Raw genomic sequence first — 233,297 nt, 5'->3', positions numbered from 1 at the left:
TTACAAGTGAGTGACTACAAGACTCTTGCATTTGTCATTGGTTGATTTACAAGTGAGAATCAAACCTAATAGGCAGGTTATAAACAATAATAAATATTATATCAAGATCATAGACTCACATTCAGAATAAGTCCTACATGATATATATTATTATACCTGATATCTTTTAGATTAAGAATAATCATAATAAATAATGACAATCTCTTGCCCATGTACTTTTTTTTAAAGGTCAGATACAATGAACTGCTTGTTTTACCAGAGCAAATGTTAATCGTGTCAACAAAACCTTTCCCAAAAAACATGTCAAAGTAGACAATGTTTGGTTTTCGTATGTTATAGTAGCACATGCACTGTTGTCTTTGCATGGTTTAATGATAACAGAAACTCTTGGTCTGACTCAAAGCAAATAGATCAGCTGGCTTTAACTCAGAAAATTTAGTCAAGCAGAAACGTCCACACGGAAGTGCCAGAAACGCAGATCCTGTAAAGGCTGTTTGACATTGACTCCAAAGTGGAGAAACGAAATCCCACAGACTCCTATGGTGAAATGCCCACATTAACAATTAAAATGCATGTCTACAGCTTTTGAACAGTAACAACTATACGATGGGTGAATTCATTGATTTGGAAACTGTTCAAGCTTAAAGTTAGAGGCAAGGCTGCTTTGATTGCCAGGTGTAGCTGTAGCCAGTCTTGTGCACCAGGCCCCATCTCTACTAATTTCTTTCACTGAACTGGACCAGAGATGCTACAATGTGAAGACGTGGTACTGTTAGAAATCTGGGTTTAAATACTTGGGAGATTTGTGTAACAGCAAAGATGGTGAAAGGCCGAATAAATTTTTAAAAAATAATAATAATTTAGTTTAGTTTCTTTTAGTGGTTTTCATTAGATTTGACCAGTGACTTAGTTTTTATGACCCAGTGACGTTTTAAATTAAAGCCAAATAACTTCCAAATAAGTAATAAATATATGTGCCTAAAATTATACAGTGATGAGAGACCAATAAAAAGAGAGGGTTACATTTTCACAAAATCATTTAAAACTTGCATTATGCATTTAGCAAGGCTGCCTTTTGCTTTAGAAGTTAGGTTTTCTTTAAAGTGCTGTAGTCAAAAACAGACGCAGTAAAACATTTAAGTGCTAACACATCCCAACAGATTATCTGTTATTGATTTATTATTATTTAACATCGAGTATGAAACTCTACTGGGAGAACATTTAGGCATACATTTTACAGTATCTCGCACAGAGTTTTATCACATTACTGCTAAGTCTCTAATTTTAAACTTGTGCTGCAATCTGACACACTACCGTCTTAGTGACAGTTGAAAGTGCCAGACAGGTTTTAGAGGATGATAAAAGGTGTTGGAACTTAAATAGTAATATATCTTTGTGGATTAAGTGTGCAGCTGTCCTAGTGACCAAAACTGCTTCAGTGTAATCATTTGTCCTCCCTGAATAAACGCAGTGTGTGCTGCTTCTGAGAACTTAATCTTCCGTCCTTGTTCTTACTGCCAGCTCATATTTGTCCTTGGAGGAGCTCTCACCTGAGTATTTGTTTGACAACATTCAAATTACCTTGGCATTTTCAGTTTGTACTCCAGAACCCCAGATGAAGTACTGAGTAAACAGACTTTAGCAAATACAATTCATGCTTAGTGTGGTTGGATGAGAAACAGGTTACATGACCATTCAAAGCAGCTAGAGCCTCCAAAAATCCCCAAAACATTTACTTAACTGAGTTCTCCATTTAAACACATTTTGTGTGTGTGTGTGTGTGTGTGCGTGTGCGTGCGTGTGTGTGTGTGTGTGTGTGTGTGAACTTAGTTGTGTGTTTATTTTAGCTTTTCATTTAGTTTCTTTAAAACTTATAAACTTATAAATTTATACTGCATTGTGTTTAGTAGCATACTGCATATACTGAGATTGAAACTAGTTATCATTACAAATAGCTGAATGACAATAAAGCTGAGTCTGAAAATTGGCTAACATCACTGTAGTTTCCACCCAGAGTACAAAGACATGTGATTGACTGGTGATGCTAAACTGACTGTAGTTGTGAGCGTGTGAGTGTGTAGTTGTCTATTTCTGTGTTTTAGACTGGTTATGGACTGGTGTACCCCTGGCTTTTACCCAGTTTTGGCTGGGAATGGTTTCCAGCCTGGTTGAACAAGCAGCAAAGAAAATGGACTGATGGAAGGAAAAAGAAATCTTATAGCATCTGACAGTTATTTGTGCCGTGTTCTTGTATACCCAGCAGAGGGTGTTCATTATGTACAAGTTGCTAAATGGACTGGCCTACTCTGCTGGCTCCTAATATATATGTGAAAAAAGAAAGCTGTAAAGTCTTTGCAATTGCTTCAGCTTATTCTAAAACCCCAAACAACCCTGAAGCTCCCAAACAGACACTAAACATAGGATGAACTATTCCGGACTTCAGTTTTTCTTAAGCATTCATCATTATTATTTACACAATTTGCTTATGGATTATTAAGGTATTCTGGTTGTTTTAGTAACCTATTCAAAAGTTATACTAATTTGCATTGCAGAGGTGTGTTGCTATATTTGATTGATTTACAAATAAAGTGCTTCTTCACTTATTTTTTATGTTTACTACCTATTAAATCATTGTAACTAGTCTACAGTTTATTCACTCATCTGCATGCAGTGAAGCCGTTAAATATAAGAAGCTGAAAATATTGTCTTTTTTCAGATGAAAAATTGTATATAAATCTAGAATACTTTCATAATAATAATTTCAAATTGATCTGATGTGATCAATAAAGGACTGAAGTGATAGAATGTTTGTATCCAAGATTTTTAAATACATTTAATTAAATTCTGAAAACAAAAAGCATTCGTGTTTCCAACTACATAAGTGGACTGGCTGTGGTAAAATAGCAAAGTTAGCCATGTCTTTGGTATGTTGTCAAAGCAGAATTCAAAGTAATAGAAACTCTGGCTCTCACATAATTCTAGCGTCTTTTTCATGCTGTATAATTGCTTTGAAATAAACACCAACTGTATCACTGAAGCTTAACAATCTGTAACTCAATCACATCTATGTGGCCAACAATTTTCACTCACATCCAAGTAGATGAACAACATTATTGTTGAATTCTTTTCTGTTTCATTCTTATACTTACTAATATTGTAACAGCTTGTTTCACCCCTACCACTTTTCAAATACGCGTTTAGTGATTTTGTATCTATATCTACAGTCCATAAGCACATCTCCACTCTTTCCTATTTTTACTTATTACTGCTTCACCAAGAACAGTCAAAATGCAGACTCTCCTGGTTTTTTTTATTTCAAAATTTCACCCTGCCAACTTTATTGTATATTTAAAAAAAAACAGCTGGCTAAACTTTAATGTTATTGTGGAGAATAAGACAGTACATTTAGGGTTTGTGTGATGTAAATGTAAACACAAAATAAATGTTTAGATTTTGTTTTACTAGAAAAAAAGAAGATGGAAGAGATGAGACATGAACTGAGTTGCAAGTTCTTTTTTATTTTGATCAGCAGATAAATACTCAAACTACAATAGCAATTACTTTGTAAGATATATAATGATTTTTAAGAAAATATGGGAAGAAACATTTAAATGTCACATCTGTGAAGAGACAGACTGTTTCATCACAGCAGTGTGAAGCTTCTCTTCCTGCGAACATGATGTCGAGCTGTGGTGCAGTCCGTCTTGGTACACCCACACTGTTCCACATACATGTATGTGTAGGGGACTGTGTCTCCATTCAGGCAGACCAGGTCAACAGTGCGATTGCTGAAGTTTATCTCCTTACAGCATGAGCAGGAATGCTCCATAGCTGCTGCTGCTTCAGAGTACCTAAAGATAGCAGGGGACAGGATTATTAATATAGTCAAAGTGTAAAATAACACTTTTTGTAACTTTCCAGGGAACCATATAACATTAAGGTTATCCTTACATGGTGTAAGTGTTGCAGGATCCTTCACAATATGGCATATCTACCTCCTGGGAGGACTGACAACCGTTGAATGTAATATGGGTTTTCATGGACATTAACTTGCATCCCTTCTCCTTCTCCACACCTTTTACAAAAAAAGATGTTGAGTTAGTTTCTTTTATTTCTATTTAATGTAAATCCATCCATCCATACTGTTCCGCTTATCCAGATGTCATAGGGTGAAAGGCAGGTACATCCTGGACAGGTCGACACTCTGTCGACTCCGTCATAGGGCTAACACAGCAATTAAAAACTAAAAACTAAATTCACACCTATGTGGAATTTAGAATCAACAGTTAACCTAACTCCACTAAGTGTATGTCTCTGGACTATTGGAGGAAGACACAGTACCCGGAGAGAACCCATGCAGACATTAGGGGAACATGCAAACTCCACACAGAAAGACCCTGGCTAGATGCTGGATTCAAAACAAGTCCCTTCCGGCTGTGAGGCAACAATGTTAACCACCACGCCACTGTGCTGCCTCTGATTAAAATATTATATATCGAAATGTTATACTCACAAATTTTGCAACAGCCGTTTGCTGCAGTTTGAATTGTTTCCTAACGAGGAAAATATACAACATTAACAAAATTTGTTTCATTTCATTTCAGACAGATGCAGTCAATCAATCAAGATTATTTTTTAAAAGCATACTTACAGGTTGGCAGTTGCTCTCTTGGAAGGGTGGACAGACAGTCTGTGAACGACTTGCTGTTAAAGTCTCACCATTCTTAACACAGGTGTAATGATCACACTTATTCTCCGATGGTGACCAGGTTTCTCCTTGCTAGAAAGCAGTGAGATACATGTATGCACAAATCCACACAAACTTAGTAGTATTTATTTAAACACACAAATAAGCACTTATTGGTGGTTGGCTTAGATGAATTAACACATGAAGTTACAACCAGCTTACAGTCAAAAGGTGTTTGGTTCCATTAATGTTGACAACACAGTGTGTCTGTACACACTTCCCGCAGCATTCATCTGAATCACTTTCCACATATCCATATCCCTGTGAGACACCGAGAGCGACGTTAGCTTCTGAAGCCCAATCTAGCAAGTGACACACTAAAGCCACCAAAGGAAAACAAACTGGGATGTATGGTGTAAGTGAAGATGACGGCTTTATTGTCTCTTACCAGTTCACAGTGTTCTTTGCATTGTTGAAACACACAAATTATTTTTAATAGACCAGATTTGGGGTCAATCTGATTGGCACAGGTACAATCCTGACATGCAATCACAGGAACTGAAGAACCAGGCTGACAAATAAAGAGAAAAGGTCATACATAATTATTCCATCATTAAAGGTAAAAAGGTGAGAAATGACAAGTCATCTGCTTCTTATTTACCTGATATTCAGTTTCTCTGTGTACACAAACTCTTTTAGGTTCTAGGAAAGAGTTGGACAAAGATGAGGTGAATTGCATGAAAGTACACACACACATACACACACACATATATATAGAGATAGATAGATAGATTCAAACTGTTTGAATGAGATTACCACATGTATGTTCTGCACAGCATTTTCCATCAGGGACACTGACAACTGGCTTATATCCAATTGGACAATTCATATTGGTGACTGGGCAGGTGTTAGGTTGACATTCTGCAGAGATGATGACACAGTGAGATACTACCAAAATCAAATAACATTCTGGAAAAATTTAAAGTGCTTTGATATTATATGTCTTACGGCAAACATAGGTAGAACAGCAGGGGTCTGATGGACTGGTCTGGTTGACAAGGACAAACCCAGGAGCAGAGCAGTCTGTCGGGGCTGACGGTGGAGGGCACACCTTAGGCTTGCAAGTCACAGTCTTCGTAGATTCTTCACAGATGCAGTCCTGGCATTTGTACTCAAATCTTTCATTGAACTGAAAGAATAAACCACAACTTATATTATTTTCTCCTGTAAGTAAACAATAAAGAATAGAATTTCTGGTAAAAAAAAAAAAAAAAAAAAAAAAAAAGAGGAAGAAGAAGATCACCTCACGAGGAATGCCCTCAGGATCAAGACATCCTGTTGGAAAATAAAAAAGTCACTAAAACTATATCATATACTTAGGTCAGTAGTAGTAAACTGAAAATATCACAAAAAGTAATTACCACATTTTTCAACACATATTCCAGACTCCTGGTTGAAGAGTTTCATTCCATCAGGACAAAAGCAGCCCTCAGTAGTGTAGTTCATAGTTGGTCCACTTGGACTGTAAAATAAGCTACGTTGGAACAGCAGTTAAATTCATTCAGTTAAGTTGATAGACAGTGTCACTTTTACTTATTGCCACTGTAAACATTTATATTTTGCCACATTTTGTTATTATCATAGTGCCTAGAAATGTTTTTGCATAGTTTTGCAGAAACTTACTCGTCTTGACAGGTTGGCTGTTCTGCAGGACCACAAGGCTTGTAAACTTTGCCTAATGGGCATTCACCAGCTGATGATGAAGAAAAGAACTTCATTGTTTTGTGCTTTGATTTTTATCTACATGCTGACAAAGTTTCACTTGTGATTCCATCCATTTCAAAACATTTACAAAATGATGAGGGATTGCTTACTGCACAGTGTGGTGTGGTTCCTCCAGTAAATGCAAACTCCAGCCTGAGCACAGGCTGCAGCATAAGTCTGTAAACTTGTGCACTCCACTGTTGGATTTGAAACGTGACAGCTATCAAAAACACAACCTCTGTAGAAATTTTCTGGGGAGACAAATGGATGGCACTCTGCAAAGAGACTGTTTTAACAAAAGACACAAAAATTTATGTATTTTGTTTTAAGTGCAAACTGTTAATAGTACAGGAATAAACTTTTGGGACAGATCAGATCATGCTTACCTAGTTTTAAGTAGGTCACACATGGAGTCTGGTTTGCATGGAGCTAAAGTAGGTGGTGGTTCAGGTGCACTGGTAGGTAGTGCGGGTGGTGTTGGGCAGTTGGGCTGGTAAAGGTCTTCAACAGGCCAATAGTCAGCCATCACTGCACAGCTTTCCACCAGCTTACCTCCAGGCAACATGCAGTCATCAGCCTGATTATTGTTGCACGTTCCTGACAATAGTAATTAAACAGTTAATATTGCAGTACAACCTCAAAGTAAGGGTTATGAAATATGACCATTTTAGTGAACATTCTCACCACAATGTCCCTGTGTGTTTTTGCCAAAGTACTGGAATGGAAGGGTTACACTGAAGCCAGTTATTCCAAATGTAACAACCACTTTTAGACGAGGAATCTCTAAAATCAGGTTAATGCCTGAATTCATGATCTTAACACCTTGTTGAGAATAAGGTAGGTTCAAACTTTCTCCATTTTTCAGTGCCTACAAAAGAATAATTGCACCATATGTAAAAATATACTATAAAATAATCTATCTTGGTTATTTTGCAGAAAAATACAATAAAATATTGGCAATCATATATGCATAAATTTACCTCCAACTGTGCAGCTCCAATAAGATTATGATTAATGAGTGTGATGACTTGTGATACATATGATACTGTTATCGATCGTGGACAAGAAACATCTTCAGTTGGATCACAAAAGACATTGTCAATATAAATCTCCAGGTTATGTATCGGTAAGATCTCTTTCATCAAAACATAAGTACAGTTTCCTTGATAACTGTAGTAAAGTCCATCAAATGTGATGTAATGTGGATCTCCCCACCCTTCACATACACCTGAAAAGAAAGAAAAATAAATTAATGGAGGGGAAAAAACATGAATGGAACAAATGTTTTTTACTCACAAAATATCTTACAGTCACAAGTGTAATATTGACAGCAGTAGTACTCGTCATATACCAGAACTGGTTTCTTTCCATTGGTGCAAGTTATGTTTTGAAGAGGTGGACATTCATATGGAATAATTTCTATTGTGTTGTTCTCTATGCATCTGGCCATGGTGCAGTTGCACAAATAGAAAGTCTCATTTTGCTTGAAGAAAATAGCACAAACAAAAATAGTAAAGGTATTTTAAGATGGGTTTTTTTGCCAAACACCTATGAGTTCATTAAGATATAACCTATAAGTTAATTACTGGAAAAGTGAAAACAGTCAAAATCTCATTAAATACAAAGTTCTTGAAATTTTTTTTATGTTTAATGGGTCTTACTGAGACACCCCAATCAGGGCAGTCTGGTGGAGGAGGAGATGTAGTTGTAGTAGGAGGTGTGGCTGTAGTTGTTGTAGTAGGAGGTGTAGTTGTGGTAGTTGGAGGCGTTGGTGTAGTTGTAGTAGGAGGAGTGGTTGTTGTTGTAGGAGGTGTAGTCGCAGTTGTTGTAGTAGGAGGTGTTGGTGTAGTTGTTGTAGGAGTGGTTGTTGTTGTAGGAGGTGTAGTCGTAGTTGTTGTAGGAGGAGTGGTTGTAGTTGTTGTAGTGGGAGGTGTAGTTGTGGTAGTCGGAGGTGTGGTTGTAGTTGTTGTAGGAGGAGTAGTTGTAGTTGTAGGAGGTGTAGTCGTAGTTGTTGTAGTAGGAGGAGTGGTTGTTGTTGTAGGAGGTGTAGTTGTAGTTGTTGTAGGAGGAGTGGTTGTAGTTGTTGTAGTAGGAGGTGTAGTTGTGGTAGTTGTAGGTGTTGGTGTAGTTGTAGTAGGAGAAGTAGTTGTAGTTGTAGGAGGTGTGGTTGTAGTTGTTGTAGTAGGAGGTGTAGTTGTGGTTGTTGTAGGAGGAGGTGTTGGTGTAGTTGTTGTAGGAGGAGTGGTAGTTGTTGTAGGAGGAGTGGTTGTTGTTGTAGGAGGAGGAGTTGTAGTTGTAGGAGGTGTAGTCGTAGTTGTTGTAGTAGGAGGAGTAGTTGTGGTTGTTGTAGGAGGAGGTGTTGGTGTAGTTGTTGTAGGAGGAGTGGTAGTTGTAGTAGGAGGTGTAGTCGTAGTTGTTGTAGTAGGAGTAGTTGTAGGAGGTGTAGTCGTAGTTGTTGTAGTAGGAGGTGTAGTTGTAGTTGTTGTAGTAGGAGGAGTAGTTGTTGTTGTAGGAGGTGTAGTCGTAGTTGTTGTAGTAGGAGTGGTTGTTGTTGTAGGAGGAGTGGTTGTTGTTGTAGGAGGTGTAGTCGTAGTTGTTGTAGTAGGAGTAGTTGTAGTTGTAGGAGGTGTAGTCGTAGTTGTTGTAGTAGGAGGTGTAGTTGTAGTTGTTGTAGTTGGAGGAGTGGTTGTTGTTGTAGGAGGTGTAGTCGTAGTTGTTGTAGTAGGAGTGGTTGTTGTTGTAGGAGGAGTGGTTGTTGTTGTAGGAGGTGTAGTCGTAGTTGTTGTAGTAGGAGTAGTTGTAGTTGTAGGAGGTGTAGTCGTAGTTGTTGTAGTAGGAGTAGTTGTAGGAGGTGTAGTCGTAGTTGTTGTAGTAGGAGGTGTAGTTGTAGTTGTTGTAGTAGGAGGAGTAGTTGTTGTTGTAGGAGGTGTAGTCGTAGTTGTTGTAGTAGGAGTGGTTGTTGTTGTAGGAGGAGTGGTTGATGTTGTAGGAGGTGTAGTCGTAGTTGTTGTAGTAGGAGTAGTTGTAGTTGTAGGAGGTGTAGTCGTAGTTGTTGTAGTAGGAGGTGTAGTCGTAGTTGTTGTAGGAGGAGTGGTTGTAGTTGTTGTAGTAGGAGGTGTAGTTGTGGTAGTTGGAGGTGTTGGTGTAGTTGTCGTAGGAGAAGTAGTTGTAGTAGTAGGAGGTGTGGTTGTAGTTGTTGTAGTAGGAGGTGTAGTCGTAGTTGTGGTAGGAGGTGTAGTTGTTGTAGTGGGAGGTGTAGTTGTGGTAGTCGGAGGTGTTGGTGTAGTTGTTGTAAGAGGAGTGGTTGTTGTTGTAGGAGCTGTTGGTGTAGTTGTTGTAGGAGGAGTGGTTGTTGTTGTAGGAGGTGTAGTTGTGGTAGTTGGAGGTGTGGTTGTAGTTGTTGTAGGAGGAGTGGTTGTAGTTGTGGTAGTCGGAGGTGTTGATGTAGTCGTGGTAGTAGGAGATGTGGTTGTTGAACATATCTTACAACAATATACCCTTATCTCATAGTCATAGCACTTTCTTGGAGGTCTGGTCTGATCCTCTGCTCTACATATTAAACCAGTTTCCTGATCACAACTAACAACTTGGCCAGTTTCAGTCACAAAGTCATCAAAGGTTTTGTCCGGGTATAGTACCGCTCTACACTCAATGTCTTGAATATCTTCACATATTTGAAGACCGCTATCTGTGATGTTTTTGTATGTTTCCCAATCACTTTTGTCCGTTGGATCATCCACATCATACCAGTCTGACCACGCACATGTGGTACTTGGAATGCAAGTAGTCGATGAGATTGTGGTTGTACTTGTGGTAGTCGGAGGTGTAGGTGTAGTTGTAGTAGGAGGAGGAGTTGTAGGTGTAGTCGTAGTTGTTGTAGTAGGAGGAGTAGTTGTAGTTGTAGGAGGTGTAGTCGTAGTTGTTGTAGTAGGAGGTGTTGGTGTAGTTGTTGTAGGAGGAGTGGTTGTTGTTGTAGGAGGAGTAGTTGTAGTTGTAGGAGGTGTAGTCGTAGTTGTTGTAGTAGGAGGTGTTGGTGTAGTTGTTGTAGGAGTGGTTGTTGTTGTAGGAGGTGTAGTCGTAGTTGTTGTAGTAGGAGGTGTTGGTGTAGTTGTTGTAGGAGGAGTGGTTGTTGTTGTAGGAGGAGTAGTTGTAGTTGTAGGAGGTGTAGTCGTAGTTGTTGTAGTAGGAGGTGTAGTCGTAGTTGTTGTAGGAGGAGTGGTTGTTGTTGTAGGAAGAGTAGTTGTAGTTGTAGGAGGTGTAGTCGTAGTTGTTGTAGTAGGAGGTGTTGGTGTAGTTGTTGTAGGAGGAGTGGTTGTTGTTGTAGGAGGAGTAGTTGTAGTTGTAGGAGGTGTAGTTGTAGTTGTTGTAGTAGGAGGTGTTGGTGTAGTTGTTGTAGGAGGAGTGGTTGTTGTTGTAGGAAGAGTAGTTGTAGTTGTAGGAGGTGTAGTCGTAGTTGTTGTAGTAGGAGGTGTTGGTGTAGTTGTTGTAGGAGGAGTGGTTGTTGTTGTAGGAGGAGTAGTTGTAGTTGTAGGAGGTGTAGTCGTAGTTGTTGTAGGAGGAGTGGTTGTTGTTGTAGGAGGAGTAGTTGTAGTTGTAGGAGGTGTAGTTGTAGTTGTTGTAGTAGGAGGTGTTGGTGTAGTTGTTGTAGGAGGAGTGGTTGTTGTTGTAGGAAGAGTAGTTGTAGTTGTAGGAGGTGTAGTCGTAGTTGTTGTAGTAGGAGGTGTTGGTGTAGTTGTTGTAGGAGGAGTGGTTGTTGTTGTAGGAGGAGTAGTTGTAGTTGTAGGAGGTGTAGTCATGGTTGTTGTAGTAGGAGGTGTAGTTGTGGTAGTTGGAGGTGTGGTTGTAGTTGTTGTAGGAGGAGTGGTTGTAGTTGTGGTAGTCGGAGGTGTTGATGTAGTCGTGGTAGTAGGAGATGTGGTTGTTGAACATATCTTACAACAATATACCCTTATCTCATAGTCATAGCACTTTCTTGGAGGTCTGGTCTGATCCTCTGCTCTACATATTAAACCAGTTTCCTGATCACAACTAACAACTTGGCCAGTTTCAGTCACAAAGTCATCAAAGGTTTTGTCCGGGTATAGTACCGCTCTACACTCAATGTCTTGAATATCTTCACATATTTGAAGACCGCTATCTGTGATGTTTTTGTATGTTTCCCAATCACTTTTGTCCGTTGGATCATCCACATCATACCAGTCTGACCACGCACATGTGGTACTTGGAATGCAAGTAGTCGATGAGATTGTGGTTGTACTTGTGGTTGTCGGAGGTGTAGGTGTAGTTGTAGTAGGAGGAGTAGTTGTAGTAGGTGTAGTCGTAGTTGTTGTAGTAGGAGGTGTGGCTGTAGTTGTACTTGTGGTTGTCGGAGGTGTAGGTGTAGTTGTAGTAGGAGGAGTAGTTGTAGTAGGTGTAGTTGTAGTTGTTGTAGTAGGAGGTGTGGCTGTAGTTGTACTTGTAGTTGTCGGAGGTGTAGGTGTAGTTGTAGTAGGAGGAGGAGTTGTAGTAGGTGTAGTCGTAGTTGTTGTAGGTGTAGTTGTGGTAATTGGAGGTATTGTCGTAGTTGGCTCACATACAGCCACACATGTATTGTTTTTCTCATCAAATATGGGCTTATCTTCTGGGCATACAGGGTAACAGCCTGTACAAAAGGATATCACATAATAATCTTAATTAATATTTCTGAATGGCACATTTATCTGATTCAAGGTAATACAAACTGACACGACTTAACCTCCTACCTTCCAGGGTGGGTATCGGATTCAAACATACACCTTCTGGATTCAAACAGGTCTTGTAGCACGGAGAGTGGCAAGGGTTATAGTGCCACGTGCATATAATTGGGTCGTTGTAGTAATCACAATAGACAGCTAGGAGAAAAAGATACAAATTATACCATTTACTTAGATCATTAAAATGTTGACTGAAATATATGAAATTTCAATTTATAATGTGAATGCAGTTCAAACTCCACTCTCACATTAAAATTTAATAAGGTTATTGAAAATATTTTGGAATTTCTGTCTGATTGCACTAAAATAAAAAGATTACAATGAGATTATTTATTTGATTTTGGAAATCAGTAACCCTGACTATAATATACACTGAGTTTAAATTGAAGTGAATATGTTACATATGCAAGTGTTATAAACTGATGCAAATATTGTCTGCAGTATATTTGATGTTAGATTACATAAGTAATGTCTTTAATTATTACAGATGCAAAATGTGTTTCCTTTCACTTTTCCACATATTATTTTTGTTGTGATTATCGTTAATCACATTTGACCTACACTCAGTATTTAGGAATGATCCCACTACAATTGCATATCCTTTTCAATAGAGCCCAACATGTTATATTACAGGATTTTTTTTAAGTTAACACAAACCAAACACCGACTCTGGAACAATCAGTTTGCCACATCCATTTTCTTTTGCATTTAACACTTAGAAATGTGTTGTCGGAGAGGGGGGCAGATTAATAATCTCAAAAACAACAAAATAATCTATTTATCAAATTTAATACATACATTTTATAAAGATACACACAGTTTACACTGTTTAATTAATGGTCTGACTTTGTTTGTAAAAATGAGAAAATTCAGTTTCAGATGCTTTATAAGCTTGCAAAAGCACGTGTCCACTTTGGTCCCTATTGGTTATTGAGTGTAGCTTGATACAGAAAAGATCAAGTTTATTAATTTATAATAACAAAGTAAAAAATACAAAAAATGATGGGGTATGTTTACTGAGCAGATTGATATATAGATCTCTGTAGTTGCAAACACCAGGCTCACAAGAATTTAAAGCCTCAAAGTCATGTGTCAGAAAAGGTGGGGGAAAAAAACAAACTGTTACTCACGACAGATCTCTGGAGTTCTCCATGCAATGCAAACATCATGCTCATTGCAAGCCTGAGCGTAAGCTGCAACTGCTGTGCAGAAACATTCACAGTCTCCTCCAGTGTCGCAGGCACATGAGTCTTTTATGCAGTTTTCATAAAATGGAAAAGGGCTAACCTGAACAGTGGTGCAAATTTGATGATGATTTTATTTTAGAGCATTGTTTTAGATTTGCGTGAATGTGAACAAGTTACAAATTCTCATTACCTTTTTGTGGCATTCTTTAAATGTTTTTCCAATTATGATGCTACACATCAATTTTGCCCACTGATGTCGACCGGGTGTTACTGCGCACGGATCAATGTTCACCTCAGCATCTGGACAAGAGCTAGACACTTTCCAGCTGTTTGCGAACTCAAGTGGATTGCTCACCACCAGCTGACCCTGAGTGGTGTAGTCATTCTGTCCATCACCATCGAAATTACCACACAGGCCACACACCTCTCCCTGTGCAATTAAACAAAAGAGTCAGTCGAGCAATGTGAGATCTTAATAAATATAATTTAGTGATTTACATTTATCATAATTTCATTAATATATTAGGCTCCTCTAGGAATTTTCTTTCTTTTGTAGAAATGATTCTGTTAATTTTTTCAATATGAGGTATTGAAAACCAGAAGTATGTGGTCAGACAAAAAGGGTACACTGCATTAAAATAGTAAAACTTTAATGCAAGAATTTAATGTAACAGTTACTGTGACTCACGCTGTGCGTTGGTTCAAGCAGGATCCGAACAGCTGTTTTGCGATCCCACATCACTGCCATTCCGATCTCAGATTCTACAACCACATACAAGCCAACGTTCCTTATCTTGTACACTATCTCAGGTCCATGTCCCAGATCATCCTCTTCAACTCTTCCCCTTGATAGTTTAATTTCATTTCTCTGTAATGAAGGAAAGGAAATTTCTGTTGGTTCAATTGCAATGCTGAAAATATATTTACTTAGATTTACTATAGTTTGCATAAGAAAGCTTTGCTATTGTTTGTAAGTGATCTTACCCCCAGTTGAATTCTGACTCTTTTAGAGCAGGTGGTGCCCGTAGAGCCACAAGGTACATTTTCAGTGATAACTCCAAAGCTGTTGTGCACCGTTTTATTGCCACAGTTGTTCTGTAAAAAAAGAAAAAAAAAAGGTTAAACTTTGTGTTTTTTGGGGGCTAAAGTAGAAGATAACAGGAACAAGATTATGCACTTACATGTTATATATTGACTAACTGCCTTTGAGTCTTTATGTAATGACTTTTGGAGACACAGTGTAGGTAATTCTTAACTGTGTCTCAAATCTTTGCACTTAGAAAAAAAGATTTTCCTTATCCCTGATCCAGATATTATTTACAATATAAGGCATTTGCTCCTTGCAATTTCACCTATGAGTTCTAAGTAAGTAATTGTATTTGGTAAACAAAATATACAGTGTGAATGGCATGTAACCTTTTTTTTTACAAAGGAAATTAGAGTTGCATAACTGACTTTACTCCTAATTGTTCAGAGTTTATTTTTATGAGAAACTTTGGATGAGGTGACAAGGTGACAAGGTCAATTTAGGTCAATTTAGGTGACAGTTGTGCTTTGGATGATTTTGGCACACATTATTTACCTTTACAGCAATATAGCCACACTGTCCTTGAAATGCATATGTTTTCTGATCAAATGTGGTGTAGTGACCACTTCCATAAATAATGCAAGTTCCTGGACATTTTTTCTCAGAGCATGTCCATTTTCCACTTTGGCAGGTACTAAATGTATCAAAAAAAGTACAATTTGAATACTGTGAGAAAAACGTGCCATATATATCACATACTGTTTATTACTCTACAAGTATTAATTAGAAAATAACTAAAAAATAAAATAAGATCCTACCAGGTGTTGCACTGATTAGGTATTTGTGTCCCGGAGACATAGAGATGGCCATCATGTTTGCATGGACAGTCACTTTCTTTCACACAGAAACCTTTACCATCATCAAGGAGGCCACTGGGACACCGACAACCAGATTCACACTCTGTGGCATCCTGGGAGGATAGAAAGACCACATTGATAAAAAATAAATAAATAAAAAATAATATTTATTAGATATTGTTTTTTCAGACTTGGAGGTGCATCAAAAACAACTCACACAATCATCATTGTCCAGATTTAAACAAGTTCGAGCACACTGCACTCCAACAACTCCTGCGCTTGCAGTGGAGCAGTTGAAGTATTCTTTTGGAGAAGGACAAGCTGTAGAAACTGTAGGAAAAAAAGTACAAATTCCTTTAATATACTGTATATTGTCTTAACAAAACTCTCTCATTGAAGAAGAAAAAAAACTGACCTGACATGCGGGTTCTCCCAGAATGGCAATGAAGAACTCCGTTGGTGCATATGCTAGAAAAAGTCACCAAAATTATAAAGATACAACACAAAAAGCCAAGTCTGTGTAAATCCATCATACTACATGTATTACGGTCCTGTTTAATCCTTAGTTTAGGATGTTTCATTTGAAATCCTGAAGTGACTCACCAGCGCTCGTTGTTGGTGCTGATGGACTTGCCTGACTTTACGTAGACTTCATTATGGTAACAGGGACACTTTGCCACTGGGACACAGATGCCGTTGTCATCTAGGTAGTGACCCTCAGCGCAGGAACAGCCATCCACAGGCAAGAAATCAGAGGTGCAGCTCTGCTGCTTTAAGCTCAATGATCTGCAAGTCAGCTGACATCTCTGATTTTTGTAAGAGAAGGTCTGAGATGCTGGGCAGTTCTTGGTGTATTTTTCTGTTTTACAGAAAATATGATAATGATTATCTCATAGTTCTGGACTAACTAATAAAAAAGAACACGCTCATCAAACTTCATTACTGAGCTGTTTCAGATACACTTACCGCACACATTCTCTCTCCAGTCTGTCAAGAACACTCCCTTTGATGCACAAGCTCTTGTGTAGGAGGAGAAAACAGCACACAGGCAGTCCTCGCTCTTCTCACAGTTACAGCTAGCATAAGTACATCGCTGTAGAAAACAGTGAACACATTTTTATTGTATTACAGTCCCACTGTATTTAGTTAAAGAAACACAGATAGATTGTGTTGTACCTTGTAGTAAATCTCAGGATCCACAACAGAATGACACTCTGCAAAGGTGCTATTTGGCTGTCGTAGCAAGGCGCACCAGTGATTGGCATACTTTTCTATAAGTAGATGAGTAAAAATGTCACTTCTTGCTTATATTTCTTGCTTGTTTATATATGCTGCAATTAGTGCATGGAAAATCAGTTTCAAGCAAATGATAGCAATTAAAGAAATAAACTTCCATCCGTCCATCCATCCATTCTCTTCCACTTATCCTTGTCAGGGTCGCGGGGTGGGTGGGAGGCAGGGTACACCCTGGACACACCGTGGACACATTGCCAGTGTGTCACAGGGCTAACACATAGAGGATAGACAACCATTCACACTCACATCCACACCTATGACCAATTTATAGTTACTAATTAATCCAAACCCACTAAATAAATAGGTGGAGTTCAGAAAAAACGTAAACGTGGACAATAAAATAAGGAATAAGAAATAAACTTGATAGACAAAAAAACTTTCCAGTTTACCATTTTCCACGCTGAAAGAACAAGGGTCATCGAGTCTGTCTTCTCTGTCTTGGCATGTATGGCTAGCCTTCCAGGAGTTACTAAAAGCTGCTGCACTTCCCTCCACAATTCCCTGACGAGTGTTCATGTCATCAGACAGGACCATGTTGTAGTTCCCACATAAACCTAAAAATTACAGATTCTTAATGAAGGAAATTATCATGAAATGCAAATAAGAATGCTAAAGAAAAAAGTATATGAAACCAAATTATTTTCAATGGCTTGCTAGTTGGGTGGTATTCAGAGTGGGACAATCCTGAGATCATCCCTGGTCACATAAAACACAATTTCTCTATTATGTTCTTTGGCTAACTCAGTGTCTACTTTTCACTGAAAATCTGAAAAAAAAAAAACTGATCTTCAAAATAGCCTTTTTATTTTGGCATACCAGTTAGCTGCCCACACCATCTTAGCTGGTTCCTTTTCATCTGAAGAAGCTAACACTCTATTACGAGCGCCCTCATTATTTTTTAAATTTCTCGCCGTAGCTCTAAGAGTGGGCGAGGCCATTTATTACAACCTTTTAGCCAAAAGGTTGTAATAAGGTTGTTGGCAGTGTTTAATAAAAACAAAACAAAACATATGAATCACTGAAGTCAACATAATCTGCTGGTGTTTCATTTGTTTAAGCTGCAAATGGCAAAGTTTGTTTCGAAATGCACAGATACATCAAAATCATGTAATCATCTTCAACAGACAGCATTCTTTAAGTCTTGCAATAAATAGTTACTTAATAAATGCATACCTTCCCTCGTGATATAATTCTTTAAGACTAATGTAAAATTTACCACGTGTCTTTTCTCTGTAGCTCTGCTCCAGGCTGACATAGACTTGCATGAGAGGCACATGTTGGATCTGAATTTGCAAACCAAAACTGGTCTGGAGCATGATGTGAAAGGACGAAGCGTGGAATATACTGATATCCCCTGTGAATGAAGAGATACACAAAAATCAGTTTGGCTAAGTTCTTACGTCTCAGCATAAATGAAAGTAACATCTTAAATCGAAAGTGCCTTATTTTCTGACCAACCTGAGAAGTACGGCAAACTGATACTCTGCATATTCTGCTTTACTGCGCCATCAGCAGTGAATGTTAACACCTGAATAAAAACAGAATTGATCATTAAAATGTTGCAGCTGTCAGTATCTATTTAAAGCACGAGCCCGGTATTAAACTCACATTGTGTCTGTCATTGTTCAGCAGGATTTTGATGGTCTTCAGACAGGTGTCATACTCTTGGTGTGCACATGGTACCAGTTTGACCAGAATGGTAAACTTAGGGCTTGCATCATCCTGAAATATGCATAATGTAAGCAAAAGAAAAAAATGTAGCCTAATCCAATATATTTTTACTTACATGTGCCCAACACAGTATTGTCTAAAATTTGACTGTACAAAGCTAAGGCTCATTTACCTTTCTTTCCACCTTGGCCAGGGTGTAGTAACAGTCTCCATGGAAGGTGAAGTCTTTCCCATCAAAGGTGGTTACATGTGAACCTTCTTCAACCGCACACGTAGAAGGTGTTGAAAGACTTTCACAAGCCCATCTACCTTCAAAACACGTGCTGAAAAACCCCCCAAATTCATTAAGATAACAAAATATGCAGACACGTTGTAAAAAAATGACATTCTGGTAGCATGATGAACATTACCATTCCTCTCGCTCCTGTCTGTAAACTTCGCCAGATTCATAGATTTTTCCATGCTTGCACTGGCATTCAGACTGAGCAATACACCCCCTCATGGAAATGTCATCGAACACGGTTCCTGAAATGGAAGGTTGGCATTTGAAGGTAACATCCCATGAAAAGAGAAGCTTTAACAGGTGTGTAGAAAGAAACTTATTTGACAAGCGAGCTAACCAGAAGGACAGAAGCAGCCGTCCATTTTGTGGTCCTCACAGAATGAGCTTGTGTCTTGATGTGTGCAGGTATCCACACAAGGGGATCCACTCTCTTCATAAACCATGTTGAATGGGCACTGTTTGGCTGTGAAGGAAGTGGGAATTTACGCAAAGTGTCTAAACATCAACTTGTTGAAGTTTTTCACTTGAGTGTAAAAACAGCAGATTTTTTTGTGCACTTATTTTACTTCTGACATTTGCCAAATTTCACCATATACTTGGCTCAGGTGATTTCAGTGTTTTGGTACTCTCTCTACCGCTTAATATATAAAATACAAAACTTTACCACAGAACTCAGAAGTCCTCCAATTGGGAGGCTCCCCTCCTGCATGGGAACACTGTCGAGAGAACTCAGAGAGTGTGCTGCAGACACAAAAGTCATCTGAATGGTTGGTACAGCCACACATGTCCTGCACACAGGCCTGAATGTAAGGCTCAGGGTCAATCAGTTTGGAACAGGAGCTCCAGGTTTCTGCATGCAGCATCTCTTCACAGGTGTTTTGCTAAACGACAATAAACACATGCACAATTATTTAATGCAAATAAAAAAACATCAGATCTCTTTCGTTAAACCTGACTAAAGTAGGTAACAAAACTCACAAACTCTTTGCATGACTCTGGCACATTCATAGCTTCCTGTGAAACATCTTCCTCTTCATATGGGTCCTCACAATCATCATTCGGACGATGGACTTTATGTATGTTGCCAAACTCAATGGGGCTGATTTTCCGACCTTTTGCATACAATTACATTAGTAGGGACACGCAATAGCCAGCATATTGAAGATTTTAATGAATGAAATGAATGAATAATGAACAGCTTTTACCATCAAGGAGGAACTCGTTGTAAACTGGAACACCGTTAAAATCTCCACAAAGTCCACAAGTGCGGTTAGTGTAATCATTATCAATTTCCACCTTAAATATGGAGTAAAGGGTTAGAAAAAGTTTTAGAAACCAGACATGACAGGTTTAAGATGTTAAAATATATGACATGACAAAATAAAATGAAACGAATGCATCAAAGTTGCCACATTTAAGCACTTTACATGTATGCAAGGACAATAGTAACCACTGTAACTATTGTTGTAGTGAACCAGGTAATCGGCAATTCAACTTGAGGACAATGTATTTATTTAAATGCCACACAGACCAAAATATAAAAGTATGGCTAAGTATTTCTGGAGGTTGGGCTGTTAGTCATTAATAAAAGCAATGTGTTTAAAATAATGTCGTATTGGATCTGTCTATTTTAAGGATTTACCATGACTGCATCATCAAGGTTCCACATGACAATGATGCCAACTTTGGACTGGAGCTTGATGTAGACTGCATTTCTTTCCACTTGTACTCCGGCCTCATAGTGTGGCAGTTTGACACTGAGAAGAAAGATAATATCTTTTTAACAATTATAATTCATTTATATCTATAATTAACATTATATAAGAAGCATCTCTGTACTGAATAAAGTCTTTTGCATTATAAATCACTCTGTGAACTTCAACTGTTCACTCATATTGCCATACTTAAGAGTACTGTCTGGAAGTCTGGGTTAATGTATAAAAAGCTTAAATTCAGTCATTATCTGAATGTCAGGAAAAGCAACTACAATAATTAAATGAACTTTGAATTAAATGATTCAGCAACCACACTAACATTTTATTTTTGGAGTCAACAAATCTTGAAATTCATGGAACTCATAAAATACAAATCTTTAACAACAGTTCAAACTTTTTGCATTTCCATTTGTCTACTAAAATTGTGGAACAGTTTTCCAGTGGACCTACAGCAATGTTCAAGCATTTTTCAGTTCAAATAAATTTTTCGAAACCTGCTTTTGAAGAATGTAAAATTAATGAAATTGATGACTGATAATAATAATAATGATAATAATTTATACGTTATTGATCCCCATGGGGAAATTCCTATCTGCATTTAACTATTTCACTCTAATTATATTAATTTATTGTGTTTTTTATGAGTGTATACAAGTGCTGAGGGGAAGTGTGGGTAATGATGAACATGGTCAATCAATCAATCAATCAATGAATCAGAGATTAATAAGCATGTGGATATTTCTTCCTACTCCATTTCAGACTTGATGATGATTTAGTGGTTCATGTCATTAGGAATGTGTGTATGTATTGGTTTTATATATCTGAGATAAAAGATTATCATTGTCATCATAATTCTATCAGAGTTGCTTTTTTTTTTTTTTTTAACTTACGGCAGGTCGTTTACAGTGACCACATCCTTGCTGAGGTGAAATGCAAAATCGGTAATGGTGACCACCACATAACTGACTGTCGGGTTTCCATCGTTTTCATTCCTCTTCATGTGCACAGAGAACTCTGGGAAGGTGTCATGGCAGTCGGAGACCAGGTTGTATTCACACATGCCAGGAAACTGGTACACATCACCATCGAACGTCTTGAAGTGCTCCCTGCCCCATGTGCTACAGATGCTGCTCACATGGTTGCGGACTGGAGAAACATTCACATAAATAAAAGATGAATATTGGTGGAAGTATTATAAATGTTGTGTTCGTATATGCATAAATGAAGAAGATAAATTTATTTAAATAATTGAGGTTTAAAAGCAGACCAAAATTATTTGAGTCTTACCCCATCTGGCTTGGATCTCAGTGACATGGGCTATAGTCAAAGCAAGGAAGCACAACCCCACCGAACTCCCCCTCATTGTTGCCACTGTGGACTTGATGTTCCCTGAGTGGGTAATGTAGAGAGTGGTTCTTGACTACCTTTTATATTGAGATCAGACTTTTTTTTTCTTACAGCTTCTTCCTGTGTAAGACGTGAAGATTTATTGCCAGTCGTGGCAAACATGTGCTGGATGGCTGTCCAACACCCTTCACAAATCCCATATAACTTATTATTACATCCTTCCTCTTGATTGAACAAGTATGTTTGCACTTGCATATATCTTCATTTCAAGACAACAGAGGCAGCAATAAAACAGTTTTATTGACAAAATGCTCCTCTGTTCTAAATCTATTGTTTCATAAGAATCCAATAATTATAATTTATTAAAAACAGAAATGAAAAGGGGAAAATGAGACACTGGATGTCAATTTTCTTACAAACCTGCCAAGGAAGTAAAGATCTCATGAGTGACTATGACCATGCAGGTATCACCTAACATAATATGAAATCTACGTGAGATGCTTTAAGCAAAGCTTATGCCAACTTGTCTACCATCTGCTTTACATTTGATAAGATCATTGACAAACATCCTGCAATACTCGGGAGCTTGCTCATATATTCTTGTTCTACTCAAAAGCCATTAAGCAGCAGGATTTGATTCCCTTATTTGCTTTAACATAGCAGCTCATTTTTGAGAATGCTGCAAATTCACAAGCACAAAGGAGCTTCAAACTGAGGAAAGAAAAGTCTCAATTTGATTGGGTGTGATTTAACTACCCTATTTTCACACTATAAGGTGCACTTAAAATGTTTTAATTTTCTGAAAAATTGACAGCGCCTTATAATCCGGTGCACCTTATGTATGAATCCTGGTTGTGCTCACTGACCTTGAACTGATTTTATGTGGTACACGGCACTCAAAAATCTGTCAAAAAATGTTTTAGTATGACTTTGGTAAGCTATGAAGCCACACCGCCTGATGGATTGCCGGAGCATTATTGCTGCCATAGTCAGGGGCCTTGCAGCATAATCTGGGTCCAAAACTCATGTCAAGGCTTTCATATTTTACTCAAAAGCCATTAAGCAGCAGGGTTTGATTCCTTCAGCTTTATCTCTAGCAGCTCATTCTTGGGAATGTTGCAAATTCACAAGCAGAAAGGAACTTTAAACCGAGGAAAGAAAAGTCTCAATTTGATCGGGGGTGTTTTACACATTACATACACAATTGACCAATGCATGTCTTTAACTAATTTTCATCAGTTTACTCATATATCCCTGTAGGGCTGCATTCTCAGCCTTCTACTGTATGCCCTATATATCTATGACTGAACACCAACCCAACCAATGTCATTGTTAAGTATACCAATGTCACCACCGCTATTGGGCTCATCTCTGATGAAGATGAGACAGCGTACAGGGCAGAGGTTGAGAATTGATAACCTGAAACTGAACCTCCCTCATACAAAAGAACTCAGATATTAGTACTTTAGGTTTGGGACCCATCAGAAGGCCCATCAGCGGCCACACTTCCTCTGCATCCAGAGGAAGAACAAACTCGACCTGAAGCTGCTGCTGGCCTACTACCGCTCCTCAGTGGAGAGCGGGTTCTCCTACCGCCTGGATGTTTTCTATTCAGGGACCACAAAAAATCCTTCACTGTACTTTTCCACCACTGAAGGGCATCGCCAGATCGTCCTGTCTCAGGAAAATCAGACCTATCACAGGTACCCCTTGCACCCCGCCTGCTTGACCCGCTGTCCTCTGGTCGGCGCCTCAGGTCAATCAGGTCCCACACCTCCAAACCCATAAACTTCTTCCCCTGAGCCAGTGTCATGGTCCTGGGTCGTGTGACCCAGTGCTTTGAGTTTCCTTGTATTTTGATATTGATTGTGTATGTTTAGCTCTTTGGTAGTAGCTTCCAGGTTACTTAGTTTACTTCTTTGTTTATTAGATCCCTTTATGTCATCACCCCTGTGTTAAGTATTCCCTGCTGGTTTGTGTCATGTCTATGTCTCTCCATATTTCCTGTTTTATGTTGAAATGTCTTGTGTTTCTTTGTACAATGTGTTTAGTTTTACTCTCCCATGTGATGTCATTATGTTTCTTTCTAGTCAGCTGTTTCCTCATGTGTCTCCACTTTCTCTGATCACCTCATGTGTGTAAGTCTTTGTGTTGTCAATCAATCTTTGTCAGGATGTCTATTTTCCTCCATGCTCGTCACAGCATTCATAGTGTCAGATATTTCATATTGTCTCATAGCTTCACAGTTCTTTCATAGTTATCTTGTTTTAGTTTTCCTAGTTTAGCTTACAAGGTTAGTTGTCATTCCTCTTTCACCCTTGCTTTTATTTTTTACCCCTGTCATCAGCCCTAATAAAGTCTCGCCTTTTGTTTGAATTCAAGTCCGTTCTCCTGTATCTGCATTTTGGGTCCATAAGATACCGGCTGCTGACTTTTGGACTGTCAACAAACACTATCCCCCCACACCCCATCCCTGTCCACCCACCCACCAATCTAAGCCATGATCTGAGGAACCCTTATCACTCAGGCCACTCACACATGGACTATACTCAAGTTCAATGCACTACTTTCAAGCACTTTGCAACCTATCCTCTATCATGTGTTTTCCTCTTATTTGTTTATAATCCTCTTGTTTTATTCCTGTTGCAATACTATTTATATCTTTAGTCAATGCACAGATGGTGTGGAACACCCACAATTTTATTGTGCATGTGCAATAACAATAAAAATCGATTTTATTTTATTTTGTTCTATATGTCTAAACATTACAATGTTTGAAATTCCCCTCCACGAATCGCTACCTTGTCATGGTGGAGGGGTTTGTGTGTCCCAGGGATCCCAGGGGCTATGTTGTCCGGGGGCTTTTGCCCCCTGTTAGGGTCCCTCCCTGGTTCTGGGTGAGGGAGCAGACAAAGGGCGATTCAGAAGACCCTTATGAGAATATCACAGAGGGAACAGATTTTTCGTTTTCACAATATTTGAAATATATAAATCCAACTAAAATCCTACAAAACAATAAATGCTACAATAAAATCAAGACATTCTCATTTGATAATAAAATATATTTTAAAACATATCATAAAATTATATTACTTATGCAAAGTTAATATTTGGTAGTGCAGTAAGAGTGCGTAAGGCGCTGTCTAAATTGCTACTGCACAGGATGTGCAAATAAACTCACATGTCTAGATCCTTGGTGACTATTATTGCCGACCTGCAGCGTCATGTTTACATGCACAAGGTCTGGTGGCATGTTAGGCTTCAAATTTTTCAACTCTCACACATAGTTTAGACAGTAGTTTTGATTTTTACTTTTAGAACATCTCGAGCTACTTTCATCACCTTCTACAAAATTCTACCAAACATCTGTATTTTGGTCACAGCTTACTAAATATTTGCATGGGATAAATCATCAACACCTTAGTGAGAGGAAAACTAAACATCAAATGCAGCTTTAAAGGTGCTTCTTCAAAACAGATTTTAAGAAATGTACATTTCAAACTGCTTTAAATGTACAAATATGGCTCCATGTTGAGTCAATGTGAAAGTCAGAGTTCAGATTTTTGCATTTTTGTGTCACAAGTACTCTATAAGATAGATAAGTTAAACCTTTATTAGTCCCACACATGAGACATTTTTTGGTTACGGCAGAAAGTGGACAGTACAAGTTAAGAGAATTAAAAGTTAATAGAATAGAGTAAGATAAAATAGAATAAGATCAAATTAAATAATATACTATACGAAAATAGAATAAAATACTTTGCTATATCAGGGAAATACCATCTATCTATCTATAGATACAGATACAGATATATTAATTAGTTTTTTTTGCTTTTTTTCCCTTTTTGCCTCTCCTTTCTGGTACAGTAGCAATCCCCCCTCCCTGGACCCAGCTTCCCTGCTGATGCCAGTGGGCACCCCTGTTTCCCATAATCAACCAAGAGCAGGGGCCCTAGGCCCATCCAGACTGGGTCCCGCAGCAGCAGCACTGCCAAGACCCACAGAGCACGGGGCAGCCCACCTGACCACACCACACCAGCAAAACTACACTCACCCCAACATGTGGTGGCTCAGGTGGTAGAGCAGCTCAGCTACTGATCGGAAGGTTGGTGGTTTGAACCTTGGTCCCAGTCTGCATGCCAAATATCCTTGGCAAGATACTAACCCTAAGTTGCCCTCCGATGCGTTCATCAGAGTGTGAATGTAGTTTAGTTTGCACTTGAGTTTAGAAGTGCTTGGAATGAATGGGTGAATGAGGCATGTTGTATAGAGCGCTTTGAGTACTCCGGGGGAGTAGAAAAGCGCTATAAGAATCAGTCCATTTACCAACATTCAGTCAACTCCTAGACTACTGAATGTTGTCTAGGAAATAGCAGCTGAATGTGGTTGGGTTTGTTCCATACAGTACATTCAACAGATGACAGGTATTAGAGAAAGCAAATCTGTCAGGGATAAACCAAGTTTGATCCTGTCAAATTAAAGTGCCCTCAAATTTATTAAGACGTGAAGACAAGACTTTTTAAATGATTTTTTAATTAATGGACTAATTGGTGGGGTCTCTGTCCTTCTTAGGAAGAAGACAAACATGGGCATCATACACACAATCAGAAAAAGAGTACCATGCAATGGAGCAGTTCACCATCCTGAGTAAAATTGGAGCAATTATATCAACATGGGCTTTACAAATGGCACAGTTCTGTGTCTGTGGGCTCCATGTTTTTCTGTTTGTATCAGTTATCTTTGATTTCATGATGCGTCTTTCCTAGTCTCTTGGTTTTTGATTTCTCTCTCTAGTATTCCCAGCTTAGCATTTCTTGTGTCCTAGTTCTGAGGTTGTGATTCTGTGCTCTTTCTATTTAGTTAACAGTCATCCCTACCGCTGTGTTCCCTTTGTTCTCTGTCAGCTGTATCCCTTAGTCAAGTCTGCGTCTGCTGACTGACAGATCCACTTACCATTTTGCAATCCAGTCTTTTAAGTCTAACGTCATGAGCTGTTTCCAGGTCCAAACTCCACTTCCGGTCACGAAGTCAAATGAACACTGCTACATTACTGAGAGTTACAAACTCTGTTTGAGAGAGCTGCAGATTATTTCAAGGTAAACATTAATAAGAGATATTGGACAATAGCTGGTGGGAAATACAGGGTCTTTGCCTGGTTTTAGCAGGAGACTAAAAATGTCACGCCAGGATGGCAGCCTCAGTACAGCGCTCTCTCGCAGTTTTCCCTGTTTTTGTTAATTTTCTGTGCGTTTGGTCACTCATACCAAATTTAGTTGGTGTGGTTGGTTCAGCAGTTGATCTCTGGAGAGATCTGCAGTCATCTCAAAATAGTTCTTATCCTTTTTTCATAAACTCTGAAAGTTTTTCTAACATTTTAGTCAGTTAGTCCACCACCCTTTGTTTAGCTCTCAGGGAAAACAAAGGGTGGTGGAGTCTGCTTCTACATTAATGAAGGTTGGTGTACTGATGTCACAGTGTTACAGAAATACTGCAGCCCAAACCTGGAAACTTTTTTCATCAACTGCAAACCGTTTTATTCACCACGGGAGTTTTCTTCCTTCATGCTGGTTGGAGTTTATATCCCTACTCAGGCCAATGCAAACAATGTGAGTTCCCCGATTCCTTTACAGTTGTCCTTGTGGGTTTTAATAGTGTAAATCTAAACCATGAACTTGATTAATATAGACAGCATATAGACTGCCCCACCAGGGACAACATCACACTGGACCACTGTTACGCCACTTTAAAAGATGTCTATCGCTCTGTTCCCGGGGCAGCTTTGGGACATTCTGATCACTTCCTGGTCGAGCTTATTCCAGGTAATAGGCAAAAACTCAAACGTGCAAAGCCTGTTGTCAAAACTGTGAAGTAGTGGACTAACGTAGCAAAGCAGGAACTGCAGGACTGTTTTGAATGTACTGATTGGACTGTTTTTGAAGCTACATCTGAGAATCTGGATGGACTCACGGAAACTGTGGCATCATATATTTTGTGAAGATGTGTGTGTGCCAAGCAAGACCTTTTGCACATACAACAACAATAAACCATGGTTCACTCCTAAACTCCAATATCTTCGTAAGGCCAAGGAGGACGCCTACAGAAGCAGTAACAGGTTTCACAGAAGCTGAAAGAATAGTTCTCAGCCAGCGACCGTGCGTCAGTGTGGAAGGCCCTGTAGGACATCACCAGCTACAGACGCCCCTCACCCTCTGTTGAAGCAAGCAAAGACCTGGCAGACAAGCTGAATACATTCTACTGCAGGTTTGAGACAGACAGACTCTCACCTCTCACTCACCCCTCCCAAGAGACATTGTTTCAGACATTGTGGTCATAAAATCCTTTGAGAGCCTGGTGTTAGCCCATCTGAAGGACATTACAGGCCACCAGTTGGACCCCCTGCAGTTTGCCTACTGGGCAAACAAGTTGGTGAATGATGCAGTGAACATAGGACTGCATTACATTCTACATCTCAACTGCCCAGGAACTTATGCCAGGGTTCTGTTTGTGTTTAGTTTAGCTTTTAATATGATTCTCCCTGGACTTCTCTCCTCCAAACTCTTCCAGCTAAGAGTGTCACCAGCTACCTGCAAACAGGAAACAGCAAGTGAGGCTGGGGGAGATCACCTCTGAAACTTGACACATTATCGAACATTACCTTGTGTGTCATGGATACTTTTGGCTCCAAATCTCCCGACCACTATGTCGATCTGAGAGAACAAGACTGAGACAGCGAGACCAAGACAAGACCGAGGGATCCGAGACCAAGACCAAGACTACGTAAAAGTGGTCTCGAGACCAAGACCGGTCTCAAGACATCCAACTCTAGCTTCTTCTAAGGATTTTATGTTTTTTTCTAATTCCTGCATCTTATCTTATATATTAAATATTTAGTTTTAAGTTCCAGGAGTGTCAGTGAACTTAAGTATGAAGGGAGTTTCTGCCTTTTAATGATATTCTGAGTGTTCTTTAGCACATAAAAACTGTGATGTTTTGTCTGTTATCAAGTTCTATGTTTATGTGTATTACTTCAAATTACTTTAACTTTCTCTTTGGCTTGATACACTCATCAAAACATAAGACGTAAGTTATGTTGAGTATTTTGTAATAATCAATATTTTTTAACTGAGTTGGCATTTATTGACACCAGTTGTATTTGTTAATGACTGCAATATTTAGTTATCAATGTTGGCTATAATATAGGTTAAAATTGAAGAGAAATTCTGTTCTGCTTTGTTTCTTTCTATATATTATAACGTGAACTGTCACACTGGCAGGCTACGCAAAATGGTACTAAGGGGCATAAGAAACTGAGGGGGGCCACTTTGGCATTTTTGTAAACTCAAGTTTCTCAGTCTAATAATATAATTATTTCATTTCATTTTTTAAAATGATGATTCCAGACTAGCTTTGGCTTTTTAATGTTGGTTAAACAAAACTGAAAAAAAAATAAAATAAAATAAATAGTGACTTTTTGAACTCTTGGAACTTCTGATAGACATAAACATTCTGTTTTGGTTACTGAATTTATCTGAAGCTGATTTTATCAGCTGGATATTAAATTCTCTGTACCAACCTGTCCCGTTGATGAAGAGCAAGTTCATTCAAATGCTGTTTTGGCAACACTCGCCACTTCTGTAAGGATGATATGCGTTTTTGAAGTACAAGACAAACTGTGAAGTGTAATCAATTCCTTTTTTTTTCTGACTATGTAGTACAGACAACAAAACTGCAAATGACAGAAAAGCATAGTGACGATATCTGTGTATGGACTGCCTGTGTTCCCAAGCACTCTGATTTCAGAGAAGGGTAGGGAGTAGAAATGCATAATCTGTAAAAAAAACCAAAACAAACAAATGTAGCAATGCTTTCTAATTAACTACATATGTTATTAAATCCAGTGTGAAATCCTGGGCTGCAATCTTGATTATTCAAGAAAATTTGAAATCTGATACCAAGTTTAAACAGATGTAGATCATCTGTATGTCACATTATGACAAGGTCCTTTGAAAAAAGCTAACTTGTGAAAAAAACAACTAGTAAACATTTTGGAAGCTAATCAAGCAGACTAGGACTTATTGTTACAAGATGATTTTTATAGGTCATGTTTCACACATCAGCTTATAGAATTAGTAAACAGGATCTTATCATTAACTTTCAATCATTGTTTTCTCAACCATACAAACATTAATGGACCTTTCACCCTAAAATCAAATTTACACATTTTTCTTCTCGCCAGGTGAACTATTCATTAATCCAGATTGTTTTAGTGTGAGTTGCCTAATTTTAGAGATATTGACCGTAGAAGCCTACCTTTCTGTTGATTCCAATGTGTCAATGGAAAATTGTACTTAGTAGTCAGTATAATCTTTTAATGATATAAGTTTGCATATGGTAGAATACTGCACGTAATCATTTGTGTTTAGAAGTATATAGTTGGTGGCATATTGAAAGAATGTCTCATCCTAAGAGGTCTGTAACATTCCAGGGTGTTCTGGCGTTCACCCCCACACCCTAGGAGTATGGGAAAGGTGGTACCTTGTCTTATTGTTTTACGGTAGGATTAACGTAGTTATATCTGTTTTAGGCTAAGTGCCTTTTGTTTAGATGAACTGCAGCAGGTTTAGGGAAGTCATTTATGGGGTCACTGTGACCCCCCCCCCCCCACACACACACACACACACACCTCCACATTTCAATGTATGGAACAAACGCTCACTGAAGTGTATAAATAAAAGACCAGGGCAGTCCTCAGTGCTTAGTCTCTGAGCCTCACTCTTGGAGTGTGAGTTCTGGAGGCTGCCCTTGCTAGCAAGAAAATCTGTGTGTTTCTCCTCTCTGATCCTCTGCTGAAGAAGTGTTTTAGATTATATCTCTTAACACAATGGAACTTAATACTTAGTAGCAATGTATTTATGTATTTTTGGACAGTGGAGAAGGAAATGTGATGTGAGGGCATGACAGTGTGACTGGATATAAAATTACTGGTGTCCCCATCAGCTGACCTGTTTTTTATGGGTTCCTTAGCTGTTATACCACAAGGCAAGCACCATCCAGTTTCATTATATTTATGAGAAGAAAGACATCTCTACAGCTAATATCTCCCCAAACTGGGCAACTCACACCAAAACAATCTTGATGGATAAACAGCAGGCCAAAGGAAAATGTGTGTCACGGCAGGGGAAGGCCGTTGTGTTGAGAGAACATACCCAAAAGCAGACAATGAGAGAGAGGACGCTGAACTTTAAACAAAAGCGAGCCTTTATTCGGGCTGATGGCAGGAGTAAAAGCATAAGCTAAGGCAAAAACAATGACAATGTGTACAGCTGATTTCGATGTGAGCTGTCCCTTTAACACTAATCTCAAACCTGGTTTCAACAGAAGTGAAACATGCAGTCATTTTCAAAGCATTTTAAACAATAAACATTCCTTTTGAAATCTGAGGTAACATACAACTAAGCCATCAGAAAATTTAATTGACGACTGCTCACTGCATGAATGCATCAAATGCTTCAGTGACAAATAAAAAAAAAAGCCAGAATTTATGAACGCAAGTATAATAATACATGTAACAATTTCAGCTGTAACAATTACTACACCCATCAAGTTCAAATGATGTCCATTTCAAAGTAATTGCTGGAAAGGACACTGTCGAACTCGGTGCAAAATTCAGGATAAGAACTGTAAGTGCATGATACTTCAAGGGTGGCTCCACAGGTATGAGTAACAGGCCTTCTGTTGAGCCCAGTTTCAGCATTAAAGCGAACCAAAATTTTGTCAACACAGATGACAAAAGATCCAGTGCAGAAGCACAGGATTTCTCCAGGGTTTTTTTTCATCATCGTTTTTTACATAGCGCTGAAGACTACTCTCAGGAACTTTACTGGTCAGATCAACTACTCTTTTGCCTGTGGCCTTCTTTGTCTCATACAGAAACAACACACTTTCCTTGTCTGACAGTTTCAGCTGCAGACATATGCCATGGGTGTGGAGAAGCAATCCATTATATACTTTGACTCTTGGAGAATGGCCTTATGAGCCATTGTTTCAATGGCAGGCTGCATGTTGTTCTTAGGTGGTAGGAAGTGAGAACCCATCCTTGTAAAAAGGTCAAGCAGGTCTTCTTCATCATTTTCATCCATTGTGCCCCAGAGAGCCTTCTCAACAGCCAATCTCTCAACAGGAGGGAGATAGTTGAGAAACGATGTAATCATGATGTCTACATCAACTGAGTCCATTCCATGGATGCAAGCTAAAATTAAAGCCTTTGGCAGCCTCACTGGAAAGACACCATGGTCTAGTAAGCCTTTCACCCATATCTGTCCAACTGCTCGCCATTCAGCATCACAAAAGGCTGGCCTCAGCCTTGGAACTCGTTCGGTTTCACCTTCACACTGTTCCAAAAATTGCTCCCAAAATGCAGTGTAAGCCTCCCTTGACACTCCAGCATCATCAACAGCATTTTCATTTACAAAGTTTATCTTTAAAGTCACATTCGTTATGCTACTGTCCATAAATACAGCCAAAAGATCATCAACAACCTTTGTCCTGTGAATTGACACATGGGGCTCTGTGGACTTCCTGAAGTCGATAATAATAATAATTTGATTTCAAGACTAAATTTCCTGTTTAATCTTATCTTAATTTTAAACACCAGAATTGTCTCTCAACTGAAAATATCCTTTTAATTCAAATGGACCCACAAACTGCCATATTCTCAGAAAATGGCCTGCAAATTTGGCATCTCTACAGTATGTAAAGATAGGTGTTCATGGTTGCCTGAATTGATCCATCTTACCTGTGCAATCTGGGGTGCTTCCTCGTGTATGGACTGCATATGTGGTGTGAGCAAGCCATTAGCTGAAAACAATGGGAGCAGGAAACCATCCATAGGTAATCCATTTAGGTCAGCATTCTGAAGGAGGAAGTACTGCATTAATTGACAGCAGACACCTTAAACCTTCAAGTTTATGAGACTCTTCTTCAATCTTCTACCTTAGCCTATTTAAAATCATGAATTTTCTTAAAAAGTCTGCAAAATATGTCAGTAGATTTTAAGAAATTATTTTGAGCCTACATGTCTCACTTATAAGTGTAAAAGGACGTATTACAGTGGAATTCCACAGGTTTTTATCAGATCTTGTTTTGCTTCTTACTACTTAAAATGTTTTATTATTGCTGCAACAAAATCAAGCTTAAAGAAAAACCCAAGAGATTAATTCTGATTAGCAAGTGTTTCACAGTACTGTAGGTTATTTCATTTGAGATTCCAAAGAGTAATAGTACAGAAAATATCAGACATGGTTAAATTTTGTCAAAGTAGGAATGCATGATCGACTTTTTTGAAATCAGAACTATGCAAGTTATTGAATTTGAGTATAAATACATTTCCATATTTTGTAACACTTACATAAGTATCTAAACCACCTCACCCACAACTGTCCATGGTCTTACCTGTGTGAGATCCTCACTGTTGACATAATTCAGGGTTATCACGACTGTGTCATCACCATCTGCTCTGACGAGGTCCTCTTCAGGATTCCATGTAACTGTATCATCTATGTCTGGAAGACAAACTTCTAAATCTTCTGGAAGTTTGTGCTGGGATTCTAGTTGGGAGGATTCGTTAGGAACTCTACTGGTCAGATCAATAATTTCAGAGCAGTGGTCAGGGAAATCATGATCACTTGAGTCAGTCTGCTGCCGCTCTCCCATGACAGTGTTTTTAATGTCTGTTGGGGTTGAATGCATTCTTGTTTTAGCAGCCAATCATTTACCACATGTTAATGAATACAAAGCTGTAAGTCTTTCACAGATGTATTAAACGTACCTTACCACACAAGTCAACAACAAATTCCTGGAATAATTTCATCCTACAGAAGTGCAAGTGATGTAGATGTAAATAAAGCACTTGGATAAGACAACTTTTTCTTGCCGTTGCACAGTCATACCTAGTACAATAGCACAACAAAATTAGAACATGTCCCACTTCACAAATGAAATTAGGATTCGGGGTTTGGAACCTTTTTTTTCAGTAGAGATGTGATTACTGCACCCCTGTGCATTTTCAGAGCAGTTATTCTAAATATTTGCAAGGCTGCCAAACACATTGCTTTATATAACTATTGATAGAAAATAGTTATAAAAATAATAATCTTCCAGGTGTGTCAGAGTAGTACGGAGCCCTGCAAGGGACATGGGAGAAGAAAAAAAAAGATGAACTTTTGCGAGATCTCTCAAAAGATCCCACTACTTTTTGAAAACTAGAAAGTTGATTTCATTAATAGCATCTTTGTGTTTTCTTGTTGTTTCTGTTCCATGAGTAGGTTTCCTCCCGGAGCTCCAAAAGCATGCATGGTAAATAAATGGTGATTGTAAATTGGCCTTGGAATCTTTCCAAATGTACACTGGGACAGAGTCCAGCCCTGCATAATGCTGAATTCAACACTTGCTGTCACGGCAGGGTGTGTTTTACTACAGGACCCAGAAGAGGTACTGCGGTTTTCTGAAAAAAAAAACAAAAAAAAAAAAAACGAGCCATTATTTGGACTGATGGCAGCAACAAACATGAAAACTATTTAAAAAAAAATGTGATAACTATAGTGAGCATGACAGATGACCTGACAATGAACAAGGAAGATAGAGGACTTAAATACACACACACAGGAGGTGACCAGGGGAAGTGGGAACGCATGGGGAAATAGCTGACTGAAATAAACATAATGACGCCACGGGGAAAGTGAGACTCAACACAATGACAAGAACACACCAGACTCTTTCAAAATAAACCGGAAATATGGAGACATAGACATGACAAAGCAAGCTTGACAGGCCTAAAACACATGACAGACCAGACAAGAAACAAAAACACAGAAACCAAGGAGACAGGTGAGAAATAATGAAAAACCTAAACTCAAATAAACCCTAAAACATGAACTTATAACCAAAAACCTAACATAAGAGACTCAAAAATACAAAATAAAACTCAAAACGCTGGTACAGAGACCCAGCCAGTGACACTTGGTTAAAAAATGGCTGGATGGACGCCCATTAGGCCTTCAAACACAATTCCCTCTCTGAGAGCTTAATCTTTAACTTTCCCTGTTTATAACATATTCATCTAATAATACGAATGCTAATAAAAAATGAACTTGAGATTAATTTAATAAATTATGCTGTAGTTCAGTGAAATGAGCTGTTAACAATGCAGTATAACATACAGGCTAGAGCTTACTTAGAACGAGCCCCAGACAGAGTTATTGCTTCCTTGGTCTTGCATGTTATATTTGAATTATCAAACTTTTAAATGTATTTCAAGTTTTCTGTTGTACTTTATTTCAATCCAACATGGAAAAGAAAAAAAATAAAGTGAATAAAACAAAAATAAAAAATCATCTCTGCAAAGCAAATTGTGGTACAGTGATCATATCTTGATATCCAGAATTGCGAATGAAATTATAATATGTTCAACCACACAGCTCCAGTGAAGATTTTTTGTTTTCACAATATTTAAAATATCTAAATCCAACTAAAATCCTACAAAGCAATAAATGCTACCATAAAATCAAGACATTCTCATTTGACAATAAAATATATTTTAAAACATATCATAAAATTATATTACTTACTTAAAGTTAATATTTGGTAGTGCAGTAAGAGTGTGTAAGGCACTATCTAAATTGCTTGTGGCTCATGAATTGCACAGGATGTGCAAATAAACTGACTGGTCTACATCCTTGGTGACCACCATTGCCGATGTGTTGTATCACGATAATGTATGACAGGGGTGTCAAACTCAAATACACAGTGGGCCAAAATTCAAAACTGGAACAAAGGCTAACGTTAATATTTATTGAAATATATTTATTCCTCCAGATATAAGAATGAATCTTTTCTTATGGACACGTTTTGCTGAAAAACTGAATATGGAACAAGCAATGCTTAATACTAAACAATATATATATTAGCTGTATAATACCAGCAGGCCAGCTCTAATAGTAATTTGGTATGGCTTCGCGGGCCAAATATAATTATATATTATATAAGGATTAATTAATTATAATTAATTAACTCTCACACACAGTCTGGACAGTAGGTTTGTGTTTGCTTTTAGAACACATTCGGCTACGTTTAACACCTTCTACCAAATTCTACCAAACATCTGGCTTTTGGGCCCAGCTTACCAAATAATTGTATGGGATAAAAGATCAGTAGCTTGGTGAGAGAAAAACTAAAGATGGGCAGCTTTAGAGATGCCCAAAGAATGATTATGATGATTTACATTCACTATTAAATTTCTACTGTCCAAAAATCACAGATGTCCTGTGATGTATTTTGTTTCTTCTTAACAACAAATTTCAAGAAATGTGCATTTTTACAAACTGCTTTAAATTTACAAATTTGCCTACATGCAAAAGTCAAAGAGTTTTTGAGCATTGTGCGTCACAAGTACAAGTATAAGCAGTTGTATAGTCATCAATTACTGAAGCTGGTGCAGTCATTCCTCTGGTGAGCAGGGATGTAACCAGGCTATCTGTGATTAGATGTATCTACAGATAAACATATGTTTAATCAAATGTTATTTTGCACGCAAAGCTCTTCTTAGTGCAAACAGGGCTTTGAACCACTCCCAAGTGAGGACAGCTGCATGATGAGAAGTCTTTTGCTATTCCTGTCTAAGAGTATACATGGTGTTGATTCAGGGAGGACAGTACACTCATCAAATTATTCCAAGACAATTTTGATTAGAGGTGGGTCCCTGTTGACATAATACTATTTAACATTAGATACTTGTTTCAACACTGCTTAAACCAATAAAATAAAGTCCTTAAGCAACTTAAGCACGCTCTTAAGATATGAGTCAAATTTCGTAATATATTTGAGATTATAAAGATAAATTTATAGATTAAAACATTTTTTAATCTATAAATTATACATTTGTATTGCTTATATAGTTTGGTGTACTATGGAAAAAAAAATATAGTATTAAAAACTTTTTTTAAAGTTTCCATTGTAATGCATGTGGAGCATCATGATATTCTGAACCTTTCTTTGAGGAAACTTTCTCTGACTGGACTTCAATTTTAATTGAATTTCCCCGGTTTAGCTTTTCTAATATTATTTGGAGATTTTACATCAAATCAGCATTAAATTAATAAGCAGCCTTGGTTAATACAACAGAAACTTGTTTTATGTTTTCAGCAAGTAAATTGATATTCCAATAACCTAGATACTACTGTGTACAGTGAGTTCAAGCCCTCATGTTTGCAGAAACATTCTGATAAATGAATTTTAATATTTCTGATTGTCTGGGTCAAAATTTAATCGAATTGATTATAGAAATCAGTGACGACACCCAGCCCTTTATGTAACCTCATGGACAGAGAAGCTGTTTAGCGGGAGGTGCCTTACAGAAGGAGAAAGAGACATGCTACAAGCCTCTCTGTGCGTTTTTTTGTTTGTTTGTTTGTTTGTTTTTTGCTGTAAGTGCAACAGTTTTCAGAATCAACTTAGAATTATTAAAATATGACACTATCTTGCAGATTCAATCCACTACCAGCTTCGCTTCTCTCACATGTGGACACGTAGTTCCGTCTGCGCACTGCAGATGGCGTTATTTATTTGCGGGTGGCAGGAAGCTTGGTCCTGGTTTCACGCATGCGCAGATACCCACTAGTACTAAATGGAGGCTGTTTGAAACAACCGAGCGGCTTGCTGTGGTGGAAAAGTTAAAAGCATCCGATGATATTGCCTTTAATTACCTGCTAATAACGGTAGTCAAGAGCGGTCAGTATGGGTGAGTTAAAAAGTGTGCGTCTGCCCGCAAAAGTTAGATAGAAATCCACCATTAATAACTAATTATAGCTGTTAGCTTAACCAGCAATGCTTAACCAATGAACGTGAAATGGACAACATTTAGTATTTATAAGCACCACCTTTGCCTTTTACTGGGTGTGCCTTTGTTGTTTCTTGATATTTAGCGTTTCAATATTTAGCATGACACTGAAATGATACAACGAGATTTACTGTAATCTGTTTAAGCTTTGTGTGGTGAACTATAAACTGTATTCAAACCCTGACACGGTACATTTAACGTTACGTAGTGCCCGGAGGGATGGCTGCCTTTTCCTTGTCCGGATAAATACCTGTAAAATTAAGGTATGCCGTCATTCTAATGCTCCGAGCATGTCAAGTGCAGTGGCTGTCGCGTATGAGGCACACTTTAAAACAACAACTCATAAAAACAAGTTCAAGTTAAAATGCGATTCATTGCAAACGTCTAATGTAAAAGATAAGGCAAACGTGAACAAAAGCACGATTATAACGAAAAGGAAATGTAAAGTAAACAAGTGGAATAAAAACCTAACAAACTTAAAGAGTAAATAAGAAAAACCTTGACTGTGGACTTGGGGGGGAAATCTATGAGGCTTGACTGTTCTAGAGTTTGCAGGCTATAACAGAGAAATCCCAGCCACTTTGGGTTTTTAGGTGTGGTTTGGGAGCTGAATATGAGGACATATATGAAGATAATCGATCTCTAATATATCACGCAGCTGATCCTTAAAGGGCTCTCAAAAATTATTAAAATGTATTGGTTACCAAATTCTTGAGCCATCCTGGCCATATTTTGCTTCCAAGGAGAAAGGGTTTAGTCCAGTCTTTGTACCTGGTTTGTTTGTTTGTTAAGCCACTTAACACTTGACCTATCAATCACCCAAACAACAACAACAAAAAAAGATAACTGACTCAAAATCCAGCAATGGCCTGAAACAGACCTGAGAGATGCGGCTATTACAACCTACATCTATAAATATATTGTTTCATGCATTGTTCAAAACACTAGACTTAAGGAGCACGACGCCCAGCCGAAAACACTTCAAACAAGTTGAGTTGTTGCGTTCACATTATGAGTGTTGGGCCGAAGTTTTGGAGGAAATCTGCAATGTAGCATGCTGCACTGCAACGACAAGCCGAACAACGCATCTCTGTATGAGCTTAATGGCACACTTGATCCGAGACTGGACACTCTGTAGTCAATATTTGCAGACAAACTAGTTTTCTAACAATCATACAGGAGCAGTAATGATAGCTGAGGAAGCTCTTGCGTGACTGGGGCCAGCTAATGTGTGTCACAACGGGATAATGCCATGTAAGGCCCATATTTAATTCATTTTTAATTATTTAATTTAAATGTAAAAATATAAATAGTAGTTTCGATGTGGTGATAATATAAACTATTCCCTCATTTTTACGGAAAATGCACTATATTGTTATATGCATTGCTATCGGGATAAGAAATGATTTGTATCAGGATTTTTAACATTTTGTTTGTGTCACACAGTCCTATTGACAATCAAGAATGACTGGAATTGGATTAACGTGTGTACAGGGAATTATAGTATTTTATATAAGAGGTAATACAAGCATGGATAATTTGTAAGTTTTTTGTAGTTGGTAAATGCAAGGAAGTAGCTATTAAAACACCAAGCTTTTTAACTACAGTTGTACATATGCAGATAGAGGATCAAGTGCTTTTGTTAGGGTATTAACAGAACTAAGGGGTAAAATGACTTAGATTTTGCTGCCATTTACTGATGTTAAATTTTTCAATCTGAAGAGATCTGAATAATCACTGACCCTTTACATCAAGTGCTACGGAGAAGTTTGTAGAACTCAGAAACACCAAAATATTGGCTGATAATCTCCTTCATCATTCCTGTAATGCGTTCCTTGGTTTATTTCCTCAGATGGTGGCGCTGACGGTGCTGGGCAAGTGGAGAAAGAGAGCTCATCCCCTCCAGCTGAAACGCAGTCTCCTATCATGGACCGTAACCCATCACCACCCCCAGACGCAGCAGATGGAGCGGAGGATGAAGATGTGGATGCCATTGGAGACACTGTTTACAGCAAGCACTGGCTTTTTAGCACCCTGACTCGTCTCATCCATGTAGGCAGGCTGCTGATGTAAACTGAAGTGATAAATATTGCACGTTTCATTCAGCACTTAAGTCAAGCATCGGTTTGTTGGTTTTGTAGGTGAAAGTGTGCAGTGTTACAGCAGCATTTGCTAATGCCTGTAAAATTGTCTTACAGATGGTCACAGAGCATTCAGAAGAGAGCTGTGAAGGTCCAATGCAGCTATCTGATGATGAGGAGGAAGACTTGTGCAGAGTGTGGGATATGGCAATGGATAAGGTAGAGTTTCTCATCTGTGTTCCAAAGACCACACGCTGTTTGTTTTCCTGGTTAAAGGAGAATAGTTTCATTTGAACAAGTGGCATCGAGGTAAATATACTGCCCAGTAGAACAGAAAAATCAATCACTCGTTAAAGAAAAATTGAAAAATAACAATAGAATTTGCATTTCTGCAGGTAAACTTTCCAAATACCAAATGATGTTAAAGCTTAAAATATTGCTCTGTCACACATGATGCATACAGCTAGTGTCCTGTTTAATGGCGATCGTGGCTCAAGAGTTGGCAGTTCGTCTTGTAATCGGAAGGTTGCCGGTTCAAGCCATGGCTCCGACAGTTTCGGTCGTTGTGTCCTTGGGCAAGACACTTCACCCGTTGCCTATTTTTTACTGCAAGTAGTTTTGTCAACAAACTCAAGTTGGTTTTTATCACACCTTGTTTTGGTATGAGTTATTACAACCAAGTTTATAATAGCTATCTTTTTTGCATTTAAATAATTTAATTACAAAGCAGTGCAAATAAAGCGGGTTTTTACCTGCCTGGCTTTCACGTGGTCTGCAGTTAAAAGTGATTAATTAAATGTTTATATATTTACTAACTGAATATTTATTTACCACCTGTTTGTAGGATGTGGCTGGTTTTCTGCAGGAATTTAAAGCTGCAGATATTCTTCTAGGAGTGATTGCCAAATCACGTTGTCCACGACTTACAGTGAGTGAAATCCTTTTTTTACGCATACTTTCTCTACCAGAATAAATCCAGAACAATTAATTTATTTTCTAATACATTTCTGATACAATGCTTTCTGTTTCTTCCTCTAGGAAATTAGTGTGGGAATCCTTGGGAACATTTCGTGTTTTCCTGAAACTTGTATGACTTTGAGCCAAAATGAGGACTTGGGGTGGGTAGAAAAAAAAAAAAAAGGTTCTTTGATAGATGTTGTGCATCAGGGGTGGGGAACTCCAGGCCTCAAGGGCCAGTGTCCTTCAAGTTTTAGGTGTGTCTTTTATCCAACACAGCGGATTCAAATGTTTAAATTATCTCCTCAACAAGTTCTCCAGATGTCTGGTAATGACCTAATCGTTTGATTCCGGTTTGTTGACCATGGATGATATCCAAAACCTGCAGGACACTGGCCCTTGAGGCCCAGAGCTCCCCACCCCTGTTGTACATAAATGGGTTTCAATCTACTCTTTGTGTCCACAGGTCTGTGCTGCTGCTGCTTCTGGGAGATACCGATCCTCCAACACTGCTGGAAACAAGCAGGTGAGATTTGCATTTTACGTAGATGTGTGAAATAGAGAAATGGAATGAGAGGCCTCTTCCGGGGCGCGGGGGGCCCTCGGGCCTCCGGCCTCTGTGCCTGCGGCTCGGTTCACTCTGGCACAGCTGGCACAGCTGGCTGCCGGCGGAGCCGGCGGGCACGCCGGTGCAGCCCCCTCTAGCTTCTGCCCGGTGGCTACTGGGTGACCCCTCATCTGGGGATCCTCAGCCCTTCCCATGAAGGTGGCACGGATGCCCCTCCGGTGGTCCTCCTTGGGCTCTTGCACTCTGGGGCCTCTGGATGTCTGGGGCCTGGATCTCCTCCATGCCTGCTTCATGCCCTGGGGGACGGGGCTATGGCTCTCTACATCCTCTAGCAGACCATTACATGGGGAAACCATTTGAATACAAGCGCGCCGATCCACACAGGTGTGCACATGGGTGTTCACTGTTCATAGACTTAAATCACACCTTTCTTGGCTGCTACTTCAAAGCACATTGTGCGCTGTCTGTGCTGCACAACAACATTCAATATTTAGTATTTACTGCTGTTTACACTTAGCTAGATTAATGCGATGGTGTTGTGTATAGTATGTTGCATTGTTTTGTTTTTTTTTGCTTGTTTTCTATTCTTTTTCTCTCAACAGGTGATCCCGGAGATATTTTTTTTCCCCCCTTTCTCACTGTCCCTCTCCCCTTCTGTTTTTCTTTTCCTTCCTCTTTCTTTCTCCCTTTCCTATCCCTCACTCATGTCTGTCCCGTCTGTAACAACTGAAAATAAAATAAATAATAAAAACAAAGGTCGATCAAATGGACCAATACGGCAATGCCATGATGATCCATTTGGCAAAATAAATCCATTGGGTATCCTTGTTGGTCTTCAGACAACAATTCTGACGGCTAAAGAACCAAATGGGACAGGCGGGAAAAAAAAAAAAAAAAAAAGAGAAATGGAATGAGAAATATTCATATTTCCTCATGATGTTTGCAGATTGCTGCTGACCTGTCTTTCTCAGAAAGATGTCTGTTCACTGTGGCTTCAGCGAATACGACAGCACATATCTGTGCGCTCCAATCTCTGTTTCATCATGTGCAGCTCCACCAATAGTATTTATTTTTATTCTGTTTAATTCCAGTTTTAGTCCATTTCATGAGTGTGTTGTAAACTTACCATTATAAGTATATACTGAATGTGTTTACAGCGGATCTGCTTGAGAAGGTGGGAGAACTAGTTGACAAATTGTTTGACCTTGATGAAGAGTTAATGAAGAGTTGGATCACAGCTCGGCCTGATGAGGAGCAGGGGGATGATGGTGAAAGCCATCTGGAGATGACCTCATGTCTTCTTGAGGCAGCCAAGCAGCTCAGGTGGGAATCTGAATCTGTTTTATGAAGTATTTGTATTACTGTTTTTGATTACATATATCATTTAACCAGGCTCTTACTGCAGAGTTAAACTAAATACAGTGTACCTGTGAAATTAAAGGTGAGGTTGATTGTCAAGAATCCACAGTATTAAATTGTTTTCACAGATCAGAGAGTCCGAAGGGCCTAGAGGTTTACCTTCATATCCTCCAGTTACTTACCACTATAGATGAGGGGATTCAGGTTTTTGGTGAGGCATTTCAGTACTGAAAGGTCTTTATTGAAATGTTGTACTTAAACCATTATCAGATAACAATAGAGAAGCGGTTGTCTTTTAAAATTAGACTTTGTGTATTTCTTTTAGCTGCTTCTGATGGACCGGGGAAATCTGTGTGGGAGTTTGTCTGTGACGTCGTGTGTGAGGACCTCTGCCAGCCAAATGATCTTCCAGTTGTACTGCATGAACAGAAAAGCATTCTGGTCCAAGCACTTGCTGTGCTGCAGGCTCTTTATAAATGTCACGATGAGTGGTGCAGCAAAAGTGACACAAGTAAGTTTTCATAAAGCTACACTGATGTTTAGCTGCACAGAGAATGTTGCAGATAATAATATGTCCTCTTGATAGCCATACAGGAAGTGAAGAAAGCAGATTTTGTGGTCACCCCATTGTTTGAATAATTAGTTTAAACTAATGTTGCTGTATATCACGGTATGATTTTTCAGTGCCATCCTAAAATTAGACTTGTCTGTCTGTTAAGCTGTTGTCATATTGAGGCTTAAAACACCACCAGAGGTCACCAGTGTTCACAAACATTCAGCTGAGCTCATTAAGCTGTGAACAGGACTGCAAACAGTAAACAAAGACTAAACTGTGAGGAAGTGTTTGGGCTTTAGTCTCTTTGAAAAGGATGACCCATCTATGCAGTTTCAGTTTTTTGGGTGATGAATGAATATAAACATTATTTTGTTTTTTTAATTTGCTGCGTTTTTGGTTGAATACCTCTAGGTTTGCCTCTCATTGGGAGCATCTTGCGGGTATGCCAGTACCAAAATGAGTGCAAAGACGGGAGTGCAACCAAAGAAGATGAAAAAGATGAGCACCTCGAGACCGTTGCAGAGATCACAGCAGAGTTTTTAGCTGACCTCTTCATTCACATTCAAAAGGTAATATTTAAGGAATTTATTTTGCTCACTTTTGTGGGCCAGATCCTTTTAATCAGCAGCCAGTAAAAACCAAGGTTTGGATATGGATTTTTTCCCCCCCATTTTAGGACACAGTTGCAGATTTGGTGAAGAAAGTTTACCTCACAGAGAAAACCTGCCTCGCAGCTGCTGCCACTTTACTTCCCAAGTTTAAGAATTCAGTGAGTGCTCCTTCTAAATGGTTCATTTACAATGAGACACGTACATGTGAACAGATACCGTTCAAAGGGGTTTTAAGTTAACTCAGGTTTCATTTGCACAAACACAACAAACTGTTTGTTGTTTTGTCAGAAATAACAGGACAATTTGTTAAATATTTTAACACAGACTTATTGCTTTTACTTGAGAAGGACAAACTCATGTTATAGAGTTACAGTCAGATTTTTAAGACCTGGAGTCCTTGTAGGTATGTTACAGTGAGTCACAGTTCATCATGAAATCCTAAAACCTTCCGATTAAAATTCAAATTTATATTATTTTGAAAAGATTTACTGAAAAAAAGATTTATTCATAGCAAAATGAACAATGACATTCTTCACTGGGTATAAAAAGCAAATGCTCAGAATTTCTAATACTTTAATACCTTTGGGGGGTTTTCAAGATAGAATACTACTATACTATTTAAAAAACATCACATAATACTTGTCCAGATGTTGTGATACATGTAAACTGTAGGCAGAAATTGTTGACCTGTAATGCTATTAATACAGCAAAAGACTTATTTTAGAGCTTGTGTCAGATCAGGATGTGTGATGGACTGCTGCCATACTCCCACAGCTCCTGTGGAAAATAAACATTATGTTTCCACCCTGCCCTTCCTCCTCTTGTGCAGTTTCAGCACCTGCAGACCGTGTTGTCAGAGGCTGATCCCCAGTTGGCAGATGTGATAAGGACACAGTGTCCCGTCTGAAGCACCCTGCAGATCAGTGTTCAGCACTCATTCAGACTCTCACCTCTGCTTTTTATAGCAGCCAGTATTTCCTCTCCAAAGATCCTGCTTCAAAACGAGCTATTTGCATTTCCACTGGAAGGACAACATCACGAATGGCAAACTGTCATGTATTTGAATATTGTAAGCTACTTTTAAGTTAAGTCTGGAAAATTAAAGGGTTTTTAAGCCTTTTTTTAGAATACTATTTTTGTATTTAATTACATACAGTGTTTAATTAAAAGTAATTTGTCTTTAAGCCTTTTTTTAGTTTTTTTTTTTCCATGTAGAAATTGCAAAAAGAAACAGCTGAATAATCTGCAAGGAGGGATTCAAGTCATTATTAATACTACGTTCTGATTCCAGATTCTTGAGGAATAAAGTATTTTTCTTAACATTCAACTTCAGTCAACACAGTTTAGAGCTTTTAAGACAGCCAACTGGCACTAAAATTTAATAATGTCAAACCACAATTTTAAGTGTTTTTTTTAATATAAGGTAGTAGTTATATATTTGGTTATAAGTAAATGAACTCACTTTGGTTATTTAAATGCTTCTGACTGTCTCTTTTTTCTTTCCTTGTGTCTGTCAGGCACACACACAGGAGAAAATATCTTCTCACAGGCTGAGACAAGAAATTTCTAACCAAACATTAACAAAGCTGTATGCTTACTTCTAAAATACTTCAAAATGCACTCTTAAATACTCTAAAAGTATGTATATTTGATTAATTCTAGATTTTTATCTAATTAAATAAATAAAATATAAATATTTATTTAAGATAAAACTGAGATAAGTATATGGGCTCACCTTTTTAAGCATATGAGTAATGATGCTAATGCTGATGACAACATCAAGTGTTTACCAGAGGGTGACAGTCACTCTTGTAAGGACAATAAAATTAGATGAAAGGCTTGAGCCTGGCAACAATGAACTCATTTGGTTTCCAAATACCCCATTTTGCCCACTCATTGAGAAGAGCAGGAGAACCTGCGCATTTCCAGCAAAGCTCAGGAAGGCTCTGTGAATATAGCAGCTTTTTAATTAAAGCTTGGATTGATGTGAACGCTCTTTCTAATGGAAATCCCGAGTGTACGTGAGACAGATCGCCCTGTGTGGGGGAGAAAAAACAGAACAAAACACGTGTTTGAGCGTCAGCTACACCCATGATCCACGTAGGTTGAGGTAACCAGTGTCTTGATCTAGACGTCATGACCTGTTTGTGCTGTAAATGGCTAGAGTGTAATCGCGCTTGGCCTGTCAAGCTTGCTAGTAGCCAGTGACTTGCACTGTGCTCGCTACTCTGTCTCGCAGCCTCGCTTCCAGGCGTGTCATGTCACTGAGATCAGGGTGAAGCCCAGATGTTTCCTGCTGCCCTGCCAAACCTTATTGTCAGTCTGCCATTCTTCATGTAGAGTTGATATGATCCGACTCCGTGAACACAACACAGCAGGCTGTTCGCTGCATGGATGGCCTATTATACACATCACTGGCACTGAGGCATGTCAGATCTGTCTGAGCCTGATGTTGGATGTCAGTGATTTCTTTGTTTTTTGCCCACAAATGTGTTGGTCTTTTAAATTACATAACATTTTCCCTCACACTGAATTTTGGATTAACCTTAAGGTCACATCCTGTGAAAGGGCTTTTATAAAACACTGACATGGAAATGTTCTCTTTGAGAGACTGAGGAGTTAATAAAAGTCTCTTCGACACCAAGAAACGGACATTAAACATTAAATTGAGGGACCGCATCAATGAAATTAGAAGACTATTTAAGATTAAAAGGAATTTGTCAAAATCAGCAGACGTTTAATTTTTATGATTTTGTGACTTGATCTTTCAATGTGCTTTAAGTGCATTTTCCAGGGTTATCATAATTGAGCTGTCACAAGTGTGCAGAATGGCCCCAACACTGTTCTAGCGGTTGTTGCTGGGGGAGGATGAGCGATAATGAAGGGATGAAGAATGCGTGTGCAGTGTCACGTCCCCATCCTTTGATTCCAAGGCCCATCCTATTCAGATCCGCCTGGTTAAGGCGTGTTAATAAAGACGCGTGATGCTAGTGGGTGCAATCAAAGCCCCCTTCAGTTCATTTCCTGAGTTCCCTGGCTTTCTATCTCTTGTCAACAGATTGACAATGAAAATGTTCCCCTCACGGTATCCCTGGATATCAAAGCCTCTGACCTTTCCTGCTTGCAAAAAAGTGATGTGGCTACGACGATATTTGCGTTGGCCTTAACTGCCTTTTGTACTTCTTTAATAAAATTATCAAGGAAGGATATTGTAATGGTAAAATACACAGCATGGGCGCTACTTAGCAGCTCAATCTCTTATAGAGACGTGGAAAGGTTTTGAATCACCAAATAAATCAATTATAATGATATAATAATTATAAATTAAGAATAATGAATTAATCTGTTTCATATTAGTTTGACATCAGCCTATGAGAGTTATATTTGTTTGCCTTGATCTGGACATCATCATTAGAGTGTAATCACACTCTGCTTATATGAAGGCAAATGATTTCATAAAATAAATTAGTGTCACATTAGTAAATGAATTAATATATTTTTGTTTTTTCAAGAAGTAAAAAAGAAGTGCTGTGTTTAAAAAAAAAAAAAAAAAAACTTTATATTTTTCCTTGAATTGTGTTTTAAGCTGCTTGTATTGGTGAATCTGTTACATTTAGGGATGCAATACTGCCATTGCCATCACTTTAACTAATTGTATTTTTTACATGATCTGATATGACACCAGAATAAACAGAACATGCGGAACATGTTCAGTGATGCTCTATCATTTTTTTGCATCACGTCCAACTCGTCTGTTTTGAATGCAGCAGGTGTTTATGGGCGCAGCTCTAGCCGGTTCTTGTGTACACTGACGCCTGTCACCAAGTGGCATATGTTGCTGTTTGTTCTGCATTGAAAGAAATGGAGCTAATTAAAGAGAAGCAGCCCTGTCACAGGAAGTGTACGCAAGCTGACCATTCACTGCTCTGATTAGTTAGTTGTTGAAACAGAGCTCAGGATTAGGTGAAAGACTGGAATTCTATTGATGAAGTGCTATTAGAAGACCTTGGATATTTGGAAATTCAAACACTGGTCTTATAATCAGCTGCTGGGAAGGGAGCACAGATATCCCATCACACTGGTAACGTTCATCTTCCTACAATATGAAAAGAAACATTCACTCAAATGATCTCATTTATACCCACTCGTGTATCTGAGCTTTCCTATGAAATGCAAGTCCTTACTATTGATATACCATTAAAAGAAATGTGGTGTGGCTGAGTTTGTTCAATAAAACACATTAAACAAATTCCAATAATGTCTTTATTAATAACTTTTATTATTTAGGAAGAATAATCAGTACTTTACTTGAACTGAAGCCTGTCAAATTACAAAATTGCTAAATAAATGAATAAATACATACATATAAATCACTCGATTCATTAATAAATAAAGTTACTATAAAATCACACAATTAACTAATCAAATTACTGTGATATTAAATAAAGCCTTAATTGTAAGGGTAAATTCCCCTTCTTTTTTTCTAACTCTACAAAATCTGTACGTGTCCAGTGTGAATGGTTACATATGTATTTATAATTACATCGTATATATCACAGCATAGCAGGCAGTTGTAGATAATCTTTATATCAGCATATAAATGCTAGCACATAATAGCACACCAAAATAGTTACATTCAGTCTGTATTTAAGCTCCTTATTAGATCTTGATTGATCTTTTATGATAAATAAGTGTTTCTTATCTCCAAAAGTTGATTCTGTTCATCTGGACGTAGCGTTATGAGTGACGAAACGTTTCTCTCACAAAACACTACGTCCAGATGAACAGAATCAACTTTTGGAGATTTACTTTCCTGGATGATTGAGAATGCATCAAGAAGTGTTTATTATCTTTCTTATTGCATCCCAAACAAACAGGCATGTTTGATCATGTTTTTTTCAGCCTTTACTTCTTTACTGTGTCGTTTTTGCTGTGCTGCGTATGTGTAGCTGTTGTTGGTGTATACTGATCATGTGAGTGCAAATGTAAACCTTGTATTTCTAAACTAGGGAAGGACTCAGTGCATCAAAAGGTGGCATCTGCCCTGCTGAAGTATCATTGAGCAAAACCTCCTGCACTGTGACCCCTGACCTCTCCTTGGAGAGTGCACCATGAATGCTCATTGTTATTGTAGTGAGTTAGTGTTGTTCTTTTTCCAAACACTCTGTGAGATATAGTAAGTTCTAATACACATAATGCGCGTGTTAGCCATAGCCATGGGTGAGATTAGCCAGAGAGATCTCTTGCAGCTTGATGCTCAGACACTGTGAATAAATCCCTCTGATTAAAGGGAACAGAACTGGGACAGACTGGCTACCATGCAGCTTTAACACGCTCAGTCACGTCTGTCACAAACCACAGGAATAAGAGTGTGTACAGTGACTTATGTGCTGCGTTTTCCTTTGAAACCTAAAAAACAACTGTTCTTGCCCGATGAGCCTAGCAGGCCTTTTAGAGAATCCCATGGCTGGTTTCTTCTAAAGTAGGTTATGTTTCTGTAATCGGATGTGTTAATGTGTTGAGTAGTCTCATTATCTTACTCTAGAAGAGCATGAAAAGCCTCATCAAAAGCTGGAAGAAATCTGTTTTGAGTCTAAGAGTATTTGAGTTCAAGAAAAAAAAGAGTATAAGTAGATGTATTTCTGTAACTATACCAAAAATTGCAAATTTAACTTGAAATTTTAGAAGGTTTGTGTGATGAGTGTGTTCACAAAAGAGGTTTTGCACAATTTTCATGATATAATTTCCAATAATATAACTATTATACTTCAGCTGGACAACAGGGTTTCAGATTGATGTTTATTATTAGCTATATTGTTGCACTGTAGCATTTCATCTTAATTATCAAGAGACTACTGTTCACATAAGAGAGGTGAGTCATTAGGAGAACGAACTAGAATGAGCCATCTTATTCATGCTGCACTCTCTGACCCTTGTTGGCTTAAAGCCATCTCAGTGCATCTTGAGTCAATTCCCCTCTGAGTGGTAAAGCAGAAACGGCACGAGCCACTTGTCATTGTTAATAAGAGTTTAGATTTTTGTTTAAACATGATTTAAAAGAAAATTATATTCCTAGCATAAGACAGGAGGGGACAGATAAACCGATGCTTTCTAAACTGGATCCAACATGAACTCTAATAGCTTCTAACACTCATTAAACAAAGGGGAGCTGGTCCTGGAGCTGTCAAGATGCAAGGACATCAAAGACATAGACAGGGCCTGTGCAGCATAAAAGTGAGATCTGTGGAAATTATATTATGAGGGAATTTGGATGTGCCCTGTGTGCAACACCGTCTTACTTGATTCTTGAAAGGTACCGTTCGTTAGAGAGCCCTGAACAATACTGACACACTGTTCATTAGGCTGCTTTCCTCTCCTCGTGCTCAAGAGGCAAGACACAATACTTTGCAGAGGAAAAAAATGTTCCATCTATTAACATTTCTCTAGTGGCCACAATACCTGCCAGAGCACTCTTTATTGCTTTACACAGCAGCAGTCTTCTTAATAACCTTCAGCATATTGTGGTGTAAATAAAGAGCCTCTGGATTACAAAGACTTTTATCAGAGGTCTAAACTCCATCATATGGAGACTGATATATTCTTAAAAAAATGATCTGCTCCGATTCCTTCATATTTTATGACATGTTGAATCAGTTTAGTTTTTTTTCTAGCAGTCCACCAAACTGACAAAATGTAAAAAAGAACAGACAAACACAGACATATACAAATATATATAGTGTATTTTTTTAGGTTTTGTTTTTTTCTTCCTATTGCTAATAAATACTATTATTATGTTCTTAAAATTAGGATTGAGGAAATTGGGAAATTTAACTTCTAGCTTATCACAAATCCTTAGGTTTAAAAAGCTGGGTATCTGGACTTAAACAGTTAACTGACATTTTTTATTTCATCTCCCTAAATAAACAACAGAGTTCCTGTTTTAGTGCTTCTTACCATTATGTAATTTAATAAAATTCTGATTTGTTTATGTTCAGCCTGTGTTTTGTTACCCAGGCTGTGCATATTGTGTTTGCACAGTGAAGCAGAAATGTTCACCTTCTACATGGAAGCAATAAGGAGCTTAAGCTAACAGTAAGGTAAACATGTTTACGCGTTCTTTGCTACAAACTTTATGGCCACATCACATCAGTGCGAGTCTTAAGAGGCTGTCAGGTGAACACTTCTAGCTCCAGCTCCATTTTACACAACATCTGAGGAGGAAGTTCCCTTCACTGCCCGCTTGGGTTGTGTAAAGCATCTGTCCGTGTCACGAGTGACACAGCCCAGGACCACCTGAGACAAACAGCATGTGCATTAGCCACATGTATCATCACATTAGATCAGCGAGCAGCTAAAAGAGCTTGCTAAGAGCCAGAGACATTTCACCCGTCCTATGTGTAAGGTGACTAAAGCTTAAGAGTAAACAGTGGTGTTATCTGTTTAAAGTAATGAGGTCTCTCGCATCCAGCGCCGCTTCACCTTGATTCTGTCTGTAGAGGCCTCTGAAGCTCTCTCTGCTTTGCTGTCTTGATCTCATTTAAAAAGGTGCATTGTGTTAAAGAATGGAAAACATGCAGATTATATCTGTTATGTGCAAGAACTTAGAGGAGCTTATGGTGCGGGATTTCGAAGGGTGGGGGGCATGTTTGGATCACTGGGAGGAAGGCTGGTGGGTTACTTAAATCTTAAACCTCAATCTTTTCTTTGTCTCAGGGTGTCAGCAAGCAATAAGAATGACCTCTGTGTACCAATCTAATATGAGTTCACATTTAACATATTTAGTAATAGCTAAATAATTCCAACATTTAAAAGAGAGAGAGAGAGCAAAGCTTAGGTGTGAAACGTGATTGGTATTCTCCTGGTAAAATCTGATTTCGTGACTGATCGGGCCTTTAGGTGAATTAAAAAGACACCCCTTTCCCCCTAATGGTGTGGGCGGTGCTGCTGCTCCTTTTCCATTTGCTGCTTTGGGTGAGCTTATTGCCCCCTCCCTATTTCTCAGTGCAGTTAAATAGCACGGAGCGCCACTCCACTGGGTAGTCACCCCACTTTGCAAAGAGGAAAGCCAACTAAATAAAAAAGGCCTGAAAGGAAAAAAAACAAAAAAACAAAAAAAAAACCAAGAACAGCAGCACTTTAACATGTACTCAAACAAAATCGAAGGACCACGTAGAGGAAGATCTTTTGACTCTATGAACCTCGGCTTCGAAGAAAAACTGCTGAACAATGAGGTAAGAACTTCCCAGAAAGAGAAGAAGAAGGAAGGTTTTATTATTCTATCTTAAAGAAACCCCTTTATCTTCGATCAAATCAATAGAAACAAACAAGATGAAGAACTTTGGCTTTGTTTTGTTTTTAAGTGACTTTTTTGGACAGTGGTGGGGAGATCGGTGCGGGTCATCTTATCGAATAAGCTTTCACTTTGTCGTCAGCGCAGATTAATTTAAGCCGTTTTGTTATACCGTAATTTACGTCAAAGAGTTAAGAGGGTTAAAGAAAGAGAGACATCTGAATTTGGTATGATAAAAGACACTTCAGTGCTCACGCTGTGCACCATTCGCCGACAGAGGAGATAAAAGATAAACCGATCAACCTGCAGTAGGTGATGTCTCCAAGCACATGCAAGGGGAAAATAGAAAACGCTGACAGGTACTCCAGGACAATATCGCAGCTGCTTTAGACATGGAGATAAAAAGAAAAACACACATGTTTAAACTGGAGTAAAAAAAATCAACGACGTTTAAGGCAGATTTTACAGCGGAACACGTTACTAAATCCTATTAAAGTAAAAGCTGGACAAATTATACCCCCGTGCAAGCACATGTGATCACACCTGTTTATGTTTCTCGTTTATACCCCTGGATAAAAAAAAATCGTATTTATTTCACAACTACAAAAAGTAAAGTATTTGATGAGAGGAAGCGATGTTCTCCCACTTAACGGCCTAAAAAACGTGCGCGCTGTAGTGATTAAGCGCTTCCCTAACGTGTGGCGAGATTTCAGAGTGGAGGGGAGCTAATAATAGGCTTCCCCGCTCTCCAAATGAGATTGCTGTAAGGCGATTCTTTGAGACAGAGACAAGTTCATCTTCGTTAAACCGAGACGCAAAACGTTGACCTCGGGCAGCGCCCTGATCCAGACTCCATGCACTAATGCTTTCAGGGATACTACCGGCAAGGGCTCACCGACAACTGGTTTGCCGCGCGGTCTACACCATGTACGAATGGCGAAATGTGGTAGGAAATAATTTAACTGAATTTAATTGTCTCACGCGAGGGGCGTGATCCTTTTAATCCAGTCTAAGCGTTGGACTTTCGCATTATGTGCCTATTGTTTGATGACAAATTCTAAAGTTTTTTTGGGGGGGAGCGGGGGTTATTTTTTTTAAAATACCCCAATAAGTAGTATACAGGTAGAGTAAAGGAGAAGACTTTGGAGTCAATCAAAACAGATTAGTTATTCTGTGCTGTTGGCATCTTAACAGCCTCGCTGCTAAAATCTGAGGCAGGATTAAAATAATTTTCCCCTGGCGTGTGCAGCGCGCGCAGGCACGCGTCAACGTGAGAGCGCTATCCGAGGTGCTGAACTGGACAAAGAAGTTGGTCAGCCTTAATCTGAGCCCTGCCTGTGCGCATGCACTGCACTTCCATTACTCATTTTTTACACCAGCGATGTCAAGAAAAAGCCAATGATTCCCTTTAGAGTAACAAATATACCTGCCAGTGTATGTTTTAAAGACTGACTGACTGTCTGCAACTCTTTATATTTATAGGATTATTATTGTTGTTATTTAGGATGGTTTTATAGTCTTAAGTAATTAGAAGCTCTGCATCAAGTCTGTGGATAAGTGCAATATGTAGACTTAATTATTATTTTAAAGCCAATTTAGATTGGCTAGCAAAAGTTCATTTGCTCCACTGTTTGTTCTCCCTATTATACACAACTGAATCTCTCTGTCTTTGTTCATCATTTTCAGATAAACAAGTCAACCTTCACCAAAATTGAAGAAAACAACGAAAAGAAGAATTCATCAGAGAAAGAGAGAGCGACAATCATCTTTTCCTTGAAGAATGAAGTTGGGGGGCTTGTAAAGGCACTCAAACTCTTCCAGGTACATCCCCCAAACCCTGCTCCTTTTTACAGAATGACTTGATTGCAACACATTTTTAGCTTTGAAATGAATAAAGAATTCGTTTGTTCTATTCTCGCAGGAAAACCACGTGAACCTTGTACACATTGAGTCCAGGAAATCCAAAAGACGCAACTCTGAGTTTGAAATTTTTGTGGACTGTGACAGCAACCACGAGCAACTGAATGAAATCATCCAGCTGCTGCGGAAGCATGTGAATGTGGTGGATATGGACCCTCCAGATAACTCCTGTCTACGCGAGGAAGGTGAGAAAGTAGTGAGTGAATACACTCCAGATGCTGAATTAAAGGTACAACATTAAATTTGAACACCTTTTTTCTTCTGTTCTCAGATATGTATGAAGTACCCTGGTTCCCAAAGAAGATTTCAGACTTGGATAAGTGTGCTAACCGAGTCCTGATGTATGGATCTGAACTGGATGCTGACCATCCGGTACATTATCAACCCGCTGCCTCACTTCAACAAACAAAACCAAACTCTCTTAAAATGAAGAATTTTTATATTTTTACGTTTCTCTTTATCAGGGTTTCAAGGACAATGTCTATCGGAAAAGGCGAAAGTATTTTGCAGATCTTGCCATGGCCTACAAACAGTAAGTTTTGATCTATTTAAATGTCTATTGTATTTTTAAAAAAATCATGATTCTTATGGAGTTTTTTCTGTCTTTTTCCAGTGGAGATCCCATTCCTCGTATTGAGTTCACACAGGAGGAAGTGAAGACTTGGGGTGTTGTGTACAGGGAGCTCAACAAGCTGTACCCCACCCACGCCTGCCGGGAATACTTGAAGAACTTGCCACTGCTGTCCAAATATTGTGAATGTCGGGAGGACAACATCCCTCAGCTGGAAGATGTGTCACGCTTCCTCAGAGGTAAATTATCAATTTTGATTAAAATATTCCTTTGATTTAAATCATTTTGTTCACTTTTAATGGTGCAATCACTCAATGCAATATATTTTCACTATCTTTCTAGAACGTACTGGATTTACCATCAGGCCTGTGGCAGGTTACCTGTCCCCCCGTGACTTTCTTGCTGGTTTGTCATTCCGCGTTTTCCACTGCACCCAGTATGTGCGGCACAGCTCCGACCCCTTGTACACCCCTGAACCGTGAGTACTAGCCAACACTATATCTAAATATGTAATCTAAATGTTAATTTTGGTTTTAATATTTGGTTTTATTTTATTATTAAGGGACACATGCCATGAGCTGCTGGGCCACGTCCCGCTGCTGGCAGAGCCCAGCTTTGCTCAGTTTTCTCAGGAGATTGGTCTCGCTTCACTTGGAGCCTCCGATGATTCAGTTCAAAAACTGGCCACTGTAAGAGTCACTGCAATAACAAACAATATCAAACAATATTTATGAAGATATTTCTTTTTCAAAATTCAACAAGGTTGTCCTAATTGCTTGTGTTCTTCTTTGCAGTGCTATTTCTTCACTGTGGAGTTTGGTCTATGCAAACAAGAGGGGCAGCTGCGAGCTTATGGAGCTGGACTTCTGTCATCTATCAGTGAGCTCAAGGTAAAGACATCCAAACAGGATGGTAGGATGGTACAGTGGGCACCTTTACCCAAAGAGCTTTAAAAACACAGACAGAATAGTCTTTTTACGTTACCAACTTGATTATATTCCACCTTAGGACACATAATAAATAATCTTTTTTTGTTGAGAAAATATAGATGCACATTTATTAAATGATCAAGTTGTGTTTTCAACATCTCCACTGTGTCTCTCTCTGACAGCATGCGCTCTCTGGTAATGCAAGGATAATGCCTTTCGACCCCAAAATTACATCCAAGCAGGAATGCATCATCACAACGTTTCAGGATGTCTACTTTGTGTCAGACAGCTTTGAGGAGGCCAAAGTCAAAATGAGGTGAGCTTAATTACTCAGTGTTGTAAAGACTACAACACTCAGCATTTAACTTATACATTATAATATATAGGTAGACCCAGCAAGAATAGCTGTAAGCTTTTTAAGCTAAACTGCTGATAGCATATTATTTAATATTGTGTTCATTTCAGGGAGTTTGCCAAGACCATCAAGCGTCCCTTCACGGTTCGATACAACCCCTACACCCAGAGTGTGGATGTGCTAAAAGACACTCCCAGCATCAACAGTGTGGTGGAGGAGCTGCGACACGAGCTTGACATCGTCGGTGACGCACTCAGCCGGCTGAACAAACACCTGGGTGTCTGACTGCGCACAGTTCACATGGAGTTACACTGACAGTCTGTCATCCCCAGCACTGCTGTAGAGACTTTGCTTGTGTGTTGTCCTTTGCCAGTAACATGAATGTGCATCGGTTTTTTGTAAAAATGTTCTGTCGTCTCCACTGCATGGCTTATATAGCGTACACAATTTACAGGTGCACTAGGTATGTTTAGACACTAACTTTAAGATATTCGACAAACCCAAAGAGCTGCTTAATCTGAGGTACTATTTAGCTTCTATATTGCAAACAGTTTATGTGCTTTGATGGTACTTCAGTTCACTTTTGAAACACTTCCAGCTGTTACAGACACCTCCAATTGTTATTTCTGCTTTTGTATATGATTGTGTGAGTTTTCTTTTCTTTTTTTTGTAAATCATTTCATTCTTCTTCTTCATGTTTAATACTCCTCTCTTCAGTGAAATGTTTAAAATGTACCTTCTTTGTATTTGTCTTTTGGTGTGTGTGTGTGTGTGTGTGTGTAATATTCCTTTTTTGCGTGCGGTTGAAGGAAATTATGAAAGTGACACCTTTAACTAACTGTTCTTATAAGAATGCTCTTGTGATTGATTATGATCGATTTGACCCATGTCAGCGATTACTTTACAGTGATGATTTTTAATACTTCCTCTTGAATTGAATTCAATTGTAAAACTCCAGAAATCAAAACATTATTTTTCTACTGTAAAGAAATATAGAAATTAGAACTAGGTTATGAATCAAACAAAAAAAAAGTTGAATAAAAAAGTCATTTGTGTGTTTATAGCATGCCAAAACAGTTGTTTAATTGTTGATTTATTACTTTTATTAGTCCTTGTGGATGTAACTTTGTTATTGAACCCTGAGGATGCTGCTGCTGTTGATGATAGAGATGCAAGATGATGGCAGCGAAGACTCTGAAAGTGATTATAACAATTATTTTGAGGCTGGAGTTTGCAAAATCTCAATAAAGTGTTGTAGAAAAAATATGCATTTGATCTGAGAGCCAGGATGCTTATTGCCTAATGAAAACGTCCAACTGGGAACAGAACTTTCCAAGATAGGTAGCAGAAAAATCAATAATGACTCTTAAACGCATTTCGTGGACACGTAAATGGCGTCATACAATTTCATTTTTATTATGTTGTTATTATTATATTATATTTATATTATTTATTTATACTTTGAGGATCTGATGAATGAAGAAAATGAGAAAGAGAGTTAGTGAATCTGGAAGTATAAAGGATTATTAAGGAGAAAGAGGATGAAGACTGGAAAAGTGCTAGGTCCAGATGATAAACGTGGAGATAAAGCACATGCCAGGGTGCAAATAGAGGAACCGCACCAGAGAAATATGTGAGGGTGGTGCAGGACATCTATGAGGACAGCAAGACAGTGGTGAGGTGGGGGTGGGATAACATCCGAGACTAGCCCTTGTTGTTTTCAGTGGTTGGTGGACAGACTGACAGAGGACAGGCAGGAGTCTCTGTGGACAATGATGTTTGCAGTCAGCAGTATGATTTGTAGTGGGAGTAGAGCAGGTGGAAGAGAGCCTGGAGAGATGGAGGTATGCTCTGGGGAGAAGAGGAATTAAAGTCACTAGAAGGAAGACAGAATAAATATGTGTGAACAGTGAAGATGCCAGGAGGAGAGGCAGCAAAGGTGGATGAGTTTGAATATCTGAGGTCAGTAATCCAACAGACAGAGCAGAAAAGAGTATTTACTGCCCAGCTTAAGAAATTGGTCTGATTTAACACATCAAAACTATAGCTTCAAGAAATGACACACATAATGGTATCTTATATTTAAAAGGTGAATAAAATTAAAACTTAGGCAGCAGTATAATAGTGCTGCCCAGATTATTCTAAATTTGTCACCTGAAGAATTTGATCATTAGGGCCCGAGCACTAAAAGTGCGAAGGCCCTATTGTATCTGCTCTGTTTATTATTATTATTATATTTTTATTTTATTTTTTTCTTCATTGAAATGAATTGCCTTTTTGAGGGCTTTTACATGCTCAAAAACCCATGCAACTTTGCACACATGTCAGGTCTGGTGAAAAAAAATTTGTATTTTAATAGTTTTACATATGAGCATGTGAAAATGGCTCTGTAGCGCCACCTATGCCTTGTTAAATGAAGCCCTACGAACACATACTTTCAGCTACATGTCTGAAATCTGGCACACATGTGTACCATGTCAAGACGAACAAAAAAGTCAGTGGGACCATTGACGCTAACCCAACAGGAAGTCCACAATTTAGAAGTGAAGGTGAAATTTTGGCTCTAATTTTGCCATTTCCATGCCTCGAACTTTTACGAACTCCTCCTTGGGGTTTGATTGCATAAGCTTCCCATATTTGGTCAGTGTCAACTACACACCTTGGCCATGTTAAATTGCGGAGCTTTTGAGTTTTCACAATACGGTGAGGCCGTGGCGCCATGGCGAATTTCGATGACTCGCCATGAAAATCTTATTGCCTCTCATTCTGTCGTACATTGTCCGACCTGGACCAAAGAGCACACATATGATAAGGCTCCAGCCCTGAACATATTTCAACTGCCATATTTGACATCAGGGACAGCGCCACCTAGTAGGAACAGGAAATGTCATGTTTTACACTTTGGGGTACAGTATTGTGATGGGTGACATCTGCAGCCTCAAATTTCTCCAGGAAAGCCGTAAGCAGTTGGTCTTGGGTTACAGTGAAAACGGTGACTTTTCGCGAAAGGGTGTGACCCCAGCAGCATGCCGAACTTTGATGTCTCGCCATGAAGAAACAGATTAGTATAATTCCATGAAATCCAGTCTGATCAGAACCAGACTTTACAGGCATGATGTCAGACCCGCCCTGATCACATTGATGTGCCCATTGTCAGGAATACGCAGAGGGCCACCTAGAAGGAACAGGAAAAGTCACGTCTTTCATTTTGTTGTACTGATTTTCACAGGTTCATCGTGGCCACCTTAAAAGCGGTGAATATCACCATCAGTTCCTCATGATGCTCCTGTGTAAAAATTGTGACTTTAAACTGAACGGCGCACCCTGTTGGCAACGCGGTTCGCCATGAAAAATGAAGTGGCTTTTGAGGGGCTTGGAAAGTTTAAAAAGTCTTGAAATTTGGCGCACACCTCCAATGTGATGAAGGCTTTGTTGTTATGTGATCATTCTCATTGAATAACGCATAATGGCTCCACAGCGCCCCCTACAAAATTTCAAATCATCAGCCCCTGCTCTGTGTTTTATGTATGAGTCTGAAACCTGGTAAGCTTATGGAAGATATGAAGATGTACAAAAAAGTCTCTTGGAGCAATATCCCAAATCCAACAGGAAGTCAGACATTTTGAAATTAATGTGTAATTTTGGCGACAATTTCCCTTCTTTTCAGGCACGGTTCTTTGACGAACTCCTCCAAGGAATTTCATCAGATTGACGCGATCTCCAGTGCGTGGAATCTAAAGACCTTTGTGATGTTAAATTGCTAAGCTTTTTACATTCAGGGAAACGGGGTGGTTATGGCGGCACTTAGAGTTTGAATCACTCGCCAAAAAGCAGTAATCTGCTGTCACTTAAAAACACAATGTCCAATCTCTCCCAAACGTCGCAGGTGTGATGAGACTGGAGCTCGGAAATGTTTGTTATGCCATTTGTCAGTAATGTTTAGAGCGCCACCTAGTGGGACGACTATAATCATGGTTGAATAAGATGAAATGTTAGCTGGTGATTAAATGCATGAATTCCATCAATGTGACATCAGATCGGACGTGCTGGTTGTAGGTGTTGGACGTGGCTCGATCCGCGGGGGGTGCGAGGGCCCTCATAACGCTGCTTGCAGCTTTAATTTAACACTGAAGTCGCTTTTTTTGTGAAGCTGTAGTCTCTTCTGCAGTGGCGTTACAATCGATACTGAAATATCGATTCCTCCGATACCAGACATTTATGATCTAGAATTGATTCTCTTATTAAAATATCAACATTTTAGTAATTTGAGGTAAATTTGTAGTTTATGATAAACAAGAACACGTAACTGTATTATTGGGATCCTAGGAACTACTTCCACTACTTCCACCTCCTGTCGTGGTGATATGTGAAATACGGCTGTATAAATGCATCAGGGTTTATGTGTGTTTACTCTCTCAGTCAGTGATAATGGGTGATAGTAAGGAGAGTCACGTGTGGAGCTATTTCAGCTCCACAAACAGCCAAAACGTGGTTTGGCAAAACCACAAACCTTGTCAAACACAAACAAGTTAATCATAACACAGAATATGATGATGAGTTTATGTTGAAGTGAATAAAAAAATCCACCCGTTATTTTACCAGATATTATGTATCTGTATGTTAGATATTGTTAGATATTACATTTCTGCAAAGTCATAACTTAGTTTGTAACTTTTGCCACTCATATATCCGTTTCAAGCGCCTTCGCGACAGTGTCGCAAAGCATACTTGAGTGTTTAGCCCAGATACTCCATGGAAACACACGCACGGTTGGAGTTTTGTTTACATTCTTGGGTAAGTTTGTTATATTGAACAGTACACTGTAAAAGTCGCGTATATCTGGTTGTGTAATTCCTTTATTTAAATGCAAGGAACAAAGTGACTCTTCAATTGGAAACGCAGAAGACGTAGCACTTTTTGCTAACGTTAGCTTAACTAGCGTCCAAACTTACTGTCTTTACAGGTGAGGCGACAAAAACAGATGTTAACATCTGGTTCACGGTCACCTGAGCACTGATAGTAGTTTTCGGTCTGTCATATACTTTTATTAAGCTGTGCTGTTGTTGTCAGGGAGCCAACAGTTACGGGCAACTAAGCCAGGGACATGTGGAGGACCAGGCTTCGCCCCGGCTCTCTAACATTGCTGCCCTACAAAACAGGCCAGTCCGGGCTGTCAGCGGCGGTGGGGGACACTCTGTAGTTATTACCGGTACGTAGCCTTTCGTCCTATATTAAACACAAACTTCAGCCTACCAGCGAATGATGTTTGTAGTCTGTTGTGGTATTGTGAGCAAGACCTTCATAAGTCATGTGGCGCCTCCTTCTGGCCAGTGAAATTAATTGTTTGTTTTTATGTTGATAATCTGTTAATGCAAAAATTATGAATGGTCTAACAGCAAACGGTAGAAGCAAACTTCCACTCAGTTCAGTCTCGTTTGTTTAAGTTAATGTCTAGAGTGAGTGTACAGGTGTAACTGTCCCAAAAATAACACATCTAAGTAAAATTTTTGATTGTTTCCATGTTTCTGTGCTGGACAGAGAGTGGCCAGGTGTTTGTGTGTGGACAGAATAACAGAGGCCAGCTGGGACTTGGCCACAGTGCAGACATCGCAACTCTTCAGCACTGCCCCATCCTGAATCAGAGAATCACAGACATCGCCTGTGGTTGGGATTTTACTCTTCTTCTCACTGGTGAGCAGTCAGCACCATTTCCTACCAGGAATTTATCCTCATTTCTAGTTGTACTTGGTTTAAGGGTGATATTGCTAGCCAAAACACAGGTGTTTCTTTTGGGCAGGGATAATAGATCTTTTATGGCAATGTTAGTTTTTATTCTAATATAACATTTTATTATATTTGAATAATACAATAGATGAATTGTATATAAAACAAAATAATATAGTTGTGTTATATTAGAAATTTCATTATATTAAATCAAATCTAATTTTCCTGAAAGTGCAGATACAGTGGCTTGCAAAAGTATTCAGCCCCCTTGAACTTTCCCACATTTTGTCACATTACAGCCACAAACATGAATCAATTTTATTGGAATTCCACGTGAGAGACCAATACAAAGTGGTGTACACTTAAGTGGAACGAAAATCATACATGATTCCAAACATTTTTTTACAAATAAATAACTGAAAAGTGGGATTTGCATTATTATTCAGCCCCATTTGGTCTGAGTGCAGTCAGTTGCCCATAGACATTGCCTGATGAGTGCTAATGACTAAATAGAGTGCACCTGTGTGTAATCTAATGTCAGTACAAATACAGCTGCTCTGTGACAGCCTCAGAGGTTGTCTAAGAGAATAATGGGAGCAACAACACCATGAAGTCCAAAGAACACACCCCACTTTACAGTTTTTTTATTTGTAAAAAAAACTGTAAAGTGGGGTGTGCGTAATTATTCAGCCCTCTGAGTCAATACTTTGTAGAACCACCTTTTGCTGCGTTTACAGCTGCCAGTCTTTTAGGGTACGTCTCTACCAGCTTTGCACATCTAGAGACTGAAATCCTTGCCCATTCTTCTTTGCAAAACAGCTCCAGCTCAGTCAGATTAGATGGACAGCGTTTGTGAACAGCAGTTTTCAGATCTTGCCACAGATTCTCGATTGGATTTAGATCTGGACTTTGACTGGGCCATTCTAACACTCGGACATGTTTTGTTTTAAACCATTTCATTGTTGCCCTGGCTTTATGTTTAGGGTCGTTGTCCTGCTGGAAGGTGAACCTCCGCCCCAGTCTCAAGTCTTTTGCAGACTCCAAGAGGTTTTCTTCCAAGATTGCCCTGTATTTGGCTCCATCCATCTTCCCATCAACTCTGACCAGCTTCCCTGTCCCTGCTGAAGAGAAGCATCCCCAGAGCATGATGCTGCCACCACCATATTTGACAGTGGGGATGGTGTGTTCAGAGTGATGTGCAGTGTTAGTTTTCCGCCACACATAGCGTTTTGCATTTTGGCCAAAAAGTTCCATTTTGGTCTCATCTGACCAGAGCACCTTCTTCCACATGTTTGCTGTGTCCCCCACATGGCTTGTGGCAAACTGCAAACGGGACTTCTTATGGTTTTCTGTTAACAATGGCTTTCTTCTTGCCACTCTTCCATAAAGGCCAACTTTGTGCAGTGCACGACTAATAGTTGTCCTATGGACAGATTTCCCCCACCTGAGCTGTAGATCTCTGCAGCTCGTCCAGAGTCACCATGGGCCTCTTGGCTGCATTTCTGATCAGCGCTGTCCTTGTTCGGCCTGTGAGTTTAGGTGGACGGTCTTGTCTTGGTAGGTTTATAGTTGTACCATACTCCTTCCATTTCTGAATGATCGCTTGAATAGTGCTCCGTGGGATGTTCAAGGCTAGGGAAATCTTTTTGTAGCCTAAGCCTGCTTTAAATTTCTCAATAACTTTATCCCTGACCTGTCTGGTGTGTTCTTTGGACTTCATGGTGTTGTTGCTCCCAATATTCTCTTAGACAACCTCTGAGGCTGTCACAGAGCAGCTGTATTTGTACTGACATTAGATTACACACAGGTGCACTCTATTTAGTCATTAGCACTCATCAGGCAATGTCTATGGGCAACTGACTGCACTCAGACCAAACGGGGCTGAATAATAATGCAAATCCCACTTTTCAGTTATTTATTTGTAAAAAAAAATGTTTGGAATCATGTATGATTTTTTTGTTCCACTTCTTACGTGTACACCACTTTGTATTGGTCTTTCAGGTGGAATTCCAATAAAATTGATTCATGTTTGTGGCTGTAATGTGACAAAATGTGGGAAAGTTCAAGGGGGCCGAATACTTTTGCAAGCCACTGTATATTATCCTTAGACCATTATGATACATGTGTTTCTAGAAAAAGGGTGGAAAAAAAACTAACTCACATTCATTGCTATATTGTCAAAAAAAAAACAACCTACATATTTAACAGAATGGGAATAACGGAGGACACCTTAACTACCTTCCACTCATCCAAAAGCGTAATTTTTCAGTGTGTCTTAGTTAAAGGCATATTTCTTTTCTTGTTATGGCACACTCTCAGACGGTGGGCAACTATTAGCATGTGGTTCCAATGCATTTGGGCAACTGGGTGTTGGACAGACTGTGACACACTCTGCAGATCTACTGGTTGTTGAGGTGAGAACACAATGGGGGTGCAGTTTTTATAAAGTAAAGTTTTTAATTTATTTTTTTTAAATATCCATTCAATACATCGTGAGTGAGCTACATTAGTATAAATTATCTTTACTTACCTGTCATCTTAATCACTTTCATTAAGGCAAATGTCATTGTGCTGTTTGTTGACAGAATCTGAAGGAGCCAGTAATTAGTGTAGCAGCAGGACTCCGACACTCACTTGCTGTTACAGGTAAGGTAGCACTGTGAACGGCCCTCGTTTTTTTAACATCTGCCAAAGTGGTTACATTAGGGCTGCCACGATTAGTCGACTAGTCACAATTACGTCGACTATTAAAATCGTCGACGACTAATTTAATAGTCGATGCTTCGTTTGACGCTTTGTAAGATCACAAAAGATGCAGGAATAAGTTGTAGGATTTAAGAGTGTAATAACGGACTGAAACAGAAGATGGCAGCACTGCATGTACAAGGATGCCAGCTGCCGCTAAACCCTGAAGAAGAATTCATAGCGCGGCCCAGCTCAGTTGTCAACAATGGCGGCAGCTAGTTAGTTTTAATATTACTCTTATTATTCTTTCTGGGTCACAAAATAAACGATTAACATATTTTCAGACGAGAATGTAGCTGTGTAAACCTCAAATATCTGCTCAGTTTATCAAGACACCACATATTTTCAAAAGCGCTCCGACGTTTTCGGAGACGTCTGTTACCGACCAGCTGGCTCGATAGCTAGCAGGGGGCAAGGCTCACTAGAGCGGACTCCCGGCAAATCGTTTTCAAACCCACCGCCGTCTTTCGCTACTCAGGTTAAACATGATATATAAGTCACTTAGATAACTTAAAAATGTTATTGTTTGCCTTTTTTTTTTTTTTTAGTATTTTATTGGTTTCTGATTAAATCGGTCTGAGATTAAAGTTAGAGTTTTTACACAAGTGAATAAATGTCAAGCAGATTAAACTCCATTGAAACAATCTGCAAATGTCATTAAAATTTAATAAACTCTCATCTTGTCTTCATTTTTAGTTAGCACATACCCTAAACACTTAAAGCTGTAAGCTAATGATAGTTATATAAGAGCAGATGCTGCTGGTGCAATAAGCTGTATGTTTTACGTCCAATGGATGCATGATCTGATTAGTCAACTAATTGCAAAAATAATCGGTGACTAGTTGACTATCAAAATAATCATTTGTGGCAGCCCTAGGTTACATGATTGGTTTTATGTTAATTTGTCTTTATGTATCTTTGTCTTTATGTTTCTTATCTGTATTTATAATATATATATATATATATATATATATATATATATATATATATATATATATATTAGTATGAACTTGCATGAAAACAAACATTTCTGGACTCAATCCAAGTCTGGATCCTGAAAAGTGGGATATCTTCCCAAATACATATCAAATTTAAACTTTGGCTTGATGTTCTCAAGAAAATACCATAAACCAGTCTGCAACCAGATATCTTTCATCTCATAGGACTTAGTGCATGCATGGTGTGAAGGGAATTTTCAGTCTTGGTGGAGGTATGGACTCTGACTGCTCCTGTTTTTCATGTGACAGTGAAGCCATAAATCATGTAATTCTGTTTGACTTTCAGGCTCAGGCTGTGTTTATCAGTGGGGAACTGGTCTTTTCAGTTATGCTAAGAAAGCACTCAGTCCACATGCTGTCCCATCTCACTTTAACTCTAAGGTGCCCTGTCTGGTACCAGGTAACGTAAGCTGCACTGAACATAAATAATTATTAATTTATTCTATTATTGGTGATTTGTAGATGTGACAGATATTTATGACCTTGTCGCAGGTCTGGATCAAAGAATATCACACCGGGTAACTGCAGGGTCAGCACACTGTGTGTGTCTTACAGGTAGGATGGTAGTGAGTTGCTTCAATATGTTCTGCAATAATAAGCTATGTATTTTGCACTGCTCATTCATAGGGACAATTTACACACATAAGCACACTTCTTTATCATACATCAAGTCTGCCCTCTCTGATGTCCTGTAATTAGTTCACCAGAGCATCTCAATTGCTGTTCTGCTTTTTTGCTGCTGCTTGTGTTGAATGAAGAGTAATGCTGTCGCTGTCATGTGTGCAGGAGATGGCGATTTGTTTCTGTGGGGAAGCAACAAGCATGGTCAGCTGACCACCACAGAGCCCTTCCTGTCTTCTCCCACTCTTCTGAAGCGATCTCTGCTGGATGGAGAAAAAGTGATAAATGTGTGGAGCGGCTGGACTCATAATGTTGCTCAGACAGGTACTCGGGTCTGTGATGTTCAGTAATTTTTACAAGATTTAGAGGACAGTTGCCCAAACTGAAAAACCAATCCCATTATCTGTTTCAGAGAGCGGGAGAGTGTTCACATGGGGAAGGGGAAATTATGGACAGCTGGGCCGTCAAATATCAGCCAGTGAGGACACAGAGCAGCAGCCAGCTGGCCCTGCGGCACAAGGTGGCACCCAGGAGGTTGGACTCCCTGCAGAGGTTGAAAACCTTTGTGGAGCAACACAGGTAGGAGTGTTTAGCACTTCGCCAGATGGCAGAACCTATAGCTGTGCTGCAATCAGTAACAATTAAATGTTTCCTTGACTTGTGTTTGGATTGTTGGTCTTGAGGGTAGTGCTGTGTTGAAAATGCCAGTAGACGTCCAGCAGGAGGCAGCAGACAGTTACAGTTAAAGTAGCTGTTGATTGTTTAGTATAAGGCAAGCATGTTTCCCCTGAACAGAAGGTTCTTAATGATTTGCAGAATTATCTCTTATGTACAAAGCATACTCGCACTGTCATTATAATTCAGCAGGGGGGAAAAAACGACTTGTGTCTATCAGTGAAGGCAGTTTTCTCTACTCCTGTAAGGACAATTACATGTGAATGGGATTGTAGCAGCTAACCTGTAGTCTAAATGGTGACAATATGGTCATTGCCAATGAAGCAAATGTCAGGGACAAACAAGGACAAGCGCTCCTTTCGTCTTTCCACTGCGCACAGATCATTGCAACAACACATAAGGTGTCAAAGCTTTGTCACCTTGTGTGTTGAGCGTGAAGTAAGATGAATTGGCTGAGTGGGATATGAATCACTCAGGCCACCCTACTTTGTTAAAGCACTGTACATATACACTGACTGGCCACTTTTTAGGTACATCTACCAACAGCCAACCACATGACACCAACTCAGTGCATTTAGGTATGTAGACGTGGTCAGGACGATGTGCTAAGGTTCAAACTGAACATCTGAATGTGAAAGAAAGGTGATGTAAGTGACTTTGAATGTGGCATGGCTGTTAGTGCCAGGAGGGAGCCATGTGAGCATTACTGATGGACAAATTTCAACCCGTCAGTGGTTCATGATCAGTGGGTCAGTTTCTGTTAATCACTTGTTTTCTTTGTCAAATAAAGTGCTACATGAAGTACAGTGCAAAAGTCTATATTTTGCTACAAAAATGGGAATTCTGTACACTTATTTATTGGTTAAAGTGCAAACATACATGTAAATACAGTGAATAAGGAAAAAACTTCATTTGCACCTTTCTAACGAAGCTTAAAGTTGATATTTGTTATGGCTGCCTTTATTCTTTAACACTGCCTGAACTCTCTTAGGGAAGCTTTGTTGTAATTTCTGCAAGTAGTCTTCAGGAACAGTTCTCCAGGACCTTTGAAGGACCTTCAGAATAACTGTCATTCTGTTCTGTTCCCACACTGCTTCAATAATGTTGAGATCTGGGCAGAGGGGAGGCCAATCCATGACTGATAGTGTCCCTGTACATGAGCTCAGTTAATCACATGCCCATCTCTTGCATGTTTTTCTATCCATCTATGCTTTTACTGTTTTCAGGATTGTTGTCATTGTGAAAACTAAAGCTGTTGCTAATTAGATGCGTTCCAGATAGTTCTGCATGACAAATCAAAATTTGACTGTACTTCCCATCAATTTTGACAAGAGCCACTGGCTAATGTGAACACCCAAGCCATGACACAACCTTCACTTTTCTTTTCTTTCTTTTTTTTTTACAGATGGCTGCAAACACTCACTGTTGTACCTCTATCCTGACCTCCATGCAAATTGACAGTGATTTGAACTTTGAAAGACCCTTCAAAAAAACCTGGAGAACTATTGCTCATGACTGCTGGCTCTTTGGAAACAAAATATAAAGAAATGAGGGGTGGCTCAAGACAGTACTGTAAATGCATTTAACAGCCATGCAGTGGACTGTGTCTCATATCCAGGATTCAATTAGCATTTAAGCATGTCCACTCAATTCCTGTCATACTTGTGAAGGGGGAAGCAGGAGAAAAGGCCATTAAAATCTAAAAGGTTTCGGTCAGCAAAGGGCACGACTGTATAAGCATCCTCAAATGGCTGCATTAACTCCTCCAGCAGTGGCTTTTAAGAGTTATGAATCAGTTGGGTCTCTGCTATAGTTTCAATTTACATTATGCGCTAAAGGGAATCGTATGCTGGAGTACCAAACGTATGTAAAGATGTGGAAAAAAATCATTATTAAATTATCAAATTTTAAAATTAAATCTAAGTGGCTTTATCTTGTCATTTTATTTAATTTGTAAGGGAGAATGCGATTAATTCAATTGTCAGTATCATATGTCATTGAATATTAGAGTCTCAAAATTGCACATTTGCTTTTCAACATGTATTTAAAAGTTATTTTCTCCACAGATTTGCTGCGGATCAGAACATAACCTTGCTACTGTAGGTGAGTGTGTTCTCTCAAAAATGTCCTTGCAGTTTCTTCACTTTTCTCCTAACTTATTATTCACATAATGCACAAGTGCACTCAACATTTCCATAGGAAACAAAAGCCTTTTATGAAAAATTAAAAGCAAAGTTTGAACTTACTGGGTTCTTTAAGTTCTCATGGCTGAAATGAGAGACATCCTCAATGGCCTGAGGTGACTCTGGCTGTGTTTGTGTAAAGTAATGTAGAAGACACATCGGTGAGGCTCAACTATTTCAATCTGTCCTCACCCCTACTAAAAATTTAGTAAGGGAGCTGTCTAATGCATTACAGTGTTAACAATTAATCCTTGTAAAGCTGCAGAGCATTTCTGAGGTCAGCTCATTGCTCAGTGGCTATTGCATGAGGATGTAATTACAGTGTGGATAGATGGATATCATTGACAGAAGCAATTACCCGAACAGGCCTGTAAAGGGGATGAATTAACCAGATGCCCATTTACAGGCAAGTTTTTCCAGTCATATGTTTGTAGAACGATCTCCCTTTGTCTGCTTAACCGCTGAACAGACGCCGCACGCTCACATGCATCCCTCAAAGAGAACTGAACAAAGATAGACATATCTGACTGCTTGTTTGCGATCGCTCATTAGATTAAATGTGCTTTTATTCTTGCCAGGCCTGCCAAAAGTCTCCTGCTTTTCTATAGTAACCAGCTAGGCATGTAAAATAGTTTTTGGAAGTAAAATCTATCACATTAATTTTTGAACACTGACCCAGTTTTTTTTTTTACATGAGCACGAATATTAATATCACAGATGATCACTGAAATACAGGCGCATGCTTCCATAAGAGAGGAAACTGTGAACATCGGTGGTGTTTCTGCAGGCATCCATGCCATTCACTGGTGTTAATCTCACTAATTGATAGCAATAATGAATGTGCGATTCTAATTTGAATATGTGGAAATTGTCCATCATCCATAGTTCTCGAGAAGCACTTTCAAAAAGTTGAGTTATGGGCCGTGAAGGCAGAACTAGCAAATAGAGGTCTCATCTGAACCTCCAGCATCTCAATCTTCTGCCACGCTCACCTCTCTTCCTCCTCCTGTCTGACGTGTGGTGGCAGGAGCAATGAAATAGCAAAACAGGATTGGAAGCGCAGACCTGAGTGCTGCTATTTCGGGTGCTGAAGTAGGTCAGGCGGAAAGGAACGGAGAGCATTGCTGCTTATGATATCTGTTGCCTGCTCATCCTTTGCTCATTAGAACCTGAGTAAGTTCTCCTGGTGTGTGAAAATCATCAGCGGTGGTCAGAGGTAGGGAGATGGGTCAAAGACTCTGTGGCCACAGCTCATCCAATCTGAGGAAAGATTTTTGGTTCATGTGAACATTTTTCCACTTAATGGGATTGTAGAAGCACGAACACCTTAAATTAGAGCTGTATCTGTAGAATGATGCAAGTCACACTAAAAAAAAAAGGCGACCTCCGCAGACTATGTCACTGTGGCGTTGTTATTTGGGTGTGAAATTTTAAACTGACAAATTTCAAAAACAAATAACAGCATTTGTTTACATGCACAAATGGCCTTTTGGTTTGAGATACCTTTTTTTTTTTATTATCCTTTTGTCGTGCAGAATATTATGCAGACACTTTGTTGCCATGGAAACACTGATGTGCTATACTCCAGTCAGTGAGCCCATGAATTAAGCACAGCACCAAAATAAAGATTTTTTCTTGCCAATGAACCAAATGTTTCAACACATTTAGTCCAATAATACTTTCTGAACACTAAATCAAAGAAAAGGTGTCAGTCCAGTCGTAAATACATGCACTGTCTTTAAGACGGGGACTACATGCATGTTTGTAACGCATAAGTGGTTTCTGGCAAACTGTCACATTGGCATGAGCTGCTTGGCATGGCATCGAGGTCTGTGAACTGGTGAAAACATATGCGTCTTTCTGGCAAGCGCTGCGGCTTTTCGGGGACGAGCTGAAAACGCAGACAAAGACAAAGACAACCTCGCGATGAAACAAATGAAAAGATGACACGAAAGGCACACGACTGCAGTACGGGGAGAGCTTGAAGATGTGTTACCCTTGAGAAAGCAAGCTCGCTTCTGTTGTCATGGCAATGGAGCCTGTTAGGTAACTGTGTTGCCATGGCACGTGTCTCCTCAGTGATGCAGACCTGACCACACCCACCGATAGGCTCTCCAGCTGTGAAGAGCAGTGAGGCTTTGTTATTGACCAAGTGTCAGGGTGGGGAACAGGAGGTGTGTGTGTTTTCTTTTGCACCCTGTTTTTTTGTAATCCAGGATGCTGATTTTAGCCTACATTGTACACACTGTACTACAGCCCCCTCAATCTCTCTCCTGTCAGTTACACTGACCCATGATCCTTCTCCCTTTCAGGGGGAAGTCTCTTCTCGTGGGGCTGGAATGAACATGGAATGTGCGGAGACGGCTTGCAGGCCGACGTCTTTCATCCACAGCTCGTTCCTGGACTAAGACCTGTTCTCATTGGCTGCGGAGCCGGACACTCCATGGCAGTTTGTGCTGCAACGACCGGCACAGAAAAAAATTCTGCACCACTCGAGTAACGCTGGAGCAGGGACATTTATTCTGCATGACAATCAGAGGCTATAAAAAGCGAATGCTTTGGGGAGTTAACACATTTATGTTTTAGTGGTTTATCAGTGCCCTGTGAAACCCACGTGCGATCATTTTAAGTGCCCTTGACTCAACACTAACTTTCACATGTTAAAAGGCTACCTGAGCTACTTGAAGGGGTCACACTTTAATCTGCAGTTGTCATAAATACCCTTGTATGGTTCTGTGATTTATGTTTCATGTGGCCATAATTTGTCTATGATGGACACGATGGGGTCAATGGCTTTGCAGGGTATGGCCACGCCTGTAGCTGTAACTCCACCTGACGTGTTTGCCTTCCTCAATGAAGCTGTTACAGATCATATGAGGGATGGGCTAGACTAGTGTTACAGCTCCATCTTCTCATGTCAGGGGTTTTATTGCTGTGATCTTGAATGTCAGAAGGCAGTCAATCTCAGCAATCCATGGTGAAAATTTCTCTGTCATCTTGTGATGTACCACTCGCACATACACACAACAGCATTTTATTTCCCATTTTTCTACTGGTCTATCAATTATTTATGCCTTTGCCCATCTGTGTCATATTCTTTGATTTTCTGTTTGTCTGATTTGCACCACTTTCATACTTCATTAATCTTGGAAGAAACTCATCCACTGGACATGACCCAACCTACATATTTATAAGGAGTAGACCTCCGCAGTGCAGCACCTCAATACCAACTGCAGTTGTTAAGGCAGTGCCTTTGAGAAAGGCTGTGAAGGAACTCAGAAAAGCTGATGCCTACTTTTCCGTGACTTTCTTTTATATGAAAATTTTTACTTTAAATGTTCATATAAGTTAAATGTGGAAACATTAAAAAATGTTAAAGTGCTTTTACCAGGATTATGTTCGGGACGGGAAAATAAATGGACACTCACTGAAAAGTGATCATTTCTGTGGTTCTTTTTTATTTATCACTATTGTACAAGTCTGAACTGTATTGGTCAAAAAAGACACAAAAATCCCTAAACAACAAACCAATCAGAACGACCACTGAACACCTTATTGAGATAACTAACCACAAAATGCACGGTGTTCAAAACACACACTCTGAAATCGCACCAAATGCCACAAATTAGTTGCCTCTAAGTTGTGTAATTGATTCAGTTTCATGATAATAGCTTTCTTTCTTGCTTTCTGTCTTACATATATGTATTATACCTTGACCAGCACACAGTCCCCCCAGCTCTATTGACATATTCAGATCTGCTGTACCAGACTGCACTCAGATCTCAGCAAGTGGTTGGCAGTGTGTTTGCAGTTGTTTGGTAAAAAGTTGGTCCCTTCTCACTAACTTTGTCCACACAAACAGTGGATCAGGACTCTGCATCTTTAATTAGGTTATGCTCGTTGTTTGCCTTTAGAAGCTGATCAGCACTGGGCTGCGTACACGTGCTTTCAAGTACTGAACTGATGCTTGTTTTCAATGTGCTGGTGACTGATGGTTAATTTAAAAGAAAATGCATATTATTTCGTCGTCATGTTGGTTAAGCTGTAATCCTGAATGGTAAGAAGAATTTACATAACATAGGCACTTGTCCAGTATGATGAGGATAATGGTTTGGTTAGTATTACATACCAATGTAGCAATTTGGATGTGTCCAAAAAAATGACAAAGAGGTATAATCCTATTATACGTGATTGTCAATTAAACAATTATTTAAATGCCTGTGCTTTGATACGAGAATGCATGTTATATAGGAGCTGTCTTTGATAATCAAAGTACAACTGCATACCATCATTCAGTAAATAAAAATCTGTCATTTCGTTCCTACCCTGCAAAAACAAGATTTGCATCACAAACTATTAATATTGTAACAGCACAACTTGCCATTTTAATGCCTCTTTAATACAAGGTAAGAGTGGTGTGTTTTTTAGTTTTTTTTAAGTTTTCTTTTTTTTTAAAGCATGACATTATTATTACTATATTTTTTGTGGACATTATCTTTGATGCATGAAAACATATCAAAGGAATGTTAAAAGTTCACTGGTGCAAAACAGTGCAAAAGTCTACAAAGGTGTGACGATGACAGTGCAAAGTTAATGACTTGTTTTCAACGGTTTAGTCTGGCTGACGTGACGCGTGACAGGTTTTTGCTGAAGGGGGTTTGCGGTTTAAAATCGGAGCAACATTTCTTTTTGTTCACTTTTGGACAGAAGAAGCACACAAATATTTGATGATCACTCAAAAAACATTGGTACACACAACTTCAGCACACAAAAAGCATATTTACAGCACTGGCACACACCAAAAATAGGCACACAAATTACAGCACATTAACCAGTCACAGATACTGAGCTACATAAGGCTTGACAACAAAACGTCCTCTGTGCTACATCTATGCTGAGTTTTGTGATGTACAGGTTGTCACTGTCACACCCATTTAAAAATACTAATACACACAACAATGCTACAGCACTATCAGGTGGGTGATGGGCCGTTATGGGTCATACACATAGTGGTTGGTACACCATGGTTCATAACACAAACTGACTCTGTTGGTTGTCTGCTCCGGTGCTGTCGTTGGGTTTCTATAAACATATAAAAAAACAACAATAACAAAAATAAATTATTACACAAATTATGTATAATGGTGGAAATGATGGCGATGATGGCTACCTCTGCAGGTGCAGGGAGAGGTGAAATGACACTGGCTTGGAGAGTAAAGAAAATGTGCTCCGTTAGTTCTTCATGGTAAACATGGGTTTACCATGTTTTGGGTTTTTGTTCCCCATGCTTAGCGGAAGGCGTCAGACACCAATGTACTGTCTGTGTGCAGAGGTTAGACTCTGAGTTGGTTAATAAACATGCCCAATCATGCTGCATTTGACAGGTTTATGTACAGTAGTTCAGTCATTGTCATGCGTTTTTTTATACTTTGCATCATGCTCTCACAGTCACCTCTTTTTTTTTCTCTTCTCTTTTTTTTTAAAGCTCTCTTTGACCTGGACAGGGTCAAACAGCAGTTGGTAACACTAGCCGGACGCTAGTAGGAAAGGAAAGATGTATGTAGATGCATGTGCTGTTGAATAAAAACGGAGTCTAAACGCTCATTGTGTATAAAATTTATTTCATGCAAGGACTTATATTTACATATTTTTATTTGAATACTTTTCTTTTGCATAAATGTAAAATACATGCATTTACCTTTCCCCAAGTAAACCCACAGCCCATGCTATGTCTCACTGTACTTTTTTTTTTCCTTCCCACCCCTCCACTTGAATTGCATGAGCATATAATTCACCTGCATCTCTTCACATCAAATCTTAACAAGTTGTTGTTGTTGTTTTTTTGTTTTTTAAATATATAACATCACTTAAATACCACAAGAGACACGACTCAAAAAATGTAAAACTCTGCTCATTCAGAATAAAAACAAAAACTAGTTGCTATAATTTGCCTATCTTCTTCTAGAAATGAACATTTCTGATTGGTCAACAAAACAAAAAAAAAGAGGAAAAAAAAAGAAGAAGAAATTTGTTAAAGTGCCCTGAAAAAATTGTGCATAATTATTGGGACAGTATCAATACATGTAGCCGTAACAGTATTGATGTTTTAAATCAATAGACATACATACTGCACGAGTCATCGGGACATCTCCCACTGATCCTAACTCAATATATTTTTGCTCTGTGGAGTTGCCTGGTCCCCTTTACTTATATTTTGTGCTTTATTATACAAAAGACGTGGGGACTAATAAGTGATTTTTTAAGGTTTTCTTTTTTTAAGTGCTTCTTTTTTTTCTTTTTTTTTTGCTTGGTGCTATGTATCCCTACTAAAGGTTCAGTCCTAGTATGTGTTCAGTGGTGTAACAACAATAACCAAGAGGGCTATTTTTTTTTAAACTGTGATTAAGGGAACGAGGGTGGTGCAAAAGGTACAAGATTCACCTTATAAATAAAGCTTTTGTTACACTGTTATGAGCATGGAATAAAGTGTAATGATGCTACACTGGGAGCACTTATGTTAATATCATGTCAATTTATTACTCGCTTTTACTTTGCCTCTCCAAGTATGAAGGCACCGTTGTTTCGTAATTCATGAGTCCTGCCTTAATTTAGCAGCACAGCGGTATAGACGTGGTGGCAGTCTACTGATACCCTTTAAAAACTCGTAACTACCAGTAAATATATTTGTATAAAAACTATTTATGCTCATAACAGCATTAGTTGGCTTTATGACAGATTGTTCAAGTTAAATCACGCTATTTTTTTTCTGTTGGAGGCCCCAGTCAAATAAATACAAGAAAATAAATATATGAATTTGGGGAAAGGCAAAGAATGGTGGCTACATAAAAACCTCTGCTATGACTGAGTCTCTTGTAAAGCTGTTTCAAAATGCATAAAAATGACAAAGCTTATGAAGCTTTTGAAAGAAAAACTTTTTTTTTTCTCCTTACAGGTAATTGCGATACAGTTAGCTTCTTGTTGAACATAATTTCTCATGCAGTTCATGCAAATGAACAGTTTTAGTTCTGTTGACACTAGATGTATTCATCACTGGCATCATAGGAATTGTCATCATCCCCATATTGCATCGGACATCATGAACACTATGTTCATTTTTATTTTTTTTTCTAATGGCCACTCGGGTAACATTATCTGGACTGCACTTTCAGAATGACGTCTCTACTTTGCAACGTACAAAGCACTTAAGAGAAGTTCCCTTAACAGCTTTTGGATATGTTTTAAAAGCCTTGTATAATTAATGTCCAGCATATTATTGGCAGGGGTTACATCTTATGAAAATTTATTTCACAAAAAAAGTTGTTGAAAAACAAAAAACCAAAACCAAAAAAGCAAATGAGATAAGTTATTGGCAGAAGAGAATGAGAGATCAAAAGCAACAGAGCAACAGGCAATGATGTAAACACAAGGAAAAGAGTGTGGTTAGCCTGTGGTAAGAAGTAGAACGGTGCTTTGTCTGCAACTGAGGTGACCCATGCAGAGTGGCATGTGCCAATGTTTTCTAGTCTATGATATGATGACACACCCAAGGAGAACACTTGGGAAGCTTGAGTATAAGCACAGTTAAGATACAATTTTCCAGAAAAATAAACATAAAATAATAATAATTTTAAAAGAAAAAGAAACAAAAGCAGGTGTGAAGGCAAGTGTGAAAGCAAAATCTGACAGGAAATATAAGAAGTGTGGACTGGCCTTCCAATGGCATTGTATCTGCTACTCAACCATGCTACATAATGGATGGGATGGGAGAATGTGAGTGCTGCATTAGACAGGGTGGGCTGCAGGGCAGGGCGGACACTGAGGACACTCCAGAGGCATCCCCGCTCATGCCAGACATGCTGTTAAGGCTCCAAGGCTTTTCATAACCTTCAGTTGAAAAACAGAGAACGTTCTGAGTACACTGCAGCACTGAATCCACGACAAAGTGTTTTGGTGTTCCTCACTGGTTATACTACACCTGTTGCTTTCTTGTTTTTGACTCCAAAGAAACAGGTCAACACAGACATGAGACACATTATTATTCTCCATGCATTGAGTGCATTAGGAGTACAACAGCATGCACCGGGTGGTACTGGAATGGTTTGGAGTATAACACTTAAAAAGTCAAGAAAGGTAGGCACCTCAGGCAGGGAATGTTTTGTCAGCTACAGGTAGAATATCACACTGTATGCCGTTTTCTGCACACAGCTGGAGACTTACAGGATGTTCTTAGAGGAATGTTTTGATTTATCATTAATATAAAATTTAAAAGCAAAACAAAAACGAAGGTGCGATCCCCGTTATTAAAGTATAGAAATCTGTAAATTTCAATTTTGTCTCGTCTTCTTAATAATTACATCTGATATTAGCTGTCATCCATCCGTGTTGTGCTCCTTCACCATACTGATAGCACCCATCAGCAAGACACTTCATGCACCGTTATGATCAAGAGCAATGTTCTCAAAAGTCAGGATTCCGCATGGTATTTATCATTAAAACACATAAACATACATGGTACACGCGTAACACGTAAATACTTTCTTAGGCAGATAAGACAACACATTCTAGATCATATAAATCTCGAAAATAGTTTTCTTACTTGTAAATAAATAGGGGTATTACATTATGCACGTATCAAAAAATATAGTATGTAGATGTGGACAATTACTCTGGACATTTGTGGTGATTGTGCTTGATCTTAAAATGTTTTAGTGAATCGAAATATATACAAATCCCAGCAGGATGACTGAGGAGAAGCAGCTGCTGTGAATGTGTATGATAGCTGTAATAAAGAGGTTTGTTGTTGTGTGCATGTGTGTGCGTGACTGTGCCTGTGTCTCTGTGAGTGTGTGTGTATGTGTGTGTGTGAGAGAGAGAGCCTGTGTAAAAACTGAGGTGTAACTCTCAGCAAAGAGGCAAAAAAAGGGGGCTTGTCCTGCCTATATGGTCTACAGGGTGTCAGTGTCTCAGGGGGGCCTGTGATTGGCTGTTACTGTACGTACCCCTCCTCACTCTGCCCCCTGTGTGGTTGGGGCGTTCAGTAGTAGTGGTGACCAGGAAGCAGGGTCGCTCTCTCTCGCTGGGGCTGAAGATTTCCTCCGGAGATATGGCCTGGTCTATATGAGGGCAATCTTCATTGGCCAGAGCTGCGTTAGCTGCCTCACCGTTCAGTTTAGAATCTTAAAAGAAACCAAAAATTAAAACAAACAAACAAACAATCAGATTTTTCTGTACAGGCTGTTTATTTAATTCAAGCACTACATATTTGAATATGTAGTTGTGTTTTGATGTTCTGCTACCTTAATTCGCACTGGGATAAACTCGTTCAATAATGCTGTCTGCATAACTGCTGTTTACCTTCCGCTCCTTTGCGGAAGCTCTGTTTGAAGCTTTGTTATTGAAGCTTGGAGATTTATGAGCGCAAACTTAATCAAAGGTCAACATATCTTCGCTGTAACGACACCAAGGGTGGGGTGGGGGACATCAAACTACTTACACTTTTCTTAATCTTACAAATACATGCATCCGGTTAGTTTTAAGAGAGAGGAGGAGTGAATCACTGCATTAAGGAGTGCAAAATCAATAGCAAGATTACTCACAGTCTGCTGAATCTCTCTATTCGCCTATCCAGTCAAATATGCTTTTCATTACATATTTTATTGATTTGTTATGAGTGGAGAACTCGTTTTGTTTAATCTCGTGCCTGAATCATAAGCTGATTGAAGTGTGGGAACAGACGAACAGTGAAACAGCACAATAGAAATAGGATGAATAGAAACGAGACAACTCATTTATCAGAAAGTATGTCATGCTCGTTTCTTACCTTGAAACTTTATCTCGAAAACATCGTCATTGGCAATGGGGCTCTGATGCTGGGAGCTGATGCTTGTTTTGCAGAAGTTAGGAGAGCCTGGTTGGGGTGCCCGAGGAATATGCCTGGTTTTTTTCTTTGGTAGTTTCTGTTTTGCCATCGCCAGTGAGTAATACATTCCAAAGTTGTTGACAATCACGGGGACGGGCATGGCGATGGTCAGCACACCTGCCAAGGCGCACAGAGCTCCAACCAGCATACCGGAGGTCGTCTGAGGGTACATGTCTCCATAGCCGAGGGTCGTCATGGTCACTACAGCCCACCAGAATCCAATCGGGATGTTCTTGAAGTGTGTGTGCTCGCTGGCTCTTGGGTCGTTGGGATTAGCTCCAATCCGTTCAGCGTAGTAGATCATAGTGGCGAAGATGAGGACACCGAGAGCAAGGAAGATGATGAGGAGCAGGAACTCATTGGTGCTGGCTCTCAGCGTGTGGCCCAGCACCCTCAGCCCAACAAAGTGACGGGTCAGCTTGAAGATACGCAGGATCCGCACAAAGCGGACCACTCTCAGGAAACCCAGCACATCCTTAGCTGCTTTGGAGGAGAGGCCGCTTAGGCCCACCTCCAGGTAGAAGGGAAGGATGGCCACAAAGTCGATGATGTTCAGCGCATTTCGAATGAAGTCAAATTTGTTTGGGCAGAAAGTTATTCGCATTAGAAATTCAAACGTGAACCACACCACACAGACACCTTCGATGTAGGTGAGATAGATGGCGGTCTCAGTCTCCTGGTAGGTGTTCATCACTGTCTCATTGTCCACCACGTCCCATTCCGTACGGTTGATGATGGGATTGAAGGCTTCGTGGGTCTCCAAACAGAAGGTGGTGATGGACACCAGAATAAAGAACAGCGAAGCCAGAGCCACCCACTGAGCAGGAAATATTTAGGGGGCAGAAAAAGAAAGGAAAGAAGGAAGAGGAGAAGGACAGAAAGGAGAATGAGCACACTAATACATGCAGTGTAATCAAGCTTGACGGCCTAGCAGCCATTCTTAGTAAGACACAATGCAATTTAATCTTCTATCTCAGACAGTGGCATCTAGTTTGACAGTGGCAATGACACCCCAGCTGCACTCCTCTCTGATGTGTGTCTTGAATCTGAAGCGCTGCTGCAACAGGGACAATTAATGCAAGCTTGCTGTTCTTCCTTCTCATCCATCTGCTGTATATCAAGGTCGTGGCATTTTCAAGGGTATGCTACATATATAATTATTAAGCGCCTGTAGCAGCAGTAGCAGAAGACAGGACACTAGTGTCAACCCCCTGGACTAAATTTAGCTGGGGCTCTTCCCTTCAGCTCCATCACCACAGCAGGTCTTCCCTTACACAAGGTCATACTGTCCACATCATCAAGCTCTTGGGAATGACGGTGAGCTGAGAGGCTCACTGAGCTGAGGACAGACTTTTATGTGAAGCCATAATTTCCCTTAATGGGAAAAAAAAGTACTTCACCCTCTAGTATTGATTAGCTGATCAAATTTCTTCACATTTAGGTTCTGTTATTCTTCCATACTACATAGGTGTAACAGATACAGTGCTGTCCCCTGGGTATCAATCCCAGCCCTGTCCTCATGCACTACTGGTTTACAGCATGTGTTATTGTTCATGCTCTTTACTGTAGGGGGGAAAAAAACAACAACAGTAAACAGTAATCTAAGTTCAATCAGAGGAAAGAAGATGGACAGAGAAGTGCACAGGAAGAGCAAATATCTGCTTAATGATCCTATGAATTGCAAATGTTGGATCAATAGCAATCGACTCATGCATAAAACCTTCCTTAAATGAGGCCCTGCTGTATCTTTCAAACTAATGCACAGTCTTGTTAAGTAGCAGGGAGGAATAATGAATGACTAAGTTGGAAAAGGGCAGGTCTGGGCATGAAGTCCTCTGAGAGAGGGGAATGATCTGTACTTGTCAGTCGGTCTCATTCAAAGTGGGCCACTAAGACAGGCGATGCAGCACAATATAATAATAATAAGAAGATGGAAAACAAGCCTTCATCATCATGTCTCATCACTGGCAATTCATTGCCCCGTGCTGAGGAAATCACTGCTCCTTATGAATGCCTGCCTTCCTTCCATCTTAGCATGATGGTCCAGAGGGAAGCTGTGTTGACTGCAGAAGCACCAACTCCTGTCAGCAGAGCTGTCCTCTTTGTTCAGAGAGACAACATCCCAGTTCACAATGTGGATCTACACGCTGTTATGTAACACAAATTTGGCGTAAAATGTTTAGCATTTACGCATTCAAAAGGAACGTGGAGCACTTAGCGTTCGCAGGCAATCGAATAGTGAGGCGACTTTAATAAACACGCAGTGGTCGAGATAATAACGTTCAGCTTTTGCAGATATGATGTAAGAGGAGTTTTTTGCCAAGTTTCAAGGCGTTAATAAGTGGTGGTGTTTTTATCAAATTGCATAATGTTGTTGTTTTTGTCCACCCCCTCTCCACTATGTGCCGCACGAAAAAAGAAACAAGTACTCCTTAGACAGTAATAGAGCACAGTACCACCACACTGCAAAACAATGACTTCAACCAACTGCACACGTTGGAGTCATAATCGACACCTGCTGGCTTGCTGTGTTTTAGGCGACTGTAATCTAAATCTCATTGTGATTTGAATTTTTGGGAGTTGCGCTAACCATTTTTTTTTTCTCTACTTTGACACAGAAAATTAAAAACAATTATGAAAACAATCCTTATTTGAGGCAAGTCACCACTGCTGCCACTACCATACAAACTCCAGTGTGATAAAGCCTCATAATTTGAGCTGCTTTGCCCCTGATGCCTCCTAACAAGCAGGCTCGCTCAGCCCTCTGAACATCCCACCCTTCGAACTGTTAAACAAACGCTGTGTCTCATCAGACCGCCTCCTAAATTATGTGTCTGTGTGACAGTTAGGAACAGTGTGGCCTGGAGGAAGGGCAACAAGTGACGATTGTTTGCTCCTTATTGGCTAATTCTCACTGTCGCCAGAAAACCATGGGTCTACTGTGCTGTGCAGTGGCAAGGGTTTCTCCACTGATGTATCTACTGTGAATAGAGTCAGTAATTAACTCTGAGGCTCACTTCTAATTAATCTTTCTGCCTGTCTTTGTGGAGTCGATCCCTGCTCTGCTTTTGTCATGCTTGTTGTTAAATGTAGGACACAGCTGAGCTTCTGCTGGGGGAATCTTTCCTGTGTGAAGAAAATCAAATTTGGAAGTGTGTATGTGACGGGGGTGGGTGGGGTGGGGGGTGGCACTGATTCCATAATGCTTTCTGGAAGAGTGAGAACAAGTCAATGCAGTTTACTCTGTCTGGATTGGTGCCTGATAACTAATTACTACAGCTACAACAGCAGCTGTTAAAGCAGCGTGCAGCACAGCAGTCATTTTAGGGGCTCATGGTCCAAAAAAAATTACAAATATATTAAAAAAAAAGTGTAAAGTTGTCCTTGTCACCAATGGCAAGTATTACACCCTGATGGAAAAGTGCCCATGACAAAGACTAAAAATGTCACCCCTAACAGCAACCTAATTTTGTCTGGAGGTCTGCCACAGAAAAATGTGGTGATGCCAAAGATCTGGTTTCCTAATGTGCAGCTGACCTATTTAACCAAAAAAGCCAGCCTGCCCTGGGATCCCCGTGTTGTGGAAATATCTATCTAAAGACCTGTGAGATTCAAAATGAGTTTCTTCATCTTCTCCAGCAAGATAAGAGGAGGACAGAAGTGATGATTTTCATGCAAATGGTTCTTCTACATGAAGTTGGTTCATTTCCCCTCTCTCCTCCTCTTTCTCCCTTGTGCACTCTCATCGACCTGCTGTGGGGACCCTCAGAAGAGCAATTTCAAGGTCATCAAAAGCCCTTTCTACAAAAGCCCACCACCAAACGCCTTTGTTTCACCATCAAGGAGCAGAAGAGGACCAATTAACAAGTGTATTACTTTTAATGCATCATGACACCAACACCAGAACATTTTTAGCATTTTTGCATAACATACATAATATATACTTTAATTTAATTTAAGAAAAACAATGACACAAGGACATTTTTAAAAGTGACTCACCCTTGCATATTTAGAGGAGTAAGGGTCCTCAAACAGAGCCCAAACCCGTTTCTGCCACCGACTCCACAGGCTCCCATTCCTGGTATCAGGAGAGTCTCCCTGAGCCAGCCTTCTCGTCATTTCATCCACATCATCCTCAGCATGCTCCTGGTCTGGCTCCTGATCATCATTCCCCAGGTCTAACAGGCCCCCCCCGCTGAAACTATCAAGGGCCTCTTCTGCCTCCCGGTGCTGGCGATAGGTCATCCAGCAGCATGGCTCCACGTCTGTTTCATCAATCCCCCAGAAGGCCAGTTCCTCCTCATAGAGCGGCCCGCAGACATCGGCCGGGCAGTGCAGTTTACCTGTCCTGTAGTAATTAAGGATATGTGCAAAAACGCCAGGGTGGCGGTCGAAGAAAAATTCCTCGATCTTGGCATCATAGTCAAAGTGGTTGGGCGCATCAGGCTCGGCCAGCCAGGACAAGCGAGTGCCAGGTAGAGTGCGCAGGGTGCTGCGGTATGTCTGATGTCTGATCCCTCCCACGTTTATCACAATGCGATCCTTGTCGTCGCTCAGGCCCATCGCGTCCCTTAGGCATTTCTCCAATAAGTTCCCTTCATCGCAAAGGTAAGTCTAGGCGCACAGTGCAGACCATGCACAGGAGTGACCAGAGTGACGGAAACAATTACATAAGGAAAGCAGCTCACAAAGCAACCAGTCCTTTTCTTAGCAGCTGTGAAAGAAATCGGGGCAGTCTGACACGCATCCCCCTCTAAACCCTGAATTTTCTGCACGCATCCATTCATTCATTCATTCAGCTGGAGGATCAGAAACGCTCAGGGCTGCCAAGCTCGCTGGAAGGTAGAGAAACCGAATCCAAAACCCAATGTAGCCAATGGCATCACATTAAGAATGGACGTCACATCATCGATAAATCCAAGATGTCGAGAGAGAGATATAAAGAGAGGGAAAACGCCGACAGAATAAATCCAGCTCTTTAAACTCACTAGGATGCGACAGTTGATGAGATCAGCCCTGAGGAAGGTTTATGACTTTCACAGCAAGGTGACTGCGGTGATGATGATGGTAGTGGTGCTGGGTGGAAAGCTCCTGATGGAGCTGCTTAGTCCTTCTGTTGCTGCCTACAGACTCACCTCCTTCACACTCCCGCTCCCTTCCTGAATTTAACGACACGCCGCCACTAAGCAGCAGGTCTTTGTCTCAGCGCTGAGATGCTTCCTCGCTCACAGACTTCACTGCCGTTCATGCATCGCTGAGAAGAACACATCCCTCGCTCTTTTTGATGGGAGGACCACCCCGTTCCCTGCACTGCTGATAAAGAAAATCAAAGATGAGAGGGCGACAAACCTCCCCCAAGAAGAAGAAAAAAGAAGAAAAAAAACGCCCAAACTGCCAGTTATTCTCACCGAGCACAGCTCTTCTCTCAGCACAGATGGAGCATGCCCAGTGGAAAGCCCTGCGTTTATTAAAACACGCTGTCAAATCCCCCAATTACTGTAAGGATGCTCAAATAATCATCGTTGCTCAGTTTTACTTGTCCTCCTCCTCCTCCTGCTCGCTGAACGTCGTCGCCCGGAGGGTAAATGCTGGGTTCCTCATCTTCACGCACAGCTGGCTGGAGAAGGTGTGACCCTGAAGCCATGAACGCGCACATCTGCTCGTAGCATGAAAACACTATTAGAAGACGGTAAAGCTTCGTGGTTTGCAGACAAGTTCAAACAAGAGCTGAGAGCTCAGATATGAACACAAAGAGCGGAGAAGATTCGAGATTTGCGCAAGTCTGCGTGCTGCACAGCGCGCCTAATTGATTAGTCGATGAGGATCGTGTTTAATTCGCCAGCAGAGGGCGCGACTGCTCAAAGCAAGGACATTTTATGGTCCGAATCATTTCAAACATTAAAAAACATAATAATTAAAGTTGGCAGAATTGCTCCATAATCTAACTTAAAAAGTAAGAAACAAAACAAACTGAGATATTTCTAAAAATGCCAATTTTATAGCTTTATAGTGTTTTTTTTAAGCTGTTTTGAATATGTGATTTAAGATGTGCGAATTTTAAAAATGTAAAGATGCTTTGAAAACTGTTCTTTCTTTCGTTCATTCGTTCTTTCTTAAATCTGCAATACTCCCTAGTGTGTTCACATTTTATGAAATCATTGGGTTTTTTACTTGTTCGCTCGGGTAGATGGGCAACTTGTTATTCACTCGGCCACCTCCTGTCCACTTCACTTGGTGGGCAGTCCTCCCGTCTCGGTTTTCACTCTTGATTATAAAGGAGGAGTTTGCTGTATGAGTCCTTCCAGCCCAGCTGGCCGAACAAACTGAGCCCCCCTCCCCCCGGCAGCGACTGTGTGATCCTGGGAAGTAGACTTCTCTCACTCTCACAACTTGTTTGATTTGGGCGTAAGGACGAGCTGACAAGACCTGGAAACATGGCTGTTACGGGCTGTACGAAATGCATTAAATATATGTTATTCTTCTTTAATTTTATTTTCTGGGTGAGTCGACCATTTTTTTTTGCTCTCCGACGTTAGTTCTAAATTTATTTGAGTAACGTAGACTTCCTCTGCTTCTTCTTCTTCTGTTTCTCTCGTTTTCTGTTTAACTGATTTAACAGCTGCATTTTTACACATCTGTGAAGACCATAGCTTAAAATCAATTCAAAAAGATAAGCACAGAGGAGTTTCCCTCCTGAAGTGCTCTACAAATTAAGCTGCTCCCTCTTAGGGAGAAGGGCAGCATCCATCCACACAGGCACAGCGCACAAACTCTTGGCAGGAGCTAAAAATGCTCTCCCAACCTTCATCAACTTCTTTTCAGCCTGACTGAGCAAACGGGGGAAAGTGAGTGATAGAGCCGGGAGGTAAAAGCCCTCCAGGCTGGCTGGTGTCTCTTCCCCCCCTCCCAGTCTTTTTTTTTTTTTTTTTTTTTTTTACCGGGATTGTACTCTTTTTTTTTTTTTTTTTTTTTTTTTTTTGCCTCTGCCTGTCACTCATCATCTGTACTTCAGGTCCACCGTTGATTTAACTAGTGCTCACCTTAACTGTGAACTCCAGACAAAAAAAAAAAGATTTCAGTTTTTAAAAAGACTGAAAAACTTTTAGGTGACGGGAATAGGTGTTTCCCTCTGACTGTTTCCTCTTCCTAGAGTAATACCCAAATTCCTTAATTCCTAAACATAGTGCTCAGACTGCACTGTGTGAAATTTCACATCTAAATGATCATTTTAGTACATTCACCCTGTAAACCGAGCTCTTCTCAAGGCAGTCCCTTTTTTCCTTGCTTCAGTAATATGGGACAAGCCACAGTAGTTAAACAGCCTAATGTGGGTACATCAGTACATCACTGCAAACTATAGATATATCATCCATTTTAAGTGCAGAATCGACCATTTGCGTGGGATGTTTTTAGATTTCCATTTGGTTTGCCTGTTTAGAGTCTGTTTTTGTTTTTAGGGCGAACAGAATGCACATATCCTGGACATGCTGCGCTTGATTGAGTGTTTCCTCTGCTGGCCTCACTGCTGTGCCTGTCATTGTAAAAGCGCTAAGCCCCTTCTTCCTCATTTTGCTATTTTTCACGCTGAGGATTCTGTTTCCTGTTTGCTGAGAACAATGGATTTCAGCCATGGCCAAAAAAACAAAAAAGAAACGAAAAGAAAAGTGCAGATATAAACACGGGCATGTGAACAATAACAGGAGCTACATGCACTTTAGCTGTTCTATGATGACACTTGTCAATATATTTTTGCTTCATCAGATACAGAATTTAGAAGAGAGATCAGGGAGTTGAAGTTGAGGCGATTTTAAACAATGCTGCGTGGACATGTCTGTGTCGTGGGTCACTGAGGTGTCAGGATGTCCTTTCTTTTCTTAAATGACAGGGGGACAGATTACACACACACACACAGATATTAGCAGAAAGGCTTTGGTGTGGATTTGATCTCACGAAAGTCAGGCTTCATGTTGTCTTAGATGTCACGGTGCTGTCACATGTAAAACATGCTGATGGGTCTTTTCTAAAAAGTCTTTAAAATTTAAAAACTACAGGATGATTTTAATATTCATGCTTCCTTTTCACTTTCATTTCAGACACTTAGGTGGGTCTGATCCTCATAAAGGATTCATCAAAGTGACCAAAAAAATATGAAACAAAACAATTAAAAACCTTTTTTTGTTTCTTTCTGGGACAGCTGGCCGGAGGTGTGATCTTAGGAGTGGCTCTGTGGCTACGCCACGACAGTCAGACCAGCAACCTCCTCATTCTTCAGTTTGATAATCAGCAGGCACCGGGCACCTTCTATATCAGTGAGTATACACCAATAATTTGAATAATAGTGAACTGGTCCTTAGGACTGTGTGTAGTGGGGCAAGGAGAGCTGCTAGAGGAGAGGTGTGGACAACCAGGAGAAAATGTGGAAAAAAAGAAAAATATGTGTAATTATGTTTTTAAAGGGGAAGTAATTAAAAAAAATGTGAACTTTATTGTTAAGGAGTATTAAAAAAATAGGGCAGGGGTTGGGCATTAATTTTTTTTGGGTGGGACCAGAAAACATTTGAGAGCCACCAACTCTACTGAAATACACCCCTCCCTAACACACACAGAGCTCATGGAAATCATAGTTTTGAATTGGTCTTCAAAACTTTTAGCACAAGTAGATTATTCTTGGACCAGTTTTGAGGTGGCTTTAACACCACAGGGAGATTGTGCCCAGATTTAATGTTGGGAAAGCTGTTAATATTTTATGCTTCAAAGCTAAATAATCACCGAGTGAAGTGGCCTCATTTTGGCATCTACGGATTCTTACATTATAGCTCATACCACCCTCTCATTCAGAGTCAGGTTTCTATTTTAAGGATACTTTACTTCATATTTGTTGTTCTTTTATCCAGCTCCTGTAAGGTGAGGAGTCCCTAAGGAAACTGCTCTGCCCTCGTTTTTCATCCTTATCATGATGGAAAGTTTACATTTAACAAAGTGATCAAATTTAACTCATGTGCTTCATGGTGAGCTGTGAGTGACATCCAGATATTTAGGAAATAGTAGGCGTGACACGACCTCTAAGAAGACCAGGAAACAGGACTTGCGTACATCCGCAGCATGAATTAAAAGCAGCAGGGCCAGGAGCTACACCTCAGTCTACATGCTGTAAGGCACATGCAGGAGAACATCTCTGATTCAGTTTATGGAAAAAGTCCCAGCCTTGATGTTCTTTCAAGAGAGAGGCCAGATGCTTCAGACAGATGTTTAAACACATGCTGGCTTTGAGAAAGTGGTCTAAGAGCGCAGCTGAAGCGATCACGAGCCTTCTGTTGTTCACACTTTACAGTATTTGATCCTCAGGAAAATTCATGAGTTCTGCACTACTGAACCGCAGCTCCATCTCTGTAACTGCACATGTTTTGCATTTTTTAACCTATGTGTTGTGTCATGCCCATGACATGAACTAAGGTTATGGGTTGCAAGCACGTCTCCTTCACTGCCCTCAGAAGTCCTAAGGTTGGCCATGAAACCTACAATACATGATACAATTTATATATTTCAACGGTCCGTGATCTTGGTTTGTTGTGGTGGTGAACTCTAGTGAGCCCATTAATTTACATTTGGGCCCCTGCTGCGCTCCCATACTTACTCCTCAGTAAGTATACGGAGCAAAGGCGGGCCGTGCTTTTTATAGAGGCGAGACACACTCATGATTTTAAAGGCAGGGCAGCAAGTGGGGCCCACCCAGGCAAGATCAAGAGACTGCTTCTTCTTTTTTCCTCCCCTGTCCCTTAGACATACGCCCTTACATAATTCAAAAAAACCTTGTACATCTGCACATTATCCCTCAAATTAGAGTTTGGAATGGATGTTTTTAGCATGCTGGCACACCAAAGTGGTATTTATGTAAGACTGAAAATACACACCATCCTGCCTCTTCACCAGAGCTTGAACCCATTACTTGTGGCAGCTGACAGTAGTCTGGTCTGGGTAGTGTTACAACTCCTCGTACTGTACATTTCTACAAAACATGCTTAATGAGGCTATTAGAGGCAGATAAGAATTAATTCCCCCTCTCATGTCTGTATGTAAACATGAGATTACAACCAGGACTGGAAAACAAGGGATAAAAGCTTATAAGGCTAGCCAAGAGTTGACTAAACCCAGAAAGTTTACACAGTGTTGTGAACTCTAAAAGTGCCAGTTGTCTTTATACATGCCCCCACGTTCGGCTTCATAATAAATCAACATATTTGACAGTACAATCACACGTGCAACTCCCCCTTTTCTTGGACTTTTTAGAGTAGCTTTGCGTGATTTCAATGTTCAAAATAATCTTTATTTATCTTACACTTAGGTCCTGATGCAGGCTTTCGGTTCAACCTCTGATTCAAACAAGCTGCTTCGGTCAGAAAAATAGAAAAAGTCCTTGTGTGTCTCTTTTGTCTGCCCTTTTTTTTTAAAGTCTTAGAAATAACAAGAGAAAAGCCAAATATATATATATTTTTAAACAACTAACCCTCCTCACATAATTTCTCCACTGACATGCTGTATAACAGGCTTCGTCTCCGTTGTCTTGCTCCTGACTTTTCCCTTTTTAAATACTGGATGAGACGAGCAAGTGGGGCTTTTAGCTGGCGCTCACCCCACCACCACCACTTGGGGAGATTACACTCCGAGACAAGAAATAAATGAACTACCCTGGGGGTTTAAAATCGCTTGTCTCCCTTAAAGTCTCAATAGCCTTCAAGCTTCAAAAGGTGTTGTCATAGTAATGGAAGGCAGTGGAAATAATGCCTGCTTTGCCGCATTGCCGGGTTACTGGCCCTGGTAGCCGTTTCACAGCGCGACAAAAGAGAACGAAAAAGGAGGGGTAGCGAGTCGACACAGAGAGAGCGCAGATCTAAGGATGGGAGATAGTTCTGCGTGATAAATGAGGTACAGTGTGAGGTGTTGGAGACCTGCAGATGCAACAGAGTCAGAGTCACTTACTGTCTGTCCCTTTTTTAGACTGCTCTGTCAGGCCACATTAGAGGATCGGTGTGCTTTGTTTTTTTATGCACACAAGAATAGAAAAGCCAGAAACAGACTGTTCCCGAACCATTTCCCACTAAAAGCACAGCTAGAAGACCCCCTTCACATCTTATGTAAAAGTAGCGGTACACTGCACGCTGCTAGTTTAGTCCAGCAGCTCTAACTTTAGCAGCTGCCTGCTGAAGTTTGTAAATGTAGGATAGAAAGGGCAGTGACTGATTTTCATATTCCTAGTTTGAATTTTTTCCCTTTATATGGAGTCTTTTGTGCTTTGTGAATTACATAGTTGAAGATATCTTTTCACTCCCCTCTAACATGGTTAAGGAGTCCAGTCTTTGGACATCACCTCGTAATATGAGATCTTCTATTACGAAGAATGTGTGTGTGAATGGGTGGATGGGTGGATGACTGAATGTGTAAAGCGCATTGGGGTCCTTAGGGACTAGTAAAGCGCTATACAAATACAGGCCATTTACCATCTTCTGTACTCTTGGGGATTTAAAAGGTGAGATTAGTGAGGTGTGCAAGTCCAAAACTTTGGGAAGTACTGGTCTAATATTAGGTGGTGCGGTGGTTAGTTCTCCTGCCTTACAGCAAGAAAGTCATGGGAGTGAATCCAGGCTGGAACTTTTCTGCATGTGCCTTCCCACAGTCCAAACACATGCCTGTCTCTGTGTTAACACTGCAACATACTGGCAACCTGCCCAGGGCCTAACCCCACTGCTCACCCTGTGAGAGCTGGGATAGGCTCCCTGAATAAAATAAGTGAAAGAAAATGAATGAATGGTTTAGTATCATGAGAATTTCTTGCTTATTGTGTCTATCATGTTGTATTATCCAATATCATGTTCTGAAATCTAATCCCGAGCTACAGAAGAAATAAGAAAACTCTAAAATAGCAGAAAATCTCTCAAAGGATTCTTAAAGTTAGAGCTCGTTGGATGGATATCATGAGATTATTATCAAACAAATTGCAGTTTGTCAGGAATGTTATATCTTCTAGCTTCTTATTCATGCTGATAATTTGTTTTCATTAAGATTTTTTTTGTGTGTGTTTGAGCGGTGTCCACCCGCACCCTTCTCGTGATGCCTCTGGAGAAAACTGATAGCAGTTATTATGTTTTTTGTATGTGTGTTTCTTTTGCGTGGGCAAATTTCCTGGTGTAACACAAATATGCTGCCATTTAATAGGAGATCTCCACAAAAGTGGAAGAAAGCGAGTACGTACAGTGCTTACAGCACAGCTTTCATGCTGGGTGTAGTTGAATGCAATGCCTGCTAGGAGACAATTCCACATGACTGATGCTGCACATGAAATTTTTTCCTACAACGCAAATGCTGAATCTATAAAACACAGTCAATTTCCTTTAGAGACTCTAACAGTAAATAAAGCAATTACACTTGGCTTCATGTGAGGCAACCGACGTCAAACGTCAAATTACTGGTTTCATATTATCACCAATAAGTAAAGCAACTCATGTATACACGAGAAGAGATTAGAGGGCACAGTAATTCTGAAGGAGACTGTATTGCATTTCAAGTAATTTTACTTTTTATATAATCCTACACCGATAATGCAAAACAGATTTTTAGCATCCACACAGTGTTTTTTCCTTTAAGCTGCAGAAAACACAAACTGGGCCTCTGCTGTAACTGGAGCTTTATTACCATCCATTGACTTTTTGCTAGTGTGGAGTGCCTCCATTATGGCTATCTGCCATTTACATTTAAAATATATATTTTTACACAAAATGCCAGTTTAAATTGCAATTTAAAAAATGTGTGTACATTTGTGGGCGGGTGTCAGTGAGTGTCTGTCCTTCTGTTTCCTGGGGAAGTATAATGGTCCAGGTCAGAGGTCAGTACAGAGGGGGGTTGAGGGTGTCTCAAGGGAATTTCCTCCCCTAAGGGAAGCACACAGTCATCTCTGCCTCTCTTAGTCAGGATCTGGAATCTTACCTTCAGGATGTCAACAGTTTCATTCTACATTGTCACCAGGAAGTCAAAACCCAAACAATGAGCAGTGGACTAGCGAGCAGTGGGAACTTGCAGGTCTAACACTGCTGCCCTCTAGTGGTGCCGATGATGCGCTGTCGCTATGGCAAACCAAATGTCTTTAAGCCGTTGATGGACAATTTCCTGCTCACTGTGCGTTTACAGGTGTGTACATACTGATAGCTGTGGGAGCTGTTATGATGCTTGTGGGCTTCCTTGGATGTTATGGTGCCATTCAGGAATCTCAGTGCCTTCTGGGCACAGTGAGTATACCGTTTTATCCACAAGTGACACTTTTTTTCCCCCAAATAAAGTATTTTAATCTTTGGAGTCACTGAAGTTAAAATAAATATCTTTGATTTGTAGTTCTTCTTCTTTTTGGTGATCCTATTTGCCTGTGAAGTGGCTGCAGCAATCTGGGGTTTCATGAACAGGGACACTGTAAGCACACACACACACACAGTCACAGTCATGGTTCACAGCATGTTTGATGTCTGCGTTGATGTTCCTTCTCTGCACCTCTAGCGAATCGTCTCTGTTTGTTGCTGTGTCTTTTAAACACCCCATCCCCACTCCTGATTATTCACAGATCTCCAAAGAACTGATCAATTTCTACGACTCTGCGTACATCAAGGCTATGGATGTGTCTGGGTCTGCCAGTAAAGACAGCGCCATCAAGGTTTTGGAGGTCTTCCACAAAACGGTACGAAATGATGGGGGGAAAAAAATCATCACTTTCTTTTTTTTTGGCCCTGCTGCTTTGTTTTTAAAATGACAGGGTACAGAAATATTGTCGGCTTCATGTTCCTGTGTTTTCTTTCTTGTTCAGCTCGACTGCTGCGGTAAAGGAGACGACACAGCTCTCTTTTTACAACTTGCCACCACCTTATGTCCTACAAAGTCTCCAGAGGATTTTAGGTTGAAATCTCAGGTATGCACAAATCTTTTGTTGTCTTCCCACTCCTTTTCAATATGTAACTAAAAACAGGTGAAACAATATTGAAATGTATTAGCTTTATTTTGTAAAGCATTTTTTTCTTCTTTTCTTTGCTTAGTGAACTTTGTATATTGTTTCCATGATCGAAATAAATTAACACACAAACAAGTATTAGTAGTAATAATACTACTAACAACATTAATACTAATGTAAGCTTGTTTATTATATTTTTGTAATATTAAAAAAAAATCACTGTAAAGTATTACTAAGGAACTGGGTTGCTACATGTCCCAAATGTAATATGTTCAAGTACATTTAAAATACATTTAGTCCCGTGAAGGCCACAGCAAATGAATCACATGTGTGCACACATCATTCAGTAATTCCTTACTCATCATGGACTGTCACTCTGGAGAGACCACTCCCTTTAGGATTTGTCTTAATTTGCAGTGACATCTCCCTAAGGGAGAGCTGGACTGAAACCAAGCAAGTGTCGCAGAGCTGATTAGCTCTCATTACTATGTAGGATTCACATTTTTTTTCCTGTAGTTTTGTAGATTTGCAGGTATTTTGTTGGTTTTTCAGTGACTGCAGTGCGGTCGCGTTAGACATAAAATGTTAATTTTAAGAAATTTCAGGTATAACAAGTTTGCAATATTCTTAAGACACCTCTCAGGCTCAAGGAACAAACCAGTGTTATAGCTACACATAACAGACAACTTAGCAAAGAATCAATATCAAATTGCCTCTTTAGCCACTGTTGCTGTCAGTCTGTCATAAAAACACAAAGTTGTTCCCATTTCTTTCGTTAAATTTACAAAAAACACAGTTTGAAAGGCATAAAGTTGCACTTTTGCACCAACATGGTGGCTTAAAAAATGTTTGTTAAAAACATATTTCAGCACTGTGTGCTGTGTGTCCTTAAAGATTTGAGGAGAGTGAACAATTGGAGAACAAAAGAAGTGACAGGCCTAGAAAAAGCTGTTTATCTATTGCAGATAAACAGTATCTGAGCCACGACCTTGAGAAACAGGAAGAAACATTCAGCAAAAACTAGATGCATGTGGCTCTTCAGTTGACCCATGCACTGTTCCCTGAATCGTCATCAGAGATGGTCTGAGTGGAAGGATGGCTGTCAAGAGGCCATTCTTAGCCAATTCTTCCTGTTTTGCCTAAGGAAGTGAAAGAGCGAGCAAAGGCTGAGGTATGCCAAAATACACACGAACTGGACTGGAAATCGGTGGCAACAGGTCTAAGGAAGTGATGAATGAAAACATTTGAAACTTTGGGTTAAAATCAGCGTCAGAAACCGGGTACAGCAGTGAGTGTCTACAACCAATCGATAAAACACAGTGGAGGCATCATTTCAGTTAGTGGTGTTGGAAATCTTGAATTGCTGAAATTCCGAACACAGAAAAGTAGATTCAGACTTTAATATCGTATGAAAAACGTCTGATTGGCAAGGGCTTCATTTTTCAGCATGGCAATGATCCCATACACAGTGCCGGTGCAGTGAAAGCATACACAGATGCACGAATAGAAAAACACAGTAAAATAAGGCTAAAATGTCAGGTTTTTATTCTTTGACAATTACTTTTCATTGTGATTTTAAAAAGAGTTTGGGGATTCTGACATGACACATGCAAGGATACACCTCATCATATTTAGTAAATGACCAAACTTGGTGATTCCATTAACAATGATTTGTATCCTCTTATAACTGTTAATATGAACATTGCTATCAGAAATCATTTAATTCCCCATTCAGAAAACTGGTCTGAACAAGCGGATATTCTGCACCTTGTTTTGACTGCAGGCTCTGCTCTCAGTTATTAGTGAGCCGTAGCAGTATGTGTGCAGAGTGAAGGGCATTCTCATTCATTACTGTGGCGTGGTCAGCATTCCTTATTTTCCCTCTTTCTCCCTGTCAGAGCTGTCATTATAAACTGATCGAGCTCTTCTCTGAGAAGCTCTACGTCATCGGTCTGGCCGCCTTGGTCGTTGCTGTCATCATGGTGGGTATTAAATTGAAAATGCATTTGTCTAAATCTCTGCTTTCATCAGCTGTGATAACATTCCCTTTGAATTAAACTGCTTTTATCTTTCACATTTAGATTTTTGAGATGATCTTCACCATGGTGCTCTGCTGTGGGATCCGCAATAGCCCCGGAGTATACTAGCAGTCCAACAGGCAGCAAGAGCCGCACCATCCTGTATTGGAATCATTTTGTTGTGTGTTTCTGTGCATCGGCTCCACTTCTTCATGCTTAAGTCACAAGATGGATATTTCTGCATTTGTTTTATTTTCTAGAGAATTGAAAGCTGTTTTTAAGATCTGTCTTCACTAACTATTTAGACAGTATCGTAGTTTCTAGCAGTGGGATTTTCCTTATTTATCATGGAAAATGTCTTCATTATAAATCTTTTATACATACAATTTGTTGTGAAATATTTATCTGTCAGTCATTAATTCTGTTTTTACGGATGTATAAATTGTACATATACTTCTCATATGTTCATGACAGGAGTTAGTGTATTCCCTGATTGATTGTTGCATCTTGCTTCAGTGTGATAGTAATTTAAGTGGCAGGCTTTCAATAGTTGAAGGAAATATTCTGTTTTGCTCAAATAACAAAAAAAGAATCAATGTTTTCAGTCCGCTGTGTGTTTCTTCCTACCTGAACTTGCTAAACACCTTTCTTTAGAAAAATAGGATAAAACATCAACATCTTCGCTCATAACCGGTTTTAATAACTCTAATAAATTATGCTAACTCTCTTGTACCATTGATTCGTCTTCATCTTTGTCTTTTTTTCTTTTCTTTTTTCCTTTTTTGACTACTCCCTTTAGGTGTTGTCACAGAGGATTAACCTTCTTATTCACATATTTGACTTGGCAAAGATTTATGGCTTACCTGACGCGATCCTCCTCACTTACCCAGGCTCGGGCTGGCGGTGGGAGTGCACTGGCTTTTGGCCCTCAGGGGCTGGCTTTCTTGCATCGTTGCTTGTGATCTATAGGTTGAAGTGCTTTCTTATGTCTTAGGGATTTTCTCACATTGCTTCCCATTACTTAAATTAAAAACAAAAATGACAACATTTAACAAAAGAGAAACACATCTGTCGTTTCTGTCTTTTGTTCTATCTCCCTCCCGTCACGCCCAACCGGTCATGGCAGATAGCTGCCACTCCGTGTGACTGGTTGTGCTAATCTCAGTGATAGCACGCACTTCCAAAATAGTTTGTATGAGCAAGTCTCATAAAAGATGTAGTATTTAAGTCACTTGGAAACCCAGCTCCTCCTTACTATATTGTGACTGAATCCTTGTCGAGCTCTCCCTGACTAAGGATTTGCTAATGCTTGTGGGATAAGGAGGAAGGTCCCAGAGCAGAGCCACACTTCCGAATTTAAATCACAGCAGGTCAAAAACCATCTTCTTTTAACTAAAGTTAATCTTATTACTCTCATTTGGTAATGTCTCATTTTTTATTTTCTACAAAGAAGCCACTACATTCATCACTGCTGCATCACTGTTGGCTTCCTGTTGAATTTAGAGTACATTTTAAGATCCTGGTCTTGACATTCAGAGGTTTACATGGACTGGCACCACCCTACATCTCCGATCTGCTACAGCCCTACGTCCCTAGCAAGTCCCTGAGGTCATCTGATCAGGGCTCACTTGCTATAAAACAGACTAAGATGAGAACTAAGGGTGACAGAGCTTTTGCCGCTGTGGCCCTGAGACTCTGGAACTCTCTCCCTCATAAATTAAGAACCGTGGACTCGGTAGTTGTTTTTAAAAAACAACTCAAAACTCACCTTTTTAAAACTGTTTTTGGTTCATTTTTGCCTGTTTTATATTGTCTGTTTTACCTTTTTATTATTTGTTATCTTATGTGCAGCACTTTCTGAGTCTGTCTCGAAAGATTAAATAAAATTTTATTATTATTTATTATTATTAATAATTATCCAGGAGGAAAAATATGCAACTCTGACATTTTTTTAAACAGTTTCCATCTTTGAGGCATGTCCAGGTTGTCCATGTGAATCCACATCTTCAAAAGAACATCCAGTTTCTACACTGTGAGCTTTTCAGTATAGAACATGCCGTGCGTGAGCTCTCTGTTCAACATTAAGGAGTCCGCTCTGTTGAACCATCTCGCTCTTTAAGTTTCTTCTTGATTGCCACCTTGTTTCAAACCTGCTCACAGGCCTGCCGTTTTTGATGCGAGTCACCACTGGATGGCACTGTTAGCTTCTTGCTCACTCAGCACCCCCCCCCCCCCCACCCCCAGCAGCAGCAGCAGCAGAGTCACTTCAGTTAAAAAGTGAACTGACTTGTCTTTCTGGCCCTTTGGCAGACACACCCGGTACACATGTTTGCTCTGGCTGCTTTCTCATCAGAGAACGCAGCATTTGTGCTCATCTCACGTGTTTTTAAACCTACATTTTGCTGGTTGACAATCTCTGGCATGTTGTTCTTTGATTTCTGTTATCATATCATCGTGTGTTGTTATGTGCAAGCCCACACATTTGGTCTGTGGCTTGAGGGCGTGCACTTTGGTTCCAAGTTGAAAGAAAAGCCTAATGCAATAATATTTAGATAACAGTGCGTTACAGTCAGAGTGGAGGATACAATATGTGGAAGCTGCATTTCCTGTTAAAAAAAAAATCAAACTTTGATCTCATTAATGATCTTGTGGCTGATTGAAAACTGCTCCTGTTTGCACCCAAATTTTCATGGAAAGCCAGAGGAGTGGAAGCTGTGACAGAAGCACAGCAATGCCCATGGGTTTGCTCTGGGATGTTCAGTTACCACACATGGGTGTAATCGGCAGCCATTATTCACATTTTGGCTGGATGTTTGAATCAGCACTGAGGTTTGGCAAGCAAATTAGATTAACTTTCACCTGGAGAAAAATCATCCACGCCTACAACCTTCACACCTCCTTCTTGCGTCACTCAGGTTTAAATACTCCAGCAGACCCTGGGCTCTCTTTAAATGGACAGTTTGAGTGTGTGTGTGTGTGTGTGTGTACTTTTTAGTGAGGTGACCAATTATTGTCAGGGTACAGCTAAGAGGCATGATGTGAACTAGAACGCTGGACTCAGGAGACGGAACATAAACTCAAAAAAGCACTTTTTTTAAAAAAACTTTTATTTAACTTTTTTCCCCAACAAATACAAGACTGGTTCACATCCAAAATAATAACACTACACAGCACTAGAATATTACAACATTGTGTCCATAATTGTTGTCCATTAAGATCCAGTTTACAGGTTACTCCCAGTGCTTCCAGTGGTTTCTTCCATTTGTCCCTCCCATCAATATAGTGTCCCAGCCTGATCAGAGTCATAACTTCAATGATGAGCGACTTCCATAGAGAAATGGAGGGAGGCTCAGTCCCCACCCATCACACCATAATGCTTTTCCTGGCCAACATTAACAGTGACTGAATTACATGCTCATGTTGTACCAGTGAGACGGGAATACATCCCAATATACACATTAATGAGTTTTCTGTCACCTGATGACCAATGGCTGTACTAATATTGGCACAGACCTCTTTCCAAAATGATTGGAAGCACTTTTAATGTTGAACTCTTGAACAAAAATACAAAGTGCAGTTAAACAGGAGCAAGTACTCTGAAAACTAGGAATATATGGGGGGAAAATAGAACAAGGAAACACCCAACCATGCAGGTTGATGCAATGAAGAACAAGGGAAGACTCAGACAATGTATGCACACGCATGCCAGCTAATGAGGATATAGGAAATAGGTGGGAGGACAGTTGAAGCTAATCATGAAAATTAGATGGACACAAATGAAAGGGGAGTAACTTCCCACAAGAGCAACTTCACACAGGAAGCACAGAAAGACAAAAAAAACCCTACAAAAGATAAACTAAATACTACTTAACCAAGGTACACAAAGACAATTGGAAGATAAAGGCAAAAATATAAACAAGACAACCGGTTATACAAAAGGAGCAAACACAACACAAATGATCCTTCAAACTAAAATGTATCATAATTCATCACAGAAACTCAAAAACCTGGGCATTTGTGACAGATCTCACAGATAAAGCTAACACTTTATAATACGGCCTGCAACCAAGGGTGTAATCCAACTTTAATTGAAAGGCAATTTTAGTGTGTTTTATTTGAAATAGATACACTAGAATGAGGGAGTAAACAAGTCAATTTGTTATAGGAAAAAATAAATAATTATACTGTAAGTACATTTAAGTACAGCCTAATTTCCTGGTAATTTTGCAGAAAAACAATCAAACCTTTCCCCTTCATACATCAGAAGTACACTGCATGTTTTGGGACATAAGACATATTATGGAGTGTGTTAGCATACCGTTTTATGTCTTTAATTTTTTAATACTGTACACAAGCAATAACAACAACAAACAATAATTTACAAAATAATAAGGATACAACGTTTAGCAAATAAATAAAATATTTCAAAGTAGCAGGATGAAAAATGTATGTAGAACAGGCTAATGTGAATAGGTGAGTTTTGAGTCTGGACTTAAAAAGAGGGAGGGAAGTGATGTTTCAAAGACGAGGGGCAGAGCAACAGAAAGCCCTGCGCCCCATGGTGGCTAGCCAGGGGAAGAGAAAGAGAGGACGAGGATCTGAGACACCGAGAAGGAATGGTGACTTGAACCAGGTCAGAGAAGTATGAAGGCGAGAGATGATGGATAGCCTTGAAGGTGTACAAAAGTATCTTGAAATTGATGCAGTATTTAACCAGTGGAGCTGCTGCAGGGCAGGGGTGATGTGGTGCATAGAGGGGGTTCTGGTGATAATACGAGCGGCAGAGTTCTGGACACGTTGAGGCTTATGGATGGATTTTTGACTAAGACCAAAAAGAAGAGGGTTGCAGTAATCGATCCGGGAAGTGACCACACTATAATTATTTCTTTGTTTCCTGTAAAAATCAGACTTGGTACTTTTGTTTGTTTCTGGATTATAGATTATAATAGATTATTTTCTTTCTCTCTTTAGTTTGATCCTCAGCAGGTCAGCTGCAGATGAAACTGAAATCAGGTGCTTAGTTGGACTTGGCTTGGACAGTCTTGTTCGTTGTGTCCTTGGGCAAGACACTTCACCCGTTGCCTACTGGTGGTGGTCAGGGGGCCCGGTGACACCAGTGTTTGGCAGCCTCGCCTCTGTCAGTGCGCCCCAGGGTGGCTGTGGCTACAATGTAGCTTGCCATTGGTAGCGTGTGGATGACTGGATGTGTAAAGCGCTTTGGGGTCCTTAGGGACTAGGTTGTTTCATGTGGTAAATCCTCTCAGGTTGTGATGCTGAAGTCTTCCCATGCAGACATCCTGGATCCGAAAGAGAATTATCGATCACAGTTTTCCTCTATCTAATATGTACATGTCAGTTTTCAGCAAGAAGGTTCTGGGTTCAAATTTACATCCTCCAGTTTTCTCCCACAGTCCAAAGACTTGGGGTTGGGTTAACACGTGATTCTAAATTAAGCAAAGATGTTAATGGTTTTCTGTCTATCAATGTTAGCTGTGCTATAGATTGGTGACCTGTCCAGTGTGTGCCCTGGGACAGCTGTGATATTTTTTCCACTGAAGCTTTTGGTGTTTAAAAGACTATGTCTCACCTACAGGTATCACCTCACCTATCTCACCTGTGAATAGTGATGTAAACCGACTCAAATTAAAATTGAGACATCAGTCTAGTGTCATTTTATTCATTTCACATTAAATATGCACAGACCCTGGCAGAATTGAATTGCAGTAGCAGAGCTGAAGAAATAATAGATTATAATAGATGATTTTCATGGTCAATCAATAAACTGACTTTTCTTGTGTTTACAATCTTTACAAATAAAATTCACAAATGAAATAAAATTTGACCTGTAGTTTGCTCCGACCTGAAAAATACCAACAAAAGAGATGACCACAGCAGAAATGATGCAGCCATGACAACCGATATGTGCATCTTCATGTCTGAATGTCTGGTTTCTATTTTTTTTATTTTATTTCTATGCTTTCCTAATGTCTGGGTGTCTTCATTCCTCTAGTCATAGGTTTCAGAGATTACCACAAACAAACAGATGGTTTCTAATGATGCATGAGGCAGCATGCAGAGCAAGGGTGTCTTGCTCTTACCATCAGCTTCTCTGACGCACACACGCAGACATGCACTGCCCTGAGTCAGTACCCTATATGTAGACTTCTGTCACTCAGCACCTCTGATCTGTGCTGAGAATTCAGTGTAACAGTTGCTCCAATGCTTTAATTACTGACTGACTCATCAATGAATTGTTGCGACATCCTAAAATAAATTCTTAAAAATTGCACTAACATCGAGCTGTAAAGCAACATAAACAGAGATATTTAAAAGCAATTCACATTACAAAACCTGCTCTGTGTTCTCAGGGAGCCTCAGAAGCAGAGGCAAAGGTTCAGTTAAAAAAAAAAAAAGTATTTTGTTTTCATTTGCCGCTCTTCCTCGGAATCACTGACAACTGTCTATTTTTTTCACGCCCCACAATGTCTTACTCCCATTTGACTCACCTCTTTGTTTTCTGTACCTCTGCATTTAGTGGAATTAGAATTTTCTGGGCGGTGACAGTAGATATAACTTATACTTTCTACTTGCCCCCAGATCAGGTCAGAACAGGTAAACATTTGCAGAGAGAGAACCTCCACACTCTACTCCACTTCAGTGGTAATGGTAAGTCAGAACTTATGAACAGACTTTTATACTCAGTGCATTATGTTTCCTGCTGTTTGGACCATGAAGTAATATTCTTTTGAATTTCATTAGCTGTGGAACTGAAAGATTTGCAGCATCACTCGGAGCTTCATTTATCTCCTACATGTGAAGCTGCCAACCGTTTCTGCTTATAAATGTGCTTTGACAATAGAGGGGAAGTCAGAGAGAATGGGTTTGCAGAGTGTGTGAGGAAATATGTAAAAGGTGATTTTTCAGTTACTAATCTGAGGAAGGAGGTCATGTTTCCATAGATCACCTGCTGCATGTGTTTCAGTGTAAACGCACTAAGATTGATTTGCTTTTGGATAAATGAAACCTTTAACGTTATTAGCAAGATGAAATCGCATAATCAAGGGAAAATCAGTGAAAAATAAGCTTTAGATAGATGAAGTGTAATATTCCTCTTTTTCTTATATGTCCAAATGCATTCACACAATAGGAGGAAGCAGACAAAGCAATAAGAGTTGTAATGTCTTTGTACAGTTTGATCCAGTCAGATAGAAACCATTACTGTGTTTATCCTGTGTTTTTCTTTTCCCCTAATCTTATCACATTTAGCTAGGTAGATGGTGCCGACATGCAGATAACGCGTCTTACTATCACGCTCTATATCACTTTTGTTTTGGATACAGTGACTCATAGTTGCTAAGAGCTGGAATAAAGCAAACTAGATAAAACTGGGGTGTGGCCCAGCTTAATAACAGAGTGTGACTGTGCCACACCTTGTAACAGTCCTGCATTCATACATGACGTCATTTGCGAGACTCAGCTTAATATCGTGCCAATTTGTGAAATCACAGAGAACAAAGCTCTATGTAAATCTACCCAGTGTATTTAAAAAAGTACAACGAAGTAATACTATAATTATTACAAGCATACAAATAGGATTATTTAGAATATATAAGGATATGTTGACAAATCTGCATAATAATTGACAAAAACACAAGAAAAAGAAACAGGTGAAAGACGTATTTGCTGCACGAACATTTTTTCTGTCCCACCATCTGACATACACACTGTCACATTATCTTCTGACATCATGTTTAAGAATAACTTTATTTTAATGGTTTAAATTTTAAATAGCAGTATTCCTCAAGGGTCATTATACTGAAGTATTCCAGATCAGCAATACTCAATTTACAACCCACAGGACGTCTGGTGCTGCTGACCCACCAATCATTTTCTAATTCACTAAATAGAACTGACTGAAGAGGTTTAATGTGTGAACGCTTTCAAATGTAACAAAAAATCGGTCGGTGTTTATAGCGTGTCTGCAGTTTCGTGTGCTTAGCTGATGACGGGAAAGTGATGCATGGTTTTAAAAATCTAAACTTACAAGCCAATCAGAAAAGTAGAGAGAGCACAGACTGAGAAAGTCGGTGCATAAATATGGCAGAAGGGGCTGGCTGGGATTCAGATTGCACTGGTTAGCTCCACCTACCAGGCAGCTAAAGGAACACAAAGGGAACACACACACTCAACAGGCCTGGACAAAGCTGGGTCATTACAAGTGTTGGCTTTCGAATGCAAAATAATAAATTATTTGTCTGTCAAATGAACATCAGTGAGTGTCAGTTCTTGTATACGGCTAATGTAACTCACATGTTAGTTCATTTATAAATAATTCATTTTGAAGGAAAATTTGTTTAAAAAAAGTTGAAAAATGTCACTGTTATTTATACATATTTATCTGATCCATGTATTTTATTGTGTGTTAAATACCCCTGACCTAAACCTAGTCTTACACTGAGGCTTATATTTATACTGGCACCAGTTTTCAAAAGTCAGCAGATATTTTTCTAAAATCCAGTGACTCTCATCACGAGTCTCGTTAACAGATCACCGTGTTTTTCTGCCTATATGCTCAAGGTGGAACATTGTGAGTCACCACAAAGTCACAGATTGGATTTTTGTGGATGGTTATCACAACTACAGTGTGAGCCTCACAAACCTGTAGCAAAATGATGCATGCCTCACACTGAAAGACAAACGCTAGACAAAATATAGGTATAAGGTAGTTGAAATAACAAAATTTTAAAAAGTTATTGGGATAAAAAAAAAGAATACATGACAGGAGACTATCACGGCAGGGGAAAAAAGAACTTTTATGCTCACGGTATTTATTTAGTGAGGTAGTAAATAAACAGTGGATCTACATGCCAAATGCCTCAAGCTATTAGTAACATTTCCAACACAAACAATTTTTGTCCCACATTTAGGTTGTTGCAATTTGGTTGCCCTCACTGACATAAAACAATGCTCTTAATATATCACATCTCCCTCTATGTAAAGCTTTTGGCAGCAGAATCCACATAATCTATTTTTATTTGATTAAATTTGATTTGATAATTTTTTTTTTTTTAACATTTTCAACAATTTTCAGTCAGTCCCAGTACCTGACCATGATTTATAATTTGCTGAGCCACTTAACACTGACCTATGAAACATCTAAATAAAATGCACCTAACTCAAGGGATGAACACATAACAGACAACTCAGCAAAGAACCTAATTTAAATTGTATTGTCAGACCCTTTGCTACAAGCATCCTTACAAACCAGCTAATTTGTCCCAGTTTCTTTAGCTGGATGAAGGAAAATGCCAAAGATAACACAGTTATCAGGCATAAAATTCTATTTTTACACTAGCAAGATGACCCATTAGCCAAAAACATCATGGCTTGGAAGAAACTCGACCAGTGGAGGACAAAAGAAAAAATGGAAGGCCTAAAACATAATGCAGATACAATATGTTCTTAAGAAACAAGAAAATATCCAGCAAAGATCTGACGAAGGTAGAGATGCAAGAGAACTGACCCCTCAGCTGAGCCATCTACTGTTCACCAGTCTCATCAAAAATGGTGTCAGTGGAAGGATGGCTGTAAAGAAGTCATTTTAAAGGAAGGGTGTCAAATTACTGTATAAAAGAACTGGACAGAAAATAAGTGGTAACGGGAGCTTTTTTTTTTGGGGGGGGGGGGGGGGGGGGTTAAATAATCACCTATTTGTATGAAACCAGTCAGGAGACAGGCACAGCAGTGAGTGTCTACAGTCATCTGTAAACAGTGGAAGCTCTGTTATGGTTTGGGGCTGCAACTTAGCCAAAGGTCTTGGGTGGTCTTGTCAAAATTGATAGAATTATGAACACAGATAGACTTGGATCCACCATGCTTTACCATCTGGCGAGTGTCTTATTTGCAAACATACTGCCAGTACAGTAAAAATAAACCTGGATAGAAAAACACACATTAGAACACTGTCAGTCATGGAGTCCAGAGCCTGGACCTCAACACTACTGAAGCTGTGTGGCATCATCTTCACAGAGAACAGAAGAAAAGCAGGAAACATCCGAAGAAGAGCTTTAAATGTCCTTCAAGAAGCCTTGAGAACTATTTCTAAAGACTACTTTAGAAATTATAAGAAAGCTTGCCTAAGAGAGTTCAGACTGTGTTAAAAGAGAATAAAGGTGGTCACACCAAATCTGGACTCAAGCTCGCCAGAACTCCACAGACTGTTTTTGCCTTTAAATACTGTATTTGCATTTCATTTTGCAGATGTTTCAGTACATCACTGCAGCTATTTCACATTTTTCTACCAAAATTTGAAAAATGAAAGTTGGCTTAAAAATTCTGCTCGATTACTGTTACATGCATCGCTCGCTATATTTTGTGTGTGAACTCTTGAAGCTAAAAAGTGTCAATTTGGAAGTCATCTTGCCACTTAAAATAGAAATACTCGAATACAATATTCAGCTTTATAGTATTTGAATAAATCTTCTTAAGTTATTTACTCTATTTAAAAAATCGTTACTACAAAAAAATGAGTCAATTTAAAAACAAAACCAAAAAAAATCAACAACTTAACAACGAAACAAAAACGGAAGCTGACGTTTCCACAACCGTTTTAAAGAGTTGTTTCCATATTTGTCCCGGTTTCTAGTATTTTCCAGTGAAGTAGGGGGAAAATGCAATCAACTTCGCATGACTGTTTTGAAAAACCTTCAAATGGCTGCCTGAGTCAGCGAGAATTTGGATTCTTCTCCATCTTATCGGACTCTTATCTAAAGGGGGAGCAGCTCACCTGTGAATCAGGTAGTAAGTGTGACTCGTCTATGAGGCTCCACCTCCGGCTGCAGAGCTCGGCTCTTTCGGTGCGTCTGACCACAAACAGTTTGAGCTGCCACGACGCAGAGCGCAGGCACCCTGTCCGCGGCAGTGTGTGACCTATTTTTGCTTTCTTTTAACTTTTCACCATGAGTACAGTCGGCTCAGAGCACGTGTTTTTGACTGCTTTACAGCCCAACACTTCAGTCTCAACTTACGCCCTCCCGTCCGAGATCAAAGTCGGGAATGGGGGCTCCGTGTCTGACGACTCTGCGAAAGCGCGACGCGTCCAGCAGCAGATCCAGATGAGACTGGCGGAAAAATCCACACTTCCGCGTCAGAATGGATCCACCTCACACTACGCCATGTCAGGTAAACATCAACGAGTTTTTAAGTCACTTTCACATGGAGTTACACCTACACTCTCTCACTGCTCTGCATTTCCGATTGAGAGCTGCTGTGCGAGGTGGTCTGTGTTCAGTGCGGACAAGTGGCGGAATTAAGTGTGACAATCCAAGTTTCCAGCCTGGCGCTGCGGGCACAGGTGCTCAGCAGTCCTGAGTGATACAGATGAGTTGTTAATCAGACCACTCAGTCCTGTGACCATGTTTCCTTTGGTCTTATTTGACGACATTATGATCTGTCACACTGACTCAGGTAGTAAACATGCCAGGTAATAAAAGCACGATCTTTATATGTCCAGACATATCAAACTCCAGCCAGGAAAGGAGGAAAGGCTTGGTTTGAGTTTTGAAACAAGACATATTCATAGAGCTCACGCTGAGCTATAAAAGGATTCATCTAAAGAGTCCAACACCCATAGGAAATTTAAAATGCTGACATTTAAGAGGCTGCATTCATTTTCTTTTACACTTTTTACTGTGAAAATTACCCAGATGATTAATGCCATCAAAATAGCTTGAAAGAGAAACTACTTCCCTGTTGCTTCACCACTTGTTTATTTGACTTATAAAAAGAAACCTAATGATAAAATTAATCTATTTTTCTTTTGATTCGTTTTTTTCCTAAACTCTTTTCAGACCTCCGAGTCTGACTCCGAGCCAATAGTTTCAAATGCAAGAGTGACACTCAACTGATATGGCCAGGGGCCTGTGGGGTGGGGGGTGTTCTGGATGCTTGTCTGAATTCCTGTGGACTCATTTTTCTCGTCAGCTCTTCGAGGAATTTGTGTTTTGTTCTGAGATGAGCTCCAGCAGCAGCCATTTTACTCAATGTCATGTCTCTGCAGAGGAGAAACGGTTAATGTGTAACAAGCCCAAACAAGTGCTCCTTTCATGAACTTCGCTGATAGCAGACTAAGGTGAAAACCTCTCCCCCCCTCTCCCCACCTGTGGGATTAGGTTTCAGGTAGTGCTTGGCTTAAAGGTAGGTGGGTTCAAGAGATACCAGAGGGGCTTGTGCAGCCCGTTCACAGTTGTTACATTATCATAACTGGTCCGTTGGAGGCATGTTGACACGCAGTCAAAGTCAAGGTGGGACTGTTATGTAAGCAGTGACAACATTCCCACAAGGGGGAATGAAAGGCAATACTGAAGCGCTGGGAATTAGTATGATCAGTAGTTCAGATCAAATTTCATGATAAGACTTCAGTGAAAGAGCTGAGCTACTCATGCTCACAGTCTTGTCATGGCCTGTGTTTGCTCTTAAACCTCATGACTGCACACGTGACTGATGCATGAAGATACATGCCAGTGGCATTTGAGGCCAAAGCATATCTCGCCCAAAGTGACCATAAAGTATATCATCCCGTGCATACCTTTGCACTCCATAATTTTCTGTGTGTGACCAAACTGCAAGGAGACGGCAGAGGAGCTTGACAGCTTGGGTTTTTGTTTACCTGAGCCTTTACTTGTCTGCTTCAGCAGAGAGAACATGACGTTCAGCTGCAGAAACATACGTGTCGGATAAATATGTCACTGCCTGCGTTTCTGTGTGCCATTCTTTGCTCTGGGTTTAGCTCGGAGGAAAACTTATTGTCATTAACTGTGACCTCATATTAATCATCTTCTGAAAGCATTTACAAGAGGCACATTCCTTACCACACAACAGGGAATGCTGCTGTTTCAGTGGTTTGCGGTTTTAGAAAAGTTCATTATGAATGCGTAAGTGTTTGCACATGGGCAAAACACGCACATGATTCTGCAAGGAATGTTTTTTCTACTTCGTCCCAATTCTAAAAACTGCTGCAGCTATGCATTTATGACAGTGAGTGAACAGTGTTCATGCTGTATGTGGTCAAGTCTCAGCAGAAAGCGAGGGTGAAAAAGGAAATATTTACAAGGAGTCCTGGCTTGATGATCAAAGTACATTTTTTTGAGTGGCAGCAGAGGAAGGGAAAAAAAGTTTCCTCGCTGGAGGACTTTTCAGGGGGTGTGTTGTAACGGCTGTTGCTCTCAGGTGTGTTGGGTGTAGTCAAGGTAGAACAAGGGTCAGGCCAGAGAATGTGTCTGGTTTTTATACCTGTGGTATGTAGTAAAGTAGCATAAAGGGCGGTCCAGCCTACCTTTCTTTACATATATGGTAGGTGTAAAACCGCTCAGGTTCAGCAGAAACATGCATGTAAAATACACTAAGATACAATGCATGGCAACAAAAACACACCTGACCTGACAACCTGATTTTGTTTCCTCATTTGTGAAAAAAAAAAAAAAACTGTTCTTATTACTTAGTGTTTTCAGGTGCAGTTTGTCAGCATTAAGCTTTTTGGTCAGCATGAGAAAAAATAATGTCTACAAGCCAGAAGCTCGGGTTTTGTACAGTTTTTTTGCTCTTGGATCAATATGATGTCATAAAGAACGGATATACCTTATATAGACATGTTTCAGATACAGTGAAAAATGTCTGATGAGACATCTCTGACTGTGAGCAGTGCAGCCGCACCCACCTGCATTTCACATCATTTGTCTTTGATGTGGGAAGTAATGAAAATACATCTTTACTGTACTTAAGTAGACTTTTCAGGTACGTGACTTGAGTCTGTATTTCTCTGACAACATTTTACTTTTACTGCACAAACATCTCTACTTTCTACTCCTAACATTTTGCTAAATGAGTTTTTTTTTTCCAGTTTAAGACATTTTAGGGGAGTTATAGTTTCATGTCACCACACGCCTTCAAACATCAAACCAAACCAAAATGAACCTAAATGGAGCTAACAATAGCACATAAAAGGCAGTCCCATTGGTGTGTCCATCACCTGTGCTTCTGACACTCAACGAGCCTCAAAGAGGCAAAAAACAAACTCATAATTTATATCTTATGTATTGTACTAATTTTCTTTGAATTCTCTTTTTTTCTGCATAACAGATGTTCAAGCTGAGTCCTTTTATTAAAATTTAAGTTGTAATAAAATTTGTAGTACCGTGTGTTACATTAAAATGAGATTCATTTAGCAGGCAAAAACAGTTTGTAGAAATGCCTTCTAAAGAGCTCCCTTTGCCTTTATAGCACAACATTTCCGTCTGTACTTTTATTTGTATTTGTACTTCTGCTTACATGAACGATCTCTGCAAGTTTACCACCTCATTTTATGAAGTGCAGCCAGGCGGAAATAAATAGTGTTATGGGAGAGGCGTTAAAACTACTCTGAATCAGAATGAGCGGGTTTAATACAAATCATTAGCTTGAACCTCATTTTAGATCAATCAAAAGTTGAGTTGAAGACATCACAGTTTGAAAACTGGCAGCTAGTTACTGTTTTATGACATGTTAGTAGTCCAGCCTGTAAACAAGTTCATAGACTGTTACATAATAATAATAAATGTCCCTCTGCCACTACCTCAGTTTTGAAATTTTAGTTCATAAATGATACATGTTTGTCACCATTTTGATACCACTCAAGTATAATAAACACATAAATATCCCTTAAATTAAAATTTTCCCTACAGCCACCAGAAGGTCAACATTTATGACCAAATCCTTGCAAAACTAATGACTCTCCAATAAGTCATGGCTCTATTTTGTGTTTCAGTAAATGACAGGCTGCAGAATTAATTTCTTAGGAAGGGATTCTAAATCACATAAACATAATTACACCCATAGATGCTACTTTATAATTAACATAGTTTTGTCACTGACATATTCCCCTCTCAGCTCAGATATGTGGGTCGACAAACTGTTGCTCAAGCCTGCTTACACTGTAAATAGCTTGCTCCACGACTCCACGGCCGTTTGAGTCTGGACGGAGAGCAAAAAAACCATTCGCATACTCTGTGTTTGCTGACAGAAACCTGCAAATGTCTTTGTATGTAGGACAGGTAACCGGAGACATCGGCCCTGCTGACTGGTCAGGTCCTGCTGAAATCAAACCTTTGGGCTTCGGCGCAACACGACACCGGCTATTTAGACAGAAATGTCTTTCATGTAAAACATTGTTGTAAATTAAAGAGGCACACCTTATTGTGGGATTTTCGTCTGCGATTGATCCCACCCTAAAAGTGCCTTTTTTATGACATGCAATATCTTCTTTGAACTTCTCTGCAATGCTGTTTTGTTGTTGTCGTTTTTTTTTTTGTTTTTTTGGGGTGTGTGTGTGTGTGGGGGGGGGGGGGTTGCAATAATCACACTTGGCCTCTTAGAAGTTGCAACAATGCAAGTCAGCAGTTGATTCAACTTTCAGAATAAAAGTACTGTATAAATGAACTTCCCTTTTTGAAACATGGGGGAGTGTTTCTTAAGAAAAAAAGGGAACTTTTTCAAATATTTTTGTAGTCCAATCACTTCCTGCTGTCATTGTTCCATTTTTGTCCAGACCTGTTTAGAAGGGATTTTCTTTGACACTAGTAGCAGTAGGATTAGGATAAAGATGAGCTGTTAAGTCATAAATCACTCAAATTACTGATTCCTTACCTTAGTGGAACAGCAGTTTAACAGAGACGTTAGTCACCAAGAAATCTCTTACGTTTCTGTATAAAACAGAATGATTATTATTTATTATTATATAAAGGTTCTATAAAACATTTTTGTGACTGTAGCTCAGGAGGTAGAGGACGTTTGTGGAATAGAAAAAGCTTTTAGAAACAAGTGGTTGTGTGAATGAGACGTGTTGTATAAAGAGTGCTCCAAAACGCCATAATTATACACAGCAGTTGTAATGTGTATAAATATATTTTAATGTGTTGTAATTATGTGTTATTCACTGACAAATGGTGGATTACATTTTCTTTTTTTCTTTTTTTTTGCTTCTTTTCAGATTACGGTGGTTCATCGTCAGTGAAATATAACACCCATAACCCAAGTTTCAGCTCTAAATCATCCTTCATGTACTCTGGCTCCAGAACAATCGTGAGTGGAGTGTTTCTCACTTTTTCAGCCCGATATTCACACACACAAATTATTAAACTGAGTCTTTAATCTAACACCAGACGTTATATTAGCTGGAAGCTCCCATCTTAAAAAAGCTGATGGCTTTGCTGACATGTCACGTAGGACACAGCATGTGTGGTATTTCACAGTAGGCTGTGATTAGATCAGCTCTGAGTTTTCTTGTCCACTCACTAGATTCCTCAATCTTAGTGATTAAATTCGAAAGACGCTGGCTGATTAATGCACGTCAGTGTCCTCGCCTTTGTTTCTATAACAGTCCCCTGAATAGATTTAGAAATATTTTTGATTCATCCAAACTTACAGTTCAGTGAAATATATTGAGTAACTCTCCTTACACATCTGTTTGTAACAGTAACTCCTCTCTCCACTCTCAGGGTCCGCAACTGTCTCAAAGGTCAGGCTTCAGCAGCCGTTCTGCCGCCCCAGACATGGCTGGGTTTCAGAGGATGAGTATGAGGAGTGGAGGTCCAGGTTATGCTGTTGGTGGGGGTGGTGGGGGTTTTTATCAAGAAGAAATGCGCGTGGGGACCATGAAACGAATGGACCCAGAAATCTCTACGCATTCAATGCAGCCAATACCAATGCAAATGAGGGGCTGGGGTGTCGACAACAGCGATGCTGGCAGTTTAGTCTCCGAACGTGACGGCACCTATGGTCGCTCGTATGCTCAGAGCGCGGTCAATGGCTACACCAGCCAGATGATGCAAGGAGGAGGCAGCTCGGGCTTTCAGTCAACCATGCACCGATCTCTAAGCGGCACTCTTTCCCGTGGCGGAGGGGTGCCAGCAGGTGGGACAGAGATTGTCCAACAGCAGTCCTTCAAAGGCCCGGCCCACCGCACCATCAGCAGGATTACAAACCGTAACCGGATGAGTGTGGGCTCCATGTCTGGAACCATGCAGCAGATGTCAGGTGGGAGCATCTACGGGGGAGGTGGAGACACTGTGGACGGAGGGTTCATGATGTCCACGATGTCTGGCTCCCAGGGGAACCTAAGGATGCAGCGTCAAGGCACCATGTCCCGTGCCATGTCGGTGAAGAGCATGCAGAGTGTGGGCAGGGGCATGGACATCTACGACGGGCAGATGGAGTTGGGAGCCAGCATGGGCAACCTGAGTGGGTGAGAAGCTTTTCACATTCATAGGATCAGTGTTTTCATTGGTAGCACTGATTTTCCTGTACTGTACTGAAGTTTGTGATAACTGTATGATGTGGTGCAGGTCAGTGTCTGGAAAAATGCCCATATTTACATTTGATAGGTCAGGTTTTATCAGTCATCAACATCATCAACCTAAGCAACCAATGATGTTGGGTAAGAGGAATTCTAGAATCCTAGAAAAACAGAACAGTGATTGGTCTTTCTAAGAATTCAGTGTAGTTTAGTGTGTACTGTATACAGGTCTTCAGCTTCGGCCCATCGTTTTTTTCTGTGTCAAAGAGAAAACAGAAAGCAACGCTAGCATGAAGAAAACTGGCATGAGTGTGATGTCACACAACTTTTAGAAAAAAAAACATTTAAGTGCTGATGAAAGGAATTGATGAGCTCAGAGGCATATTGATCAATTTGGAAGCAGTCCTTTAACAGAGGTGGTTCTCCACTCCTCTCTCTAGTCATCCTCATGACTCAGTTTGTTGTATTTGTCACTGACGTTCTTAGTGAAGGTGATGAACCAATGTGCTGTAAATTTCATGTGTCACTAAGTTCACAAGGGGAGTGTGCAATGTGAAAAGTGAGTTTCCTAAGAGCTGTGGATTGGGAGGTGGCTCCATAGTGGCAGGACTGGTTTCGGGTGTGGCAGCTCAGTGTCAAGCTTCACATTTCACACATCCCACAGCGTGTGGTTAGGGCGAGCTGATTTGCAGCACACTGTGCGATTTGGAAGAAGTTCAACAACACAATTTTGCACACAAGTAACGAACCGCCTGCGAATAGCTGTCTCTTTGTGTGCTACCAAACATAACAGCAGGGAAGTTATGTAATAAAGTGTTTTTTTGAGTTCCTGTGTTGAATTTGTTTATTTGCTTCTTTGTCAGGTTGGACATGCAAACAGCAGTGCATTACCTGGCAGAGGAAGATCCCAGCCTGCAGGCCCTGGGTGCCGCATACATCCAGCATCAGTGTTACAATGATAAATCCTCTAAAATCCTGGTACTTTGCACTGATTAAACTCATGGTTACAATTCCTTCAGTTCTTTCCTCTGTGCTATTAAGAAACTCATTCATGAAAGTTGTTTTCCTTCAAGTGCCAGCATCCACTGATAGGTGTTTCACCTCTTCTGGTGACTTTATATAAGCTGGGGCTTCGGTTCTGGTGTGTCCTAGTTCTTCTTCTACTTTTTCTTCTTCTTCTCCATTTCTTAACTTGAGATAGTGCGGCAATCTCTTGTCGGCAGATTTAACTTCTCCAAAAAAAATTTTAAAGGGAATTTTCTGACTTTTTCAAGAATTAAATGACCCTTTCACATTGTTTCACATTGAAGCAACTCTCAGTTTTTATAATTTCATTTAGGTCCCTGTCCCAGTCCTACAGTCCTAGAGATTGTATAAATATCTGAAAATGCCCGACTGTTTTTTCCTTCCCTCTTTAGGTGCGTGAACTGGGTGGCATTGGTGATTTGGTGCAGCTGTTCAACAGCCAAGACCCAGAAGTACGGCGCTACGCCACTGGCGCCACACGCAACATCATCTACGAGAACCTGGAAAACAAGACGGCCCTGATCGAAAAGGATGGCATCCAAGAGCTCGTCAAGGCGCTTGAGGAGAACGATGATGAGCTCCGCAAAAACATCACAGGTATTGCAACGCATGCACCAGAGAAGCACCTAGAATATTGTTTTGGAGCTTTCCCACAAGATGAAGTGGCTACAGATTGGTTCAAGTCAGTGTGTGGATTTAAAGTGACCAGATTATCAAAAAGAGCAGTCTTTGAAATTGATATTGTTCAAACAAACGAGAGCACACCGTGGAGATTTGCAAGGCACGGGCCGTGTCTGAATACACAGAGAGTTGGATGGGGAACTGCTGTCATGTCTATAGACTGTGTAGGTGAGGATGGGAGCTGTGTGGGCCTGTGAAGCAGCAGTATGTCAGCCGCCCCCTTTGATGAGACAAGACCTTGTCACTTTTTTCCTTTAAGCCACAACACAGAGTGCTAAGTAAAACGCCTTGGCATAGGGAATAACTTTTGCTTGTACTTATTAATATCAGTGGGCTTCCAAAGTGTGACAGCAGATGACAGGTTTTTGATTCATGGAGCACAATGTAATCCTCAAATGGATATTTTATTTTAATGGCATGTGTTTTTTTTTTTTTTTTTGGGGGGGGGGGGGGCTATGGTATGAAGCTATGGTAGGTTAAATAATTACTGTGAAATCATTTTAAATTGGTTAATGTTCATTTAACTCACTGCTGGCCTGAAAAACCATAGTTTTCCCCCAATATTTTGGTTAACTGTTGCCATACTTCTTGAACTCAATCAATGAAAACATCCTGAAATCATATTTGAGAAAAGCTGATGACAAAAAAAAAGAAGCAATAGTATGCCTAAATGCCCGTTTTTATTTGTCCGTATTTGTGCAGGTATCTTGTGGAACCTTTCATCCAAAGAAAACCTTAAGGAGAAACTAGCCAAAGCGACACTTTCTACACTTACTCAAAAGATCCTCACCCCCCTCTCGAAAAACGAGATGGGTCGGACTGCGCATACCAATTCAGACACAGAAATCCCTCCTGAGTCCCCTTCCGAGACAGAAATCTTCTGCAACGCCACGGGATGCCTCAGGTGCACCTCATTTATGTGTCTTGCGTCTGTGGCTGCTACATGATTGATTAAAATGTATGCGTATGCTTTTCCTTTCCCATGACTGCATTTGCATTTGGCAAGCTTGTTTTTTCACACCCAGCGCTTTTTTGCTGATGTTTGCAAGAGCCGGCATTACTCCAACCTCCAGTTACCTTTGACTCTATTCTGTTAATGCATTGCTGTATTAATATTTCCAATGAGTGGGTTTTTGGAGTATCTTGTGGTTTCGTATTACCTTTAATTTAATGGTGCATTATTGGTGCCAGAAGTCCTGTAATCTATATGTGCACAACACTCAATCTGACCTGAAGAAGTTCTCTGAAATCACTTGCTTATTTTCTGTGTTCTTAGGAATTTGAGCTCCGTGAACGAAAAGACCCGCCGGTCGATGAGAGAAACAAATGGACTTGTGGAGTCTTTGGTGAACTACATCACGGCCTGCCTCAAAACAAACAGAGCCGATGACAAGGTGGGTGAATAGCTAAAAAATAAGGAGAAATCCAGAGAAGGCAAAAAATAAAATACAAATTTTTTTTACTAAGCCCCTCCTACCAGAGGAGGCGAGGCACTGCCACATGCTTCAATAGCACTAAAAGTAAGTCAGTGTTGATGTTGGCGTTCATGTGGGATTCAAACCCTGGTCCTCCAGGTGAAACCCTTCTCTTTATCTCTTTTCTAAAATATATATATAGTGCTCAAGTTGGTCTGATAAATGACCTCTTACAGGCTTGTTTTTGTTGTTGTTGTTGTTTTTAACGCCTACAGTCTCGTTTCCCCTAAGACAACTTGAGTTGCAGTATATAATATATATTGTTTTTTTTTGTTTTTTTGTTTTTTTGTCCAAAATAATACACAGGCCTAATTTCCTTTGTGTACTTATTTGTCTGGATGTGTGTATGGCTGTTCTAGGGGGTGGAGAATTCGGTGTGTATCTTGAGGAACCTCTCCTACCAGCTCTACAGCGAACTTCCATCTTCTGTTTTAGCCCGCATTGAACCAAACAGAGATCAGTACAATGGGCTGGGCGAATCCATTGGCTGCTTTACACCTCAGAGCCGAAAAACCAAAACTGTAAGCACGTGTGAGAATCGCTCCATCAGCAAGTGCACATAGACCATCCCACATCTTAATTCTGCCTTCTCCTGTATTTCTTTGACTGACAGAAAAAGAAGCAGTTTCAAATTTTAAATCAAGTTGCTAAAGTGCCAAATGGCATGGAGTGGCTCTGGCATCCTGATATTTTGAAGGTGTACCATGAATTGCTGAAAAAATGCGAAGCCAACTCTAACACCCGCGAAGCAGCTGCTGGAGCACTGCAGAACATCACAGCTGGAGACAAAAGGGTGAGCAGCAAATTCATCAGGGATTCAAATGTAGTAACCATACACTGTATATAAAAGATGTAAACAGCTACAGTGGCATCACCCAGCATCCCAGAGTGGTGGGAATGCAAGTTGCATTAATAAAGAATTTGTTGTGTTTAATGCAATAAAGACGTTCAGAGATCAAAGACGAATAGAGTACATCTTATCTTAATAAGGGCCAATTATCTAAAAGAAGCACGGTGGCACGGTGGTTAGCACTGTTGCCGCACAGCAAGAAGGTCCTGAGTTCAATTCCACCATCAGGCCGGGGTCTTTCTGTGTGGAGTTTGCATGTTCTCCCCGTGTTTGCGTGGGTTCCCTCCGGGTACTCCAGCTTCCTCCCACCGTCCAAAGACATGCAGTTTGTGGGGATAAGTTAATTGGCTAATCCACTTGCCACTAGGTGTGAATGTGAGCGTGAATGGTTGTCTGTCCCTGTCTGTTAGCCCTGTGACAGACTGGCGACCTGTCCAGGGTGTACCCCGCCTTTCGCCCTATGACAGCTGGGATAGGCTCCAGCGCCCCCCGCGACCCTGAAAAGGATAAGCGGAAGCGAATGGATGGATGGATATCTAAAAGAAAAGTAAAACAGTCTAATTTCACTCACCAAAATGAAATAAAAAGTTTTCTTGGATGCACTGTAACACAGAGAAAGCCAAAACTGCTTTTTCCGCTAATTCCATTAAAAATGTTTCCAAAGGAGTCGCTGGTACATACAAGGCCAAACTGTCCGGATAAGAGACTAATGTCAGCTGTAGTTAAATTTTTTGTCTTGTGCCCGCTGTCGGGGAACTACAACTACAACTGAAAAAAAGACATCACAGTTACGGACATTACACATATTACAAGAAAGTGCTGAGTAACACAGTGATAACATCATCACAAATCAAAGCACAAGCAACACAGAGACGCAGGACTCAGTATAAAAGATCTCTAACAATGCAAAGTTTACAAAGGTTGTTTGATAATTAGCTATAATTAGTCCATCTCATACATTAATTGCTCTGTCTCTTTAACTTGTAGTGGCCTGCGGTGCTGAGCGATATGGCTTTGGACAAAGAACGCATGCTGCCAACCATCCTAGACATAGTACCTCGTTCTGCCAAAGATGCAGAGCTGCGTTCGCTCACAGGTTTCCTACGAAACCTTTCCCGCCATACCGACAATAAAGACGAAATGGGTCAGTCTTTTTTTTTTTTTTTTTCTCTTCCCCTTCTGTAGAAATGTTGATGTCTCTAAGACACAGAATATAAAAACCTAAACCGTTGTCTTTGCAACATTTTAAGAATTAGTTGATTGTCAAAATTGATTTTCACATTTCTTTTTATAAGACGCTAATTTGTATCGGTTTATTTAGCCAAAAAGACTGTGAACACACTGGTGGATAAACTGCCTATGGATGGAAATCAGAAGTTTCCCTCCAGCGAATCGGTGGTCAACATCTGCGGTGTTTTCAATAACCTGGTGACTGGCAGCATGAGTGCAGCCAGAGACATCGCCCATTTTGATGGCCTGACAAAACTGATGGGCATCTACGACTCACGAGGCAGCAGGTTGGAACATTTTTCCAGACTCCTGATGTTCAGTTTTAATGTTGCTATCCAAAATTTTGTGTGTGAAGTCATTTGTATCATTTAATAACCTTGGATGAAATATTTTTCTAGCCTTGAAAACAATAAGGCATCCACAGCAGCAGCCACAGTTCTGTCCAACATGTATCATTACAAGAAGCTGCACAGACAGTACCAATCGGTAAGAGATGGCTTTGAGCTCTGCACTTCTAATCATGACATGCAAGAAAAAAATCAATAATATATCAAAGATAGAGCATTCTATTCTATTCCTCATATATTTAGACAAACACCAATCTTTCCATTTTCAGTTTACTATTTTTTTCCAAGCATTTGACACTTTAAAAAAATCCTTTTAAAGAGTTTCCTGACCTCTGATTTGAGCAAGAACAAGGAGTTAGGTCCACACAAAAGTGAATATTCATTGAAAACAGTTTCTTTTCTCGCCGCCCCGTCCTCATTCTTATCAACTTGTGTGCATTTGTGTGTACATGCACATTATGTCTGAGTGTGAAAGAGTGAGAGTGATGGGAATTCTATGACGAACTCTGTTCATTCTCTGCAAAACTCTCTCAGTTAGATGACACGTTTAACACCTCATACTGCTACTCTTTAAACACACACACACACACACACACACAAACTCACGCGAACATATCCAGTCAGGCAGGTTCAGGGCTTGAGAAGGATAAGGTAATTTTACTGCCTTCTGCAGATCGCAGCTTGTCCCACCCAAAGGTGTGGCGTACAGCTTGTTTCTTCATGAACTTGTTCACACAACAGGAAACATGATTTAATGTTGGCTTTGACTAGAGTTTTCATTTTATTAATCAGATATGCACTCCATTGCGTTACTGTACATTTTGCGTAATACTGTAAGTACAAGAGCACAGATTAAACATGATCTTAAGATCACAGCAGGTTGTTTTTCTGTGTTTTGAAGTATATTTAATATCATAACATCGTGTTTGTACCTTTGTGCTACAGAAAGGATTCACGAAAGAGTATCAATCAACGCTATTGATCTAAAGCTGAGGTAACTTGGGACAAATTCAAGTCTACAACAGCGAACAATCCTGAAGTCTACTAGCACTCAGTGGCAGAAATCTATACCACGGTAACATCTGCTCTGTCTTCACCTGCAATCATTTATGTTATGGATATCAATACACAAGTAACAGAGGATCCATCCAAAGGAAATGTCAGTAGGCATTAATGCAGTGCAAGAATTTATGGATTCTAATACACATATTTGCACCTTAACCTCTTAAGCCCCAACGCCCCCTGATACGGGGGCAAAAGGCAGGAGATCAGTTAGGCTTGGGGCTTAAGAGGTTAAGCATTTACTCTCTTTGTTAGATCACTGTATGCGTTTTATGTATAATCAGGGATTTATTTTCTGTCACAGAGGTTTTAAAGCAGTTGATGGACAATCTGATGGACACTTGTGCCTTAGGTTTTAACAAAACTGTTTTGTCTCTCTCGTTTACGGTTCAGATGCAAGATAGCCTTGTTTTTGTAAATATTGCTTTTTCTTTTGCATAGAAATGACATGTGTTTGTTTTATAGACAGCAGTCCTTTGTACTCGTAGTTTTCAGATAGATGATGTCTGTTATATTTGAATGTAAACCATAGATTTATAGAAATTTGGATGTAAATAAATCAGCTTGGGGGGGGGGGGTCATTCAATGTGGAATTTTGTTTATACATATGTCTATTCTTATGCAATGTTGTTATAGTAATCACTGTTTTTCTGGTGTAATTAATGGTGTGTGCTTAATGCTGGGGTGGCTTGATTACTTGTTGCAGGACAGATGAAACCAAGTATTTGTCATTTTAGCTATTAGCTGTGGCAAATTGTAGATGTAAACGTCTTTCAAACCTGGATCCATTGTGCTGTAAATCTATTTTGCAAAGTCTATTGTATAAAAATTAAATCCCTGAAGTGCAGCAGTTGCTGCTCAGTGGCATAAATGGCAACCTTGTGTTTCTGTGTGGGCAGTAGAAGACACTTTGTTTGATGCTTTTTGCAGAGGTGTCATCTGCATATTTAACATCTAATAAAGAGAAACATTTGGAAATGAAATGACATTTTGTTCGCGTTTCTTTAGCGTGTGCGCACAGCACCATTTGCTGCCGAAACAGACTGACACCAACACTGTAAAATGCCAGCCACACCCTGTTTGCATATTTGTTCCTGCTCAGACAGGAACAATACCAGACCTTCCCTGCTGCACCCTTATTTAGGCTCTTACCTCAGTGCAGGACCTCCATGAGGAGAGAGAACATCAACATTTACAAAGGAAGAAAACCTTGTGATTGATTTCCAGTACGTGCAAAGCTTCCAGCTTAACAATCATATTGTGTGGGAGTCCCGTTCCTTCACCTGACTGGGAAAAAAAGCATATTCCCTGGATTCTCTGGACTGATATCTGATCTGTCATGTGTATGTTTTTATGTCTTTGCCAACTATTTGTTTACTGCCAACTATAAAAGGAAAATCGAGTGCTTATAAATTAAAAAAGAAAATCCTTAAGACACCGTCATTACACTGTCTTCTGTTGGAGACTAAAATAAAGATCAACTGGGTAAATTGGCAATCAATAAAATATTTATTGTAAACACACTCTTAATTACACTTACTTCCCTGAAATACTTCAGACAATTTCTCACAAAGTATGTTACACATCAGTATGAAATGTAAAAATGCTTAAAATCATCTATGGCATGTAGAAACAGAAAGCAACACACTGATTTTAATAACACACTGTACAGAATGGAAACATAGTTGGCTACACGATGCAGAAAACAAAAAAAAGACGTGCCGACAGCGATCTCTACAGAGCGTCGAGTTTTAGAGTGTGAATCAGATGTCCTCAGCGACCAGGCAGTAGAAGTCTGAGCGTGCTGCGTAGTTGCGTGATCCCAGGTCCGAGATGTCGATGTCAGAGGGTTTTGGCTCAGCTGCTGAGCTGGTTGCAGCGGGGAGCACTGGAGCTTTGCAGGACAAAGCTTTGTAGACAGGGAGGCGAAGACCTGCGACACAGAGAGAAGGAGAGCGATGCAAAATGTCACTTTTCCCTTCTTTGGTTTGTATTGATTAAATTGTGTGGTGATTTTTTTCTGTATGAGTGTACAAATAAAATTTTTTTTTTTTTTACATTTTTACAGCAAAGTAAAAGGAAACTATTGCTTTGATTTTTTATAAATAAAGACTTAAAATGGGTGCTGTCTGCCGGGCTCTGTCCAAAGTTACCATCACTTGAAAAGCTCACCAGCACTAAAGCTTCAACATGAGCAATTGTATGCTCAGCTCTTTGTGGCTAAGTGTAGCGGCTTTTTGAAAACTCATAAATCCAGACCTAGGACAAGTGTGTTTATTACTCTTTACCTTTGGACAGACCCAGCCAAGTTGTTTATGCCATCACAAAGTTAAACTAACCTAAGCCAAGCCCACCATCATTTGACTGCAGCGCTTTGTAAATAGTTTTAATTCTTGCATCTAACTTCATGGAAGAAAACAAACTAATGAACAGTTTTTAACTCTTAAGAACGAAATGAAAGCATTCTCATCAATAGCAAAATGAAAAGTAAATATGTGAAAGACCATTGTGATATGATGCCTTAGTTATGAAGTTAAGTATTAACTATAGCTTAGTCAGTATTTGTTTATTCAAATTGGGCACTAACTAAGTGAAATGAAGAGGGTTTCGACTCTGACGTGTTCTTTTTTTTTCTTTTTAAGTCTTTCAGGTTGAGACTTGTATGAAGGCTGGAACATTTTATGTTGCACTCTTGTGACAACAAGTACAAGAACTGCCGAATAGTTGATGATTTGCATTACTGGATCAAAGTCATTAACAGGTGCTTGTTAAACATGTGAATGCTTGCCTTAGTATTTTTTCCAGATATTAAAATTTAAACATTTTCGTGTGTGTTTCTCACACAAAATCTAGACTGCACCTCTTACCCAGATCACCGGCAGGGTCCGTATCTGAACGGCAGTCCAGGTAGTCCGGCTGAAGGGTCAGCATCGGGTCTTTGTCATCCTCTAGCAACGTCTGAGGGTCACCGGCAGACTCCTTGTGGAAGACAACACTGCGAGGCATTGCTAAAGCTAGCTCTTTCCAGAAGACAGATGAAGGCGTCTGTGCAAACACAAGCACAAAGACACTAAATAACATTCGTCCCAGCAAGCTGCTAAAAAGTCAAGCGAACCTTCTTAAGTGCAATGCTATAGTTTTAATTTAATTTTGAATTGATAAAGCTGCTCATTTTTGACATCAATAATGCATGATAGCAAAGTGAAAACAAAGATGTTTCAACTTTTATGAAAGACTTTTATGGGGGGGGGGGGGGGGTTCTCAAAACTTCTGTAAAATAAACACTAATTTTATCAGTATTATTATTCTAGCCTTGAACCTTCCAATAAACTTTTGAGAACATACAAGAACACAAAAATCCTCTGACTTGTAACTGACAGATTTCTATCTGCACTGTTACTCTGTTATTGTCTCCTGTTCCTGGTTTTCCCTGGTTTGAAGTGGGCGGTGCTACGTTTGAAAATGTAATGGCATGTACAAATGCAAACCAATCATTAAAATTCCCCACATTTTAAACCTAAACATCATGACAACCAATCAAAACTACCACACCCACAGTGTCCCTCGGATAATGTCAGTCGAAACTATCCATCATATTAGCAAGGAAACAACATATGGCTGGAGTATTACCACAGAGTTGTGTCTCCAGGTAAGTATGGTGAGGCAGTGCTGGTGCTCACTAAGCTGCTGTTTGACCTCTGGCCTCATGCGCTTATACTGACCATCCAACAAGATGAAGATGGGCTGCTGACACAACTCCAACAAGTGCAGGAGGCCTTGTCTAAAAAAATACACAGAACTCCAGTTAAAAATAGGTACACTGCATATTGGAGCAATTCTGCCCTCAAGTGGTACGATGTAATAATACACAAATTATTACATTTGCTTTCACACTTTCATAACTTGGCTGTTTGCTATATAAATACAATATCATTTTTATTTATAAAGCAAAGTTTAAATAGTGATATTTCTGTGTATTCCATCCTACCTGAAGTTACTGGAGCACCAGTCCTGTTCAAGGTAAGCAAAAGAGAGCAGCACGATGAGGCGCCGAGAGCGACTCATGTTCATTAGGAGCTCTGCAGAAGGATCTGAAAACAGTTGGTGCAATTAAAAAGGCAAACATTAATGTTTTTTACACGACTCAGTGCAGAATATTAAGAACACTCTTACTGTTTCCATAAACATTAGGAGGGTAAGTAGCAGCCATGTGCTGCTACCTCTAAAAAAGTAGAAGAGCTGCATCTCAGACTTTGCAGGCCTCAGTCAGCATATTAAAGGTTAAAGTTACAACAGTACAAATAGAAAAAGACTGACAAAGTGTGGCTTGTTTGGAATGTTTGAAAAGTTGCATCTTAGCAAACCACAAGACTTCTGGAACAATGATCTGTGGACGGCCAAGACCAAAGTGGAAATGTTTGGCCATCACGCAAAGCCCCAAATACAGTCAATACCAAACATAGCATATTAGCACAAACACCTCATACCAACTGTGAAGCATGGTGGTGGCGGGGTGTGATTTGCGCTTGTCTTGCAGCCACAGAACCTGGGCACCTTGTGGTCTCTGAGTTGACCAATGGTGCTGAAGTTTTTTTCAGTTTTTAGTGACTAATAGGCTGGCAAGGCTAGCACAGAGAGCTGACCAGTGGATTTGAACTCATAACCCTTTTTCTGTTTCACTTCTAACATTTCTAACTATTGTAACACTGTATGGTCTGAGTGTAGTTAACCTCCTAAAACCCGAACTCTTCCATGGCATGCATTTTTAATTTCTCTTTGATATTTGGGCATATTGGGACCTGATGAATGTAAAAACAAAGAATTGCCAGATTTTTTTTGTTTTACCTGATTTTTGTTCCTGACAAAAATGAGATGCACATATGAGGATATTTGTTTAAAATTTCAATAGAACAGTGGCAGTATAATGTCCTCGTAAGTGAATATCAGGCCTTTGTAGAGCAAAATTTAGTATTTTGGTCTAGACAAACCAAAACGTGATGTCCACATATGTGGACACCAGGTCCTAGGAGGTTAAAGATGAATTTGACTTCTTCAATTTCACACATTCCTGAAAGATGTGAACTCAGACAGTCAAAGACAGCTGTTATACATTAACTCTCACTCTGTCTACAGGTGTGACAGGCAATCTGACAGAGAGTGAGACGTATATTTTTGGTCTTTTTCTGACAGGGACAACTATCTGACGGATTTTCTATGCTTTATACGGAGTGCTGGCTTTCAGCACTTTAACCATATCTAATCACATATGGGGCAATCTGTCTGAAAGCTAAAGCCTGGTATGAAATTAGGTCATGCAACAGGCACAGCGGTAAATATACAAGAGAAAGCTTGAAAAAGAAAAGAATAAAGGTGCTGCAATGCCCCAGCTGTGCATAGACGAATACTCACAAACTTCAATGAACTAAAGCAACAAAGAGTGAGACGAAACTCTTGCACAACGATGTGAGAGACTGATAAACTCATGAAGAAGTTATTGCTCTGATGTGGTTCTGAAAATTACTGATTCAGAGTGTCCTATAAAAATTATTTTTTTCATGATTGTACATTTCAGTGGGTTACTTAAAATTATATATGCTGATCATGAAGCAGGCATGAATGAGGTAAGCAACACAGAAGCAATAGTAGCGCTGCAGTGTGGGAATATAATCATACCTGCACTAGGTAGTATATCGTTGTCATTGAGGTGCACTTTGTACCCATTTATATTTTCCAGGTGAGGTTTGAGTACAAAGTTGACAAACTTCCTGTCATAGTCATTATTCACATATGAGATATAGGCATCATATAATTTCCCATCTGAAAAGGTTCAGACACAAACATCCAGGTGTTGTTAATACAAAAATATCAGTGCGGCAACTTAATTTAAATTCAAGAGAGGTCTCACCATTGAGTTCATAGTCTCCATATGAGTTCTTGTACCAGAGTTTGATGTTCAGGTGGCACCTCGAGTAAATGACAGCAGCTAAAGCCAGGAACAGGAGGAGGATGACGGCTGCAATAACAGCACCTGTGTGACTGGGGCTGCCTGAACATATATACCAGAAACAAAAGGAAAATCAATGGAGAATATAAAGGTAATACTCCAATTAAAAGCTTTTATATTATACAACATATATAGTGGCACAATTTTTTATATACAGTATATTTGAGACTGCAAGTAAGCTTTTGGAGGGAAAATCCAGCTCAAAGAATTAAAAGCACAAAATTACCATTATATTTATAGAGTATATGTGAATGTCTGACCACAACTGCACAGAAATAGTTTCTTTCCTAGTCTTTGTTTTTTTTTTTTTTTTTAAATAACAATGATGTATAATTTATTGATCCCCGTGGGGAAATTCCTCTCTGCATTTAATCCATTCACCCAGTGAAGCAATGGGCAGCAGCGTGTAGGGACTGTACCTTGCTCAGGGGTACCTCAGGGTAGCAGTCAGTGGATTCGAACCCCCAACCTTCTAATCATGGGGCCACCACTCTACCTACTGAGCTATCCCTGCCCCATTTTATTTCATTTTATTCTTACCATGTAAAAAAAAGTAGTTACTGCTCACAAAATATATGACTATAGTGCTTTAAAGCATCAGTCTGGACCTGAACTAACTCATTATCAAAAATTAATAAATCAAGACAGAGCTACACAAGCATATCAAGTCAGATTCCTGTGTTTGTTGAATTTGATGGTCCTGTGTAAGCACTTTAGTTAGTCTTTAATATTTAAGTTTGCAGAGAAAGGGCTGAAAATATAGTGTACGCTTAAACTAACTTCTTTTAGCTGCCGGCTGTGTCCAGAGCAGTACATGCAAAGCCTAATGGCATCCACTGCAAGTAACCCACTGACTGTGGATCAAAATTTCAAAGAACCCCATTTAAAAGAAAACAAACTACCCTTAGCTGAGTACATGGAATTTCTCCGTTAAATAGTTAGTATTTAAAGAATATGTTTAAATATGGAAAATAGACCCATTATGTATCCTGAATAGCCTCAACTCCTATTTGAGAAACTTTTTTTACCTAGATTCTTCAGACTGAAGTCAGCAGAAATGTTCCTCACTGTGCAGCTGTACAGCCCAAAATCTTCCAGCTCTCTGAGGGTGATCACTAGGAAGCTATTTACCATCAGCTGGTTGGCACCGGGAGACCTGATATAGTTAGACAGAAGATTAAGCACAAGTCTAAACACAGGTACATTATTAACTTTCGCCAAGCTAATATTCAACGGCTTCAAATCACCATGATGATGTGTTCAGCGAGGAAAGTGTGTGGTTATTGAGGGGATGACCATCTTTACTCCACTGCAACGTGGTGTCACATTGCTTCTCTGTTGGGTCCCAGAAGAGGAGAGCAGTGCAGTTCAGTTTCACAGTGGATCCCACATTTTCCCAGAGTGTTGTCGAGCCCCCGTTAGGTTTAAATTCTGGAGCCTTGGAGCACTGAGACTCTGTGTAAAGACACACAGCTGTTATCCATGTTCACTGCAAGATCTCCAGACAATAGAGGCCTTCATGCCAGGTAGCACCTGAGCCTGTTACTAGAAGGCATGCTGAAACAAAATACCTATTTGCAGGTGTATCCATACACATACACACAAACTCTACAGCAGCTCATTGATTTCGAAATAACTTCATTACTCTAGCACACTGAAACATTACTTTACCTTTAACTAGGAGACGCACAGTAAATGTGACCGTGCTGTTGCTCTGTTGCTTACAGGTGTAATTTCCTTGGTCTTCCAAACTTAGGCTGTTAAAGTCCAGGTAGATTTTGCTCTCATTTGTAGGGAGCTGCACGCAGTCCTTTTGCCAGGTCAGCTGTGTTTGAGATGTGCTCTGAACAATCTTCAGGGGGCACTGTAGTTGATATGGATGCCCGACAAATGCCGCCTGTTCTTTAAACCTACTCTCATCCACGCAAGTTTGACCTTCGTAGAGAAGAAATACAGAGGTTTACTTAGGACAGAGTATTCAGTCCGTGTCAGTGCATTCGTATCCCTAAGATAAAATCTGTAGGCTACACCTCAAAGTATTAAAAGACTTAATATTTATATTTACATCTAGATTCAATTAATTTTATGAATCCCCAAAAGGGCAGTTAGTTTGCATCTTACCCACACAACCTATTTAACAGTCAAATTCACACAGCCTACACTCTTTAAACACTACTCACAAACATTGTTCCAGTAGAAGACACAGATCAACAAACAATGAAGTTAAATAAAAAAATATATAAATAAAATAAATTAATAGATTAACAAGGAGAAGTGTTTAAAAACTAGCAATCATAGAAAAATTAATCTAAATGATCCTGTCAGGGTTAAGTGATCAAATAGCTGAGGGAATTGAGGATTTTTGAGTATCCCTTTGTTCTACACTGTGACTTGAGAGCAACTTCCTGAAATGAGACCACAAAGCATACAAAACATGATCAGGATGGTCAATACTGTTTTTTCCCCTCCTTTATCCCCTGTTTTTTCCTGATCCGGTATCATGTTATGTAAGGTAACATGACACCACGCACTGTTGCATCACTAAAAACTGAATCAGATGCCCAACAATCTAGTATGAATGGGATTTATGTTACTTTGGCCCATAAACAAACCACAAAGTAATAAGGCTACAGTATTAGCACAAATCTACTCCTGATGCATGCTGTATGATCAAATGGATGCAGGCCAAAATCCCCCGAAACTGGCTTTACTTCCTTTTAAAGAAACATTTTGCATACAGTCTGTGCATACAAGCAGCTTGCACAGACTCTGTGGAGCGACACGACACTGTGTAGTTTTTAGGGCCTGCAGTAAGAGGTTAATGATGTATGAAGGTGAAGTTGTTTACACTTTCACCCATGAAGACGATGAGCAAAGGAGTGTTTACCTGATTTAGATTAAAAATAATAGATTCAAATAACAATAATAATCAAGAAAAACACCAGCGTATTCAGTGTAAACAAATGAGCCCTACCAAATTAAACACATCGGATAAACTAATGTCAGCTGCTGCTCTATTAAATCCTAACCTGTCGGTCAAGTTGGTCAGCGCATGCGCACATTGTGACGTTAAGGAAAAACCAACAAATATTCGCTCCTCCTTTTGACTTTTCCTCCTTTTCTTCTCTTTTTTTCTTTCAACCCATCAGGGTCTAAAGTCCGTTTCTGGTCTTGTTGCCGGGCAACAGCATGTGACTGCGTGACAGTGACATGCGTGCACGCAATGACCACATGTGCATTGACCTGGTATGTTTAGCATACTCATCAGCATCTATGACCGCGACAAATAGTTTATAATAAAAACGCATCCACAATGAATACATTGAATACAGCCACAGCTCCCAGCTGTGGAGCTGTTAAGCAGGTGCTCCAAGCAAACTCTAAACCTGCCCTTAAAAAGTGATAAGTAAATAACACCCTTACCGACTGCGAGTAAACCTCTGTCCCATAACCCGGAGCACATCAAAGTGAAAGCCACTAAAATCACAGCCATGAGCGGGCAGCTGTTTCCCTCTTCCTCCGTCCTCAGGTGAACACTGAACCGAATACAGAGTTTTCTGTTTAACTACATCACTAAAGCACAACTTTCCTGGCTTATTATTACAAACAGAGTCGAGGCGGATATGCAAACGACAGCCTTGCGGTTCACTAACTGCACCTGGAAAAACCTGAAGCTCTCCTGCCGATTGGCTGGCCCTTGGTCATGTGACGCACACACCGACTTTTACCTGCCTTGCACTTTAACTTCCTGTACAGGAAGAAAACTGGCTAAAAAGGATGTATGTTAATACTGTAACAGAGAGAACAGAAACCAAAATGGTTTATTGTCAACTTTTTATTTTAGTATTGCTGTTTAGATGTATGACACCTAATATACAGGCGCCATCTGGGCCCGAGAAGCTCTGGCAATAGAGATGATGAATCTCTAGATTTTGAATGCCTGGTAAAATAGAAATTAATAAACACCTACATAATATTAGTTGTTTATTAACAAAGGGTTTGTAAAAGGTGCGTTGAATTACTTTGTCACAAGTAAATGTATTACCTAAAGCTTTAAAATAACTTTTTAGTACAGATAAAATTTACAGTATTTGACCCCTTCACAATTTCCTTTTTGTTTTTCTTTTTTTTGTGCATATTTTTCAGACTTCTATTATTCAGACCAATGACTGTAGAAAAACAGTCATTGATTCAGACCGTAAAGGAAGACAAAGACAATACAAGCAAGTATTTGTAATAACCAGTGTTTACTTTTTCATAGCGCTGTGAAGGCATTTTGGCCCACTCCTCTTTGTGAATTTGTTTTAATTCAGCCACACAGGATGGTTTTCAAGTATAGATAGTCTGTTTAAGGTCATGCCAAAGCATCTCAATCAAATTTAACTTTGGACAGCTACTCATCCACTCCAGGTGTACTTGAGCTTTAGGACATAAACTGATGGCCGGATGTTTTTCTTCAGGATTTTCTGGCAGAGAGCAGAATTCATGGTTTAATTTCAGCAAGTCTTCCTGAAGCAGCAAAGCAGCCTCAGACCATCACTTTTCCACCACCACATTTGCTGTTGGAATGATGTTTTTTTTGTGCAATGTTGTGTTAGTTTTATGACAATTGTAACGGGACAAAAAGCCTCCAAAAAGTTACACTTTTTTCTCATCACTGTAGAATATTTCCCAAAAGTCTTGGGGTTCATCAAGATGTTTTTTGGGAAATGTGAGGGAGGCCTTTGTGTTATTTTTGGTCAGCAGTAGTTTTCTCCTTGAACTCCCCTGGATGCTATTTTTGCCTCTTTCTTATTGTTGGATCAAGAACTTTGACATTAACTGAGCCAAATGAGGCCTGCAGTTCTTTTGATTGCGTTTGCATTCTTTTGTGACCTTACCACAAGTCTAAATGTCATAAATAAAGTCATTATTGAGTAACTAAGTAAAATGTTATTTTTATAGCACTGCAACCTTTTGCGGCTGAATTTACAGCGAGGAAAACCAAGACAAGGTATGTTGGAAGCAAGAGGCATTTATTTGCCCGTTTAGCTCTGGCTATGACAGTTACTCACATGTCAAGCCTTCTCACAGCACAAACAATCACACTCATCTGATGACAACTGGCAGCCTTAAATACTCGCAGCTCTTAAGTTCTAAACCAGTTTTTTACTGTCAGGTAAAATTGAGGTTGAGGTTTTTCAGATTCTAACCGTCCACCAACATTCTACAATACACAATTTTATTAAATAAATATATACATACATTCTACAACTTACATGTTTTGTTTAAAAAAACAAACAAACATGTTTTGCAACAAAATGCTAGAAACACAAGGTTACCTTAATGCAGCTGCCCCTTATCACATGACTTCAGGGGCATGCTGGGGATGTAAAAGTTCACTGATGTATGATGTTGCTGCTTCATGCAGAAAGTATCTTTCTACTTTTAGAGTATGCTCTAAAAGTAGAAATCAGAATCTGAAAGTGGACTTATAAGTTAATGGGGAGCCAGTGCAACTGAGTCAGCAACTGTGTGACATGTGAAGAATTAGAAGCCTCGTGGAAGTGTCCTGAACAACCTGCAGCTCTATCAAAGAAGTTTTGTTAAGGGAAGAAAACAATGAATTACAGTAATCCAGGCGTGATAAAATAAAGGTATTAATAACAATCTCCAATTCACGCCGAGACACAGAGGAATTCATTAAGGAATTTTTAAATCAACAGCCCTTATTATATTGGTAGTACAAATCCTATTTTGTTTTATGCACACAAAATGTAAACTGCAAATGTGTAATATTTACAATATCTTTGTGATTAAGCTACTGCTTTAAAACATTTTGTTTTAAAATGTATTTTTCTTGAAAATCAAACTTGAAGACAAAAGACGTGTGGCTTTTTTGCCACTGAATCGAGATTGCTTCTACTCCTATCCGTGGCTTTGCAAATTCAAAAATGCTCACATGTTAAATTAATAGACAATCACAAGGACAGATGTTTTCGCTTTTGTATTTAATGATATAAAATGTTATAAAGCAAAACATTCTTGCATCTGAGTTACAAAATACACAATTGGATTCTGCCTGTAGTAAAGCAACAATCATCACAGCGCTTTTTGTGTAAAACAGTATACAGTAAGGCATAACACAGTCAACACCCCGTTTACAGTATCAGTATAAATTATCTTTAGTCTTTCAATACAAAACACAGGCTTGTATATATGGAGTTTCTACAGCAAGCAAGTGGTGGATTCTCAATACAGAATAAGAATAATCTCGTGAAAGTTGCGGTCAGTAACATCAGCTGCTGTACACTGGTTTTCTTCAAGACAAATTGCCTTTACCGTCCTTTTAATGGATGACAATCCAGCCACAGGCCTCCATCTGAGCTCCTCAGAGAGATGATTAAGAACCTTGAAGTTGACGCAACACTGCAGTAGTCTGGAGACTTTAATGCACAAGTCAACACTGGGTTTGTGTTGTTCGGGTAACATGTATCCCGTTTACACCGTCATGCTTCAAATGATCTGCAAGAAATAAAAAATTACAGTAATGTTGAATTTGTGTAGAAAACTATTTTAAACAGATATCACGTGACAATCGCTAAGGAAGTCAGGTTGTCTACATGAAAAATGTTGAGAAAACCCAAATTTAAATACACCCGTTTTAATATAGGCATGTTTAAATAAATCTTAATTCGTTTTTTAGTAGCACTACTATCAATATTATTAGTTCTGCAGGCAGAATAAAGGTTTAGCTTTTAAAAACATCCTAAACTGTGTTAAGGAAGATGGATCTGTTAAAGCAACTCAATTATGCTTATTGACCAAATACTTGACAAAGAAGCCCTTTGTCCGACTTGTCGGAATCTGTGTGAACGGGGCAGGATGGTTAAACTTGAAAGTTTCAGCTGAAAATCAGAGACTTAGGGGAAGTGTACAGTTTAACTTTGGGGCAATAAATGAGCCACCTTTTCACTGCTCATATCAGCTCATGATATTACTGTAATTGAAAGAAAGTAACGTGTAGTAACAAAGCATTTTGATAACACTGACATATTTAGTGTGTCATGTCATGACTTAATAGAGACACATTCTGAAACCTTTGGGGACACAAGCATTACTTACAGGTACATTTCAGAAGATACAAGACAAGTCACACTATTGCACAACAGTTTTTGGGGGGTTTCTTGCATTAAGCAGTCACATGTAAGCATGTATTATCAAAGACTCACTGGAGTTCCTCTTTTAGCCTCTTGAGTTTATCTGAGAGCCTACAGTTCTTCACTTCCATGGGAGCACTCGGTATAAACCAGGCTGCAATGAACTTGCATATGACAACAACATGCTGCAAGCAGAGGGTACGTGGTTAGGAAGTGAATCTCATTTTATAAACAAACAAACAAACTAAAAAAATACTTAATTCATTAATTAATTAAAAAAGGAGGTAATGGGTTATTTCATACACCTTGGTTTTGTTACAGCCTGACTCTAAGCTCTGAAAACTTTTTCAAAGTTGTCAAAGTTAGAAAATCATTGTGTTGAATGCATTGTAGTTAGGAAGAAGTAGCATCCCAATGCAAACTCAAAGACAGACTTGAAACTTGCAACAACCTTTAATTTAAGGTGTATAATAATCCATAGAAGATAGGAACTTCAGTAAACTAACACAGGGAGCACAGCTGAAGCAAATCATAGATAGAAAACCAAAGTACAACACACTGGGTAGCAGACTATTACAATAAAACAGGAAATGTTATCAACACTATGACATACAGACTTGATAGAGGGGCAGCAAATACACATTGTAACAAACACAGAGAGCTCACAAATATGGGTGACTAACTGGGGGAACAAAGGGATGAAGAAAGATAGTAAGTAAGAATTATAAACCCAAGACTAAAAATCAGAATGTAACAGAAAATGCAAAAGATATTTATCACTCAAATAAATATACAAAGAGAGGCAAACAAAAGTATAAAATTCTCCCAAACTTAAAGGATGACAAAACCCAAAAACCTTAATAATTAATAGTTACAAGAACCAAATCCTGGACCCAAAACCCAGATATTGTAACAGAATGCTAAAAAACTGCTCAGGAAAGAGGTGAATGTGTGAATGTAGTGCCGTGCTTTGTAAAAGTCCAAAGGTCTTACCTCAAACAAGATGACGAATGCAAAGCGCGCAGCTAAAATGATCCAGAACTGATGGGTATGACTGTAGTCATTTTCACTCCTGTAGTCCTTATATCTGTCAAAAGGAACATACTAGATTTTGATCAGATTTTTTTTATTTATTTATTTTTAACTCTAAAACTTAATCTGTAAGAGAAAACTAAAGGAAAACAAACCTGCAGAAGGAAGGCTGTTCGCCAGGAGGGATGTTCTCGCTGTATTTATATGAATCATTCACATGAAAAATTGGGGCAGTGGAAAGAGTGTTGTTGATGTAACCCACCATACAACTTGAACATGAGAAAAAGAAAAACGTAAAAGAAAACCATATAACCATATAAGCCATACAACCAATTGCAAAATGTATAGAATTTCGAGTGAAATGCACTTCTCACTCAGTATCTGGTGCAGCTGTGCCTTGGGCACACGGGCCGTAGTGATAACGGTACACAAGTCGGGGGATGAAGTCCGAGGATACACCAATGACCAGCCCATTGACAATGACTGCTAAGACACCAATAGCCTCTAGTATATCTAGCCACACACCTAAGGAGAAGCAGCAGTGTTACTAATGCTCAACATGCTAACAAGACCCACAGTGTCCTGCCTTTTCACAACAGTTCTCACCAATATTGTTGGTTTTCTTGGGAACCATCCTCCGCTCGAGAGTGACCATCTTAATGGCATCCAGACGTATCTCTATGACATTATTGATGAAGGCCAACAGCGGAGCGAGAGGAAAGGCTGCCACAAACAGGGTGGTAAAGCTGAACTGGATCACTGAGAACAGAAAGTAAAGATCAATTTTATTTTTTTCCTAATATTAGTTTATCCTTTGCTGTTGCTGTTGAAGCATGACACTGAGCACATACCCATTTCCAAAAACTCTCTGAACAGGCTAAATGAGTCGACATCATTTAGGCGGTAGTTGCTTAGCCAGTCTCGGAGCTTGCAGTTTTCACAAAGTTCATCCCCATCTTTAGTGTCTGAGTCATCTTTCAGATAGCAGTGAGCACATTTCCTCTGTAGTTTCTGGGTTCTTTTTCCTTTCCACAACCGGCATAACCAGCTAATTCAAACAAACCGCTTACGTCAGCACAGATACAAGGTTGAGGCATATGTACAAGTTTGTATGAGATTACAAAGCTCTTTTATACTTACGGTCCAGTGAACTCAAAGACATTGCTGATGGTTTGCTTTAGTACCATGATAATGGTCATTTGGATAAACAGGTCGGTCAGACAGCCCGTAGGGTGACACTGCACGAAAAAGTTTAAAATAAAGTCAAAAAGTTTATGTAAAATATCACATAAATAATAATACTTTTTTTTTCTAAGTGTGGACCGAGCCATACTCACTTCCTCAAGTCTCCAACGGCCTGCAATTTTTACATAATTCCCAGGACGGCCATTTATCCTGTAAATATATATGTATCATTGAAAAGTGAATTATTAGTCAGATAAGTCCAAATGATCAAAGACATACAGCATGTTTGAAAAGGTAGGACAATGAGATTTATAGAGAACTGAGCAAAAATCTTGAGCCATCCTTCAATTCTTTGTATTTTGATAGAAAAATGGGGATTTAATGAAACATCTGGAAACGCATAGAGTTTGTACCACTCTAACAAGCTTTAAAGTCAATATCTGGTATGACCACTTTTATTCTTTATTTATTCGTTACTTTTATTCTTGTTATTTCTTTAAATAGCCTTTAGGAATAGTTCTCCAGGCTTCTTGGCTGCCTTTTGTTTCATTCTCTGTCAAGATGATCCCACACTGCTTCAATAATGTTGAGGTCTGGGCTCTGGGGAGGACTGAAAAATGAAGATGCTGCAAATCAGTACAACCATAAATTTTGAAAGGCATTCAGACAGCAGTTCTTACCTGCCAAGAATGAAGGCCGCATAAAACAGTGAGGTGAAATAGGTGAAGAACTGGAAGGTGAACATTTTGACTGTGAAGCTCTTTTCAGTGGAAGCAAACGACCTTATCTCCTCTGGTGAAGACAGAAGTCGTGTTAGTGTACGTCGGCATGCATGCATTTCACGGTTTGGCCAATAGATGGCACAATCTCACATCCTACAAAAGAGCCACATCAATTTTCTCTGATTGTATCTGCTTGCTGCAACAGCGTGGCTGGTAATGTTTGATCCTTGCGTGCCTGTGTGTACATGCACATGTGTGTGCATTTGTGAGCCTCATCACACCAAAACAATGGCAGCTGCAGAAACACTATCGCAAAAGTGTTTTGATTTCTTGGAATGTGGCTTCTCTTGGTGTGCAGATTTTATCAACATCACCAGGAAGTGCATCAGATAGCTGAAACAATCTTTCCTTCAAAATGGAAACAAGAATGGGAAAGAATTATATGCTTCTGGAGTTATTCATTTAAAAAAAATCCCATTAGCCGCTTGAATTTCAAAATTTTCCGATAGGACCTTCATTTCATTGTTTTACTGCAGAATTTCAACCATTGGTTAACTGTCAGAGATTTACTTTTAATGTATGTGCTTTTGTAAAGAAGCACAAGTACTTAAAAGAGCTTAATTGATTCAAGTAAAACAAGAATACTGCAAAGACACATTACCTTTTAGATACTGTGACACATACAACTAGGTTCATACAGTTAACAGTTAACATTCATCTACTGTCAATTTATTCCTGTGGAAGTCAGTGAAATTCATGTATTCACTGCATAAAGACTCCACTACCCTTGGCTCAGCTTTTCTATGCCCACACCCTGTCATCAGTTTATTACGGTGATGATGATGATAATGATAATGATGATGATCATTATTATTATTAGTAGTATGTAACAGGCCATCACACAGAGACACATAACCATTCACCATCACACCAGCAGACAATTCAAACTCAAGCCTTCTTGCTGCAAGGCAACCAATGCATCATTCTGCTGCCAAGCTGTTTGTTATATTGCCTAACTCATGTAACTAAATTAACAGCACTGTAAAGCTATAATATTTCTAAGGTTAGCCAGAGTTTTTTGTGTTCTGCTCTCTCCAAATTCAGCCCATGGCAAATAAACAGCAATTTTATTTGAGTGCTTTTTTGCACTCAGATATTACTGAAAGCACTTCTTATGCTGCAAGCTCCATCTGCAGACACATTTTAATGCTCTCTCTCTCCCCCTCTCTCTCTCTCTCTCTCTCTCTCTCACACACACACACACACACACACACACACACACACACACACACACACACACACACACACACACACACACCTAGATGGATGCACAAGTTATTTCCCAAGGACACAAAAACACGACGAACATTCCAGAGAGCATCCTTTTATTATATTTCTTAGGTCTAGCATTTTTGCAATATGTATCTACTTTTGTAGATTTTATTTTAGTGTCTTGGGTGTCCTAATTTTTGACAATTTTTGACAATTTCAAAGAGATCAATGCATCATGGGGGGGGGGGGGGGGGGGGGGGGAGAAAATTAGGTGCATTAAACATACCCATGTCACAGAGCTTCCTGGCCACAATCCAATTTACCTGCAAAGGCAAAAGTATGATAATGGTCACAGATAGCATTATTAAACACATAAAGAGATGTACTTTAAGACATCTGTGTACCCGTGTCATGATAGTGATGATGAAGTAATGGAGGAAACCCCCGAGCACCATCACAGATATGTTGGAGTGGTTGCCTAAAGATTTCAATTTGTACTTTGCCAAAAAATCTGCTGCAATCACCCTGAACACCACCACAGCACTCGTTAGGCTGATGATCACTAATATCTGTAGAAACACAAAGACACTAAGTTGGGTCACCATACTTTTCCGATTAACATCATTTTTCTTTCCAAAACGCTCAAACCAGCCTGACTCTTATTTTAAGCAGTACATTATTAAATCATTATTAATCCTTATTAAATGTATTTACACAAAGAGAAGAAAAGATATCCTACCATAATTGTTAGACAGATAAAAATCAGACTGCTGGTCCAATAGGAGTGCTTAAATTTTTTTGGTTCGCAGTTGACATCATTCACAAGTTCCAGGATCAGTTCCTCCTGTAGTTTGGTTTGAAAAGCAAAAAAACACATCCTTACACATACACCCATGAAAAGTAATAAACACTGTATTGGTGTCACAAACTGGATTGAGTGGATAATACTGTCAAATACCTCTTCCTCACTCCAATCAGACACTTTCCATTCACACACATAGGTAGCACGATGTCTCTTCCAGAACTCCAAAAACAGCGTTGCTGTGAAAGACAGGAGTTTCTGTGAGATTTATAGAGCACTTTCTGCACCAAATAGTTGCACTAATTAACAGTGAGTGTTCTTGATCACCACATGTTAATAACCTCTGCCACCTTTGGGACTATTTAAGGTGTTTGTCTGTTTTAAATATAACTTTGAGTGGGAAATATGTCAGTGTTGGCCTGCTTTTAATTTGAGGTTGAAAAGCTTATTATTATTTCTTATTTGACCTCTGCCAGCTGTCTGTGACATAGTATTTGTGAAATGGTTTCTGTAGTAATCCTTAGTTTTTGCTGTTGTTGTTTTTCGTTTCCATGTCCCTCCTGGGTTTCCCCTGTCTGTGTTTTTGTTTGTCTGTTTGAGTTTCACTTTCAATTCTTTCTACTTTTTGAAGGCTGTTCAAGTAGTTTCTGTGTATTTACTGGACCGCTTTGTTCCTTTTCTCACTCTCTTTATTCTTTTCCGATTGAGCTGCCCCATGCCACATTATCCCTCACCCAGTGTGTGTCTGTTTATGTGTGTCGGCTCTATTAAGCATGATTCTTACTTATCCAGCTAAGCCTAATAAAGGTGTCAGTATTACAAAGACGGTTCACGTGGTAGAGAGCAGGTTATGTTTGAGATTCGAGATCAACAGGTTTGAACAAAGCACAGTGACCAGTCAGCTCTCTGCAAAATAGCAACAGATCTTAGCATTCATGTGAGATCTGTGGCTCCCTCTGTGAGTAAGATGATCAAAACTTTTTTAATGGCACCTGTCAATAAAAAGCATCAGTAAGAACGATAAAACCTTTGATCAAATATTCACATAGATTTAACCTACTTTGAATTCTGTTTTTATATTTAATCTTTACTCTCCGACAATAAAACTACCTTAAGGACATTTAAACATTAACTGGAGGGAAGAACAACTCTAATCCATCAGATTTTTCTATCTCTGTTAAGTTACTCAGTATGCATTTTTGCCAACTTTCCTTCCAAGCTTCAAATAAGCTAAACATTATATTATAGTAGGTTTTTTCCAGTTTTCCTGGCCACACTTAAAGTGCACACACATTCACTTTTATTTTCCATTAAACTCATAACAGAGTTCTCCATGTTTGTGATTGGCCAGATACTACCAATACCAGCAATTAATTCAGTGTTAAGCTATCAAGTTGCTAATTACCTTTGTGTGACTATACAGCCTGATTAAAGATGTTAGTTTAAGTGAAGCCAGATAATGGAAAGGTGTGTTTAACTTGCTTCACAGTGCAATACACACTGTGTGTAGCTCACTGGAAGTATTTTTTGTTGTTGTTTTTATTGGATTATTCTGCCTCTTCCTATATGCAGTGCCTTTTATTTGATTGTGAGTGTGAATTAAAGTCTTCTTTTATGAACAATTCTTTTGAACACTTAGACATGAGTCTCAGCTTTTGTGTTAGTAGCTGAGTCCACCTTAACAACTTTTACATAAACATGACAGTTTCAAGGTTGAACTAACTTGAACGTGAACAACTACTGTTGAAAGAGGTTTAGTTTACAAAATCTTTACTTAAAAATAAAAAGAATGTCAGAAAACTGTTGTCAGTTGTCTTATTATAAACTCCTTATATCTTTTTCAATGAAAAATGGTGCATTACTTTTCTTTGATTTAGTTTTGGATTGTGTGTGAAAAGTGACCTTCATTCGGCATAATACAAATAATATCATGTCTCACTTCCTTTTGCCCTTTCCCACCCCTCCCTACAAACAAGTTCTAGCTCATTCTCTTCAAACCCTGTGCTACTTAACACCTCTGAAGCATGATCGGATAAATCTTTAGCTTAAACATCAGAATTTAATATTAGATGAAGTGTGATTACAGACTCTAAGCATCAATAAAAACATATAGATACTAAAAGCAGAACAGTGAAAAGCATTTATATGTTCTTATAGATGAATGCTCGACCACCCCCATGGCCAGATGGCCTGCGCTGATTAAGATATGAGTAGCCAGGAAGAGTAGGTTCAGTGATGTGGCATCTCTTGGCAGTACATGTCTGAGCAATCATAAAAAGACTGGCATTTGAATGAAATAGATCTGAGGCTGATGAAAGACTTGTCTGTACAAAATGTCCTGTATGTTCAAGCAAATTAAAACAAAACATAATTGCATTCTTATTTTCTATTATTAAAAGATCCTATTGCATGATTGTGTCAAATATCTCAAATATGGATGTGAATATTGACAAACTCACCCCATATTGCCATGAACATCGCAAAGAACACTGTCCCTTCGTTGTCAAACAGTAAGGTCACCTGTAAATAGAAAAAAAGCCATAGTAAGCGGTAAATGTACAATCACATTGTTAATCTATTTTGCAATAAATGTAATGATGTAAAATGATTTACCTTGGTATAAATGCAGGTGTCATTGAGCTGCCACTCTTTGCAACCATTGTCACAAAGTGGACACATGGTTGTGTTGGAGTTGCAAACCTCATTTCTAAAAGATTTAAAGTTTAAGTCATTACAAAGGAAAGATGTACTGTATGAGGATACAGCCAGAAACTTACAGGAGGGGTGAGTGTTTGTAGTAGGAGATGCCATAGAGGAAGATAATGATCCCGATGATAGCAGGTGGGATTAGGAGAAATGTGTACCAGCCCAGCCACAGAAAGTACAAGGCCACTTTTTCTCCAAAGTAGTTCCTGACACAATAAAACACAGACAGATAGAAAAAGAACTACATTTATGTCTTGATGCATGCTCAATCATCCAGGTAAGTAAATCCCAAAAAGTTGATTCTGTTCGTCTGGACATAGCATTTTCAATGGGAGAAGCGTTTCTCACTCATCCAAGGGACTTCTTCAGCCTCAGCTGAGTGCAGGTACCCCCAACCTTATAAACAGTATATTTTGCACAATGACTGAAAATAGTCCAGTGAATAAACAATGGACTGTGAGGTCAGTTACTTATTATTAATATGCAAATTGTCATGACAATTGAACAACATGTCACAGACCCGGTTCCAGGGACTCGGGGTCCGCAGTGTGGACTATTATTATTATTATTATTATTATTATTATTATTATTATATATTATGTATATTATATATATTATATATATTATATATATTATATTATGGGTGTGCTCTGTTCTGCTGCTTTTCCTGCGCTCCATGTTTGTGTTTTGGAAGGGGTGTGTGTGTGTGTGTGTGTGTGGGGGGGGGGCGCGGTCGTGACAGGCACCTTCAGGCCTGGTGGGTGTGGCCCTGCCAGTTGACCGGTCACACCCGAGGATCTCCTCACACACCTGGCGCCGATCGAGCCTCGTCAGAGGAGCTACAAAACAGTGTGGCTGAGAGCTCCTCGACGCTGGATTGTTGAGTGACTACCCGTCAGTGTTCCCAGCAAAATCAGTGAGTTCTAGTCTGTCACTTTGTAGTTGTGTGTTAAGGGCTGCCTCTGTGGAATTTCCAGCAGAAGTGCGGGAACGGGAGAGCAGCGAGCACAAGTTTCACAGGAGCGGAGATACGGAGCACGAGCACTGGGAAGGAGACGCGTCACAGGAGTTGGAAACGCACGGGGATTCATTATTGTGTACTATTTACTTCACTGTAAATAAACACACTGTTTGCACCGCAGAGTCCTGCATCTTGGGTCCTCCTTCCCCACACACCCACGGTCTGCCACACAGACCGTGACACAAAAACCACTGATCAAAGCCAATGGGTGTACCATGGGTTCCCCAGTTTCACCCATCATCGGCAACTTGTACATGAAGGAAAGGGAAAAGAGGGCCTTGTTATCCTACCCGGGAACACATTGGTTCAGATATGTGGATGACACCTAGGTGAAAATCAAATCTCAGGACGTACCACAATTCATGGATCACAGTAACTCAGTGGACCAACACATCAATTTCACCAGGGAGGATATGAAAAGTAGCAAGTTAGCCTTCTTAGACTGTGAGATTTCCATCAGTAATGGGGGACATCTAAAAGCTGATGTATACCCCAAATCTATGCATACGGATCAGTATTTAAGGTTTGACTCTCATCATCAATGGAGCATAAACTGGGTGTCATCAGGACGCTACAGCAGAGAGCGAACACCATCTCCACAGACACAGCGGCCAGGGAAGCAGAAGAACATCACATTAAGAAGGCATTCTTAAGACATTTATCAAAGCTGGGAAGGCACCTAAAGAAATCTCCAGCCTAACCAGGAGAGAAGGACAACTGCTGCCTAAGCAAAAACCCTTAGTGATCCCCCAATGTGTCAGGAGTATCAGAACTGTTGAGATGCATTTTTTCTAAACACAGAGTCTGTGTGGCTTATAAACCCCTAAACACACCAATACTGAACTATTGGATCAGGTCCCCGGACACAAATAGACTAACATAGTGTACGCTGTTAAGTGCCAGGAGGATTGCCAGGATTTATACATCAGGGAAACCAAACAACCTCTGGCGAAGCGGATGGCACAACACAGAAGAGCAACCTTGTCAGGCCAGGACTCCGCAGTCTATTTACACCTACAGGCCGGTGGACACTCTTTCAATGATGAGGATGTACACATCCTGGACAGGGAGGAATGGTGGTTTGAGTGGGGAGTCAGACTAGCTGGGCAGCAGACTGATTTACGTGAAAAGGGAACGACCATCTCTGAATCGAAGAGGGGGCCTAAGGGCACATCTTTCACCATCTTACAATGCTGTCATTGCAGCCATTCCCCAACTCTCTGTGAATGGTACTCATGGTCTTTGATCAGTGGTTGTTGATAATGATCAAGGAACTGACCTCCCAGCCCATTGTTCATTAAGTGGGCTAGTTTCAGTTATTGTGCAAATGTACTGTTTATAAGGTTGGGCAAACCTGCGGTCAGCAGACTGAAGAAGTCACTTGGATGAGTGAGAAACGTTTCTCCCATCGAAAACGCATGTCCAGAAGAACAGAATCAACGTTTTGGAATATACATTTATCATTTCTTCTGAAACAAATGTGGATAAAAATGTTCACTTCACAGTAACACATTTCTTAACAATTTTATGCATTACTGATATAGGACAGACTTTTTTTATAGTAACTCCTCACTGTATTTATCTACTTTACTGGCAAACTTTATGTCAGTGTACAGTTTATGCTATGCATAACATAACACGATATAACATGCACTGTGTATAGTTCTGATAATACACAGTGGTCAGAATAGTCAGCATGACATATTTTTACTGCAAGGAAGACATAATTCACTTTTGCACCACAGCTGAACTCCACTGACATTGGTGGTCCCTTTATGTCACCAACAGGTCAAAGCTTTAGTGATTCTAGCGCTTTGTTTTATAGCCAAATATCTACTTAACTAATAGCATTTCCAATTACTTCCAGTGGTTTTTGTGTGTGTGTGTGTGTGTGTGTGTGTGTGTGTGTGTGTGTGTGTGTGTTTATTAGAAAATACACTGAACTCCAACACCTTAGTAAACCTTGAACCTGGTAAACTGCAGGATGCTAGCAACAACTCGCTGAGATTAGCATCCTTGCCATGCAGCTAAGCCTCACTTAGTTAATGAAGTGGCTGTAGATTCTTTAAGTGTAGAGTCCTGTCTTCATATGCATGTGTTCTTGCCAAGTGGCATTTAAAATAATTACAGTCCTGAGAGAAACAAGTACTGCAGTGATGTTCTGTCTCAGAGGTTAGCTGATTAGCTTATAGTGCAGCACATAAGTGAAAAATGATTTGAAAAGCAGATACAAGCATCAAAATGTGCACGTTTGTAACTTTAGAGCTATTCATTTGGAAAAATCACATGACCAATTTTAGGCTCAAATTACCGATTTACCACAGAATTTCAACCACTGGTGAATTGTCAGATGTTTTACTGTTAATGTATATGCTTCTGAGCAGGTAAAGAAGTAAGTTAAAGTTATTTTCAGATTTTTTCTTTGTTTCAAACAAAACAAAATAACTGAAGTGCCACATAATATGTTATATGTTAAAGCATAATATTTTAACTCTTGTAGTACTTTAATGCAACTCGCTTCAGGCAGACCATTCTCATTCCAGACGTTGGTTCAGGCATTCAATATTCATCAGGTGCTAAATTATTCTCATGCAATTTCATAAAATTCATGTATTGCGTGCATAAAGTCTCCTTGATTCTTGGCTCAGTTTTCCCATTCCCGCACCCTACCATCAAATTTTTTTTAAATTATTAACAAGCTAACATAGAAAGACAGATAACCATTTACCGTTGCACCAACAGACACCTTAGTGACCAGTTAATCTGGTTAGCAGGTATCTGGACAGTGCCAGAACCACTGCACAAAGGAATTGTAATTTATAGAGGCACTTTTTACACTTTTTGCAAGCTGCATCCACAGATACTTTTTTAATACTCTTGCTCACACACACACAAACCCAAATGGATCCATGAGGGGCTAGCCTAGGTTTAGTATCTTTCCCAAGGATACTTCAACATACAGATGAAAGAGCTGGGGATCAAACAACCGACCATCATAAACAACAAGATTTTAGGGGGGTCATTTTAGGGGTTGAGAACTGAGTAACCAGTGAGAAGAATAAGAGGTCCATCCATAATACTGGACTGAAACAGTATTACTTCTGCTACTACACCCCATATCATACTGCACCCACATGGATGAACATTAGGATCATTCAAAAAGGCACATATTATGGTGCACCCATCAACTATTTCCCTGTAATATTAACTTATCTGTTGCACTATTATTATAAGAGCTAAATAAATTCTGAAGTTGTATCTGTAATACCAACTGACAAAGAAGCTAAAAATGTTTACTAAGGGTTGTTAAATGTATAAAAGATATATAGACAAAACTGCTGCTGTGACGCGTGGTTTATGTTTTAGATACACCTGAATCTAAAGACAGAGAAATCTCTGCTCTCTTCTAACTCAAAACTCCATGAATTACTGTACATTATTTTAAAATCATGGCTCCAAACAACAGATTCATCATGTTCGTGACATGTTTGCTGTTGTCTTGTTTGGAAACCAATTATGCTGCAATAACTGGAACAGTATAGAGTGCAGAATAATAAATAGGCTGTTGTGCTGCAGTCCAAACCTGACAGCAGTTATGGGTTGCCCTTGGAGACAGGCTGTCCACCGTGCCCATCCCGCCTTCAGTTCTCTCTGTTTCTTTTTCTGAAAGCAGAAACACACAAAATCAAAGCAAATCAGCAACATGTAGAAAATCTTTCTGCAAGCTGCTTAACAAAACACACAGTTACACTGAGAACAGAAGCTTTCTTGTGTGAATATGTAATCTGCTGGCTTTTTAAAAAACAGATTTCAACAATTAAGGGCTTCTAAAACCAACTCGACCTTACAAGTTCAAAGCTGAGACTGTAAGATACTTCATTCGACATACATGTGCTTGTAAAGGCGACATAACAGATCATGTCCCTGCTTACACAGTAACATGTAGTATTCATCAGCAATCATGTACATGCATATACCCAATTATTCTCGGTATTAGATGACTCACAGCATTAACATGACTCGCAGTGTCTCTGTGAACAAATACTTTTTTTTGGCACCACTATTCTTCTATTCGTTTTGAGAGGCCATTGCCAAGTTTCAGTTCATTAAGCTTTTGAGAAAACCTCAACACCTAAGCAGCCATGTGAAAGGCAGTGGTTTAACAGTTTTTAGTGTCACTATCTTAAGCGTAGGAATGTGTGGACCCACATAGAGAAAACAATGGCAAATACTGATTTATGTGATCATTCTTATCTGACTTCATATCATTGTTACTCCTACGGTGACTGCTTTTATTCTTGGCTATCATTATCACTCTCCATGGATATGATTTCTGAAGAAGAAGAAGACCATTTCTTTTCTTTCTTTTTTATACTGTAAAGCAATCAGCAGCCCTCATTCTTCCCATGTCTATACTGATCATGTAACTTTTGTCATAGTACTTCATATACAAGGATAAGACTTAAAACCCAGAATTAAAAACAAACAAACAAAGCATTTCACCTCATGTAGACAGAACTTGGTCTCAAAAACCTTCATCTTTATAAGCTCCCGTAGATTTTCTGTGCAGATTAAAAGGTAAAGAGAATAATAACAAAAATATTCAGGGTCTGGTTAAATGCAAAGGATCTGGGTTGTAAATAATTCTGTCTCACCTCCTGAACGAATTCTGGTGTGACCTAAGATGAAGTGCACAATCCGTATCCTGAAACAAGGACAAGAATCACTCATGCAGCTGATCATAAAGTACAAATGTCATTAGATTAGTGCATCTTTATTGATTCCTTAAAAAATGCATTTTAAAGAAACAACTAGGCATTCCACTTTCATAAAAACACAAAGGCGAAGACCTAATCTAAATACCACATGGTCAGAAAAATTTGGAAATAAATTGCTTGAGAACAAGTCCTTTGTAATGATAACACAACACAGTGCAAATAAACACTGGGATGCTTTAAGTGTCAGAAAACAGCAGCAAGGAATGTTTAAAATGCCAAAAATAGTTTCAGTGGCCTTGTTTACCTCGTACTGAGAGACACTGCGCTCTGATCTGAGCTCCAGTTGCAGGCATCGGACACCTTGAGCAGATACCTGTACTTCTCAAAGATTTCCTTGGGCGCTTGAATCCCATAGAAGACGAGATTATCATCTATGATTTTCTAACAGAAGGAAATTAAGATGAATGACTGTATGGATGAAATGTATATTTTATAGTAGAAATGTTAAGTGTACTATTAAACACCCACCGTGACTTTGAAGTTCTTTTTTTTTAGCTCTTCGATGTACTCAGTTTGCTTCCTGAAAGACTCTCTCTCCTGGTTATTAATCGTTTTGGCAACCAGGACGTAGTCATAAGAGAGTGGAGTGTGCTGAGTGACAAAAAACAATACGCCAAAATCAGACATTATATGTTATAATATATGCATTAACATGGCCAGGACTGGAATTATAATTATATTAAACTATAAATGTGGACAATGGCTTACCACAGGCGGAAATGATTGCTGTTCATTGCCATTTTCTTTTACCACTCCCAGCAGCTCCAGCATCTCAATACTGGACTGAAGCATCAAAAACAATGAACAATGTTACATTATGAAATCACCCATGCTGATGTAAATACATTAAGTCGTGGTTTTAAAAATGGCATGAAAAGTATGTGGTAAAGACTTTTGTCACAACAGATGAGTTTCATGAGGCCACTGTTTTGTGATACTGTGCTTGTGAAAGTAAGCAGGAAGGTTATCACCTTCAAAAGAATCCTGTCTAACTATAACACGGGGGCGTGACAATGAATGCCACTGCGCTGAGAAAGCAAAGCACAGAGAGCTAATCTAACCTGAATGAAAAACATGGCGTGCTCATATAGTCTAGCAGTCAGTCCAAACCCACGCTTTCTTTAAGTCCTCAGGGGATTCTCTCACTGACACACGTACATCCACAAACAGTGAATTCATGGCAGAGGCAGTAGCACCTGAACATCCTGATTCATACGCAGGCCAGATTAAAGCGTGAATATGTTCTGACCTCATCTGACTAACTTGATTTAAGTGAATCTGTAGTGGGTTTGATGTAATCACTGCTTGATGAAGCTATGTGCAGTCATGATAAACAGCAGGGCCGCTGATAACATAAAATCTGTTAGTGTGAGGCGGCCTCAGAGCATCTTCAGTACGTAACGATTAAAAAAAAAAAACAGAAGCATCATTATTATTCATGAATCGGATCACCTACCTGTCTGTTGTTGAGAGGCATGATGAATCGGTGCTGAATGAAGCAGTGACTTTCCGGTTACAATAAAGCTTCGATCACCATTCAGTGACACCAAAGCCTCAGCTCAGCGATTTCTCCAGCTATAAAATGATATGATGTCTCTTCAACAAGCAGTAGGCAACTTCCGGATTGCATCTAAGATCAACTGCGGCGTTGTTTCACCAGCAGAGGTATGTATAAAAACCGACTCTACCTGTTGCTGATGTCACGCCATCTATCTTTACAGCCTCCACCTTCTTCTGTGATCACTCAGTCCAGGGGGAAATCCAACAAAAAACAAGACAGAAAAAAACCCAGTGTGATACAGAATAACCCCAGAGACAAAGAACATACAGCCCAGCCAGTTGGACTACCTCCTTTTGACTTGACAGGTACGATGGAATGGCTTTCCTTCTTCTTCTTCTTCTTTTTTTGTTATGCCTCCTCCTTCTCTCCTATGAGCAAAGTACCATTTATCCACCGCTAGATGGAAGCAAACACACTGGCTGAAACCGCCTGTTAAACCCCCTGACTTGGCTGTGACTAAATCGTCCTACACACCATTGTCAGCACTGACTGTGACATTTACAAAATAAATAAATAAATAAAAATCTTACAAAATTAAAAAGCATTTTTGGAGTCTATAATGGAAAGACTAAGCAGGTTCGCTAACATTTACTAAAAAGGCAATGCGGAAAAATAAAACAATAGGGGGAAGCACATTCATTCTAAATATTAGGACAAATATAGTTAAGTTCCCTGTTAAGAATGAGATCATTATATCTATGTGTTAAACAGCACATTGTAATGGGCATCTTGTTTTGTTTGCTGGATATAATTGAATCTATTCCACCTATTTACAACAACCTGTCATCTTTACAGGTAGTACTAAAAGGCTTAAATGATTAGTATAGTCAATGGTCTGGTGTTTTTCCATTGTGTTGGGGGTTTGAGATTCTCTGAATACACAGTCCTGTGCAAAAGACTTGAGGCACATTTTATTTCATTTTATTTTGGGAGGAAAAACAAGAAATGTGTTCAACGATTTATTGAAATGTGCAAATATAACTGGGTAACTGCACCATATATAAGGTATAAACAGTTTATACAAATGTAACAAGCTTTGGTGCGACAACCTTTATTCTTCAACACAGCCTGAATTCTGTTAGGCAGCTTTCTTATCGTTTCTTTAAGCAGTCTTCGGGAATAGTTCTCTGGGTTTCTTGAAACATGTTCAAAGCTCTTTTTGGATACTGGGAACCTTTAGTTCCTTCCTCTGTGATCCCACACTGCTTCAGTGGTCTAGGTAGGCTGCTCTGTGTTTTTCTGTCCAGGCATGCTTTTACTGCATTGGGATCATTATCATGCTGTAAAATTAAACCGTTGTCAGTCAGAAACATCCCAGATGGTACAACATGGTGAATCAAAATACAATTGTACTTTTCTAAATTTACAATTCCATATATTTTGACAGGATCCCCAACACAGCTGGCTGAAATGGAGCCCCAGACTTCCACTGTGTTTTATAGATAGCTGTAGACATTCACCATTGTAACTCTCTCCTGACATATTGATGATGACTTGAACTAAAACTTTCAAATTTGGGTTCATGAGTCCATAAGATCTGTTAGCACTCATATTCAGTCCGGTTTAATTTACGTAATTTGGCATATCTCTGCCTTTACTCCATGTTTGCTTTCCTTAAGAATGACTTCTTAACAGCCGTTGAGAGCATCTGTGATGAAGCTTCAGCGAACAAATGGACCAACCAGAGGGCCAGATCCATTTCCCAAGTCCCGTGTAGGGTGCTGGCTGGATTTTTGTCCTGGTTATTGAGAGCATGACTTTCGGATACTGTTTGTCTGCTGATAGCTTTTGTTTTAGGTCTAGTTCTTCTGCCTATTTTATGCTTGAATGTGTCATAAGTCAATATTAAGTAACTTAACAAATGAACAAACAATAGGCACTCCTCTAAAAATGATCAGGTTAAAGGAGTGAACTGCAAATGTGTGTGAATACAGCCAATGTCCAAAGAAAAACTCTTTAGGGAGACTGAAGAACAACTGCACAAGACCACCTCAAAAATTCTTCAATAAAGCAGTGTATTTGTGTGGTTTCTGATTTCTGTATTGATTTGGTTATAGTATGTAGTGAACTTGATTTTAGATTTCTGGCTTACTTACTACCATTGTGTGGGACCTATTTTCAATGTTTATGAAAAAAAGTGATTATTTCAATCTCAGATTCCTTGCCTTTGGCTCATGTTCTGTGAAGAATATATCAAATAGCACATTTTCATTGACTTCACACCTCTAATTACTGTGTTTCACCTCTATGTACTTGCTATTCCTGCACAAGATTCCAACAATGTTATATTTAAAGTACCTGCACCTATTTGCTCCAGCATTCCTGCACATGTTACCCTCTGTTTTACAGCAACCATTATCTATCTTCTCACACTCTATCCTAGCTGTAAATCAGGCATCAGACATAACAAATAAAATTGTTTTGTGGCTCCTTACCAATCAAGATTGTGAAAAAGAGTCTCTGCTCAAAGAACCTCAGAGATTTTAGTTCAGAAAGAAGATTTGGAAAATCACAAAGAAAGAGTTTCCAGAATTGAGTCCTTTTACCATTATTGGATGGGGCAGTGCAGACAGTAGAGAGAAAGGTGGAATGACACAAAGGAAATGGTCTGGGGTAGACTGAAACCCAGCCCCCTTCAGTAAGAGCTCTTACCTTCAGTTCATGGCTCACCTGCTCAACCAGGTGTGCAATATAAGCCCTGTCTAGTCAGAGTCTGACGGTGAGTTTAACGATGAGAATGAGACACGCCATTAGTTAAAAAACACAAACTGAATGGTCTGCTCGCAAAGAAATGAGTCATCCATGACTGCTGATGTGGTGCAATCAGAGACAAAATAAAAGGGTGATTTCTCTTATCAAATCTCAGATAAGCTGGCACAAACTGGCTCTTTGTTCAGTGCTGCTGATACAGTTATATAGGTGGACGCAAACCTGTTCACCTGTGATTTTTTTATTAGATAGTAAACATACTTGTTCAAGATTAACATATTTTTTATTATGATTTTTTTCAAAATTTTTTCTTAAAAGTGATAGACCTTTTATTCATAAATGGGCGACAACAGGGGTCAATATCAATCATGTGGTCTGCATCGCTTAGAAATGAAATAAAGCTGGTTTTATGGTTATATTGATTTAAAAACTCAATAATCCACCCAATCCCCCTCCAATATACAGACACACAGTCACAGCTGTTGGTTCTCACAAGTATAGTAGCATGCAGATTTCGGTCCTCACAAAGAAAGCTAGACACGAACACACGCACACACACACACACACACACACACACACACACACACACACACACACACACACACACACACACACACACACACACACACCATCCAGTGGCTGCTTTTTCCCTCCAGCACAACTATTTTGATGAGCACTTCCTTTACTGTTGTTCTTGCAGAGACACATTTTTACAGCACAATCACCTACTGAAATCATTTTTAAGTCTCTATCAACAATTTATGTACACACTATTTTATATTCGTCATGTATGGAGGGTCATGTCACATAAAAACCTTATTAAAACCAGTATGAGATTAAATCAACAGGATAGCCATGACTAAGCATACAATAAAATTGAATGACTAAACATTTGGCCTATCATAATTTGACTAATGTATGTATCTGATACTACAATTAGATTCTGTGTCACCTCATTGTATTTAAACCTGCCTGGTGTCATTACAGCTATACTTTATTAAACTATGTTTTCATTCTGTTTTAATGATTTTGTGAGATGATGTGGTTATGATTCTAGCTGTGCAGTCTGGGATCTATTTCTGTGGCCCTCTTCTTAAACTTTAACTAAAGAAAAGGCAAAATAACATGTCAAATGGGTGGTCCTCCGTGCCTTGTTATTAAGGAGGATTTTCATCATTAGTCTTGGAATCCTGGAAAGGCAATGCTCACCCAGGAAAACCCACATCTCAAGGAAGATAGGCGATATGAGGGTGGAGAAAAAGTGGTTGCGAAAATAAGCTGCTGTATTTCTGTACTCCACCACACCCCTAAGAGGAGGACATCATAATTACACCCACACAGGATTGTAGAACCACTTCAAGGGTGACGGAGGGGGTGGGGGCACTGCTACTAAATTTGACCCCAGTGTAAGAAGACCGGCTGGGGTGGCTAGGAGGTGGAGTGAAAATGCTGCAGATAGTCTCTTTCCTGAACTCCACGCCAGAGAGGAAAAGACGTGCCAAACAAAGTCCTGCTCTAAACAAATCTAAGCAAATATAACAAACATCCACTGCTGAGGGGATTAGTTCCAGGAAATGTCTGCTCAACAAAGAAGTGAAAGTCTTATATTTCATATATATATAATGGCCCATGAGGTGATAAAATGGGGTCACCGTGTACCCATTTAACTACCTGAACATCCTCTTACGTGAAAGACAGAGTAGGTTGTGGGATCCTACACATACTGGGAAATGTGTTGTTTCTGTTCACATGAGTGTGTGTGAGAGAAAGAGACACAGGACCTTCCCAAAGTTAACCCTGGACATTTTGCTAAACAAATTACACAAATGAAGTTTTACAAGACATCACTGACCAAAAAAGGAAACAAAATCCTTGTGACCATGTGACCTCTGTTTTGGTTTAAAGTAGCAGCATTTTCATTGTGAATTGACAGATCTTATCACAAGGGCTAGGTTGTTGCTATGGGGTATTTTTTTTTTTCTTCTTCTTCTTTTTATTTTTTATTTTTAGCTTTTTCATTGGTTTAACCTCCCAGTGTGTGAATAAGTGAACCAATGATTAGGAGAAAAGTTGGGACAGAGCCATGTTTACCGCTGTGTAGCATTCCCTCTTCTTTAGACAACACACTGTAAATATCTTTCAGCACCTGTGGTGCCTTTTCCGATTTATAAACTTCCAGTTCTATGTATAATGGGTCAGAGATGCAGCCACTAAAGGCAAGTCAGATGTTTCATCTCATCTTAAGTCTGTAAAAAGTGTCCATCTCTTTGCAATTTTTATGTTGAGGAACAGTAATGTTGTAAATGTAGGTTTTTGCAGACTGGTGATTCTCTGTCCATCCTCACAGCCTCTCTAAGATCTTCTATCTATGCATATTCATGTTACTGACCTGTTGTCAGTTAACCTCAAAATGAAAGCTAATGTTGCCTCCTGGTACAACTTAACTTTTTGAGACTTGTAGCTGGCTCAAATTTGAAAAGAGATCATATTTTTCTATGCAAAAGTAAAATGTCTCAGCTATTTGTTGTTGTTTATTTTTTAAAAATCATTTTTTTTATTATAACAGCTGAGAAAGCGACCAGCACAGTATGGAAACTTCTAAAAATTAAAAATGCATCAAAGGATTGTACATATCATATAAACATAGAAATAGTGTATAAAAGAAAACAAGCACAGACTTCTCCAGAATAACATTTCTTTGTAAAATTTTAATTACTGACTGGCTTTTAATTGTTGATACACATTTTAGAGACTTTGAGAAACATAAACATAATTTTGCACTGCATATTTATTAGTTCTTTATTTATCCAGGTAAAAAATCTCACTGAGATTAAAATCTCATTTCCAAGAGAGACCTGGCATCATGGCAACAGAAGTCACATACCACATAGGTATATAACATTTAAAACAAATACAATATCCCATACCAACATGTGTAAAATATACAATAACAGATCAAATTAAGAGTACATTAAAAACAATCACACTGAGTAAAAGAGCTGTTCTCTCGTTCCTTTAAGACAGACTTAAACTCTCCCAAGGTAACCAATTCTGATAATTTCAGTTCCTTCTGCAGATTATTCCAGGAAGCAGGGGCAGCGTATTTAAAAGCCTTTTTCCCCAATTCTGTTCTGATGTTTGGGACAATCAATTGTATGATATTGTGCGAACGAAGGCTGTATTGGTTGTGGTTTTTACACATATAAACACATAAATAAGATGGAACCAGCCCAAGGAGAGATTTATAGATAAAGATCAACCAATGGGAGAGTCTGCGAATATGCAAAGATGGACATTTAGCAGCAGCATACAAAGAACAATGATGTACACGATTTCCATAGCCAGTAATAAAACGGAAAGCACAATGGTACACAGTATCCAACCTCTTTAGGTAGTGGGCAGGTGCATTCATAAAAAGCAGGTCACCATAATCCAATAAAGGTAAAAAGGTTGCACGAATCAAATGTTTTCTCACTTGGAGGGAGAAACAGGATTGGTTTCTAAAAAAGTAACCTAGTTTTAGTTTTAACTTCGACACAAGCCTTTGAATGTGAGTCTTAAATGACAAATTCTGATCTATAATGATCCCTAGATACTTGTAAGATGTAACCATTTCAATTTCAGTTCCTTGAATTGTTTTAATCTTAGGAGACGTAGCTAACAACTCTTTGCCATTTGAGAATAACATGAACTTGGATTTCTCTGGATTTAACACCAACTTAAGTTGAGTTAAATGGGACTGAACGACATCAAAGGCAGACTGCAGAAATATACATATACATACAAGGTCTTGAAAAATTGGGTCCCATCTTATCTTAAGAACCTCATTGTACCATACCACAATAATAGAGCACTTTGCTCTCAGATTGCTGGTTTACGTGTGGTTCCTAGAATATTTAAAAATAGAATGGGAGTCAGAGCCTTCAGCTTTTAGGTCTCTCTTCTGTGGAGACAGCTCCCAGTTTGTATTTAGGGAACAGAAACCATTTCTACTTTTAAGATCGGACTTAAAACGTTGCATTTTAAGGAAGCTTATAGTTAGGGCTGGATCAGGTGACTCCTCCCTTATTTGGCTGCCCCTCCCTGAGCCTGATTCTGCTGGATGTTTCTTCCCCTTAAATGGGAGTTTTTACTTCCTATTGCCGCTAAATGGTTGATCACAGGGGTTGTATGATTGATGATTGTTGATCTACCTTGAGGCATAAAGTGCCTGTAGGTAACTCTTCCTGTGATTTGGCACTGTATAAATAAAACTGAACTGAATTACATAATATATCTAATAAAACAACCAGGTTAATAATATTATGTAACTATTTTCCATACAGTCAAAATAGGTGTTTCCACAGAGTTATACGCTTTTTCTGCTCAGTCCTGGAAAAATTAAATTTACCAACAACTTTTAGCAATTTTGACATGGGTCCCATGTTTGTGGGGAAATAGCATGAACAAACAAACAAGTGCAAATAATTTTATAAGAAAAATACAAAGAAACCAGTCAAGGTTATATTGCATAAAGTTCAGGTTAAATACAAGAAAGTAATGAAAGAGAGATACGTTTAACAAATACATACAATACAGTCTAACACTATCTACCAAGAACAATGGTAAGATTCAGGCTATTAACACAAAAACTGAATGTAAATGTGTTAAATTACCATTAGTTTGTTTCTTTGTTTTTGTGTTTTATCTACGGTAAGCGTAATATTGTCACCTGGACTATCTCCTTGAATTAGTTCAGTGTACATAGCACGTGGACACTTGGGTGCAGTGTCTGTTCACCGTCGGGCGAAGACTATTGGCTAGTAGCGTGGAGGCACTTCCCTCATGGGCCTCCCTTGAAGCTGTGGTGATGCGCCAGTGAGCGGTCAGTGGGTGAAGGAGGGCATCCTGGCGAGTGAGTCAGCCGTTTGGCTTCCCAAAGGGGGATCGACTGTGAAGCGGAGCGGTTCGGGCGAGACAGAACACGCCTGGCTCGGAATATATTAGTCCAGACCAGAGCGGATTAGAACGGCTTGGCTTCGCGAAGGTCTCAAGATGCACAGATTAACGGGGAAAACGGGAGAAGACAGCTTAATTGAGATGAGCCCCACAGACTCTTTCAGCGGTAAGTAGCTGAAAGCCAGCGCTGGTCGGCCATGTAAAAAAAAAAAACAACGTTTAAAATGTAGCTGAGAGATTTTCAGCCTGCCGAGAAGTTACTGGGGTGAGCTAAGTATTCTCAAGTCTGTACGCCAGACTTTCACAAGCTTGCTTAAATTGAACTACAACTATAATATGAGACCTTTAATATTTTAACAATATAAATGAAACTTTCCAGAATTTTTTTTCCCAGCATTTGTTTAAGTAACCGTTAAGTCAGCTGACAAATACAATTCTTCTTTCGTTAGCTCTCTCACCGTCAGTTATACAGAGGGTATATTAAAACTTAATTATGTAGCCGTTGCTTCACTGTTGTAAAGCGTTTCCATCCTGGTTATTTCCCCTTTAAGGCTCCAGCCAGCTCACAGTCTGCCTTTCTCTTCATGGAAGTCACAGTGACTTATGTGCAGCTGGGCTCTGGCAGCTGGCTTGCTCACTGGAAATACTGTGTCACTTACAGACAACCACGTTATCCACCAGCAACAACCCCCAAATCCCTCTCTGTTCCCCGCCAATGTAAATTTTAAACCAGTGGCTGGACACGGATTTTATTTACTTAAATTTTTTGCCATTTAGGGATATATTTTTTTAAAAAAAAAGTGTGTTGATGATTAAAAGGTGAATCATCCTGAATGCAGAAAACCTTATCAACAATATTAAAATGAAGTGTGTCATTCAAACAGTCGGAAATGAAAGTGATAACCACAGGGCCATCCTCTGTCAGTTTGGTGTTGCGTGCTTATGGTTTGTTGAGATAACGTTGTAACAGAAGCAAAACATATCTCACAGTAATCACAGATGACTTGGTTATTACAATATAGAAGTACAGATTATGTCTTTTACAGTTTGTATGTAAAAATCACAGAGCTGTTCATGATTGTGGGTTTCACATGAACATGCGTTACTGCTTTGTAGCAGCATTGTCTTAAGATGTGAGGCAGGTACGTTTTGTAAAGTAGGTGTATGTGTGCATCTGAAACCAACCCCTCTGCAACATGGCAGGTGACTACTGGTTTCCTGTGCATGTGAGGAAACCAAACAAACTCATCTACTTTCACTATGAGCAAAATATAGCAGTTTGAGTTGAGGCTAAAACTGTTCATTTAGTCTAGAAAAACAGCTTTAGAATATGGCCTCCACCTGAGTTCAGCTATACCAGTTCTAAGAAGCTAGATCAGTCAAATGAAAGTTGTTTACAATTTAGAATTTTTGTTGTGACACTTGGGCTTGGTGTAAAATTGATTTGGCTGCAGTTGTTGCCTGACCATATTTGTCACCGATGTTGCAGTTCATTTGCCATTTATTGTCAGCATGCGCTGTGTTGCAAAGTAGCTTTTGTGTAAATAATCAACGTATACAGTTTTTGATCCCATGAGCCTTTATGGTTGTGCGGCTAACAGAGCGAGAAAGAGGGAGGGAAGCAGCCTTGTGGCATTTCCACTGATCAGCTGCTCACACTTGAACAAAGCCTCAACTGTAGAGGATATTTAGTGGGAACCGACTCTTGGCATGAATGAACTGGCTAATATTGCACACATTCTTGCGCCCAACTGTGCAAAGAATATCCTCAGCTGTTTGAGAGGCGTTGTCATATGTTGCAAAAGAAATCTATCCAAATGAAAGTCACTTGCTATCTTCTCTCTTTGTGAGAAGCTGAAAGGCTTTAAAGCTGTTGTTCAGAAGCTGAGAAATGAGTTTGTATTTCACTTTTGAAGTGTGTCTTTTATAATAAATGTTTGTAATTTCAGTTTTGCACTACCAAGTTTTACTTTGTTAACTTGGCGTTTAATAATGTAGACAAAGGTCTGTGTAGACACTCTTCCTGTGCTGAACCCAGACTAAATATAACCGGAGAGAGAGAGAAACTATCAATTAGAACATTTTCTATTTTAAAACACAGACACAGAGCCCGAGACCTTTCGCTTTATATTTTTTTAGCTGTAGCGGTGCAACCAGGGCTCCATGTTTGTCTTGCTTTTTCATCTGTCTTTCCATTTGTTTATGTAACTCTTTTCTCAGAATGATCTGGAAAGTTGTAATTACATGCCAAGCAGTGAGCAGTAGGTAAAGTACAACTCAGTTTCAGTTTTATTGTGTAGCCAACGTTCATTAAAAAAAAAAAAAAGACTTGTAGAGGGGCTTTCCAGACTTTTCAGGCATGTTTCCTGCAGTCACTTCTGAAATGGGTGCATATTCATCTCAGTAGCGTCGTTCACTGTTAAGTCACCCTGTTTGCCCCACAAGACCACAAAATGCTGTACACATATAGACCACAACATGTCATTATTCAGGCAGTTGTTTTTGCATTATCCTGGCTGTCTGAGATAACTTTGTTTTGTTGATTCTTCTTATTCTTTTACACTGGTAAGAGAGCCATCTCTTAACTGCTAACTGTGTTTTTAATTTTGTCTTTTATCTTTTTGTCTTGCAGATGATGTAAATGGCTATCACCATCATGCATCATCCAGCACAGGTTCACCGGAGCAGGAGCAGTCGGAGGTAAAAACCAAACTCACAGCATGCCCTCAGTCACACAGACAATTCTACAAAGCAATAACTCCATCACTGACAGTCTTTTCACAACAATTCTAAATAGGATTTTTTATTGTTATTATTGATACCTTATTTTTTTGCATTTTTTTTATGATTGTAGGTGCTTTAGTTGTTTTGCAGTACCTGCTATTTAAAGTTATGGGAAAAAAGCCTTTTGCAGGCAGATTTATGGAGCAGAAGGTCCAAGCTTCACATTCAGCTCCCTGCCTGTAATCGTGGTTGCAGGAAGTATATTGTTTATAATTACAAAGATTAATCAAGATTTCCTTCCTGCTCTTTATCCACTTCTTTTTTTTTTTACCTACCCACCAAAGCAGTTTATTTTGCGTGTATAATATTCCAGATAACTGTACTGAGTTTACTTCCATCTTTTCAGTCCATTCATGCTGTTGTTTCACAACATACAAATGGCAGAAGAGAGTTAGGTATAACTCTAATACTCATGTATTCTCCCCTTTCATACTCTAATTAAAGTTTGCTTTAACGCCCGATGTGCGTGTAGAGAGCTGTGAGTCTCTCAACAACAGCCTGGCCTCGCTGGCTCCCTCTGACCACAGCGACAGTCCACAGTTTGAGCCTCACACCATAGAGCAAATCAATGCTTTAACTGGGGTAAGACACCAGTCAGGGGCACAGATCGCTGTTGCTTGTGTCTGTGTCTTCATGTCTCTGTCGTGTCTCATATCTCTGAGTCTCAAACATCTAACTGACTGTGATTGTGCCTGAATCTTCATGTATGAAGTGTTTTTGGACATAATCTGTAAATGTATGTAGATGTAATGTAAGCGTGAAGTGCCTGTTCCCCTCTAAAAGGGTGCAGCTTCTACCTGTATGCTGTTGAATTTTGTTTTGAATCGTTTTGTCAGGCTTTCTCTCACTGTGCACTCGGTTCCTCCACAGTTTTCGAGAAAACGGGCCCTATTCCTGAAGTTTCGTTCCAGGGTATGGCATGGTAAAACAGGCTTGTGTTATGATGCAGAATTGTATGTTATATGTGTGACTACCAGCCACCCATTATCTCCTACCTGCTGCTCAGAGTAAATGCTCATGGTCGAGTTTCTCTAGCAGTATTGGACATTCAGGCTATTAAACCTGGACATCGGAGAAATCAATAAGCATTTCTTGGTAGAGAGCTGATGTTGGCTTTTTGAAGGCATGTTTTGTTTTGCCTGCTGCGAGAAATGGAAACATGCTGTTGTGCGTGTTGATGTATCGTGAGAGTTCATTAAAGGTGAAAAAGGCCTTTTCTCTTGCTTTGTTCTCACCTGTGATTATTGTTGGCCTCACTAAGAGAGCAACAACCCAACCATGTGCCACAGCATAATAGAAGCTGCACATGCAGATTTCCACCTGCCTAACTCTTTTGTGTGCATGTGTGTGTGTGTGCATGTGTGTGTGTGTGCGTGTGTGTGTGTGTGTGTGTGTGTGTGTGTGTGTGTGTGTGTGTGTGCGTGTGTGTGTGGTACAGAACTGTATATGCTGTAATCATGGCCCTACCCTTTGCTCATGACAGGACTGCACTGTGGTGTGGCTAACCATATACTGTACTGTGGGCGTCTGCCTTTGAATCCTCTTCAATATGGCCTTGTTTATACACTGTGAAACCCATGTTAATGAAAAGTGTGACCTTTTATTCAGAGCAGCCAATCTGCAGGGTAAAAAAGAACATTACATTCTAGGACTACAATTTAGCTGAGCATAAGGTCACATCAAGGAGTTTTAAAGGCAGCACATGTATAAACTGGCTCTGTAGTCATTACAGGGATAGAAATCTTGTTTCACTGCAGACAGCACGGTTTAAACTACATGTAACTCTTCAAGAGGATTGGTTTATGTGCATACTTGTATTATGCCGCTAAACCAGATGTAATTTTCTGCAAATCTGGAGCTCCAGCTGGACATCTAGTTCTGCACAAAAGTGCATGTTTCAGAACAAACATGCAGATTGCGATGCTTTATTGCAAGCAGAGAAGCCATTGCAGGGATACAGCAGTCACCATCTACATTCTCCTGTGAAAAAAGGGGCACCTAAAGTACTTTAAACAATATAGCTAATACACTGCCTGGATGTTAGATTGAGTGGTACTAAAATCAAAGTGCATTAGAGAAGGTGGATTAAAAACACAGACTGAGGATAGACGGGGGCGTGTTCTTTGTCAGATGAGTCATCATTGAAGTTGATATACACCATAACCTAAAACATACTTTGGTTTGGACAGCATAGAAGTAACATTCTCTGCTGGTCTCCTACTTCCTCTTAATGTTTCAAATAACTTAATAAAGAAATAAAAAGTAAAAATAACACAATTACGTTTCAATATCAACTAAAGTATGTTCAGCAACTCCTGTGTATTCCAAACTAATTAAGTGACCTGAAAATAAGAATTCATGGTTAAAATTATCCCTCCACAAAAAAAATAGTACCTTGAAAGTATGTTAAAAATTTCCACTTACTTTTCTACCCCCTGAAATTGGAAGACTTCTTGTGTTACACCATATTCTACATTTACCCTTCACCAAGGGACACGTCGAAACGCCCAGTAGTTAGGGGTTAGTTCATAAATGTATAGAAGTCTGTGGCTCTGAGCAGGGGCACGTCCCAGCTGATGTGCCGATTCCATATGGCTGATCTGTAATTACTGTAAATTAGAGAGTTTCTGTAGCAACAACCCAGTTACAGAAAGTACCACCCTGCATTGGTCAGCACGTTCCAGTCCAGGCTGGGAGGCAGTGTAGACCAGCAGTTTGAACGTATGCATAATTTGGAATAAGAGACTGTGATGGTGTTGGAAACGACAAGCTGTACACGTTGACCACGTAGTTCAGTGGCCAGACAGGGTGGTAGAGACAGCTGTGGAGCTGAAGCATTTAAAGTATATTTTTGTAGCTGAATTGTGCGAGTTGTCTGAGGCTGTTGACCCAAGGCTACACAGTAGCTACCAGTTTTGGTTTTCTTTATCTCCCCCTTATCACCCTTTGTAGAAAAGATTTCTTCATGTAACTGTTTGACTTTTGCACCAAGAAAACTTGAGATGATGTAATTTGAGGGACATATATACAGTTCAGTCACATAACCTCCCCCCTTTCCTGATGCTGTGCTCTGATTAGATTAGCTAGCTGGCGGAAGCTATGCTACCCCTCTGCTGATGTCATCTCTAGGACTGTGCTGTGTTTCTCTCCCAGTATCCCTCCTCTTGCTTTTATGGATGACTGAGCAAGAAGTGAGGGATTGTCCTGGGAGGTGAGTGGACTGGTTGGCTCCTGTTTGGATGGGGATCAGTGGAGTGAGGGTGAGAAAGGCAGTGCTTGCTGGCCTGGACTCTACTCCCAGGAGTAAAGCAGTTTAGCTCTATCAGGCAGCCGGCCTGTTTGTTGCTGCATCGTAACGGTAAAGGGAGTGGACCATGAAGGTAAAGTGCACTTCCTTTCCTCCCTTCCTCCAGAGTGTTGCCGTAATGGGACGGGGCAAAGACACTAGCCAAATATGTGGCTGAAATGGATATTACAGTTTTCATTTTGCTTAATGGTTCTGTGTATTGCCTGCAGTCCTACTGCTGCTGTAATGTGGCAGAGGGAAACACATTGTACGTAGTTATTTTTAGCTTTCTGAACAGCTGAAGCAGCAACCAGTCATGGGTCCTCTTCTTAAGCACTCCTTTGCGTTCCAGTTTTTGTAGCTACCTAAGCAACTGCCTCTGTGGGGCAGACACACATACTTGGAATTTCTTTGGAGGTCAGTGCTGATTACAGAAAAACAGATTATTAAATTGCAGCTTGTTGGAGCCTTTAAGTCAGTATGGCTAGTTTTGATCTTCGATATCTGTTTTAGTTTCGCCCTATGATATAACAGATTCATCGTCTTGTTCAGTATGACTTAAAAACAGACAACAAACAATAAACATCAAAGAAGCTACCCTCCATTTGGCATGTTGTTTGTGTTTTGAGTGATAATTATCAGTATTTTGCATTTTTTGCATTAGCTACTAGATGCAAAGCTTGACTTTCTGGTCTGCTGTGGTGACTGCAAAATATCAGTCCCTGTCTATTTATGTGTGTTTAAAATCTCACCTCCTTTGTGTTATCTCGTTATAGATTGACAAGCAAAAATACAGTAAGGACTCCGTGTTCTTCCGTGATGGAGTGCGCAGGATCGATTTTGTTCTGTCCTATATTGACGATAAAGATGATCAAAGGAAACAGGTAAGACATTTTCAATCACATTTTTTTTTTCAGTTATCACTAACTGGACTAACTTCTTTTTTTCATGTTTTGCGTATACAATGCTGTGACAGTTGTATGCACAACTGAAAAGAGTCCCATACAGTTGCACTCAATATATCTTAGCGCAGTTTAAATGTTGACGTTATTTCCACTGTTAGATTTTAACAGTCCGAGGTGGCTCATACAGGACATCCTGTGGGTTCCTGTGACTCCACAGCACACCATAAATACCACAAAACAGACAAAGCTAGGAAGACTTTTGCTGTCAGCTGTTAATAATCCTGTCAAGGTATTTTCTAATAAGGTGACTTTGACAAGTAAATCCATTCTAAAGTCTTTTTTTTTAAAAATAAAAATAAGTTGTTTTTAAAGAAAGTCCATATGGTTAATGGCCTGTTTTATTTATTTATTTTGTGGTTTTTGTCTGTGGCCTGTCTCTCTTCCCTCACCAATAGCCAGTCCAGTTAAATTGCTGCCCCTCTCTGACCCAGGTTCTGCTGGAGGTTTCTTCCTGTTAAAATGGAGTTCTTCCTTCTTACTTCCTTCCAACTTCTTCCAATATAAAGTGCTTTGATGCAACTTTTGTTGTATTTTGGTGTAAATAAAACTTAATTTAATTTAATTTAATTGGTTTTGTCTCCAGGATTATTATAGTTAACTAAAACTGAAATCAAAATAAATATTTACCTGCAAAACATCTTAACAAAAAAGAAATATGCAGGAAATATCTTTACATTTATTTTTTTAGTCCGTGTAGTTGAAATTTGTCAGCATAACTAGTCTGAGGCAGTGTTGCTTCATAGGGTTATTGAGACTGGGATGTCACATTTATTTTTTTAACACTTTTTCATATATCTTGCATCTGTCAAATACAATCATGTTTTTAATGTAAAACCAAAGCTAACACTGAAATTCATAAATATTAAAACATTTCCTATACCAAAAACTAAATTGAAAAGAGCAGGCCCACTGTGCAGGCTAACTGAAACTAAACTGAATTAAAAATAGACATTTATGATTGATGTACAAATAAAAATAAATTAAAAATTCAAAGATATAATAACTCTGCTTTGTCACCTGTTGAGTGCTGAAAGGCTTTCATTGTTTCACACTGAGCTGCTAGCTTTACGTGTGAGTGTTAACACTCCACAGCTGACTCCCAGTTTTGCCTCAGTCGGTGAGTCAACAGTTAACCCTCCTGCCTGGTCAGGAAACCACTAATTTTTTCCACTGTATGAGGAAGGGTAAACCGGAGGCCAGTTCCTGTGTGTTATCCACATGCATTGTTAAACGTGACTCTAAAATTCAGCTCTAACAAGGTGGATTTATTTATTAAATTTTTGTCAGCTTTTTCTGCAGTGATTCAGATAGTTATTTTCTACAAGAGGATTTCTGATTCATTAAACCTAAGTGTCATATACTGTGAAAGTTTTTGTCATGTTACTGTTAGCTTATTTTCACTACCTGTTCTTTCTGGTAACTGATACTTCCTTGTCCACCATGGTGGACACTTTTGTAGCTGTTTTGTAGCACTTTCTGTTTTGTCTTTTTTACTTACCATGTTTCCATGATTTTCCTCTTAATGTTGCACATATGAGCCCCCTTCTCTCATTATTATTTTATAATGTATTATTTTCTGCTTATATTTTGCTTTTGGCTCAACATACTTAAATTATTCGGCTTTTGTTATTTCACTTATGTAGATGAGGTCATATTTTATCATTTACTTCTAATAGTATACAAATATTCCTTACACTGGCTTTGTGGTAATATTTTGTCCATGTGTATTGCTGTTTTCTTCTTCTACTGCTTTAGGAAAGGAGGAGGGTGTATGAATCCAACTTACAGAAAGTCGGCCTGGAGCTAGAGACAGAGGATAAAACTGTAAGCTACCTACTTTCGGCTGCGCTCTTATTCACAAGGGGTCACCACAGTGGGTAGCTCCACATTAATGAGTTGTCAGAGTGTGTACACCTTGCACAACCCAAAGGGGATTTGTGTCTGCTCCAGGGATTCTTCCAGGGATCTTTCGCTTATACGGCGAATGTGCTGATAAACACAATCCAATTGTGTGTTGTTCACGGTGTGATCAAAAAGCTCTGTCCACGCGTCCATAAAAATCAATAACTTCACCTGATGTAAATATGGCCATTTCCTGTTCAAGATCATCTCTTTGCCCTGTCCAAACATGGCTCACTGGAAGTCCCATTATGACCAACTGCACTGTGCAGGCTACGATAAACATGCACAGAGGACAGACATAAACTTGTGCATCAAATACACCCAAATTTATTGTAGACGGTTATAAACTGTGAGAGCTGGGTCTCTGTCTATAACCAGCTCTTTTCAATCAAGATGTCCAAAGCTTACAAGCTTGAAAGCAGCATATTAAGTGAAAAGTAGGATCAGGTATTAGCTCATCATTCAGGGGGCTTTGAGTTTGTCCAGAGAGTGCAATTATGGACATGCTATCAGGGACAGCATTCAGGGAAACCACCTGAAGTGTGGTGTGTACCAGTGTGTGCTAAGTTCACGCTGAGTTTTTTCACTTAAAATGTCGGCTGCTCCCCACATTTGGTTCACTGCAATCTCAACCACTTTTAGAAAATGAGAATCAAGTTCACACGCTACAAAAGAGGCAGAATGACTTTAAAGGGATGTCTAAATGGTTTTCATTTGCACTGAAAACCATTTAGACATGCCCGAAAAGATGATCTCTACAACAAAAGTTTTTTTTTTTTGGGCAGATTCCCAGATTGTTTTGCTTTTTGATCACTCCTCACAATATGTCATAAGACCTTAATGCTATTTAGTGACAAACTAAGAGCTATAGATATAAAACCTGTCACTTTTCAGCGATGTCCTTTTATTTTATTTTTTACACTCATTATACTGTAATATGCATTTCTATACACCACAAACACAGTGCTAATATTACTTACTGTCATTATTATCAGGAGTCAGAGGATGGAAAGACTTATTTTGTCAAGATCCATGCTCCGTGGGAAGTACTGGCCACATACGCAGACGTGCTGAAAATCAAGGTTCCTTTCAAGGTCAACGATATCCCAGACAACAGCGAGATCCCCATGAACTGGCTGTCGACGCCTTTCCGTCTGCCAGGGCACATCATGAACCCTGAGCCAGACTATTTCACAGCTCCATTCAACAAGAGCAAGTCTGACTTCTTCCTTATCGAAGACAAAGAGACGTTCTTCCCTCCTTCTACTCGCAACAGGATCGTAAGCACACTTATCTTGTTTGTCACCCTGAAGTTATAAAAATACTCTGGCATTCAGAACTGAATTAGGTTTAAAAATGCAACAATAACATTTTTCCAACAGAGTTATTTAAGTAACTAACCTTCCAGCATAGAAGGTTATGTTTTATAAGACCAATTTATTTTGTTTCTGTCTTCATGAACAGGTCTACTATATCCTGGCACGCTGTCCATACTTTAAGGATGAATGTGGGGATAGAGACAAGAAGGGAATCAAGAGGTTGCTCAACAATGGGACCTACACTGCTGCCTTTCCTCTGCATGATGTGAGTTTTTTCTAGTCCAGTTTACACATTTCTTAATCGTTTTTTAGTGGAATATACGCCTATTGTTCTTGAATAGTAACATTCATACAATGAATGACAGTGATCTGTGTCTTCTGTGTGTCTTCAGTCAAGGTACTGGACAAAGTCAAAGGATCCCAACTGCGAAAGTGAAAGATTCAGTCTCTACAAATACTGGGCCAAATTCTTTTGTTTCTTCAAGGAGCAGCCCCTCAATCTTGTGAGGTAAGCCTTCAACACAAAGTACTTGTCTTTGTTTTCTTAAAATATCTGGTTTAATATGTTCAAAAAATTAATTCACAGTAAAGTAGGGAATACACAAACAAAAAGGAAGCAAGCAAAAAATGTGCCTATTATTGATAATTTAATGCACAGCCAAACAACTCTTATTTCTTTTTAAAAAGAGTGCAGGTGTTGGGAATTTTGTTCATTCAAAATCCTCAAAAGCTGCACAGAAACATTAAACACTGTGGGTTAAAATAAGCAATAATTGAGACCAGCTTTCTGTTTGATTGGTTGTTTACAAAGTTAAAAGGGTCCCCAAACCCTTCTTAAATATTTCTTATCTTTCAGTATGTTTTCAATTTTTTTCCAGCTACAGTTTAACCTCATTTGTTTTATCATTTGTTCAATGAGTTTTTTTTTTTTCAAAAACAGTGTTTTCTTTGGATACACACTAAGCAGAGAATACTCATTATCCAATCTGACATCAGAATGAATGCAATAATTACAGTTTTTTATCTTTCAACAGGAAATATTATGGAGAAAAGATAGGTATTTATTTTGCGTGGCTGGGTTTCTACACTGAGATGCTGTTCTTCGCTGCTGTAGTTGGGACAATTTGTTTCGTTTATGGATTCCTGACATACGACGACAATGAATGGAGGTGAGTTTTTATCATCAGACAGATTCAATTGCATCATTAGTTGTTTTTTTTATGTTAATAATATAATCATCTCTTTCATTTAAAATAACCTGTGTTTCCTGTACAGTAAAGAAATATGTAGTGAGGAAATCGGAGGCAATATTGTCATGTGTCCACTTTGCGACCAAAAGTGTACCTACTGGAGACTCAACATAACATGCAACTCCTCGTGGGTGAGTAATTGTTGTAGTTATCATGATTCATCTCTACCCACAATATGTGACATTTAAAGAGCGAATGCAGCTTAATGTCATCAAATCAGTTCTCAGTTACCTCACTTTTTCTTTAACATGTTCTCTTTCAGCAATCACACCTATTTGACAATGTGGCAACTGTGTTTTTTGCCATATTCATGGGGATTTGGGGTGAGTGAATGTGTCACTTCTCTGCTTTTAGCATTTTTAAGTCCAGTGCTCCACCTAGTGGGATTATCAGCCGTTCAGAATAATTGTTTAATAATTTACATGCCTGCACTGCAGCCCTAAACATTTTAGCCAGTGTAGTTGTATGTAAGAACACAAAGCTGGGTGATGTGCAGCTGTGCTCATGTGAGAATAAAGCAGGTAACTGTCCAGAGATTTCACAGTGAGTTCATGCATGTCATCATGTCCTGCCATCTGTGTGCTCCACCTGGGCGGCAAGCAGCTAAAACCATGTGGGGTATTTTCAGTGAGGAAGAACTTGTCTCCTGTTACATGCCACTTGTCAATGTCTGGACTTGTTTATTGCTTATTGCCCTGGCTTCATGAATGAAAATAGCTGCTAACTGCTAACTTTTCTGAATTTAAAGGACATGTCAAAAAACCTTTAGTCAGAATTTTTAGGTCTAAAATGAGCTGTTTTACACCACATTTAATGAGTTGTCAAAGCAGTAAGCAAAACTTTAAAGAAAATTGCCTTTGTAAGCCAGGCAATATTCTTAGTAGAAATTTGATTCAATTAATTTGAAATAAGTTTGTGTGATGTTGGTACGTCTCTGCAGTGACGCTGTTTCTGGAGTTCTGGAAGAGGCGGCAGGCGCGTCTGGAGTACGAGTGGGATCTGGTTGACTTTGAGGAGGAGCAACAACAGCTGCAGCTTCGGCCAGAGTATGAGACCAAGTGCACCAACCGCAAGCTGAACCGCATCACTCAGGTGTTTGTGTGCTCATGAAACACTAATATCCTGTATAATCCTGTTGTAATATAAAGCCACACAAGGTTTTGCCAGGCAAAGTATCCTGAATGGTAGGACTTGATGACACATTTCAAACCCCCTTGTATTAATTGTTTATAAACTGGTTGCGCTCATTTATGAGGCGCTTTCATGGCTTAAATCAAAACTCTTTATAGTTATTTAGCTAAATTATTAGCGACTGTGACACAGAATTTACGAGAGTTCTATAATTTGCCATGACCACATCCTGCTCGTCTTTAGGAATCAGAGTGGGTTCTTGAAAGGACTGCTACAGATGTAATGGGGAAATTGTTTCTGTGCTGGGCCAGCGTGATCCTCTGGGTAAGGGGGGGGAGGGGTACTCAACATGAAATGCCAGCTTGATGAGGAGAAGGCTTTGGTGTGATGTAGTTTGTGTAGATAATAGATATTTCTGGAAAGACTCAGAGGCACGGGTTTCCTTCTCCACCACATTTACTGATTGTCTGCGGGTGGATTATTCTGTTGGAGGTTTTTGAGAGCAGAAAATCACTCAATGAAAGAATTGGACTCAGGCTAATACAATTACAATTACTAGCTCTGCTTCACTAGTGAGGGTTCAGGTAATTCAAGGAACGTGGCCTTTTAGAGCTCCTTTTCAGGATATAACAAAGGGTGACTGACCTCTGTGTCCGTGCTTTGCTTGCTTATAATTTAGGAAATGGAGCCTTACTTACCCATAACAAGCAAGTGTGCACGCATATGCCTGTCTGGAGCTACCGTCCTGTTGTGGGTGAGCATAGTATCTTTGGTACAATTTATCTGTTTCCATCTTTCCATCTGTGCATCAACCTGATGTCATATGTCCTTACTAAGAAACTGTTCATTATAATCATTAATATGTTATTACCAAGGCTAGTATGTATAAAATGAGCCCTAAAGACAAGTTGGGAGCTCAGGCTGTTACAGTTTCACTTTGTTTGTGCTTGGCACTTGTGCATGGTCTGATTTTAAGAATACTGGCAAAATTATATGAATGTTTGAACTGTGAGCCATTGAAAGTTTATACATACTGGTCCAAACCTCATTACTGTTGTATTTTTGTTTGTAAAGCCCTTTAACATGTCACTGAGCTAATGAGAAGAATATGGCCTGACTTTTTTCCAAGAGGCATGTGTGCACACTTCAAGTTTGACATTTAATACTAACATGTCCTGCTTCGTGGAAAAACGAGTTCTCGCTCTTTGCAAAGATGTCTGCATGATTCGTTTGGTGTTCTCACTCCAGTTCTGTCTTTTGATTTTCCTGTACCATGTTGTAGTTGTCTTTCATTTTGCTTTCATGTTTTCTCTGTCCTGAAGATCTCATTGATCATTGCCTGCATCATTGGGGTCATAGCATACCGCTTGGCGGTATACGCATCTTTTGCTAGCATCATGAAGAACAATACCGCCACCAACCTGGACGTGGTTGCCCCCTACGTCACCCCACAGCTGGCCACTTCTGTCACTGCCTCTTGCATCAACTTTGTTATCATCATGATCCTCAACCTCTTGTATGAGAGAGTGGCTATTAAGATCACTGACATGGGTGAGGGGCCACAGCAGGTTTTCTGTGTCTATATGTCCACACATCAGTTTACATCATCAAAGTTTTCGACTGATAAAATGTGGAAGTGTATTAAAAACAAATGTTTACTGTTTTATAGAAATTCCGAAGACCCACGTGGAGTATGAGAACAAACTGACAGTGAAGATGTTCCTCTTCCAGTTTGTCAACTATTACTCTTCCTGCTTCTACGTGGCCTTCTTTAAAGGAAAGTTTGTTGGCTATCCTGGAAATTATACTTATATGTTTGGAAGCAGCAAACTGAGGAATGAAGAGGTACCAGATATATCTACGTCATATAGAATCATACTGATTTTTGAGCTTCGGCCTGAATTTTTGTCAATGTTTGCTCTTTTCCATCTCTTTTCTACCTCGACCTGTGGGCACTCAGTGTGAACCTGGTGGCTGTCTGATTGAGCTGACCACCCAGCTGGTGATAGTGATGACTGGTAAACAGGTGTGGGGCAACATCCAAGAAGCTCTCGTTCCGTAAGTACAAACAAATACATGCAAGTACGCGGTTCATTGGCATCCACAATAAATGCCTTGTAATCTGCGGTGGTGGGGCCACTGTAAATGTAGCCTCGATGCTTAAAGTGATCTCTCCAAATAAGAACTTTTTTTTAATCTTTACCTTACCTAACCAGTTAGGTAAGATAAAGATGTTGGGGTCTGTTCATACGGGTCAAAAGGCGGACTGCAGCATTTTGTACGAGTTGGAGCCATGCCAGACTGGACTGACTGACATCAACGTATAGCGAATTACAGCAGTCCAGTGGAGGACTACATGGATTGTTCATTCCAAGCTTTTAAAGGATAAAAATTATCTTGCCTTGGATAAGAGACTTAGTTTAAAAAAGGACCTCTGAACAACTGAATTACTTTGTTTCTCAAATGTAAGTTTGTTATCCAAGAAAACTCCCAGGTTTTTTACGTGTGTTTTAATAAGTTACATAAATCTAAATCTGGGCCATTAAAGTTACAGCTTAGTCCAAAAATAATTACTTCAGTTTTGTCCTCATTAAAGGTAAGAAAATTTGAGACCATCCAAGTTTTAACTTCGTCAAGGCATTTGAATAAAGATTCCATGGGAGTGGAGGTGTTTCTATTAAGCAGAAGATAAATCTGGGTGTTGTCAGCATAAGAGTGGTCTGATTTGCTTGAAATTCTGTAGGTTAAATTTTATAATGCTGGACAAGTTTTTACCATGATGTTTAAATGTTATTGTAGAGTCCGAAGTGAGCTCAGGATATTAAAACTTATTTACTATCTCAGGTCCTTGCAGTGTAATCGTATCTGTACTGTATGAAACTTCGAGAAATATAGTTCTCTCCTCACCACCATTGTTTGTGTGGTTCAATACAACCTCCAATTTGGCTGTGTGAAAGGGATTACTTTTTCCTAATAGCACTCTATCGCCCCCTTGTGTCGCATAGGTGGCTGATGAACTGGTGGGGTAGCAGGAAGGCACGAAGTCACCCTGAGAGTCTGTACAGCCGCTGGGAGCAGGACTACGACCTGCAGGGCTTTGGGCAACTAGGCCTCTTCTATGAATACCTGGAAATGGGTAAAGATTCAGTACACAGTCAGACTATTACACACATTAATAATGACAGATTATTGAGAAATATTACTAATATACCAGTGATGCGTTAGTATTGACCTCAACAAGAAGCTGAGCTCTACAAAATATATATTCACCTTCAGTAAAAGAATAGGGTGGATGTATGGATTGATTGGTGGACTGGAGTGATCCACGTCATCCTGCAGATGGTGCTGTTTCATTTGTGTCGCTTACCATTTTCATTCCTCTCTGTGTCTCAGTGATCCAGTTTGGTTTCATCACACTGTTCGTTGCCTCCTTTCCCTTGGCACCCCTGCTGGCACTTATCAACAACATCATTGAGGTTAGAGTGGATGCCTGGAAGCTCACGACGCAGTTCAGACGCCCTGTAGCAGCCAAGGCCCACAGCATAGGAGCCTGGGAGGAAATCCTTGGTGGGATGGCCGTACTCTCTGTAGTCACAAATGTGAGTGCTGGTCTTACTTCAAAATGTTTTGGCAGACACATTGTGTTTATTTAGCTAAACAGACTAACATAATTTCTTTCCTTGTTATAGGCATTCATCGTGGCCTTCACATCTGATATGATCCCACGGCTAGTGTACATGTATGCCTACCGTACACACGATGAGCTGAATATGAAAGGCTACATAAACAACAGCCTGTCAGTGTTTAACATCTCTCAGTTCTCCCTAGAAGAAAGGCCTGAGGAATATCCATCCTGGTTCAACAGCAGTGTCACAACATGCAGGTGTGTGTAATTACGAGATGGAGAGAGCATGACTGTGGCTATATTGTGTTTTGACTTTTGTGTAATCTATATATTCAAATATTACAATTATTTTACTAAAATTAAAGTTGAGTCACATTGCAGAAATATTACCAATATACCCGTGATATGTTAGTATTGACTGTATTTAGACAGTAATACAAGACACCTGCTGGTATGCAGGGCCTTTAATTCTTGAAAATGCGTAATGTGATCTGCTTCTTTGTACCATAATATTATTTATTTCTTATATATATATCTATATCTATATATAGATATATCTATATCTATATTTAGATATACATATACGGCGGGACAATAATGAACATTAGTGACATTTAAGATGGCCAAATATTGAGTTGAGTTTATATACAAGTAACTCCTGTGAGCAAAAAGCCAGATGTTATGCTGCTCTAAACACCAGGCTTGGACAGGTTTTTTTCTACTCCTGACGCTGTGTAATTTCATAGACGGCAGATATCATTTATATGGTCATCTACAGTGCATCACTCTGGCAGCCAGTCAGATCAAAGTTGGCCTAAAGAGAATTTGGTTTTTAAGGTAAAGAAGCTAAAACAATGTGTTTTAATCAGTAAATGAACTAAAGTGCTACACAAAAAGCTCTCTCTTTTTTTTGAGAGTTAAAGTATAAATATAAAGCTGGAGGTTAGTGTGACAATTCTCCTTTGTGAATAACAATAAATAATCTTGAATTGGGAATCACAGTTTGTTTAAAAATCTGCAAGAAATCGAAATATGTGATGTGTTGCTGCTCTGCAGGTATCGCGATTACCGCTATCCTCCCGACGATAAGAAGAGGTACGAACACAACATGCAGTTCTGGCATATTTTGGCTGCCAAGCTGGCTTTCATCATCATCATGGAGGTAACACCAGCACTTAATGACCTTTTAAGCTTCACATTTTTAAGCTTCTTCTTGACCTGGTCTTATTTCACTGATTGTGTCCTCTTCCTCTGCAGCATGTTGTGTTTATGGTCAAGTTCTTTGTGGCCTGGATGATTCCTGATGTTCCATCTGACGTGAGGGCTCGAGTAAAAAGAGAGCGCTACCTGGTCCAGGAGTACCTCCACAACTATGAAGTGGAGAAATTGAAGATCCAGCTCAGCCAGAACAGCAACAATGAGTGCACCTGCACACCCATGATCTACCCATCTTTATCCAAACATGAGGTGCTATCAGAGTGCCTCTAGCCCAGCAAGCTGCTGGTCAGTCAGTCGAACACAGTGACAAAGATTTCCCTGCTTGTGTTTTCTGATACTGACCACCAGTTTGCTGCAATGCCATGACACTTGCTAAAGTGCTAGACTTCTTGTTCTTTACTCGCAGCCATCCCTCTTCTGCTAATCAAGCAATAGTAGAAGATCACACAGGTGAAAGACCAAGTCTCCATGCATGCTGAAAGTTTGAGACACTTGACTTTAAACGTCTGTCACATATTTATGATTTCTCACTCTCTGTGTTCTAATTGTGGTGTTGAGGATGATCACAAATTTGGTTTAAGGAAAGACATAATCTTATACACTGTGTGTCAACCGAAGAGCTTTCTTATGTTCTAAATACAAGCCTATTTATTGTTAAGTGCCACTATGAGTAACCAAAGATTCGATGCCTTAATGTGTAAAGCATATGTTGCCATTGGTGTGTCAGTCAAATGATAACTAATGTAGTTTTAAGGCAGAGTTTGCTTATTCTTTAATATTTTTTACTGTATGTGCAGCTTTGTAGAGCCACACAATAGAAATTCATGTTCAGCTCTATTGTTTGTTTTTGTTTTTACTGTGAGCATTGTTTATTTCTCTGCATCAAGGTCGCAGCACAACTTTAACAAAACCTTTCCTGTTCTTCATGCCACTGGCAGTTAGACGGCCCAGGCACATTTTTTTGCTATATGCTCACATGGGCCTCGACAGTTTCTGCAGGCCCAAACCTGACATGTGAAGTAGCTACTTTGTTTTTTTTCTTTAAATGAACGGAACTCTGTGCTGATGTTACTGCTGTGGCGAAGGACAGATTTTGTCCTGCAGTGGCCAGTTTTTCAGCCACAGAAGCAGCAGCTGGTGCATGTTGAATGTTGACAGTCCGCCCCATTCTTGGAGATGGGAGTGAAGAGATCCCTTTTTAATGTGCCTATGTTTACCAACACAGAGCTAATGAAAGCTGGCCCTCACCTACTGAACTATGTTTGCTCCATTACACAAAGCACATCAGCCATCACCGCCTTCTTGTGCTTCTGGCTTCCTCAGCAGTGTCTTTGTAGAGAAGGAAAGACACACATTTTGTTTTTTGGTTGTTGTTTTTTTTTGCACAAAGCACTTAATGAAACATGACTACCGAGATATAAACATGTCAATGTAATTCTTGTCATGACACTACAGATTCATGAGCAGTGTTTTGAAGTGTGTGCGAGTAACTGTTCCTTTAAATGGAACAGGAGTCGTGCTGTAGGTAAGGAGTTCAATGTTCTTTTAAATGTTAACAAGAAGATAAGATGTAGTTTTTGATTAGAGATGATATGAAGGACATTTCACATTATGTGGTTATATAGAGACATGAGAAATATCTGTTACTGAAGTATTTGAATTTAAGTAGCTGACTGGTTGTGCTGTAGACTCTGTTTGAGGTGTATTTACCTGTGACCACCTTACTGTTACATTTTGCCTTATTATGTCTTCCTAGTTGAACCAGTGCCTGTTAATGCCTTAATGCATCTAGTACTTTCCCTTTTGTGTGTAATTCCCCTTTATTTATCTTTCATGCTCACTTTCTTCCCTCCTGTATTTCATTTGTTTTGCTATAATAGTTATGTCCATGCTTACAGAAAAAGGTGAAGGAGTTTACTGTTTCCTTATAGTTTAAATTTGTTTTTTCTATTTTCTTATGTCATTGTTGTAAACCAGTCCTATATCCAAAATGTGTAATGTACCAAAAAAATAAAGAAAGTACTAATTAAACTTGAGCATTTGTTTGACACGTTTGGACCGACGCTGCCGACCAGCAGCTCTTGTGCCGAGGACATCAACGTTGCTTTTCACAGAACAGATGGCCGGAGAGAGAGCACTGATAACTATTCAGTGTTTGCTCGCACTGGTGGGTGTGTTTTACACCAAAATATGTTGGCAGGGTTGTTTCACTTGGCACTGTGCAGATCTTACTGTAACAAAGACATGGGGAACAGTTCGGTTCAGGTAGGTTGTAAAGACTCGATGTGATTTTAAATGTGTATCAATTAAAGATGAAACTGTGAATCAACTGAAATATTTTTGAGCTCTGTGATTACGCCTTATATGACTATCGTGTTGTTCGATGAGGATGAATACTTCTAGTGTAGCCTAGATTCTGTATATGAGCCCAGTAAACAAATCTGATTGATGGTTTAGATGATGATGTATTTAAATGCCAATGAGCTGGACACTGTGCTTGTGGTCATCCAGACTCCAGAGGAAGACCTTTGTGATCTGGACACCCATCATGGTTTAACTGTGGTCGAGCTCTACATTATGCCCGCATCCTTCCTGACTGTGCTTATTCTCGGGCTTCCCCTCAACCTGCTCTCCTTGTGGGTTTTCGCCCTGCGGCTGCAGCGATGGACCCGCAGCACGGTGTTCCTCTTCAACCTGACCTTAGCTGACACCTCCTGGCTCCTGGCCTTGCCTTTCCTCATCCATTACCATCTGAACCACATGTACTGGAACGAGGGGCTGCCGCTCTGCATTGCTGTGAGGATGTTTTACCACAACTACTTCTACCTCAGCATCTTCTTCGTCACCTGCATCAGTGTGGACCGATACCTGGCCATCGTACACCCACTGCGCTCTCTGGTGCTGCTCGATCGGCGGAAGGCCTGTCTGCTGTGCGCGGCCGTGTGGACGGCCACGTTGCTTCTAAGCATACCTGTTGCCCGGATGACTATGATCCAGACTTGCCCCGGAAGCAACCGCACCGTGTGCACCCTGTACGTACTACTACGTGAAACAGGGGAGAGCCTCCCTTATTCCCTCATATGCTCCATTATCGGCTTCCTCTTCCCGCTGCTCGCCATCTGCTACTGCTGCCTGCGCAGCATCAGAGAGCTTCGCCGTCGACCTCTCCACCCCGATCACCTTAACAAGAAGCTACGGCTCAGGCGGCTGCTGGGCGCAGTGCTAGTCATATTTTCCTCGTTTTACCTGCCCTATCACCTGAGCCGCAACGCTGCCGTCGTGATACGGGCGATCTACCCCGACAGCCCCGCCTCCTGGCGACCCGCAGACACGGCCTTCGTCCTGGAGATGTGTATTTGCGGCCTCATTACCTGCGTTAACCCCTTGTTCAGCTGCCTTACAGGACGCCAGTTTAGGAATGAGTTTTACGGCACGATTGCTGCCATGTTTCCACGTTGTCCACGCATGCAGGCAACATCTAAAGGGACCCAGATGAACCTTAGGAAAAGGCAGGAGGTGTCCAGTGTTGCACCTGTGCGCGCACTGCCTGCACCTAGACCTTAATGAGGAATTTGATTAAATGTTTTTCTTTTTTTGTGTAAATGTGTCAGAGATCACAAACTGCTGTGAGCCCTCCCCTCCCTTTCTTAAGTGGCAAAATCGGATACATACACTGCAAAGAACAATGGTTTCTGGTCTCCGTTATCTGTGAAGGTTGCTCTGCTTCTTACACAACACTGCCTCTGCGTGGTTGACTGCGTGCTGTACTTTCTTCTGGTTCTGCGTGCGTGAATAGCAAATCTTTTAAATAAACAAATGGATTAAAATACAAATAGTGAGCTGATATCTTTGTTGGATTTTAGCAAAAGCAAGGCTTTCAGCATGTTTTGTTTTGTTTTGTTTTTCACAAACTATAAGATTTAAGCCGACGAAGACCAGCCCAGTGCTCGAGAGCTTGGCCCTTTTATAAGTTGTCTGGAATCATCTTGAAACCATCTTCCCCTGAATTAGAAAATAGGGAAGGGTGGGGAACGATTATGCAGTTGACAGCCGTAGCTGTTAACAGATCTGAAGTTGTAATTGAATTAGAGGAGACGAGCGGTGGGAGCGGAGGGAGGAGGGGCATTGCGCGGAGCTGCTGACAGGTAGATGAGCTGTGCGCTGTCCGCGGTGCTGAAATCTCCTCCAGCTGCACCCACACCGGAGATTCCCCCATCTCAGGTTAGACCTGAGCTCCGATCATCTCCGCCGGCTCAAGCCCTCCACAATCTCACCTCAGTTTGTCAAATAATAGAACAATAAAAACGGAGGGGAAAAAAATCCAAGTTGTGATCTTCGGTGGTGCCTTTTTCTTATCGCGGGCTGGATCTTAAGATGGCACTGCACGGATTAACATTGCGCAAGGCAAAAGCGGACTTATTTGACTGCTGTTTTGTGACTGTGAAAGCAACCCTTTCAGACTGAACGCCTCTCTCGTCTTTCTCCATTTTTTTCTGGCGCATCTATTTTATTTTTTAGTTTGTTTCTACTGGACACATGCTTTTCGCTGAAGAGAAATAGGCGCCTTATTTCTGGATTAATATCTTAACAATATGCTTTTTAATGCTGTACTTATATTTGTTATAGTATTGTAGAAATTGTTTTCAGAAGATAATTTGGATATGGAGCCAGGAAAGGAGAAAGCTCTCCCCACCAGTAAAGAGGGGATGAAACAAATGGCAGGAAAGGCCCTCGGGGCTCTGTACAGGTAAGAAATTGTACATCTCTTTTAATCGCAGAATTAGTTTTGGAAGGATCAATTAAAATAGAAAATACGTCCAAATGATTAGATGACACAGACAAAGAAAACGTGCACTGGCTTTGAATGTGCTTATTACTGCATTACAATTATTATTATTATTTTTTTTAAGAAAAAAGGTAAATCTCATCTTTATGAGATGAATCACGAACAGGGTGCTGAGAGCAGAGTCGTGTGGCCCGAATATTTAAGGATCAGATATTTCCCTGGAGGACGGTCCCTCTCCACCAGCAGCTGTGGGTGTTTTTAATAATTAATGAAACAGAACGAGTCGTGACACAAGGTCGGAGGATATCTATTACCTCACGTATTCATCTGTATTACTTCAAGATAGATGAACTTCATATCAACTGACTTCCTATATTCTTTAACGGCCACGAAGAGCTGCATTAAACGTGGCTCGGGTGAAACTGATGGCTGACTACAAAGGAAACAACACCCGTTTAGATTTGGAGCAGGGAAGCAGGATGTGGTGGAATAGAAGCGAATTATTATTTATTTATTTTTTTCTTTTTAATTCTCATTAGGAATGCACATAAATTTTATTATGGCAGCAAAAACAAATTTTCGACAAATATTCCAAAAGAAATACGAAGGTTTTAATCTGGGTCCGCATATGTTTGGAACCCTTTTGAGCCTTATTCGTTTATTTGCTGAGCCAAAATGATTTTTAGAAGCTGTAGCACAGAAAAACGTGACTCAAATCTGTTTAATTTAAGCTGTAGCTAGGCCAGTCATTTCACCGGATGAGGCCTTCGCATGTCAGGGTTTTTAAATCCACCTTAAATTTCGGTAAAAATTCCCGAATTGGAGCCGAAGCGAAATTCCTACACCGGATTTATGGCAGCTAATTAAATATTTAATAAAAAAAAAACATATATAGGGCGAAATTTAACTGCAAACAGCGCTGATGCAGATAATACTGCAATGCGGTATGAAGGTCATCTTTTTCTCCTCGATTCCATTCATCCTTTCCTTTCAACAAGTCAAAAAAATTATAACAGGATATTTTCCCCCTCATGAAGAGTGTGCAGGCGTTTGGAGGCCTGTGTCAGATTAAAGAATAAATTAGAGCCACTGACAGGGCCTGGAGTTGAAATGAAATCCTCATTCATAAACGCGAAGAAGCAGTGTTGGGTATTTCCAGGGGAATAATTTCTGCTGATCTGTCTTAAAAATTCATTAGAAAAAAAATATATATATATATATATATATATATATATATATATATATATATATATATATATATATATATATATTTTTTTTTTTTTTTTAAAATACTGTTTTCTTTCTTTAAACACAGTATCTGGCTGGTACTTTGTTATCATCCATTCACGCCGGCTTTGAACATATGAATCACCTAAAAAAAAAGAGTATTATATAATCGAAATGCAGGAGACTCGAAAAGCGGCAGCAAACAGGTGAAGCGATCGAGCTGACGGAGGATGGGAGACCGCGAGCGGACGAGGAGCGGAAGACGCCCCTGTGTGACTGCACGTGCTTCGGGCTGCCGCGCAGATACATCATCGCTATGCTGAGCGGGCTCGGCTTCTGCATTTCCTTCGGGATCCGGTGTAACTTGGGTGTGGCCATCGTCAGCATGGTCAATAACAGCACAATCCACCAAAACGGCAAGATAATCATCAAAGAGGTGCCTGTAAACCCCGCCTCTTCATTCACCAGGAACCCCATCCTACACCCCACTCTACCCCACCCTCTTATGTGTGATAGGTGGTGAGATAGAACTGAGTCTGGTCCCTTTCAAGTGCCTTTCATGTGTTAACAGAGTAAATAGCAAAATGAGTAATTTGCGCTTTTTTGTTGTAAATGTATTGGAAATTGTGATTTTTTTTTTTTATCAACTTAGATCATCACAGAGGTCAATTTCACTGCGAAGCAATACATTTTATATGCATCTTTCTGCAGATATTTCTTTCCTGTAACACTTACCACTTAGGGGAAAAACGAAAAAGTGATTTCACTGCGATACAAACTACAGCGAATTAAAAGAGACGTAATTTTATTTTTATTTTTATGTGCCTGAAAGAAAGCGAAATTCAACTGGGACCCGGAGACTGTGGGGATGATTCACGGTTCCTTCTTCTGGGGCTACATAGTTACTCAGATTCCAGGAGGGTACATCTCCTCCAGGCTGGCTGCAAACAGGTAAAACTATACACATTTTTTGAGTTAGGTCTTTGAGGAGATTGTATTTAGGAAATATCGGTTTCCTACTGATTTCCCATTGTATCTACGAACAAAAAAAGGTATAATTTAGTGTGCAGACTTGTTGGCAAACCAGTAGGTTTGGAGAAACCTGCAGATAAACTGGGGATTTGGCTGATGCCCGCCAGGCGTGCCTCCTCATGTTAATGAGCTCCCACGGGACCACCGTGTCTAATCCTTTATGTTCAGAGGCATGGCAACCACACCGGCCAAAGCCATGTGTGCGAAGTGCTTCTAAGCAAAGATTGTAGCGTGATTTCAACCACCGCGTCCCACTTCTATACCTTATTATTTCATTAGCAGCTGACTGGAAATATAGATAAATATACAAAACGATCATTCTTTAAAAAAAAACTAACAGTTAAACTGTCGATCAATATTAGAGCGCAGTGTAGACAGATACTGCAGAAAGAAGGAGATGCAAGGAAAAATAAAGTGCGCTAAGCTCGCAGCATGGGTCCTTATTACATTAACATTACAGGATTGTTAAAACTGAATCTAAATGAATCTTTGAAGAGCTTCATCATACCAAGTCAGCTGAGCCCCCTGACGCCTTCTGCTGCAAACACCTCCTGTCCTCACTCCCCTGGAAACCGAATAACAGCCTGTTGTGTGCGCGCTTGTGTGTGTGGCACCCAATTAGGACAGGTTTGTCTTGATTATGAGTGTTTATTCTTCCACTATATTATAAAAATTTAAAATATAGGATTCAGTCTACTGTTTACTGATATTTGCAGTTGATCAAAAAGATGCAGACCCCGCTTTTCTTTTCCTTGAGTCACATACAGATTTCATTTTGATACAAATTTGACAAATAATCTTGTAATGCTGTTTATCCAGAGTTTTTGGTGCTGCCATCGTGCTGACATCTACCCTGAACATGTTCATTCCCTCTGCCGCTCGGGTCCACTACGGATGTGTCATCTTTGTGAGGATATTACAAGGGTTGGTGGAGGTACTGATGCACAATTTGGTTTTGACCTTTAAAACACTCAAGGATGATGCCTCATTATCAAACCAGGAGCTGAGTTTGACCCCTTCCTAATGAAATTGTCCTGACATTCTGTTTTCAGCCAGGTTTTACAGCAATCTTCTGTTTCTATTCAAGCCTGTTGCTCTCTATTTGGATTTCTCCTGAAAAAAAAAGAAGCTCTATTCATTATACTGTACACATATTAGTACACAATCGTCAAACAAAGTAAAACCCTGAATAGCAGGGCTTATGTGTACTGGCTTGCCTGGCTTAGAGAGCTCCATGTTCACATAGAAACACAATGAACAAAAGAGATAAAAACCACTTGATGCGGGCGGCTCCCGCAGCTCAAGAAGGGGAATGATTTTAGAGGGAGAGACGCTATTATTAGTTTGAAGGTCATCTTCTTTTGTTGTTTTGTTTAGCTCCAAACTGTAGTTTCAGTTGCTGCTCATGACCATTCAGAGAGGGAGCTGCCTGCGTTCAGCGCCATGGCTTATTACTACAAATTAAACATTAGCATTTCAGGGTGTCTCCCACTGCAAGCCTCAGCAATTTGTGTCTATCAATAGTTGATTGTATGCCACTTAGTGTGTAATGAAGATTTAATGGGAACAATCCAGGGCTTCTTTTTTTTTCTTTCATGAAGTGGGCAGTCAGCTTGAATTTGCACTGACTCACACCTAAGCCATTAGTCTCTATTAGAAAGATCAGCTACAATGCATGTCAGTTTGTTTGTTATTAACTGCAATTTGACTTGTAAGTCTCTGGCAAAAAAGAAGAGACGGCATCAATCAAGCAGAATATATTTTCATTAAGTGTAAAAACAGCTACAGTGTTGATGAAATTAGCAAATTAAGCATGTTGTGCTTTTACGCTGTCAAAACAAGTATGTTAAAGCTGGTGGGAAACAATCGCTGTCTGAGCTTACTGTTGCTGTAATGTTGTGTTTTTCATTCACCATACAGGGAGTGACTTACCCGGCCTGCCACGGGATCTGGAGTAAATGGGCTCCGCCGCTGGAAAGAAGTCGTCTGGCAACCATCTCGTTTTGTGGTATAAAACAGACACACAAAAGCAAGATTGGCTCATTATTATCATGCATCATCACGTTACTTTATACACTTGAGTGCAGGTTTAGGGTTACATACCACCGTGCCTAAAAGGTGTGCAAACAAGAAGTGAACACCTTTGTAACTAAACACAAACACAGATCGCTTTCTGCTCAGTCATGACAATTTGTCCTCTTCAGGATCATACGCCGGCGCAGTGATCGCCATGCCTCTGGCTGGGATCCTGGTCCAGTATACTGGATGGTCCTCTGTCTTCTATGTGTATGGTAAGTACTGCTTTATCTGACTGACTTCACCTTAAAAGGACACTCTGTTCCATGTAAAGGTAGAAATAATGTAACATTTGGGTTTTTTCTTAGCCATAAATGACATACAGTTCAATTCTGTGCATTTTTCTTGTGCTGCTACAGTCTCATGTGGGCTTATTAGATAAAGTTAGCAAAGTCTACAAAGTCAATGTTATATAACTGACACCGGTGAGTCAGTTCACAGCCTCTCCCATGTCTGTCTATGCATGCATCTATCTAACTAATATATACTCTCTAAACTTCTGAAATAAGCCCAAGCATTATTATGACTAACCCATTAAATCAGATAGTATATATGTTTGTTTTCCATTATTTTGTACAGAATTAACCAAACTTCAGACTTTTGTATTCTGATTTTGACAGCAGCTAAATCTCCACTTGAATTTTACGTTCTGTGGATCTGTATCATCAGAAGTTTTTTAATGACTGATGTGTTTGATTTGTTCAGGATCCTTTGGGATATTTTGGTACATGTTCTGGATTTTGGTGTCCTATGAAAGCCCGGCAGAACATCCAACAATCACCGAGGAGGAGCGCCGTTACATCGAGGAGAGCATTGGCGAAAGTGCCCAGCTCATGGGCGCGATGGAGGTGGGTGCTCAGTCTGTATCTTCTGATTTCTGATGCCACACCAAACACTGCTCAGGCTGATTTAGCATTTGTCACGTTGCTTCAACAGAAATTCAAGACTCCCTGGAGGAAATTCTTCTCTTCTATGCCTGTCTATGCAATCATTGTGGCCAACTTCTGCAGAAGCTGGACCTTTTATCTGCTTCTCATCAGTCAGCCTGCATACTTTGAAGAAGTTTTTGGCTTTGAGATCAGCAAGGTGAGTAAATTTATGCTTTATAAAGTCTATTATTAGGCCTAAAATGTCTCATCTGATCTCACCATCAAATTTCCAAATAACACGATGCTATAATTGCTTCTAAAAAAGGCATAACAGGTCCATTTTGTTGTTATGCCAGCCGTCTAATGTCATGTATTTATTCTTAAAGACTAAATGTTTTCATTTTCTAGCTGAACAAACGTATCCCAACTCCGGAAACCAAAAAAATGGTTCACCACGCAGCCACTGCAGTGACCCTATGCCTCACCAGTGGGGCTCGACCCATGATTTCAGAACCACTGGGATAAGCATACCAAATTGGCCATAACTGAAATTTGTTACAGTAACATAACTGGATGAAAATATTAAAACAGTGTGACAATAATAAAGATTTTGTTTATACTTAGAAGCCTACAGAGAATTTTTGGCTTCCTTTAGCTTTTCACCCACAAAGCTGTGGGTGAAAAGCTTAAAATTCCACCCACAGCTTTTACTATTTTAGTTCACTCTCATTATAGTTTTTTGTCACAGATGGGCAAAGGTGTTTAAAGCAGCCATAAAGTACTTAAAACTTATTATACCCTACTAGGCACATCAACCTCTTTGATTAGATTTCAGCCGCTAACGACTCCCTTTGGCAGCTAAGTAAATAATAACTTAAAAGAAGCATCCTAGGAAGAAAGTTTGGGTCTAAATGGCATAAATGTAATTAAAGCCATGCGGTTTTATTTATATAGCATAAAATCACAACAAAAGTTGCCTCAAGGTGCAACATTTGTTCCTGGTTTCTTTTAAGTACTATTGCATTTTAGATTGTATTAATAATTGTCACCCCAGGATTAAATTAGGATTAATGGAAGACTTACGTGTATAATTGTACGTTTAGCTGCTAATACAATGCAGCAGGCTAAACAATATCATTTTAAAAAGTAATACATGAAGAAAGTTTGTTTCTGTTGAACCATTATTACATTTGCTCAACCTCAATGGAAATAATTGCCTAATTTTAAATGTATAACCATGGATTAAAAAAAAGAACAACATCAAACAAAAGATATTTTGTTTTTATATTTAAAAAAGAACATTTAGAACATTAAACAATAATTTTGAAGCTTAATGGATATTTACATTTGCAATTTTGGGACAACTTGCTTTAGAAAATGCTGTGATTTGCTGTTTTTACCTTTCCTCATGTGTAATACATGTAAAAAGAAAGCAGCCAGTCTCAAATCACTCCAGTCCTCTGAGCTCCAGCGAGAGTGTAAAGCATCACTCAGGCTGCTCTGACAGATGCAATTGAGGCTGAGGATGAGTTTCTGTTATTACTGTGGTGAATTATTGCTGACATGTGATAGAGGAGCCAAGAGGTTAAAGCAGAGGCTGAGATTTGCTCTGAGACTGAGAGAATCCCCTTCTTGTTGTGACAGCTGCTCTGCTGCTGTTGGAGCTGCTTCAGAAAAGTATTTGATGCTTTCCCAGGTTGGAATCCTGTCAGCTCTCCCTCACTTGGTCATGACCATCATCGTGCCTTTAGGAGGTCAGCTAGCAGACTACCTGCGAACCCACAACATCATGTCCACCACTACGGTCCGCAAAATCATGAACTGTGGAGGTGAGGCCTTAATCTTAATGAGATTTCTGTCAGTTCTTTAAAGTACTCTTCATCAGTTCATGACTTAACTGTTTTCCTGCTGTTTTCAGGCTTTGGCATGGAGGCTACTCTTTTACTAGTGGTTGGTTATTCCCACAGTAAGGGGGTGGCCATCTCTTTCTTAGTTCTGGCGGTGGGATTTAGCGGTTTTGCAATATCAGGTGAGTCCTAAAACAATGATGTATTGTTCATATTTGATCCCACCTCAATGTGAATCAGCAGCAGACTCAGGAAGTCTCCTTGTTTCGTTCGGTTGCAGGTTTCAACGTGAACCATCTAGACATCGCCCCTCGCTATGCCAGCATCCTCATGGGCATTTCCAATGGCGTGGGAACACTGTCAGGGATGGTCTGCCCTCTTATAGTGGGAGCAATGACAAAAAACAAGGTGAGTCGTAATCAGGCAACAACAAACATATTTTTGTTTGAGTTTTTAAAACCCACAGCCATCTCCTGATCCTAGTCTACTGTTTAATAGTGTAATCATTTAAACCTGGATCACAGATCTCAGCCTGGCTCCAACCTTTGTCCATTTCCCAGACTCGTGAAGAGTGGCAGTATGTCTTCCTCATTGCTTCTCTCGTGCATTACGGAGGTGTGATATTTTACGGGCTCTTCGCATCGGGGGAGAAACAGCCATGGGCTGACCCTGAAGAAACCAGCGAAGAGAAGTGCGGTTTTATAGATGAGGACGAGCTGGCAGAGGAGACGGGCGACATCACCCAGGGATACGGTGCGATGGGAGGTCCGGCTAAAAGCTACGGGGCCACGGGGCAGCTGAACGGAGGCTGGGTGCAGGACTGGGATAAAACGGAGGAATACGTACAGGAGCCAGCGGGAAAGATGTACACCCAGCGCGGCTACTCTTAAACCAGACAGTTGTGGTGAGTCTGCCCACGAAAACAGACTCATCATCACCAGTTGCACAAGCATTATATTAGATGTTTAAATCCATTCTGTATGTTAAAGTAAAAGAAGATTCAAAAGCCACTGTAAAGAAGTAGTTAATTGCAATGCAGAACAATCCTCATTAGAGCCTCATGTTTCTCATCACATGTACCTACAGTAGGGCTTCACTATACAGACAGCAGTCGTACTATTTAGGACCCAAAGCTCATCAATCTACTTGAACAAGACAAGCCAGACGAAACTGCAGTCAACCATCATGTAGGGTCTTTCTCTGAAATACTACTCTGATTGCACTGAAACTATGAAAGTATTCTAAAAACAAGATTCTGTTTCTCAAATATGTTTTATGTACTGTATATACCTGCATACTGTTTCTGTGAGACTATTGTGAATTTTGGGTCGTTGATCTGTGTGAACATTAATATAAAAGGCCATATTTTTCATGGACAGTACCTCTTCAGGGAGACGTCTGCTTGCAAAAAAGGTCTTCTTCTTCTTGAGTGAGGCCTGTAACACAATATTAGACAAAAATAGCGTGAGTGAAGTTGAACCGTAGAGTTTTAGTGTGTGTTTGTTGCATGACTTTTGCTCAGATCAATGTTTCAGACGCGGCCGCCTCACAGCCACCGATAGTCCTCATTCAGCCTACTGCTTTGTTCTTAGATTCAAGCGTCTCCCGCCATTATAAATAATGAGATGAATTTTCGTAATCAGGTTCCGGTCGTGACGTGAGACAAATCAAAAAAGTTGTGAAGGCAACTGCTGCTCAGAAAACATTGACTATTGATGTTCGGTGTGCACTGCAATAAATTCTGTGTACCAGCTGCCACCCATTACATTCTGTTTTGTAACGTGACACTGGCTTGCTGTATCTTAACTGTAATTGTTTTTGGAGTCATGTGATGATCAACATTAAGGTGTGTGTTTTAACAAATTACAATTAGTGTCTGGAGACCCCAGCTTTAGTGCTCATGACGCAGGAGGAATGCACTGCTGTGTATGAACAACCACGTTTTGTGATCCCCTGGTGTCCCTTGGTTATTGTCATTGTCACCAAAAAGTACTTTATTGACACATTGATATCGTCGCATATGAGTGGACCACATGGATTAATAGATGGCTCTTCCACCTGACTTTATTTGCTGTTTAAACACGTTGATTCATTTTGCTGTATGAAAAATCTGCAAGGATGTTTAAAATATATGAATATTTAAGAATGTTTATGAAGACCAAAAGATGCTATTAAGGCTTTGTGCCTAAAGATTATGTAAACAGATAAATGTGATTTTATGGCTTCTAATATTGTGTTTAATGAAGAGGTATGTTGATGTCAAAAGGTGTTATAAAAAAATACTCATATCATTTTATAAAAAAAAAAAAAAGTAATCAAAAAGGTAATTTTTTGTCATTTTTATCTCGTGTGTAAATGGGATGATACATTAGTCCTCACTGACTGGAGACAGACTGCCAAATCGGTTAACCACCAATTCTCCAATCACTGCCAAGCATCTCCTGTTCTCTCCAAGTTTCTCATTAGTAAATCAATGGCACAGGTCTCTGGGGTCTAGGGGAGACCACTGGACCCTGTACCCTGGTAATTGGTAAGAGGCAAGAGAAACAGCATTACTAAACTGTTTCATCCATGCACACCACCATTTAACGTCTTTGCAGAGACTTCTGATTTTAATAAGCTGATGTGGAGTCAGGTTGGGTCTGTTTCAGAGGAAAAAAGATCAGGAAAAAACAAAAAAAGGAAAGGAAAGGTGATGACACTTGTTTGTAATGTGCGGTCTCAGACACACCCATTTCCTTCTCTGCACATTTGAGCTCAACACTGTTCTCTGTAGCACATTAAGGTATTGACCCAGCTCCTTCATTATGTCCAATCACAAGACAAATCAATATTGTTTAGCTCTAGAATTCATTAGCATTTTAAGATAAAAATGCTCCTGTTTAAAAGATTTAAACAGGAGAACGCACTGATGATTCGCCTCTGTAGTTATTAATGCATTTTTGTTAGAATAAAAAAAACACTTGTGAAACCTGAAAAAAAAATATACAGAGCAATAGTAGTCGTAGTCACTGTTTGCAGCTTTAAGGTTGAAAAATATTTATATTGTTGTCACAAAATTTACCTGATAAAACTCAATAAAATAAGTAGCTCTGGTAGGGAAAATTAAAGCATAAAAACATAAAGGAATAAAAATGTACAATAACATTAGAACAAGTGACAAATTGATATCTATGGAGATAATTTGTGTAGAGTTGCTGAAAAAAATGCAGCAACAGAAGATTAGAGCAATCAACTCGTACTAAGAAAAATGCTCTAAAGATCAACAGAGCCAACCTTTTAAAAATATAAACTCGTAGGCTCATCTTCTCTTTCTCTTAAGACAAACTGAACAGTAACAGATTTTTTTCTTTTAACTGTTTACTAAGTAAAGCAAGCAATATTGATAACTGTGGCAAATAATTCATGTACGTCTCCAGCTTATTGGTGTATAAGACTATGAAAAACACAAAATAAAAGGAATGACTGACTCCATCATCAGAAGTCTGATCAGCTTCTTGAAGAATGGCAGTGTCTGAATTTCCATTGTCCTGTTACTGCAGCACAAGGTGAAAATGTCCTGGGAAAACCTCTGCAGCCTCATGCACGTGAAACCTTTGGAGCGCTCCTCTTACCCGAAGGGAACGTTCGAAAGGCATGACGTCTGAAGGGTTGTGTCAAGCACTGGTTTCGGTGATGGACATTCAGAGTACAGTAGCCTTTCACTGCCTTAATTGATGGTTGGATCACAGGAAGCAGCTTCATGTCTAAATCATCCCAACTGTCAGGAGGGGGAGCAATTACAATAAATCTCAGTTTCTCCCCTGATTATTCACCCAGCCGAGGAGGGAAACCATTAACCCTCACGCCTGCTTGGCGCACGTTAATTTGACAGAAAACACAATTGTGTCACCACTCACTTGGAACATGTTTTCTCATGCCTAACCAGCCGGAGTCGTCATGGCTGTTACACCAGTGACGTGCCCGTTAGGATGCACAGTAATTGGGCAAAAAGCTTCTGTCAGCATTTCTTTCACAGGTGGAAAGTCTGTCAGCCTTCACCTGCCTGCATCACTGACTCTTTATATTTCTGCCGCATCTCCGGCTCGGTCACTGTGATGTTCGTCTGGTTGTGTAATCCAGAGGGTGAGTGGAGGGGGATTGAGTAGTTGTCAGTCTGTGGGGCAGGTGCACTTTGGCTCCTGGGAGACTGTAATGGGATGAGGCCCAGCCACAATGAGTGTTTGATGACGGGGTTGCACGGATCCTGTGGGACTCTCCCTGCATGCAATTATCCTCCTGCTCCATCCTCCCCTGTCTAGTCTGCAGCTCAGACAATTTCTTTTTCCACACTGCATTCTCAATATTTTTTTAGTCCTCACGTATAATTCACATTCCTCATACCCCAAAACATCAGGTATAAATTAAGGCCTAAATTTCAAGGCAGGATTGGAGTAATTACTGTTTTACAACACCCCCCGACATGACAATACACATCCCCAGGGCGAGTGGTTTTTCCACACACCTCCTTCCTCTCGCTTGTTAATTGCTTTATTAATGGAGATCTTGCTGGCTCAAATTGGATTTGCACAAAATAGCATGTTATATATCACTACTTTGCACCCACTACAAACCATATGTAATTTGAACATACACATACAAAAAAAAGACTGGTGTGTTTCCACCATGACTCCTAAATGTTAAAAAAAAACAATTTTAAATGAAACCCTCTGCAAAACGGCTTTACAACGGTGTGCTATTATCTCTGCTGTACTTTCCAGTTGTATCTATTAGCATTACATTTGATAGCATTTGCTCTAATGAGTCAGAGAAACGGGGATGCAAAGGTGAGAATTTTCCAGGATGAGAGGAGTAGACGGAGACTGCTACATTTAATTTGTCTTTTGTTTTTCACCTTCCACGGAAGTGCAGTCACATTTGAAGCAATCCATCACAGGTCCATCCACTTCCCTACCCCCCACCCCTCCATATCGGATTACACTGACAGCTTCATACACGCTGATATAGTATCAGAAGCAGACAAAGGAAGATAAGATCCAATACGATACTTGACGTGTTTTGACAAAGCACCGTCAGCTCTGGAAGAAATCTTAATAAGAGAGTGGAAGAATTTGCAGGTGATGAGACAAAATATTTTGCAGGGTTTATTTTCACTTTGCTTTTCTGCACATAATTTTTCTTTATTTATATAATCCATCATGTCGCTCAAAGAAATAAATTTGTTGCCACTTTCTTTGTTCAACCTTCAGAGATGTTTAGTTTAAGATGTTACGATGATAATCGCTGCTTCACTTCACCAAACCCATTTAAGCAGCGTGCCTGCTGACAGTGGTCGCTGATCGTCGTCATCCTCTGAGTGGGACACAGGTGTGTGGAGGGGTTTCTCCTGCCTCTGTGATCCATCGCTGAAAACACAAAAGGGGCCAGACTGGAGCGGCTTAGGCACGTGCCTAGGGAGGGCTCTACCCTCCTGCGCCCACCCCCTCAGAGGACTCCCTATTCACACCACCAGATGGTGGCTGGATCTGAGTTTTAATGAATGTTATCCTTCATGACCCTCCAGGAGCTGCAGGACAGCAGTCGCTCTCAGCACGTCTCACTGCAGTTTGTTACCCTCACGCTGCTGGAGAACAAACATGACGCTGGACGGATGGAATGTAAAATAAGGAAGGATAAGACAATCATCCAGCTCTTTGCTTAGAGCATGTGCTTTATAACAGACAGAACTGATACAAATGTATGAAATTATAAGTTTTCTCATTTGTCCTTTTGAATTAATAAAGTGCATGACACATTTAAATGAAATAAGCTGGATGTAAGCGGCTGACTTCGGCTCTCAGTCTGTTCTAATAAAGGCTTACTAGGTTGCTGCAAACAGCTGGAGGTCAAATATAAAATAAGCAGTTCAGAAGATAGATGGATGGGTGGATGTTTAATAGCTAAATACTGTTACAGACGCCAAAAGAGGCAGTTTCTTCTTACTGGTTTCCAGACATGTGGGTATGATTTAGACTGTTATAAATAACGGGTAAAACATGGTTTTATTAAATATTAGATTGGCATAGGCATAGTACTAAAAATGCTGCTTTTCTTGTAGGCTTATTGGAGTCAGATGGTAACACATCTGAATCATCACCATGGCAGCTCTCTCACCCTGCCAGTAACGTGCAAGGCTGTGAATCACAGTGAGAACCACAAAATCTACACAAGAAAATAACTCTGTGGGTGGAAGCACCCGATGGCTACATGCTAAAAGAGTAGATGTGGAAGATTCTTGTTAGTTTGTGGAATGGTGCTCTGAAACTGCATTTTTGTAGATTTTGTAAATTAAACACACTCCCAACGCATTCATAATTATTTTTGCATGCATTTAAAACACAAGAGCAGGTTAGATCTCTGCAGTCGTTGCTGGTTGGCATATGTTCTTCACTGGCTGGAAATAAACTGGTTGTGTATGCGCTGCCCTTTACTCAGTGACCCTCGTCCGTCTCTACGAAAATTGCTTTCACGGTGTGTTAAATGAGCCGTGGCTGTGTTGGTGTTTCCCTCCGCACGGTGGCCCGGGCTCTAATTCGCTGACAGGGTTATGTCACACACCAGCCATTGTGCAGAGTTTGATTGAAGACGCCTGATCTGACTAATTGATCCCTCGCTGCACAAGCGCTCAGACACATGGGCAAGGTCTGAGATGTGTAAATTGGTAGTCAGGTCACATGGCTGGAATTAAGCCAATCCAAATGTATAGGTTTAGATCAAGCACTGCTGGAGGCTTTTACTGACAGATGGTGTGAAAGAAAGTGAAAATCATTTGAGGTGTGTAGAGTTAGGAAAGGGTACGTGGTTGCACAGCGCTTTTGCTGGCTTTGCTTATTGCTATTTCCTTATAGCCCCGAGCTTATTATCAAACCCATCTCTCTCCACAGATCTGCATAATGCGGAATTAAACTTTAATTTCTTTTTAGGTTCTCATAAATCAGCCGCTGCAGAATAATTTTAAACAACGCAGCTCCTAATGGCTTGGTATTAGGATCAAATTTATGAGGCTGAATGAAACCTTGAGCTTCCAAAGACCCATGGCATCTGTTTACTGCCTCACAAGTACGTTCAGTTTAAGTGAGTCGGATCGTGTGCTGACACGGTTTACAAAGCAGCACAAAAGCTATAATGTGTCCAAACAAGTAAGTTCAACAGTTCAACAAACAGCCAACTGGACTGACTAAAATACACACACACACACTAAAAACAATAAATCCAGAGATAGAGATTAACTCCTGAAGCATCAAGAGCAGGATCTCATTTGCCATTGTTCTTGTATCATGTGCCCCACCCTGTTCTTCCTCCTCACTCTTTTTCCACTTTTCTAGATTAAAATCTCATATAATAAGCAATCTGGCCAATTTCACCAACAGTGAAGTCATCACATCCATCCATCCATCCATTCGCTTCCGCTTATCCTTTTCAGGGTCGCGGGGGGCGCTGGAGCCTATCCCAGCTGTCATAGGGCGAGAGGCGGGGTACACCCTGGACAGGTCGCCAGTCTGTCGCAGGGCTAACACACAGGGACAGACAACCATTCGCACTCACATTCACTCGCACATTCACACCTAGTGGCAATTTGGATTATCCAATTAACCTATTCCCACAAACTGCATGTCTTTGGACGGTGGGAGGAAGCCGGTCATCACAAATATTCTAATTATCACAATATTTCATTTTAAAAAATTACATTTCAACAAGAATTACTATATTGCAACAAATTTTCAGTCTGAGAGGAGCCACCACAGTGACCATTTTTATTATATCTTTCTACTGCATCTGTAATCAGCAGTTATGCGTTTGTCTAGATACATGAACTGAGGAAAAGTGCAACATGAGTCAAATATTGTACTGAAACACACATTTCTGTAAACAAAGGTTGAAAACATTCAAGGAGAACCTAAAACTTTTTGCTCTGCTAGAACAATTCTTCTCATCACCAGCCTAAATTCTCACATGTTAAATATTTCATAAACCCACAGTCATGCTCACACTTTGGTAAAATTAAACAAAACTGATAGAAATATCATTACAATTGTTAGAACAACGTGACCATTAAGAAAAAAAAAACTGATGTCAGCTGTTTAAAATATTATTTTTCTGATACCGAAAAACATAGACAATATCAAGATATAAAAATGAATTTGGCCACAATTTGATCATCTTTCAAGCTCCAAGACCATCAGTCACATGTTTAAAGCTGACAGCAGGTCTCCCCACACACTCAGCCCTGTGACATCAAAGTCTCCATCAGAAATCTTCAAAGCATTTAGTTCTTTTTCTACATCCCCCCTCAGAGATGGACTGGCATCGAATAAAGCCAGAAAGAGCTCAGTAAGTTTCTTGAAGGACACGCCGGGGCCCGTGCTGGTTAGAACCCATTCGCCATCACTTAAGCTGTATTCCATTTCAGAGGCCCACTTTTTCAGTACATTACAAGATGCATCTCTGAGTTTCTGATGTTCTTTTGCCAGGTCTTTCAAAAGTGTAGGAGACAGTAGAGAACACATGTACTGCAGCAGACTGTGTTTCTTTTGCAACCAGTCTAAGAGAAAATCATGTGCAGCAGTTTGTGCAGTACAGTTTTTGGATGTCAGCAGAGCTGCAGCGATGACTAGACAGAATTGTTGCAATGCCCCTTCGCATCCCTGGAGGACAGAGCCTAAAAATTGCTCTGCCCTGCAGGTTTCACTGCCTTGGTTCAGCAGAGCCTCCAGCCTCTCCATCAGCATCTCCCCCTGCACCTCAGCATCAGCACCAAGGGCTGACATATCAGCTAGGGGGCTCAGGACCTTATAAACTGATTTGCATTGAACTATGTGACTGCAGAGACCTGTGACGTCCTCATAGTCTCCGTGCATCGTCTTGACAGGACGCGTTGTGTCAAAGAGGATCTTCATGAGAGAAGTGGGAAGTTCTGGGTTGTTCAACAACCTGACGAGCAACAAGTGCTGGCACCGGGGGAGGTCCGAGAAGGAGACTTCGGTGTATCCGGGGATGGTATCTCGCAGAGTTTGGTTTGTGAGCTGCAGCTGTTTCTCCATGATCCTCCTAATAGCGGCGTTATTATGGAACCTGGAGAAGACGTGCTCGCAGTACCGGGCCCAGTGAAACGCCCTGGACAGAGTTTGTTTATCCCAGTGATTCACCACATCGCTCTGCGCCGCCACCGCCAGCATCTCCACCGTGCTAGCTAAGTTTTTCAGCACCGCCTCCATGTGGCGCTCTCAGCATTCAGAGTTCAGCCTTCAGTCCGGCTTCGGAAACCCACTGAGGAGAAAGGTTACAGCCTGAACCCGAATCATCTGAATTTCGCCATGCTGCTGAAAAACTGCTATAGCATTAGAGATGTAGCGGTTTAGCTACATGTTAGCTAAGAAGTCAACATACTAGCATGGCTAAACAGGACTTCCGGTGCCGCACTTCAATAAATAATTTCTCTTGAGTAACGTGGGTTTCAATAATAGCTGTTACAATAAAAAATGAATATGACAGCACGGAGAAAGTTGAAGAAACTCACATATCTGTTGCCGGTTTCTACTGCTTGATTTTCCGGTTGAATATACCGCTCGTTAGTGCGCAAGCGTGCCAATATAATTTCACCCCCTTCAAAATAAAAGCACATCAAGTGACCGTAGCGCCACAAAATGAGTTAATGAGTTCGGTACACACAGACTCGGAATTTTTGTGCTTACGTGTATTTATTATATGGATTACACACATATTTACATTAAAAAGCACCATAAGGGTGTTCTGACTAGCAAGACTACACCTGAAACACGTAATTAACGTATTAATAATGGTCGTCATTCATTATTTCAATTTATTCTCAAATGCAAGATAGTGTCATTCAAATTACGCCTAAATGAACCAGTCTTGATGTAATAACAATGTGACTAGATGGATCAAACAGCACAGTTGCACACACAGACAAAAACTTTACATCAAAGCGTTTGGAAGAATAGAAATTCAGGCCAGAAAAAAAAATGTTACAGAGGGAACACAAAGAAGAGGCAGTGCCAGCACGACCAAACTTTCCTCCCATCATCATAATCAGCAGCAGCAGCGTAGCCTGCTGTGAGTGAGTATATGTGTGCGCGCGTATGCGTGTGCTTGTGCAGTCAGATCTTGCGCAGCGAGAAAGATCACCCCGGTCCACACTGGTTTGTGATTTTGGAGGCTAACCTGTGGGTCGGTGCACCACTGTGAAAAGCATGAAAATTGGGAACCAGCATCTCACAGGACGAGTGAGAGGAAGGAGCGCACCAGCGAGCTGAACCCTCAGGGTGAGCACACACGAGAAGCTTTTCATTCAGGACATTTTTCTCTACTTTTTCACTGTTGTTGTATAACTGTCAGACTATTCATACTTGCATTTCTGTTTTAGGTTTAGATCATTTTTAGAAAGTACCCTTTGCAATCTCTTCCTTTTGTGTCCTTTGCAGAACAATACCATCTAATGAAACTCATTTAACAGTTGAGGGGGGCTTGGTCGAGTCTTACTTCTTGACAGTTGACAGGAAGGTGCCTTTTTACTCCTTTCAGAGTTAACACCAGACATCTGTAATTAAACGGAATATCATATATTTTGTGTACTAGCTGCTCTCAGTCACTTCATTGGTTTTTATTTAGCAGGCGCTCTGCTGGATTTGAGTCATAACTCATCAAGCGTCCTCCCTTGGACCTATTTCAAGAGTGGTAAATTGTCTGTTGTGGGCGCTTTATTCGTGACAGCTGTAAAGAAGGAGACAACCTAAAAAGCCTTATTGCAGTTGCAAATGAAGTGAGAGGCCAATATAGCTCTACCCAAAACCAAGCCCTGGCACCAAATTCAGAGAAACTATAAAAATAGCTCATTTTATCTGTTTTCCTGACATACAGTTTTGTTGACAGTTCAAATGTTTCCTTAATTGAAGGTCTGAGGTTGCATATTCCATTATGAAATCATTTCATTTGTAAGACTTAAGTGCAGATTCCCATACAGACAGTGTGCTTCATTGACTGTAGCATCTCAAGTAATCTGATACCTGAACACAACTGATTACTTGTCAGCAGTAGAAACATGCTGAGTGTCCTTATTTAGATGGACAAATCAACCTCCAGATCAGCTAACTGTTGTAGTGGAGGAGGGCACGCAGGGAAAAGAGGGTTACGAGGACAGAGCCGCTCTTGTACTTTCTAATGTGATTCATCAGTCAAAATTCCCATCCATATGCCTTTCCCGAAGCAATCTGCAGCCAACCGTGGCACATTAACATGGCTTTAGTGAAGTCACGAGATGACTCAGAATGAATGTAAATTTTGTATTTCTATATTTTTTTTTATGTTTTGGGTTGAAAAGTGGGATCTCTTTGTGAATGCACAAAGCCTAGCATTCGATCATGAACCAGATTCTTAAAATACACACAGTTTAGCAGAGTGCAGGCTGCTGAAGCTAAACATGTCAGGAAACAGTATGGTGAGAGGAACCAGGTATGTTTTACAACAGCTCGCCGGAGCTATTTCCTTGGGGGAAAAATGGTGAAAATTGAGCTCGATGTTTGTTTACGATCTTGTCAAGAACAGTAAAACTGAACCGAGGTTGACATGAAGATTTATTGAACAGAGACTAATATGTGCGAATTCAAACAAAGCAAGAAAATTGTAGTGCATTTTAAGTTAATTTAAAGTGACATGTGAAAAGACACGTAGGAATCTTTCAGAATGTTTTTGTACCATACAGCTTTAATAAGGAAAATGTACAAAAACAATAAGTAAAATAGCAGCTTGATTGCATTGCCCACTGATGCATGCACAGCTTGTTAAGCTCTTGCACTGGGAGACATGAGACATCCTAGTGCCCTTGTTCTGTCTGTCAGCCTTCACCAGTGGACATGGGAATGTAGCACCCGTGTGTGAGCGCCGAGCTCCAGACTTTTGTGTGTGTATGCAAGCGAGTAGAAGTTGCCTTCTCAAAGATCTGACAGCCTTGGTCGGACATCAAGGTCCTGATGTCCAGTTTTGCATCACGGTGCCATTTAGTTGCAGCCAACTCCAGACGGACCTTGAAATGTTACACAGCTTTAAAGGTCAGATTCCTCATATCGTGCTGCACTCACTCAGTATTCACAGGAAATTTTCATCCACCGCGTGCTTTGAACTACTTGTTCGTGGCAGCTTCCTTGTTTAAATAAGCTCTTCTTGCAATTTGCATCCGATATCCTGTTTTTATTTGCGTGCCAGAGGGTATGTGAAATGTTCCTGCTTGGAGGAAGCGGTGGAGGCAAAACCTTTAAAATGCAACAACAAGATTTCAAGAATGTGAATTCTCTTCAAGTAACTTTCTGTTTCTTTAAAGAACCCCGGACAAAGAACTTTACCAGAAAAAAGGAGAACAAAGTCACTTCATCATTTGCTGTTAGGTAAGCTGTAATGATACCAGACTTAAGATGTCTGTTCTGTATGTAACAAAGAAAAGACATTTTGCTCATATCTTATTTGTTATTTTAAAATAGAAACTCTTGAGTACTTTGGGAGCCTTTAAATCCCTGTTATGCCACCACCTCTATGCTCTAAGGGTTGGGGTGTCTCCTTTCTGTCTGCATTGCATCGTTTTTCTATGTCAGAGTACTTTAGAGAACAGATTGACGCTTGCAGTGCTGCTGATGTGCCCTGTTACACAGCTCAGGTCTTGCATCTGGTGCCCAGTTGTTTTGTCAGGCACTCACTCTTCTCCACCGCAAATCCGTTAATGGAGTGACACTGGACTGATATCTGAAAGATTTTCATATTGCAGCTAATGCGGTGCACCCTTGGCGCACTGTAGCCTGGTATTGGAAAAGATTGGGCCAAATGCTAATTTACTCAGTGACTTCACTTTCAAGGAAATAAGCAGCAGTTAAATATTGTTCCAAGTACTGATGTCAAATGCAATCTGTCCATCAACCTGTAACGCAAGACCTGCTGCACTGTTGACTGTGATGGGCTGATATGCACCGCTGGATAGACTGCTTAATAGATGGCAGAGTAATTTGAAGGAGCTCTTTGTTGGTTGAATAAACGTCCTACTGTACCAGTCTGTCTGGTATAAAAGTGTCTCTTGTCCAAAGAAGGGGTGGAAAGAAATGGTGCTCTCTAATGTCATCGGGTTTATTGTAATCCATACCAGGATTTTGACCAGGAGAACAAAGCTACTCTCCTTTCCTGTTTCAGCTTGCTCCTCCTCTGCCCCTTTTGTGAATATGCAACATGAATGATAGCTAATACTGAAGAATTTTATTGTGAGGATCCGTTTAGATCACGAGTATAAAACACACACATGTTCAGAGGTTTCTTCTGTTATCGTGACATATCATGACCGCTGTAACCAACTTTGTTTAAGCTTTCAAAAGAGCTGCACAATATTTGGAGGATGCTAACTAGAGCTGAAATGACGGATTAGTATATTTCCAGAAAATGTGTAACTACTTTGAAGGTAAATGGACCTCTGGTTTAAGGTTATTACATATGAGAATTCTCCGATTCACTCTGTTTTGCATCACTGTCAACTGAATGGGTATAACACTGGGAATTTCTCTTTTTGTTTTTTTTCCTTTTTGATATCAAATGAATTGAAGAAGAGAGTGTACCCCAGCTCTTGCCCTGTGACAGCTGAGATAGGTTCCAGCCCACCTCCTGGCAACTCTAAATTGAATTAAGTGATGCATTGTATCACCTAATTATTCCCTGGAGAGAGTAATTCCTCGCAGTACTTGTTACATTACTTTAGCATTACTCAGAAACATTGCCTGAGATGAATTGTCCCATTTACCAGTTAATAGTATCAACCTTGAACTACAGTCCCACACACTGGCACGAATCCGTATCCTAGTGAGGACACAGGATCTTTCTTTTATTGTTTAAGTATTAACACAAAGCTAACAGCAAAGTTGAAAATCAGCTCATTGTGCAGATAACTGAAGAACCTTTGTAATCTAAGTAATGCTGACTGTGTTGTGTGCAGGAGTGGGTCTGCGTTACAGTGTGATCAGGGGACTTGGTTGGAGGGAATGTCTTGGACTCTTTGTCATGTTCTTTGAGCCATTCCTGAGCAGTTTTTGCCATTTGATGAGGTACATCGTCCCGCTGGGGGAGGCTGCTGCTGGTGTCTGGCAGAGTTTTTCCAGTTATTTCCAGCTGAATGCTGCATTTTAACAATATGATCAATGTTTTTTTCACTTCACCACTTAATGGTTTTAATGTTGAGGCTCATGTATGTATATACATACATACATGGGTGCATACTCAAACATATGCATGTATAGAGAAGAACATGATGGTTTTGTTGCCTGCCACAACAACAAAGCATTTATTAGCAGGACTTAGATGGAGTCCAATTAATATGCTGAGGTATCTGGATAATATGTACCTCCTTTATTAATGTTTTGGAGATCTGCTATACTGCACACTGGAGCTGCACATTGTGTCTGCTTGCATAATATTACATATATCTTACATGTTTATGAATTCTATATCATTGGACTGTCTTAACCTTCTCCTGCTGATGAATAGGGAACCATGTGCAGTTCCCTGAGCCCCAAACAGCCCAGCGGGCCCGGCCTGACAGACATGCAGCAGTACCAACAGTGGCTTTCCAGTCGACATGAGGCCAGCCTGCTGCCTATGAAGGAAGACCTGGCCCTGTGGCTCACTAATATTCTTGGTAAGTCACACTAACGAGCAAGAAACACATGCTATTAACAGTGAGAATTTATTACCACGAGTTATAGTTTATAACATGGTTTAATTCTCTAAGCAAAGTGAATTTAATTCAGTTATATTTATATAGGGCCAAATCATAACAACAATCGCCTTGAGGGGTAGTAATACTGAACTGTATTATAATATTATATAATATTCCTGAACTGTGGTTAAAATGTGTTTTAAATCATTCATTTCTCAGATGTTTTGCTAGCTTTGCTAAATCAAATAAATTAAAAAAAAAAATTGGGGTGTGGCTTGTAGATTCATTGGATACACAGGCTTAGAAATAGCTTGGCTTTGAAAAAATCCTGCACATTTCATTGCTTTGTGTCTAACATTAACTCAACTGGTCTTTGCTGATGTAAACAACTCTGCAGGGGACTGTGATCAATTCGCTCATTACAAACTATTTTAAAGTCCCCAGATTGTGTGGACCTGTTCCAGTTGCAACGCTCTTTCATAGATTTAATTTTAAATGAATAATGGACACCATTAACTGTTCTTAAATAATGCACAGTGGGTGGGAGCATCAGCACTGTGCAAGGATGTGGTTGCATAATAAACTATTCTCTGCGTTGTACTTCTTTAACAGCGCAGCCACAAAACAAAAGCACAGGGCACTTTGATCTGATTTGAATGGGTGTGTATGAATGAGTTTTGTAGGGGTTTTTTTGTTGTTGTTTGTTTTTGTTTGTTCCTAGAGCCAGGGAAAAATTTGTATTAAACATGGATATCATTAGCGAAATACCTTAGAGAAACACCTACAGTCATTTCCATGATGTTTTCTTAAGCATTCTTGCACCAATGACTCACCAGAGTCAGCTCATAAATATTCTTACAAAGGCTGCCACCAGTAAGAATTATGTATTTGTTAGTTGGGTTTCAGAGACATAAACTGTCTGTTAACCAGTGTTTCATCAGAATTTTAAATTTGTTAGAGTCGAGTTCTCAAAATTTCAATGACTGAGTGCTAATGAGGAAGCCAGTGTATGAGTGAACACACAAAAATACACACATGCAGCATGTTTACTCTAGCTTTTGTCATAAGTATGTTGGTTTGTGTTTGTAATTATCATGTTTGTACTGCTTTTAGGTTATTAACAAGGTCGCACCTACGCCAGTGTTAGAATAGATAAGTATGGACTGCTTGATTGTTTCTTGTTACACAAAACCAAGGGCCTCCGCTGGCCCTGGTGCTAAACGCTTCATAGACTGTGCTTTTTGTTTAAAATATGCTTAAGAACTACTGTATGTGTTATGACTGGGAGTTACTCCTGGATGCATATAACAGACACTTTTCAAACCAACTATAAGGTTCCTGAGACTCTCTCATGTCTGTGTGTAAACAACTTAAAACAACTTCAGTGTCTTCCGTGTTATCTCTGGCTGTGTGTGTGTTTGCACTGGAACCAGCTGAGCCAGAAAGCCATGGAACTAAAGGGTTCATAAGCAGGAGCATGCAAGTGTTTCCAGTGAATAAACACTACAGAATTAATTTGTTGGTTTAGGCCAAGTTCTGTATTTGCTCAGTATTTTTTTTTTTATTCTGTGAAACAAGATGCTGACATCCTTGATTACAGTTTCAGGTGAGACCTGCCGTGTGGCCCGCTGCTGTGTGGGAGGCATATGTTTGGTTATACTGATGAGTCATTGTTGTCAAAGCGGTAACAGCTTGGCTCGTATTGTTTTCACTTCCCGAGTCTGTCTTTTTGTCTGTCGTCATGGCAAAATGTGCTCCTCAAGACACTTACTTAAGCAGGAACTACCACAAAGGTGTTTTAAAGCACTTGGCAGGTGTTTATGTTTGTCTTTGTGCATTTGTCTGTGGACAGTTGTTCAGTTGTTTAGCACTGCAAATGGGCAAGAAACACCCAAGAAACTTAACAGGTGTTTAATTGTAGTTTAAATGCAAGGAGAAGGCTGAGTTTGCAAACAGTCAGAGCTCACTGATGCTAATATATTCCCAGTGTAAGATGATCTCAAGTCAGATTGAAGGAACTGGGCAACTCGTATGATTAAATATTTAATTTTAATATACTTCTATTGGAGCCCGGTGAAATATATTTTCCTCTCACAGCATGGAACGAGGGTCGTATGAGTAGAGTATAAGACTCACTGAGTGTTTCTCAAGATTTCAATCTCTCTTTTCTGGGCTCAATTGCAACATTTGGAACTCATTAAACATTGAACCCCTAAACCCCTCCTCCAATAAGAAAGAGAAAAGGGATAAAAAAAAATATCTCCAGTTTCTTTCCACAGACACCCCCCTGCCACCACCTCCTATTTCACGATGATCTAACTAAGAAAGAATGGTCCTCTGGAAGTCAGTCAACTGGACACCACATGTTGATCACCAACGTAGCTCTGCAACTGCACAGGATAATGAGGCATTACTGTGTACAAACAGATGCCACGTTTTTTTGGATTTTTTTATGCATCCCCATAGTTGCCATCTCACGGTGTGTGACCAGGAAATCCCCCAGATCCTCTCAAATCATGTTGTACTATTTCAGCTTTTGGCTCTTCCAGAGCCGCCACAAACCCGGCAGCAAAAGCGACGCTCGGTCATTAAAACGGTTTTAGGAATCAACAGCACTGCGTCAGGTTTGACCGCAACCCGGAGTGAAGTGGAGATTAAATTTTATTTCCTTACACTATATGTATATTTTTTAAACTTGTGGCGCTGCTCTTTCTTTATGTGTCTCCTGCTCAGGTCTGGAAATCACTGCTGAGAGCTTCATGGACCGCTTAGACAATGGCTTCCTGTTGTGCCAGCTGGCTGAGACACTGCAGGAGAAGTTCAGGCAGAGTAATGGAGATCTGCCTACCCTTGGCAACAGCAAGGTACAGAGAGACTGCAATAGTCCTGTGTGATACAGGTTACAGTGAAAACACTAATCTGAAAGTTAAATCTTGGCTGAAAATCTTCCCAGACTAACTTTCAGCTTGAACGATTTCACAGAGCATTGTTCCTGAGTATGAAAACATCATCTGAGCAGACACTTATTAGGTCAGATTGACTGACAGTCACTATTTAAAACCACTTCCACATGTAATGGTCTTTTTCACATCTAAATACAAAAGGATATCCCAACACAACATTTGGAAAGTAACACAGAGGCAGAAAGACGCTCTTGATGACTGTGCCCGTGAATTCCTACTTTGCAAAGAACTCCACAATTTTAGAAAGAAGTGCACATAAAGTGGGATGGGGGGATGGGGGCCTCCTGCCTTCAACAGGGCAAAAAAGAAAAAAAAATAAGGCTAGCAAGGACACGTTAACTGATGGGGCCCCACATCCCCTGTGAGATTTGGGAGAACAGCATTAAACGTTCTTTTCTTGTGAGCCTTGACTGAGGATTTAATGAATTTCATTAAAAGGGGTGCCTTGAGAGTGGTTACCTGTAATTTAACCCAATCAGTCTGTCCAGATGTAATTTTATGGGGTTGGTGACTAAAAAAACAAAAACAACTAGGCAAAAGAAAAATGTTTCTATTTATGCCCCATATATTATAAAACCCCCATGAATACATCCTCAAAAGTTCAAAAATATATGTTAAAAGGTGGATATTTACCTTCAGTATCTGTTTATTACAGATATTTAAAAGCTGAAGTGACAGCTGGTCTCAGTGGCATGCAGCAAAAACTGTGATTGGGTCATGTTCGTGCCTCTGTTCGGAAGGCAAGAAGCAAAAGATGTTTGTTGGTCCTTCAGTGAGAGTTGTTGATGTTTGCACTGAAGCATTACTGTGCTGATGTCAGTGGGTCTCCTGATCTCAGTGTGAGCGCAGCAGCACAGATGTGAGGAAATACTTGAGGTCAATGACCGTGAGACAGCAGAGGAGCTGCCGAAATAGAGGAGTCTATTGATTGTGAATGCCAACAGAGGGAGAGAGAGAGAGAGTCCTGGGATAGGCTTTAAAATGAAACAAAGCTGCACTATGATATTGTGCAGCGAGCGTGATTTGATTCTGTTTGTCTGCATTAAGGGTTTTCATTAAAAGATTAACCGTGTTATTCATGTCTGATACACAGTATGTCATCCAATGAGTCTTTATGCTTGTCATGGCATTTGATCAGCTCTAGTTGTTTGCTATCAGATTTCACCACTTAAAAAAGGACATCCATCTGTGTTCAAGCCCTGTTATAAGTCGAAGTGGGCCTGTGACTACAGCACAGGGGTACCATCAATCACACTTTGCAGATGCTGTGCTCCAGACATCTTCCCGTGTGTTTATATCAATCAGTATTAAGTCCAGATGAGCAAGGGTTGTTTTCGTTCTTGTCATAACACTTTGACAGGCTGATTTTTGTACAGTCATTTCAATAACTGTGGGAACACTGTGCGCTGTCGATATTACGTGCTGCACAATAATGTTTAATATTTAGTATTTACTGTTATATTCCCATATATCATTGTGATGTTGTTTATTGTATTGCTCTCATTTTCTTCTGCTTGTTTTCTTTTTTCTTTCTCAACAGGTGATCCAGGTGATTGATATATGTATTTTTTTTGTGTCTGCTTATTTAGTTGGTTTTTGTTTTTTTGCCCTTTATCCCCGTCCCTCTTCTCCGCTGTTTTTCCCCCTCTTCCTTTCTCCCTTTTCTTTTCCTCATTCAAGTCTGTCCCGCATCTAGCAAGTGAAAATAAAAAAATAAAATAAAATAAACAATAAAAGGTGAATCAAATAGACCATTACGGCAAGGCTGGGATGGTCAATTTGGTAAAGTAAATCCGTTGGGCATCTTTCCTCGCCTTTAGACAATAATTCTGATGGCAAAAGAACCAAACGGGACAGGCAAAAATAAATAAATAAAAAAAATAAAATAAAATAAAAAATAACTGTGGGAACTTATTGCTATAGCACTGAAATTTTAAGCAAAAGTGCAATGTTCAAGACTTGGTTTCGGCAGGAGAGTGAGATGAGAAGATCAAACATTGTAAATAAGTAGCATTGACCAAAAGAGATTTTTTTTTACAGGGAAAGGAAGGGCCATGAAGCTAGACGCAGCTGCTGGTTATCTCAGCTGAAAGGCTTGGAGAGGAAAAAGTAGCCCTGCTCTGTACAAAGTTCATGAAATCTGTCCGCTTGCACCCATAAAGCTCACCACATATTTGCTTAACCAGTGCAAAAACAGAGATGTCAGTCGAAGACAGTTTAACCTCCAACTAACAGATATGATAATAGCACAATCTTCTCATCTACCTCTTAAAGTAAGAAAGTAAATGTATTTTTAAAGTGTCAAACTGCTCATCTCATGTGTGCATGTTGAGGTATTTAAATTCTTTGAATGAAATAATTTGATTATAGCTGTCGTTGCTCATTTCAAGCATAGCAGTTCCTTTTCCTTATTATTATTCCCATATGTTTAAAGATAATCTTTTCCAGAAGTCCCCTACCTCCTGTGCAATCATTAGACATTCAAAAGTGCAGATCATTTGGCAGCCAAGGCAGAAATAATAATACATTCATCTGATTGTTAGATGGAAAAAAAACAAACAACCTTGGCAAAGTTGTCTAGAATATTTATCCTGGAATGCAAAGTCATTTAACACAAAAGATCCCCTAAAAAAAGTCAAAAGGAGAGTCTGGAATGAAAAGAAAAATACCCACAAAAGCTTGCATATTTCCAGCATGAGCTCATTCCACCTTTCTCAAAGCACAGACACACATATCCTGTATAAAACCACAGCAAAGCGCATAAATCTCCCCGAACAGACCGTGTGGGGGCTGAAACCCATAAGCATGTCATTTGAGCCCAAATCATAGACAGCCTGGTAAAGTAGCACAGGTTTTCAAACCCGTCATTTCTCATATTGATCTTAATGGGAAGGGTTCTTGATCCTGGGCTGAAATCAGAGCCTCAGCAGACATCAGTGTAGATGTAGAGAATGTGGCTCTGTGTTTCGGTGGAGCTCTGGGTCCTTTCTTTGTTAAACTGCAGAATAAGATGTTTAAATTCGATCTTGTTTAAGTGAAAGTAAGGGGGTTCTTCTCTGTGTCTGTGACAGAGAATACCCAATCGGAGGATACCGTGTCGGCGGAGCGCTCCATCCGGCTCCTTCTTTGCACGGGACAACACAGCCAACTTCCTGGCCTGGTGTCGGGAGGTCGGAGTTGGAGAAACATGTCTGTTTGAGTCAGAGGGTTTAGGTGAGTCTGTTTTTATTTCTCACCCTGCGAAAATGTCAAGATGTAGGACAGACCGGGTACATAAACAGGCATCACTTTCCTCACAAAGATTCAGTTCTGTCCGGCTTTGGTTATGCCTCGCACTGCTGGGGCAGTGGGCTCAGATTTCTATCTCCTGTGAATGGCCTGATTGTACAGGTACAGTGACACGCAGGTTGGCCTGCTTCCCTCTCCTCCCCTCTGAGGATTAGAAGCCTCACATCACCAGACCGAGCCTCACCTTCTTTGACGTGCTCAAAAAGCTCACAGCCCGGGTAGCACAGTCATGGGAGCAGCTCTACCTGACAATAAGGGAATCTCAGACAATGCACTCATGCACAAAACATCTAAAGTAAAACTACAGGAGCGTGGACATAAAGGTGTGAGATGGTGAGAAAGTAGGCCAACAGTATGCAAATGTTTTCCTCTGCTCACAGTAGGGATATTTTTCTCTCTTCCTCATTCGCTCTCTCAGTGTTTATCTGTGTCTTTCTGATCTTTCGCAGAGCTTTCTTGCATGTTATTTCACTGCAGTGTCCTTGCAGCAAAGATATGCCCGGACTGAAATATTTCCCTCATAATCAGATGTGCCCCTGACAAGAGCACAAATACGCAGAATAGTCATAAATTCTTGCCATATTTTTGACTAAAAGGTTGATCAGCCATTGCTAAAAATATTCAAGCTATGTAAATCATTTCTGGATTCCAGGATATACACACACGCAGTGAGCTAGCTGCAGTGAACTATAATCGCCTTCGAATCCAGTGGACATGTGATTGTAATAAAATGCTTCAGTGAACAATCCAGCTGACGAATGTCTTTTTTTTTTCTTTCTTTCCTTCCCTCTTACTTTCTCTGGATGGATTTGTCAGTTCAGCAGTAGGTGTAACAACATCAGGTTTGCTATCACGCAGTGGATATATTCTTTCTATATTGCATGGTGTGGTGTGTCACATTATTCATGCTTTGTGTGTCCACAGTCTGATTTGATCTATTATTTGCCGTGGTTACCGTTACCCTCTGAAGTGGTTAAAATGAACATGTGAGCAGTATTCTTTCCATTTGGTTTGGGATGAACAGGATTAGAGAGGACCATGTGATTGCATGAAGTTCATAAGCTTGTTTTTATGTCCATTTCACCATCACACAGCCACTCATTCTCATTCATCACATTCATCCAGATACAGTACAGTATTTTAATCACCAAATCCTAAAAGGTGATCTCTTTTTGCAGTTCTTCATAAGCAGCCACGAGAAGTCTGCCTTTGTCTTTTAGAGCTGGGCCGGATAGCATCACGGTATGCTCTTGGTTTTTACATTTTTTCCTCCTTGATTGTCTAGATTTTCCTGTGTATGTCTTTTGATTGTTTTGCAAATCCTTCCTTAATTTCCGTGTCTCTTTTATTCCTCATCTAGGTACAATGTGGAGCCTCCTGGCCTTATAAAACTGGAGAAAGAGATTGAGCAAGAAGAGAAAGCGCCTCTACCTCCTCCATCACCTGTATCTCCAGCTCAGCCTGTCCCTCCATCACCCTCTTCATCTCCTTCCCCATCCCCTTCCCCATCCCCAACTCCTACCAAAGTGACTTCTATCAAAAAAAGCACAGGGAAGCTGTTGGATGATGCCGTAAGTTAGCAAGTGTTCACCTCTGTTTGCTGTTTCTACTTATGTTATCAGAGGAAAAACATCAATGTTTGTTTTTGTCAAAACAGGTAAGACATATCGCCAATGATCCACCTTGCAGATGTGCAAATAAGTTCTGTGTAGAGAGACAGTCGCAGGGTCGATATCGTGTTGGGGAGAAGATGCTCTTTATTCGGGTGAGTGTGTTACAGTATTGTACAAAAGTCTTGAGAAACACCTCATTTCTTTGTATTTTGCTTCCAAGGAGCCAGACTTTCTTGGAATTTATAAAAGCAGTCTTGAGGAATAATTCTCCAGGCTTTTTGCAAGTCTTTCCAAATTTTACTTTGGATACACTAACCTATGACTCATTGAAGCGTAAAAAACGCACATAACTCAAAAGATGGCCCAGTCTTGTGTCTGCACGCGACAGAGACCTTAGCAAATCGTCTATCTTTAGGCACCTTGTTATTAACAGTCTGTCACCAAAACATAATTTGTCCCCATTTCTTTCGTTGCATCCAGGAAAATGTCACCATTTTACATGAATAAAAGTATTTTTGCAACAACAAAGTGATTCCCAAAGAGCTATTAGCCAAAAACCTGCCATGTGGTGTGCAATATGTCCTAAAAAAAATTTGAGGAAAATGGACAAATAGAGGAGAAATGAAGTTGCAGGCCTAAGAAAATATCTACAGCATATGAACAGTTTCTGAAAGTCCCGTCCTTAAGAAATGGGGGGAAAAAATCCACCAAAGACCTGACGCAGAACCTGAGCTGATTCATCCACTATTCACTGCAGCCGCATCAGAGATACTCTCAGCGGAAGGGTGGCTGATAAGAAACAATTCTTAAGAACAGAATAGAATCCCTTTATTGTCACTATACAGTTGTACAATGAGATACAGAGGAAGGGAATCAGGGAAAATGGCTGTGGTATGCCACAAAACTGAACTGAAAATCAAAATCATCAATATGTATGGGGCAGGTCACAAGAGAGATACAACTACAGCAATCTTAAAAACACAGTCAAGGATTGGCCTTGCCAGAGCTCGGCCTCAACATTATTCAGGCAGCTTGGGATCATCTTGACAAAGAATCCAAGAAACGGTGGCCAATATCCAGATAAAATCTTTGGATGTCCTTCAAGAAGACTGCTTAAATAAATTTATAAAAAGCTTCCCTAAGAGAGTTTAGGCTGTGTTGTAGTATAAACATAGTCATACCAAATACTGACCTTCAATCACGTTAGACTTGGACAAACTCTGTTTTTGCGTTATATACTCTATTTTCAATGTTTCCTATTTTCCTTGCAAAATATAAGGAAATGAGTGATGGCTCAAGATTTTTGCACAGTACTGTATATAATAATTAACATAATCATTTTTTTCACTTGTATCACTTTCATATGAGGTTATCAAATTATCAGGTTTTGGATATTAGCATAAAACTGTTCAGTGGAAAAAGTCTATTGTTGGGCCCCAACGGACATAGTTCTTTACTGGTGACCTTATCCTTAAGCTTAGTTTTCAGGTCACTGTTCTGAATGTTTTACATTCAGTTTGCTATTATTACACTGTTATGCACTACTATAAAGTCTCAGTCCAAATAATAATGAAGACATTAGTCCCAGCACTGAAGCTTCAGAGGCAAATATTACACATTATACAATAATGACTCTATGAAATCATTATTCAAATAAAGTAAATCATACATTACATTGTAACCTTCTTTTACAAACTGGTAAAAAGGGGAAATAGTCTATTTCTAGCAGTGGAAAATGACAGTAACCGTTTTCTTATTTTTTAATTATTCCATTCATTTTAATTTCATTCCACTTTGCAGTTTGCAACAATAATGTCTCACATTGCAAAGCAAACTCTTTTTCCAGTCGTATAGCAGATATGTGGGGCTGGTTTTGGCATGAAGGTCATCCATTGTGTCTACAAATGGCCTTTGCCTTGACAATGTTTACTTTCATTTGCTGTAAAGAGAAAGCAACATCCACACATTCACCTATGATCTCACAACCAACTTACCACTTGGAATACGTCTGACCCAGAACTGGCTGTTGTACTAACATAATCACACACAATCAGTCTTTAAGCTCAGGAAATGTTACTCAGCTTTCTCTGAGTGGAGAGATAAAGGCGATTCGTGAAAGATAAATGGAGAATAACAGATCGGAGAAGTAGCATCTCTCCCCTTGGGATCCTGGTTACTTGGCAACCCACAACCAGGCTTTACACCTCCAAAGATGTGATTCATGCTGGCGGTATGTGTAGATTAGCAAAAGGGAGTTTACTCTTGGATGTCCTCTGCTGTTTGTCCATTGTATTGCAACTACTAATAGTTAGTAGTTGGTTTTTAAAAAACAAACCAAAAAAGTCTTAAACAAAAATGGGAAAAAAGCTTCAGGACAAGCAGCAGAGGATGAATATATACAGTATAGTATATAAATGGGCAACCATACTGAAAAATAGCTAAATTATAACAACATTATTAGACATCCGTTACCATGTGTCATCGTGGATACTAGTCACACCTTCAGTATGTGCGATACTGCTTAGGATGACAAACAAAGCAAGTGTTAAGCCTCTGTTCCTCTGTCTCCCAGCCAGCACTCTTCATGCTGAACATGCTTTAATTAAAATTCCTCACATGGCTTTTTCCCCCCAGCAGCTGGGTCGACTGAAAAGGCATGAATACAGTAAGCCCAGTCACTGTCTGTAGGCAGCTGGGAGCAAGGACAGTGGTGACGTGCAGCAGATCTCACTTCACAATAATCTGGGCCGCTGGAGAGGCTGACCTTCTGCTGGAATAAATGAGCTAGTTGTAGCTTGAATGAGAGAGCAGAAAAACACCAGAGTGATTTTGTGAGAAGTGCTGTCCCAGCTCAGCCCCGGGCCTCTGCCCTTCTCTGGCCTACTGAGAAGGGTTTGGAGTCCAGCAAGGGTCTCGTCCCAAAGCAGCGTGATTGAAAACCCCTCTGCATCACACAGGTCCATTAAATCCACAATCACAAAGCCTGAGGCCTGGTGCTGATGATTGGATCTACTGCCCTGCTCCTGCCCTCACGATTGATTCATTTAAGAGGCCTATAAATGTTGTATGTTATGCTGCTGCAGGGCAAGAAGCGTCATATCTGGCCAAACGGAGGTGACAATTGCATGATGTAATTTGCCCTTTTTAACTATGTAGTGTTTTCCTATTTGTCTGAATCATTTTTGAGTTGAGTAAATAATCTTTATAATAACTTGTTTTGGATTTACTCTTCTTCAGATAGGGCCATTCAGCAAACAAGCTTGTTTCCTCAGAGGTGTAATGGTGTGTTAATGAGGTAGAGGGGCAAAAAGCCTCCATAGCAAGGCAGACATGTTTTATGTGCGCAGCCTCTGAGGAATGCAGGCTTCTGATCATCAAATATACCAGCGCCTTTTATTTCATCTCTTTATTATAACCGGTGACGTTGCCATGGTAGCCAACCTTGGGAATGTGCCCTGATGTGGCAGGTGGCATCGTTTTGAAGCAAATGTTGTAGAAAAGGGATAGGAAAAAAAAACACTGCATGTGTCTGTTTAACCAGACATATAATTTAAGGTTTTATGATTTTTAGTGATGAAATCACCTGAATATTTATTAGCTATCCTAGTAGGTTGGGAAGTTTGTCAACTCAGACCCATAAAATGTTCAGTGTTACCAGAAGATATCCCATTAACACTGCAGATTGTATGCAAATTCATGTGTATGAATTATAAGTCAACAAAATGATATGATTAAATTGGGGGGTGGCTGTGGTTAAGGAGTTAGAGCGGGCAGCTATTGAAAGATTGGTGCTTCTCTGGCTGCTACAGCCTGCATGCCAAACTATCTTTGGGCAACATGCTGAACACACAGTTGGTTCAAATGTGTTCATTACAGTGTGGATGGTAAATAGAAAGCATTTAGACGTAGAAAAATGTGCTTGCACGGATGTGTATGTGTAGGAAACATGTTAAATAAAGTGCCGTGAGTGCTCCAGTAGAGTAGAAAAGGGATACAGTGGGGCAAAAAAGTATTTAGTCAGCCACCGATTGTGCAAGTTCCCCCACTTAAAATGATGACAGAGGTCAGTAATTTGCACCAGAGGTACACTTCAACTGTGAGAGACAGAATGTGAAAAAAAAATCCATGAATTCACATGGTAGGATTTGTAAAGAATTTATTCGTAAATCAGGGTGGAAAATAAGTATTTGGTCACCTCAAACAAGGAAAATCCCTGGCTCTCACAGACCTGTAACGTCTTCTGTAAGAAGCTTTTCTGTCCCCCACTCGTTACCTGTATGAATGGCACCTGTTTGACCTCATCATCTGTATAAAAGACACCTGTCCACAGCCTCAACCAGTCAGACTCCAAACTCTGCCATGGCCAAGACCAAAGAGCTTTCGAAGGACACCAGGAAAAGAATTGTAGACCTGCACCAGACTGGGAAGAGTGAATCTACAATAGGCAAGCAGCTTGGTGTGAAAAAATCAACTGTGGGAGCAATCATCAGAAAATGGAAGACATACAAGACCACTGATAATCTCCCTCGATCTGGGGCTCCACGCAAGATCTCATCCCGTGGGGTCAAAATGATCATGAGAACGGTGAGCAAAGATCCCAGAACCACACGGGGGGACCTGGTGAATGACCTGCAGAGAGCTGGGACCAAAGTAACAAAGGTCACCATCAGTAACACACTACAACGGCAGGGAATCAAATCCCGCAGTGCCAGACGTGTTCCGCTGCTGAAGCCAGTGCATGTCCAGGCCCGTCTGAAGTTTGCCAGAGAGCACATGGATGATACAGCAGAGGATTGGGAGAATGTCATGTGGTCAGATGAAACCAAAGTAGAACTTTTTGGTATAAACTCTACTCGTCGTGTTTGGAGGAAGAAGAATACTGAGTTGCATCCCAAGAACACCATACCTACTGTGAAGCATGGGGGTGGAAACATCATGCTATGGGGCTGTTTTTCTGCCAAGGGGACAGGACGACTGATCTGTGTTAAGGACAGAATGAATGGGGCCAAGTATCGTGAGATTTTGAGCCAAAACCTCCTTCCATCAGTGAGAACTTTGAAGATGAAACGAGGCTGGGTCTTCCAACATGACAATGATCCAAAACACACCGCCCGGGCAACAAAGGAGTGGCTCCGTAAGAAGCATTTGAAAGTCCTGGAGTGGCCTAGCCAGTCTCCAGACCTCAACCCCATAGAAAATCTGTGGCGGGAGTTGAAAGTCCGTGTTGCTCGGCGACAGCCCCAAAACATCACTGCTCTTGAGAAGATCTGCATGGAGGAATGGGCCAAAATACCAGCTACTGTGTGTGCAAACCTGGTAAAGACCTATAGTAAACGTTTGACCTCTGTTATTGCCAACAAAGGTTATGTTACAAAGTATTGAGTTGTATTTTTGTTATTGACCAAATACTTATTTTCCACCCTGATTTACGAATAAATTCTTTACAAATCCTACCATGTGAATTCATGGATTTTTTTTTCACATTCTGTCTCTCACAGTTGAAGTGTACCTCTGGTGCAAATTACTGACCTCTGTCATCATTTTAAGTGGGGGAACTTGCACAATCGGTGGCTGACTAAATACTTTTTTGCCCCACTGTATATAAGAACCAGTCCATTTACCATATAAAAGTGGACATCTGTAAATTTTTGGTAATGCTGATGTTTGTTTAGAGTCAATGATGTAAATGTGTCAGATTTAGCCACATAGGCTAGTTTTCCTCAGCATTCTTTGGCAGGTTGATGATATTTACAGACATGCTTCAACTTAACTTCCATTCATATTTATTGCCTGATTATCTATTTCCCACCTGGACACCAGTGGGGCCTACCCCGCAGTTTGAGAACTACTGGGCTACGCTATCACTTATTGATTAACCTGTAGACTTTATGGGTGGTGTAATTGGTAAAGTAACAGTAATAAAACAATAGAATACCGCTCAAGAAAACTGAAGCACAAACCTCTTGGATGTTAATAAAGTTGCTGCACCTCAACCCTGCTGTACAATCATTAAGTGGGTAATTAGCTAAAAAAAAAAAAAAAAAAAAAACAGCCTGTGAAAGTGTCTGCTTCTGCTCTGAAGTTGTAAATTGTAACATGGGTGTCAAAGAACACTAACTTGTTTTGGAGCCAGCATTAAGCACCCATTCAAATTCAACAAACTGCCCAATAACAACAGAAGTTAGAACTGGAAGACCTTGCCTATTAGCTAATGCTGGCAAGCTTGGTGTGCTTGGTACATATACTCTAGGGGGACAACACACAGACACATCTTAATTAGTGCACAATTAGCAGAATGAACAGTAACAGAACAAACAAAAATTCCCACTTGACAAACATCAATGCTCTCTTGACTTTTATTCTACCACCAACAGCTATTCGTCATTGCATTTTTTGCATGACAATATATATGACCCAGTAGATAATCCTCAGACTTTAGTGTTCCCCTGACTACATCACTAAATAGCATTTGATATTTTGAGGGAATGTCTCATTAACTAATAATTTCTCATACAGCCCATAAGGTCCCACTCAGAAGGAATTTTAATAACCTAGTCCTTTGATGTTTCCTGTAGCACCATCATCATCATCAAAAACTGGAAATTTTAATGGGCCTAGTTTATCATCAAATACCTGCTACTAACAGAAGCATTTGTGTTTAGGGCTACTTTTATTTTTATATGAGCATAAGGTCAAAGCAGTGCTGCATCTGCACACAGTCTCATCACTGTTAGAGTTAAGAAATAAGAGTTTCTTAGTAATCAATTCACCTAGACATTAGGGCAGCAGGGTTGATAAAGAATCCCTCCAGGGATACCAACCACTTCTGGGACACCCACATCAATCAACAAGCTTTGACATCAAAGCCGCGCTTACATGTTCGTTCAGCTACAATCCAAAGCTTCAATCAGGGTAATGACATTAGTCCTATAGAAGGGTTCACCCACAACTATTAAAGCACCACTTCTGACACACCAGCATCACAACATAATCCTATTTTCTTCCACAGATGCTGCACAATAAGCATGTGATGGTGCGAGTCGGTGGAGGCTGGGAGACCTTTGAGAGCTACCTGCTGAAACATGACCCATGCCGCATGCTCCAGATTTCCAGGGTGGAGGGCAAGATATCCCCTATCAGCAGCAAGTCCCCTAATATCAAGGACCTCAGCCCTGACAGCTACCTGGTGGTGGCAGCGCACTACCGCAGCAAAAAGTAAAGACACAAGACTGAAAAAAATTCCATTAATAAAAGGACAGATTGACTTTGTGCTGTTTTTTACTGTGTAGAGAAGGGGGCGTAGCTATGCAACATATCCCTGTTCTCATGAAGTAAATGTTAAAGCTGTAGTGCAACACCATTCATAAAAAGCACATTTTTGTCATAGTGATGATTTTGTTTTGTTGGTTAAAGATCATTCTTGGGTGTTTTCATTTGATTGGGCCTGGACACATGTTAGTAGGCCTCTGGGTGTTATTTACTTTTACATAACAGCAAACAGCTTTGAAAAACATGCTCATTATTATCGTCACAGTATAAATGGTTTCATAATTAGTGCAAGGGAAGGTGTAGATTTTCTTGAGATTTGAGATTTTCCTGTTTTTATTGTATCTGAAGCAATATCACATATGGTAGGTAGAACACTTTCATCTTTTAGCTCCTCATATAAATATCTGTATTTGTACAAGTTAAAAACACAAGTTGTTTTTTTTTTTACATGAAATGAAATGGGTGCTGGAGATGTTGGCAATTTTATGAAGCCAGTATTCCTTGGTAGCTTGATGTGGATTGATTTGTCTGTGCTAGTGTTGTTTTCCCTTTTTTTTTCCTTTCCCATCAAACTGATCTTCTTATCTAAATTTTTAATAATACACAGACCCTATCGGGCTGTGGCTCAAATGGGATTTTATCTCCCACATTAGAAGAATTATTTAAACCCAATGAAGTTTAAATGCTTTACTTTATACATTTAAATTCTTGTAAAAACTCTCATAAAACCTAAATTTATTCACAAAATGTTATAGCTTTTTCTTTGTGCATTTCTTAGTAGGCTAACAAAATAAAGCAATGCTCCTATTGTTTACATTTTGCATAACTGTTCTATGCAGTACATTTATATATTAGCATTTTGATTGTATTATGCATTACTAGAATAGATCCCGTGTGTAATAATGTCTTCATCCGACAATCACGTTCGAATCAGTTTCACTAGCTTGTGATTTATAAATAGATTTACTCATTTAAGGTCTCACGTTCTTCACTGTGTCGTATTACTGACCCCTACAGGTGGTGCAGTGATTTAAATACGATTATTATTGATTACTTTTGGGGGGTTCTTACAATGGAGAATTATCAATCACTGCATAATAACTCATGTTATATTAATTTGTTTTTATTCCTGGAGAATAAATATGTCGGTTTGGTATTATATTCACTGGTTGTGCAAAGCAACTTTCAAGCCTGATTTTAGTTGTAAATTTCCAATAAATGCTGAAAAGTTGAAACTTCTCATTTTGATATGTGCACGTTGTATTTTAAATTGTTAATGAAATACTAGTTTTCTTATCACTTTAAGAGTAGGCTGCTTTGGTTTTTTTTTCCATATGTATAAAACCAAAATGTATGTATGTGTTTATCTGATCACCCGATCATCCTACATTATGTCCAAAAGACCCGAGCAAGTTCACAGAATCGGTGAAATGTGGAAAAATAAGTGGAAATAGAGTCCATCAGGTAAAAACAGAGTTTATGCTGTTCTAATGAGACGAGGTTTTGGTTTTGTTCATTAATACTGTTTCTTTTATTTTGTGGACATCGTGTCCGGTAGGAACTGGAACTGATGTTACAGGTAGTTTGTGAGTGTCAGCCAAGAACACTGATTTTCAGTCCCCTCAGTAATTCATCTCCGGTTAATACTGCATTAAAATCTGGCGTTAATAAGAGGTTGCTGAAGGGCATGCCTTTTTTTTAAAAAATTAAGTGTTACTGTTAAGTCTGGAGAGATACAGAAACACGTTGCTGTTTGCACATATTTGATAATGAGGTCTGCACAGAAGCTGAAGAAGAGTCCAGGATAATATTCATAATAAAACCACAGCAACGATGATGTTGGTTTGTGAATGGGCAGGGCAGACGACTTTGCTTATGTCTGAACATACTTATTTCAGTATACTCTGGGAAACAGAGCTAATGTTTCAATACGACACTGACCTGTAACGTTCAGGATATTTTACTGTAGGTAGACGAAAAGAAAATTGTGAAAACATGTCTCCTTCGAGCCGGATTTGAACCAGCGACCTAAGGATTTCAGCTGTGACGTCTACAGTCCTCCGCTCTACCAACTGAGCTATCGAAGGGACGCTTCCAGTCAGCGCATCGTGTGTCGATGAGCTAACGAACCCGGCTTTCACTGCTCTGCTCACACATGAATTATACTTCTGCGTCAGTCTACGTCGTCAAAGGAGCTTGCAAAGAAAAGCGTCTGGACTTCTTTAAGTTACTTGAAGACGTTTCACCTCTCATCCGAGAAGCTTCTTCAGTTCTAAGGTCAAATGGTGGAGAGTCCCAGATATAAACCTAGTGGGAGTGTCCCCCCACAGGGGGACAAAAGGACCCCCTGATGATCCTCTAATCGCCTGAGCCAAGGTGTGGAACTGGGTGTGGGTCCCAATCAGCCAGAGTTTCGGGTGAGTTCATTGTGAAACCTGGCCCCACCTTATCATGCGAATTCCTGAGGTCAGATGGCCCAGGATGTGAGTGGGCGTTAAGGCGTCTGGGGAGGGATCTCAAAACTGGATTATAGATGGCAGAGAGTTTGAGAGAGAGAGCCAGGTTTCACAATGAACTCACCCGAAACTCTGGCTGATTGGGACCCACACCCAGTTCCACACCTTGGCTCAGGCGATTAGAGGATCATCAGGGGGTCCTTTTGTCCCTCTGTGGGGGGACACTCCCACTAGGTTTATATCTGGGACTCTCCACCATTTGACCTTAGAACTGAAGAAGCTTCTCGGATGAGAGGTGAAACGTCTTCAAGTAACTTAAAGAAGTCCAGACGCTTTTCTTTGCAAGCTCCTTTGACTACGATGACCTGGATGACTGAGAACCTTCACAGACGTCAGTCTACGTCATTAGTTACGCCTTAAGGCGGCGAGATTGTGAAGCGCGCGCGGTTTGGGTAGATGACGTATGTGATATTCGAAGCCACGCGAGCCGGTGTTGTGGCAAAACGCGATCATCTGTTTAAATAAAAAATTCATTTAAATAGTCTTTTTCAAGAGCGATCAAACCAGGAGTGCAGGATACACTGCAACATCTATAACACAAGTTTTATATTTTTAAGCGTCCAAACGGACCCAGATTGATTACAAAGTAGGACAGTCGTAATTACACTTAGAAAACAGGTTATTTCTTTATTTGTATAACCAGTTTTAATCCTGTTGTCTGCAGACTATTTATCAAAAGGATATTAGACACCCGTGGTGTGTCAAAAAGTAATCATCTGACCAAAAGTGATTTCCGGTATTTGCCAAAAAGTGATTATCCGTATTTAAACTGCTGTAAATGATTTGTTGGCCAATAATATGTGAAACGATGTCAAATGCATCCCTCAAGTAGTCATTTTGAGCAACAAACAACATTCCTGTGACAAAGTAGGAGATACTATCAGTCTATTTAGCAACACAAGCAAAGATACATTTAAAAAAAAAAAAAAAGAGGCACAGACAACATTAAAAAAAAAATCCTTAAATATAAAGAAATTGGGGGTGGGCACATCTCTGGCTACACCTGATCGACTCTAGACACTCCAGAAACTGTAAATATTAATATCTGCTTATATTTTTGTCAACTATATTAACAGTGAAACTCTACCACTAGGTATAAAACTGTGATTCTACACATGAAATTGACACAAGGGTAGCAGAAATGTGATTTATTGTAGCAAATAACATTGGCTAGATTTCTTCTACAAAATGACAAGAGCACCAGAAGCATTTAAGGAAGGCTGTAAGAAACGCACTCAGCCAAGTAAGTCAAAGAAAATATCTCAAAACATCTGTTTTCTCCTTCATATTCCTTCAGTCTCGTTTCCATTGTAGTGGACTTGAACCTTCGAACGAAAGTGAGCATATTGGCTGATGGTGTGCAAATAAGTGTGTAACAAAAGCTTCAGTTGTAGTATGGCAATTCACAAACATTTCTCATATAGATTAAGCAGCCATTCCATCCGTGTTTGCATACACTACAATTCAATACAACAAACTCAAAAACTGTGCATGATAAACAAAGTAATTTAAAAAAGGGCTCTTTTAAAGTAGGGCAAAGACTAGTGCGAAGAACTAGGGCATTCTTACTGGCTGGAGAGTGCTCTACAGTTGCTCTACATCAGGGGTGTTGAACTCCAGGCCTCGAGGGCCGGTGTCCTGCAGGTTTTAGATATCACCCTGGGTCAACACACCTGAATCAAATGATTAGTTCATTACCAGGCAACTGGAGAACTTCAAGACATGTTGAGGAGGTCATTTAGCCATTTAAATCAGCTGTGTTGGATCAAGGACACATCTAAAACCTGCAGGACACCGGCCCTTGAGGCCTGGAGTTCGACACCTGTGCTCTACCTTAATCAGCAGTATTTATTAGCTGCTGCAGTTTCTGTCAAGTATAAAGTTTGTGCTTACCAAGGAATCGCCGCATTAGATGCGCCACATAGAGTCCACCTACATTCTCAGCACAAAACACCCATTTTTTTCCCCAATACAAACACACAAAATAAATAATGACCCCAATGTGGTCTGTGTCACTGACTCGCCTCGGTTATGAGCAAGGAGCCCATTATGAGTTGGGTAAAGATAGTCAGGTTTGCACTGTTTGCACTAGTCTTTCAGTTGCCAAATAACAGAGCCCATCACAAAGTGAGTTCATGCTAAAAAGGTATATCCAACTGTTAATGGATATACGTGGAATACTCTGACTAGGAAAACCAAACACAGTGAGGGAAGCTCTGTCTTAATGTACAACTGCATATTATAGCGATGTTCTTCCATGTTACCTAATGGGAGTCACTGTACTGCAACACTGTATCTAATCAATCTTCACACAAATCTCACATAATTGTGTTTGCTTGCACATTACTGTGTCACCCCTGACTCGTCCAAAGGTACAAACTGGTTTGTATAACTTGGCAAATTCTGCTGTGTGGAATAACTTAACTGTTTTGCACCTGACAGCTGTAGACTCATAACATGACACAGATACATAACAAGCAAAGAAAAAAAAGAAAAAGAAAAGAAAAAGTAAAAACGGACAGCAGTTCCAACATCTTTCAAGTCATCTTGCAGCAATACGTTATATATTTAGACATCCGAGTTCAGACTTTACCATCAGGATTTTCAGCCCACCTGCCACTACAAGAAAAAAGAAAAACACAACACAACAAATTACAACAATGTTTATCATTCACAATGATAAATAGCAATCATTGCCATTGTGATATGAAATTATCCTCTGGAATAACGAATCACTTCAAAATACAGTCACATTTTAATTAGCTTCAAAACTATTATAAAAGTTCTTTTGCAAATGTCAAAGATTTTTCTAGTTTAATTTTTTTTAAAACGCTGACTGGTAAAGTTCAGGCCAGAAAAAAGAACACAAACACAGACATGCTCAAAGTGGTGTTTAATGATTTCTAACCCATCTTATGGTTAACTACATGCTGTGCAGCTGTGTTCAGCTTTTGCTTTTCTGCTTTATTACTTGAAGTAAAACAATGGAAACTATGCTGGTGCTGTATGTTTCTGCAGACAGGCCGGAACATAAACACCCCTGTTATCTTCTTCACTGCTGAGGTTTGGATTGACACAAACTCCATGTCAATCCAAAGTTCATATTTAAAATTCCAAATCCCTGCTGTGTTTCAGACACTTTGTGCATGAATTTATTTATGTTAAAACAATAAAAATGAATAAAAACATTCTGCAGCCTAGTGTCCCATTCCTTTTACCCCTTGTTGAAGTTGGGCACCATGTGTGAATATTTTTTATGATGTTACTTGAAGATAAAGTGCATAAGCACACAGTCTAAAGAACAAAAATATATGCAAATACATAATTCAGAACTGTGTTTGATAGTGTGTTGGTCCTGGTGTTATGTTGGCTTGGTTGTGCCACTTTGTGTTCGTAGCTTTTCTGACCTTGTGTTTTCATATCTCAGTGTTGATTAAAAAGGGCAACTTGTTCTTTTTTTAATCATATGATGTTTCAATTATTAAAGATGAAAAAAAGAGAGATGATAAAATACAGGTGTAGCTCATCTATAAGATTTATGATGCACTCAAGACAAACTTTTAAATGAGGCTCTGAAGGCAGGATGTCTCATTTTGTTGAAATATCTTTACTGAGGAGAGGGGTCAAGGAGAGGTATCGAGCATGTGCAATCCTGTGTCTCTCAGTATAACCAAAGCGTTTTTTTTGATTGCTTTGATTCCCTCTGAGTCATGAGTTTATGTCCCACCACTGCCACTATCTACAACAGAGTTCTGTTTTTAACCCACTAAGTTTGAGGATAAACACACAACTGACCTTCAGCCCGCCACCACCACCTGACACAGAGGTGCTCATCGCTTGTTTCTCAGCTTCTTCCTGTTTTTTCCTTTTCCTTTCGACCGCTTCTGGATTTTTAACACCCCTGTACGCCGTCTGGAAAAAAGTGTGGTGTATAATCAAGTGCCAAGATGCAACAGCTTGATAATAAGTGTTTTGTTTTGTCTATATTTTCAACATATACAAACAGTCTCAAAAGCATGCATGTGGGTTTTAATAAATTATTTTACCACAACCTTTCAGGTGCACACAAGGCTTGTTCAACCACAACCAGCGAGGGGGCATTCAACTGCCAAATAAGGCAGTTCAGCTGGAGGTTGAAGCAGCTACTTTCAGCAGTGCTGTGCTGCTCAACTGAGACAACTGTGGGTTGTTAGAGACCAGTGCTTTGACCTGCATCAGAGTGTGAACTGTCACGGTGCTGGAAGATTTAAGGATGAAAACGGTGACTGGGAGCACAAGGTTGTGGTAGTTAAGCCAATCCAGAAGACTCACCTGGCCAGGTAGAGTTTTAACCCTGGTCCAGGTCTACTTACCTTGAGAGAACTCTAGCGCGTCTCTTTTTCAAGTGGGTTTTCTGTGCGATAAAAAATACTCACCACACTGTAAACTAACTCCACCTTTAATACTGCACTCAGTTACCAGATTACTGGGTATGTATGTGGCGCCAAAGACACAGTCCAATACATAAATAAATAATACATTTTGTGAAGTTCAGTTTTTGGTGAAACTTTTGTTTGTTTGTTTTTTTACAGAGCTCACTTTAAGGATGGTGACTTTTATTCATATTTTAATTCTACTACCAAAAATGCACTTCTAGTGATGTTATAAACAAGCTAAAACAAAAAACAACACAATTCAACTTCACTGCTGATTTCAATGAGTGATGGCAGAGTTCATGTTTGTACTTGTACTGAATAACACACCTCTGCTATAGCGAGCTGCACCCAATAACCTGGTAAATGTACTACACATGTGTAACAATGTTTTTGTACTTGAAAATGGACAATAAGACGCGACTAGTCGTAACTTACCTCTTTTTGTCTCTTTTCGGCGGCTTCAGCTAACTGTTGTCTCCTGGTCTCCTGTTGGAAACATGGGAAACTTGTGAGCTAAAGCTGTCCTCTCTGAGCTAAGCATGTTGGGCCTGAAGCATACTTAACATGCCGCTGTTCACATACAGTCAACGCCTCCTCTGCGTTACCTACCAGGGCCCATTGGTGTCCTAATAGTGATTAATCAAATTCACGTGGGCTCAGCTAATTCCTATATCAATTCGTACTCATTACCAGTATACAGCTGACCGAATTATTGTTAAAGCTGTGTAATAACAATCATAGTAACTTAACTTACAGGATCTGGAGTGACCACAACGTCGTCCGCTGCTCCACCAAGGCACGGTAAGCACATCCCCATACTTCAGTTTTTAATTTAGGCAGTAAAAGGCAACGCTGAAAATTAGTTTTCTCTGTTTTCGTGGTACCTAACTACCAAACTAACTAGATGGCAGGACCGTTTATAATGCTGGGTGAGAGTTCAGGCAAATAAAATAGGAGCAGCAGCAGCAGCTTCTATTCCCAACTACTACTACTGCTGTTGGGTCATCTGGCATAACGTTACCGTTAGCTACGGAACATTAGCATTCTAGCTAGCGGCTACCACTACAAGCCCAGCTGCGTCTCCAAGCCGCATGATAAATTACTCCTCCTCGCACCTCTTGTTTAATCGCCGCGACATTTGGAAAACAGCAGTGTGGAAGTGCCTCAGTCAAATGCTTTTTTTTCCTCCTTTGAGTTTGTTTTGGTCCGAGATCAACTGGCTGACGAGTCAGCCAAAGTATGTTCACTAGCGATAGGTTAGTAAACACTCTTTTACTGTTCGCCTCCAATAAAAACAAGAGTAACCATACTGCAATACCACCATGAAAAACACAAAAAGTTTACTACTGTTTTTAACAGTTGACAGTACAGTAAGTAGTTGTAGTCTTATTTAGTTTTTACTCTCTGAATAACAATTAGGTGTAACGGGACTTTGAACATAACTAGCTGACAAGGGGCGGATACTTCGCTTGTAGATAGCTCAGCAGCAGCACCTTGTGGCGAAGAGTGGAACGAATTGAATGAATGAGAAATACTTTATATTTTTTTGTTACAATGACAATAATAATAATAATAATAATAATAATAATAATAATAATATTAACTAGCAGGTATATTTCTGCTAGACATATAAACTGTTTTATTCAAGTGATAGCAGGTGGGAGTGGAGTTGAATATGTTACAGAAAGTGCTCTGCTGCTTGTCCAGTAAGGGGTTCCGAGGGCAGTTGGGATTTTCCCTGATGGATAACAGACCTACTCTCCACCACGACTTCAAAAGTGTCCAGTTTGAAGTCAATCATAGACCCAACCTTCCTAATCAGAAAATATCCATGATTTTGCTGCACACTTTAAAGAATCTCAGGAAATTAGATCTTGCTCATCCCCCTTTTGTATATGGCATCTGTGCTGATCTTCCACTTCAGCCTGATGTAAATGTGGATGCGCATAATCAAAATAATAACAAAATATAAGACAAAAGTTCTTTCAGATCTACAAACAAGCCTCATTACTTAGCAGAAATTTTAAAATGTCTTTGGTCACTTATTTTGGTAGTTATTGTCAGTCAGAATGAGAATCAGAATACTTTATTAATCCCTGGGGAAATTATATAAATTAGTTATCTAACTTGTGAAATCCAATTGTCATCTGGGCATCCGCATGGAGTCCACTAAAATCTGATAAAGGTTTACTGACTTACACTCAAAAAAGGTATTACAAGCTCTTGTTTTCCTCTGGTAGTTATGCATTTAACATCATCTATGCTCTTTTGAGAATTTTTACCACAGATTGTAATTCTCTCTGGTAACAAGTGTTTTTGCTGGATATACTCCCCTGTAATAAGATATTATAATAGCAGGATATTATATCCTTTTATTCACATCCCCACAATGACTCTCGTGGTGTACACATAACTACCTTGCAAGCAGAATTCACCCCCTATAACCTGCACAGTAAATGTTGAAATGATCAGATCAACAAAAATGTAAACAAATGTTTAGGGTTAATTATTCCCTATAAATCTTGTTTTGAAGCAAAAATGAATTTAACAACACAGAACGCTAAAAAAATTTTATTTTAAAAAAATTACCCTTAAAGGAGTGGATAGATTCACAGTATGTTCTCTTGATACACTTACACTCTAACTTACACAATCTCCCGAGAAACCTTTGTGTGTGAAATGAGTAATGTTCCATAAAGCACTCAATATGCTACAGTCAATAGTCTGAGAGTTTAATGTTGTACCCCTCTTTGTCTGACAAAACCTCAAACTCCACCCATTCATCCCTGCTGCAGCGTCTGGGCTATTCCACATTTCCTTTAAGTGCTGCACTGTGGGACTGACAGGTCCATGAGGCTGCACAGCGTTTGCAGTTTGTGCAAGTTATCATTCAGAAACTTATTGATGGGGGAATTATACTGAAGGTGGGAGCAAATGCAATGGAAGTTAAGGCGTCACAAGCTCTAGGCACCTCCTCAGGTAGGTTCAGCTCACTTCTGAGCAGCTAGCTGTAAAACTAAAGGGCTTAATATTAGCTGACTTGATAGACTTGATATGATCTGTTATACAACGTTATCTTATTTCACCCAGCTTGTTTATTTAATGGCTTTGCCTTTGGTAACAAACCTGTTTGCTGGATATACTCTCATGTATATGCTGTTCAACATTCAGCTGTTTTCCCGCTCTTTTTTGTGTGGAATAAACAAACACTAATATTATGCAGTCATTCAATAACATTGCATGCTGTAGCAGTGCATGCTTTTCATAGTGCTTGCAACATGAGCATTTGATGAGAGCATGAATCTTTCATATGTATGAAACATGCTGGTAATCCTCCTGATGAACGCTGATACTGGTGGGTTAATTTATTAATGAAGCATGATGTTAAATGAATAGCACTTGGAAGTGAAGTTTCATCATGGTCGATAATAATTTTCCTTGGAGAGGTGGGTGTTCTTCATGTCATTTTCTATAAGTTAGGAATAGAGGAAGTGACCCTGCTTGTACTTGACTAGAACTGATGCGCCTTTTTGGAGCATGCTAACTTATCAGTGTCTGCACAGCACTCAGGAAAGCTCATTGTAATCTTGTACTGAAAACCTCAGTGGTAAGCCACAGACTGGTAAAAGTAAAGAAACTTATTTTCTTTTTTTCCTAGCAAAATCCAACAAACACATCCTGTGTCATTCAGTTCAATGAGGCGGCTAACTAACGCACGAGTGGAGTGGCTTTTATTAGCTGCTCTAAATCACCTCTGCCACAGGCAATCAGGAAAATGGTAAATGCTGTGGTTATCCCATCTGTGCTGAGTGGGCGATGTATGACCAGGGGACAGGCGCTCTTGAGCGGAGGGGGGAGGGCGCGGGGGCCAAATCGTGACGTGGTGGTGCGGCAGGAAGTGTCATGAAGTGGTCGCAAGTCATCAGGAGTTCAAAGCTGTGAGTGTATTCTGGTCCATTTGGGTCACTTCTCCCTGTGACTGCCTCACATGAAGCAGAGATGTCACAGAAACAGTTTCTGATAGAGAGCAACCCGGGACGTGACCAAGTAACTGTGCCCACGATGCTTATTTTGTAAATGTTAGGTTTTAAAATCCCAGTTAGTTCACGCTCCGAGAGTCGCTGAAAAATGTTATCTCTTGCTGAAAACAATGAAATGTAACGAAAACAATACTGCAGAATGACAGAGTGAAGCTGGATGACTTTAACCTGAAACTTCTGTATGAAAAACGAGGCCATAGCTTAAAGTGACAAGAGTGTTCAGGTGAATATGCAACTTTTGTTTTTCCTTTTTTGCTGACAATTTGTATTTTTTCAACTTTCCAGCACTGGACACCCGATTCCTTGCCGACTTTTGTAACATATATCAATCAATTTATATAAAGAAAAACACAAAAATCAGGAGCAAACTGATGACCCGACATAGGCAGGTGTTTTCTGAAATCCTCTTCTTCTTTCTTTTTTTTAAAGTAAGGATAATAAAAGCAACAGGAGGTTTCCCCTGTGCCCTGCTGTTACACGGGGTTCTTTTTGTTCTTTTTGTTATGGTGTTGACAGGCCATGCATACAGACCTGCTGCTTCATAATGCATTTTTTAATAAATCTGAAGAAGGCCAGTATATTGTTCACTCACTTTGGATTAGAGAAAGAAGCACGCATGTTACAACCATTTATGCGGCCTAAAGTGATTCACACAGACTAATGTAAGCTGTCCAGGCTCATAACAGCTTGGAGTGGCCATCATGTAATGCAAATACCACACAGTAAATTTCCCATTCGCGGACATGCACCTCCCTTTAGCTTACATGTGTTAAAATGCTAAACACTTAGGCCCTTTTTATTGAATTAACAGCAGGGGAAGATGTGCACCTGACTACACTTATCACGAAAAATTACATTATCAGCTGCTGACGTTGACAAGTTTTAGCTGGCTTGAGTGCGAGCACATTAAGCAGTTAAAAGTCCAGTATGTGTTTCTGGGATTTGTTGTGTTCGGTCATGCTTGTGAGTCCAGCCCTCAGGAAAGTTTGGCTGCCGTGTAAAACGGAAATAAAACAAAACACTTAAAAGAAAAATCCAAAATGAGCCAGACATTCAAATTGTTTTTTTGAACAGAGCTGTGAGCTTTTAATGGAGTCACTTTTTCCTCGACAGCTCATCGCAGATTGGCGTCTGTTTGAGATGGGGATTTAGTCAGCTTTGAAACACACTTGTTTAAATAAATAATCAATCTTCCAGGAAGTTTGAGTAGGAAGTTCCCTGCTCATCAATCGATCTACCTAATGTCTCTATAGTTTTTGAAACCTTCAGGAGAACATACTGCTGCACTTAGCACGCACATCTTTAATGGACGCAAGCACATTTTGGCAATATGTTTCTCCCTACTAGTTTTCCAGAGCTTTGATGACCTGGATGTTGCAGTTTCTTTGATCATCCCCTCAAAGTGTTATGATCTCTTTAATGGCAGAAAGTTTAACATTTGGCATTTCAGTCACAAACTGTACTCAACATGTCTGCTTACCAAAGTTTACTTTTCTTGTGGGCTTCATTAAAATGAGACATTAAATCTGTGAAGAGTCATTTCTGACATGAAAACTCTTAATGTTACTGAGTCATGTTGTTTGGACTGTGAGCTTCCTGTTGGTCTTAATGAGGCTAAATAGACACATCTCCCTTCATTACACACACACACACACACACACACACAGAGTTGTTATTTTCCTTTTTACAATTAAAATGTGGTTAACCTTGGTGTGATCTGTTTAAGACTATGAATCGTAGCCTCCACATTATCTGATTACAGCAATTATTTCAGTTTAACTTGTTTAAATAGAATAAATAATAATAAACTGGTTAAATATAGTGTAATGTTTAAGAGGCCTTAAGCCGTTTCGCCTTGGTATTGTGTTCATTATTTCAATTCAACACATTCACACAAAGAAGAGCAAACACTGAGCATAAAGAATTCTAATCAATTAAATGAAGTTAAAAAAATTATCATACACTAAAAAGTCACTTATTGTGCTTTTTCTTATCTACTATATTCAGATATTCAGTATATACTTTCACTATAGTGAACTATGTTTTATTTACTGCTTCTAAAAGCCACATATTTAAAAAAAAAATAGATAAAATAAAAAAACACAAATAAAGATAAATAGTACTCTAACTCTATGAAGGTCTTCTTTTTTCTTTCTTTCTTTTTCATTTAGAAAGAACAAATTCCTGTTAATATTATATCCGCAAATTTTCTTTGTGTTCTCTCCCATTTTTCCCATTTTAAGGATGCTCAAATCAAACATGGTCAAAGTTTCAAATATAGAGGTCCGTGCAGTGTGGACATGAAATAATTCCAGTGAGTCAAAAGTTCAAACTTCGTGGTGCTCTAACAGCTCTGTTTCATATAAGATCAGTCAGAGCACGCATCCTTACTGTGGTCATCTCGGTTACACAGCGGAGGGTGGGAACAGTTCCACCACCTGCTGTTCAAATGTAATGCTGGCAGGAAGAAGAATAAAACTGACTTCAAGGGAGAAATACCTGTAGGTTTCATGAACTGGTGATAAGGGGCTGCACTAAGGCCCATAATGCACTGTGTATCATGCATAGCTACTCTGGGGTGGCTGTAGCTCAGGCGGTAGAGCAGTTCATCTACTGATCGGAAGGTTGGTGGTTCAATTCCTTGCTTCCCCTAGTCTGCATGCCAAATATCCTTGGGCAAGATACACACACATATGTGCTCAAGATATTAACCCCAAATTGCAATTTGGGGTTAATATCTTGAGCACATATGTGTGTGTGTGTGTTACTTAGAAGGCACCTAGAAAAAAATGTGCTGGTGTGAATGGGTGAATGCACAAGTTGTGTAAAGCTCAGAAGAGTAGAAAAGCGCTATATATAAGAACCAGTCCATTTACCAGAGTAGTAAGTAAGAGGAGTCAAGGGTACAAAGAGAGAGTGGTAGGCTGCTTCAAAGTTTTGGTGTTAAGGTTTCTAATACAGTCAGACTTAGTTTCCAGATGGGTGGGTTCACAAGAAGAATAGAGGTGTTTGACAATATAAGTGATGTCCTCATTTATACTGTTGAACTCTAGTAGAGGCTAAGATTAAAAATAAGGTGCTAGAAAGAAGAAGAGTCCCTCTAAGAATCAGTTCTTGCGAGTCCGGGCATGGACACGTTGTCTCTGGAGCTGCTTTTGGCAGAAATCATGTTGGCTTGGCGGTTAGATGAGGTTACAATGTTTTGCTGTATCAAAAGGAAGCTCCAGCTAAATGCCAGATGAAAATGCATGACAGATGTCGTTTGTTTTGCCAGCCAGTGGATTTAATAATGCTGCTTGTGCATATTTGTGAAAATCCACATTATTTAAAATGCGAGCAGATGAAAAGGTAACTTTACATAACGGTGTAGGCCAAACCATCAGTGTCTTCCAGTTATTTTAGTTTGGCTAAAATCTGGTTTTCCAAAGCTGGTTTGAGTGAAAATGATCCCTTAACAAAGCCTTGATATTAAACATCTGGACTTGTCTGTTAGTTTAACTGTTCCACAGTTGAGTTTTGAAAGCCAGAGTGTTTAGTGGTCCCCATTAGTGTCAAGTATCAGAAGACAAAAAGGAATATCACAGACTCATTAATAATGCATGAGTGTAGTCACCTGAGAAGGATAAGTAGAGAGCTGGGCTTCTCTGATCATCAACAAAATTAACTGATGTGGACATGCAAGCTTCATTTTCCTGTGGACAACTTACACAAGTGATATTATTGTTTAAGCTGGAAAAAGCCTTCGGGATGCTACCACTCACTGATTTATGATATTTTATTTGTTTCACAGGATCATGTCATCAGGAAAACTCTGTGTACCTCCCCCTGCTGGAGAGTCAGGTCTCCAGCTCCTCCAGTGGCATCAGACACCATGCTACTATCAGTCCCACCATCAGCCCATCCTGGAGCAGTTCCCGCTCTGGAGGCACAGACACCGACCAGCAGTCCGGTGAGCCTGCCAGCAGGTCTTGGAAAGCCAAATGTTTACAAACAATCCAAGCACTGCCTCCTGTCGATAAGCATATTTTTCCACATCTAAATTGTGTGTATAAATTTGGGGTTTATGAAATTTGAAGCTGTCTCCCTCGTGTTGCCCAGTGAGTGGCTGACTCAGTCAGTCTAGAGCAAGCTCCACACATTTGCGCCAAAACAGCACGAACACCACAAAAAGTGTTTGAACCAAAGTTGAAGCCAGTAAAGTCAATATTTTGAGCCCTTATTTTCATTGTTTCATATTTTTTATAATATGTTACTGAAAGATCAGTTACTATAATATTTATTTCAATTCAGTTTTATTTTTTTATATAGTTCCCAATGACAACAACAGTCACTTCAAGCTGCTTAATATTAGGTGAGGTAAAGACCCTATAATAATACAGAGAAACCCCAGATGACGCCCTATGAGCAAGCACTTTGGCGACAGAGGGAAAGAAAAACTCCCCTTTAACAGGAAGAAACCTCCAGCAGAACCAGGCACATGGAGGGGCGGCCATCTGCCACATGCTGTGGAAGACAACTAGAGATTAATATTAACTAATAATTAAATGTAGAGTGGTGTATAAAAACATGGTGAGGGAAAAGGTTGAGAGAAGGAGAAATGTTAAGTGCATCATGGGAATCCTCCAACACCCTATTGCAGCATAACTAAGGGTGGATTCAGGGTCACCCAATCCATCCCTAACTACGAGCTTTCTCAAAAAGGAAAGTCTAAAGCTTAAAGATTAATCAATGAGAATTAAAAATCATTTGTTGTTCAGGAACACACTGGGAGTGGTTGGCTCCACTTCGGTCCAGAGAGGAAAAGTTTTGAGCTTCGAATGAACTTTTAAACTGACTTAATCAGCAGATCTCTCAGTTGCTAAGCCTTACAACAAAGCCATCATAGTTAATTTAGCTGAAAGTGTTGATGCCAGAGGCCTTCACTATTCAGGAGCCTCTCAAGCAGCTTCTTTGATTCTCCGAATGGCACGCTAATGCAGAGCCTCCCTGAGGGGCAAGTAATGTGTTGAATATTAGGTAGCTTTGATGGTTTCTGAGTGGCTGTTTCTCACGTTTTCTCTGAGTTGAGTATCTGTTATTCTATATTACGTCACTGCTATACAGGCTGAATAATGGTCTAACTACAAATCCCAGCTCAATGAAAATGTATCGATGTCCCGACTACTGTTACTAACAGATTTTTCATTATGGCTTTATTGGCATTTCCTCTTTATTATCCACATTTTCTGGCCATTTACATACATTTTTATGTAACTGGCCAGAAACCAACACTCAGTCACCCAACTGATTATTCCAGGCAATTTAGTTATGACACATATTACTTAAAAATAAAAACTGCAAATAAAAACTTTTCATTCCAGGATTTCTAGAGGCCCTGGGTACACAGTTCCACTTTTGCCCGCACTGTGATGCACCTGCTTTTTTTTAAAACGTAAACATTTCATGCAGCTGGCCATTTAATTTCAAGGATTCAAGGGTATCATTCTTTTTGTGTGTATTTGCGCACATGAGCTGAGGTTAATAACAGTTAGCCACACTTTCCACACGGTGGCAGTATATCATTTGTCTAAAATCATCCCTTTGCAGTGCTCCCATCTGACCTACATCCTCTAACTAACAGGCAGGAATGGAAAAGATAGAATTTGAAGTGGAGCTGACCCACTGATAAGAGCTGCAGTTTTATTTATTAATCACCCCAGTAGAAGAAATGCATTAGCTTGCTAGTTTAATGTCGCGTTGCTGGGGTTGGCACACAATGCCCTGATACCAGTCTTTAATAAACATCAGAACAGTGGGAGGAGTAAAAGCATGCCGAGCTGCAAGAAAACAGATGGTATTTGCATCTATGACAGATGCCAGGCTTCTTTTCTCAGTAACCCCACAGACGTAGATTGATATACAAAACTAAGGCCAAAGACCAAGATAAAGATTGTGTTATTGTTCCCAAGGCAAACAGTCACCAGATAGCAGCAGTCAGTTCAGTGTCTGCTTGCACAGAAACAGCATGAAACACCCATGAGAGAGCTTTCCCTCTCATGATCCAGATTAGTGGTCTGCTGCTGTAACTCTCTGGGGATGACATTGAAATAAGACCAGTGACCTTGCAGATAAACCTCGATGAACTGGCAGCTTGGTTAATACTACAAAACTGGAGACTTAAAAAGAATTTATTTTCTATCCCATAAACTACCTGTATGTTTTACTAATCACCGTGATAATCACGATCTACATTAAATGTGTCATATCTGACATGTTAGGTAATTCATATACATTGAATTTTGCTATACTTCATCGTTAAAATACATAGGATTGCATCATTACTCAAATATTATTATTACTATATCAACTGAATCTATCGTACAGTCTCACTTTTAACAACCTGATTGTAAATAATAAAAATAATCTCCTGATTTGTTCCATTATTATTACTATTATTGTGTGACTCTGACTACAACTGCTAAAGAGACCGAGGAAGTAACATTTCACAAAAGCCTTTAAGAATGCCAAAGGAAGAAGGTGGCACCTGTGATAAAAAGGTAACACGTGCAGTCTTTGATTAAATGTACAATTTTTTTTAAAATATCATTATCGTGTTTGCCAGTATATAATGTCAACAAGTTATATTTAAAAAAACATGTAAATGGCCTGTATTTATATAGCGACCCCAAAGCGCTTTACATATCCAGTCATCCACACACACAGGTGATGGCAAGCTACATTGTAGCCACAGCCACCCTGGGGCGCACTGACAGAGGCGAGGCTGCCGGACACTGGCGCCACCGGGCCCTCTGACCACCACCAGTAGGCAACGGGTGAAGTGTTTTGCCCAAGGACACAACGACCGAGACTGTCCAAGCCAGGGCTCAAACTGGCAACCTTCCGATTACAAGGCGAACTCCCAACTCTTGAGCCATGATTGCCCCAGTTTGCCAGTATATAATTTTGACATTATATACTGGCAAACACGATAATGATATTTAAAAAAAAATTTGTACATTTAATCAAAGACTGCACGTGTTACCTTTTTATCACAGGTGCCACCTTCTTCCTTTGGCATTCTTAAAGGCTTTTATGAAATGTTACTTCCTCAGTCTCTTTAGCAGTTGTAGTCAGAGTCACAAAATAATAGTAATAATAATAGAACAAATCAGGAGATTATTTTTATTATTTACAATATGTGTGGTCTTAGTTTAAAGGTTTGGTCCTAAGTCCTTAGCTGGTCTTACAATTCTGTAAAGACAATCTCAACACATGACAACAAAGCCAAAATCCAGAAGCAGTGTGTGGAAAAACTAAGCACACCTCATGATTTAGTAGCTTGCAGAAACGCCGCCTACTTCAATAATTTGAAGTTATTTTCTGTATGACTTTATCAGTCTTGCACATCACAGAGGAGGAGTTTTGACCCACACTTCTTTAAACTTCTTCTTCTTTGACGTTTTTGTGCATTTCTTTATGCACAGCTCTCTTAGGGTCCCGCCACAGTGTTTCAGTCAGCTTGAGTTGAGGACTTTGACTGGGCAATTGCAGCACTTTGATTCTTTTCTTTGTTGGCCATTCTGTTGTAGATTTATTGCTGCATTTGGCATCAATGTCCTGTTGCATGAACCGGTTTAGGCCAAGCTTTAGCTGTCAGACAGATGGTCTCACCTTTGCCTCTAGAATTCTTTGGTATAGGGCATCATGGTCAACTGAAGGACTCCTTAATGTGCTTAATGTGGCACACCATGGCCAAACATCTCCACGGTGGTGTCATCTCTCCAAAACACATCCAGAATTTTTCTGGTTTGTTCAAAAGCAACTTTGTAACTCAACTATCAAAGCATCTGCTTAGATAGAGGTACTCACACTTTACTGTTTGACTTGCTGTCAATTAACAGTTGCATTTGAATAGTAGTAGTTGGCTGTTACTTACCCTCTTAATTCCTAAAAATGCAGGAACTGCATTTTGCTTTAGTGTTTGTTAAAGAAATAATGGCACAGTGTAATATCTCAAGTATTATTGTTAATCTAATTTTGTATTCACCCTATTTTAAGACCTGCTAAGGACCCAATGAATTTTTAAATTATACTAAATATGATAGTAATATCCTAGAAATGAGTGTGGTTGCACTTTTTATTTTCCACATAACTGTAATATAACTGTTTAACACTGTCAAAAGCAGTGCAGGTGAAAACAAAAATGTTAACGTGCAGAAGCAGAGAATGATTTCCTGATGAAATATACACTGTTGTGTATTTCACTGCCCAAATATGCAATAAACAACAAATCTCTCATTTAAGTGGATTTCTGTTTGTGCAGTGCACGACTATTAGTCCTCCAGTTTTAATAGTCTGCAATCAAAGTGCACTGCAGCTACATGGTGCCCTGTTCAGCTTTAGTTTTCATGACTGATGAAACATTTACTGTCATACAAGGGGTCCCCTGCCTCTGCAGCCTGGGCTCTGTGAGGTCTGTGTGAGCTGAGATATTGACTTTACAGACCTTTTGCTTTTGCCTTTAGTTATTTTTTATTATTATTATTTCTTTTAGTGTTAAAAACTTGAATTGAAGCCTAACTGTAGATGAGTGCAGCTTCCCCTAACAATAATAATGGATTGAATTTTTATAGCGCTTTTCAAGGCACCTAAAGCGCTTTACAATGCCACTATTCATTCACACACTGGTGGAGGCAAGCTACAGTTGTAGCCACAGCTGCCCTGGGGCAGACTGACAGAAGGGAGGCTGCCATATCGCGCCATCGGCCCCTC

At 39.8% G+C, this 233,297-nt stretch overlaps 15 protein-coding genes, 1 non-coding gene and 1 pseudogene across 32 annotated transcripts; 9 read left to right on the top strand and 8 right to left on the bottom strand.

The window, feature by feature from the left end:
* Window positions 1-3,503: 3,503 nt before the first annotated feature.
* On the bottom strand, window positions 3,504-21,603 carry muc2.1 (mucin 2.1). 2 transcript variants are annotated; one of them, XM_085166304.1, is made up of 43 exons: window positions 21,507-21,603; window positions 21,110-21,365; window positions 20,147-20,261; window positions 19,710-19,800; window positions 19,483-19,616; window positions 19,169-19,385; window positions 18,842-18,967; window positions 18,632-18,746; window positions 18,394-18,544; window positions 18,159-18,272; window positions 18,009-18,078; window positions 17,767-17,904; window positions 16,940-17,104; window positions 16,431-16,525; window positions 16,221-16,347; window positions 15,858-16,113; window positions 15,670-15,722; window positions 15,472-15,584; window positions 15,216-15,367; window positions 14,953-15,091; window positions 14,355-14,465; window positions 14,059-14,238; window positions 13,561-13,800; window positions 13,314-13,470; window positions 12,193-12,321; window positions 8,113-12,092; window positions 7,760-7,934; window positions 7,432-7,679; window positions 7,136-7,319; window positions 6,838-7,048; window positions 6,562-6,737; window positions 6,371-6,440; window positions 6,109-6,221; window positions 5,991-6,022; window positions 5,696-5,876; window positions 5,504-5,608; window positions 5,349-5,389; window positions 5,136-5,258; window positions 4,910-5,008; window positions 4,652-4,780; window positions 4,514-4,553; window positions 3,952-4,075; window positions 3,504-3,851 (listed from the first exon to the last, which is right to left on the bottom strand). In XM_085166304.1, the coding sequence occupies exons 1-43, from the start codon at window positions 21,580-21,582 to the stop codon at window positions 3,644-3,646; spliced, it is 9,759 nt and encodes a 3,252-aa protein (XP_085022430.1). In that variant the 5' UTR covers window positions 21,583-21,603; the 3' UTR covers window positions 3,504-3,643. The 2 variants fall into 2 exon arrangements, with proteins under 2 accessions (XP_085022430.1, XP_085022431.1); XM_085166305.1 differs by having other exon boundaries at window positions 6,109-6,209.
* Window positions 21,604-31,121: 9,518 nt separating this feature from the next.
* LOC146515393 (uncharacterized) lies at window positions 31,122-33,314 on the bottom strand (annotated as a pseudogene).
* A 3,898-nt stretch (window positions 33,315-37,212) lies between these two features.
* saal1 (serum amyloid A-like 1) lies at window positions 37,213-51,807 on the top strand. The gene is made up of 13 exons (XM_085166379.1): window positions 37,213-37,359; window positions 39,311-39,510; window positions 39,657-39,758; window positions 40,384-40,467; window positions 40,578-40,657; window positions 40,963-41,022; window positions 42,011-42,126; window positions 42,222-42,387; window positions 42,552-42,634; window positions 42,749-42,934; window positions 43,391-43,548; window positions 43,656-43,748; window positions 44,420-51,807. Exons 1-13 carry the CDS (start codon window positions 37,356-37,358, stop codon window positions 44,495-44,497), a joined length of 1,410 nt encoding a protein of 469 aa, XP_085022505.1. The 5' UTR covers window positions 37,213-37,355; the 3' UTR covers window positions 44,498-51,807.
* tph1a (tryptophan hydroxylase 1 (tryptophan 5-monooxygenase) a) lies at window positions 51,712-56,635 on the top strand. Of its 2 annotated transcripts, none has more exons than XM_085166376.1 (11): window positions 51,712-51,821; window positions 53,567-53,701; window positions 53,802-53,985; window positions 54,072-54,172; window positions 54,265-54,332; window positions 54,414-54,610; window positions 54,714-54,849; window positions 54,934-55,060; window positions 55,166-55,261; window positions 55,483-55,616; window positions 55,766-56,635. In XM_085166376.1, the coding sequence occupies exons 1-11, from the start codon at window positions 51,732-51,734 to the stop codon at window positions 55,938-55,940; spliced, it is 1,443 nt and encodes a 480-aa protein (XP_085022502.1). In that variant the 5' UTR covers window positions 51,712-51,731; the 3' UTR covers window positions 55,941-56,635. The 2 variants fall into 2 exon arrangements, with proteins under 2 accessions (XP_085022502.1, XP_085022504.1); XM_085166378.1 differs by lacking the exon at window positions 51,712-51,821 and adding an exon at window positions 51,846-52,826.
* Window positions 56,636-60,334: 3,699 nt separating this feature from the next.
* sergef (secretion regulating guanine nucleotide exchange factor) lies at window positions 60,335-74,681 on the top strand. 2 transcript variants are annotated; one of them, XM_085166386.1, is made up of 11 exons: window positions 60,335-60,449; window positions 60,726-60,864; window positions 61,194-61,346; window positions 63,699-63,793; window positions 63,965-64,025; window positions 65,409-65,522; window positions 65,615-65,677; window positions 65,909-66,067; window positions 66,156-66,322; window positions 68,485-68,521; window positions 70,914-74,681. In XM_085166386.1, exons 1-11 carry the CDS (start codon window positions 60,408-60,410, stop codon window positions 71,099-71,101), a joined length of 1,218 nt encoding a protein of 405 aa, XP_085022512.1. In that variant the 5' UTR covers window positions 60,335-60,407; the 3' UTR covers window positions 71,102-74,681. The 2 variants fall into 2 exon arrangements, with proteins under 2 accessions (XP_085022512.1, XP_085022513.1); XM_085166387.1 differs by lacking the exons at window positions 68,485-68,521; window positions 70,914-74,681 and adding an exon at window positions 67,824-67,961.
* Window positions 67,796-84,344, bottom strand: kcnc1b (potassium voltage-gated channel, Shaw-related subfamily, member 1b). 2 transcript variants are annotated; one of them, XM_085166367.1, is made up of 5 exons: window positions 83,929-84,344; window positions 82,520-83,830; window positions 78,422-79,337; window positions 77,601-77,777; window positions 74,202-76,485 (listed from the first exon to the last, which is right to left on the bottom strand). In XM_085166367.1, the coding sequence occupies exons 2-5, from the start codon at window positions 83,081-83,083 to the stop codon at window positions 76,346-76,348; spliced, it is 1,797 nt and encodes a 598-aa protein (XP_085022493.1). In that variant the 5' UTR covers window positions 83,084-83,830; window positions 83,929-84,344; the 3' UTR covers window positions 74,202-76,345. The 2 variants fall into 2 exon arrangements, with proteins under 2 accessions (XP_085022494.1, XP_085022493.1); XM_085166368.1 differs by lacking the exon at window positions 74,202-76,485 and adding an exon at window positions 67,796-73,683 and having other exon boundaries at window positions 82,520-84,342.
* Window positions 84,345-84,646: 302 nt separating this feature from the next.
* LOC146515388 (CD81 antigen-like) lies at window positions 84,647-96,278 on the top strand. The gene is made up of 8 exons (XM_085166405.1): window positions 84,647-85,020; window positions 86,715-86,829; window positions 91,700-91,797; window positions 91,901-91,975; window positions 92,124-92,237; window positions 92,364-92,465; window positions 94,403-94,486; window positions 94,586-96,278. Exons 1-8 carry the CDS (start codon window positions 84,955-84,957, stop codon window positions 94,649-94,651), a joined length of 720 nt encoding a protein of 239 aa, XP_085022531.1. The 5' UTR covers window positions 84,647-84,954; the 3' UTR covers window positions 94,652-96,278.
* A 4,788-nt stretch (window positions 96,279-101,066) lies between these two features.
* On the top strand, window positions 101,067-119,502 carry pkp3a (plakophilin 3a). Of its 2 annotated transcripts, XM_085166352.1 has the most exons (14): window positions 101,067-101,188; window positions 105,526-105,703; window positions 110,544-110,635; window positions 111,052-111,797; window positions 112,712-112,826; window positions 113,267-113,471; window positions 114,258-114,459; window positions 114,832-114,949; window positions 115,390-115,551; window positions 115,644-115,823; window positions 116,868-117,024; window positions 117,202-117,397; window positions 117,509-117,596; window positions 118,403-119,502. In XM_085166352.1, exons 1-14 carry the CDS (start codon window positions 101,186-101,188, stop codon window positions 118,442-118,444), a joined length of 2,484 nt encoding a protein of 827 aa, XP_085022478.1. In that variant the 5' UTR covers window positions 101,067-101,185; the 3' UTR covers window positions 118,445-119,502. The 2 variants fall into 2 exon arrangements, with proteins under 2 accessions (XP_085022478.1, XP_085022477.1); XM_085166351.1 differs by lacking the exon at window positions 101,067-101,188 and having other exon boundaries at window positions 105,028-105,703.
* Window positions 119,122-128,191, bottom strand: sigirr (single immunoglobulin and toll-interleukin 1 receptor (TIR) domain). Of its 2 annotated transcripts, XM_085166373.1 has the most exons (10): window positions 127,947-128,191; window positions 126,195-126,458; window positions 125,771-125,978; window positions 125,552-125,679; window positions 124,425-124,565; window positions 124,193-124,336; window positions 122,508-122,610; window positions 122,150-122,300; window positions 121,387-121,564; window positions 119,122-120,452 (listed from the first exon to the last, which is right to left on the bottom strand). In XM_085166373.1, the coding sequence occupies exons 1-10, from the start codon at window positions 128,014-128,016 to the stop codon at window positions 120,283-120,285; spliced, it is 1,557 nt and encodes a 518-aa protein (XP_085022499.1). In that variant the 5' UTR covers window positions 128,017-128,191; the 3' UTR covers window positions 119,122-120,282. The 2 variants fall into 2 exon arrangements, with proteins under 2 accessions (XP_085022499.1, XP_085022500.1); XM_085166374.1 differs by lacking the exon at window positions 124,193-124,336.
* Window positions 128,192-129,961: 1,770 nt separating this feature from the next.
* LOC146515385 (anoctamin-9) lies at window positions 129,962-147,081 on the bottom strand. The gene is made up of 25 exons (XM_085166354.1): window positions 146,869-147,081; window positions 146,637-146,755; window positions 145,889-145,963; window positions 145,649-145,771; window positions 145,425-145,561; window positions 145,058-145,107; window positions 144,906-144,964; window positions 143,986-144,065; window positions 139,453-139,587; window positions 139,289-139,382; window positions 139,135-139,195; window positions 136,832-136,914; window positions 136,613-136,717; window positions 136,278-136,442; window positions 136,160-136,196; window positions 134,560-134,671; window positions 134,032-134,089; window positions 133,835-133,932; window positions 133,546-133,742; window positions 133,301-133,453; window positions 133,069-133,219; window positions 132,850-132,963; window positions 132,656-132,749; window positions 131,735-131,847; window positions 129,962-131,027 (listed from the first exon to the last, which is right to left on the bottom strand). The coding sequence occupies exons 2-25, from the start codon at window positions 146,655-146,657 to the stop codon at window positions 131,012-131,014; spliced, it is 2,331 nt and encodes a 776-aa protein (XP_085022480.1). The 5' UTR covers window positions 146,658-146,755; window positions 146,869-147,081; the 3' UTR covers window positions 129,962-131,011.
* Window positions 147,082-154,269: 7,188 nt separating this feature from the next.
* Window positions 154,270-173,899, top strand: ano5a (anoctamin 5a). 6 transcript variants are annotated; one of them, XM_085166332.1, is made up of 22 exons: window positions 154,270-154,554; window positions 157,021-157,088; window positions 157,617-157,754; window positions 158,043-158,084; window positions 161,235-161,342; window positions 163,179-163,247; window positions 164,321-164,605; window positions 164,790-164,909; window positions 165,037-165,152; window positions 165,679-165,813; window positions 165,920-166,025; window positions 166,157-166,217; window positions 166,835-166,986; window positions 167,269-167,349; window positions 168,348-168,576; window positions 168,695-168,870; window positions 168,986-169,083; window positions 170,031-170,161; window positions 170,419-170,624; window positions 170,715-170,908; window positions 171,707-171,812; window positions 171,908-173,899. In XM_085166332.1, exons 1-22 carry the CDS (start codon window positions 154,485-154,487, stop codon window positions 172,136-172,138), a joined length of 2,922 nt encoding a protein of 973 aa, XP_085022458.1. In that variant the 5' UTR covers window positions 154,270-154,484; the 3' UTR covers window positions 172,139-173,899. The 6 variants fall into 6 exon arrangements, with proteins under 6 accessions (XP_085022458.1, XP_085022459.1, XP_085022460.1 ...); XM_085166333.1 differs by lacking the exon at window positions 167,269-167,349 and adding an exon at window positions 167,705-167,779 and having other exon boundaries at window positions 154,271-154,554; XM_085166334.1 differs by lacking the exon at window positions 157,617-157,754 and having other exon boundaries at window positions 154,271-154,554.
* A 103-nt stretch (window positions 173,900-174,002) lies between these two features.
* Window positions 174,003-177,359, top strand: LOC146515383 (succinate receptor 1-like). The gene has a single exon (XM_085166389.1). The coding sequence runs from the start codon at window positions 174,326-174,328 to the stop codon at window positions 175,430-175,432; it is 1,107 nt and encodes a 368-aa protein (XP_085022515.1). The 5' UTR covers window positions 174,003-174,325; the 3' UTR covers window positions 175,433-177,359.
* Window positions 176,031-185,458, top strand: slc17a6a (solute carrier family 17 member 6a). The gene is made up of 12 exons (XM_085166369.1): window positions 176,031-176,615; window positions 178,062-178,317; window positions 178,714-178,832; window positions 179,733-179,847; window positions 180,834-180,921; window positions 181,118-181,204; window positions 181,695-181,837; window positions 181,926-182,075; window positions 183,555-183,687; window positions 183,777-183,887; window positions 183,986-184,113; window positions 184,266-185,458. Exons 1-12 carry the CDS (start codon window positions 176,530-176,532, stop codon window positions 184,593-184,595), a joined length of 1,746 nt encoding a protein of 581 aa, XP_085022495.1. The 5' UTR covers window positions 176,031-176,529; the 3' UTR covers window positions 184,596-185,458.
* A 6,004-nt stretch (window positions 185,459-191,462) lies between these two features.
* On the bottom strand, window positions 191,463-193,387 carry fancf (FA complementation group F). Its single transcript, XM_085166398.1, has 2 exons — window positions 193,262-193,387; window positions 191,463-193,011 (listed from the first exon to the last, which is right to left on the bottom strand). Exon 2 carries the CDS (start codon window positions 192,957-192,959, stop codon window positions 191,928-191,930), a length of 1,032 nt encoding a protein of 343 aa, XP_085022524.1. The 5' UTR covers window positions 192,960-193,011; window positions 193,262-193,387; the 3' UTR covers window positions 191,463-191,927.
* Window positions 193,388-193,596: 209 nt separating this feature from the next.
* On the top strand, window positions 193,597-215,271 carry gas2a (growth arrest-specific 2a). 5 transcript variants are annotated; one of them, XM_085166394.1, is made up of 10 exons: window positions 193,603-195,966; window positions 196,079-196,142; window positions 198,271-198,421; window positions 201,176-201,306; window positions 204,477-204,618; window positions 205,515-205,535; window positions 205,872-205,935; window positions 206,054-206,264; window positions 206,351-206,458; window positions 213,316-215,271. In XM_085166394.1, the coding sequence occupies exons 3-10, from the start codon at window positions 198,277-198,279 to the stop codon at window positions 213,523-213,525; spliced, it is 1,032 nt and encodes a 343-aa protein (XP_085022520.1). In that variant the 5' UTR covers window positions 193,603-195,966; window positions 196,079-196,142; window positions 198,271-198,276; the 3' UTR covers window positions 213,526-215,271. The 5 variants fall into 5 exon arrangements, with proteins under 5 accessions (XP_085022522.1, XP_085022520.1, XP_085022519.1 ...); XM_085166393.1 differs by having other exon boundaries at window positions 193,604-194,027; XM_085166396.1 differs by lacking the exon at window positions 196,079-196,142 and having other exon boundaries at window positions 193,597-194,027.
* Window positions 215,272-215,575: 304 nt separating this feature from the next.
* On the bottom strand, window positions 215,576-215,662 carry trnay-gua (transfer RNA tyrosine (anticodon GUA)). Its single transcript is given in 2 exon segments — window positions 215,576-215,611; window positions 215,626-215,662. It is a non-coding gene; the product is annotated as a tRNA-Tyr (tRNA).
* Window positions 215,663-217,971: 2,309 nt separating this feature from the next.
* On the bottom strand, window positions 217,972-221,960 carry svip (small VCP interacting protein). 2 transcript variants are annotated; one of them, XM_085166412.1, is made up of 5 exons: window positions 221,622-221,921; window positions 221,261-221,324; window positions 220,942-220,992; window positions 219,887-220,003; window positions 217,972-218,710 (listed from the first exon to the last, which is right to left on the bottom strand). In XM_085166412.1, the coding sequence occupies exons 1-5, from the start codon at window positions 221,642-221,644 to the stop codon at window positions 218,696-218,698; spliced, it is 270 nt and encodes an 89-aa protein (XP_085022538.1). In that variant the 5' UTR covers window positions 221,645-221,921; the 3' UTR covers window positions 217,972-218,695. The 2 variants fall into 2 exon arrangements, with proteins under 2 accessions (XP_085022538.1, XP_085022539.1); XM_085166413.1 differs by lacking the exon at window positions 217,972-218,710 and adding an exon at window positions 220,444-220,484 and having other exon boundaries at window positions 219,895-220,003; window positions 221,622-221,960.
* Between the last annotated feature and the right edge of the window lie 11,337 nt (window positions 221,961-233,297).

This window comes from Neolamprologus multifasciatus, chromosome 7 (genome assembly GCF_963576455.1).
Source record: "Neolamprologus multifasciatus chromosome 7, fNeoMul1.2, whole genome shotgun sequence".
Lineage (NCBI taxonomy): Eukaryota > Metazoa > Chordata > Actinopteri > Cichliformes > Cichlidae > Neolamprologus > Neolamprologus multifasciatus.
This window is presented reverse-complemented; position numbering and strand designations above follow the sequence as displayed.

What these genes read in the sequence shown, in the direction of transcription:
- muc2.1 (XM_085166304.1), bottom strand. Translation starts at nt 21,582, where the DNA reads ATGAGGGGGAGTTCGGTGGGGTTGTGCTTCCTTGCTTTGACTATAGCC. An exon ending in CAGAGTCATGCAAAGAGTTT is followed by an intron (nt 19,386 to 19,482) that starts GTGAGTTTTGTT and finishes ATTGTCGTTTAG; the next exon opens with CAAAACACCTGTGAAGAGAT. An exon ending in GAACCAAACACCTTTTGACT is followed by an intron (nt 4,781 to 4,909) that starts GTAAGCTGGTTG and finishes ACTGCTTTCTAG; the next exon opens with CAAGGAGAAACCTGGTCACC.
- saal1 (XM_085166379.1), top strand. An exon ending in CATGTGCAGCTCCACCAATA is followed by an intron (nt 42,127 to 42,221) that starts GTATTTATTTTT and finishes ATGTGTTTACAG; the next exon opens with CGGATCTGCTTGAGAAGGTG. An exon ending in TGAGGGGATTCAGGTTTTTG is followed by an intron (nt 42,635 to 42,748) that starts GTGAGGCATTTC and finishes TATTTCTTTTAG; the next exon opens with CTGCTTCTGATGGACCGGGG.
- tph1a (XM_085166376.1), top strand. Translation starts at nt 51,732, where the DNA reads ATGTACTCAAACAAAATCGAAGGACCACGTAGAGGAAGATCTTTTGAC. An exon ending in TGTGTCACGCTTCCTCAGAG is followed by an intron (nt 54,611 to 54,713) that starts GTAAATTATCAA and finishes CTATCTTTCTAG; the next exon opens with AACGTACTGGATTTACCATC. An exon ending in GAGGCCAAAGTCAAAATGAG is followed by an intron (nt 55,617 to 55,765) that starts GTGAGCTTAATT and finishes TGTTCATTTCAG; the next exon opens with GGAGTTTGCCAAGACCATCA.
- sergef (XM_085166386.1), top strand. Translation starts at nt 60,408, where the DNA reads ATGGAAACACACGCACGGTTGGAGTTTTGTTTACATTCTTGG. An exon ending in ACACTCTGTAGTTATTACCG is followed by an intron (nt 60,865 to 61,193) that starts GTACGTAGCCTT and finishes TGTGCTGGACAG; the next exon opens with AGAGTGGCCAGGTGTTTGTG. An exon ending in GGTGCCCTGTCTGGTACCAG is followed by an intron (nt 65,523 to 65,614) that starts GTAACGTAAGCT and finishes ACCTTGTCGCAG; the next exon opens with GTCTGGATCAAAGAATATCA.
- kcnc1b (XM_085166367.1), bottom strand. Translation starts at nt 83,083, where the DNA reads ATGGGCCTGAGCGACGACAAGGATCGCATTGTGATAAACGTGGGAGGG. An exon ending in TTTCGAGATAAAGTTTCAAG is followed by an intron (nt 77,778 to 78,421) that starts GTAAGAAACGAG and finishes GTTTCTTTTAAG; the next exon opens with ATTCTAAACTGAACGGTGAG. An exon ending in AGGGGGCAGAGTGAGGAGGG is followed by an intron (nt 76,486 to 77,600) that starts GTACGTACAGTA and finishes TTTCAACTGAAG; the next exon opens with GTTATGAAAAGCCTTGGAGC.
- LOC146515388 (XM_085166405.1), top strand. Translation starts at nt 84,955, where the DNA reads ATGGCTGTTACGGGCTGTACGAAATGCATTAAATATATGTTATTCTTC. An exon ending in CTCAGTGCCTTCTGGGCACA is followed by an intron (nt 91,798 to 91,900) that starts GTGAGTATACCG and finishes TTTGATTTGTAG; the next exon opens with TTCTTCTTCTTTTTGGTGAT. An exon ending in ATTTTAGGTTGAAATCTCAG is followed by an intron (nt 92,466 to 94,402) that starts GTATGCACAAAT and finishes TCTCCCTGTCAG; the next exon opens with AGCTGTCATTATAAACTGAT.
- pkp3a (XM_085166351.1), top strand. Translation starts at nt 105,481, where the DNA reads ATGAGTACAGTCGGCTCAGAGCACGTGTTTTTGACTGCTTTACAGCCC. An exon ending in AGCATGGGCAACCTGAGTGG is followed by an intron (nt 111,798 to 112,711) that starts GTGAGAAGCTTT and finishes CTTCTTTGTCAG; the next exon opens with GTTGGACATGCAAACAGCAG. An exon ending in AGAGCCGAAAAACCAAAACT is followed by an intron (nt 115,552 to 115,643) that starts GTAAGCACGTGT and finishes TTTGACTGACAG; the next exon opens with AAAAAGAAGCAGTTTCAAAT.
- sigirr (XM_085166373.1), bottom strand. Translation starts at nt 128,016, where the DNA reads ATGGCTGTGATTTTAGTGGCTTTCACTTTGATGTGCTCCGGGTTATGG. An exon ending in CAGAGGTTTACTCGCAGTCG is followed by an intron (nt 126,459 to 127,946) that starts GTAAGGGTGTTA and finishes TTCTCTACGAAG; the next exon opens with GTCAAACTTGCGTGGATGAG. An exon ending in CTTCAGTCTGAAGAATCTAG is followed by an intron (nt 124,566 to 125,551) that starts GTAAAAAAAGTT and finishes ATATATGTTCAG; the next exon opens with GCAGCCCCAGTCACACAGGT.
- LOC146515385 (XM_085166354.1), bottom strand. Translation starts at nt 146,657, where the DNA reads ATGCCTCTCAACAACAGACAG. An exon ending in TACAAACACTCACCCCTCCT is followed by an intron (nt 139,383 to 139,452) that starts GTAAGTTTCTGG and finishes TAAATCTTTTAG; the next exon opens with AAATGAGGTTTGCAACTCCA. An exon ending in CATTCGTCATCTTGTTTGAG is followed by an intron (nt 131,848 to 132,655) that starts GTAAGACCTTTG and finishes CTCTGCTTGCAG; the next exon opens with CATGTTGTTGTCATATGCAA.
- ano5a (XM_085166332.1), top strand. Translation starts at nt 154,485, where the DNA reads ATGCACAGATTAACGGGGAAAACGGGAGAAGACAGCTTAATTGAGATG. An exon ending in TACGACGACAATGAATGGAG is followed by an intron (nt 165,814 to 165,919) that starts GTGAGTTTTTAT and finishes TTTCCTGTACAG; the next exon opens with TAAAGAAATATGTAGTGAGG. An exon ending in AGCTGAACCGCATCACTCAG is followed by an intron (nt 166,987 to 167,268) that starts GTGTTTGTGTGC and finishes GCTCGTCTTTAG; the next exon opens with GAATCAGAGTGGGTTCTTGA.
- LOC146515383 (XM_085166389.1), top strand. Translation starts at nt 174,326, where the DNA reads ATGATGATGTATTTAAATGCCAATGAGCTGGACACTGTGCTTGTGGTC.
- slc17a6a (XM_085166369.1), top strand. Translation starts at nt 176,530, where the DNA reads ATGGAGCCAGGAAAGGAGAAAGCTCTCCCCACCAGTAAAGAGGGGATG. An exon ending in GCCCTCGGGGCTCTGTACAG is followed by an intron (nt 176,616 to 178,061) that starts GTAAGAAATTGT and finishes ATCGAAATGCAG; the next exon opens with GAGACTCGAAAAGCGGCAGC. An exon ending in TTGGCTTTGAGATCAGCAAG is followed by an intron (nt 182,076 to 183,554) that starts GTGAGTAAATTT and finishes ATGCTTTCCCAG; the next exon opens with GTTGGAATCCTGTCAGCTCT.
- fancf (XM_085166398.1), bottom strand. Translation starts at nt 192,959, where the DNA reads ATGGAGGCGGTGCTGAAAAACTTAGCTAGCACGGTGGAGATGCTGGCG.
- gas2a (XM_085166396.1), top strand. Translation starts at nt 198,277, where the DNA reads ATGTGCAGTTCCCTGAGCCCCAAACAGCCCAGCGGGCCCGGCCTGACA. An exon ending in GGAAGCTGTTGGATGATGCC is followed by an intron (nt 206,265 to 206,350) that starts GTAAGTTAGCAA and finishes TTGTCAAAACAG; the next exon opens with GTAAGACATATCGCCAATGA. An exon ending in AGAAGATGCTCTTTATTCGG is followed by an intron (nt 206,459 to 213,315) that starts GTGAGTGTGTTA and finishes TTTCTTCCACAG; the next exon opens with ATGCTGCACAATAAGCATGT.
- svip (XM_085166412.1), bottom strand. Translation starts at nt 221,644, where the DNA reads ATGTCGCGGCGATTAAACAAGAG. An exon ending in TCGCGGCGATTAAACAAGAG is followed by an intron (nt 221,325 to 221,621) that starts GTGCGAGGAGGA and finishes TAAAAACTGAAG; the next exon opens with TATGGGGATGTGCTTACCGT. An exon ending in TTGTGGTCACTCCAGATCCT is followed by an intron (nt 220,993 to 221,260) that starts GTAAGTTAAGTT and finishes TGTTTCCAACAG; the next exon opens with GAGACCAGGAGACAACAGTT.